The 227,675-nt window shown below is 44.6% G+C and overlaps 21 protein-coding genes and 1 long non-coding RNA gene across 30 annotated transcripts; 15 read left to right on the top strand and 7 right to left on the bottom strand.

The window, feature by feature from the left end:
• Positions 1-9,191: 9,191 nt before the first annotated feature.
• LOC128306656 (50S ribosomal protein L3) lies at positions 9,192-11,141 on the top strand. Its single transcript, XM_053044234.1, has 4 exons — positions 9,192-9,393; positions 9,462-9,552; positions 9,628-9,861; positions 9,924-11,141. The coding sequence occupies exons 1-4, from the start codon at positions 9,338-9,340 to the stop codon at positions 10,662-10,664; spliced, it is 1,122 nt and encodes a 373-aa protein (XP_052900194.1). The 5' UTR covers positions 9,192-9,337; the 3' UTR covers positions 10,665-11,141.
• On the bottom strand, positions 10,898-13,265 carry LOC128306655 (tRNA-dihydrouridine(20) synthase [NAD(P)+]-like). Its single transcript, XM_053044233.1, has 6 exons — positions 12,874-13,265; positions 12,676-12,812; positions 12,323-12,608; positions 11,914-12,250; positions 11,393-11,628; positions 10,898-11,329 (listed from the first exon to the last, which is right to left on the bottom strand). The coding sequence occupies exons 1-6, from the start codon at positions 13,034-13,036 to the stop codon at positions 10,962-10,964; spliced, it is 1,527 nt and encodes a 508-aa protein (XP_052900193.1). The 5' UTR covers positions 13,037-13,265; the 3' UTR covers positions 10,898-10,961.
• Positions 13,266-13,562: 297 nt separating this feature from the next.
• Positions 13,563-14,875, top strand: LOC128307092 (SREBP regulating gene protein). Its single transcript, XM_053044815.1, has 3 exons — positions 13,563-13,883; positions 13,973-14,353; positions 14,427-14,875. The coding sequence occupies exons 1-3, from the start codon at positions 13,782-13,784 to the stop codon at positions 14,664-14,666; spliced, it is 723 nt and encodes a 240-aa protein (XP_052900775.1). The 5' UTR covers positions 13,563-13,781; the 3' UTR covers positions 14,667-14,875.
• A 2,277-nt stretch (positions 14,876-17,152) lies between these two features.
• Positions 17,153-37,301, top strand: LOC128306753 (alpha-1B adrenergic receptor-like). 2 transcript variants are annotated; one of them, XM_053044355.1, is made up of 5 exons: positions 17,153-17,649; positions 18,138-18,526; positions 31,175-31,441; positions 32,255-32,461; positions 35,036-37,301. In XM_053044355.1, exons 2-5 carry the CDS (start codon positions 18,428-18,430, stop codon positions 36,179-36,181), a joined length of 1,719 nt encoding a protein of 572 aa, XP_052900315.1. In that variant the 5' UTR covers positions 17,153-17,649; positions 18,138-18,427; the 3' UTR covers positions 36,182-37,301. The 2 variants fall into 2 exon arrangements, with proteins under 2 accessions (XP_052900315.1, XP_052900314.1); XM_053044354.1 differs by having other exon boundaries at positions 32,252-32,461.
• Positions 37,302-44,880: 7,579 nt separating this feature from the next.
• Positions 44,881-47,800, top strand: LOC128306345 (glutathione hydrolase 1 proenzyme-like). Its single transcript, XM_053043820.1, has 9 exons — positions 44,881-44,950; positions 45,022-45,432; positions 45,507-45,707; positions 46,259-46,505; positions 46,574-46,718; positions 46,790-46,835; positions 46,905-47,145; positions 47,218-47,331; positions 47,396-47,800. The coding sequence occupies exons 1-9, from the start codon at positions 44,895-44,897 to the stop codon at positions 47,540-47,542; spliced, it is 1,608 nt and encodes a 535-aa protein (XP_052899780.1). The 5' UTR covers positions 44,881-44,894; the 3' UTR covers positions 47,543-47,800.
• Positions 47,801-50,346: 2,546 nt separating this feature from the next.
• LOC128306346 (small ubiquitin-related modifier 3-like) lies at positions 50,347-51,822 on the top strand. 2 transcript variants are annotated; one of them, XM_053043821.1, is made up of 3 exons: positions 50,347-50,465; positions 51,059-51,187; positions 51,270-51,822. In XM_053043821.1, exons 1-3 carry the CDS (start codon positions 50,448-50,450, stop codon positions 51,405-51,407), a joined length of 285 nt encoding a protein of 94 aa, XP_052899781.1. In that variant the 5' UTR covers positions 50,347-50,447; the 3' UTR covers positions 51,408-51,822. The 2 variants fall into 2 exon arrangements, with proteins under 2 accessions (XP_052899781.1, XP_052899782.1); XM_053043822.1 differs by having other exon boundaries at positions 50,448-50,469; positions 51,069-51,187.
• Positions 51,823-52,375: 553 nt separating this feature from the next.
• LOC128306799 (cytochrome c oxidase subunit 6A, mitochondrial) lies at positions 52,376-53,084 on the top strand. Its single transcript, XM_053044413.1, has 2 exons — positions 52,376-52,567; positions 52,694-53,084. The coding sequence occupies exons 1-2, from the start codon at positions 52,471-52,473 to the stop codon at positions 52,927-52,929; spliced, it is 333 nt and encodes a 110-aa protein (XP_052900373.1). The 5' UTR covers positions 52,376-52,470; the 3' UTR covers positions 52,930-53,084.
• Positions 53,085-53,278: 194 nt separating this feature from the next.
• LOC128306798 (syntaxin-16) lies at positions 53,279-54,813 on the bottom strand. Its single transcript, XM_053044412.1, has 5 exons — positions 54,656-54,813; positions 54,490-54,587; positions 54,317-54,407; positions 54,163-54,244; positions 53,279-54,089 (listed from the first exon to the last, which is right to left on the bottom strand). The coding sequence occupies exons 1-5, from the start codon at positions 54,734-54,736 to the stop codon at positions 53,422-53,424; spliced, it is 1,020 nt and encodes a 339-aa protein (XP_052900372.1). The 5' UTR covers positions 54,737-54,813; the 3' UTR covers positions 53,279-53,421.
• A 252-nt stretch (positions 54,814-55,065) lies between these two features.
• LOC128307071 (uncharacterized) lies at positions 55,066-55,423 on the top strand. The gene is made up of 2 exons (XM_053044789.1): positions 55,066-55,170; positions 55,274-55,423. The coding sequence occupies exons 1-2, from the start codon at positions 55,123-55,125 to the stop codon at positions 55,421-55,423; spliced, it is 198 nt and encodes a 65-aa protein (XP_052900749.1). The 5' UTR covers positions 55,066-55,122.
• LOC128307073 (NADH dehydrogenase [ubiquinone] 1 beta subcomplex subunit 1) lies at positions 55,344-55,741 on the top strand. The gene has a single exon (XM_053044790.1). It carries the CDS (start codon positions 55,478-55,480, stop codon positions 55,643-55,645), a length of 168 nt encoding a protein of 55 aa, XP_052900750.1. The 5' UTR covers positions 55,344-55,477; the 3' UTR covers positions 55,646-55,741.
• A 1,006-nt stretch (positions 55,742-56,747) lies between these two features.
• LOC128307063 (inactive dipeptidyl peptidase 10) lies at positions 56,748-71,347 on the top strand. Its single transcript, XM_053044779.1, has 14 exons — positions 56,748-57,640; positions 58,947-59,061; positions 62,053-62,151; positions 62,262-62,365; positions 62,448-62,542; positions 62,619-62,929; positions 63,039-63,183; positions 63,256-63,544; positions 66,458-67,410; positions 67,516-67,707; positions 67,779-67,831; positions 69,220-69,327; positions 69,439-69,644; positions 69,718-71,347. The coding sequence occupies exons 1-14, from the start codon at positions 57,578-57,580 to the stop codon at positions 69,850-69,852; spliced, it is 2,868 nt and encodes a 955-aa protein (XP_052900739.1). The 5' UTR covers positions 56,748-57,577; the 3' UTR covers positions 69,853-71,347.
• Positions 71,348-71,355: 8 nt separating this feature from the next.
• LOC128306614 (uncharacterized) lies at positions 71,356-143,302 on the bottom strand. The gene is made up of 11 exons (XM_053044173.1): positions 141,051-143,302; positions 119,961-120,108; positions 77,834-77,906; positions 77,300-77,366; positions 77,114-77,227; positions 76,931-77,021; positions 76,476-76,831; positions 76,295-76,408; positions 76,019-76,209; positions 75,879-75,941; positions 71,356-73,703 (listed from the first exon to the last, which is right to left on the bottom strand). Exons 1-11 carry the CDS (start codon positions 143,300-143,302, stop codon positions 73,579-73,581), a joined length of 3,594 nt encoding a protein of 1,197 aa, XP_052900133.1. The 3' UTR covers positions 71,356-73,578.
• Positions 143,303-146,768: 3,466 nt separating this feature from the next.
• Positions 146,769-150,510, top strand: LOC128307064 (uncharacterized). The gene is made up of 3 exons (XR_008287604.1): positions 146,769-146,964; positions 147,026-147,136; positions 150,479-150,510. It is a non-coding gene; the product is annotated as an uncharacterized LOC128307064 (long non-coding RNA).
• A 22,405-nt stretch (positions 150,511-172,915) lies between these two features.
• Positions 172,916-181,163, top strand: LOC128307101 (progestin and adipoQ receptor family member 4). Its single transcript, XM_053044828.1, has 6 exons — positions 172,916-173,185; positions 174,506-174,721; positions 175,580-175,683; positions 175,878-176,015; positions 178,160-178,300; positions 180,004-181,163. Exons 1-6 carry the CDS (start codon positions 172,930-172,932, stop codon positions 180,109-180,111), a joined length of 963 nt encoding a protein of 320 aa, XP_052900788.1. The 5' UTR covers positions 172,916-172,929; the 3' UTR covers positions 180,112-181,163.
• Positions 181,164-184,940: 3,777 nt separating this feature from the next.
• On the top strand, positions 184,941-186,683 carry LOC128306907 (probable cardiolipin synthase (CMP-forming)). Of its 2 annotated transcripts, XM_053044566.1 has the most exons (3): positions 184,941-186,145; positions 186,227-186,500; positions 186,581-186,683. In XM_053044566.1, the coding sequence occupies exons 1-2, from the start codon at positions 185,339-185,341 to the stop codon at positions 186,473-186,475; spliced, it is 1,056 nt and encodes a 351-aa protein (XP_052900526.1). In that variant the 5' UTR covers positions 184,941-185,338; the 3' UTR covers positions 186,476-186,500; positions 186,581-186,683. The 2 variants fall into 2 exon arrangements, with proteins under 2 accessions (XP_052900526.1, XP_052900525.1); XM_053044565.1 differs by having other exon boundaries at positions 186,227-186,677.
• A 246-nt stretch (positions 186,684-186,929) lies between these two features.
• LOC128307135 (complex I intermediate-associated protein 30, mitochondrial) lies at positions 186,930-188,156 on the bottom strand. Its single transcript, XM_053044866.1, has 2 exons — positions 187,497-188,156; positions 186,930-187,408 (listed from the first exon to the last, which is right to left on the bottom strand). Exons 1-2 carry the CDS (start codon positions 188,058-188,060, stop codon positions 186,992-186,994), a joined length of 981 nt encoding a protein of 326 aa, XP_052900826.1. The 5' UTR covers positions 188,061-188,156; the 3' UTR covers positions 186,930-186,991.
• A 421-nt stretch (positions 188,157-188,577) lies between these two features.
• Positions 188,578-191,724, bottom strand: LOC128307001 (putative protein TPRXL). Its single transcript, XM_053044701.1, has 5 exons — positions 191,472-191,724; positions 190,917-191,138; positions 190,623-190,680; positions 189,858-190,433; positions 188,578-189,790 (listed from the first exon to the last, which is right to left on the bottom strand). The coding sequence occupies exons 1-5, from the start codon at positions 191,508-191,510 to the stop codon at positions 189,627-189,629; spliced, it is 1,059 nt and encodes a 352-aa protein (XP_052900661.1). The 5' UTR covers positions 191,511-191,724; the 3' UTR covers positions 188,578-189,626.
• Positions 191,725-192,274: 550 nt separating this feature from the next.
• On the top strand, positions 192,275-197,304 carry LOC128307368 (vesicle-associated membrane protein-associated protein B). Of its 2 annotated transcripts, none has more exons than XM_053045171.1 (5): positions 192,275-193,046; positions 194,369-194,521; positions 194,605-194,847; positions 194,959-195,116; positions 196,891-197,304. In XM_053045171.1, the coding sequence occupies exons 1-5, from the start codon at positions 192,989-192,991 to the stop codon at positions 197,134-197,136; spliced, it is 858 nt and encodes a 285-aa protein (XP_052901131.1). In that variant the 5' UTR covers positions 192,275-192,988; the 3' UTR covers positions 197,137-197,304. The 2 variants fall into 2 exon arrangements, with proteins under 2 accessions (XP_052901131.1, XP_052901130.1); XM_053045170.1 differs by having other exon boundaries at positions 194,956-195,116.
• A 3,558-nt stretch (positions 197,305-200,862) lies between these two features.
• On the bottom strand, positions 200,863-204,746 carry LOC128307367 (vacuolar protein sorting-associated protein 4). Of its 2 annotated transcripts, none has more exons than XM_053045168.1 (5): positions 204,605-204,746; positions 204,205-204,421; positions 203,756-204,132; positions 202,906-203,616; positions 200,863-202,828 (listed from the first exon to the last, which is right to left on the bottom strand). In XM_053045168.1, exons 2-5 carry the CDS (start codon positions 204,338-204,340, stop codon positions 202,727-202,729), a joined length of 1,326 nt encoding a protein of 441 aa, XP_052901128.1. In that variant the 5' UTR covers positions 204,341-204,421; positions 204,605-204,746; the 3' UTR covers positions 200,863-202,726. The 2 variants fall into 2 exon arrangements, with proteins under 2 accessions (XP_052901128.1, XP_052901129.1); XM_053045169.1 differs by having other exon boundaries at positions 204,205-204,502; positions 204,605-204,719.
• Positions 204,747-205,944: 1,198 nt separating this feature from the next.
• Positions 205,945-207,445, top strand: LOC128307155 (tyrosine--tRNA ligase, mitochondrial). Its single transcript, XM_053044892.1, has 2 exons — positions 205,945-206,136; positions 206,197-207,445. The coding sequence occupies exons 1-2, from the start codon at positions 206,003-206,005 to the stop codon at positions 207,443-207,445; spliced, it is 1,383 nt and encodes a 460-aa protein (XP_052900852.1). The 5' UTR covers positions 205,945-206,002.
• A 632-nt stretch (positions 207,446-208,077) lies between these two features.
• On the top strand, positions 208,078-223,840 carry LOC128306628 (blood vessel epicardial substance). 4 transcript variants are annotated; one of them, XM_053044189.1, is made up of 9 exons: positions 208,078-208,242; positions 209,336-209,452; positions 210,061-211,146; positions 217,917-218,074; positions 218,315-218,417; positions 218,536-218,685; positions 218,764-218,911; positions 221,383-221,415; positions 223,552-223,840. In XM_053044189.1, exons 3-9 carry the CDS (start codon positions 210,844-210,846, stop codon positions 223,617-223,619), a joined length of 963 nt encoding a protein of 320 aa, XP_052900149.1. In that variant the 5' UTR covers positions 208,078-208,242; positions 209,336-209,452; positions 210,061-210,843; the 3' UTR covers positions 223,620-223,840. The 4 variants fall into 4 exon arrangements, with proteins under 4 accessions (XP_052900149.1, XP_052900153.1, XP_052900152.1 ...); XM_053044193.1 differs by lacking the exon at positions 221,383-221,415 and having other exon boundaries at positions 223,555-223,840; XM_053044192.1 differs by lacking the exon at positions 221,383-221,415.
• Positions 211,818-213,882, bottom strand: LOC128306627 (transmembrane protein 205). The gene is made up of 3 exons (XM_053044188.1): positions 213,506-213,882; positions 213,186-213,418; positions 211,818-213,109 (listed from the first exon to the last, which is right to left on the bottom strand). Exons 1-3 carry the CDS (start codon positions 213,754-213,756, stop codon positions 212,622-212,624), a joined length of 972 nt encoding a protein of 323 aa, XP_052900148.1. The 5' UTR covers positions 213,757-213,882; the 3' UTR covers positions 211,818-212,621.
• Positions 223,841-227,675: the final 3,835 nt, after the last annotated feature.

Here is a 227,675-nt window from a genome sequence, read left to right as displayed (position 1 = left end):
TGCGAACGGAAAAGGGAAGTGGAGTCACTGCGACGTTTGCGCATTTCGTCTTGCCTTTTGGTTGACTTCCTACACGGGTCTGTGCGCTACCGGATCACGGCAAAAATTTGCATCTCAAACCATCCTGAAGGCGACTCGCCGAAGGATAGCGCAGGAGAGCAGAAGGGGCGAACTTGAGAACGTTGCATGTGCTACCGATTTGCCATAATCCGCCGGGGTCCGGAAGGGCAATGGCGTTGAAAAATGGCGTGCTCATAATTATGTGTATGTGTGTGTGTTTTTTTCTTCGTTCCCCCTTTTCGATTCTAACCTAAGCCGATTTTGTTTGTTCTAGACCCGCTGCTCAACTAAGGGAGGTTTTACTGATGGAGGTTCAAAACATACAAATTGCAATACTCTATCACGATAACTTCGAAACTTTAATCAACGCATATATTGAGCCGAATCGAGATATCATGAATCGAGAAATTGTGTTAAAAGCTCCATAAGCGGCTTTCTGAAACGATCGTGTTGTAGATAATACCAGTAGAAGATCCCCTTACTATGCACCGAGAACAAACGAGATCGCCAAATCCGAACGCCGGCTAGATACACTACTACATACACATCCACAAACGCGACCCCGAATAGTTATCCCATCAACTTCCACTGATAGGCACTACAGGCGCTATAAAGCAGCGTTAGATTACGGTGCGCAGATTTAGTACGATTCGTCACGCTTCATCGCGCACCTTACACCTGGTGACGGTAGCGTGAATACTAGCCGATTATTAGAAAGTGCAAGGAAAATAGTGCCTGCTCCATCACCCTTTGGAGCTATCAATCAAGAATAGGACAAAAGTGGCCCTGCCGTGGATAAAGAGTGATCGTCGGGACGCATGAAGAATGTGCTACATCTTGCCGCTCGTTTATATTCTTTCGTCCGTGGTTTGGATGGCCCAAACCGAAGGAGAACCGTCGGATGTGTTCGATGCGGTATCGTCACCCGCACCGGGCGATGGGTTTCAGTGTGTGCGTCCGGGTCGCTTTACTAATCCGGACGATCCGAGCTGCCGGACGTACCTGTCCTGCATCCCGGATAGCGATCCGGACCGGGGTCCGTTCGTACTGCGCCTGGACGAATGTGGTGCGAATGCGCTGTTCAGTGGGCGCTATCAGCGCTGCATCACCGGCAGTGACTGTGCCACGCTCGAGGACTTTTATGCCATCGAGTACGAGTGCTACGAGTGTGGTAAGTTCGTCCTGCCCGGTTCTACCGATTGTCGGCAGTTTGTGAACTGCCTCAAGACGAAGGATCCGGGTGTGTTCGTACCGATCCGACAGAGCTGTCCCGCGGGTAAGCTGTTTTCCGACGATGCTCACGCTTGCCTGCCGGAGGAGGAGTTCGAGTGCAGTGCAAACAAACCGACCACAACGCCTAAGTCGGCACTCGATGCGTCCCCGTTACCGTCGGCGCAGGTAGCGGACGCATCGTTCAGCGGAGGGCATCTGTCCGACTTTGTGTGTCTCAGCCCGGGACGATTTCCGGACGAATCCGTACCGCACTGTCGCGGGTATCGTTGGTGTACGGCTGAACACACCGCCGACCTTGGCGGACGTCTCGTGTCGCGTAACTTCCTCTGCGAGACGGGACAGGTGTTTTCGGAGGTGGAGAAACGATGCGTGCCGACCGGAAGCTACCAATGTCCGGATGATGATGTCAGTGCGGATCGGTTCCGGTGTGTGGCGGTCGGACGGTTTCCCGATCGGAGTGCCACTGGGTGTGAGCGTTACTTTCACTGTCAGCAAACCGCCACCGGTACGTTGAAGGCTACGCTAGCCCAATGTCCTGTGGGAACAGTGTTCTCCTGGCTGACGACTCGTTGCGTCCCGAGCGCGGAGTACGTGTGTCCGGTTGCAGCGATCGGGGCGGATCTTGGCATGGCCGGTGAAACGGTTGCCGTGGTGCTACCCGCCCTGAAGCAACCGGATCAGAAGGGTGACGTGGAGTCGGCAAATGGCCGGGGCAGAACGCACCGTAACCGTTGCTTGAGCTCGGGCCGGTTTGCAAACGATGCAGACGCCCACTGCCGGACGTACTTCATCTGCACGCGTGATGCAAGAGGTGCCTGGGCGAGAGTGTTGGTGCGCTGTCCCGCCGGCACGTTGTTTTCCCGCACGGCTTCACGGTGTGTCGGAAGTGAAGCCGCGTCTCAGACACTTTGCCCGGTGAGCGTACCGTCTACGGTGCCACCGGTAATTGATGAAGAAGTTGGAGACCCTGATGAAGGCTACGCTGGTAGCGACGAGGAGTTGGAATGCAGCGAACCTGACCGATTGCTCCCAAATCCGACAGATCGCACCTGTCGCACGTATTTCGGTTGCCGGTGGGATGATACTACGGAGCGCGCGGAACACACCTCTCGACGCTTGCGGTTACACCTGCTACAGTGTCCTCAGGGTTTGGTGTTCTCCACCGGTGCAGTACAATGCGTGAATGCAAGCTCTCGAGTTGATCTAGAGCACACCGTTACGGACGATATGCAGGATGACGGATCGTCTGGAGCTTACTCAACGTTTTGCGGTGAACCCGAGGACGGCTCAGGAGAACCCTTCGACCATTCATGGTCGTCAACATCAATCGTACCGGCGATCATCCGGCCCGAACCATCCACAACGGAGCCATCAACCACCATCACCACCAGCACCGGCAAATTTACATCAACAAACGCACCGCTCATCACCGAACGGATAGCGCCACGGGACAGTGCGAGCGATGGCGGTGGAGGTAGTTTCAGCTATTCTGGACCTGCACCGGAATATCCCTGCACCGCGACGGGCCGCTTTGCCGACATCAACTCGGTCGACTGCCGATCGTACTTCCTGTGCAAGCTGCAGCAACCTTCCGGTACGTTCGTGTCGGTGCATCTCACCTGCCCGGACGGCATGGTGTTTTCGCGCAACGTCAACAAATGCATCGTGTCCAACCGGCACGTCTGCTAGCGTCCCAGCGTACGTGGGCTATGTGCGCTACAGCGCGCTTGCTGTGCTCGTGATGAATTGGAATAAATTGTCTCGCAACCCTAGACCTCGTACGCTATTTAGTGTGTCGGGTGTGGACAGCTGGTCACTTCCTCTAAATTGGTAAAAGGGGAGAATCATATCACGTGGCTTTATTCTAATGCGCAAATCAGTTTAATGAGATGATTCCATGAGGGGAGTACGTTTCGGGGTTGTGAATGCTCGGTAATGAGGTGTTGCCGCACACCTGTTACGTCGCATCTAGTAAGATCAGGAAGACCCTTTCGATAGCTGATAGACAGCGAGTTCTGGTATTCAGTAACATCTTCTGAATATACTTGGTGACGAACTTCAAACTATTTCAGACATGGGCTATAGTAATTAGATGTAGTTGATCATTTGGTGTTGCCTCACACCTGTTGCATCATATCTAGTAAGATCATCAGAACCCTTTTAGATAGCTGATAGACAATGAGTTCTGATACTCAGTACCATCATCTGAATGTACTTGGTGACAAACTTCAAACTATTTAAGAAGTGAGATGTAGTAAATAGATGTAGTTGATCACTTGGTCAAATCTGCGGAGTACTTCTGGAAGACCCAAGCAGTCAAGAATCCTTATTCATACTTCGAAGACAAGAAGAATGGAAGTACTTTAAACGTCAAGCTTCTGGTCTTGTATTTGAATAGTCCGATCTGAAGGTATTGATGAATTTCAAAGAGTGTAGGACATGAAGTCTCTATAGGTACGGTGTAGTAAACAGAGGTAGTTAATCATTTGGTGTTCAAATCAGCGGAGTACACCAGAAACACCTAAACAGCGAGATTCCTTATTCGTACCTCGCGGGGGCGGAAGATAGGCAGAAGTTCCAACAGATCACGATCGGAACATGCAAGGCGCGCCACGAAACAGACGTTTAAACCTAACAAGATAGTACGCGTGCTGCACCGGTGCTTTATCTAAATATTTATAAAGTGGCTTGATTAGAACTGTGGCAAAAAGAAGCCACATACACTAAAACAAGGGAAGGTTAACGGCAGTGAGAATTGAAGAAAAGCTATAGTGCAGGAATTGAGGTGCAGGCAAGCGCAACCAAAAAACGTGGAAGGAACAGCTAAAAAGAAAGACAAACACGAGCGTGTTTATTGGGTAGCGATCGCTGCAACTCCTCTACCCCCCCCAAACAACTACCGGTCAGCAATGGTGTGGAGACGGTTCATTTTGTGGTCGTAAAATTGAATTAAAGCGTGAACCGGCTAGTTTGCTGCCATTGCGCTACCGCCCAGCTGTTTGTGGAGATATTGTAGAGATATTGGAGTTGATGGGTTTTTCTAGAATTCCAACAACCTCGATTGAAACAGGTCGTTATATCGTTTGAGTAGTTTGGAATTAGAATAAGAGTACTAATCCCAGTTGTTAGTTGTGGGTGTAGTACGCATACTGTCATACTTACACTCCACCACAAACAGTCTCCAAATTATCTGAAACTTCAACTATGGCACAGTAACTTATCGTTGGGCAACACCATTTCAGTCCAATTTGAAGGTTTTCGATTTCCACATTTTCCCTTCATTAGCAACTAGAGAAGCGTTGCTTTATCATCTCCGTTAGTGGCAAATGAACCGACGCGTTGCTTTCTTTCCCCCACCGCGGTTTGGTTGGTCGATCGATCGCATCAAAACCGTACCGATAAGCACGTGAAGACGAGCGCCTCTATCAGCTCGCGGGGTAAGTATAAATTAATCATCTAGTTTTCTTGCTGTTACTAGTCGAGGTGCTCCGTAAAAATTTCACTTCCAATCACCGCAAAATACACGGGCATTGCCGGGCCTGGTCAGCGAGGGAAATTGGGCACAGCCGAGAAGCTGATAAATATATATCACCTTCACCGTAAACTAAGCCCCCGAAAAAAAAACACAACAACCGATCGTACCGATGGTACCAAACGCCTGAAGGTTGATGTAGACTTGGCTAAACGGGGCCGGTAGTTTCTTCTCCCGACCGGGCTTAACCGATAATGGGTGCATGTGCAGGTGGATTGAAACGTGAAGCAGGGCCGTCATGGTACGATGGGGGATAAATTAATAGAGATGACCGGCGTTGTTCCGTGTTTGCTGTCCGTCTTCTAGTCTGACCAACCCTCCCAAATGGGGAAGGACTGTACGGGCCAAAGTCTTTAGCTTTTTTTTTCTTTGGATATCAAAATAGACACTTTTCGATCCGGCTATGGTGAGGTCACACACAATACCCCTCACGGGGCACGGTGGAGACCGAGGGTATTGTGTGGAAAACTAAACTCGTTAGAGGTACTCTATCTCTCGCCTTCTTTTCTTCCATCCATTCTTCCAAAATCCAGTAAAAATGCAAGATGTTAAGAGATTAGAAAGACATCAGCAAGATGACAAGAGAGGGAGAGAAAGAGTGAAAAAGAGAGAGAGAGAGAGAGAGAGAGAGAGAGAATGAAAAAGCAAAAAGAAATCCCAAACTTTCTGGATCGTGATCGGTTTGATCGGTCCGGAGTTCGGAGCAATGGCGCCCATAAAGTGAAAACTCATCAACCGAAAAGACCAGCGCGTATCCCAGAGTGCCAGCGAACGGATCAAACCGGACCCAAAAGCCACCGGCCGAATCTGGCGGGGGGACCGCATGTGTTCGTGTTCGAAACCAAGCCGGGGCAACGATGGCCGAACAAGGAAAGCGGAAGGCGATTTATTAGGTCAATGGTAATTGCTGCAACAATTGCGGCCCGGATGCCGTTGCTGTTTTTCATCTGCCAGATCATCTTCATCACTGCCAATCCGAACGAGCCCGAGCACCCTGCAAAGAAAACCCACAAGATGGATTTAAGAAAAACACTCACACACACAGAGAGAGTATTAAATCAAGCTTGTGGAGGGGGTTGTAGGCGTGTGCGGGTGGAGGTGGCGCCGTAATGATGCAAAACCCCTCGGACAGGGTTTTTGCAGTTGGGAAAAACTTTGGCGAACAAGGTTACCTGTGTGCGGTGTGTTAGACGAGGTGTTTTATGTGCCTATCCACCTATAGATCTATTCCCTTCTCGTTCTGTTTCTTGATCATCCCTCTCTCTTCATTCAAACCAATCTATATGGTTCATTCCATTCCGTTCTTCGACTAAATGGTCTCCAGAGCTCGAGTTGACTACCCAAAATGGTAACGCACCTAAAACGCCGTGCTATACAGAAACGTTTGCGCAAAACAAGGCATTGAAGGGTGGTGTCGAGTGAGCAAACGTAAGAAAATATACCCAACCAGAGAGCGTCCGATAGGCGTGAACGATCCCGATGAATCATAAAATGTAACAATCAGCGGCCACGGTCAGCCACATTTGATAGTCCATCCGGTGCATGATCGAGGCAGCGAACGCTGAAAGAGATTGTTCCGATGTCAAACTTATCACTGCTATCGTGCGCGAAAGTGAGAAGATGTTCAAAAGAGAGAAAAGAGATCATAGTGATAAAGCTGTGAGGTGTGCGCGATGAGTAAGAGTGAGTGATTGAGTTGAAACCTTCGAAAGACTGAATGAGTATAAATCAGCACGAAGAGTTTTTATGGCTCCTTTAACCACTCTTTTGCGTTAATACTCACTCTCACTCTCTGTGCCGACTAGAAACTCACTCAAGAGTGAGTCAAACTGTTTTATCACTCTTTGGATTATAATCACTCTGTAAGAGTGAGTAAAAGAGTATTATCACTCTTTTGAGATAGCAAATACTGATGATGAGTGAGCAAACGTGTTTTGCCACTCTCTTCGGATTTTACTGCCCGCCGGAGGATTTCGGGTTAGTAACAGTGAGTGAGTTAGTGAGTGAGTGAGTTTCTCTTGTCTCTTGAATTTCTAGTAAGCACAGAGAGTAGGAGTGAGTATAAACGCAAAAGAGTGGTAAAAACATTAATGTAGTGTAATACTTTTCAAAGAATCTCAAAAGAGTGAGTAAAGGTTTCAAATCTTCCACTCTGTTTCAAATCATTGAAAAGAGTGATTATTCTCATCCCTAGTGTACACCAACCGATTCATGTAATGCGTGTGCATCTGCGGTGAGCGCCGTAGCCGAATAAGCTAGTTGATAATCTCTCATTGCGTGCGACGTGAGATCAAATCTGTTTACGACCGTCGACTCTCTCTCTCTCTCGCTTTTCGAAACACACAGCCACTAGTTTTGTCAATCTTACGCCCCCACCCAATCCTTTAACCCGTTTTCTTTTAACTTTCCTTTACGGTTCCGGTTAAAAGAACATTTCTCCGTTAATCGGGGGGCCGTTCCGGGGAGAATTCGTCTCGTTTTGTCTGCTACGCAAATAAAGTATTTCACACTTGCGCGGGGGAGTGTGTCCGGTCTGTGTTTTTTTATATGTTTTGTCTCGCAGCACCACTCGTCACTGACATTGCGCAGAAACCGATACTACCGCACGTGTGACCGCGTGTTACGGACGGCGGCATATCCCACATCCGGCACGCCATTTCCGACGCGTGCTGGTGCGCCTTACCGCGAATTCATTTATTAATAGCGCATCGTTTGCATTTTCGTGCAACAGTCTTTGGGTGCACGCACGCACGCACACCGTTTGCAACGCATCGTGGCGCCGCGTTACCGTTCAGAATAAATTTCGGTGCACGGGGTGGTTTTGTTTTTTTTGCCGACGCTAAAACACCCAGTGCATGCAATTGATGCACGCCCGGTATGAATTATGCTTGGGGATGATGTGTTTGGAGGTAGTTATCTTTACCCGGTGGAAATGGATTCGTTTTTGGGATGCAGGTATAACCGAGCTCCGGCACGCTCTGTGTGCAGGGTTCGTCCGCGGCTGAAATGTTTGGCGAGGTGAAGCAGTTTGTTTTTTATTGTTGGTTTCGGTTGCTAGTTTTTTCTCCTTTCACCTAGGCTGTGGGCTATGGAGATCATAAATCTGGAGCGTGTTGGATGGTCGTTAACGGTTTCATAAATCGCGGACGTTAAAACAGGCGAGTGTAATGCGGAAAGCAAATTACAAAATTAGTAACGTTATAATACTGCTTGATTGACGCGTTTTATTGAGGAAAACTGCAACATTAAGATGATCAACACATTGAAAAGATCAACACAGAAGATGAATCAATTAGGTGTCCGTTGACAAGCACATGTAGTGCTTGATTATGTATGAAAATTGAATCTTCACCGCTGTACGTTAGCGTCACAGTAATTGCAAATAATAAGCGTTACTGGGACAATTTTCCACGGTGGCATACCACACACGGATCAGCAGTTTCGCGTACGGACGATACCACTGACCTACAGAAAGCACCGCCGTGGGTTCGGCAAGCATGTGTCAGCACTTTTATACCGTGTGGCACAATCAACCTGTTATTAGCTTTGGTGTCCCAACGCGTCAGGTGTACATCTTGCCCGAAACGAAACTTTTGCGAATCAAATAAGCGCCGTCCCGTAACACATATCTGCTTAATATTGGATCTGAATGGATTATTCCTCTTCTTTTGATTTTTTTTTAATATGTAACGGTTGTCGGTCATGACCTGCCATATCCAATAGCATGTTATCTGTGGCTTGAATTAGTCATAGTCGAATAAACGGATGCCCGACCAACTTGAGATTCTAACCCAGATTACACTTGTTGTACTGTTGAGTTTACCGTAGACCTGGAAGTCCTATATCCTAGTTCGTTCCACCTCTTCCATAAAGCTTATGCTCAGGAAAAAGACCAGCAATAGTCCAAATATTGACCAATCAGTGCTTAAAATAACAATATTGGTAAATGGTTGCCTCATTTAGAAGCGGTCTCTGCTAAGAATTCTTTCAAACTTCGCTAGCCTACATGAAATCAATTCATTTCCTTGCGATAAACGACGTAAATTTGTTAAAAGTAACATAATGCATTGAAGTGAAAAGTGTTTGAAACATTGTCTAACGCATAATTTTGAAAATGTGCGTAGAAAATAACAATAATAAGCAGTTTCATTGCGTACCCACCACATCCTGTCATTGTGACTCGACTGTAAATAAACCATCAAAAGCGTGGTGAAATATTTGACAGCACGGCAAACCCTTCACCAAGGTGTATTGAGCACTGAGGTAATAGCCAATATTTACGTTTTGCAATGCGGTCTTTACTCGATAGACCTTGGCCAGTTATTTAATCACGGGCATGTTTGGCTACGATTATAGATGCCGGATTTGTGATTCCAGTATTGCGAAGGGTTTAAAGTAAATATTGCATTACTAGTGTTACCGCTGGTGATTTACGTGCGATAGCAGTACATGAAATTTGTCTCCATCATCTCAGTTGTTTTGATTTAGCTGAGAGAAACACGTCTGAAGAAAATGTTTTCGCCTCACCGTCTAGCAGTCTGTATGGTCCTCTTAGAGCAACGCCAGCGGTAAGCAGCCGGTAAACATAAACCATACATATATTAAGCACAGTTCTGCTTTTCCAACATTCCAACAGGAGCTGCAGCCTCATACAGATGCGTTTGAAAAATTATCTCAATCGTCCCCGGCTTCGTAATCCCGTGTGGTTCACGAAAAAGACACGCACGGTAAATCCCACTTTCGGAACGAACAAATATCCTATTTAGAATTATTGTATGATGCGAACTTCTTCACATTTCCAGCTACACAATGAACAATTTACCGCGGATAATACAGCCTTCCTGAATGAAGTAAAGCGGGAAACCATACTGGCGGCTTCCCAGCGTAGTCAGGCAACATTGCTGAACATAGAACAAAGCGGGCAGCTGGCCCAATGGAGTCCGGGTCTGAAGCGTACCGGTGTGATTGCGAAAAAGATTGGACAGTACCCGATGTGGACGAAAGATGGACGGAAAGTTCGTACCACATTGCTGCAGGTCTGTTGACAAAGTTTAGACGCTATTAGATCTATTAGACTAACGGATCTGTAATTTTCCAGATAATCGAAAACGAGGTGGTGAAGTATATACCGCCGGAAGAGTACCGACCGGCACAGGAACCACGGCAAAGCCGCAACTGGCGCAAACCGTACGGTTGTCTGTTGGTCGGCGCGGAAAACGGTGACCCATCGCTCTTCACCAAAGAGTACGCCGGCCTGTTCCAGAATTCGGGCGTACTGCCGAAGAAACATTTGTGCCGGTTTATCATCTCACCGGAAGCTCAGCTGCCGACCGGTACCGCGCTGACCGTGAATCACTTCCGCGTCGGAGACTACGTGGACGTACGGGGTCTTACCGTGGACCGGGGATTCCAGGGTGTGGTGAAACGCCACGGATTCAAGGGTATGCCGAAGTCGCACGGCGTCACCAAGACGCATCGCAGGCCGGGCAACATCGGTGCTGGTGGTAATAAGGCACGTGTGTGGCCTGGTACACGTCTGCCTGGGCACATGGGGAACCGGTGGCGCGTGTTGCGCGGTCTGCAAATTCTACGCATCAATCCGCAGTACAATGTGATGTGGGTGATGGGCAGCAACATTGCAGGCAACACGAACGGGATCGTGTACATCTACGATACAATACTTCCGTTGCGGCAGCACGGTTCGAAAGGTGGACCAGCCGGTACACCACCGTTCCCGACCGCGCTCGAACCCGTGCCGGCAAACAGTGGTGACGTTTGGCTCGAAGAGTTGCACGATTTCCGCAAGCTGTCAATCACGTACAGTTCAGGCAATGAATAGATTTTGTTCAACCAAAGGGTTGCGCTTCTACCCGCCATAGAATAATGGTAAAAGAAAAATTAAATTACCCAATATGCTCTATATGAGTACATAACATTAAAACAGAAAATTGTTTATCTTATAAATTAGTTCCCACAAGCCTTCAATTCGATTGATGTCATGAAGTTGCTCTAATTTAAGCCGCATCCAGCCGCTTTCTTTCAAAAGCAAAAAGCAATATAATGTTCGTTGTTGTTGCATCCATTATTCATTCATGGTTCACTGTACACTTGGCATTTACCACATACGCGCTTCACATTAACAACTCTCAGCGACTGCTGGAATAACATCATTTACATTTACCCCAACCGAACGTACACCGTTCGTCTCGCAACCACCATTCTGTTCCCCATCGCAACCGTTGGTTGTATTTTTGGTCGGCAGCATGGCACCGTTGCGTATCAGCTCGTCGCGCGATTCTACCCCACGTTTCAGCAGACAGACAAGGGCGGCTGCCTGTTCCGCGTACCGCTTGTTCTTCTCCCAGAACGAGCTAGTGTACCGCTGGCCATCGAACCGGATAACCGCACGGAATAGTTTATCCTTCTGCTGCACTTCGTACTGTGCCCGTGCTAACCCATTGCGAACAGCGTGCAGATAGAGCTTGGATTTAGGTAGCGTATTGTCTGAAATGGTAAAAGACCAATCAGATCCACTAAAACAATTAGGGTGCCAGCGTGATATCTTACCATCAGTAAAGTTAGACCTTATGAAGCAAACGTTCTCTTCATTTAATGGTTCCGAATCCGTTTGGTGTGATTCCTCAAGGCACTGCTTTTTGCTCGTAGCTGGTTCGGTTTCATCCGTACGCGTGTCACCGTTCTCAGAATGCGTACGTGGCCGGCATGCCCGTCTACCCTTGATACCAGCGAAATGGTAACGCAACTGCGTATCCCGACAATAGTCTCCCAGGTCCCAGATATCGCTGGAATGGTAAGATTAAAAAACAACCATCTCACATTAGTCTCGATAGCGGAACATACAACGTCATATCTGATATTCCCTTCTGTATTATTATAATTCTATTGATCCCCCTTGACCGGTATTTTGTTTAATGAATCATCCATAAGTTCCTTCAGTTCGATTTCTTTAGCTTCTTAGCTACTTTTCGGAATCATCTTCGATCATTCGCCACTTTGCATTCTTCGCTTGTTATTAGTTATAAAGTTAGGTCTAGTAATACTATATAGCTTATAGCAGAAAACCATACCATATCTGTTGCATTGTTTGACTGTCGAGCAAACGCCTTCCAATCGGACTCTCCTGCAAGCTGCGCAACATCATCTGCACGCAGTACTTTGTGTTGGAAGGTGAATTATCGTACCGCACTGAGAGTTCCAAATACCGACGAATCACATCGTCCAGCGGCAGTGGACCATCCGTCCGAAAGATGGAACAGTTCCACTCGGCAGCACGTGCCACCATGACGCTCGTTGTGGAACAACGTTGGGCAAACTTCACTATATCGTGACGGCGCGTTATACTCTGTGAACCACCGTTCGCTATTACGGGAATATCCAAGGCCGTTGCCACACGTGCAATAGCATCTAAGTCGTAATAATCAGATGGAAAGTATCATGAATGATAAAACTAACAAAAAAAAGCTGCTCAAACATTACCTTCATTGACGGGATGGCGAGGACGTTCTGTTTTCGTGCGTCCATGCACCCCAATTGCACTGATCCCGGTGGACTGTAATTCCTTCGCAAGCTGTATCGTGTCGTCCGGATCGGGCATGACACGTATCTTGCACGTCACCGGAATGCTGACGCTCTCAACCAACGCCTCGAGGATGGCTTTAGCGCGTGGTCGATCGTACAGCAACGCTACTCCCATGCCACCTTTGATAGAGAAATCTTTTGGACAGCCCATATTCACGTCGATCGCTGCTACATCATTCTGCATCTAAAATAATATATAAAGTAAGTTATTAAAAAATACGCTGAATTACTAATAAAAAGGCCCTGCCTACCATGCGTCCCACGGCAACTGCTCGATCGACGGACGCCGTACCGATCTGCAGGATCACTTTCCCTCGTTCGGCTGGGCAGGTCCGGAACACAACCGTACCATCGGTCTTATCGATGTAGTCAACCGTACCGAGCACCTCTGCAGTGTTAATGAAGCTCCAGTTAATAAAATTGAAGGTCTATGAGCCTTGCAAACTTGCCATTTTCGTGTCGTTCCGCCCGGAGCAGCTTCCAATCGACGATTTCCTCAGTGTAAACTAGATCAGCACCGTACTCCAGAGCCAGGAGCCGCATCGGCAGTGTGCCGACACGAACCATCGGCGCCAATATAAACTTATTTCCATACTCGATAACTGATTTCATGTTGCTTGTCCTCAAAATATCGCAGATCTATTCATCATTCGAGTGGACATTCGGCACAAATTAGCAGCGTGGAACTCCGGCAGGTTATTCGGATTCAATATGCACAAACCCGCCACACTATTGCCAAAACAGACCAATAGAAGAACTGTCAGAATCACGCAGTAGAAAGGAAAAAAATCTTGCTGCTATTTTGAAAGCACGATTTTATGTATTTTTAATTACAATAATGTATGACAAGAACTAAATTCATATTTAACAAATATATAACAATTATTTTGTACAGGACTAAGATCTTGGAATCAGCTCGTTTCCATTACAAAATAGCGTATATCAAGACCATCCCGTACTGATCCCAGCGTGGAATAATCCGCCACGGAGTTTAAACCGAAAATACGATCTCACCCACACTACCAAACAAAATCGTACCGTATAGCGATGCACCGCTTCCATGCGCACCGGGTCTATGAAGCGTTTGACGTTTCGTATTCTCAAATCGGTTGTCAAAAATCCGTTTGTTTACAGTTTTTATTCGTGCAAATATTCTACGCTACAAAGTTTATCGCATTGTGGTTCAATTCCCAAACTTAAAACTCTTCTAGGTCCACAAGATTTAACAAACGTCGCAAACTAATGAGAGTTTGATTGTTTCCGGCCGGAGTACTACAATTGCTGGACGTGATTATGAGCGCACCTTCAGGGCAAGTGTGCACAAAGGAAAACAAACAGCGTAGCATGAACCGCTAGGATGTGTTATGTCGTGATCGCAAAGTTCATTCGTCGGCGTTTGGTGTTAGCGATTATTTTTCTTCTTTCCCTGTCTTACTGTATGGTCCACCTGATTCGAAGGGTAATAACTCATGAGGACACTTTCTGCCCTCCGTTTACTAGTGTCTGGTGTAATGTTTTCCTTTCATTTACTACCTAAACGCTGCACAGAACAACAACCTAAGCTTAAATGGGGATTATCTACAGACGCAGCTGTTGCTGCGTAAAAACATTATCTGGACCAAAGCAAGACACACACCGGGGCGTGCTGGCGCAGATCCGGCCGCGATTGCGACGGCAGTTGCCAACGAAACCGACGAGCTGCCGGAAGCACTTACCTGCCGAAATTCGATCCAGGGTAAATCGCTTATCGTAGACGACCGGGGATATGTTTGCTCCCGTTCAGATCTGCTAAAAAACGGCTGCTGTAGCGAGTCTGACATCGAAGGGAATATTGATGCAAGGAAACTGTTTCCGTGCCGTACCTGCCTACCGAATCGTTGCTGCGCAGTGTACGAGTACTGTGTGTCCTGCTGTTTAAACCCGGACAAGGTAAATCTATTGCATCAAAGCAAATAAAAAATGTGAATGTGTTACGATTTCTCAAACTGCCTTTCTTTTGTAGCGACCAATCCTGGAGGATGTATTAGCCAAAGCGAACGGCAGACAGGTGGCACTGTATGCCGAAGTAACCGATCAGTTCGAGCTGTGCCTCACCAAGTGTCGCACCAATTCGCAATCGGTACAGAATGAGAACAAGTACCGAAATCCGGAACAGAAACACTGTTACGGCGAAATGAGTGATGCGTTGTGGCCCTCCGCCAGCGGGAAGGACTCACAAAAAACGCTTCAGGAAGATGTCTGAAGGATAGACACAACAAAAAAGGACACTTAACAAATTCAAACCAAGAGGAAGTTGCAAGGTCAATTTTATTTTTAACTTGAAACTGTTGGGCCATTGGTGTAGGTCCCGATTGTTGTCCCTTATTTTACCAGCACGAAGAGCAAAAAAGAAAAAAAAACGTAATTGTATTGCTATAATAAAAACAAAACGTATTTGTTAGACATAATAGTAGAAAACCGCAAATCTTCTGATTAAATTTTTCGATTTACCGTTTCATGCTCTACCCCGCTAAGATCCGGTTTTGGGGTTTCATAATTACTCGCCTTAAAAGTTAATATCTCTCCCGCCCAGGGAACTGCATGGTGTGCGAAGGAACTAGGTATTACGTAAACCCGAGTGCTATACTGCTCCTTTGCTTCAAAAAAGAGAGAAAAATGATGCATCCCATTGGCAAAACTGTGCGGGCTAATGGGTGTTACAGTTTACGACCCGACACCCCATCCGGGACGGCATCGTTTGTTTTCCCCGTCGGGGTGGGTCTTTTTCTTTTGCTGATTAAACCCATATCTTACGTACCAACCGTCCGTGCCTGTGCATGTACACGCAGCATCGACAGCACAATTCGATGATGGTAATTATTATTATGTTACCTGTTGCATTTATCGCCCCGCTTCCTGCCGTACTTTGCACTCTTCTCCCCATTCCATGTTCATCCCGGTATCCTGCGGAGGTCAACTGAACGTCAGCAAAAATTCGTTCGTGCTCGTATGTTGCTTTCATGGGCGGGAGAAGGAGAAGGACGAGCTGGGAAGGGTTTCCCCGTCTAGGAACTGAATATGGACGGTAGGATGGTTTGTCGTGCGTAGTTTGGTACGCCATGAGGGGTTCGGATCGCACAAGGAGCAACAAGCAAGCCAGCCGGTGGATGCGCATGCGTGACTCGAAGGCGGCACGCAGGATACCGACCGAAACCGGGCCGAGCTTCGTGCATCCCGCGTCGCTGGACTGGGTTGGTGGGATGGCTTCCCCCGGTACCAGCAGAGTGACGAGTTCCAGCACTGGCTGTGTCGCTCGCGGACGTCAGTCTTGGCGGTGAACTGTTGCGAACAACTTCATCCAGCTCCTGCCGCAACCAATCAATCCACCGCACACACGCAGCACCGAACAGGACACTCGTCATGTGCTGTTACGTGCTGGCCAAACAGGGCGATTTAATCTAACAATACTACGCATAGCCAAACCGGTTGTACATCGCACGGTTTCACCTGCCGAGACCAAGCCTATCGATACGGTTCGAATGTTTGTAAAAAGAGGCGCGTGGGTTCGTACTCCGGCCCGTAACGAAAGCGAAATCAAAACAAGCCGTTGTGGTTCGAGATACGTTTCACGGGCTCTGGTACCGGCTTACCACGTGTGGTGCGTACACCTGTAGGCAGTTTCGTTCCTTGCCGAAGGTGTCGTCAAACAAACGTCCTCCCCGAACATCCAGGAGAAGCCTCCATAGTCAGGACCAACAAACTCCTCCAAACTCGTCCATCAACCCCCGCATGTACCGTGCAAAAGTAAAAACAAAAATTGTCGCATTAAAGTGCTGCAGGTGATCAGTGTCACAGTTACAGCGCACCGGGTGTATAGAGTAGCGAGCACAACTCCAGCATATAAGTCGTCGAAATCCGGCATATCATCCCGAGAGGGTTTTGTGTTACCTTGTCGCGAGGTGGGTGAATGTAAAAGTTGGTCTGTCGTGCTATTTCCCGCCAGCCCTCGGCAGTGCCTGGATGTGGGATCATCGAGTGTGAAAGTGAAAGTAAAGGACCCTACCCTTAACTCTTTCGCCGGTACCATCCCAGGACAGTGGGGTGGTTTGTGTTCTATTTGGTATAGACGCACTGCGTACATGCATGGAACGGAATTGTTCGTTACTTGCAACTTGCAACAGCAGCTCAACAGATGGTGTTGACCGGGTAAAAGTTCTTTAGCATCACGCTACGCAACGTGGTGGCCAAATGTGGCTATTCCATATGCCAGTCCTGGGAGCTTGTTTACACGCCTCGATAATATCATATCTGATCCACCAAGCTGCTCACGTCGGGTGGCAAACAAACTGGAACTAATTACAACAGTCGAGAACGCGTGTGCCTGCAACGAATGGGTAGAATATAGTAAGCATCTAGTAGTATCTTCACGAATTAGTACCAGATCGAGAGTTGTATCTGCTCCGCAAGTGACGCACAGGTGTATCAGGACGTTCCACTATTTGTGGAACCAGAGCAGGTGGTAAGATATTATAATACACCAACAGTGTCCAAAAGCGGTATGGTATAAAATGGTTATAACCTCACACCTCTGGCGAACCGCTTTCGTACGCCGCCTACTGATGTCACCTATCTGCGTGCGTATCTTCCTCAAAAAGGCTTAGGGTTAAGTGTGTGGCTACTACTGCCTGTTGGACGTGCGTATTCTTCGCCCTGAACGAACGAACGAACGTTTGCAAAGAAACAGCCCACTTCTCGGCAACCGAAATATAATACCGAGAGAGCCGCACACAGATATAGGCGCACCCGTGCGTGCATAAACACCTTTCACACCACATATCATAACAACTTTGGAAGATTCTGACCTGCTGTACCCGAAGCGTCGTCGGGCGCCCACACCCGCTAGAAGAACTTTTCCCAGCAGTATTTAACGAAAGCGAACGGCAACCGCACACGCCTGCACCTACACCGCACGGTTTAATGGTAAATTATAACGCAAAGTACCTCCAATCAAACGCATCGTATTCATCGATCACACATACAAAACATACACATACACACACACACAAAGCGCCAAATCCTACGGGGACGAGTTTTGAAGTTCGTGATGCTGCGAGGGAAATGGTGTGGACGTGCAGATTACCAGCAATCATCAAGCAGCCGAAGCAATCTGTCAATCTAATCCCCGGTACGGGAAGCAACCACTAATCTGCAGCACGTGGTGCGAGGGGAGACGACAGCAAAAGCAGGTAGGTAAAATGAAGCGATGGCGGCGTACCGGCTGTCCGCACACAATTCCGGTCTAATTGAAGAAGATGCGACACTTTGCTTGTGTTCGAAATGTTCATGAGCGTCCTGAAAGCCGCTTTACAAGGTGTGTGCGTGCGAGAAGCAACTGTATCGGAGTGCTAGTTCTTGTTGAGTACAAGCGTACCTGATAGGGACACGTTTGACTAAATTGTTCACTTGAACACCTGCATTCGATGTTACAAATAGAGGGCACAATGCCTTTAGTACAAGTAGATAACGATCTAACTATATTGTCTTGCACATCCACGCATCTAAACACACTACGTTCGCAATAAGATATGAGAGTTAGGTATTGAACTCCAATTCTGGCTTTGAACTCCATCTGCCATCTCATATTACTGCGGTTCTTTTCCAGTGAACGGCGCATGTTGCTTAGATTGCTGATTGAAATTTGTGTTATTCCCTTTTGTGTCATTTCCCTTATTAGCATTTAATACACTACCTGCCAATTGAAGTGCCAGGGGCTTCCGCTGTGTCAAACCCCTGTGTGCAGTTTCAATTTCGGTCAGAGTGAGCAGCAGGGAGGGAAAAGGAAAGACCTCCCCCGCTTGGCAGGCCGGTACGTTGCAGCAGGGGCACCGAAACACCAGGACACCAACAGCTATAGGAGATGAACAGTCGCGTCTACCGTCCGGCCCGGCTGCACCAGGACGATACCGACCGCCATCAGCATCATCACCATCGTGACGCCGCCACCGGCACCGAGAACCGTTCGCAATGGTACCGTACCAGCTGGAAATACTTGCCCTCTTTGCCGTGCTAATCGGTATCGTCGTCAACTCCTACATTGTCATTATTGTTATCCTCACGAAACAGGTAAGTTCGCTAAACCCCCGCCTCCAATGCAGCAAACGCCTCGTTGCGAATCGATCAGGCAATCGATCGAAAATATTGTGCTCCACTGTGTGCGGGAGTGCATCGCACCTCGGGACGTTGGTAACGTCCCCGGGCGGCACGCAGTGCAATCTTTGAAAGTGGTGGAGACCGGCAAAAGGGGAAGGGTGTAGGAAGGGAAGAGATCTTTTGAATGCTTGCAGGTGAATAATCTTTCATCGATACCGTGCGTGCGTTGTATTCAGATGAATCTTTCCAGCCCGATTTTAATGCAGATCCCGGGTGCGATAGAAGGAGCGCGACGGTGCTTACAGTTGTGGAGCTTTTTCCCTTCCTTCCCAAAACCGAATCACGTCCTGCGGATATTTCGCACCGTAATAATACCATCGTCGAAAAGGTTTGACTCGCACAGGACGGTTCTTTCGCAAGAAATCAATCCAAATACAAGGAAAGGACGTGGGTTTTTACATCTTTATTCCGTTTTTAATACTACCAATGTAACCGCAACAATCCCATCATATCACGCAAAGGCATAAGTTAGGTATGTTAATACCTTACTCTCCGTCTGTATTTGCATGGGAGTATATAATTCTTCGTACATCCCACATGGCCTTGCCTGCTAGGTCTAACTCCCAACACAAAGTTTTTCAAAAAAAAAAATCAAAAAGAAAGTCCCTACCGAATTATATCGTACATTTGGTGCGAGAGCCTCACAAAAACCCCACTTCGACACCACCGACATGCAAAAACGGGAAAACTAGTGGATTTTTTTGTTAAGCTGTGGAAAACAAAGTTCTGTCGAAACGCTCACCTGTCTCACGGCCGTGTCCCTATCTATACGCGCACGAATTCAAAAGTCATCAAGATGCCAAGACCCTTCACCGTGGTTGCATTTGAAGTGTGCCGAACCGGTCTCGACTGTTCGTCGAGTGGGCCAACAGCGCAAAACCCCGAACCGCGATGAGTGCGACGATGATAAGCGGAACAATGGGATTGTCGTGGGTGCCAATGTAGTGCCGGTGGTGGCCATTGTTTGTTCCATCGGTGATTCCAGGGAACCGCTCGAGTGGGCCTGTTGTATTCTACCACGACTTGGCTTTGGCCTTTGGTGGTGGTGTAACAGTGTTTGGGGCGTGTGTGATTTTTTGGTTTTGCTGTCATCTAAATTTCATTTCCCAGAAGGCGGCGCTGTATGTACACCGCCAGTCACTTTCCCGTGAAGCTTGCTTTATAATCTCGTTAACGGGGGAATGGGACGACCAAACGTCATGTCTAACTTCGTTCAATTTTCCGGACGCGTTCCGTCAATGCAGCTTTTTTTTTCCTCTCTCGGAGGTCTTCCAGTACATCAACATACACTAGAACCCCGAAAAGCATGTAGTTAAACCGGCTCGGTATTCACCGTAGAAAATAGGGGGGGAATGTTTTGTAATGAACCGTGTGATGATAAGGGGTGCGTGCTTCAAACCCAAATGGAGACGCCTGGTGCTGCATGCGGTGCTGTATATCAATTAAATATTTAAAAGTCAAAATTTTCAACACTATCCATTTGAAACGGTTGCTAGCGTTTGCGGGGGTGGCCCCAGTTTACGGGCAGGCCAGCAGGGTGGTTTCGTTATTTTCGTCCCTGCCAGCAGCCATCATTCTGCACGCGCGATCATTTTGGATTTAACGCGTTTTTATCGGGAGGCTCTCCCTGTTGTCCCTGTATCCCTTTCCCACCCCCCCCTCAAGCCATACCGAGAGATACGGAACAGATGGTTCACTTCACGGGAGTTGGTAAAAGTTCTCAAACGTACACCTACACCGTATACCCTTGGTCGCCATTCGCGATGTGCACAAGCACATCGAAGGTACCGATAGACACACCGACACCGGTTTCAATGGGATGAAAGGAAGAGTGCTTCACGAACAAGGCAAGCACTGGCAAACCGTCCCCAGGTTTTCGGGAAAACCCCACGGACGGACGAAAATTTATCAATAACATTCCAAACTCTTCGTTTCATGATACCACCCTCATGCGTCGACTACCCATCACTGACCCCGGGACGCAACTGAAACCGGAACACCTTCCGTCCGGTCTGCCAAACGTGGAATTATTAAAGCAATAACACCGCCCACCGCCAGTAAAGGAGCATAGAAGAGCATAGAAAATGCATGAGGAAACCGCGAGGAAATCTTACCTTCTGGGTTGTCGAAACTTTGCTCGCTTACAGTTACTAAATGCTGGCACCGTTTCTCTAGCGTGCCGGTGTTGTTTGACTCGTTTTTTTTCGGGCGTTTGAGCTAAGAAAAACGGAGGAAAAGAAAATATCTAAAGTGAATTCCGGATGAGATCCAAACCAATCTCACGGATCCTGATGCGTTACTGCAAACCACACCAGCTCTTGATCGCTTGTCGCTTTTTTGCCCTTGTTTTCCTTCAGGAATCGATGTAGGCAAAGCCCTCGCACCCCCCTCTATTTGTTCCCTGCTATATAAATATACATATTACCGACGCTTGATGACGCAGCAACCACTAGAAAAGTGTTGCATTTCAATATCCATCACTTCGGGTGCCAGTTCATTTTTATATTCTTCCATCATAAGCTGCCTTTTTTGTCGGTTTCAATCCCCCACTTTTATGGCGTTGAAGTGTGTGTATGTGTTTTTCATGAAGCACGGTGAAAATGGTTAATTTTATCACCCTGCTGCTTGAAACCGAGTTTCTCTCCCCACTCTCTCTCTCTCTCCACCGGGGTGACCAACGGGTAACAAATGGAAATTGTTATTATATTTTGATCATTGCTCTTATTGACCGGTTATCGTGTTTTCCGCCGATTTTCGTGTATCTATTTTAAGGCACTCACCGAATACTTACGTACTTTTCGTTCGTAATTCCGGCATTTTTTGTTGTTGCTGTTTTCACTTCACGTTCGCCGGCTGTGCTCTCTGCTGTTTAGCCACTTTTTCGCTTCATTATTTTCATTGCGATCCCTTTTTTCGATTCGTCACCACCCGACAACCCAAAGTTTGCCCAAAAGCACCCCATTTGTACAGCGCCCGAAGCACCGCGTCTTTACCGATTACAATACCACCACCCACACCTAATGGGTGCCGCGGGAAAAGAGAGTGGTAGATGAGTGGAGGAAAAACCACCCACCAAAACCATCAAGCGCAACCGATGGTGAAAATTTAATGATGCCTCGTGTCCTTGCGAATCTTCCAGTGAAAGTTTCGGTGTGTGTCTCTGTACGTGTTTCGCTATATTCTTTTCTCTGTGATCACTGTTATCTGCTGCTTTTTTTTTGTTTGTGGGTGCCTTCTTCACGCACCGACCCAGCTTTCTGACGACCGGTACCATCCCAGCTCCGAAAATGCTTCATCCTTTTTTTTTTTTGGTTTGCTTTGTTTGTTCGATGTCACTGTGAGAATGGATCGGTACGCCACACGAACGGCCCGTTGAGCCGTGGCGTGCGTCTTGTTGCCACAAACCCTTGAATGATCCGCTATTGGTTGCCATTTGTTTGTGTGCAATAACGTCTTTGTTTTCTCCATATTTTCTATACCGAAAATTTGGAGCCGGATCGCAATCGAAACGACATGATGCGGCCTATTTTTAGCGCGTTAAAACTCTGCTCTTCATAACGATCGTTGGTACACCGAAATTCCCTGCACTGGCTGCGCCCTCGCACCAGCCTTTTGCATCGTTTTATTTTCTCCCATACGCACCCAATCAAGCGGGTGTTTTCCCACCCGAAACCGGTTCATTTGCTGCCGAAGGGTTAGGTAGCACATGCGGTGGAAAATCGCCGATACGAATTCGATTCCCAGCGGCACGATTTCAATCGACTTTCTCGTAAGAACATGGACGAACCGGTACCAGTTAGGGCGTAGGTACGGTAAAAGAACGGCTAGAATGGAAGAATGGTGCGGTACGGGGTGGTGAAGGGACATGATGTACAAAATGAGATAAAAGCGCCACGATGGGGTGGGATGCGCATTAGCAGAACGAGAAAAACAACTTCTGCTAAACCACACCGAAACCACACGGGAATCCTTGTAAATTCACTCCGTGTGTTTCGTGTCCATTTCCTTCAGTTTCTACCACCTTACCACGCGTCATTTTTCCCTGTGCTGCTTCTATTTTCCAAGGTGTGTGTGTGTGTCACGTCAGAAGCTTCCGAGAGGAAAGTTGCTTCCTGCAGGGTGTATGGTGAACCGTTTTCCATCCAGCCAGAAACAAGCCGTTGGTCAATTTGAAACCAAATATCACCAACATCAGCTCCCTTTGCGGGAGGGATTTGCCTCATCATAGCGATGGGTGAGTATGGCGGTGAGAACATAAGAGCTCTTTATCCTGGTGCAGGTGCCTTTTGCGTACCTGTTGCTATCTCGTTTTGTGGTTCCGGTAAAGGAACAAAACACGCAGGAGCGAGCAAAAAAAAAACCCCCGTAAAATAATGCTCCGGATTTTATTTCCATCCACTCCCGGTCAACATATCCACACCATTTACGACCGGACAACGGTGTACCGGTTTGGTTGCGGTTTTTGTTCTACCAATTTTTCGCCGTTTCACAATTTGCACACTACTCTCCTCTTCCCGGTTTAGGAATGCCTCGGTTTCACGTGCCAGCTGCGAGTTACGCCGTACTCGGATGCTGTAACGAATGCCCGAACCGAAAATTAAATAAATCAATCAATGTCGGAATGTACTGTTCACCCAAAAAGTTCGGCGCGGGTTTTTTTTCCAAACCGATGGTAACCTCAACCAAAACCCCGAAAAAAAACACACACATACACCTTGCCTTGCGGTCGGATGGCAAAGGCTCATCAAATCGCTCATAATGGCCAATTTAGGCTTTTACGTGCAAGTACGAGGCAGGTACTTCTCATCTTCGACTTTCGCTGCGAACGAACGGTTGAGAGAAAGAAGAAAATCACACCGAGAGAAGAATTGTCCCGCGCATACCATGTGAACTTACCACGGTCGTAGAACGCACTGCCTCTACCCCCACACCGGCAAACTTCTTTCAAGTTGATTGAATTTGATATTTTGCAAGCATTCACTCGCGCTTACATTCAAACTCCCGTATTCTTGAGGTAGCTTATTCATACCATGTCCCCCTTCTTTGCTTCCGACACTTTCTTACCACTTTCCTTACCTGTACCGGAAAGATGAAATGCCAAGCGACAGGTGGAAAGAAGCAAAATGAAAAAAAAACAGAACCTCACTCGCGATTGTCGAAATACCGTCAGCTACAATTTCCATCACCGTCAGGACGTTTGGATTTTTGGTTACTAAACCTAGCTACATGACGCGCCCGCCCAAAGCTTGCCCGTAATCAAATTGTCAACGGCGCAAGTAAATAAGCAGCAAAATCTGTACGCGAGCGTGACAATCGCACCGGCAGCACCGGCCCTCGGGTGTCGCTATGTGTTACTGCGTGTTTGATTTTTTGACAAGCAAATCGATCCCGCACCGAACCGTACACCTACCACCAGCGGTCTGCTTGCACATCTTGTGGTCCCTTTTCGCACTCACATACACATACCACAATACGCTGTCGATTCGAATGCAACCAACTGACAAAAAGTGAAACAAAAAAAAAAGACACAGAAGTGAGATCAATTTCAATTGGACGTTATTTGGGGTTCACGTACACCCGCGCGCTGTCCCGTTTTTGCACCCGCATATCGGTCCGCCTACGCTGTTCGGTGTGTGCGTGCTTGTTTGGGGCTTTTGCGGGGGAACTTTGGACAAGTTGCGAAGATATGAATCCGAAAAAGGTTATTGCAGGGCAGGTTCGTCAAACACGAAAACACAAACTCATCACAATGAATAAGTAGCGCTGTGATTGACTTGCCCCGGGTGCAGATAGGAGCTGGAGCGGACACACAGAAATATAACAGTTGCCCGATGTTCACAAATACACTCCACTAACCTATCGCACAAGGGAGGGTCCCTTGGGTATGGGTAATATGCCCTGCGTGCGACCGAAAATGGATCGGTTCGATCATTACCTATGCACGGCAAAACCTGGGAAAGTGAGAACTGGGAATGAAAAGGTAACAACCGAGAAAACAAACTGTGCCCGACCGTGTCACGCAGGGGGAATCGGAATTCTGGGATCGGGTCCACCATTGTAAAGCTATTTTTCACCTTATTTTATCGCATTACTTGTTCACTCTCCACCGTCCACCGTCTCCACCCAGCACCGTGGGTCTCGTAGTGCCAGACATCAGATCCGTAGTACCGAGAGCCAATCATCTAAATGGAAAAATCAATCTAAATTGATTGAAGGTAGCTTTATTATGAGTGTTTTTGCATTTTCCGGAGGACACTTTTGCCGCTGGCGAGTTGATGGTGGGATAGGATAAACCGTTCCCCATACATCTGCTTTCGGTGCGCTTAATCGCAATGAGATTTGTCAAATAAAATTTTACTCTTCCATCGTAAGTTTTGATGGAGCAAACTGAACAGCACTATCACTGGAACAATTTCCAATTTAACCAAAAGAAATAGAAAAAAAAAACGCACACATAAGGATTAAGTAGGATGTGCGTCGTACTGTCGGTGTCCGGGGTGCTCTAGCCCTCGGTAACTCAAAATACATTAGAGTACACTCACTCAGGAAGTGTCGGCCCAGATTCCAGATGTGCTACTTAATGTGCCCGATGTTCCTCGTGGCTGTGGCATGAGGTTCTCCCCGGGTAACTAGCACCCTGACAGTAGCACGCCTTCATCCAGCCATCCATCCATCAAGGCTCAGGGTGTAATTACATTTGTCCTCGCTGGTGTTCGACTTCCTCATCAACGAGTTCCCACTTGAACGGGAATCGGTGCGGCGAAGAACCTGCGGTAGGTTTTTCAGTGCCCTGTCGAAGGATGCACCGGATCCTGTCAGTACGGTTGATTGGCTTTTATCGTCGATCGCTTATGACTTTTCGCTTCCCGTTTTCGCGCGGCTACGGACGCCAGTACATGCCCATTGTGTCTGGTGGTTAGAGCGTCTGGCTAGTAGCGTTTTTATATTATTTTCTCCCATTGTGTGTGTGTCTTTTTTTTGCTTTCTCTATCATATCTCGCCACCATCCACTCCTAATCGGTCGTCTAATGCGGTGAGAAGTCGCTCCAGGCAGCAGTGCACCATCAAACGGGCTTATTAGAGTGACTGTCAGAAAGGAAGCAGGTTAACGGTATAGCAATAGAGCAGAAATTATTGGTTCTGATCTGCGAAACGAGCAGATTTTGACATTAAATGGTAATTCCATTCCTCGAATCCTTTTGTTGGACGAGTGAAATTGTCTATCACAAAACACTTGGCACCGTGCGCGTAAAACAGACAGGTGGTTTGAGCTTTGCTCGTGTGTTTTTTGTGTAAAGCTTAATTCCTAGAAGCAATACAGTCCAAGTGTACGGGAAACAGATGCTTCCAGGACAATGCACTGGAACGTTACGAAGCTGTAAAAGTTCTACGAAATATTGCTATTTCGAAGAATGCTAGAACACGCGATACTCGGTAGATAGCAACTTTGGAATGATTAAAAATTCCCAGAACACTATCAAATCCTTTCATTAAACCTAATGTGATGCGATTCCGGCGATTTCCAGACGAATGGATGTATGGAAGCCAGCGGCGGATCAAACGGTAGGCGGAGTAGGCGGTCGCCTAGGGCCTCGCCGTGTTGGGGGCCCCAATAAATTTGTGCCTATTGTGCGATTTTTGAAAATTTTAAAACAAAGTTAAATTATAGCAAAAAAAAATTTATTTACAAGGTAGAAAATTGATCAAAAATATCTTTCTTGGTTATATAAAACATTTTTTTCTATGTGATAAATTAAATGCAGAGAAGAATATCGACTTTGTGACTTTAAAGTACAAACGAAATTGCACCAGGACCAGGACACTAACTTTCCCGTTGGTCGTGAAAAATTTCTTCGAAAACTACCTGTTTCCGAATGTATAATACCAGGAGAGCATGCACGGAAGAGGTAGCACCTAGTACAGCAATTTTGGTCGAAAACCGCCGAAAGGTATGCAATGTTTAAACACTAACTTTCCCGTTGGTCGTGAAAATTTTCTTCGAAAACTACCAGTTTCCGAATTTAAAGTACCAGGAGAGCATGCACGGAAGAGGTAGCTCCTGGTACTGCGCCGTAAGGTATGCAATGTTTATACACTAACTTTGCAACCAACTTGCAACGCAATGCGCCGTAAGGTATGCAATGTTTATACACTAACCTTGCAACCAACTTGCAATGCAAGTTTGGTGCATGCAAGAAACTTGCAGCAAGATGGCGCGCAAGATGGCGCCCAACTTCGTACTTGCATGCAACAAACTTGCATGCAAGCTTGCATGCAAACTTGCATGCAAGTTCTTGCAAGCAAATTCTTGCATGCAAACTTGCATGCAAGTTTGCATGCAAGTTTGCATGCAAGTTCTTGTATGCAAGTTCTTGCATGCAAGTTCTTGTATGCAAGTTCTTGCATGCAAACTCGCATGCAAACTTGCATGCAAACTTGCATGCAAACTTGCATGCAAGTTTGCATGCAAGAATTTGCTTGCAAGAACTTGCATGCAAGTTTGCATGCAAGCTTGCATGCAAGTTTGTTGCATGCAAGTACGAAGTTGGGCGCCATCTTGCGCGCCATCTTGCTGCAAGTTTCTTGCTTGCACCAAACTTGCATTGCAAGTTGGTTGCAAGGTTAGTGTATAAACATTGCATACCTTACGGCGCATTGCGTTGCAAGTTGGTTGCAAAGTTAGTGTATAAACATTGCATACCTTACGGCGCAGTACCAGGTGCTACCTCTTCCGTGCATGCTCTCCTGGTACTTTAAATTCGGAAACTGGTAGTTTTCGAAGAAATTTTTCACGACCAACGGGAAAGTTAGTGTTTAAACATTGCATACCTTTCGGCGGTTTTCGACCAAAATTGCTGTACTAGGTGCTACCTCTTCCGTGGATGCTCTCCTGGTATTATACATTCGGAAACAGGTAGTTTTCGAAGAAATTTTTCTCGACCAACGGGAAAGTTAGTGTTTAAACATTGCATACCTTTCGGCGGTTTTCGAGCAAAATTGCTGTACTAGGTGCTACCTCTTCCGTGGATGCTCTCCTGGTATCGGAAATCGGAAAACAGCTGGTTTAGAATGGAATTTCGTACCAGCTAATGGCGATCCAAGTAGTGGCGTTATCGTTCTCCTTAGCGCATAAAAACGTTTATATAAAGAGACTAGCTTACTATGCCCGTTTACAGGGCTACGCAACAGAACGCTGAGATGTACGCAAGGGAGCTTTCTTTCCAAGACTTTGCTGGTGTTGTTACATCATGTTTGAAGTACATCTCCCTAACACCGATAATGCCGTAGCAAAATTATGGGCCCCCCTTGAAAAATTCCGCCCTGGGCCTCCAAGGGGATTGATCCTCCACTGATGGAAGCACTTCTTTGAAGCTTGATGATGCTGAAAGAATATTAAATTAACCGAAATACAACAACTGTAGCGATTTTCCATACGAATTCCGTGTGCTACCTAGTAAAGATCCCGGCATTGTTTCGCATTTTTTGTAGTTATTCGTTTAAGGAGAGACAAAAATTGATAATTTACCAATTAATTTGACAGAGTTGTGATCATGCAACTACTTTTCAAGGTTTTTTTTACGGACACCGGAACTTCGGATCCATAATGTTATCTTTTTCTATCTGAATGGAATCAGAGAGAGATCACACAGTCGAATCAGCATTCTTGCACTGGTCCGCCGGCAGTAGACATCATCGTGCAGTAGAATCGAAAGAAGAAGATCTCGGGATAAAGTGGATATCCGAGGCAAAACGGAATTCTGATATCTTGTCAGTCGAGATCTGTCACATCTAAGCAGCTAACTGTCAACTCAGAAGGATCGACTCGAAGGCCTCGATAAAAAAAATCATCCAATAGTTCATAACAATGATCAGGAGATCCTGAAAAGGAATCTAGATCTATTCCAATAGTTGTGAGGTCAACAAGGATAAACAGCATTGAGATTGTGAATTGAGGTTTGGTTAACGTCTATGAAATGTCCAGATCTCGCTATGCGAGTGTTTTCCCCGTGCACATTACCTTTTACGAGCCCTCATTACTTAAATAGATCCTCGAGAGTTTGCGTCTAGAAAATATCCCCCTAGATTCTACATCAAAAGTGATTACGAAGCTAATGATTGCATACTGTTAGGCGTTGGAACTCTCCACATCCAAGCAGAGTGAAATACGTGTTGCATAGCTAAGAAGGATCTACAGTGGGATAATGAAAACTGGTTCAGAGATAATAATTTGTTTTTGTAAAATCCCATCAAAGCCACATTGAGTGATAGTTGCGGCAAATTATAACGATACGATCGTACACTATTTACCATTCGAAGGATTACAAATTATTCTACGAATTCCCGTACTCACGAAACCTTTGCCAACGACTGTTTGCAATCGTTTTTGCGGGAGAAAAACAAATCGAGTCTAATTAATTATCGGTCAAACAGCTTTTCCAACACGGACGTGTAACAGTTTGCACCGCACCCTTTTAACCTCCAGCAGTATGTCCGGTGACCGTAAAGAGCAAATCAAAGCCATGATGAGGCAAATGATTTGAGCTATAATTGCGAACTAGCGCGAACTAACAACGGTGAGCGATAGGCAGCGCACAAAAAAACACACACGGCAAAAAGAAGTCGCCGTTAGCACATCGATCGGTGGCTGGTGGTAGTTCGGTTCCCGGGGCCCGGGGGCAGGGTTTCACCACTCCAGCACGTTCCGTTTTGCCGGTCCGTCGCATCCACCACGCGCCACACGCTAGCATGTCGAAGCGCAAATCATAATACCCGGTGCGCTCTGTCCGCAGTAGTTAGTGCGATTTTGTTTGCATTGCGGATTACGCTCGCCTGGCAAACAACTGCATCCATTGGCGCTGAAAATTGGTTCGCCTCGTGCCTCGGTCGCACCGGGCAGGATTTTCACGATACTCACCGGTGGAAGGAAAGGTACCGGATAGGGGGGGGCGGTAGGAGAGGGGGACATAACACGCCTTCGTCGCAAACCATCGGTCTAGTGTCTTTTGAAGCGGCAGAGGTCGAATAAGAAAACGGGAATTTTTGTCGGGCACCCGATAAGAACGGTGAACACGAGGTCGCATCGCATAAATTCGCATTCGACCCGGGGTGTAGATATTTTACGCCGTGACTGGACTTTATTTTTATTTTCACTTTTTTTTTTGTTATTGTGGTTGTTTTGTTTTTCACTCGCGCCGCGTTCTTTGTTTCGTTGTAACCATTTTGAAACAGTGCTTTGTGCTTTGCTGTCCATTTTCCCGCGTCCATTTTTTTTCCGTTTCTCGTCATACCCTTCCCACGTCGAACGTGTTTTTAGCGCACTTTGCAACTGCTGATGAGAATGAAAATTGTACGCCTGAATTGCTACTATTTCACCGCACCCGCCGCACAGGCCGGACCGGTGCCGTATTGGGTTTTGTTTTGCTTGTTGGGCCTGGCAGGGCGGCAATTTCACCGGCAGTGCCGGTTCGGTGACCACGAGCAAAGGGATGTCCGATTATTTATCGCCATTGCTGCCTATATTGGATTTCTAACCCTGATGTCTTCCATTCCGATGCCTAACTGCTTGTGAATGTGTGTGTGTGTGTGGGGGGGGGGGGAATCGGGGAGAAGAAGTAGGGTGGTGGAGAGGGACGAGGAGGCCAATTATCGGACAACGGTTGTGACCAATGCGACGATTGGCCAGTTAACGGCCAGTGGTACGATTTATTTGCTAACCTACTTTCCTTCCCCCTTTAACGATAGCTTTTATCCAGCAACAATGCCCACCGGCATCGGGATCGGAACGTGTACATAAATATACACGTATATATGTATATATATATATATACATTTTTTATATATATATATATTTTTTTTCTATTTATTCCCCCCTGTGCGGCCATTACCGGTGCGCTGAAGCGATTAATTTGTACAAGTTTATTGCGCTTCGTTTGCCGTACCTGGTGCTACCTGTACCCGGGGCCAAAGCGGCTCCCCCAGGGGAACCGTTGCCAAGTGAGTACTGTTTTTCGTTCTCGTCGCCGACGCGAAGATGAATTCCAGATGCTTATGACTTGCCCGGATGGAACCGACGTATTCGATGCACCCGTATTCCGCCACGGTGAATGGTTTGGGGTTGTCTTGGGCTCTTATAGCCTGCGTGCCGTTTGGGGGGGACGGTGGGCGCCTGCTATCGCATTTCTTATTTTTCAACCGTCAACAACTTTTAATTGGTATGTCGGTTGCCGCAGGAACCCATACCCGGCCACACGATGGCTGGGGGTTTTGTTTGTTTCGTTTGTTTGTGCAGAGGAGGCGCGTTGTTCGCATGCAGCCACCCATCGCCGGCTATCGTTCTTGGTGTTTGCTGAAAGGGGGGAAACAACCGATACGGCTGTGCCACGACGTAAGAAGCTTTTCCCTGACTGCTCGATTGAGGCAGAAATAAAATAGTGCACCTAATTGAAGTTATCCTTTTAATAAGCTTCCCTGTGTTCCCACCTTTTAACGACGACCGGAACGTGTCATTGCGTCTGGTGCATTAAATCGTTGCACCCGTTTCCGTTCCTCTGCCGTTCACAGATTACATTCGCCAGCAAGATACTGCTGCTTCATCTGGGCGTGGTGAACGCCGTACTATGTCTGTTCTATCTGGTCTACTACGCCGCGAGCGTATTCCGGCTGCTACCCGTCGCACTGGACGCAATGGACGTCGCCTGTCTAATGTTTGGGCTCTGCTTCAACACGCTTCACTCGATCGCGCTGTGGACGCTGTGTGCACTCAACTTCGATCGGTACTTTGCTATCGCTACGCCTCTACACTATGGAACGTTCATCAACACCAAAAAGGTACGTTTTGTTTTGTATATTGTGCATCATACGTAGTGAAGGAAGACTCCTTACGGGTAGAACATAAGAAAGCGCACAATATGTTTATTGATTATTAATTTATTAATTTTCTCAATTTTTCACTGTGTAATTACCTAAAAATGTTTAAATGTTTGAAATATTTACAGTCTCAATTTAATGTAAAATTATCCAATTAAAAAACATTCAAATTTAATTATATGAATTAGCGGTCATTTATGTATTGTTGCTTTACATTTTTTTTTGTCGAATTATAACGTTACTAAAAAAAGCAAATGAAAATTAATGACATGGTGGACACTTTCTAATGTATTACTCTCGTTTCAAACTCGTTTCAACATGTTAATAATAGCTTCCACAAGCAATCATAACTAAAACCCCTAATTAGCTATCCCTATGTGATGGGGATTGCATACATTTAGGCGCATTTAATTAAAATTGTGCTATAAAACATATAAACTCAACTATGAAAGATCTAGCATAAAGCTAATGAATGTATGGACAGTTTTACATGTTTCTATATCTGAATAATATGCGGTAATGAAATAAAATACCTCTAATAAATGGCACAATATTCGGCACACTACTGCAATCAAACTGCATTGCCACAGTCTAGCACACTATCGCATGTTACTTGATCTAGCTCTCTCTCTCTCTCTCTCTCTCTCTCTCTCTCTCTCTCTCTCTTTCTCGCATCTTCTTTCTCCCTCTTTTTCTCTCTTTCTCATTCTCTCTGCCTGCTACGCCTTTATACCATTTCTGACACCTGGCGACACACTCTGCCCATAACAGCAGGTCCTGATAACGCTTGGTGCCGGTTGGATCGTGTCCACGCTGTTCAGCTTACCGCAGGCGGTACGAATCTCGGCCTATAAGTTCGACAGCGATTACAAACTCTGCCTGCCAAACCTCCAGACGACGGAATCGCTCATCTACAGCATCAGCTTCGTACTGTTCACCATCCTGCTACCGATTGTGCTGATCCTGGGCTGCAACATGAAGGTAAGCATTCTTTCTACCCTACCCTCCCCGAAAATATGTCCCGCCGTCCACCGTTACGTCATTCACACTCGCATTTTGTCGCACGTGGTGTAACGTGCACCTTGCCGGTCTCGAGCGTAATTACACTGACACTGGCTCCTCCTACACATGGCTGAATGTAAAATTGTGCTTCGGCAGACAAACAGTGACAGCAATCAGTAAGTCAATCATCATCATCATCATGCCCCGTTACTCCCCACTTCCACAACCTTACTACACTCACGACGGCTTTTACGACCCTTCACCGGTCGAAGATACCGGTTGAGATTAGCTTTCGGCATAAAGTGGCGCCTGTTACCACCCATCCAGCAGGGATATACTATATTTAGCGCTTACGAATAATATCGTATTTAATTATGTGACTCCCATTCCATCTGCTGCCTGCTGCCGGAGTATATCAAAGCTGTACCCGGTCTATAACACTCACGATGTTGTTAGTGACTTCCAAACAACAAAAAGTTAATTCCAATGTGTTTTTGTTGTTGTTGGAGTCTTGGTTCCAACTGGTGATGGGTAGTAGGATTCATTTCGAATCGGCCTGTAGAATTGCAAGTAAATTCAGTAGATTCAAGGACTCTGGTAGGTGCTGTACAAAGTATAAGTGACTCCTACCTACTCGCACGCTACACCAACGGTTTGGAGTCAGTTCTGACATCAGAGTGACTCCACATACCTGAACCTACTGAACCTACTTGCAGCCGCTTCTGACTCGGACTCGCTGTACCAACGGGTCGGAGTCGCTTATATTTCCTTCCACCTGTTGCAGTTGATGAACTCACTGGACCTACTGGTACCTACAGCTCCACTTGGATCGCTTTTGGATCTACAGATGGCTACAACCCGGGAATTTCCTGGTCGACCCAGCACATCACTAATTCTCCAAAACCCGACTGTATCCTTCTTTAATCACGAAAAACAAAACCCAAAACACAAACACTCCATCGTGCTAAAAAACAAGTGCAGAAAAAAAACACACACATTGCAACAGCGCATTGGTACAGCAGGAAAAAGCTTTACCTTTGCTCATGAATATGGATGTGCGATAAACTTCAAAAGCTACCCCACGGTGCACGCCGCCAGTAAACCACGGCCGGAATGATTCAGCCACGGTGTAATTGCGCCCGAAAGGTAGGCAAACGGTACAGCACGCTACTAAGTAAATCTTGTGCGGGTGTGTGCGGTGTAGCGACGGATTTCGATACGAGGCGTGAGGCTGGTGAGGCTACAAACCCGGGAGTTGAACGGTAGGATGGGCCTCATCATCATCATCATCATCATCGAATTCGCTTACCATTTGCATTATGACCTGGTCGCGCGCGCCTGGATGCTCGTGCATCATTGCCCTGTGTGCTCTGACGCGGTTTTCCAATTTTGCGCTCGCTGCAAACCATCGCTCGAGGGGATCATGATGAATGTGCGGGAGACTGTGTGTGAAAGAAGCAGGGGATGTTTTGTTCCTTTATTTTGGTCACGACTGTTCGAGGCATGGCATGGTGGGAAATGTGTCCCGGGGTGTGAGGAGAGCAAAAGGGAATCGATAAATCGATTGCGAACGATATATTTTAATCAACTTCCCAATCGTTGAGCAATCATGCCATTGTGCACGGGTTTCCTGGCCTGGGTCTGCTGGCAATCGTGGCAACGAAATGGAGTTGTCGCCGTCGAACCCCAACTTCGCCGTGAAGGAAGGTGGGAACGGATTATATCCGCACCTGGGGTGGTGTCGTGAACCTTCTTCAAGGCCGGTCCCAGGCTGCATGTCGACAACGCTAAATGGCAGTAACCTTCACCCCGTACGCGTCCTTGCTCTCTGTTCGTGTTTGGTTTGGTACTTTCGCCCTCCTTCTTTTGCGTGTAACGTGCAGCGTCCTTCTGTAAAGTAATGAACCTTCTTGAAATAGAAATTGTTTTATTGATCAGATCAGTACATTTGCAGATTGATCAGTCAATCTTCAAAATACGCATCCGAGGTTGCTCCATCAATATATTTTCGTCAACGGACCTTTCAAGACGTGAAGACGTCTTCGTAGGTCTTTGTTGGAATGTTCTTCTGAGTAAAAAAGAGAATTGTGATAAGCCTTACCTCATATCTCAGTAAGGGTTTAAGAGGAGCTGAATTCTGGATAGGAATAATTTCTGTATTTGGTAGCGGCGGTGTTCTTCACACGACGGGACCGACCCAAAATCCCATCCGGACCAGTTCCCCGGACGTAGGACTGATTATCCAACTACGGATAAATTAAGACAGTGACACCTTCTTCAGAGCTCTTTTGGATCGTGGAAATAAAAAGAAACCGTGGAGGGCCATGTCCATGCGGTGGAACCACGTCGAGAAGAATAATTTTTAAGAATGACTGGGCGCCTCCATTGTGTCTTATTTTTAAATTTTAAAGACAGATTCTTGCGGAGTGTCTTCTCCTATCGTTCTGAGAGCTGATAGACGGGCTCATAGAATGACTGAACTCTGTATAATGAGGCCGGGTTAGCATGACTTCTTCTTATCTTATTAGTTTGTCTCATCCCTTTCATCTCCAGGTACTGATGATCGCACGCTACCAGCGCAACCGGATCGCGTCCGCCATCCTGGAGGTGACACTGTCCGCCCAGCTGACCATCACCCATCAGCGCAATCCGTTCTTTGTGCCGAATGCCGGTACGGGTCCGGCCGGTACCGGGCCGGCGGCCGACTGCAAACCGTACACGCAAGCCTCCAACCAGAACAACCCGGCCGCAAACGTGATACAGTTGGTCGGTTCGGCGATACTGTTCCACTGTCCGTACTATTTCGTCATCCTCTGGAACAGCATGCTACCGTTCATGGCGAACGGTTGGCGCACACCGGCCCTGTTGCTCAATGTCGCCTCCTTTCTGCTGCTGCTCTCCCCGACGATCAATGCGATTCTGTACGGCGTGCGGAGCAAAATCGTGCGCCGCTCGTTTCGCAACATTTTACGCAAGCAGAAGCAAAAGATCGAGATCCACTACGAGATACAGGCGCGAACACCGTCGACGTGCGGTTCCCGCCGGCCATCGCTCAGCGGCACCCAGTTCCAGCAGCAGCAGCTACAGCAGCAGCAGCAACCGCTGCTGTTCGCGTTCCCCGCCGACACGAGCCGGCCCGGCTCGGCCAGTGGTGCGACCGCACCGGACACACGCTCCGAGATCGGCCTGGAGCTGGACGGATCATCGCACGATGCGTCACTGCAGTCGCCGCTCAGCCGCGTCAAGTTCGGCAGCTGCTCGGCACTGAGCGGGCCCCTGTTTGTATGCAATCCGGTACCGAATACGCACCAGCAGCAACATTCCCACCATCCGCATCACGGTGCCGGACCACGGCCAAAGATTACCATCACGAAGATACTCACCGATGACGAGACGCCGGAATGCATCCGGTCACCGCCACCGCCACCCTCATCGCCCCTCTCGCCAACCGCTTCGGTGTTCGAGCATCAAGGGTTCGATATAGCGGCGGCCGCCGTCGACGGTGGACGGCTGCCGGCGGCACTCGTCGCCACGATACCACCGATCTGCACCACAGACAATCTCAGCGTCGCTGGACAATCAGGTGCCAAGCTGCACCCAGCCGCACCCCTCTCGGCCGGCCCCATCTGCCTCGAGCCGAAGATATCGTTTAGGAAGTTTTCCTCACTGCAGGAAATTTTAGGCAACGGGACTGACTAAAAAGCGGTTATATACTTATATACTTAGACATATGCATATATATATACATAAATATATATATATAAATATATATATATTTATCAGACTATTAAATGTGAAGCAAAGATTTACACTGCTAAGCAAACTCGTGCTTGCTCTCCTCTCCCTACCCTCCTCCATTCCCAAACCTCTCCATTCCTCATGCTCCCCGCCCACCCGTGTTTAATGTTTTCCCGTGCGATAATGGGACGGGAGGGTTTTGGATGGGTACAGAGGAGCGCAGTAGACAACTGGACGAGCAGCGAATATAGTTTGTGTAAAGAAAATGTTTAATCCCAAAACCGACAAAAAAAAAGGTAAAACTTGGGAAAAAACAATAAGTAGTAGCACGTTCGCCACTTAAAAAAAAGAGCATCGTAGAAAAAAAAGGTAAAATACGATGTAAAACAAATTAGAAAAAAAATCTATTTAAAAAAAATGGAAGAAAATTCCAAATCGCACATCAGCGTAATCGCAGCACTTACACTAACAAAAGAAAAAGACATTAAGTAAGTGATGCAATCGAAGGAATTTAAACAAATTGAAAACACCCACCCACCCATACATACGCGCGCGTGGTAACGAAACAATCTCTTAGGTAAACGTAATTACATCTGCACGTACAAATCATGTTTTGAGACTGTAGTGCAAAATGGTATCAACAAAGAAAAAACAACACCGTAGAAGCGAGAGCACCTTTTTCCCAGCAAGAAGTAAAAAGGAAGAGCAGATCGATTCGAAAAAAAAATCGAAAACTGAAACAAAAATGGACGAAAAGTACAATAGACAACCGAACCAAAGGTAAACAAGATAGGTAAGCAACAACCCAGTAAGGAAACAGCAACAACAAGGGAAGGAGAGAGAAAAAAAACTAGTCAGTTGATTAGCTCATCGCCGTCAATATATCAATGGTAAAGCAGTAGCGACAAAAACGAAGAAACAAAAAATAAAACCCTTTCCTGTATAACTTCGAAAGGGTAGAAAGATGCCCACTGAATGGTAATTGCTCCATATGATGTAGCAAAATCCCTGCCCCTATTCCGGGGGTATATTAAGAGGCATGGAATAAACTAAAACGGAAATGTTTTTTGTGTTAGCTCAGCGTTTGGTGTCGGTGTTATTCGATTCTGCCCAAAACCCGATTGTGATGACAGCGTCGGTACGACATGCAAATGCTTTCACCGTAAAGTTCGTATTGCGAATGTGTTGTTGCCCGCAGGTGTGCCGAGGTGAGTATCCGGAAGGCGTGACACACATACAAGCGTCCACGGGCCGTCCACAACTCACGAAGGTATACATTGTTTTTTTATAGTAATTGGATCCTGCCGCATCGTCCACAAAACACGAAGTGAAGAGAGCCATATAGGCTGCAAACACAAACGAGACGACCATGTCCATCTGCGTCTTGGTCTTCCGTACGTGTCATTCGAATGTAAGGAGTAGCAAAAAGTTCATAGCTTTTATCTTATCGAATTTTGAAGCACATATGAGAAAAGTTCGTGATATATTCAAGTTCATCCCACTGCGATCTTTGCGTTGGCAGCTCACAATACACCACATTTTGTTGGTCCCACCAAATACACCGTATGATCTTCTGGACTGTTGTCTAAGCGGTATGCTTAGAAGGAACAAGGCGTTTGACGATGGGAAATTAGTTGCTTTATTGGGGAAATGGGAAATAGTTTATCTTTATTTATTTATTTATTTAATTAGTTAATTAAATGACTTATTTATTTATTTATTTATTTATTTATTTATTTATTTATTTATTTATTTATTTATTTATTTATTTATTTATTTATTTATTTATTTATTTATTTATTTATTTATTTATTTATTTATTTATTTATTTATTTATTTATTTATTTATTTATTTATTTATTTACTTATTTATTTCATAGATTCATCATTCAATCGACAACCATGGATGATGGATGCTGACTGCCAGATAACCTAGAAAGTAGGCGAATTTTGTGACGGAACAAATTTCTTTGGATAGACTCTCCCTTAATCGCAGAGTTGAAGCCATCCATACCATAGCAGCTAACTCGATGAGTGATCGGACGGTACTACAGTACACAAACTATAATGAGATTGGGTCTTTGAAGTCCTCAGACATGCGTACACCGAACCTCAGTAATTGCATGCCACGACTAACCATTTCTTCAGCTGGCAAGTCAAAGGGCATCCTTGTATCGAGCGACAACGAGTTCTTTGAGCTGGTGTTTGAGCAATATGTCCATCGAATATCTTCTCTTGTTGCCTATCCTCCTACATTCTTAAAACGTCGGATTGTTCTTGCCTCGGTTAGAGCATGATTAGCATAAACTTCATCTAAAATTCTGTACCTTGCCATAGCCAGTTTTCTTGCAAATTGCAATAATGAAACAGAACTCCCCGCGGGGACACATTACTCGGTACAAAAGTTGCCATTTTCAAGCTTCATAGTGGAAAAACAGCCTCATAATGACATTTAAAAATAACAGTGTTGCCTGATTAAAAATGCTACAAATTTATTGATTCTCCTAATTCCTTCCTCTAATGGAATGCATATGCGTATCGCTCGCTTTATTTCCGAACCCACTTACACTTCGTGCTTTGCGAACGAGTCCACGGCAAGACCCAATTTTCTGTTGGAATTTGTATGCCTCCGTTGATTGTGGACGGCTCGTGAACGCCTGTGTGTGTGTGTGTATCTTGCCATAGTGACCCGCACACACAAGGCGAAAGACTGTGGATGTGGATGCGTGGATACCGCCGTTGTACAGCTTCGCCGCTTGAAATTAGCGTTAATTATTCATGCTTCCAACTCGACAAGCCACGGTCAAACCGGCGAAAAGGGCATTCCGGAAGCCCGTATAATTGTTTTAAGTCCAAGTTTGCGATCCTTCCGCACTCCTAGCCGTCTTGGCAGCGTATGTTTGTTATGGGGATTCAAAGCGTACGTGTGCCTCAAATAATATATTGAGAATTCCAAACCAGAAGTCACAGCAGAAGAAGGATAGTTGCGGCGATAGGAGCTAAACGTTGGGGGCAAAGTAAACATTGGGCAAAAGGAAACGGACTGCACAGATATCAATTATTACTCACATGGTCCTTGAAGGTTGAGTTTTTCGTCCAACAATATTTGAAAAAAAAAAATGATAAAAACAAAAAACTAAACGAATCCTTTGGAAACAGATAAAGTTGATGAAGATGACGGTGGGAATGGGAAGAATGCACGTGTTCTGAACGTGGACGCGTGTGGACACTCAATCGATAGACCGAAAAGAGAAGGCAGGAAGGCGAAACATGCAGAGAAGTTAAATATTAGAAAACCATCGGATATAAATAAGTAATCGTTCTACTTTACTCGTCCCGCTTCTTCCGAGACCGCTTGGCATCCTTTTTGCTTGGAGAACAAGAACTTTAAAGCTTTAGTCGATTAGTTTTGTTCCTCCATTCTACCTACCTCGCGAATACCCGCCCAGTAAACATTGTTTGTCAATGCGGAGCACCACACTCGCCACAGGTTGAAGGTCGCCTAACTTACCGACACGTAATAAAGCGCCCTCTGCAGGAAACAAATACACCACTCAACACTTCATTACGCTCGATTGTCGTGCCGGGTGAAACGCTCGCTTATTAAACCTCAACCCTCTTGCCTGATGCGCTGATGCCGTGCCACAAATATTTACGAACCATTTCGCACAATACTCGACCAACGATTGCGTTCATGTGTGTGAAGAGCGGACATTAAAAAAGATCATCAAGAACTCTTCAAACACTCACACTTTGGGAGTGGCAAAAAAACAACATACATACACACACAGAACGATGTCAACAGGTTCATAGGCTGTGCTGGTCTAGTGGTGTGCCTTTTCATGTCTGGCAAGTTGTGAACATACGCTCTAGTTTGAAGGAGAACAAAAAAAACAATACCTTGTGCAGGGTTACTCGGCTAATGGAGGCGCACCGTCGCCCATGATGCATTTGATTCCTGCATTCTGTTTCCGTGTGCCGTAATGTTAAGCTACGCCGTAATGAGCATTGCTGGGCTGGAGAAAGTTGTAAAGCAATTTGCTTTTTTCCGCCTTACCTTCCATCGTTCGGTGGTTGAAGAAGAACCTTTGGAGAATGGGCTAGAAATTTAATCGGAAGCGTTACGAGCCAGACTTTTTCCGCATCTGCATTCCACCCTGGCGCTTGTGTCAATCTAGCCATAGTGCGCGCGGTGAAAGGACCACCACCACCGCAGGAAGTGTCTATTTTTAGCTTAGCCGCACACTCATCACATTCATCGTCGCCGCCGGAAGTGTTCGCCCGATGCACTTCCTCGCATCCCTTTTTGCACCGGTTTTGCTGGGATGAAGGTTGGGTTATATTTTTTTGTTTTTTTTTGTTTTACTTATCACCGGAAGAGTGCAGACGAGCGAAGGAGAGATATGATAGCACCACCATGTACCATGTAGCGGTGGTCTAATCAACTTTTGCACCGTACAACTGGTGCACCCCCGCTAACTGGTGCTGGTTGAATGTAATCAAAATTCGTTCGACGACCCACTAATGTAAAGAACCAACAGTAATATCCATCTCTCGATGCTTTTTTTCTGTTCTCGTCTAACTTTCAATGCCTTTTGATGGTGCACACCGCGTCATACGTTGGCTTTTTTCCGGTAAAGGATGGGCAAAAATATTGATAAACGACAAATGGCTGGCGTTCAGTTCTAGAGCCCATTTATAAATAACTCCACCCGCAAAAAATAGCGGATGTGGAGCAAACGGTAAAGCATACCCAGCCACGTAAGGTCAATTATGCACGCACCGGAAAGAGGGGGTATCGATAGCGTAAATAGACCGGCGAACAAACAAATGCACACGAACCCTGCCCGGCACACATTTACCGGCTGTATGCTAATTGCAAAAGGTGTACCGGAAGGGAACGTAATGGAATTTGTGAACGCTGACTGGTGACGCTTCATTACGTCTGTTAAGTGCTAAAGACAACTTGGAATTGATCATGGACGCGATTTCTCACCTTGACCACACTGTTTGAAGATCTTATTTACCCGTTCGATAATGGTGGCACGCTTGGTCTTGATCTCGTAGCATCATCGTGATCTCGTAGCATCATCATTATCTCTGCATCACAAACACGAGACGAATAAGTTGGCAAAGATGGTGTCTCCAAAGATGCAAAGATAGACGTTTCCAAAGATGGTGTCTGTGAAAGCTGTTGTACGAAAGAGCAACAGGAACAGGTTTTGATGGAAAAAAGTGTTACTATTGAAGAAATACTTGCTGGAATTAGTCACGAAAGTTGCAAGGGTTATAAGGGTTGTAAGGCAGGATCTCAGTATAAGGATACAAGTCAAGATCTCAGAAGTAGGTCCACCAGGTTGGAGATATTTTTTGTGCAAGTCCTGAGTTTTAGGCAATTACTATTTCTTTTCACCACAATGTATGGTGTGTAATATATTGTATATAACATTGTCGCTTGACTATAGACCTGATTGTTCTAGAATTGTACATCAGTAAACTTAAAAACTTGTGTCAGGTTCAGGCTCATCCAGGAGTGGGTAATTTGTCATATTTTTCCCAATTTATTTTTTGTTATATACTTCGACCTGCAAGTGCATCTCCGTGGCTAGACGTATGTTCAGTGACAGTTGCGTCTACATCCTTCGCGAGTACTTCGAAGGTCCCCCAAGAGAGAGTGCCTAGTCCTTTCATGTTTCTTTAGCTCGAAATGATGTTTCCTGCATCCCTCCTGCTTCTGGACACCTAGTCTATGCAGACGATCCAAAGACTTCACCAAATCGCTGGTCTCTTCAATCCTTATTAATGTTTGTTTCCTTCCTTTAATGTTTTTCATGAATTACAAATTAACTTTTATCAATCACTTGGAAACCATTATAGCGAAGATTTTTAAAGATCCTAATTCGTAGGCTTCAGAGAACTTGCATGTCTGACAGTATCTTATCGTTGTTTAGTACGTACTCCTATAGATTGTTTTCCGTTGCTTCCTGGGACTCAATTATGGTTCAATGCTCTTCATATAATGTTGGTCTAGAGCCGTTGAAGAACAGCTCGGAAAGTAGACGGGGCCGTGACCGGATTTTTTATTACACCAGGGCTGCTATTGAGCTTCACTGATGTGCCTTCACACCTTTCCCGGGACGCTATTCACTATCCTTCACCTGTCTTACGTTCTCGTACTTTACTCTCCAGCCCTGCGAGGCCTACTAGAAACTCCTCAAACAACCCATTTCTCGTCTGTCTTTAACGCTTCAACAACCTGTACCACCTATTCCACTATAGCATGTAACAATAGGCATCCTTGAGATGAGTTTGTGCAGTCAGTTACTTCCCGAAACGCCTAGATCACGCTTATCGCTTTAATAAAGTAGTCACAACAGTGCTCATTCTTTTGCAATCTCTCATTCTCCTCTCGTACTCATCCGTTCATGCGTAGACAAAATTCCCGAAATCTCAATGGACGACTTCTTATCATGGCATGTGTTCGATTCAGTTAGTCTAATACTGTAAGTGACCTCGACCGTAACCCAACACCTTCTGATATCTGGCGCCGTTACGATCGTTGTCCAGTTCAATCAACCGCCTTCTAAACAAGCGTCCGAGGTGGGACTAGATATACAGAAAAGACCTCACAATACACACCCAAAAACTCCAACCTTTTAGCCTTCCGGTTCCCCCCAAAGATCGCCCCCAAAAGAAGCGTATAAATTAGGTCATGAAAAGCTGACGGAAAAACGCCCATGTGAGGTCGGGTATTGTACAAAACAGCAACCACGCAACAGCCGAAAACAGCCACGGCAGAAATTGCTCTGGACATTGCGCGCAGAACGGTGATGCGACACCCGACGACAGCATAATATTACACAACCATCCTCCGAACACACGCCGAACGCCACACGACCGAAAATAACCCCAGAGACGTACTAAACCTGAAGAAGAGCGAAAACAAAATCAACACATAAAGGCGGTAAAAATACCATAACCCTCCCCCCGAAAAAAAAAAACAGGTCTCGGCCGAGCAGCGATAGAACAGCACGCAGACGGCAGGCCGGACACCACCGCACCACATCGCTATGTCCGACCGAGCACGTGGATGCGGGAGAAGGCGATAGACGAGTGATCACTGATTAGCGATCGCAAACACGAAACCTTTTTTGCCAAAACGGGCGCATGGAGCCGCAGATCGTCATCGTTTAGAGCCTGTTGCACAGCCACGGCAAACGGAGTTACCGCGCAGTTCAGTTAATAGCAGTTCCGCGGACTCCAATATCCTCTGGTAATACCTTCGAGCGCGCGCATCAATACGTGTGGTGGAGTGATCCAGTTCGGTGTATCTAGATAGTGTAGACCGTTGAAGTTGCAGTGGGAGCGCCCTGTATAGTAGCAACTCAAACGTCTTGAGGCTCCTTATTTTAAGTCGAAACGAAAAGTGAGCTCCAACCCTGCGAACCAACATCATGGTAACGCACTGCTGCTAGTGCGTCTCCTTCACCACTTCCTGTCCCGCACGCTGCAAAACGTGCCAACCGAGCAGGAGATGATCAACCGGTAATGTATTAGCCTCATCTAACTGTCAATGTGCCTGTACGAGCGAAACGAGAAACCGCAATCAAAGCGAAACCCCGTCCCCTTTCAACATCATCACGTGCCCAATCAATGTTCGCACCAATCGAATGGGAAGAAAAGCTCCGGCCACATCCGCCGCGATATATGTTAAAGCTTTACGCCACAGGGCATCGTCACAACCGCCATCAGGATCAATAAGCTTAAGTTCCTGCCAGCCAGTCCCTTCTTTTTTTGATCCGATTCTGAATACTCCAGAACTCTCATCCCCGTATCCGGTGGTACGGTATAGGGGTACCGTGTTAATCGTGTCCCTGTTACTCCATTTCTTCCATTCGAGGCCCTGGCTTCTTTCGTTCTCGCCTACTCTCCAATCATCAACTTTTCGGTGACATCTCGAGTCACTTCTTGCCACACCGCTTATTCCTCTGCACGCATTCCACCTCGTCGCTCACGTGTGTGGCGGTTATGTTTACCATCTCCGTAAACGTGTGTGAGTGTGGTTTCGGTTCCTATAGTATCCAAACGAAAATCGACCGGTTGGTGCATTAGTCGGGTGGGTAAAAATGTATCAATCCTCCTGCGTGCGAAGAGCATGCGCACGAACGAGCGCGTGTCGTGCAGGTGATTGAAGCACGATGAAGCAACGATAGATTGTCCGATTGTCTGCTCTGGAGTGTAGCAAGATGTGCTGTGGGTGATGTGTGTTGTGCGAACGCCGGACGTACAGGGAGTTCGCTGTCCGCTGGGTGAACCGCTCGACAGTGCCTTCCAGTCTAGTGCTGAAGATGTTCCGGTTCAATAAACGGTAGCGCACGATGCCGAATCTCCACTTGGACAATCGATGGTGCATATGTTAATTGACCGCACTGACGTTGTGGCACGTAATACAAACATTCTCGTGCCTCGTACCTTTCTTCACAGCCGTACAATAGTAGCATTCTTCCATGTGCCGCTCGTTGCGGTGCTACTGTACTGGTGCCGACCGTATCTGTACCAAGCTGGCGTCGGTTTGAAACAGACACCACCACATCATGGAACATCCGATGCACTGTTACCGCCGGATCCAGGCCACACGGATCTCTCGGTAAAGCTGTCCTACTCAACGCTTCACATGTACGAAACGGCGGCCATCTGCTCAGATTCGGACATCTGCAGTAACATTGGTCGGTAAGGTCATCACCCACTTCAGTTCCAACACCTACAGCGAACTGTACACTCTCCATTGTATATTCCTCTAGAGACCTGTTGAAACGGAATGGATCCGCAGTCGATGCCACTATCGGCACTATGTTCTGTGCCGGGCTTACCAACCTGCAGTCGATGGGCTTGGGCGGTGGGTTCGTGATGAACATCTACCGACGCCAGGAGCATCGAGCCTACACGCTGGATGCACGGGAAATTGCAGCCGGCCACGCAGTGGAAGATATGCATCTGCACGATCCAAGCACCACGAACGAAGGTCCACTGTCGGTCGCTGTACCCGGTGAGCTGAAGGGTTACTGGGAGGCCCATCAGCGATTTGGCCATCTGCCCTGGAGCGAGGTGTTACGTCCCACGCAGGAACTCTGTCGGCAGGGTATACCAATCTCCAAGCACATGCAGGATTCCCTATCGTTCAATTCCAAAGCACTCGCCGACGAACAGATCAGGTACGGGCTAGACTAAAGCTGCTTGTTATCCACCACCCTATCGTAATATCAACATGTTTATCCACCCAAAACAGGGAGCTATTTACGGATCCAGCAACCGGAAGGCGAAAGCTACAGGGGGATTTCATACGACCAACGAAGCTGTGCGACACACTCGATCAAATCGCGCTAGAGGGCGGTGACACGCTATATCAGGGTAACCTAGCGAACGACTTTGCCGCGGATCTTCACGATATGGGCAGCATCATCACGGTGGATGATTTACGGAGCTATAGGTAGGCCCAATAACGCTTACTCTCCGGTCTCCGGGGAAGAATAGGCTGTTGGTGAGGATTATGTTCGACATTAATGATGGATGTGCTTTGCTCAGGGATGGAATATTCTACAAGCAAAGCTACAACAGAATCAGTTGTAGTGTATTTGGCACTTGATCTCATATCTCTTAGCGGAGTAACGACTCGATCGATGGTTTCCGTTTTTTCAATAGTTTTTTAGCTCTGGATTTGTACAAAGAGCTCTCTTTAAGAGTTCTTAAAGAGATCTGCCACTAACTCATAATGGCTCTTCCTGATAGTCCCAAGGACTTCATTTAAAGATGACGCAGATACCTCGTCAATAGCCTATGCTATCGCTTAACTCTCGCTAGTCCGACAGCCTATTCCGTATTGTAGAATAGTGACGCTTGTGATCTTGAAGAAGTCATGTTTTGTATCTCTACAATTCTATGAAGTTATCTGACAGTTAGCAAGAAAGAAGTTCGGGCTCTATTATAGATGCTTGACAATCATATCCAAAGTGTCTTCAAAGAACGAATTTTGCTCTCCAGTGTGCGGTGGAATGAATCCATACCAATCGATCTGGGCGGGGACACGATGTACGTGGTGCCACCACCGGCAAGCGGTGTCTTGCTAGCATTCATCATGAACATCCTCAAAGGATATCACTTCCAGCCGGACGATGCAAGCAGCATCGAGGACACCATCCGTACGGTGCATCGCATCGTGGAGGCATTCAAATTTGCGTACGGCAAACGAACGGAAATTGGTGACCCTCGGTTCGTAGATGTCGCTGAGGTAGGTTTTCGCTGAGAAGTCGGATATGGAATGGGCTTATGTGCAGATATTACCTCTTCTATCCGCAGCTCACTGCAAATCTTACCTCAGTGGAGTACGCAGAAGTCATCAGAACGCGTATAGAAGACGCCATGACACGAACGGAACCGGCAGATTATGATGGATTCTTCTTTACGCCGAACAATGACGGAACCGCACACATATCAGTGCTAGGTAAATATGACTCCACTAACATCAGGTATCCGAACTAACTCACATACATCACGTTCAACAAACACCAATAGCACCATCCGGAGATGCAGTATCGGCGACCAGTTCGGTGAACTTTTAGTAAGCTTTTTGCCGGAATTAGCATGTGCGTGTACCTAGGCGCCCTCTAAACACGTCTTCATTTTGTAGCTTCGGGGCAGGCTTGATGGGGCAGCGTACCGGCATTATCGTCAACAGTGGCATGGATGATTTTTCGTCGCCCGGTTTGCGCAACTACTTTGGACTGCCCGGGTCAAAGGCAAACTTCATACGACCCCACAAGCGGGCACTTTCGTCCATGTCGCCCACGATCGTGACGGATCCGGCACACAACGTCAAGCTGGTAATTGGAGCAGCCGGTGGGACAAAAATTACCACGGCCGTCGCACTGGTATGTTGCAGATAGTGGCCAACCTTGATCTGCCTGTTGTACATTTAATCCGGGTTCGATTCCTCCTTGCAGACGATAATGCGCGTGCTTTGGTTTGGGTATGACATCAAGGAAGCGATCGATGCACCCCGATTTCATCATCAACTCATCCCGATGGCAATACAGTATGAGTACGGCAATCTGGATGTAAGCGCTACATCAGGACCACATTGTCTTTGAATATATCCTTAACCTATTTCACACCTTGCAGCTCATCGTGAAGGGATTGCAGAGCAAAGGACATCGAACGACACGTTACCGAGAGCGTGGCTCGATTATTTGTGCAATCGCCCAGAACGCATCCGGGGTGTATGCGAATGCTGACTACCGTAAAGGTGGTGACGTGGCAGGATTCTAACGACCGTCTCTCTTTTCCCCAACCTCTTGTTATCGATTGCTGTGAAAAACCCGAAAAAAATGCAATATGAAATCGAGAAGCTCTAGGTTAGCCATAGGAAAGACATCGCACTCGTTGCGAGTTAGCCTTAGCAACGCTGTAATACATAAGACATAACATCACGGGTTATAAGCATTCGTTAGTTTATAAAATAGCCAAAGCATTTAACAAATGAAAAACTTTATTCGTAAACAAATGAAAGACCTGCTCAGTGTCTATCTCTTGGTGCTAGATGAATAATGTTTTTAATATGCAGTTAGGTATAATTAACAATTGCTGGAAAAAATAGACAAAGGCAACAATGACAAAATCGAGATGAAATATTAATTTTCCTTTTCAAACATTAATTTTACTTTTCCCTTGGCAAACTTCTTCTTTTGTCAAACACCGATTGCCCGACGATTGCGATAACGACCGTCCCAAGATAGCAGAATTCCTTTACTACCTCGAGGTTGTCGCCGTCAACTGATACGCTCAGTGGAAGATCAATCCCCTTGGAGGCCCAGGGCGGAATTTTTAAAGGGGGCCTGTAATTTTGCTACGGCAATATCGGTGTTAGGGAGGTGTACTTCAAACATGATTTAACAACACCAGCAAACTCTCGGAAAGAAAGCTCCCTTGCGTACATCTCAGAGTTCTGTTGCGTAGCCCTGTAAACGGGCCTACTTGGATCGCCACTACTAACACCACTACTTGGATCACATTTTTTACGATTTACGTACATTTACGATTCCTGATTAGTCCAACGCCTTCTACGATTTTTCGCACAAGGTACAGTTTTCAATCGGTTTACTTTACGGTAACAATCAGAGAAATTTCTTAGAAACCTGTTTCGCTCATGTTGATGTTTTAGGCGATGAACAACACAATTGCTTTCAGATTTGCGAAACCAGGAAAGCATGTTTTTCAAGAGGTGACACCTGCAGTGTGGAATAAATTTGCCCATCACTTTAGCATTGCATACTACCAAATCCGTGAGAGCGATCGCTAGTGTAAGGAAGATGGATGAAACGGAAAGCATCCTTCATTTCGCTCAAACTTCCTGTCGGCTGGTACAAAATTCTATGCAAAGCGGAAGAGGTAACACCTAGTACAGCAATTTTGCTCGAAAATCGCCGAAAAGAATGCAATGTTTAAACACTAACTTTGCATACAAACCAGCTGTTTTCAGATTTCCGATATCAGGAGAGCATGTTTTTCAAGAGGTAACACCTGGTACCAGCCGAGTACCAGGATGTTGCCCAACACATGTTGCACAGCATCTGGCATGCAACATATGTCGCGCAACATATGTTGCGCAACATCTGGCATGCAACATCTTACATGCAACAATTTGAGATTGCAACTACCGGGAAGCGAGTGATTTGTGCTTTCTCGGCTGGTACCAGGTGTCACCTCTTGAAAAACATGCTCTCCTGGTATCGGAAATCTGAAAACAGCTGGTTGGTATGGAAAGTTAGTGTTTAAACATTGCATAACTTTAGGCGGGCAAAATTACCAGGTGCTACCTCTTCCGTGCATGCTCTCCTGGTACCATACATTTGGAAACTGATAGTTTTCGAAGAAATTTTTCACGATCAACGGGAAAGTTAATGTTTAAACATGCTCTCCTGGTATCGGAAATCTGAAAACAATTGTGTGCGCGGCCACGGTATAGTGGTTTTTCGCAGTTGACAAGCTGATTTTGTCACTTGACAAATTTGTTTGCATTTTGTCAACTCTCGTGGCCCTGCCCTAATGATGTTAATATCATCCGCGAAGCCAAGAAGTTGGATGGGGATGGAATGTCCATTTAACTATTTCTGTTGTTGATATTGTTCAATACGTACCAAAGGGCAGAACATTTGACATCCCATCGGTCAAATGGTTTGACCAAGGTGTATATATCCGAGTAAGGGGTTTTTGCGATACTATATTTTGCAATCATTCGATGCGTGTCAAAAACTCAGACTAAAGTGTGAGCGCCCGGCAGGTTGGTAATGTGACTGTTGTATTTATGAGTGCTCTCCTGGTTCATATTAATGCTAGCAATCCTGCTCAACAATTTAATCATACTGCAGAAGGTTCTATCAACCCGTATGTTCTGCCGCGGTACCGCGGAAAACGCGTATAACTTGTATGCCACTGCGCCGCGGTCGGCTGTCATTCTCCGCGGCAGACTGTCAAACAGGCGCGGAAACGCGACTTTGTTCAAGATGGACAACGCTGCGGAACAGTTCACAACCGCGGAGATTGACAGTCTGCCGCGGAGAAAGACAGCCTGCCGCGGAGATTTGGCAGCCGACCGCGGTGAAGTGGCATACAAGTTATACGCGTTTTCCGCGGTACCGCGGAAAACGCGGCCCATGTGGAGATGGCCTAACAAGTGTGGATGCAAAATCCCTCGCATAGCGTAACATGGTTCTATTTTATTGCAGAAACACAATATTTTTGTACAAAGACCATGGGAAAAAGTTTAATTCAGTGCTTAGATCAACGGCCAATGTTTAAAAAAAATTCCGTTGCAAAACAACTCGAATTTGCTAAATTCGAGCATATGTTACGGTACGGATTCGATATTTCGCTATTCTGTTTTTGTTACGCGTAACAAGTATAACATAACAAAATTTTGTTACGTATAACTGTTATGGTGCATAGTCTGGACGCTCCTTGACACTTAAATTTCTTTACGTCAGATTTTGCAGGTTGGGTACCTTCTGTTATGTATATTCATACCTTGGTTGAGTTGTCAAATATTTCACCGCTCAAACTTCATTCCAAATTGTGCATCTGGTGGCAGTGGACGCTTGTGCGGTCTGAAGTTCCTTGTGGAAGCAAAAAGTCTGTTTCGTTGTTAAGCGTAGCTCCGTTGTGTGTAGGAAAAAAGATGGCTGACGAAAAGAAGGTACGTACGAAAGATGGCAATAGGATTTAGCAAGTAGTTGTTAACATTGACTAACGGGGGGGAGAAATCGTTCAATCTTGGTTGATGTGTGCGGTCTCCTTCCGGCGTCATCGATGGCGCTTGTGACCATGATGGTGTCGGCTTTTTGGGACACACGCTCATTACCCTTCTTCCCTTCCCCTTCCCCTTCCCTCCGACGATGATTTCTGCAAAATGCCGGGCATTTTATTGCCTGCGATCGTACGGTAAGTCCGCCTGCCTCTAAACTGGTTATAATGGCACTTTTCTTGATGTGTGTGTAACTTTTTGATCTGTACATCTGCATCGAACAATGGTGAACAATTTTCCTAGCATCCCCTTCCTCTACATCCTGTTCACACTTCTCTACGCTCGATACTCTTATTCGATGGGTTGTTTCCGGGAATAGCCAAGGACGCTATGTTTGCGCATCGCCTAGAAATAAGCGATATTCACAATTTGTTCATAAATGCGAAGAAAGTAGAGCTGGTTGTTTACGTTTTACAAGTTACCTCTTTGTTTTATTCATTAGTCTCCTTGTTTTTCTTTTATCTCTTTTCTCAAAAACACGATAGGTTGCGAAAGGCTCTGAGACCGAACATATCAACCTGAAGGTACTGGGACAGGACAATGCGGTGGTACAGTTCAAAATTAAAAAGCACACACCACTTCGCAAGCTTATGAACGCCTACTGCGATCGTGCGGTAAGTCTGTTCGGTTAAGGAACATCTTTGCTTTGTGACTCATACATCGCAATTTTCTTTTTCTGTGTCTCGCTCTGGACAGGGTCTTTCGATGCAGGTAGTGCGCTTCCGATTCGACGGGCAACCAATCAACGAAAATGATACACCGACAACGCTGGACATGGAGGAAGGCGACACAATTGAAGTCTACCAGCAACAGACCGGCGGCGGCACGGCTTAAAATGTAACGTCCTAGCAGAAGGGGAGAGCGAGTGCGTTACTAGTTTTAAGCTTTTTTTACATTTAAATTTAACAAGTGGGTATTGGAGTGAGTTACTCATAATTTTTAATTTTGTTCATTTCCACGGCTTGGTCAACCGAGCTGCAAAGGAAACCAAAAGATTTATTTCTATAACATCACCCCCATTCTGGGCGAAACAAAATCTAAGTTTGGTAAATACTGACAACAGAAAGAGTAACGATATCAGAGCAGTTGTAATGTAATTTCGTAACTAACATCAGATTGCACGTATATAAGGCTGTACGCGTAGCCTGAGCCATTGGAAAACCTTGCATTTATTCAACTGATGGATCTGAACTTTACGAGAATGATGTTACATGGAAAATAAAGACAACTGAATTTATAAAGGACGAAACGGATGTGTTTTATTTTAAAAAGTCGTCAAAATAGTAGGAAAGGACGGTCCCAATATTGTTCAAAGAGGATAAAATAATTCAGGTTATCCTTGGGAAATAGGATCTATTTACATGAATTATGAATCTGATGGTTCCGGTGTTGTTACATAGTTTGTAAATTAAAGGGGAAACAATGTGTGACTTGTTTTGAGCATCAAACAATCCCCACGGCGCGTTATGATTTGTTCCCGGAACAAGCTTGGTTGATAGGACCGACTATACCGACTTTACCGACTGAGCTGTTGGACTGGTTCAGCATAGTTAATGTATAAATTTTATTAAAGCATTATTAGATTCGTACCACAGCGCCCTGACTAATACGTTTTATTTAGGAATAGAGAAAAAAGGGGTAAAATATTTTGTTTTGGTTTTTCCATCCGCTCGTACAAACATTTGTGCATTGCAACATACGTCATCGCCTGTAGCGTCACCTGCCGGGAAAAGGGTGCGAACTTCAAGCTGTTCCGTTTTCTTCGCTCTGCCAAAGCGCTGTCAAAGCGAACTGTCAATCGAACTTCTGCCAGAGCAAATTTGCAGTTTTTGGTGCGCCGAAGAAGCAGTGAGATTCCATTCGTGTATCACGCAGCAGTGAAAAAAAATCTGCAATCATGTCGCTGGTTTCGCACATTCTGCGCCGTTCCATCTCGCAATCAATTGCCCGCAATGCCCAGGTCGGTGGACCGTCTGCCGTGGCTGGCCATGAAGGTAAGGGTAGCTCTTTTTTGTTGCTGTAGTTGCCTGTACCGTACCGTGTATGGCTTACATAATATCAGCCAGCGAGCTCTGGGTACTTCGCATCGTTACTCACAACAATCCTCCCCCATTTTCCAGCCGGAGGCTACAAGGTGTGGAAGAAGCTATCGTTCTTCGTGGCCATGCCCGCTGTCGGCCTGTGCATGCTGAACGCTTACCTGAAGCACCAGGAAGAGCACGGACATCCGCAACCGGAGTTTGTCAAGTACGAGCATCTGCGCATCCGGAACAAGCGTTTCCCGTGGGGCGAAGGCAACAAGAGCCTGTTCCACAACCCGCACACCAACGCACTGCCGGACGGTTACGAGCACTAGAGTGATGAGGCACGTTTAGACGGAAGGCGCGTTCTTCTTTCCCTTTATCGACCCAAACATCCGGGGAGTTCAACAAAAAGGAAAGCGAAGAACCGCTTCCCAGCCGGCAAATAGTGTTGTTTAAATAAATTCTGCGATCGAGTATGATACAATAACTCAAACATTGCTGTTTTGATTCACTGAGAGAACCTGCCAAAGAATTAAGTGTGACCTAAAGAAGCGATACGGAACGTGGACATCAGCTTGTTCTCAAAATGATACCTTTTCTAAGGATATAAATTACATAATTACATCCCCTCTTAAAACCAGCAAAAGACCACCGAATAGAAAATTCTCAAACGCCTTGTGTCTTTTCAGAAGGAATATTTTATAATTACACCATACAGTAGTAAACATAAATAAGGCTCTGCAGGCTATCGATAGGATAGAACCAACACTCACCACATCAAATCAATAAATAACACAATTACAATGGAATGTAGCGGCCTACGCTTACAGTTTGGTAAAAATAATCAATATTATCATAAACATAATGGCAAACGCGAGCAGCATTATGCAATGCATTTTCCGATTCTTGCGCTGGTACGATTCGGACTTTTGCAACTGGCGCAACCCATCGCTGACGCGCACCTGGGCCGATTCGATATTATAGTCGATCCGGTCCAGTATCGTGCCCTGCTCCTGTATCAGCTTCGAGATGTCCTTAAAGATGACGTTGAGGTCGGTAAGCGAGTTCGTCATGCGCAGCACCTCATCCTCCCGGCTTTTCAACTGCTTCGTGTTGTCCGCCTGTATCAACATTATTTGCTTCTGGTTGATGGTGAGCCCGGTCGCGGGCAGCTGAAAGAAATCGTCCAATAGCTGCTGATCGTCCCCGTCATCGTCGAATCCGGCTCCGCGCCCATCCGATTCCATCTGCAGAAAGTTATCGAACGTGTCGACCGGATTGGAGGAGGTGTTTCGAAGGATCGTGCTATTGCTATTACTACTGCTATTGCTGCCACCAATACCACTTGGACCAACTACCGACAAACTTGGCTCGTTGGCTTTCAGCGTACGAGCCGTCTTATGTGCTTGCAGTTGTCGATACTGCTCCGTTAAGCCCTGCAACATAATCAAACAGTGTTTTTGTATATTTTTTAACAGCATTTCTTCGAGTCCTGTTCGAGGGAGAAAAAAGCAGACAAATGTTAGCGACGGACAAATTAATGAAGACATCCTCTCCAGCAGTACCATTATCCAAGCGGCGTAAAGAGTTGATGTTATCGTGACATCTGCAAATCAATTGCTTTATTTCCATCATCAAGCCTTCAGTCTACCAAAACAAAACCAAAATTACTTGTTACTATATTGGTTGGCTGTTGAAAAAAATTGTCGTGTGTCTTACCGTGCTGCTACTCGTGGAGTTTTCATCACTCAGTACCGAACGTACTTCGGCCGTTTGGAGCTTTTTTACTTCGTTAATGCGCTCCTGAATCCTGCAACAAAACACAACTCACAATCATCTTTTCCCGCACAGCGTCTTTACTCTTTGCTGATAGATGATAAAAAATATCTTACTTGAACAGCAAATAGTTCGCTTCGTCGTATTTTCCGATCCATCGTGGCTGCTCGCCAGATTTTCCGGCTGGCTCGAGTAGATTTTCGTTGTCTGAGTGCTGGGGGAAATGAAAGCAACGTTAAAAGAAAATCTCACATATGCTTCACTTCCAACACGAATGCTTACATTTTCATAGCCAACGTTCCGGTTGTGCACAGCATTGTTTCGCAGCATGTGAAACAGTTCGGTCAAATTGCGATGGGACATGATGTTGAGGATAACGCTAAATTTTCCAGATTTTAATAATTTTACCTTCAGTTCACTATAGTTTTACATCTGTTTTCTGTTTGTTTTCGTTGCGATCGATATTGGGGCTGACGTTATGCTGACAGATGATCTGCGTTTGACATTTCGCTCCAAGCTTGCTGAAGCATACAGCCGAACGAGAGTCTTGGTTACATTTCTTTCTTCTGCCTTTTTGCAAAAGTAAAAAAATATCGCGCTATTCATAGAAAATCCTGCAAATTTTCTACGTTTCTAACATACAAATGCATCGTACAAATAGCTCATTTCGGCTAGAAAAAGCCTTCATTTATGTGCTGTCATGAACGCAGCTGTCAAGCAAAACCACAACAAACCGTGACGTTTCCGAGATGCGCAATTTTGACACTTACATAATTCGGTGCAACCATCGGAGAACGGTAAGGGAAAATTTCTTCATTCGCACTAAAAACGATTTATTACGAAATGTGTACGCTTATTCATTTTATTCCCCATTCTTACCCGATCTAATAAACCCGCCAGCCAATGATTCGCAGCTTTTGGAAACGCTACAGGGTCGTGATCATCTTTCCAGCGCTAGCGTTCGGCTCGATTGCGGCAGACTACAGCTACACCCGGCAGTGGAAGAAGGCTCGGCTGGAGCATAACAAACAGCAGGTTCAGCACGCGTAAGCGGTCTTCCGTATCAACCCCAATCCCACTATCAATCGGCAAACTAACCGGACAATGTTCGGAATCACGCGTCAATATCTGTGGAGTGTGGTGCCGATGTTCGGGTTCGGCATCGGCTGGTTTCTGGACTGCAAGGAAACGGAACGTATGACGATGTTCCGGGACAAGAGTGCACTGTACGGGCGCACGTTGAAGGAAGGCGAGAAGCCATCGTGGCCGTAGTGCAGAAGGGCAGAAAAGGAGGATGCAGCAGAAGGACATTTAGGCGGCCATAGAAGCCTGCTCTTTAGAGCAAAATCGAAATACAATGATGTGAATCCGTAATGATGGTTTGTGTGTTTATTATGTTTAGAATTAAGAACTCGTGAGTACAACTATGTACATAGAGTAGCTATATTGGAACACAGGTACAAGTAGATGGAAATGTTATACCCTAGATCTCTTCAAGAAGCTAAAACAATCTGCAAGGTATAGTTAACTTCCCCTTTTTGGGTCAGCTTAATGGTTTACCTTTGCATTCTCTTTGGCATCACAATTCATTCATCCATTGAATTGTTCCGAAATCTTAAACAAGTAGGTTTCAGGGTGATATGCATACGAAGTAGCTATTCTTATGTAGACCAGCCAAGAAACCTTCCTGCCAAACGGGTTGAAGTGAAAGCGTACAGTATGTAAGGGAGAAAGACCAGGTACCGAGGTAAAGAACGATGTAAAACAACACCCACGATGGTAGTACGCATGAGCGCCCCATGTCCGAGGAGTTTTTGTTGATTTTTCCTCCCAACAACTCTGGCCGAATGCGTTACCCACGATGGTGATGAAAACTGCACGCTACATGTCGTTATGGCACTGCTCCTTTTTCGAGAGCAGTTTCGACGAGGAACCAAACCGCGAGAGCAAGAAAGAGGGCAAACATTTAAAAAAAACGACGGGTAAGACCGAGCAAAAGGATAAACATATGTCCAAAGGCTTCCGCTCGATGTCCTTGTACAACGAGGCAGGGGGGATGTAAATGTTGTTGGAGAGCAAAGATCTTGGAATCTCGCGCTATTGGGAGAGCAAGAGCATTTCTGGCATGCGGATGGCGCTCACGGATGTGGCACAACACCAGCAGAAGCGGATCCTGTTGGCCACACTTTCGAGTTTGCGGTCCAAACCGATTCATTCATTCATGCACACGCCGTTCGTACACGAGTGTCCGTAATCGCTGTCCCTGTGTCCATCGCTGCACCAGACGAGAGTTGGTGGAAAGAAAAGGGGGGTTTTGGTGGGACTGGCTTAGCGTTGAAGGGCCGGAGGTGGATAAGGGTGATAGTACTGTAACGGATATAGCCGTGTGTGTTACTGCAGTAATGTGCTCCACTCGGTACGGTGGACTTCGGTGTCTGCTGCGCTTCGGGCCTGTTGTGTGTGCCAGTACGTCTGCGTGCGTCGGTGTGCGAGAGTGTGTGTGCCAGTGAGAGTGTGTGTATGCGTGTGCGCGCACCCGCTCCCAGTCGTGTGCGTGTGTGTGTGTGTTTGGGGTTCCCTTTGCATGGGTGGCTCTCGTTACACGCTCGCTCACCATTGTGCGTTTCCTGGCCCTACGCGGCCACCACATCACGCTGACCCCAGACCGTGTGCCGCCCGCAGCAAAAGGGGTTGCGCTCCAAGTGTTGCTTCCAAGGATGCAGCTAACCAGAGACGATTGAAGCGCGAACGAAGGGCAAAGCAAAGCACAGATTTTCGATCCCTCCGATCGGTACCACTCGCCACGTTGTAGCCGCTGTAAGTGGAGTGTGTGCTGCCACGGTGGTAGAGTGTCCTGCAACTGCGGTACGGTGGTAGCAGAGGGAACACTTAGTAGAAGAGGTGCTTTGTGCTAGTGTGTGTGTGCGTGTATGTGTGTGTGTATGCGGGTGTGTGTGCGGGTGTGGATGCGAAGTAGCGCTTCCGCAGCGTGTCCCATCAATCAAATATCCTAGGCCAGAGGATACGAAGAACAGGCGTAGGCGAACAAGCATCCGCCAGTTGTGCAAAACAGCACCACAGCCAATCAACGTCGTCAGATACGCTTTGTATCGCGGTGCTACCAGGCTCACCACGGGTGTCCTTGGGTGCGGGTGCTAGGACCTTCGAGGAAACCGCCGGAGTCACCATCCAAGGACAGCGAAGATGAACACCGTCCAGAGTACGGGCCATGCGACCGTTCGGAACAAGAAGGACTCGCAGTTCGAGGTGAAGTGCAAACGCAAACGAGATCCGTTCACCTCAATTACCCAGAGCTCCCTCTGATATACCCATCCATCCCATGTTTCAATCTCCCCGAGCAGAGGGCATCGTGCAAAAGCAAAACCTTATAACCCAACCTTATTCCAGCATCCGGGTGCGCTGGATGTAGTGCTCCGAGATCCAAGATCTCCGAATAGCCCGAGATCCAATCAATTCCCCAAAGTTCCCCCTTCCGCTTTCTGCACGCTGTTTTCCACCTTCCGGTGCGGGAAGGACGAACGGCAGGCCATTTACTTAACTTGCTCTACTGCTCTATGTCCCCGCTGCCTGTCCTGGCTTCACCTGTGTCTAACTTTTATAGTGCCGCCTATAACGACCTAGCTTAACCTCAAACCACCCAAAAAACTCCGTACGATTCCTAACCCTACTTTTTTCTCTCTCTCTAGAGCGTTTCGTGGCTGCTATAGTGGCTCGTTAGAAGTGCTTCTTCTGTCGCCTTTCTCACATACAATAACAATCCAAACGATATGAGAACCAACCACACAAACAGAGTGCCTTTCAAAAAAATCCCATCCGTCCAGGATCTTATTATCCCGAACACACAATAGAAAGCTCTCATCCTAACCTCAAACGTTCCTTTTAGTGTAACGGCACAATAACACACCAAAATGTCAACCTTTGTGTGTATGCGTGTGTGTGTGTGTGTGATGAATAACCTTTTTAAAAAAGGGATTAGAAGCATTCCACGAGTAGCAAGAAGAAGCAATATGATAACAAAAAAAGCACACACACACGCACACCACAATACGTATGGCACATTAACCTAGAAGCAATAGAAAAGCGCGCGTGGTTGTGCGCGTGCTTGTGCTCTCCTAACCTCATTTAACGCTCCCTCTCTTCTCCCACCCTTTCCCACCCAGAAGCCCCACGTGCTAATTCTTTACATGACATACACACATACTGAAATAGTAACAATAGTAAACCCACAGCTAGCAAAACAAAAACATCACAAACAAACCGAAAAAAACCCCCTACCAAACCCCAAAAAATAATAAAAAGACAAACAAAACATTTTCCCCACAATTAAGAAGAAGAAGAAAAATAACGCAGGAAAACTGATCGCTCTTTTCTCTCTCTCTCTCTCTCTCTCTCTCTCTCTCTCTCTCTTTTTCTTGTCGTTTCTATCTGTATACTAACATCTTTCTTCTTCTCTCAACCAAACTCCTCTCTCTCTCTCTCTCTCTCTCTCTCTCTCTCTTTCTCTATCTTTCTTTCTCTCTTTCTCTCTTTTCGCTTTTATTCTTCTGCATAGGAATTAACTGTCTCTTCCTCGGAAAAAAGAAATTGGAGAGGAATTTTTATTGCGCTTTTAGTGATTGCTGCCGTATTGGGGCTAATTGTGTTTTCCATTCTACTTCTATCACCAGGTGCATTGTTTGTTTAAAAACGTGTTTTCATTGTTTTGGTTTTGTTTTCTTTACAAAAAAATACATTTAAAAAACCGTCAACAACGACGATACTGCTAAACACTATGAAACAGATCAAAAACAAACCCAGTCTCTCTCTCTCTCTCTGTCTCTCTCGATATCTTGTTCACTTTCTCGTTTTGTTTTTGGCTTACTCTTTACCCGCCCTGTCACTATTTGTGCGTCTGTTTCACTGTTTATTACACGTTGTTTTGTGCTATTGTTTTTTTTAAATTGTTCGCCTGGCAAGGGTTTAAGGGGTTTTCACAGATTTTAACTCGTTCCTCCTCTCCCCATGTCACCTACACACAGATACACTCATCCACCATGTCTCCCTTCGGTCTCTAGAACCCTCCGTTTCGGTATTGAAATAATTTTGGTGTGACTTTTCCGATTGCAAGTGCGTAAGAGTTCAATTAGTAGTGTTGGATAATTTTGAATCAGATTACAGAATAGAATGAAAGGCTCCGAAACTCTAGTCTGAAGATTACTGAATCTTTGGCGAATCCATGAAGACTCACAAATTCCTCAAATTTCATGAATAGGTTAAAGATTCATTAAAAAATAATCAAATGAAGCTTCAAATAAATAAAATCAAATAAAAAGGATAAGACTTCAGATTCGTCAACCGTTGAGGTGCTTGATGAATCTTCTGATAAGAACGATTTATGCGAAGCTCCAATAGGAAGTCATTCGATTCAGGAGTCAGAATCTGTGAGGTCTATATATGGGAAGATTCATTTTTCTAACCTTCAGAAAAAGGCATATGTATATTAACAAAACTAAAAAGTATAAATACAATTAAAAATAAATGTTTAAAGTTTATTGCGATTTAAATATGCATAGATCTTTATTCTAAACATTCGGTTTGAAGATTCACTCAGAGTAATTAATCGAACCACATTTATCCAGCACTTGCGTAAATGCATAGACAATCAAGCAGATGGCCCTGGAATTACATACACGCACACGAATGTAGTTGGAATTTCATTTAGAGCAGCGTATCCTCTAGAACGCAATCGTCACTGGTTGCAATTAATGCATGGCTGTGTGTAATTGTATAATTATTTAGTGTTTTTAGTGGCTTCCGTTGCCTCCGTCTACAACTGTTTCGTGATCTTTCACGATTGTCTCGCTATACCCTACTGGGCGAAATAAACCCCTGAACGATTTTACCTCTTGCGCGCGGTGTCCTTTGTGTTTCGCTTATATTCTTTTACGGCGTTACTCCAAACAATCGCAATCACCTTTCGCTTCTAGGTAGTGTGTGCTTTGTGTGCGTTTTTTTATTATTCTTTGTTAAATGTTCCGCTTCCAATGGTCACTTTCGACCGTGTAAATGTTAATTAAGTTGGACGATTGACGGGTGCGCCGGAGAGGAAATTAAATTCCACTTTCATATCACCACGGTCTCGGTCACCGACGTCATTATGATTATCTACGCTACTATGCCATCGTAATGCTTAATGCGGAATGTGTGGCCTTGTGTGGCTAAAGTGAACTGTAAGCGGATTAGCGAAAGCACACCTCGGAATGTGAGCACTTTCAAAGGTCCTTGCGTCCGCATAGGTGTACGCGGGGTCAAATATATTCTCACGAGATGGCACTACAGTTTCAGAACTCCCATCTGTATCAAAAATCCCTACCTAACCCCATTCTGCCTTCCCCCCTTCGTATTTACCCTGTGTATGTATATTTTTAGCAAAAAATACAACGGAAACCTATGCATCATCTGGTAGCACGATCGATTTCGCCCCTATTTTCCACTCATAGGCATCCCAATTATCGTGATTGTTTACATTTTAATATTCACTATCCCTGTACTCAATGGAAACATGCACGCACAGTTAACTAGTAGAATTATAAATGTAAGCCTTAATTTAATTCGTGGTGGTAAATTAAAAGCTAGCCCAAAATTGCATTGTTTTTTTCCCCATTGGTTACGTGTTTCCCATTGTAATATTTTTAGATTAAAAGCAACACGGCCTGGCCGTTCCTGAATAAATAAAAGAAAAAAAAAGTTTTTAGATTTATCTGCACAGAAGCTAGTTTTCACTTAATTTTTTGTAAGAGTAGGAAACAGTCGACATAAAACCTATTTGCAGAATAAAAGATTTTTTTTTTACTTAAGCAAAAATATGGCTCATAATGCGCAATTTTTAGTTGATCCCACCATTTGGAACAAAATATTGGTGCCAAAGGATCTGTTTTTCAGGGTGCGTTTGGTGAAACTTCACCTAGAGAAGAAGCTAAATTTTAACTTCAGCAAAAATTTGGCTCACAATGGATTGTTAACTGATCCCACCGTTTGGAATAAAATTTTGCTTTTAATATTAAATAGTATTAGAGGGATTATTATTATTGTATTTCCTGCATTGCGATGGAAATTCGTATTTTCGAACCAATTTTTCTTCCTAATGTGTGTGCGTGTATGTTTTTCACCGTTGTTTTGTCACTTGTCATGCTCTGTTGTTTGTTGCATCGTATCGAATAGTAGACCACATCCTGGGAATGAAGTAAAGTAAAGTTCAACCAAACGGTAGACGAGGCTCAAATCGGAAAGGGAGCAAATGCAAATCGCCTTTAAAAAATAAAAAATATCGCTAATGGTACATTGAAGTATGTGTGTCGATGTTCTCGCTCTCTCTCTCTCTCTCTCTCTCTCTCTCTCTCTCTCTCTCTCTCTCTCTCTCTCATACGCTATCGCACTATCTATCTTTCTATCACACTATCGCTGTATCCTTTTGAGTTCCATCACACACTGGTTTTGTCTCTGATTTGATTTTTAATTTGGGTGTGTGTGCATTTTGGTTTGTATCTTGGTGTGGTTTTTGTTTTGTCCGTTTTCAAAGAGTGTTGTTTGTTTTTGATGTTTTGTTCTCTCTCTTTTCTACTGCTTCTACCATTACGTTTCTCATCTCTACTTCTAACCCGATCCACCATTTTCCGTAGAGATCGAAAGCTCGAAGCTACACGGGCGTCGCATATCGCTGTACGATATCAAATCGGGCCGATATGAATGGAACACACAGAACGGTTCCTGGATTAATCGTAAGTGGGAGTAATAACCCTCCTCATCCGTCCCGTCTTCCCCGCCTTCCCGCCGCACTGTATATCTTATACGACCCATTTTCTTCGTTTCCCCACATCCTGACCGGCAGGGTACGAGTATGTGTTCATCAACTCGGAAGGTGGCCTAACTGCGTTGCAAATCACCCGTGACGGTGGTTTCCGGTTTGAGGTTCTCATGAACAATGCCACCTTTGTAAGTGTAATCCGCCTTTTGCGGAAATGGTTTATCACTCAACCCTTGGTCCCGCACCACACTTACTTCCATCCATCCACAGCGGCAGCTCAACGTGGACAGTTACGATGTGTCACCGGATCGGAGCTTTGTGCTGCTGTACGCGTCCAACGGTAACACGCAGCGGTACAATCGCAGGTAGGTGACCCGGGGTCGGTTTCCTGTTTCGTCGTTGCTGATTGTTGACACTCGCTTTCCATCTCCGGCGTTTCAGCTACTACGTGTACGATTTAGCCTCGTCGAACGTGTTCTCGCTGTCGGCGAAGGAGTTGGACACGACCGCACCACAGCTCCAGCACGTCCTGTGGGCACCGGTGGCCTCGAACGGTTCCGGCAGTGCCGGTGGCGAGAAGTCGCCCGGACAATCCTTCCATTCGCCATCGTCCGCATCCGCCTCCTCGTCATCCGGTTCGGCCGCATCCGGCTCAGGCACCTCCTCCCAGGGTATTGCGTACGTGCACCAGGGCGATATTTACTACAAGCCGCGCGTACAGTACGATCTTATCTGTCGCATCACCACCAGCGGTAGGTAGAGGCAGGAGATAATGGGATAGCAACGTGAGCTATCCGTCTACGGGGGTGAACTCCACCAACGGAATCAATCTCGCTCACACACTCGCTCTTCTCACTGCAGGACGGGACGGACCGGTACTGAATGGGGTGCCCGATTGGCTCTACTCGAACGTGCTCGAGCTAAAGGGACCGTCATTACTATTCTCGCCCGACGGCCAGTATCTATCCTTTCTCTCCTTCAATCTATCGAGCGTGCAGGAGTATCAGTAAGTAGTCGCTAGAGCACGTAACAATCACGATCTTGCTGAAACCGACGTCTGGCATTCCCCTCGGTCCAGGTATCTTTGGTACGGTGATGGACAGCAGTATCCGAAGATACACAGCCTGCGCTACCCGAAGGTACATTCGGCCAACCCGAACGTGACGGTGTACGTCGTGCATCTGGGCGTGCTGAAGTACATCTTCCCGAAACCGGTCAACGTGCCGGCGTATATCCGTGCCACCGACAGTTACGTCGGTGGTCTCAGCTGGCTGTCGTCGACCGAGCTGTCCGTCACGTATGCCAGCCGGAACCAGAGCGTAGCGCACGTACTGCTCTGCCGAGCACCATCGTTTACATGCGTGGAGGTAAGAGTGATAAGCAGTGTGGTGTTGCGTGAATCTGATTCCAATTGATGAAGCTCAATGAATCGTAAAACTGAATTAATGAATCTGAAGCTCAATTCTATAGAATCATGAATTCCCCAAAAATTCTCAAGATTAATCAATCCTTCAAGAATCCAGAATCCTCAAAGATTCATGAATCCTCAAAAAATTCTCAAGATTAATAAATCCTAAAAGAATCTAGAATTCTCAAAGATTCATGAATCCTTAAAAAATCCCGAATCCTTTATGATAGGTTCATGAAGCTTCAAAGAATTCTCAAAATTAATGAAACTTCAAAGATTCTAGTATTTTCAACGATTCTAGAATCTTCAAAGATTCATGAATCCTCAAAGAATCATGAATCCTCAAAGAATCACGAAACCTCTTAGATTTCAGAATCACTCTGAAAACATGATTTGAAGATCTTTTATTGTTTTTGCTTCTGAAATTATAATGTTTGCTTTAAATGAATGATCATTTACTTCCTAGACGCGTTGTTCTAATCATCGAAACCCATTTAAGATATCCAAAGAGCGAGACTCAGAGGCACTCTGTTCAATTTGAAAGTTCTAAATAAAAAAAATAATAATTTTTAGTACTAAACGTTGATGCAGTGAACATTGATGTGATCAGACAACATTTGTGTACTTTAGCACTTGACACATCACCTCGTTCACTTTGTAGAACACTTTCAAGGAAGAATGAGGCATTTGGATCTAGAAAAAGAAGGGTGTTTTTGGTGTTTCTCCACCAAGACAACTAATTCCTTGTCTTAATTATTGCTAATTGATAGAGTAATAACATGCGCGTCACAATATGTGAGTTTTATAATATTTTTTCACTTTTAAAAAAGTATTTAAATCTATTACTGTTATTATTTTTAGTATTTATAATTTTATTTATGCCCCTATTAAGTTTTATTTTTTTAAGTTTATTATAAACACTTAAAACAATTGAAACATTTCGATTCGCAATAAAATGTTAGAATTATAAATTTTGCACACAGCTTGATGGAGACGCCCAGTACTTGATGGAATATTATGGTCAAATCAACTGATACAATCGTGCCTTTTTATTTCTTTTACCCAGCGGCGGATCAAACGGTAGGCGGAGTAGGCGGTCGCCTAGGGCCTCGCCGTGTTGGGGGCCCCAAAAAATTTGTGTCGATTGTGCGATTTTTGAAAATTTTACAACAAAGTTAATTTATAGCAAAAAAAATTAATTTACAAGGTAGAAAATTGATCAAAAATATCTTCCTTGGTTATATAAAACATTTGTTTCTATGTGATAAATTAAATGCAGAGAAGAATATCGTCTTTGTGACTTTAAAGTATAAACGAAATTGCACCAGTACCAGGACACTAATTTTCCCGTTGGTCGAGAAAAATTTCTTCGAAAACTACCTGTTTCCGAATGTATAATACCAGGAGAGCATCCACGGAAGAGGTAGCACCTAGTACAGCAATTTTGGTCGAAAACCGCCGAAAAGTATGCAATGCTTAAACACTAACTTTCCCGTTGGTCGTGAAAACTTTCTTCGAAAACTACCAGTTTCTGAATTTAAAGTACCAGGGGAGCATGCATGGAAGAGGTAGCTCCTGGTACTGCGCCGTAAGGTATGCAATGTGTATACACTAGGTATGCGCCGTAAGGTATGCAATGTTTATACACTAACCTTGCAACCAACTTGCAATGCAAGTTTGGTGCAAGCAAGAAACTTGCAGCAAGATGGCGCCCAACTTCGTACTTGCATGCAACAAACTTGCATGCAAACTTGCATGCAAGTTCTTGCAAGCAAATTCTTGCATGCAAACTTGCATGCAAGTTTGTATGCAAGTTTGCATGCAAGAACTTGCATGCAAGAACTTGCATACAAGAACTTGCATGCAAGAACTTGCATACAGGAGCTTACATGCAAGAACTTGCATTCAAGAACTTGCATGCAAACTTGCATGCAAACTTGCATACAAACTTGCATGCAAGTTTGTTGCATGCAAGTACGAAGTTGGGCGCCATCTTGCTGCAAGTTTCTTGCTTGCACCAAACTTGCATTGCAAATTGGTTGCAAGGTTAGTGTATAAACATTGCATACCTGACGGCGCATTGCAAGTTGGTTGCAAAGTTAGTGTATAAACATTGCATACCTTACGGCGCAGTACCAGGAGCTACCTCTTCCGTGGATGCTCTCCTGGTACTATACATTCGAAAACTGGTAGTTTTCGAAGAAAGTTTTCACGACCAACGGGAAAGTTAGTATTTAAACATTGCATACCTTTCGGCGGTTTTCGACCAAAATTGCTGTACTAGGTGCTACCTCTTCCGTGGATGCTCTCCTGGTATCGGCAATCTGAAAACAGCTGGTTTTGTATGGAATTTCGTACCAGCTAATGGCGATCCAAGTAGTGGCGTTATCGTTCTCCTTAGCGCATACAAAAGTTTATATATAGAGACTAGCTTACTAGGCCCGTTTACAGGGCTACGCAACAGAACTCTGAGATGTACGCAAGGGAGCTTTCTTTCCGAGACTTTGCTGGTGTTGTTACATCATGTTTGAAGTACATCTCCCTAACACCGATAATGCCGTAGCAAAATTATGGGCCCCCCTTGAAAAATTCCGCCCTGGGCCTCCAACGGGATTGATCCTCCACTGCTTTTACCAGTGAATGAAAGACAAAGAAGTCGAGTAGAAAATCTGACCGTCAACATATTTTGAAACAATTATTTTGTTAACGGTAACAATTTAATTAGAGGTGCAACCTTTGATCCAACCCTCTGCATATACACGAAGGATCTTTCTATATGTACAACTCTCCATATGTTTATAATCCATAAATAAACAATTGGACAGAACGTGCCTTGATCTAGCTGTTTCTTTTCTTTCTCCTCGATATGTAGATATTCCAAGAGAAGGCCGTCGCCAACTCGTGGGTATTGATCGGTGAGCGGCCACTGTTCATACGACGCCCGGCATCGCTGGATAGTTTCGCTGCCGATGCACCGCAGCCCGCACCTGCACCAACACCGGTCACAACCACAACGACAACAGCCCCACCACCAACCACCCCGCCCGCACCAACGATGCCACGCCATCTGTATATGCTGAAGCGGCTGAATGTGCGCGACGGTTCGCACGGTTACTATCGGCACCTGGTGCTGGTGCTGCTCGGTACCAAGCGCACCATCACGCTGACCATGGGCCAGTTCGAGGTGACGGAAATCGTCGGGTACGATGAGCGCCGTGGGCTCGTCTACTACATGGCGGCCCCATACCACAAACCGGGCCAACGCCATCTGTACAAAATACCGCTCGGACTCGAACAGATGGCATCGATGGCGGGCAGTGGTGGTGCAGGTGGTGGCGCAACCGCTTCCGGTGGGCCCGGTACGCCCTACGATGCCAACCCGGACACCGGCCGTCCCGGGCACAATGCGAGCGATGTGCTGCTGTTGCGCCCGTTCGGGTCCGCCGTGCCGTACTGCGTGACGTGCGGCCGGGGCCCGTCGGACGGCAGCGAGGGTGACGACGGTACCGACACACCACCGTCCAAGCGGCCCAACAACTGTCTGTTTAACCGCGTCTCGTTCAACGACGACTACACGTACTTCGTGCAGGAGTGCCTCGGACCGGAATCGCCCTCCACCTACCTGGTGGAGGCCGGTTCGGAGCGTAAGGTGCGCGTGCTGAACGATGGCAACGAGCTGCGCGAACAGCTGGTCCAGCTGGCCAAGCCGCAGATAATGACGTTCAGCGTGCAGATTAAGTACGACTTTAACGCGCAGGTCAAGCTGTTCCTGCCGCCCGGCGTGAAGGAGGACGACGACTTGCAGCTGCCGCTCATACTGCACATGTGAGTTACGGGTTGGATAATTGCCAGCTTGAATGCTGGCAATGCTGGAATTGGAATGGGGACTGTTTAATGTTTCATTTGTTTTCCGCACCGCGTTCTGCCCAGTGAGGCCGGCCCGGAACGGCAGCTCGTGTCGGAGGAGTACAGCGTTGACTGGAACTGGTACCTCAGCAGCCATCAGTCGTACATTATCGCGCAGATCGATGCCAGGGGGTCCGGATTCCAGGGCGAATCGCTCAAGACCCAAATTCGGGGACGCGTCGGCATCGAGGTCGAAGATCAGTTGGCTGTGCTGATGTAAGTTGAACTAAAAAAAAGGTTGACATTGCGCCTACTAATGACGAGAAATCCCCTTTTGCTTTGGACAGGTATCTGCGAGACAACTTGAAGCTGGTAGATCCTAACCGCATCTGTGTTTATGGTACGTATCGCTGTAGAGTTCTTGTCTCTTAATGCTGTCAGTAACGGTGTTGAAAAATAGCTCACATGAATGAGGTGCAGGGCCACGAGAGCTTACAAAATGCTGACAAATTTGTCAAGTGACAAAATCAGCTTGCCAACTGCAAAAAATCACTATACCGTAGCCGCGCATTAAATTTTTTTTCAGATTTCCGATACCAGGAGAGCATGTTTTTGTGAAAAATTTCTTCGAAAACTACCAGTTTCCGAATGTATAGTACCAGGAGAGCATGCACGGAAGAGGTAGCACCTGGTAATTTTGCCCGCCTAAAGGTATGCAACGTTTAAACACTAACTTTCCATACCAACCAGCTGTTTTCTGATTTCCGATACCAGGAGAGCATGTTTTTCAAGAGGTAACACCTGGTACCAGAATGTTGCACAACACATGTTGCGCAACATATGTTGCACAACATCTGGCATGAAACATATGTTGCGCAACATCTGGCATGCAACATCTTACATGCAACAACTTGGGATTGCAACTACCGGGAAGCGAGTGATTTGTGCTTGCTCGGCTGGTACCAGGTGTTACCTCTTCAACATGCTCTCCTGGTATCGGAAATCTGAAAACAGCTGGTTTGTATGGAAAGTTAGTGTAAAAACATTGCATACCTTTCGGCGGTTTTCGAGCAAAATTGCTGTACCAGGTGCTACCACTTCCGTGGATGCTCTCATGGTATTGGACATTTGAAAACAGCTGGTTTTGCATAGAATTTTGTACCAGCCGACATAAAGTTTGAGCGAAATGAAGGATGCTTTCCGTTTCATCCATCTTCCTTACACTAAATGATGTATGTTTTTTGAAAAATATTTTTAAAAAGTGTCCTTTTAAACAACGATCGTTAAATTTAAATAAACTGGAAAAACTGCACGCTGCAGAAGTATTGATGTTACCTCTTGATTTGGCTGCTCTCCTGGTACCAGGATTCGGAAAACGGCTCGTTTGTATGGGATTTTGTATCAGCTGGCGTGGAGTTTGAGAGAGATGAAAAATGCTTCTCTATTTTATCTATCTCACATGCATTAGCGATCGTTCTCACGACCTTGTTGGTATGCGATATTACTAGCCAATGTATTAGAAGATCTGCTATCACGATTGATGATAAATTGCGAGAGCGGATGCACGCTGCAGGGGTATTACTACAAGATCTTTAATCGTGATTTATTGTTCACATACTTCCTCCTGATGACGATGAATTCCATCTCATACACCGATATTATATATTATACCTCCTTGAATGTGAATGTTTTCTTGAAGTTAACTAGAATGTTGTATAAACCACTTGAGTTGTAATGCAAAGACCTACAAACAGACTTTTAACTCCCCCGATTTATAACACTTTGCAGGTAAGGGCTACGGTGGATACATTGCAATGCAGATGCTTGCTACTGATGCGAACCAGGTGCTGAAGTGTGTGGCCGCTATTTCGCCTATCGTATCCTTCCGCTATTACAGTAAGAATCGCCAACCGTTGAAGAACGACATATATATATATCTATCTTTCCCTCTCTCTCTCTTAACCACACAATCACACCCTTCAATTCGTATTTGTACATTTTCCCCAGATTCCTTCTTTACCGAACGGTATGTGCTGCAACAGGATGACACCGAGCGGTCACTGATCGAGTCAGATCTGTCGACCAAGGTCGCTAGCCTGGCGTCGAAGAACTTTCTGCTCATCCACAGCACGGCCGATTGCGTTGTGCACGAGCAGCATGCTGCGCTGCTCACCCGTTCGCTCGTCAATCGGGGTATCATCTTCCGGCATCAGGTAAGCTTACATTGGTTGGGCATCGTTTTCACAACTGCTAGATACATGGTAACATACATACATCCGCCATCAGATGTACGTCGATGAAGATCACGAGTATCGGAGCGTGTCCGAACATCTGTTCCACACGATCGAGACGTATATTGAGGAGAACTTCGGCAACGATAATCAGGACTGGACGTCAGCATTCTTCCTGTCTAAAACGTAGTTCTTCCAGCGGCAGACAACCGAACCGTGAGCATACGGAACAAACAACAACAACAACAAACCAAACAAAAAAGAAATCAACCCAAACACGTTTGATTAATGATAGAGTAATGATAATTTAAAGATAAAAGAAAAGAAAAAAATAATTAAAAGACGAAAAATATAAACGAGAGCAAAGCAAAACATTTTGAAGTTTAGAAAAGGAGCGCGCGAAGAAGCAAACAAATGATACATATAATGTGGATGTACGAACAAAACCAACAAAAAAAAAACAAACAAAGCAAAACTAAATGGGAAAAAACATTAAACAATAAACAAACGAATGACATGCACGCACCCTCACACACGCATGCACATACATGTAAGAGAAGGAAACCGATAGTTGTTTTAGCATCTCGTCCAATTTCCGATCTAGATGATCTCTTCCAATGTCCGATTTTAGATCACTTCCATATTCTGAACACGACTTTGAGGTTATATTCCCGAATATCAGGCTGAATAACTGGATGATCTTGCAACGGAAGCGAATTGATGAATAAAAGGTGAAACATTTTAAATCTCATTTTCCTGGATGCTGGTTGTTTATTTGCTATTTTGAAGAAACCCAAACATACGGCAGTGGAAGTGTAATTCGTGGCATAGATGTGACGTTTATGTTAGGACAAGCTGTGTGTAATGTATGTGATGAATGTTAGATGTCCCGCATACACATTTGCCAATGTAATAAGTTCACCTGCACCTGGAAGGTAGCAAGAACACTTAGTATCATAGAAGCTGGCCATAGGTATAGGAACTGTTGTGCTCCGATAGGTGACAGATCCATTCAAGAAAATTATCGAATAGTGAACGCCTGAACGTATGCAATCAGCACTGCCGTTGAGGCCATTTTGAGTGCACGTATTTGCATACCTTCAGGGGCGCACAAAAACAGGGTTCACAGATTTATTTGGCGACGTTGGAGCTTTGCATTATGCGCCCCTGAAGGTATGCAAATACATCCACCCGAAATTAATAACTTTTCTTGGAAGCTTTAAGGGCTCGCTGGTTGGAGCGATAAAGGCAAAAGCTCCGGTATCGCCAAATGGAATAGTAAACCCTGTATAAAAAAAGAAACACAGAACACCGCGTTATGCTTTAAAGGAGAGAAAAACAACAATGAAATTTTCAAACAAATAGCAATGCGTGTGTGTGTGGGTGTGTGTGGATGGGAGCGTTTGTGAATGTGTGTTGATTGTGCGATAGATTTTAAACAAGAGTCAAGTTAAAAACAAAAAGGCGCAAAGCGAAGTGTAAAGAAGACACACAAGAAACGAAAAAAAAAAATACAACAAAGCGATAGATAAAGGCGAAAGAAAACAATATCCACCATTTTTTGAAATTTCCCTTTTCTCTTTTGTTATACTTAAGGAAACATTTCCCGATTTGAAAAACAAAAAAAAAACACACACACGCAATCGAATAGCGCAGAGAAAGAACAACTAATAAAAATTAAAATGACACAAAAAAACCAAAATACGAATACAAACTCGACCAACTTATTGTGTTTGCATGTTTTTTTTGTTCTTCCATTTTATTAAATAAGTCTTTACTAACTAACAAGTTCAAAAATCACACCGAGCGGTACAAATTTGTTTACCTCTGTTGTAGCCGCCACATTTCTATTGTAATCACCAAGGTGTGGACTTGTTTCGCTTTGTTGGTGGTTGTTTTGTTATTTACATCACCCATTTCGTTTTCACCAACGCTTAACTCCTGTTATAATCCGTGTCCACTCACGGCCTTGTACCGGTGTCTAATGTGAGTTCATTCGAAACATGAGCCTCGCTAGAGTGTGTTTGCATTTTCACATGTAACATTTTGTTCATCCCTTAACTAGCGAGCCAACGCCAGCACTGGTGGGTATTTGGGCAGGGGATGCTTTTTACCCCTGTGCTCCTTATTTTTTTATTTATTTATATCTCTTCCCTTAATCGCATTCTCTTTATCTATTATACATTCCACACCGTGTTATAAACTCGCGCGTTGGCATCGTTTTAATGCTAATAACATAAGAGACTCGTCGACAATTCATGTACAACAACAAAAAAAAACAGTTCAGTTTTTTTTTTGTTTTGCTTCAGTTTCTATTTTCTTTAATATCTTTACCTGCATCAGGTGATGAGAATTTTATGACGAAACAAAAACTAAAAACTTAATAAAAAGAAAAAAAACCTGACGCCACGCTATTTCGCTAGAAACATCTCTATACATTGTTAGGTTGATCACACTCGGCTTTAACATTTTCTTTTTCACGCTCCATCCAACTGCTGCTACAACTCTCCAAAACCAATTTTCCAACAACAATCGCTTGTCGATGGGACATTGATTATGCTCACTGACTAACACACACGATCCGGGCGATTGTATGCAAAGAACGCAAAGGAGTTATTTACAGTTCTGCTCGGTACTATTTCACCCCTTTCCCTTAACAGCAGTGGAGCAAATTGTTTTACTTCTTACTTTGTTTTCATCACCGTCAGCGTTTACCATCTCTCCCTTTGCCTTACCAGGCACTCATTTGCTTGATGCTGGGTTGTTTAAACCGAGAGGTTTGCATAAAAGTAATAATAGTAATAGCAATAATCGAACATAAGAATAGCTATGTTGGTATTGGAATTTGAAAAAAAAAGAGAGAAAAAAAAGAAACATTATATTTTAATTAATCATGCTGTACTCTCGGTTGCGCTACTGATAGAGCAACGGTGGAATTCAAGGAACACCGTTTGTGCCTTAGAAAGACATAACAACCCTGCCATTCATGAAATTCCAAACGGTTAGCGATCTTTTGTATCCCAGAGCGTGCTGTATCATTTCATCTTGGTTTAATATTTCACGCCTCTCATTGCTTCACATTTCAATTTTTGAAGCTCGTTCATCAAGGCCCTAGATGCCTCTTTACGGCATGAACTCTTGAAAGTATGGTTTTGTGTGTGCCACTATCAATATCGTCCCCGTTGTCTCATTACTCTGATCGATCTAAGGTTCTAGTCCGACAGTAATAATAACCATATCTGGTGTTTTGTTTGAATCCTTCTCCTTAAACTGTCCCGGAAGCGTTTGGTCTTGCGATACTCTCATCCACGTTTCGCGCTGCACAAGAGCAGCGTCCAACAAAAACATATTAACAAACGAAATACCCTGTTTTGCAGTTTGCCTACCTAGCCCATATCAATCGCTCTCGCTTTCTACACGCACTGGAAGACACAGGATAAATAAACTAGCGTTATCGTAGTCGGTCACGGTCACCTTTCTGGACCATTTTCTTTGACCTTTAATTGTGTGGGTGTGTCATTTCCATTCCTTTTTTTTATAATGCTACATCAAACGGAACATACCCACACACTTCTATACGGACGAGTTAAATTTAAGATGTTGCAGCGAAATTGACATAGTTTTTGAACACTGTGTGCGCGTGTGTACGCCGATGTTTGTCACGGTAACATATACTATTCAGTGCTATTGTTTGTTTCCCTTCTTGTTTTGTGTAGCAAACCGCTCCAGTCGTAACCGCGCGCTTCATTCGTGTACGATATATTGCCCAAAAACGTTGTGTCTGTGTGCCTTTGCTTCACCACCAAAGCGAATCTACGCATTGTTTTGTTTACTTCTTCCACCATCTTGTCAACCCCACCGTTGTTTGTTGTTGTTGTTGTTGTTGTGTAAAGGGGTGTGTGCTGTTGCTGCATTCTTAAGCTTTCGAGCCAAGCTTCTGCCAGCGTGCCATTATCGGCAACAGTGACAGTGACAGTGGCAACGGGGCACGCGGTTTGCTTCCCGGTTCGGGGCGCCGCGGATCGGTCGCCTTTACAATATCTACTCGAAACCAATGCCGCGTTGAAAGTAATATTTGATAAAAGAAACGAAAATAAAAATTGTAAGAATTTTAAGACAAGAAAATAAGCAAAAAAAGCAAATATCGATCAAATAACGATTAGTTGTTAAACGATAACTTAAAATAGAAAAAAAAACTTTTACGACATCTTTTTAAAAGATTTGTGTTGTGAGCACAAAATGAAATGAAAAAAAAACCCTGGACGCTTGTGAGTTGGGTGCGCAATACAAAACTGTTAAGCAGTTAAATACAAACGAAACATTTAAATGATGTTTTAGCGCAACCGGGTGTCCGGTTTGGGTGAAAGAAGAAAACAAAAATGCGTTTAAACGAGAGTCAAATCATTCTTAATGGGAGGAAACATTTTTCCCTCCGACTGTGCGTTTCCTTTTGGCAAATGTGCAACGTTTGTTGGTCGTTTGACGAATGGTATAAAAGACCATCAGTTTCGCATTTCTATGATTGTCTTCCTATTTCTCTCTATTTTCCTTCCTCTTTTCCTAAGCACGCCCTATTTTTTCGAACCATTGCTCCTAACATTTGTTTAAGGGGAGAAATACGCTCAGAAACTCGAAAACCTAACATTTCATGTTTTTTTTTTAGAAAAAAAACCTAAATATAGACAGAAAGGCAGTGTTACTATTAGGAAGCACACATATTCAAGAGTAAGTAAACAAAAAATCATTTTTTTTTTGTGAACAAGCTGACCGAATATCTTCCCTTAAACATTTTAAACTATTCGCTGGACTCGCTGTGCGCTGTTGCACAAATGTGTGCAAACGAGCAACAACCATTTGCTCAATCGAAAACAGCCAATCAAACGCACGACTTGCGGTGTGTGTCGCGCTCGGTAAGCCTGTAAACACATAACCCAAATGAACAAATGGGCAGACGATGTCGAAAAATAGGCAAAGCAAAGTAAGATACAACTAAAAACTCTAAACTATCCGCTTTGTAGTGGTTCGGTAGAGATCACCGCGCTTTTTGTATTGCGCGAGATGAATTTGCCCTTAATTTGATGAATTATCTAATGTCTCCCACTCCCCATTTGCCCCGATTTATGCTGCCCCTCCATTGTGGCTTAGGAAAACGTTACCGATTTTAATTTAATAATGATTTATCTAACTCCTTTCGTTATTCTACAGCCGGACGTTTTTCGTTGAATTGTTCATTTTAGAAAATGGCAATTGAAGGTATCGGGGGTGACCCGGTGGTGTTTTGTTAACGGAACCGGGTCTTCATAAGATAGAACCGGTCCAAAATCCCCATCAGGGTCTATCCCCCCTCCCCTACACATAGCAAAGACGAGCAAAGACCATATTACCCTGTTTATATGTTCCCGGTATTACAAAACAGAAGGAGGTTGTTGTATACTGCTTTTTCACATGTGGTAAGTATACAAGCAAATATCGCGATTACTCAACTAAATTAATTTAGCCTGTCCGTCATTCAGTTACATTTATTTCGCACAAGATCTTTCGTGTGCGGATCGATATGAATTCGAATATTCTACATCGCAGTGTAACGCAAGCTATTCGTTTCGTTCAATTCATTTAGTTTCATATTTCTAACAGAAAATTTCGAACGCTACGCTTGGTAGCAAAGCCAACTATTATATGTCTTATCGCTTTGCGGCTTTTTTTGTTGTTGTTCTTCGCTTTGTGCATTTCCGAGATGGCTTTCACTTGCCGAATATTCGTTTTTCTTTGTTGTAATTGAAAAGTAGTTTGTGAAATACTAAAATTAAATTAATACGTCTGATTCGCGGGCTGTCTTTTCCGTGAAAGTTGCGGCTAAACCGTACCCTGCTTTGCGCTATTCGTCTGTCATATGTAGCGCTGTCAGCTCTATTGTAATGTTGACATTATTCTATTGCTGGTCAATGAACAGAAAATTATTGAACAACACACACACACACACACAATGGAGGTGCTGTTTTGAGGTTTATGGGTGTGATGTCAGGTGCGAAACCAGCTTCCCATCCCCGTGCGGTGTACGGGACTGGGCATGCCGGTTTGCTCATGGTGGGCTGGTGGTTTTGCTGGTATGTGTGTTTGTGTATCTAGGTAAGAAGTTGCTACTGGAGATGATTTTGTTTTATCTCGACAGACTGTGGGCACGCTCCCATTCGGGGTTGGCATGCGCATGAGAATTACATTGCTCATGCAGCCGTTTTTCTGCAGGGAGCTTCGCGAAGAATGGGTGTCGTAGGGCTTTATCTAAAACAAAAAGAAAAAAGAGAAATAGATGAAATTGAGTCAACTTGAAAACGGGCACAAGCGCATCATCTTCCTACCCAGCGTTATGCGTTTGGTGGGTTCGTATTCTAGCATCTTCCGAATCAGATCAAACAGCTGCAAGTGCTCGGGTTTGTCCGAGTGCACAAACCGATGGAGCGGTTTGCAGCTACTATTCACATATCGCCCATTGGTTGACTTCTCGTCCCAGTCTAGCTTGCCGTAGTGGAAGTACCGTGTTTTGGTTTGTCTGCAAACAAACAATAGATTCCGAAAACACAGTAGCAACACAGTTAACGCAGTGCTGATAAACAAAGCTGTCGCTGCTTTCTTACCTTGCCATGCGGTAAGGGATGGTACCGAGGATGCGCTCCATCATGGCCAGATGCTCCCGGTTGTCGTGCGTAGGGAACAGTGTCACACCATGATACAACTCAAACATGATACAACTAGTACGCAAAGGAAACAAACAAACGTTAAGTTTAACACCACAATGGTAGCCATATTTCAACCTACCCAATCGACCACACATCGCACGGATGCGACCAACCGAGCTCCAGAATGACTTCCGGTGCGCGATAATGGCGCGTGGAAACGATCGTGCTGTGGTGTTCATCGTCAAACGTTGCGCTGCCAAAATCGATCAGTCGTATATCCGTGCAGTTAATACGTCGCCAGTTCGTCGTTGGCCTAACCTCCGAGAACAAGCGGGCAGGGGTCATGCTGTACTCCGAGTCAACAAAGAGTATGTTTTCCGGCTTCAAATCCGTATGCGTGAGGCGACTATCATGCAAGAACCGGACGGCAAAGCACAGCTGGTAAGATATATGCCGTACGTGGTCGATCGGATACGGTGAGTAGTTGTTCTCTTTCTGCAAAAAAAAAAAACAGAAGCATGTTGGAGAGGGGAAAACAATTAACCATCTACAAACGAGAAAGAACACATCGATTGCAGGATTGCTTTCACCTACCAGAAAGTCGAAAACACTTAATCCAAGCATTTCGAAACCGATACACGTATGTCCATGATAGTCAAACCAATCCAACATCCTTACGCACAGGCTGTGGAATGAATAATTAAAATAAACATTAGGAGTTGATGTTTTGTCACGTCCCAGCGCTAAATCGGGGGGGAAAAAAAAGGGTACACTTACTGCTCCAGATCGGGATCGAGTTGCTTAATTTTAGCCAGCGCACCGATTTCCATCTCTGCCGCATCACGATACTTGTCCACGTTCTTGATGATCTTTATCGCCATTACGTGGTTACTGTAATAAGAGCAGTACGGTGATTAGAAGCATGACCCACAAAACACAACGAGTGATATTGGTATAACATACCGATCTCTATCCCGGGCCTTGACGACGCGTCCAAACGTACCTTCGCCGAGGGTAGAGAGAATTTCATCTGCCAAAAAGGAAAAAGGTAAACAATTGAATGAAGAATTTTTCGGAACTCCCGGTATTGCTCGGCACTGTGATCGATAGATAAGTTCGAATACAAATTTGTCCCTATTTTTGCCCTATGTTCATCAGCAATTCTCAAATCTCGGACAACATATGCCATTTGATTGAGCAACCTCGTGAAGCGCGTGAAGTAATACCAATTACGAATGTTATATAATTATTCTTAAACATAGCAAACACCAAAACACAAGAGATATAATCGAGTTGATTTTCAATCATTTGTTAATATAATATTCGAACTTATTGCTCACACGGTCTATATACTGAGGTGTGCCAACGTTTGCTCTAGTAAAAAATTTTCATACTAATGATATAAACAAACTTATTTCAGCAGTACTTCAGAACGCACTTTAAATACAAACATATCCCCCAACCCTCCCAAAACTCATAGTGTTAAATTCCACTTACATCTGTTGAGCAGCACATCCCCGTTTCGGTATATCAGATGACCATCTGCATCGTCGCGAACGCTCGGTTGCTTCTACGTTGATCAATGGCGAACGAAAAGAAAATTCCCAGCCATCCGGTTAGGAGATAACCGAACAGCAACAAACAAAAAGACAAAAAAGAAATATATGAGTAAACAGTGGTATCCCAGCATGTAATAAACAAACCAACAATGTGGAATCAACCACATCAACATCGTACACACATGCATGCATTTTAGTAGAGCGTAAAACCTAAAAAGGAAAACGATCATATTAGCCGTTCTGGATATCTCTGGAATAAAGAACTCCAAACAAAAAAAAAAAACAAAAAAAAAGTAAGAAAACAAAAACAGGACAAAGAAAATTAGGAATTCTTATGCAAAACATCGCACGACGCATGCGGCGGTAATGGACACAGTACTTATTGTTTACTCCGCACAGGAACACACGGTTGGGCGAAGGATAATCATTCGGTTGAGTTTTCTTTTCGAGTATTCATAAGTCATAAAAAATAAGTGTTAAAATAAATGGTAAGTGTACTGCACCGAAGTGTTGTTTGCATGCTCCTCGTAACGTCAGACGGTTTTTGTTTGCTTGTTTGTTTGTTAGTAGTCAGACGGCACCGTCATCCAAGTGAGAGAGCTGTAAAAGAGTAAGCGGGTTAGGTGTATAATGCACAAATGTATGTGTTGAAACACGTCCCAACGTCGTTCATCGGCAAGGAAAACAAAACAAACACACACACACACACGCGCGAGCAAGAGAGCATGCTAATTGGGTAAATGATGGTGGAAGAATGTGTGGTGATGGGGCATGTAAGTGTTGGTGATTGGATGAATAATGGTGAAGTAGAGATGGTGTTCATCCTTACGAAGGTGGACAGCGCTTTGGGGATGCGCGATCGGAGACCGCGAAGCTGGTTCGGCACGAGCCCGCCGCCATTGCTGGACAGTGCAGCAGCCGTGCGGCTGTTGTAGGCGTGCGACGTGGTGTTGATCGGCAGGATCGAACCACCGATCGGTGCACCGTGGTGGTGGTGTTGCGAACCGTACGGCAATTGTTGCCCGTAGTGCTGTTGCAGCGGATGTCCACCACCGTTCAGCAGATGCGACGCAACGTTCTGCACCGTGTACGACTTCTGCAGACCACCGCCACCAAGGGCTGCACCGGTGGTTGCTGTGCCGTACAGTTGCTGCTGCTGTTGCTGCTGCTGCTGCTGATAGTACATGCGTACGTGGGAAGAGGAGGTACGCTGACGTTGGTAGATGGCGCCGCTGGTAGCTGATTGCAGCAGATGGGACGAGGATAGAACGCTATCGTCATCCGGTCGCGGGGACCGTTCGGATGTGCTTGGGTTAACAGTGGCATGCGAGCGACGCTCGCGTCTCGGCTGTGACGGGGGCTGTTGCTGTAGCAACTGCTGCCGGGACGGATCGTCCAGCGGTGCGTACTTCTGCAGCAAGCTCTCTATCTCCCGCCGCCGGTTGTGGCGTTCGCGCTGCCGCGGATCTTTACTGTCACCGTCGGCGGACGAAGAGCCACGGTCGTCATCATCGCTCGACAACGGCACGGTGCAGATACCGTCCGCATCGAAGTATCGACCGCTGCCCGAAGTCGTTTGGCAGCTTTTCCGGCGCTCCTTCTTCACAGCACCGTCGACCGCCGGCACTGTGCCACCGTCATCATCGTACAGCTGGTGGTGCTGATGGTCCTGGTGGTAGCTGTGGTTATGGTGCTGGTGCTGATGCGTATGGAGCAGATGGCCCATGTCGGTGGTGTCGCTCCGCTTGTACGGTTTAATTGTGCGCCGCGCCTTCCCGGTCGCGGACGCACCGGTCACCTCGGACAGCAGCTCGGTCGGATCGTACTTCGACTTGAACAGGTTCTCCTTGCTGGTGCCGTCACCCGGTTGGCTTTGATAGCCGCCACTGCCCTCCTCCTTCGTGCGTACCTTCGTACCGAACGTCCGCAAGCCGGAGCTACGATCGGTAGCACCGTACGTGCGGCCGTTCCGATCGTACAGACTGTCGACCATCGATGCACCACCCGACGAACCACCGGCACTGGACAGCTTCGACGAGCGGCTCCCACTGCTGCTGCCACCACCGAGCAACAGCTGCAACTTGTACGGTGTGCGCTCCTTCGCGCTCGAGTAGGACTTATCACGCACGATGCTGCTGGTCGTCGAGCTTTTCATCAGCGGGTTCAGCAGACGCTGGTGCTGATGCTGGTGGTTATGGTGCTGGTACAGCCCCGCCGCTGGTTCGAGCGTTTTCTCCTTATCCTCCTGCTCTTTGCGCCGATGCACCCGATCCAGTATGTCGGAGTACTTCGATTCCAGCCGTGAGATGGTGCTGCCACCGGTAACTCCACTGCTACTATTGCTATTACTATTGCTACTACTACTGCTGCTGCTGCTGCCGGTGGTGTTGACTCCACCCGGCGCTTTGCTCGGGATCACTAGCGGTGTCTTATCCTTATCCTCGGTGGTGCTTTCACGCTGCAAAATTGGAACGCATCGACGTTAGGATAGTCAACAGCAAAACCGCTCCATGTGCACCGCGAAATGGAGAGAAGTCGATAACGCTCGCGCTATTCCCAAAACCCCCGTTCCTAACCTTCACCTTTACATATCTGTCGCACAATGCTACGCTAACGTTTTATTCCAACTGTGATTGCCTGCGCATGAATATCCACACAATGGTCTACACACGCCATTACAACTCAATCGGCTCCCCTCCATCACGGTTCACCACACAGAGTGTCTCCCCTCCCATCTCCAATTCTCACATCCTCACACTTACTCTGCTGCGTGCGGTTGTCGAAGCGGTCAGCGCGGTGTTGGACGATGTTGCCGCCGTTGGTGAGTCGAAGCGTTTGCCGAAGGTGCGAAACAGTGGCTTATAGTACGAGCTCATCGTACTGTTGAAGCTGCTCAGATATGGCGACCGGTGCACCGAATCGGTGGATGATCCGAGGCTGCCATAGTCGGAGGTGGTCGTCGCGCTACCGCTCCCATGCGAAAGGATCGAACTGGTCGAGGCAGATGTCGCTAGCTCGTTGAACCCGCTAACCCCCGCAGGGAGTGCAGAGAGTAGAGAGGAAGATATTTAACGAACGGACGGGTTATGCGGAAACGGGTCCTTGCGATATGCGACCTGCGTGTGGGCTTTCTATAGTGAACTCCTGCCTATATTAGTGCAGCTCGGTAGGTGATGGGTTGATAGCGGACAGGAAATGTATCCGGACCAATCCCCCCGGAGATCTGCTTGAAGTTGCAGAGATTCTCAAGAAGTCCGGAGGTTGTTTGAAACATGCTACTATGATCAGTAATAGCATGCATTTTCCAACTACAAACAAAGTACGAAAAGAAAGTCAGAAGTAGCAAGATATTCACAAGATCACCGAGGGTTTGTTCGATAGAAACATTCTTCCGAGAGGTTAAAGCCTTCTTGGCCGAGTTCCAATTATTACCCAGCAAGGGTTTCTGTGCACCCAAAATCGACCTGAGGTCGTCTAAATCCAACAGCAAAGGTTAAACAAACACCAGGAAGGCATTGTGAGCGTGACCTAACCAACTACCTAAATTTATAACAAAAAAACGCACACAAACCACAGCTGATGGTGGTAAACACACATACGGCCTTCTCACACAATGCACTGTGTGTGTGTGTGCACGCAATTTGCAACCGTGTGACCCTCACACTCGTAATTCATCTCACACAACACACACACACTCCTCTACCTATTGCCGGTGTGTAGCGCATTTGGCGAGGTATAAATCGAGCCTGGTCGCGAATCCGCAATGAAAATACCAAAATTACACTTCCTTGCTGGCGCAAATACCCCACACATGCGTGTGCGCAGAACGCGACGAACGCGTGTAGAGACGCCGAGAGACCGTCAAACGGAGGTGGTGGTTTTTCTTCTTCCCACCAGGCACCGGGGGGCGGAAGCATTGTCTTGCCCTGACGTGTGCTGGGCGGGATGGATGCGAAAAGATCGGATCAGACACACAAGGAAACCGTGGCGGTGTATAGGCCGGCTACTGTATACACGGTTTCCCTGAAGGGTAGGTGGTGCCAAATTGGTGCTTATCTGACACCAACACCCAAGGCAAGCGCGCGATCAAGAACTGCGGTGATCGTGTTGGTTTGGTGATGGTCGTGCCCACAAAGGCGACGACCGAAAATTGCTCGATTAGATAACCGCCATCACACCGCGAAGGGGAAGAGGGAAAAGTGAAGCAGGAAGAGATGCTTCCGGATTTTGAGGTTGTTGGGTTGTTGGATTATTACCTCCAATGTGATAGATGCCTCTATTGGGGACATCCTCTACCTAAAAGGACCTCGAGATATAATAGCGGGAGACCGAAGATGTCTTCCCGGTTCTTACATCTAAGTCTGATTAGGGGTTAGAGCACCCTCTTATTATCCTTCCGTATTTGTGGATGATGTAATGCAGGAGTTCATTTGCCGCGTCCTGCACCTGGGTAGATCTTCGCCTCTCAATACCCGCACGCACTCAACTTATAGCTGGAAGCACCGCGCGCAAACCTGCACACACTACTATCCTGCCCGCCTAAACCTACCGAGCTTGCACCAGCAGTGCTAAACTAAAAGCACAACCCTAATCTATATTAACCAATATATGTGTACGGCTTCCCATCATTACCGAAACTGTGATCGCTTCTGTTGCGGCTGCGGCGGCTGCTGCTCCAACTTTTCGCTCGGATTGCGGCGGAATCGCTGCAGTATGCTGCTGCAACTGTCCGACAGCAGCTGGGTAACGCTGGCGGTGTTGCTGCGTATGTAGCGGCGCCGCACACTACCACTACCGCCACCACCACCGGCCGTGACGGTGGTCGAACCGAGCGACGTTGTCCCGAGGCCGGACAGACGATCGGCTGACAGCCGGGTCGACGACGTGGTGGACGCCACCGAACTGCTCGCAGACGAGGGAGTCACCGTTGTGGTGCTGGCCGCCATGGCCGTACACTGCGTGCGGTGCGTGCGATGCCGAACTATCTCTCACTCTCTTCCTCTCTCACACAAACACACACCGGCGCTTGGACGAACGATAGTTCACACACTTTCCTTAGCCACTGTAGGCGAACACACTTTCACACACTTGTTTATCTCGTTTACCACGCACACACAAGCGCAGACGAGACCCCGATTGTTGCGGTGCGTCGGATTGCTGGCCGCAACTGTATATCACTTGTAGAGAGAGGGGGAGGGAAAGGGGGATGGGTTGCAGGAGTCCGATCTGCACAATGCGGGTCACAATACACTCACTAAATCACGACAGGGGTGAAGAGACAGCACGACCACGGCATGCGGAATGCGCGTTTAGTGATAATTGAACCGTACCGCGTCGGGTGTGTTTGGTGCGTGTTTGTGGATGCGAGTTGCGCGCAGATACGCACACTGCAGTGTTCTGTCTCGCTCTAGAGGATGGGGAAATATTCTACCATATAATAACTAGCTAACACTAAGCTACTCGCAGCAGCGTCACGCACTGCAATGCTTTGTGGCTTAACTTCCTAGTGCACTGGGGCCTAGCGATAATGATCCATTGCCGATAATAATGCTCTCGACATTGGAGATTGTTTAGATCACAAGGAGAAGATAAAAAAAAACACACACAATCTTCCCTACTCTCTGTTTAGTTTGAAAGACGGCCTTTGCCGCATCTTTATCACTCAACACTTTGGGCAAACTTCCTCAACTATCTACGAGGTATCGGGCGCCATTTCTCTAGCACACACTCGTGTCTCCACGCTACGATTTTACTGCGATCAAGTACTGCTTTGCGCATCCTCGCACATTAGATGCGTTCGATCAATGCACCGAACACAGACACAATAATGCGGCGAGCGCGACGCTTACGCGCTCGTTTCTGTATTGGTGATGATAAGTTCCCTTTCATCTCGGTTCGGTGTCATGATACATTCCAGAGTTCAACAAAACAGGGAAGGATACAGAGTGACGTCAACGGTCGGACTGTCACAATGGACCCCACTGACACTGACCGCGGTGAACAGCACACGACGAATGGTAGTGCTAATATAACTACTACTTCCTGCTTCTGGTAACTCTTTGTACATTAAGTGACACATGGAATTTGCCACTAACTATTACTTCCTATTACACAGTATTTTACAAACTACTTTTTTCTTCTAAAATAACATTATTTATAAAAATATTGTCAAGATTTTCAGTTCATTTTTCTGTTGTGTTCTGCTATTTTCAGAATGTTTTGTTAACCCCTTTATCCTAATATTTAACTTATTTAATTCAATTCCAAGCATCTCTTCTAATGGCATTCACTAACGAGTACCGATCGTCGTCATTGACACGACGAGAACGACAACAATGAGCGCCACCCGCACATTATTTAGCGTTCAAACTACACAATAGGACGAACAAACGCAACGGAATCGCAATGGTCGTATGGTAGTGGTGGTGTTGGTTAAATATAATAATAAATACAAAATCACCTTTCTCTCTCTCTCTCTCTTACTCTCTGTCTCTTTTAATGCTTTATACCTGTTTGTCATATGGATGTAAGCGCTACAGATGTCGTGCAGATTTTAGGTTTTGTTTGGCACAGTCGCTATACAAACGGGGAAATGGATACAGGATTTTTTGCTTTTAGCTTGATGGCCAGTAGTTGTGTGACTGCATTAAACGAACAGAGGAGCTGCATATATGGGGCTGCGTGTTTATGTGTTGTGAATGTTTTATCATATCTGCTTTCGAACAAAAACAAAACTGTAACATCTTTAAAGAATGCAAAAACACGTTGCAAGACACTGGAACAGGCGAAAGGTTGAATGGGAAGGGAGAATAAAAAGGGAAGAAGAAGAGAGAAAGAAAAAGAAATACGGTGAGAAAAAAAAAACAAAACGAACAAATGAGGCACGACGTTGTCACTGTGTTGATGTAAGCACATAAAGCACCAGGCGACTCCACCGACAATTTCATTCGCTCTTCAAAAGCCAACCAAATAGACGGATCGACCGGTTGTTTGTAAGGGCTACAGTGGATAGTATCGAGTTAGGTAAATGCAGACAAAACAATTTAACGGTGGTGAAGAACGAAACGGAAAGCAAACTAAATGCAACACAAATGCGGAAACGATAAAATGGCCGATGAATGCGAACAATATTCGATATGCTAAAACTTAAAATGTAAATAATTTCCTCTTTTGTGGTACACTATAAGTAACACTAGTTTCGTATTTTTCAAACTTTTTTCCTTTTTTTTTTTTGCTCTGTAGTGGCACACTTATAATGGCATACAATGAAATGCTTTAAATCTATCGCATACAAATTCACAATGGCATTAACGGATGGCAAAACTATATGTAATGAGATAGTGTTAAGGAAACTTCAGTGTGTATCTTTTATCTTTGTGGGTTTGTTTTAATTTAACTTTCCTTCTGCTTTAGTAATTTTAATTTTTTTTTTCAATTAGTAATTTTCAAACTGCCAATGATCAGAACGGTTTTACATATTGGAAACATTTAAGTTTAGGTGTATGATTTTTCATTGAATTATTATGAACCTGATAGTAAACATTCAAGTGTAAAGTGATTTGCCTGCCCGTCTTAACAGTGGCACTACGATTAACGATAATTATATGATAATAACATATTTAAAAGCGATGAAGTTTATGAAAAATTGTTGCATTAAAATAAAACTTGGAAAAACTAACACCAAAGCTAACTATGCGACGCATCGAAATATTCATTATACCAATTTTTTTTGTGAAAAAGCGACACTATGCGATATTTCTAAGCAAACTTAAACTTTTTATCTTATCTAATATTTTTTTTTTTTTAGAAAATCCTCTACCAGCTAGATTGATTTCTGCTTTTTATCTTGTCATTTTGTCAACAATTGTAATGATTTCTTATCTTTGTGTTGTTTTTTTTTAGTATTGATATTTATAATATTGAATATATTTGATTTTGTTTTTTTTTTTAGAATTCCAGGTTTCCCTGTGTCAACAGCCGATCAGAATCACTGTAATGTTAAGTTTTTTGGAAATATTTTTCTTTTATCATATTACGCTTTTGGTAGGTACCTGTAACGTTTAATGCACTGCCAGATCGTCTAGTTGCCACAATAAAAACGTATAAAAATTACGATTTTTTTTCTTACTTTTACGATCTAAATAACAGAATATTAAAAACATATAAGACAAAATGCAGTAATTGAAAAGAGGAAAAGGAAAAAAATCTTATTTTATGTCCAAACTAGGACAACAAACTAAACTACATGATAGATGGTATCATATTAGAAAACAGTTATTTGATTTAATCAAGTCAATCAATAGTTTATAATATAATCATAATAATGCGAAACGATTACGTTTCCATATTCTTATCGATTTATCGATTTCTTCATTTCCGTTATGTCGTGTTCATTTAGAATAATTCATCGTGATTCCGTTTTATATTTCATTCGCCATATTTTTTTTTAAATGTCTTCTTAAACGCATGAACTTCCATTTACTCGATTACGCGCTTGGAACTTTTTCCGTGTGGGGAAGCCCTGTGTGTGTGTGTCCTGCTTTCTAATTAGACATCAACCGTAAAATTATGCAACACTTTGTTATAAAATATTTTTGAATGTGTGTTTGAGGGGATGAATGAAAGAAAATGGTTATTTGCTTTCAAAACTACTGATTAAATGCGGAGACAAATGTTTGTCCACGGTTTCACCTCATCGAATATTCAAACAAATTTTTCAACAAAGCGATAAAGAAAGAGAGACATAGTGAGAGAGTGAGAGGGAGAGTGAGAAGAGGGAAAACCAAATAAACCTATCGTTTCCTTCTAGAATAAACTTTTTAACGATGGGTTTTCTTCTGACTCGACACGTTTTTTTTTACAAACACCCCTTCGTTTGGAAACTGTTGCACCAACACGTTGCACACTTTATTTTTCTCCCCCGCGCAATGTGGATGGCAGTTTACTACCACCCGAATACGCAAATGTGCGCATCATTGCTCGCGGAACGAAAAATAAAGAAACATTTTTTTTTACCTTCCTGCTTTATTTTCCTAATCGTCTCCTTTGCTTTCCCAAAGCAATGTGTCAAAAAAAAAACACACCCGTCCCGGTTTACTGACCCCGCTAGCTGTTCAACCGCATCGTCATAAAATTTAACCCTCCTCACAAACAAATTCTGTGCAAAGGCAAACATAAAAAAAAAAATCAACAACAAAAATTAAATGGAGGCGCCTGGTTGCTGGTTCACTTTTTTTCTGTTGGGGGTAACCAAAACGGAACGAACCTCGCAACACGATGCGAGCAGCAAATCGTGTGACCCAAACCATATCTCATCATACAACTCATTCCCCCGCACCGTTGCAACCTTCTGCCCCATATGCGTGAAGATTTAATCACGCGCGTTATAAAAATACTTGCGCAAACAAAAAATTAATTCGTTAAATTGATTCCGGGTGACGAAGAGGGAGATGCTAGGAGGGGCAAGGTGCAACAATTTCGTTCGTTTTGTGTATGCTTCGCTAGGCGCTGGTGCGTGCGAACGAGAGAGGGAGAGAACTAATAAATCCTGCTCTAACTACGTGTTGTCAACTGTGTTGAGTGATAGTTTTTCCTCCCTCTCCTTGCTGTTCGTCTTTGTGCGTTCTACCCACCCCCAACTACCCCACGTGCAAAAGAGCGGGGGTTGTGTGGATTGAAAAGAAGAAGCCAACATAAAAAAATCGGGGTCGGTTTAGGATGGTGGACCCGTAAATAAATGTGTAGACGCATTATGTCACAAACATTTTATGCGCTCAAAAAGAAAACGGACAAAATGATGCGTGTGTGTGTGTGTGTGTGTGAGCGAGAGAGAGAGAAAGAGAGAGTAACGAGCGAATGAGAGAAAGCACTGATCGTCGTCGATACAAACGGTGTCGTGGTGCTTTTATTTTTAATCCAAGCGAAGAAAATTGCGATGGAAAAACGCAAAGGCTCACCACACTGTCGGTGCGATGGGACAGGTGGGCAAAAGGCGTGAGGGAATAAGGGGTGTGGGGATGCGAGGAAGGGATGGGAAGGTGGGAGAAGGTAAAGTTGTCAATTTGGCGTGGGAGAGCGAGATAATACTGCTGGGGGATGCGACAACACCGGGGATGGCAACTATGTGGACGACCCTCAAACCACCCCCCCCAAATCCCATCGAACCAACAACACCTCACATTGAGAAAGGTTCTCGAATGTTTTGGCATCTTGGCCACACAGAGACACGCGCGAGTTGCGCACAATTTTTCGCATCCGATCAAAACCCCACCGTGATGACGTGCGCGGCACACACACACACACGCACGCACACACACACACAAACCATACTATAAGGCTACTCATCCTCCTTGCTTTTGCTTATTGCCCTTTTCTAACTTGGTGTGTGTGTGTGTTTTTTTTTTCGAATGAAAAAAATGAAAAAAGATGGTTTGCAATGTGTCATATACGATCGGGTACACGTCATGCCACCGAAAAAGAACGGATAAAAGTTAAAATACTATTTGAAAATCCAATTTTCATCTATTTTTTTTTTTTAAATAAGACCCTAAAAAAATATTCTTTTCGTTGAAATAATTAACAACTTCGAATGTCACAACAAGAATCCTTCCTTGATACTTTTCTCTTTTCTCTAAATGTGCACCATTTTTCTGATAGCTGATAGTTGAAAGCATCGCGACCGACTGGACTCCAAGAAATGGCGAGTCCTCGAAATTATTCGCATCCACCTGTGATTGCATATTGCAACACCGATGACAGTTTGAAGGTTGAATTGTTGATGGATTGATCGCCGAAAAGGACGCTTGAAATGTACATCCCTCGGAAGGGAAAGCTTAACGAAGAAGCCTAATAGCTGAAGGACCCTCGTCCGTATCACTTCACTAACCGCATCCCTAATCTTAGATTCACACCAGACTTGCGACCCAAGTCATGTCAAGATAACGCACAAACACACACGCACACACACACACACACACAAACACGCACATTACGTGAAGGTGTCACTTCATGGTGGCTATTATATCGCAAGATGACTTTAGTGTCGAAGACTTTAGGAGCTCACTCGAGCTGATCTCGATCGAAGAGCACTGGAAAACTCGCGTGTGTAAAGATGGAAAACTGTAACGTTATCAGCCGCAACCACAAGTTCCGGTATTTATACTCAACACACACACACATACACACTGAGGGGGTGGGGGAGAGGCGCGCACGTACAACACACACACACACACGCACCCCTTGCTGGGTGGGCGAACGAATAGCCGCTGTTCAACAATGCTCGAGGGCTCTCCCCCGAAAAAAACAAGCGAGATACGCACGGCGTGCCCGCTTACGCTGGCACGGTAAGGAAGACTACGTGGCGTTAGTGTGCTCTCTGGGTCTCTACTACGTCTTTCGGTGTGTCTAAGCTGGTTTTGGGGGGGGGGGAGGTTGGTTTTTCTTCTCCTTGCTTCTTTACCTACTTCTTCTTCTTCATAGGTAAGGTTCGCCCCAGGTAGGACACGGAGACGAGCAGAAGCCGCAAGAGACTTGCCTCCTCGCGAAGAGAGGAGCCCCGAAATGTAATACACCTTCGGTGTTGTGCTGCTCCTTCACACGCCCCGGGGGTGCGCGATATTATTAATGCCGATCGGGCGCGGATCGGGAGGAAAATCCGACACGAAAAGAAAGAGAGCAAACCCGAAAGCAAGCAGTATGGGGTGAACGAAACAAAAACAAAAAACCAAATAACGAAACGAACGGCGATGTGTGTATTATACACGGGGCAGTGGTATATATCCCTTCGAGCCCGGAGAGCGCGCGATCCAAAAAGGTCTTCGGACACGGCGCGCCACAGATAGACCAAAGCACCGAAATAACATCGCGAAGAACCGCGCGCAGCAGCCACAAACTGCTTAACTCCCAAAAAACAAAAAGTGCTCCGAGAGCATCTGCCCGCGAAGATCTCTCTCACAATGGTAATATACGTGTGTGTTTTTTTTTTAAACAATAACCAACAATAAAACTATTTGGAAACGGAGTCACTCACTCTCCACCACTGTGTGTCTCTTCGAGTCTGTGAACGATCAAAGAAGGACCACCAGCAAAGGACCAGGGCAAAGGAAGAATTGGCTCCCAAAAACACCGATCAGAGTATACCGAGCCGGGACCAGCTGTGGCATCACACAATATCTCTCTCTCTCTCTCTCTCTCTCTCTCTCTCTACTTTATAACTCCATCTCTCTTCCTCACTCGCGCTCTGTTTTTGTTTCAATTATATCTAATCTCCTTCACTGCAATCATGCTCTGCTCATCAGCTATTTCTCCGAGAAAAACACGATCAAACTGCGCGCTTATATGAGAAGACACCTATTTATAAATTTTCCCTGACCTCCCCCCTCCCCGCCGGTACATCGTCTACAGCCTCCACTGCCTCCTACACTCCCGTCGACAGTGATCAAACACGCATCAGCCACCCCGGCAGTAGAGGATGGGGTCATCACCGTCACCGTCACTTGTTGGGGAAAAAGCGATACACATCGCGAGATCTGTGAGCAAAACCTATCTGAATAAAATCACAAAAAGTCCCTCTCGATCTCATTTGTTTTTTCTCTCTCTCTCCCTCAGACTCACTCTTTCTTTAATTAAGTACATTTTCCTGAATCGTCCTACCTCTAGCATGTTTATATTGACGCAAACAACACAAAAAAAAACCTGTCACATTTCCCACACACACACTCGATTCAGAATTAAGATCACCAAAATAAAAAAAAAACTCGCACACGCACACACTATGGTAGAAACAGTGTCACACCGAAAGGGAAATATCGTATCGAGTAAAAACAGTTCAAGGTTTTCGTGCGTGCATGAGTAGGATGTTCCGGATCTGTCACGCTGACATTTAGCTCTATTATGGCACTGGATCTCCCTCTCTTTCTCTTTCGCGCTCTTTCATTTTTCTTTTACTTTTTTCTCTTTCTTTTTCTCTGCCGGCAAGGTCGCGCACAATTTCCCTGCAATTATTTCTGTTTGGTGTTGTCTGCTCATCTGGGATCAATAATATTCGCCCATCGTTTTTTTTTCTTTTGGGTTGCTTGGGTTGCGCCGGTTTAAAAGGTGTGAATTTTGATTCTTCATTTTGGTTTAGCGCATGGTTTTGGTAGTATAGCGGATCCGATGGCATCCGATGCCCCACTGGCTAGAACATTATTCATTTGGTATGCAAACACATTTGGGTAAAAAGTTTGAACTCAATTTTGAACATAATTGTTGTACAACGCTTTGTTATGTAATACTGCTCAATAATGCCCTCGTCTTCGTTCTTCAACAGTTTTACAACATATTTGCGCAGATTTGTATCAGTAAATGGTGCATGATTTTTTTTATATATTCGATAGATAGAAGTGAACCTCTTATTATTACGTTGTTCTTACTTATATTATATCTTACTTGTTACACAGCTAAGCACACTTGGTTCGGTTCAGGTGTAGCACGATTCCTTGGCCTGCACAATGCATATAACATTGTTGATGTTTCAAACATATGGAAATTTTTACTTTTATAATCAATGTTTGATTGTTTCGTATAGAAGGTAACGTTTTTCATCGAAGTATTTTCTGTTTGATAAAAATAGCCGCTTATATAAGTAGTTAACGTTTCAAGAGACCAAAAAAATGCTTAACCAATAAACGAAATGAGGTTGTACAATTAGAAGCCGTAATCTAATCTTAAAAGGCATGTTTGACAGAATTGTTTCCATTGAAATCAATTACATAGTAACGTATTAATACATTTCATATAACTTGTATGCATATGTACACAGAGAAAAAATATTACAAAATTTACAAATGATTTTATGTTGCTTAAATTTAGCATGCAATACTAATGAAATAAGACATTTCGAATAAATTGTGAATGTTTGAAGAGCGAATCATACATTACTTAACGTACAAATGATGTTTTGTTGTTTAAGCTTTTGTTTACAAATTAAATAATTCTATTTTCAAAGAAGATATCTTAAGCATTAATGCAATAAGACACTCCATATAATATATGCAAAGAGACAAAAAATATAACCTAACAATGATTAAAGATTGTTTAATTATAGGCTTATCTTCTTACATATTGATATTCTTTAAAGAGAATATTTGATAGTTTAATTCAACTGTACAGTATTATATTAAAATATTTCATACAATTTTTTGATGATTCAAGAGAAAGAAAAAAAATGTTTATCCTATAAATTCGTTTTTTAAATATAACCATCAAAAATTACATTTTCAAAGAAGATTCATAAAAGGAACATTTTTGCTGATCGTTTCATTTACATACCAATGCAGAATAATAATACTGAATAATGAAGATATTTACATCAGTTATAAAAAAAAAGCATTACTTAATCTGTAAACCATTCAATAATACAAATGCAAATTCTTCGATCGAACATTGAACAATTCTCTTTTCAAAGAAAATTCTTTGAGGGAACATGTTTGTTCTGTTCGTTTCAATTGCATATCACAGTTAATTGGATCTTTATCATCAGTTTTCAATGTACAGTTGTGAAAAAATATCACTTAGTCTATAAATAATAGAAATGATTTCAATAATACAAATTCAAATTCTTCGATCGAACATTCAAATTAAACAATTCTCTTTTCAAAGAAAATCCTTTGAGGGAACATGTTTGTTCTGTTCGTTTCAATTGCATATTACAGTTAATTGGATCTTTATCATCAGTTTTCAATGTACAGTTGTGAAAAAATATCACTTAGTCTATAAATAATAGAAATGATTTCAATAATACAAATTCAAATTCTTCGATCGAACATTCTAATTAAACAATTCTCTTTTCAAAGAAAGTTCTTTGCGGGAACATGTTTGTTCTGTTCGTTTCAATTGCGAGGATCTCAGTTTTCAGTTTTCAATGTACAGTTGTGAAAAAATGTCACTTATTTTCCTACAAATGATTTTAATATTACAAACGATCTTTTAAGCAGATTCTTCGACAGAATGTTTCCGTTTAGTTCCTTTGCATATTACTTTACCTACAAAATATAATATTTCTCTTCGCAAACATGCCTTTGTAAGAATATGTACATGACCGTATGTCAATCTAGCGAGCTATTTAGTGTACAGACACCGTAGATAATTGAACATTTTCAATTAAAAAATCAAACGTAGAAAATAATACTTCAGATGAAAAACGCAACCGGAGCGAGATTTAAAAATGTATGAATAAATTCAATGATGTTTGACAGTGTGACACAATCGATTGAAGTGAAGTTTTTTGCATGCCGTAAGCTACGATTTGGAACACCACACCACGCAAGGCACATCACACAGACAAACGGCTTTGGGGGCTAAACGTGTTGTTACTGCAATGCATGAATTCTGGATTATGGGTAAAGCTAAGTGTGCTCGCAAAGCCAAGGAACTGGTCCACACACAACGTTAACGCGATAGCGCGCAAATGCATTTAAATTTTAGTTCTGTAGCGTATACTCGCATCAAACGGTAGCCATGTGGGTTCTGATCCTTCTCCCCCCCACATGCATGTTAAGGTAAGCAATATCGACGCAACGTCAAACGCAACAAAACGCATTGGAAGCTTTTCTGATCGCGCATCCGTTTTACTTCTTCCTCTTATTTACTACCTCGATATCGTTCGGCGAACACTGCTCCTCCGGCGACTCGTTACCACGACGCTCACGACCCACCGAACGGGTGTCGTTGGAGGAGCTATTGTGTCTATCACTGCTGCTGCTGCTGCCGCTGCTGTTGCTGCTGCTGCTGTTGCCGCTGCTGTTGCCGCTGCTGCTGTTGCTGCTGCTGCTCTCGCTGTCGCTTGTCGCCGCCGGGCTCGACGGTTTCGCGTGCGAACGAGTTGCGTGCAACTGGGTCGCGACTTTCGGCTTCGGTGCCGGTGGTTGATTCGGGCACAATGTCTGCTCACGCTGCCCCTCCGGTCCATTATTGCCGCCCTCTTCATCAATCGTCAATGGTACGCTGGAGCTACTCGAAACGGGGCTCAAATCATCCGATGCAGTAGCGCGTTGGAGGCTCGGCTTTACGTTGGAACCCTTGCTCTCCGCCTTCCACACGCGGGCACTGCTGGACGTACTTGCGATACACTCTGCTGGTGCCCCCGAAGAGTTGGTAATTTCCAGCGGTCCACACTCCACCTCGCCATCATTCTCTACTTTCACCTTCGCCTTCAACACCTCCTTGTTCGGGTACTCCTGCTCCTCCTCCTCGTCCGAGTACTCCTCATCCTGATCCTCAGCATCATCGCCATCGTATTCTTCATTCTGATATTCCTGATTGCGATATTCCTCGTGTTGGTACTGCGCATGTGAGCACTGTGCATGGTGGTACTGTGTTGTCTGGTAGTACTGCGCCTGGTAGTACTGCGCCTGGTGGTACTGCGCCTGGTAGTACTGCTGATGCTGGTATCTCTCATTTTCGAACTGTTGATCGTGCGTTTGAAGAGTGTTCTCCTCTTCCTCCTCTTCGTACTCCCCTCCGTACTGTTCTTCCTCCTCCTCTCCGCCTTCCTCCTCCTCAACCGCCTCAACATCCAGCTGCTCCGAAAGCATTTCATCGTCGGTAAACTCCTCTACGGCTCGATCAACGTACACCGTCGTTGGCACCGCTTGTTCGACGACAGTCCTCGGTGGTGGCGCAGGTGTTTCGCCCACCAACTGCACCGAGTCGTCGTCCGAATCCTCGACGTATGCGACAACGTGCGACTGCTGCTCCGTCGCGCCACTGCTGGGTGGTAAATCGGGTTGACCGGGAATACGGTAGAAACAGTCCCATGACGTCACGGAACGCCTGCTGTTCGCTTGCTCGTGCGATGGCGTGTACGTGATGTGGGTTGCTGACTGCGTCAGCTTGATGATGCGGTTCGGCGGCACTCGACTGCTGGCACTGCTGTGCGCCCGTTCCGTAGCGGCGGTTGCCCGGTCGAGATGCTGTTCCGCCGGTGCACCGTGCGTACATTCGAACGAGGCAGTCGAATCGGTCCCGGGGGATGATTGTTCTGAGCGCAACGATACGGTTGCGACATCACACCGCTCTTGTCCTGTGTTGGAGTTGAGTAGAGGTTGTAGTAGATCAGTACGCTTCGTCCAGCAGATGCGGGGTTCTGATTACCCACACATCTGATTTTAGGTCTGTTTTTTGTTTTTTTGTTTTTTGTTTTTTTTTTTTTACGGGAGAGGAAGGCCTGACGTAATGGTTAGTGCAGTTGCGGCATTGACCTACCGCACGGTGCTGGTGGCGATGCCTCGGGTGTTTTTGATAAGGGGGACAGTAATGGTGGTGGCACCAGCTCACACCATGTTGTTGGTGTGGAGAGTTCTGTTGTTAGGGTGAATGCTGCAAAGTGTTCTTATGATTCAATGTATTCGATACTTGCTCATCATATATCGTCGTATTATCAAATCGATTACAATACTAATAGCTAATCTTGCGTATTATTAACAAAAAAAAGGCCTACAATGGGCCGTGTTGTTGTTTGAGGGGATTTACGAACGAATTAGAAGAAGGGCGCAAGCGCTACAGCATTCTTTGCGCACTTGTGCCTGACAAAAACGGGGAATGGGAGGGGGTGGGTGCGAAGGGTGGGAGGGCAGTGTGTAGGAGTACGTGTAAAACAATGTAATATATCTTACCTTGTGTAGATGGCCCTGCTACTGGTTGTCCCGCTGAAGAGGCTTCTGCCTGCCGTTGAACCGTTGTCGATGTGGATGACTTCTCCGACATACGGTCTATTTCCCGCTCCAGTGCGGCCACCACTTCCGGTGTCCAGATGCCTTTATCCTGATAGCTCGGCGCTGGTTGGGAAGTTGTGATCGCCTCTACCGGTGTTTCACGCTGCTGCACATTACGCTCACGTACCTCGGGGGGCAGTACGATGGGCTCTGGCAGTGGCATCAATGGAGCCGCCATCTGACAGCGCGAATAATCCGAACTGTCTGCTGCTACTGTAGGCTGTGATGTGGGCTGATTACGTTCCGCTTCCAGCCGTTGCTCTTCCGCAGCAGTACGGCAAGTTTCTGCTGCTGCCGTATGCTCGATCACGGAACGAGTGGGGCGTGCCGCTTCCAGCATCGGTTGGCGCGCTGCAGTACGGTCCGGTTCCGCAACAGGCCACCCCTGCGGCATGGGCAGCATTTGCAATTCGGAAGTGTGTGGCGCGGTGGTGTCGCTAGTTGACTGTTGTGCGTTGGAGTCGGTTGGTGGAAGCAACGCTACCATCACCGGCGCGTTGTTGTGAGTTTCCAGCGGGAATGAGAATAAGTTGCGCGGACGTGTATTGTCACCGGCAGCCTGGAGTGTCCCGGGAGTAGTGTTACTGCCGGAACTGCTGGATCGTTCGATTTGGTCCACACGCGCACTCGATTGTGCATCGATCGCGTACTGTCGGGCCCACTCCTCCTGACTAGCGGACGCGGTGCTCGACGATGGGTTCCGCTGCAGACCGACCGTTGCGGACGTTACGGTGGCGGTTCTACCCTCCATTTCGCCACGATTGTACAGTGGCGGTACCGGTCCCGGTGCCATTATGCGCGTATAGTCCCAGGTACGGTGCGGATGCACCGACGAACGGTTTCCCATCGCATCCGCCCAGAAGTCAGTCAAGCTCGACACCGATCGTGGGGAAGTCTGCTGTTGAAGATGCCCCGCTGGATACGGGCGGGCCGCCGGTGCAGGATGCTGAGCCGATTGGCTTAGGGTGCTGCCGGCAGTCGGACCCAACGATGGGCTCGAGGAAGAAAGTGCCAACCCGGAGTGCCCCCGACCGTTCGGGCCGCGAACCGGATAGTTGGGTTGGGCCGGCCCCGATCGCTGACCCTGCTCGACATCGCGATTGAGCGGCGGCGGTGCTGGCAACGGTCTAGCAACCATCACCGGGGATCTTGCACTCCGCGAAAGGTCCAGCGCCGAGCTCGAATGGTGCGGTCTGATGAATGTTTCATCTAACATTCGCTGCTCGTCAGCGCCCTCGTTCCCGAAGAGCAGAGGGTACAGCATCCGGTATTTTGACTGCAGCTGAGATTGTGGTAGGTAATGCATATCCGGGAACGGGCGGTACATGCCAACGTCGTTGTGAAGTACCCATCTACCCGTGGGTACGTCGAACACTAACGCCTTCAACGGTGGACTACTACGATTCGCCTCTTCCTGTGATGGTTGGTTCGGGCCGCAACACATGTATCGCACTAGCGAGCTCTGATACCCATACACTTGTTGATGCGCGGCGTATACCGGCTGCGGATTTGCGATATGCGCTTCCTCCTGGTGGCTTCTTGGATGGTGATGATCTTGTGCTCCGCCCTGCATGTGTTGCTGCTGCGCTTGATGCTCCGATGACATCTGCTCTCGCCGCTCCCCTGGGGGCGATGACGCTGACGATCGTTGTTGTAGATGCTGATGCTGTTGTTGTTGATGCTGCTGCTGTTGTTGTTGATGCTGCTGCTGCTGTTGTTGATGCTGCTGCTGCTGCTGTTGCAATAGCTGCTGTTGTTGCTGCTGTTGCAGCAGCTGCTGTTGTTGCTGCTGCTGCTGATGCTGATGCTGTTGTTGTTGATGCTGCTGCTGCTGCTGCTGATGCTGATGCTGATGCTGTTGTTGTTGATGCTGCTGCTGCTGCTGCTGCTGCTGCTGATGCTGATACTGATGCTGTTGTTGTTGATACTGCTGCTGTTGTTGTTGATGCTGCTGCTGTTGTTGATGCTGCTGCTGCTGCTGCTGATGCTGCTGATGCTGCTGCTGCTGCAGCTGTTGCTGCTGCTGCTGCTGCTGCTGCTGATGCTGCTGCTGCAGCTGCTGCTGATGCTGCTGCTGCTGATGCTGCTGCTGCTGCTGCTGCAGCTGCTGCTGCTGCAACAGATATTGCTGCTCCTCATGCTGCTGCATCGGATGCTGATATGCCTCACGCATCTGTGCCACGCGTAGCTGCATCTCCCGCTCCTGTGCATCAGTGTGCTCTCGAATCTGTTGATAGTAACGACTGACTTCGCGTTGTTCTTCTAGGTGGTGCGGTAGCTCGTTAGGAAGTATAGCTCGCGTCATTGGATGTTGTTGTTCTGGTTGTTGGAGATTCGAATGCCGGGGTAAAATATGCCCTGGCGTCTGATCCACGCGGGCAGGCATACGTTGCTGCTGGGTTTCCGGCAGGTAACGCAGCTGTTGATGCTCCTGCGTGGTACGTTGGTGATATGGTTGTTGCTGCTGTGGCTGTTGCTGCTGCTGTTGCTGCCGTTGCAGTTGCTGCTGTTGCTGCAGTTGTTGCAATTGCTGCTGTTGCTGCAGGTGCTGCTGCTGCTGCTGTAGTTGCAGCTGATGGTGTTCTTGCACCTGCAATTTATGTGCGTAATGGAGTTGCGATTGTTGGTGCTGACGGGCCAGATTATACTGCGGATCAACAGCCGGTTCCGAACTTTGCTGCGATTGGGCCTGCTGCCACAAACGATACTGACGCATCTCTTCCTCAAACCGCTGTTGCGCCATTATTTGACTCGCATGCAACCCGGTGCCGGAGGTTGTGGTACTATTACGCGGCATGGTGGAACTTTTGTTCGGCTGTACTGCCTTACGGGGTTTGGCTTGCTTTCGCGCTGGTGTGTCTGGTGGTGGCTGTTGCGATGGTCCCGGTTGGTTTGTCACATTTGTGACCGTACCGTATGCAGGGGGTGGAGTCTTATCCCCTGTGATATCGATACAAGTCAAATTTTCTCCACTAGTGCCTGTAGCAGCTCTAGCAGCCCTGTTAGATTGCACTGCATGTCTGCGATTCGCTGGGGTATTATGCACTGATGGTGGTACTTCCGTCGGGTTCTCCTGCTAAGGAATTGTACCCCCGGTTAACAGGAGTCCGCGCCGCAGATCGGTAAAGACACAACGGGTTAAGAGAGAAAAGGAAAAAACAACAACAAAATACATGTGCAGTCACTACCCGAGGTATACGTGGATACGCGGAATCTTTAAAATTGACTATTTGTGAGATTTTTCGTAAAATTTGGAATTCAATTTCCAGTTGACAAATTTAAGATATTGCCAAAAACACGTTGCATTATATTACTATTGTAAAAGTTTAAAAAAATAAAATAAAATAAATATACATATATACGTGTAAACACGCCTTGAGCGATGATCACAATTTTGACAGCTGTCATTTAAAAACAATAAAAAAAAGCAGTGAACAAGTATGACCGTCAAATCGAAGTGTTCTTCTATTTAAGCAATGTTAAACTATTAAAAATGGTTTTGATAACGTTTTACTGTAATTGTGATAGTTATTTCGTCCGCGTATCTCGGGTATTGACTGTAGATCATACAATAATTTTTCAAAACCCACAAACCCACAAGAAGGCAGAGTGTATGAAAATCTCACAAATACACTAAAATGCCATTACTATTTAGTCCAAAAAGCCACGAATAACATCAATGCTCAACATTTCCCAAACTTATATATAATTTAAATATAATTTCCAGCAAGAAATCAATCTTGCTGTAACCGTTCAGCCTGTTAATGCGTAGAAGGCTATTAAACCCGTACGAGATCTCGGACGAACCAAGCGTCAGAGATTCGTTCCTTGGCAACCGATGCCTTCGTCATCGCGAAGTAAAGGCAATACCGATCTATAACAAGCAGTGCATGTGTTTGGGGGACGACGTTCAAGTGAACAAAACCCAATATCATCGGGCCCGAATGGCGAATTGCCAGAGGTCCTTATCGGTGCAGTGCGCTGAGGAGACAACAGTCCCCCAACAACCCACAAAGCACAGATGAAGTAAATAGCCATTATATTTCGCCTTTCCCATTGCCACGCTCTCTCCTTGTGTAGCACACACCGCCAGTGCAGGCAAACCACGATTAGGATGTACCATCACGGGCGGAAGTTGTTCAAGAGCGCACAGCAACAACAACAGCAACGATACGGAAAGAATCAAAAATAAAACTCATTGAATCGAAACGATCAATGGATTTACAGACCGTCAGGGCGAGAAACAAAAGAAAGTGGGGGTGATTGAGAGGGGTTTTTTTTTCTTGTGTGTGCATTAGGGGGTGAAAATTTCCTTTCACACCGCGCACGCGAGCGGCCAAAACCGCTCTCGTCCTCGATCATTTTTTGGCACACATCGGGGATCGGATTTTCCGTAACCGTGTCCCTTCCGTTTGAGTCATTGGAGCTATAGACTAACGCAAAATACGATGTGTGTGACCTTTCCCGCCTGACGCCCCTGACTCTGCGACGCCGGCCTGCATATGAAGGAAAAGGGTCGTGACAAGACGCTACATTTTCATTTTCACGGCAGCAGAAAAGCTCAGTCGTTCATGATCATCGTTGGCGACTGTGAAGGCAAGGACTCGGGCGAGAGTTGTCGAAAGTTGCGAATTCTACCTCAAACAATCAACTTTAATTGGACTTTCCAATGCTAACTGGCAAACAAACTCAACCGATATTGATGATCAACGCAAGTAACTAAATAAACCTGCTGTATGAGGGTGTTGTATAATTAAATAGAACGGAAGGTGAATTTTTAATAAAACAGACAACAGAAAACATACTACAATCAAACGATGAAACATAAGTAAAATCAACAAAAAAAAAAAACACATAAAACATTTAACAAATCATAGAATAAACATATAACAACACAAAAGATGCTCTTTGAGATAAACAAATCATAAACAATAATAGAAAATGCAAACAAAACCGCAAACTAAACGAAGAATTTAGAGACGAAAACCATTAAACGAAAAAACATTCCTGTGCTTTAAGACATTAAGAGAGGTTTGGTCTTGATCTACTCGTTGGTGGAAAGTTGAGCCGCAGCATGTCATTGAAGATTAGAGTTGTACAAAACAACGAAAGGGCGTAGATCGGTAAGAACAACGAAAAAATCCCAACAATTCAATTAAATTCAAAACAAATCTTTCCTGTTTTGTAGTTACAATCAAACAACAAAACAAGCCATCGACACACACTAGTCACAAAAGAACGCGGGCGTGTGTGCGTGCGGCCAAACCTTTGTAACGATCACTTTGGCCGTCGGTTGGCCCTTCCCCGATTTGGGCTTGTAGATGATGACCTGGGTGGTCGGTGGACCTTCGTGATCTGGTTTAAAAATCTCCTGAAACGAGATGCCCGACACCGGCACATCCTTGAGCGTCAGCTCCCCGTTCGGTCCACTACCCCGGATGGTGTTCCCGGTGGTGGTGGCGGTGGGAGCGGTGGCGGCACCACCACCACCAACACCGCTACCGTTTACCGCCGGTGCGATCACACCGTTCGCCATCTCCGGACCCTTCCCGGTGGAGCAAGAGCGTGGCGGTGACTTGGACCGTTGGTTACGCGCGTCAATAATCGGTCCCCCCCCTGTCACAGCGTCTGCTGGGGGTGGTTTTTTACCGGCGTTTCCGACGATGACACCGTTCGTCTGGCCTGTTTGGCCTTGCCCGGTGTGGTTTGATTCGATGACCGCTTCATGGTTGCGCTGCTGCAGTTGCAGTGGAGTCACTTTCGCCGGAACTGTACTATACTACGATGCGGGGTGGGTGGTAAAACAAAACAAAAAATAGGGGTGCCAAAGATGGCGAAAAAGAGGGAAAGGAAAAACATGTAAAGATCGTTTAACAGAAGACACTTTTGCACCCATTTCCGATACGGCGCTACAGAACGGAAGGATAAGGGATGATGGTGGAAGGGATGAGTCTGTATGTGTGTGAGGGATAGACGGAGAACGCAGTGAGAGGAGTGGAATGCAATCAATCCAAAGCGGTGATAGCAACCCAATCAATCAGCAGCAAATAGAAATTAGAGATAATAATATTTGCGGATAATAAGTTGAAGGACTGTTTGGTCCACTAGAGTATTATTTCATTAAGGAAATTGATTAAATCTTCAAATGTTGCTAAGAAACATATGAATTTGTATGCCCCAGGAAAGAGTACTTCGGACAAGAGATACATTGTAGGCAACATGAGCAACGCGAACGATGCCCCTTAATAAGCGCTGTGCGTGAAATGTTTCACTAGTTCAGATAAAACAGACGTTTGCTACGTCAGAACTCACAATTATTATGTTTTTCTTTGACTATAAAATCTTTAAACGAGTTACTCCTTGCTGCACAACAGTGAAGTAGCGAAAACATTGCATTTGTTAAAAAGTTTTCCGATGGCCCGTACCGTTTTGGATCAAATTACGGTCAATTAAGGCAATCTTTTGCACACAATGATGAAATACGGGACTTAGGTATCATATTAGACACTAAATTTAATTTTTTGCAACACCTTGATGACATATTGAGACGTGCTGATAGGACACTGGTTGATTGATTTTTAAGGTAGCGAGAGACTTTGACGATCCTACTTGTATAAAAGCCCTATATTGTGCGCTAATCGAGGACTATCTTGGAATATGGGTCAATCGTATGAGCTATGGAAACAAACGATCGAATCGATCCAAAAAGAATTTTCCCATTATGCTTATTCAACGCTTACCGAGAGCTCGACATTTGCTACTGGGATTGCTCAAGCATTATTTGTTACAGGTAGCTTTATTTGTTGCTATGTGGCACCATTGATGTCCCCGATATATTAGAAAAAATTAGACTAAATGCAACACGAAAGCGACAGATTATCTATAGAGACTTAAAAAAAGCAAAAAGGTTCAAATGACCCAATATTATCGATGGCTAGAGAATTCAACAGATTGTCTGAGCACTTTGATTTTAATATGAGCATAACAGCATTTATAGAGCATCTGTGGTTTGTTTTATAGCAAATTAATATGTTTGTAATATATGACTTTGAAATTATTTATGTTACGTCTGGTATTCTTAGCGCCCTGTCCTATTTAAATTATGTCTAGTTAAGCCGTATCTTAGTGGACTATGTATTTAATAAATATCAAATATCAGATAACAAATAATATTGTGTAGAAAACACAATTAAAAATTGATCACATCCCAGTACACCCCGGTTAAATAGAGCAACACCTTCTAACCGTGCAATTAGACGGTGACAATTGTCTCGGAGACTTTATCTCCCGAGACTTTTTTTTCCTGAGATTTCGATGAAATGCGATGAAAAGTATTCATCGCGTGTATAAAGTAGCTCAATTTGGGCTGTCGTTCTGCCGGGCATTTGTTCATAAACATAAGCTGGCGGCTGGGTAATAATAATATAACAAACTTATTTTTATTCATTTTATCATTCAATGTATTTTTAATAACTAAAAAAAACACCCACAAAACATCTTGTAAACAAATATAAAGCTACAATGAGCGCAGAAATTTAGCGTTTTTTTTGCAGCATTGAGCTACTTTTAAAAGTCTCCGAGACAATTGTTACCGTCTAATTGCACGGGTAAGTTGAGAAACAAAGGAGAATTTTTTAATAAAATGTTTTCGAATTGTTTGAAAAAAATCATGAAACTGTAACGTTAGCATGTTTCTAATTAAGAACAACATTGAATAAAATCTCTTGCGGCATTCAGAGTGTTGAATCATCAACTGCCATAGTTTTCTCCTTGAAAATCATCTCAACAATCGATAAAGATGTACTCCGCAAGCACCTTAGGCGAGAATAGAATAATGATGAATTCACATTTCTAAGAACGGCTAAGAATGCCAACGTGTGGTGTACTGTTGCGTTAGCGACTGATGGAATTTGTTTATGTATCGCAAAGTTAGGCCCCAACAGATGTCAGCCACTTTATAAATAACAATAAGCAATGTGTCCAACAGTCTTCCAATTGCCATTCTGAGGCGCTGAAATACGACAAAATAGTCAAACTTCCGAGTCTTAAACGAACGAGTGTTTCTTCTCGTATGTACTCGTAAGCATTTGTTCCGTAATACATGCTGCGTATGTATTTTTTTTCCTATGTATTTCATCCATTCAAACCTTGAAATGCACGCACGACGTTATGGCCGATGATCGTCCCATAGTGAACGGTTGGTATGTGCGAGCAGTAAAAATTTTTCCTTCTTACCCAGCAAAAGAATCGTTCGAAAATTAATTTGCCAATTGGATACGCAGTGATATGCGGTGATATACCTCTAATAGCAAGGCACTATTGGCTCGGTATGCCCCGACCACATGTGTTCGCTTTGCGTTCAATAAAATCTCACAACAGCAGCAGCGTGGTGCGCACCCCGACGGAACGTGGTGTGGTGCAGCAGGGTTCGGTTGTGTGCCGGGGCCGATCGTAAAGTGCGGATGGTAATATATTATTTTTTTTTTATATTAATACTTAGTCATTCGGCTCAGTGTCGCCGTGTCGCATGGAACTGGCCCCATCCTAATGCAATTAGTCTTAACAGCAATATTTAAAATTACTACCGGCCTGTCTGGACAACACTCGACACATTCGCCGAGAGTTTGCGCTGGCCTCGGATGCAAAGCATTCATTCATGGTTTGCCACCAAATCGGCTACTTTTCCACATGAGCATTCGCATTCGCACCGGATAATGGCACAACAGCACGAATAGGATCTACACAAATGTGTGTATCGTCCTCCAGATTGCCGATGGTGATTGTCAAATAGAAAGCCCGACCCGAGTGAGAGAGAGAAATAAAAGGTGGAAAAACAGGAACAATTGCTTCATTTCATGTTATCTACTTTCTGCTAACACATCGAATTCCTTCGACAGTTTTTTTTTTTCGCTGCACAATTGTTTGTCGCCCGATTTCCCGTCGCTATTATAACCCGTCGACGAAAGAATGGAGAGCATTCATTCATACGCAAGACTGTTTGCTTTGTTTGTAACTAAAAACTAAACAAATCCAAAACTGCCTCGCCTGGAAGGTGATGGCGATGATGATGTTATGCTGTTCTGTTACAAGAAACTTCCATCGAAAAGTAAGCAAATCAAACCGAAATAGCTTTGCTCAACAAATATAAGTATGCGAAGGTGTTGCGCGTAACCCTGCAATTATGGCACTTATCTTGAACGTTTCGTTTTTAACAACGGAATTCATCTTGAACTTCCTCACTTTGGCTGGAAATGATCGCTAATTTGTTGTAATGAAATTTATCTTCAAATAAACCTGGAGAGGTACTTTTTCAGGAACATAAAACGAACCCTTTGAACTGCTTATGCACGCGACACTAAAGCAACCCCTCCGACCTGTTAAAAGCCGTCGGAAGAGTCGGATAACGTGTTACTTTTTTAACCTTTTATAGTGTTCCGGGGTGTTTGTTGCTGTAACTAAACACATATTTTACAATTATTCCTCTCTAAAACTTACGCCTGACATATAACCGCTTACTTATTAGATACTTAAAAATGTCCACAACACGCGACCATTGGAATTTAATTAGGGGCGCGCTACCTTAGCATGTGATGCCACTAACGGCTCTTGCAGTATTATTTAATGCAAAAACGTTCATTACGCGTAGTTTACATTCATGTAGCGATTAGACAGATGTTCGGTTGGCAAATAAAGTAATTTAAGCAAGCTTTACCAATCACAACCTTTTTTTCCGTCTCTCGAAAGGAAAAAGGCAAATATACGCAAAGTCTCAATTCCATCATATTTTAAGCCTAAATGTTGTCTAAGTCCCATCATCGTCATCATCATTTTTTCCCAAGTCCGAAGATTTTGCTGTGCGAAAACCGCAACCCCTGTAACTTTGAAGAAAAACATCGATACACTATCGATACCCCCAAAAGTCCAATATTCAAATAGTATTCTCTTCAAAAATGTGAAAATATTAAATGTGTCTGAAAAATCAGTGAATCTAAAAAATGATGTCTCAAAAAAACAAACAGTGCTTGAAGTTACGTACAACTTGTCGAACAATTGCAACACCGTTTGCCGTCGGCGTTTCGAGTTGTGGCTTCGGTGTTGAAAAACTTTGCCGATATCACACTCCAATAATCTATCAACGTGTTGATCAATCGAAGTAATAAAATTTTTAATGAATACACAAGCGCATTCCAACGCAAGTCGGAACGGCATCGGAATTTAGGGGTCTTTCCCCTCCAGTTTTTCCCCAATCAGTCTCAATTTCCATTGGGAAGTGTTACCAAAATTGTATCATTCCACGGTAATCAATTAATAAACCCGTCAATGATTAAAACATTCGACAATCTTCGGGTATCAAAACCTGTTCACGATTGATCACCTGCATGCGCAGAACTAAGACGACCAAAGAGCTGTCGGCAAATCGGGTTCAAAGAAAAGCGAAAAAAAAAGCCGCCCCAAAAAGTCGAAAAACAAGATGTAATATAAAGTATGGTGGCAATAAAGTGAAGAGGCGAAAAAAACATTTCAAACGTTCAACTTTGCTTAATGATTTGAAAAGCAAAAGTGCCATTTTTGCCTAACATTTTCAGCTAATCCATATGGAAACATATATTGTGTGTTAATTTACAGTAATATGTTTCTATGGCAATGTCTACACTGATTCCCCAATAGTTTTTTTTTGGAAAAACCAAAAATCACTCCAATATCTTATCATAATTCGATTTAAATTAAAAAACCCCGACTAATAGGAAAAAACCTACCATTTAATAAACACCGTGTAACGCTTTTCTTATAACCGAACACGATTAAACCCATTCCACACTTGCGGCAACAGTTTCGCACGGCTATGGTCAACCGGCGGCCGAGGTTCGTCGCTTCGGAACAACATCAACGCTAGAGCGTCCAGCGCGACACCGACGGCGTGCGGTTGTTGCGTTCGGACCGCCACACGCCGCGTTTGAGGTTGAATGGTTTGATCTGTCGAACGGTGGCCGGGCGGCGTTAAGCTTCCGCCCAGGATGCAGAGCGTTTGCTGCCGCCGCCAGCTTGGTTGATTGCGATGCATTTTTGGCTGTTGCTTGTATCATCAAACAGCGACAAACACCAAAAACCATTTGTTGCCGACCAAAGGGGTACTATTGATTGAATGTTTTTGATGGGTATGTGTGTTTGGTTTTGTGGTTGCGAATGCGAAATGATTGTAGAATTCACACGCGGCAGGAGCTTGTTTGCTTGGTTTCTTGGGCGCTGTATGGTGGGTGGTGGTAAGCGATGGGAGGAAGGTGGATTAAAAAAAACAAAAATGGTGGAAATGGGCAAAATTCATTGTGGCGAATTGTAAGATATTTACGGGTTTTGTGTATCCTGGTTTGGTAAGCTCCGATGACTGTGTTTGCATACTACTTCACCGCACGCACTGTAACTCAAACGCTTTTGCTAGACGCGCACCACTATTGGTCAGTTTTGTTCAAAAGCTAAAAGTTTTTTGTTTTACTGTCACTCAAACACGCTTGCTTAAACGCGCACAATTATTACTCAATATTGTTTTTCAAAAGTTTTAAAAGTTTTCTTTTTTTTGTCTTCTATTACAAGTCTGATAATAGGCACACAAAATATTCACGGACAACGCTTTTCGGCTTTTCTGCGTTCAAAAAGAACACCAGAAGTATATGGGGGCAAAATAGAACGGCCCGTAATTCGAAAGCGTTTTCGATAGCTCAAAAATGTTTGCTATGTTTTTTTTCCACTCGTTAAGATTCTTCCACTTCGCACAAAGATACACTGCCGCATCCAACTGCACACACTGCACACACAGCCGAATAAACTTCACAATTGAGAAAACTTCACAACACACAAAGTTAGATTTCCCGCGAGAAGAACAACTAGGAGACGACTTGCTCGAACCAAGCAAAGAAATGAAGTGATCTGCCGCTGAGCGATCCTGACACGATCAAGCCCATCGCCGGCCGAAGCTCGGTCGGGGTGCATCGCGATTCCCAAACCTACACCAATACAAACCGGCTTAAGTACATAGCCCAAGCAGCACACGTGCAGCGCGAGTGTTGTGCCCTCTCGCTCGGGCAGCCCAACCGGCTATGTATGCGGTGGGGGCTCTCATTTGCTGCGTTGGTTCATGCCTACTCACTCTGTACGAAACCATTTTCTAGTTCCTAACACTCACACAAACACATCTCCCCAACTGTCCCCTTTCCCTCCCCCCCTTCTCCTTTGGGTGCCCTTCGCCATTTGCCGGTTGTCCTTACCTCGCATGAGACCACTGCTAAAGTATGCTTCGTCCCCTTCGCAAACCCCACAGCCCCCAAAGCCCCCACACCCCCTTCACCACTTCGCCCATCATCGCCCTTTGTGTTTCCATCTCCAACGCAACCTACAGAGACGGTCGTAAAACTCCAGCTCGGGTTCTCCATCGTTTCCAAGATGAACCGCGTGTGGTTGGATGAACCGAACGCTTAGGCGGTGTTCTACTAAGGGTCGCACGCTGCCGCACGATATGATCAAAAATTTGGTTTTTTGATAAATTAATGAAAAAAATTTTTTTTTTTTCGGAAACTGATAAACAGCTTATCGGTAATGGAAATGCTGATAATTTACACAACGGTGGGATCGGTTTCGGTGTAGCGTATTGTGAACTTTAGCAAGCCGGAATTATGCATTTTTATGTGTGTGGTAGTGTATTTTTTGACATTATTTTAACAAAAAAATTGTTCAGAATTTTTTTTTTTTTGGACCAATCGGTCACATTCGTCAACAACCTACAGTCATGTTTATCTTCGTTAGTAACAATGAGACCCCTAGCGAGTGTTAAATAACAAATATTCGATCTTCTGCAAAATGTTAATTGTTCAAAATCTTGTCCACTAATTTCAATAATTCAATAACTGTTCGCCGGTCGTACTCTGCCCCGAGTGTTCGCTTCTCTTTCACACCCGTTCGGTTCGCGCGGAAAAGAGAGCGGTTCTCTCGGGTGACGGTATTGTTATTTTTTTCTCCAGCATCAGCTCACACACATCAGCTTTGAGCAGCGTCAAAGCTGTCGCTCATTCACACAGCTATGTATGGATGCAAAACTGCATGCCAAGCAAAATACATACAAACACCCTGGCCTGGAGGTATATGCCGCCATAAAACTGGCCCGACACAGTGGGACCAGAAACAAGGGATGCGTATTGGGGGGGTAGCGATGGTGGGTGGTTGGTAAGATGACAGAGGAGCAAAAAAAACGCGTAGAACGCGTAAGAAGACGGCAAATAGTTTCCTGTATACAGCGTGGTGTGCGAGATAATGTCAAGAAGGATGACGGTACAAAGGCGTTCGGTTCGGCTGGCAATGGTGACGAAAATTATCCTCGCTTAGCGTCCGAAGAAACTAAGGGTGGCGCGCCGATTGTTTGGCGTTTTGACGATTACGCACCGCGAAACGAAAAAAAAACCCATTTCTAACAAAACGAAGAACAACCTTTTAATTGTGGGCCGGACATTTTCACTCCGATGGCAGGGATGTTTGGAAAACGTTCTGCATCATATTCGTGGGCCCACCAGCAATGCCAAGCCAAGCCAAGCCATATCGCTACGGTCGTAAACGTGTTTCCAATATGATGTGTGCGTGTGTGGCTGGGGGTACGAATGAGACGATCCGTCGAAGATGACGGAGTACACCCCGCCGCCGCACACCACCCAACCCCTCCCCCCCCCCCCCCCCCCTAGTCACTCCCTTTTCTAACCGTTCTACCCATTCAAAAAATGGAATTTGGCCGGCAAACGGCAACAAAACAGTGGAAAGATCTCTGTCGACCGTACGAGGAGGAGATCGTAAAAGTTCCTGAAGCTGGGCAGGATTAACATTTGTGTACACCACCGGGTCCTGTGTGTGCGAGCGCCCGAGCAGAGGGTGCAGTCGTTCAACGTTTGTCTGAAGTCGTAAAAATCCCGGCCTTGGCGTTGCAAATTTGCCAACCGGAGCGCATCTGAAGGAGCACCGAAGAAGAACGACCGAAAGGGAGACGTAGCAAGAGTGCATGGGGTGTTTGGGGGAAGAAAGGGGGGTGGAAGTGCAACTCTCTACTGCAGGCCGTGTACGATGCCCGGGTGTTTGGTTGTTGCTGGATGTAAAAGTGTTGAGATGACGGGGGGCAGCAGAGGGGTTGTGTGGAGAGAGAGAGGGTCAAAGATGCTCCAGAAAAATTCTGTACAGAGCCACCCGTCTTGAGCTATCGGTACGACCACACACACCACACCCCAAGGGAAGATTCGTAACGCACAATGATGGTCGGCCTGAACTTCCTTAAGGTTAGGTTCACCTAGTGCAGTTCGAACTCCTTGTGCAAGCAAAAAAGTACCAATGTGAAAAGCACAAATTTCTTTCCTTTCGAAGGTGATGAGGAAGCTGAGAGATGATATGTGCCAGCATTAGGTTGGAAAGCTGCTTAATATGCCAAGATTTTCAGTAGAAAGAGTCGGCGTTTGGGAAAATGATTCCTTCCTTGAAAAAAAATTATTGACTTCCCCTTTGTGTGGCTAGCTAAATCAAATCGCTCGTTTCGTTTCGTATATATTTTAATTTAAGCTCACAACATTCCTCGTGATCATCAAAATATGCTGCAGGTGCACTAAGGGGGTCGATCACTGTCTTTCGAAGATATCGCAAATTAAGCGATCGGTCACGGCAACAACGCGGCAACTCCGATGGGTTGAAACGCCACGCCAATAAAGAAGATAAAGTTGTAGAACAACCTGATCCGAACCTGATGGATTTCTTTCCTTTCGGGGTAGAATAACTAGTGTGGCGTTTATTGTGCAGCACTCTAACAGCACCAATAACAACAAAAAAAAGGAATTTTAACTCCTTTTTCCGAGGTGAGAAGGGGGTGGGGGCGGGGGTGAGGGGGAGGTGGGAGTTTGCATTTTATAGGTTCCCACCACAGGCACAGCATTTATGATGATTTGCTTTGCATATTGGGCATGCCAAATAAAAAGCAGACAGCGAAGCAAAAAGGAAAGGGTGGCTGGTCCCGGTGGGATAATAAAATCATTTTGTGTCCATGCTCATGAGCATTAATAGTGACTCCCCCCACCCTTATGGTCACTCGCTTTGTTGCTTTAATTAATTTGCCGCATTAGGCATTTATCAGCCCCGTCCCGGAAGGTGGAGGTTCAATCAATCGCGAAGTACACTCTCCCCACGCACCTTTTGTAAGGGGGAGGTTGAGGGCTTTCCTCAAAGAGAATGAAAACCCCCAAAATCTGCTGCGATGCCGGCAAATGAGATTTTTGTTTTACAAGCATTCCACCAAAGAAATGCGCCCATCCCGATGCCCAACAGCCAACAACGAGCGAGAGATTGAGGAAACCAAAACCGAACGCGTCGAATGAGAAAGAAATATCGGCAAGAGGATCTCGCGACCAGATAGGAGGGTTGATGATTTCGTCGATACGCCGCCAAGCGAGAGGATCACCATACGATACGATGCGCTTTGAAGAGGGAGGTTTGAGCAAACAACAACAGTAAAAACACACATCGAGATGTTGATTTCGTTAATTTTCTGCCACCCTGCCTGCACACGGTTGGGTTGAGACGGTTGATTGTTGAAAAAAAAAACAATAATGCTTCGCTCGTTCAACTGACATTCTGACAAAGAAATTACCCTTCACCGAAACGGTGTGCAATTCAATATGCCTGCAACACATAACCTGGAAATTCTTCGGAAAGAATGACTCCTTGCGGACGAACCGATTTCCACCCTAAAGAGCGGTGATCAGTTTGATGACTTACACGACTTATGCACGTACACATACAACACTCAGCACCTTCACATTAACATTCACCCACTGGGCAACAATACAAATCAACACACACACTCATCAATCGATATCCAAAAAGGCCACAATCCCACAATCACCACTTGTTGTTGAACGTGTTACTGTTGTTTCCCTTCTGGCGGGCGAATTTTCTGCCAGCGATTGCAAACGATAGCGACACAGGGAAAAACTCTGTTTTCGTGGTGGAGGGCGGGGGGTGGGGCGGGGGTGGGGGTGGTCGAAGAAGAAGGCGGATGGACAGTAGGTGGGTTTTGCGCAATCGCCACTAACTCAAGCGCGCAAAAAGATCCTTGAGATGTTTAAAACACATTGCACCGCGAGAAGAAACCACAAGGGTGAGGAGGATGCGCAGACGGGGGGGGGGGGGGGGGGGGTGGAAAAGCAAGATCATCCCAGCAAGAAATAGATAGTACCCCCTCGACACAAAACCATTAATCGCTAGAGAGAGAGAGAGAGAGAGCGAGAGAAAGAGAACTTTCCTACAAAAACAAAAGGGAAAATTGGATGCGCGGGGGAAAATGCACGAGCGGAAGGGTAACCAGCCACTAATTAAGGGATGATCAGTGTGTCTCCGTGAAGAGCGAGCTCCAATAACAGAGAAAAGAGAGAATGGGAGAGTGATTTTGACTTTCGTTAGAATAAAAATACAAATTTTCACCCCTCTTTCTTAACTTCCACTCCCAACCCCCCTTACGATCAACCCTTTTCCTCGGGGAGGGAAAAACTGATCAATTTATCCGTTGGTGCTTCTCTCGCTCAACATTGGGGGGGGGGGGGGTTCCATCCCTGTTTGCGTCATCGATGTGTGAGTTTGTGTGTATGTGTGTGTAGGGGTTGTTTCCTATCTTTGATAATCCATTTTCTTTCCGGGAGGGGGAGGAAAAACAAATTTTCCACGTGTCCTCACACTCGCAAGTGTGCATGCAGCAAGGTAGGAGACCCGCGATAGCATAGCGTGCCAAATGGCGCTACATTCCAAAGCGGGAAAATTTCACCCCCCCCCCCCACCTTTCACCACCCCCACACATCCAAACCCGCCTAAACTACCCCCAACCCCCCGACATCTAATGGGCATCACACGCTGCGAATCGCTGCACCGGGGAATGTGCAAGGGCAAGAGGGTTGATAGGAACATGGTGGGTGGGGGGGGGGGTTAGGGGGTGGTTTGCCGAGCGGGGGATGGAAAGGGTGTAGTGGGGTGTTGTTTGATGCGAAGGAACTAAAAATAATGATTTGCCGATGTGAATGCTTTCCTATAATAGATATCCCCCTCACCACTCCCTCCCTCCCTCCCACCCAACCCCCTCACCCGACCCTCACCCCCATTTTGTCTTCACTCACCCGAACTTTTCCGTGAACCTTTGCGTTTTTTTTTTTGACGGTGATGTGTATGTATGTATGGGGGGGGGTGGTGAGTTATTCGTATCGTCGTGCAATGTTCGATCATCTGATGAGTGACCGAATTCATTGGGTAGGTTTTGTGAAATTCATACACTGTCAACAACAAAAAAAAACATCGGGACAAACAAATTGTGTACCGATGCACACATGAGGGACGGAAATAGCAATACGGAGTGAACGAGAGAGAACGCGCGTAGCGTGTGAGCGCGATTGCGCATAACGCTTTGTGTGTGCCGGTTGGGTTTTGTAGCGCGCGTGTAAAAGAAAGATGGTGACAGGAAAAACTCAAGTAGTTTCATCCTATCGCACATTCGCGCCTTTTCTCTCACCCCCTTCGGGATCTTTCTCGCCCTGTTTCCGCTCGGCTCGCGGCTCGCATCGTCCCAGTGCATGCGCACACGAACGCAACACAATCCGCGGACGTACCGCAGCGACGGCAAAAGAACACCACTACGGACATGGTGTTGGTGGGAACTCGAAAAATATCGTTACAATGCAAAACTTCACCAACATACGCGCACGCAGCACGCATGAGAGTCAAGAAAGCCAACAAATATGAAAATAAAAAAAAAAACAGACTAATACTTCGGTGAAAGTGGATCGATCGAGCAACAAACGGGACGAATCCCTAAACTTCCTGGCCTGGTTTTCCACACTCCACACCAAAACAAAACGAGTGTATTGTGCTCTTGTGACAACAAGCGAGCGAAAGCAAGATAGAAAAGGGGAGAAAGGGAAGGAGAAAAGGTTCTAAATCAGAAGGGTACAAAACGTTCGACACGACAAAACCGGTGAATTGAACCGCGCGCATCTTGAAGCAATAATAATTCGTCACGGTGGAAATCGAAGCGTTCGAAACATTGGAAAAATTAACCACGGAACGCCAGACGGACCCGAGCGGGGGTGAAAAAACACTTGCGCGAAGTGACAAGAAACGAACAGCAGCAGCAGAGAGAGAGAGAGAGCGCGTCAAGCGATCGAATTTTTAATAGTTTTGCTTGCAGCAGCGTGGTGTTGCGCAGCGGGACCGCATGTTTTCCTTCGCGATTGGCACCAAAAGACCAACCATCAAACAAAACAAAACAAAAAGGAAAGAAAATATCCCACACGATATATGAAGGGATGTGTAAGTGAAGGGCAAACCGATTCCTTAAAACCGATATGACTGTTGCCCATCATAACAATCAAACGCCTATTTGGCTAACAAAACGGGAAATCTTCCATGGACCTACTTTTCACCTTTTTTTTATTCCTTTTCGCTTCGATTGACGAATGTTGCAAGCATTGAATTCTTGGAGGACGCGTTCATAATTTTCATTCGCCTGCCCTAAACGCCAACACCTTTCCTCCCGTTTTCCCCTGCAGGACCCTAGTGGAACGGACCGAAACGCAACAAGTTGCGCTAATTTACAAGCGTGCGCTTTATTTTCATCCTCATCCGCGGGGATTCGCGGCACTTTGCGCGCGAATTTTGTGGTACCGGCGAAAAACGAAAATAAAGAAAGAAAAAAGCACACACCAACAGCAGGGGTTGGTGATAAAGATGAGCACCATCATCGTGCTAAACACGGCTCAACGTAGAATTACAAGACACACCACCCAACAACAGCGTTCCCCTCCGTTTTACTCGCGTCGAGGGGAACTTCTTGCCAAACTCGTTCCAGCTTCGCCAGATCTTACGCGTCTTGCCCATGGAGAAACAACAGAAGCAACAACAAAAAAAAAAACCAGTATGTAAGTCGGACGTGTGTGAGTTAAAATTAGACGGGTCGGAGAGACTATCTCTGTGCAATTTTTGGTTTTGTTTTCTTTTTTTGTTTTTGCCCAACATGGAGCGGAGGACAAACGGTAGCAAAAGGAAACTTTTTAAGAACGAATGGATGTGTTGGGTGGCTGTCAGGAAACATAACTTTCAACGCTAGGGCTCGATGGCGAAGTTCACAAGAGGGTGAAAACTTCCTTTTTGCCACACAAGCAGCCCTACCGCGATGAGAAACTTGCGCTTTTCGAGTTTTTTTTGTTTTTGTTTTTGAGGAATGGGAGGGGGATGGGGAGGGGGGTGAGGGGGTATGGACGAAAAAACCTTGAACGCTAAGGTAACATAAGATACAAGACAGTTAACTTTGCGTTCACAGGAAGCATTGTGACAAAACAACATATTATCGGCAAAGCTACACGCAACCAACATATTGGCGCATCGATTGGGCTTGATCTCTAAGCGAGATCAAGGCAAAAATACAAAAAACAAACAATCTTTATACAACTTTACATAAATGTTACGCTAATGGTACGGTCGATTTCTAAACGTTTATTTACATCTAAAGAAGGGCGAATTCGAAGTAGAAGGACGAAAAAGGGATCCAAAATAAGGGATGAAACATAAGTGCGCGGAATGGAACGCTCGCTGACGAAATCACAAAAAAAAACCAAAAGACCGGGGTTGGGTGAACTTCCCTACGAATTTTACGATACATTAAGATTAACAGAAATCATGGTAAAAATAAGCTCCTTAATGAGTCTCGAAAGATGCTGTAATAAGGGTAAAAACATTTGTCAAGCCATTTTATCGATAAAAGATGAAATTATGAAGTTGGTAGGAGAAAAGCTAGTTGGGCAGCTCGTCTCCTTCGACATAGAGAAGGCTTTCGATAGAGTGAACCCTAAATTTCTATATAAAATATTGGATTCCATGGGATGCAATTGGAAAATCCATAGAAACTCATCACCTATGATGAACATAAACGGAACTCTTCTACCGGAAATTCAAATAAAAAGGTCAGTCAGGCAATCAGGAGTCAGGATATCCTCTAGCAATGATACTGTTCACCTTATATGTAAATTCCATCGTTAGAAAAGTTGAATGAAATGTGCAAATCAGATAATTTGTTAAATACATAAGAAGATGATATATTTGTTATAATAACAGATAGTAAGAAATAAAACATTTTAAAACTATATTTAAAGAGTTTGAAATCGAATCGGGCGCTAGATTTGACCCTAAGCAAATCGAAATCAATTGACAATCGGCACATAACGGACAGGAACAAAATTTTAGTGGATTGGTTGGACAATAGAGACATTTGCGAATATTTTTCACTAACTTTCTCAGACTTACAATCAAATTGAACTGGCTGTGGGAACATCCCACAAAATTAGCTCAAATAAATTGGCATCGCAGTGCAAGAGACTTAAACCTGCACACCAAAAAGACATAGTAGCGAAAACCTATTTACAATTTAAATTATGGTTTGTTGAACCAGATCTGTCAATAAACAAAAAAACTTTTAGCGAATATTACATCAAAACTAGCCACATTTATATGATCAAAAAGGAGGACCAAGAGTAGTTCTGCCTAAAGAACAAGGAAATTTCATGATCCCCAAATTCAAGCTTAAAACCTTAATAGACAACTAAAAGAAATAGAAAACAGTCAATACAGTATAAATTATTAAACTCACATTCAAAATCCACGCTACATGGCAGACATTCCACAATCCGATCCTTGCGTCAAACTTAATACAACTGAAACGGCTTATCTATTGGAACGAATTAATTATAAAACTGCTCCAAAAATCCATCATTTATTCAATTACATTATCACAAATAATTTAAAGAAACATCCCACATTCCAATGGCACAAAATAGGGAAAAACATTAATGAAAATAAGCCTAGTTCCATCCAAAGAAGTACTCTTTATATGTTTGGATAACGATAGAATTCACACACAGAGTAGGAATGGAAATTCAATTACAAAATGGTGCATCATCCTAACTGCGAAATATGCAAATGTGTCGAATGCATGTCGAAAACAAACTAAAGTACTATAAAGTTAGGAAAAACAACTTGTTACTATCTTAGCCAAATTATTAAAGATTATGAAATAATAATACCGGATATAATGCCAATATTGAAATAGAAAGTGAAATGTGAAATGTGAAGTGAAATAGATCAGAACCCTCAAAAAGACAAGCTAAAACAGCTGACAGTGTAACAATGGCATGGTTAATAGAAAATTCATCATTTAAGCTCATTTATAAGAATAGAGTAATCAACTATTAATTGTATTGTTTTTATTAAAATTGTTTTTAAAATATAATGTTATGTGGCATGTTACACCCTTCGCTATTTACATCACGCGTTTGAAATAGGTCGTCAACTAGTTCCGTACTTCCGAACAAAGGCGAGTACGGTGTCGCGGTTTCGAAAGGGCCAGGTTAGGGTCACCCCTAAAATTCGCTCACCACACTCTAAAGATGTCCCAAGCGCATCATCATGTGCGTAACCTCCCACACACAGCATACGCGTGCGCAAACCGATTTGCAGCATTGGTTGGGGGTGGTAAAACTTGAACTTGAATCAACACCAACAACAAAAACCCAAACGCCAAAATCGCATGCGTGTTTTCGTCTCGCTCGAGCAAAAGCTCGTACACATCAACACAGCATAAGCTTTTCGGGCGAAGGAATTTCTATGCAAAAACACCCCCAACCGCCAGGGAATGATATTTTTAAAAACATCATTCGACTACAAAGCCGCTACCGACGATGTAACTAAAAAAGAGTGATTAGTTTTTTGGTTCGTGTGTGCTTCCTTTTCCATCTTACGCAAAAGCTAACACGCGGATGGTTGAACAGCGTAGAAATGATGCTGTCATTTACAATGCTTTTTCGCGGTGAAACGACACTAAATCACATTTCACAATGTTCCGTTTCAGTCAACCCGAAACCGATTTCTCGACAGCCGTGTTCGGAACCCACAAACAAATAAGTAAAGAACACGCGTCCGGAGCGGGGCTGAGGTTGCCGAAGCAAACCTCACACGGGGAGAACACACCTCTTCGAGGCTCGATTTTTATGAGCCTGGGGGCCTTTTTATTCCTTTAATTTGCCAAAACTTTAAGCGCGACCCAAACGAAGCGAATCGGCGGGAAGAGCTAATTAATATAAAATCATAAAGGCGCATGCATGCACCACGCTTGAAAGTACCGGGGGGAGGGGGGGGGGGGGAAAGGAGCGCTGGACGGTGTTATTATGCTCCAAAGTTCTTATGGGGCGGGTTGGGAGACAAAGGCATGGCTGGGTTTGGGATAAATGAGGAATTATAAAAAAAGGAACCTGAACCACCATCGTAAAACCCTCGTGTCCTTCGGCCCAGTGCCTACATTCTAAAACCGAAACAGGAACATGGCCAAAAAGGTTAGCAACATTCCCAGATGCAAAAAGGACCGTGCTGACACCGTCTCTTTTTGTTTTTACCAAATCCCAAATATGTCTGAAAAATAAATGATCACGTCGAAAACACCAAAAATTATAAAGAAATTACAAACAAAAGTTAAAAGTGATTAACGAAATAAGTGACCCGAATCGAAGACCCGAATAAATGTTCTTCCATTGTCTAATACGATCCACAATCAACCACATCAGATCATGCGAGGGACGATCATTGATAAATTGAATGTGATGGAGCCTCTGTAAGAAAGGTTCCTATATTCAGAAATAGTTGAACATCGCTGGTCTAAAACAATTTGTACATGAACAGAAGAAGAGAAAGAAGAGAAAGCGCGTTGCGAGAACTTCGAAAATGTTATCTATAGAATGTATGCTATTCTAGGCTAATGTAACACGAAATAAATAAATAAATAAATATCTGCTTGGTGCCGTCATTGAATTCGTTCAAATATGATTGGCCAATAGCGAAATTTAATGCCAACGATTACTCCACACGATCTAGATAAGCCTAGACTCCGCAATCTTGTAGAGGTGTTTGCAGAAAAACAGCTCAAAGTGTGTTGATCGCTGAATGAGTAACCCTGTAACCCTGCTAAACATAACGTACATATTTTACCAAAAGACATTTTTTGAAATATTGACAATGTGGTGATAATTATTTTCCCTTCGCATGATTATTTAATGCTTGAAAAGGTTAAGTGGTACATCCTGCACAACAGAGAGTTTTATGTGTATTATATTGTATTTTTTGGGCCTTTATTTGTCCGCCCAGAGCGATTAACTTAATGAAGCGTAATAGCCTCTTTGAGTGAAATCCTTCACTTAGATTAAATTTTATAATTTAATGAAATTATTTTTGTTCTAATAAATTTTTCGGAACTTTTTGTAGTACTTTTGTTGCTGTAGTAGTAGTTTGTGGTAGTATTTAACATAATATAATCTTAATATATTGATTAATTTTATCACAATTTTCGGATTTTTTCATCTAATAGTAATATTGAACACTCGTCACTTTTAGATAAATTTGATTGGTGACATATGCACTAATAACCTTGAAATAAAGTGCATTTTTTGTTGACTGTTGTTAGAAAAGTACACTTTTATCCAACTTAGACAAGCTTTTTCGAGTTCGCGTTGACGATATAACCCGGGGATATTAATTGATTGACTGTTTGCATACACCACAAACACCGTGAGGGGGAAGCAACACTTTTTTCCAGCGTTCCACTACTTTTCCGTTGCCACAATGCGAAACAGCGAACGGAACAGAGCGAGAGAGAGAGATAGAGAAAAAAATGCATTCCCCGACGACCCGGCAGGATCATGGAACGACCTGTTGCATTTGGTCCCCGGGAGCGGGTGGACTCGGGTGTTATTTTTATCTCCACACTCACAGCCACCCATTGCCGAAGTTATGGAAACCGAATGTGGAAAATTCCGACGAACAGCGGATGGATACGTATCCCGGAAGCAACAGAAAAATGCGTCTAAAAACAGAACGCAGAACAAAACTGGCGCGCGAACAACTAGAAACGGAACGGAAAATAACCCCCACCGGGGGTTTCGACCGGAGGATTTAGTGTCCTGCTTACCGGCGCTGTTTTTTTTTTTTTAATTGACTGTGACAGAATAACGCGACGCTTCGGGTGGTTTTCGGTTAATCGACATTTGCCCATATGTGAATGAGCAAATCATCGACACTCGATCGAAGTTCGGATTGTCGCCATGCCCATGTTGTGTGGTGCACGGTTGTTTTAGAAATTCGCTTTACTTCAACTGCATGCATGTGTGTACCGTTTAAATATGTATGTGAACAAATATATAACAAGATAATAAAATCGAAACTTACCGGACGCGTCGAGGTGCCGAGGATTTCGGACGTACGGCGGGCTACATGGGACGGCTGAACGGGACGGGTTGTGGGCCGTTGTGTTCGTCTCGGCTGGTTTTGATGAGCCTGGTTGAGCGGATTCCGGCCGCTCGGTCCAGCTTGATTGCTGTAGAAGATAGAACATATATAATGATTAAAATAATGATTTAATTGATTGAAAAAATAGTGTAATTGATTAAAAATTATTAAATACTTGTACCTATTGTATGAAATTAATAAAAAATTAAACAATAAAGGTCACTGAACGTAAAAGCTTTCAAGATCACTATAATATATAATATTGTACAGCAGGTGATAATAATGTACAATGCGAGACTAGATATTAATATACTAAAACAGACATGTCAAACATCTGGCCCGCGAGTTCTTCGAATCCTGCCCGCAAAGGAATAATGAGAGCATCGATTTTTGTATCGATATTTATATATTTTAATGAATATTAATAAAAACAAAATGCGTTCAAGATTATCACAAAACCATCGCGATAGTGTATTAAAAGTTACTTGCACCCACACAATGAAACCTAATATTCAAAAGTTAGTCAAAGGTAAGAGAAAGCAGGTGTCAGGAAAATCAGGACATTTATAATGTTAAACATTTACATGCGGAAAATATAATTTTTAAAGTTCTTTACTGTTACTGATACTATAAAACGGCTGAATTAACTTTTTCCTATGATTACTTACAATGAAATAAATGTGTCTAAGAAACATAGGAACCTAGAACATAGAAATGTATCTTACGTGTAAATTTTTGGAATTTGAATATCTTTGCAAGAGTGTTATGTACATAAATATTAAGTATATTCAAATGTAATGGGTTATGAATTATGCCGTGTATAACTATTATTTTAAATCGCGAAAAATGTCCAGGCTGGATGCATGTAGTTAGGCAGGTTTTGCAACACAAAAGTGATATTTTCGGAGTTGGCCCGTAAGATCATTTTTGTTAGCAAACCGGCCCGCAAGCCAAAATGAGTTTGACATCACTGTACTAAAACAATTAAATTGAATATCATTAAATTTCTGTTCTATTTAAAGCAAAACGATCATTGGAATTATTGGAATTGAGTGAATTTTCGTGTCAGAGTATGTAGACAACACATATCACATTGACTTGACGCATTTTGTTAGTTCTCTTTTGGGGGGGGCACTACTGCAATGTTCAACACATGAATGGCTGCAATAGAAGATACTACAATAGATAAGCAGGAGCCTGATTTGGAAGTGAGATCGTCAAATATCAGCACAACTGGTAAAGGTGATTCGTTCGATAAAATCAGCTTGAGTTCACAGATTTTCGCGAAACTTTGAGACATTGAGCTTTGGGAAGTTATGGTTTTGGAGTTTCTACTCTGCAACACGCAACCACCCTCTTCCCCAGTATCCCATATCACCTGCTATAACAGCATGGCAGGAAAAGTTGATACCATCGGGTCTGTGTACTCGCCAGGATGTGATCAATGTGTGATCAATTAGACGACTTATTCTCGCCCGCTTCCTTAGACACTCGGGACACCACCGCACCACCTTCCTCAATGCGTTGGCCGTACACGGTGTAACGCTGCACCCAAAATGCAATCGAACGTCGGCAGAACACTCGGCTGAGATGTTTGTTTTTGCAGCACAATTGATGTCCAACCGTGACCGGGTACGCGCACCGAACGCCGATTATCAACTGGCGTGATCTTCGGCGAGATGGTGGCCAACCATGACCGACCCATTAGCCCTGGGATGGATGGGATGTGGACAGTGTCTCGAACCGAACCTCCGTACCGTTTGACAAATCGTACTGCCGCGGGGGAGTAGTTGATAGTTTTTCCTACTCCCTGCACGCCCGGCCAGCAGTTGCGAGCCGCTTCCGCCCTGTTCAGACACTAGCCACCCACCGAAGGTGAGCCGGAGAGGATTTACGGTTAAAAACGCCAAACCAGGACACAAACGGTGCGGGAGAAACTCTCGCGATGAAGCAACTCCGGTGAGCTGCCACATCCCGCGATTGACGGAGATGTAACAACGAGGGGTGTGGGTCTCGGGTCCCCCAACGGGATTGGGGGAATAGGTGATCGAAACCTCTAAGGTAGCCAAAAACGATTTCCTTTCACCAATAAAAGTACAGGTATATTATTCCTTTCTGCAGCAACCGTCCAGAGCGGGTGTAACATAGGCAATAAGTGATTTGAATTATTCATACCCGCGTGCTGCAGTATGCAGGGGTTTTCCACAACACTACCCGACTGTTACAACAAGCACGGTAAATGATAGGACAGGTGTCATAGCACCAGATGATAGCACAATTGTGGCATATAATAACAGAAAGCTGGACGGCAAACAATATGTTATAACATTTGTTATGCATTATTATTTGAAACGAAATTTATTGTGACAATCATTATTAAAAACAATTATCATCTGGCTGTTATGATACGTCTGGGTGAATTTTGACATCGTTGTTACTTCACCTACTGTTAGGTGACCTTTTCGCTATCATCTGGTGTAATTATTTTAAAAATTGCTCTGAAACCCCTGCAATTTTTTTGGGATAGTAAAGCTTACTTGGCAATGTGTAGATTATATGCGCAATTAGTTATTTAACCAATCACCCTCGGTTAGCCCTTTCTAATAAAGCCTGTTTTCTTTTATAAGGCATCAGATCCCACTATAAAATAGAAATACTGCCTCGACAATGGGACAATAAATGACCATTTCCTTAACTTACTATTAAATCAACCCAAGGAAAACAACGGAATGCTCACAATAACCCACCTTTTTTTTCGTTCAACCTAATACCGTGCGCATTGATGATTGCTTTTGGGTGGAGTGCAGCTATTTTCCTACCCAGTCATGCAAAGGCGGAGTCTCTTGGTCGAGTTTCTTTTGTTCTCATAGTCAAATTTTGAGTTGAGTTTCTTTCGAGTAGACAACCGACAGGAAGACGAACTTCAACCTTCACGCACACACTCTCACCGCATGGTATATAAAGCGGCGCGTAACCACGCCCGCTTCAGTCGCCCGGCGGCTTTTGCAGCGTGTGGACCTACGCCGGATCGTAGCAAAAATATGATTCTATGCAAAAAAAAAGGGGGGTGGGGGACCTAGCACCACTCTCTGGCTCTCTCGTGAGAGCCGTTATCAGAGAATGATACTCTTTTTCCCCATATATTTGCGTGGCGATAGTGCTGTAATGAAAGAGAATATTGGATTAAGTCGGTCGAGCAGCAGCAATAGGTACATCCTTCAGGGTCGCGCGAGTAGCTTGGCTCACGTGCGTTGCTAACGGTTTATAAACAAAGCCTAACGGGAAGGATTTTTGTCATTGAAAATTTTGAAAAACATTCAAATGGCTTGGCGATTGGCTGTTTTTAAATAAAACATAAAATTTAAGGCATTTTGAAATAATTTTTGCATTGAAAAATAATGAAAAAAAATTTTTGGTATAAGTTTTAGAACTTTTCAAACACCATAGAAAGATGTTGTATTTTATTCTTTACATTTTTGTAGAACATCATTTTTATCTATCTCTGCTACTTTTCTAGTTATTCTTAAAAATATGTAAAAATTGTGGAAAAATCACCACTGTTATGTATAGAAAAACTACATTTCTTATTCTTAACCACTTTGTAGAACAATGTATGTATCTAACACTTAAACTTTTCCTGCTATTGTTAAATACTCCCGTGTGTTACCGATCGCCACAAAGCAATGTCTTCGAATGTATCAAATTATACCTAGTTTTGATCATTGAATTTGTGCGCTTGTCCTTCAAATATCTTAGGAAAAAGTGTTCCAATTGTTTAGTTAAAGTGTTGCCAATACTTTACAACCGATGGTTTATAAATAAATAATAATTTAAGTACGATTAAATGCAGAAATCCACACACGCCAGTCAGTTGGACGCTTTAAATGAGAGGTTGAATATGTGGGCTTCGAGCCGCATATGCTGAGCTGCAAGGCGCGTAAGCTGCAAGGACAAAATTTTACTCTAGGTCGGCAGACGCGAGCACAGTACACAGGTACCTGTCGACACACGCGTTATCGGTCGGTCGCTTTGAATGTGTTCGCCTATGCGTACATAGGCGCGTAAGCTGCAAGGACAAAATTTTATTTTAGGTCGGCAGACGCGAGCACAGTACACAGGTACCTGTCGACACACGCGTTATCGGTCGGTCGCTTTGAATGTGTTCGCCTATGCGTACATAGGCGCGTAAGCTGCACGGACAAAATTTAACTCTAAGTCGGCAGACGCGAGCACAGTACACAGGTACCTGTCGACACACGCGTTGTCGGTCGGTTGCTTTGAATGTGTTGGTGCGTTGCGATATCCGTATACGCGCGATGGAGGGCGTGGATCGCGTACCGTGATTTTGCGTGTGTATCACGTGTGTGTTCGATTTTTTATCTCGCGTCGCATGTAGGCCAGAACGAGAGATCCGAATAAAAAAAAGGTAGGCGGAGTCCATTTGCTCGTTGGGTACCATAGTGCTATGCGAATTTGCGTTGCAAATACTTTCGTGTGCGCTGGGAATGAATGTTTCTGTCAACGTTTGTACTGCTGTTGGCTGAAGGGCGCAGTAATTAGGGTCTTTTTTCGGTACAGACGGGTTGTTTAGTAGTGCGCGACCCATTGGGCGAGGGCAATATGGACTAGAAATTATCACCCGTACAACTGTCCCCCGGTTCTGGAGGTTAACTTAACTGCCAAAATCTGTCCCTCCATCCCCTTTCAAGGGAACATGCTCTGCACACCCCTTTCGAAGAAAAGGAGAATGAGAAAAGGTTAACCATTCAACTCCACCGCTCAGGGGGCGTTAAAATATGAATCACATTCGGTGACCGTCGCACAGCGCTCCGTTGGCATTATTGGCGCTTCGTTTTGATTCTCATTCGCGACATCTCAGCTTCGCGACACATAACGACTTCGCGCACCGTCGCGCCTCCTGGACGCCTCCTGGACACACGGAAACAATCGAAACCAAACCGCGCCACAAATCTAATTAACCGACACGTCTAGCACTTCCATGTGCGGTGACTTATTGGTCCGCCGGAAGGAGATCGTCCGGTGTTGAGTGTTTTGTTGTGTGGGCAACATGATGCACAGCAATGAGTAATGCAAACACTATTTCTACTATTTATGAAGCTGTTTCCATCACTGGGATAAATTCTTCCCGCGAATATTATTGTTGTCTTCGAAGGAAATTAGATTTTCATTTGTAGCTCTTCTTTACGTAACATCAAAGATATCAAAAGATGCAAAATAGACCATTTATTTGTAACAACTACTTCGAAACCAGTCTTTAGATGCACTCGATCGACACTGTTCGTAAATCGGATCATATCCATTATTATATCCGAATACAGCCAAAATGACATTCACATTATGTTGTTCTCTTCTGTCGCAAGCAGAAAGCATCGAACAGTAGCAATCGAATTCTATGGCATACGTGACGGATAAACTGCAGCCGGAGATTGATGCTTGCAGCTCGCGAATCGAACAAACGATATGTGAAACAGAAGTTCCCCCCGACCGAGAAGAGAAGGTAAAGATGCTAGCGAGAAAATCTAAAGAAGCACCGACGTGAGTGGCAAAAGACGGACCCCCAACCGTAACAACGCCTACCACACCAAGAGCGCGTAAGCATTGGCAACTTTTGCAATCAATGGTCCCGTCTCCCGGTGTGATTTACGAACACAGCGATACACAGCCATTTTATTGTTCTTAAGAAATTGCGTTGATAAGGTAACAAAGCTTCTTTGCGTAGCGGGCACCCCTTGGAATGATTCATACCCTTCCCGAGTGCAAAAGAGAGACATCAATGGGAGCTGTTAGGTATTTATAAATAAACGTTTTTCTTTAGCAGACCGCCAGCACTCCCAAAAGACCCACAGATGCACACATTAAAACTGGAATGGACAGCCTTCAAAAGGGAGGATATGCTGCCCCTTAGTGATGGGTTCTGTGGAGCGCACCCACGAATGTTCCGATCCGGTTCCGGTAAGTGTGACTTCGATTCTGATTTCGGAAAAAAAGAACTGCCAGTTCCGCTCGGAACCATTTGGAGTCGTTCGGAACTATTTGGAACTGTCTGGAACCGTCGGAACTGTTTGGAACTGTTTGGAACTGTTTGGAACTGTCTGGAATCGTCCGGAATCGTTTGGAACCGTCGGAGTCGTCTAGAATCGTTGAAAACGCCTGAACCGTCCGGAACAATTGGAAACGGCGGAAACATCGTACGGAACTGTCGAAATCATAGTCGACGAGACTAACCCTCACCTCTCCCCATCCCACCATCAATCGATTCCGACAGTTCCGAATGATTCCGACGGTTCTGAACTGTTCCGGACGGTTTCGATCGATCCCGCTAGTTCCGAACGATTCCAGGATGGTTAAAAACGGTTCCGACTGTTCTGATTGCACCTACATTCTGGAACCAGTTCCGACAATTTTTGGAATCGTTCGGATTGTGCCCATCACTACTGCCCCTAAGATGCTATGTGCAAAGCGGTAAGGCGAGCCGATCGCCCATCTGAACCAAAAGCCCAAATTTATGTTTTGATTGACTTTTATTAGGGTTTTGACCAAACGGGAAAAAAGGCAGATTCGATGTACTTTTCTTAACTTCAAACATAGGAGAGTATTTTGTCGTTGTTGTTGTGAAGGCGATAACAGTTTTTTTTTTATAGAACAAGCCTAGTTGCAGCTCACAACAAGGAATGCGATCCCCAATTAAGTTCCTTTTAGTGTGATTATTTATTCGTCAAAAACCTTCTTCTTTTCGTGTGTCTCCGCGAATCAATACCCTTCGGAAGAAATCGCTACACGCTGAAATTCATCGTAGGTAACTCGGGTTCGATGACTTCTCGAGGGGGGTGTTTAACACGGCGCCGAACATCAGTTGACCTAACATATCGACCGCCGATTTCCATTTCTTTTTTAAGGTGCCGCAAGAATGCCACGACCACTCTCGTGCATCAAAAAATCCCGCGGTAGCCGTGTCCATTTAGTCACACCCCGAGCGTGTGGGCAAGCTGACCGATGGTTCAGAACAGAACAAACCACAAAGCACCACACATAATTCGGTGCGGCATTAATAATTGCTGTTATTCTATTCGCGCATTCGCCGAACGGACGAACGGACGCACGGACGGACGGATGGGATGATACAATATGCCACATAAAGTTATGCCCGTTCTGACTCGGTGTGACGGATAAAATACCCCCCCCCTTTTACCAGAGTCACAAATGAATCAGACACAGGTGTCGCAGGTATCTTCTTTAGTGACCCTACAACCTCAGGGCGGAATTAGCATGGCCCACCTTCTGGCCCTTCAACTGGGGGGAGATGATCGGTTCTGGTGGAAACTGATGGAAAAGCCACCAAAACAAAACCCCCCCGGGGAAACTCAATCGAAAGTTGTTAGAATACCGATGGGCATACTGCTGAAAACATCTGGTATCACATGTTAACTGCGGGGGTATCGACTCCACCGGCAGAGCTGGCCGTCCTGGGCGTCAAATATGAAACCGGGTCCGGTTTTTTGGTTTTGTTGTTGTGTTTTCGTTTCTGGGAGAGTTAAATCCGGATTTTTTTTTTGGCATTGGAGTCGGAACGCGGTGTCATAAAAGTCACTCTCCCCCCCCCCCCCTCTTCCTCCTCCTCCCTCCTCCTTCACTTCCTTTGCCGGTACCCTTCGATCATCGTTCGACGTGTGTTGCGCGTCCGTTGGGTGCATCCGTGCTGAAGATGGATCGGGTTCTGGTCGGCCCAGTGGTCGGCAAAGTATGGCTCGCGGGCTAACGTCATACTTTGATACATTCAATGGTGGCTCCTCCGAAGCCGAAAATGATCCACCTTATCCAACCTATCCCAAGCTAATCACAAATTTTAACCACATTTAAGCGCTATTGGCTGATGCATTAGAATATTCTGATAAATTCACAAAATATTGACGACCACTGGCCTGTGCCCATTCTGATATGCCGAGCTTGAGAACCGGCCCTGCATGGAAGGCATCACCGTATAACCCGTATGCCGTGCGCGTATGATTTATAACACCCCGCGTAATGGGTGGAGAGCAGATTCCCATGCAGAAAATTTTATTTCCCTCCGTTGCATTGCTGCACAGCGCCCCATGGGATGCCTGCTGGATGCTGCGGACAGGAACGCACCAAAGGTCTCCTCCTTAAAACATATGCAACTTTAATGAGTTCATTTAAAACTGAAACAGCATGCGCTTATCATGGCAGCCACCACACCCGATGTGTTTCGAGGGTGTCGTGGTGTTGCTGGGATGTACTTTGCAAAACTTTCTCACACCCAATGTCCCTGAGCCAGCCATTGAAAGGAGAATCATTTTCCCATGTCGCGCAACGCAACGCGCAAAAAAATCCAAAGGCACAACCCAAAGCCAAAGACGATATTGACAAAGTCGAATCTGATTTCGCTGCTACCGTATTGCTTATGATTGGCCATGTTTTTGCTACACTTCCTGCCCCCCCCCCCCTTTGAAGCGCGGGAACCGATTCGGTTTTTGAAGATGCGGATGAGTGAAGATGAAGAGATGATGTTCGAAAACATATTGTGCCGCTGCATTAGCTACATCCCGGGCGATTGATATCCTCCCGGTACGGAGGTTTTTTCGATGCAAAAGGAGAAAGCATCAAACGCGTCTCAGCCAATATGCAGGCACGCGGCTACGGCACGGGGGCGTATTGATTCCGGTGTGCAGATGCAGATTGTTATTGTTGTTGCAACGGCCGACCACAGTAAATGCCTCCCTCTGGGGGCGATAAAAGTGACGGGCGTTTGTATGGGGGCTAATACACGGTTTGCAATGTGCTGCGACTTCAGCCTGGAACGGCATCCCGCTTGTCGGGGGGCTTGGAGTTTTACCGGTGTGGGAAGGGAGGGAAGGAAAGGCGGGGGAGATGCTAACGTTTAGTGCAACCGCGGTGCAATTACAATATGCTGGGGCGAGGTAGAAAATAGATACACAACACAACACAACCACACACAACCCATCGCTGCCCCTGTGTCCGGCCGGGGGTTTTTCTTTTTTTTTTCATTATGACACACAAAAATTTTTCCGCTGCCATTCTCAAAACGAAATCGCATCGTCGCCTGCACAGCACACTTGTGCTGATTTCCTGTGTTTTTTCCCCCATCCGTAGGTGAAAGATCTATGTTAATCGCATGCACATGGTGTTTTGGAACGGATACCGTTTGAAAAGGGTTTTGGGGGGGGTATTTTAAAACCCACCGCACAGGGTGGCACACATCCGGGAAAATATTGATGAAGATGATACTTGCAAACTAAACTTCCACCTCTGCCGGGGCATGTGGTTTGCTTGCGTGTGGTTAGTTTTCACCATTCAAAACAACCCTTTGAACTCCTACTGCTAGCTGCATCTAATAATGGAGAGGATGATTTTTGAATTCCATTTAACCCCATTCCACTCATTTCTCGTGATGATATATTTAAAATTCATATTTAATATATGATTAAATATGATTTTTGCTTATGTTTGAGTAGTTACGTATTTCTTTGTTTTCAATAATTATAACATTATTTAAAAATGCAGACATGATAGCAGTTCTGTACCTTTTCTTCATATTATCCAAAGCATTTGTGTATCACGCATTATCTCGCAAAATAAGTTCCAAATGTGACATTCAGCTACACACTCTTTAAACTTATGTTCTACGTTTTCTATTGTCGTACATTCAAGCCAGTTTGCATGTGTGCTCATTCCAGATTTTTATTTTAGTTGATATTTTTCCGTTAACCAACAGGGTGGCATTGGCTTCTTTGTTTAGATTTAAGGGCGTTTTATATAATATTTTAATATTATTCCAAATCCTTTTCCAATTGCAGTGGTAATACTTTATTTGCACGTGTGGTCACGGATATGATTCAAGAACTTTTTTGTGTACTAATTTAGCAGATGGATATTCAACAGTACTTTGTTTGTTTGAGAGAGGTAATTTTAATGTTTAATGTTTTTTAAGCAAGCGTAGAAGGAAGAAATATCGGAAATATTGGGTGGATTATAATGTTTGATATATCATTACTTAAAAGGCATTACTTGTTTTTCTTCAAGGAATCGATTTATAAGTAAAGATTTTAATGTTAACTCAGACACAAGGCGGTTTAATCCTCCCTTTGTTTTCGGTAACGCAAGTTGATGCATTTTTACGCAAAGTCCTCTCTGATTCCACGTAAATGATCCGAATTGAATTGTTATACGTCCTAAAAAAATACTTATTGATTGATAATACTGAACCTACATACCATAATTTTGATGTGAGATATGTGTTGATTGATTATGATTTTTCGCTGTATATTGAGTTCTCTAGTTTTATGTTGCCTTATTATTTGCGCAAATTTTGTGGGTTGTAGCATCCCAGTTTAATTTGATAGTGAGTCTTAGGCAGTTAGTGAATATTATTCCAAGAATTTTAATTCTTTATGAATTTTCTACCCAGTCAACAGCTGTTTTGTTGTTTTTCAGAAATAAACCCTCGACATAGGGATAGGGGTCGATGATGTTTTATTAATATTTAATCTTGCTTCACATCCAAATGCCAAAAATCGTGAAAAGCGGTTTTAATGAGTTCTATTTTGTCCGTTTTTTTTGTGGTTATTAATGAAATATCATTCGCATAAGCGTTAACTAAGTCGTCTTTGCCATTACATATATCATCCAATTTGTTCAATAATTTTGGATAGAAATATATGGCGAATAGGAGCATTCCAGTTGGATCCCCTTGCCTCACAGATCTTTGCACAGTTATAGGTGGATTGTATATAAATCCAAGACGCAACACCCCCGCGTGACAATTTTATCGTCAAACTGCCATCGAAAGCCCCTTCCACAATGGTGCCGAACTGAAACTGATTTGAACTAAATCTGAACTATATGAAGTCACTATGCTCGTTTCATTAATCTGTTGGACGGTCGTTTAGAATGACTACGACTAGCGTCCCACTTTAATCGCCTTGAGCGGGGTCAGGAGGTCTTTCTCTCGGTTTGCTTAAGCTACTGGTGCGTTTTATATCGCCATTGGCTCACTAGTAAAAGGGTGTCGCCTGATAGGTTTGAATCCACCGGCAGTACGCCGCTCCCTAAATCCGATTCTCCACCATTGCTTTCCAACCCTCTCTTATTCTTTCCGCATATGTGCCCCGCATATTGATATTAAACAGTGTTATAGGTTTCAATTATTTTTTTTTATTAGAACATAAACCTCAGATTCAAGGCACATCAACCGTTCTGGCATTGAGGCGACTTTATCAGACGAATTAAGCGTATTTTCGACAGTCGGGTGTAGAAAATTAAGAAGATTCTTTAGAAATTAATTGTCTACCCCTATGCCATGTATTACCTCAAACAATCTAGAAATATTTAAACATCGGCAGATGATCCGACCGTTCTCAGTCCCACATAAAGGTTAGTGATGGACGTGAGCATCATGAAAAAAGTGCATCTGTGGCAAAAACTTTAAATAAATGCAGGGCAGGCTTGATATTAACACTACAATACTACGAACAACTAGATATAGAATTGCTTAGCAGACAGTAAAGGCGCTAAAGATCCCTTGTAGTCCAACAACTCTGTTGACACGTGTAAAAATGACCTCTTCTAGCTTCATATAACCGTCCTCGAGGTTTATTCCTCAGGGTGAACAAATTAAACTTTAACATAGATCTAAATTGCTTTGTTCAAATTAAGCGCCTTAAATTATTGTAAATGAGTAAACAAACTACTGTTTTTTACTGCATGTTAATAACAGCGATAACGTACTTCCTGACTATCTAATGTAACGCTGACAATAAAAAATGCCCGTAATGATGCGCTAACGACTACGTAAACTTGCAAAAGGTGGTGATGCCCATAACGGGTGTGTGATGAGTCCTATTGACATATGATGAAATCTTATGGAAGAAACATTCAATAAGTGGAGTTGTATTAAATTTTCGACTTCCATACAAGGATCAGACAAATAACAACGGATTTTGAAGGTCTACGGTGTCTAAAATACTATCCAAAATTCTAAAGTTTTCTATCCATACACCCAGCATTAAAATTGAATTAGAATGCGAAACAAACATTAGAATTGGGAGTTCCGCAGAGATGCGCTATTCGTTGGTTGAATTAGCGTAGAGAGCTCTTCCTTGTTATTGTTTTCGACGCACCTTTCCCAAATGATTAACTCAATGGCACGAGTTCATTAGCGGATCGATTCCCTGAAGGCAGTCTGATCAACGCAGCTTCTAAACATTTCTTATCAGATGTATCTCAAGATCATGATAATAGCAAAACATATCTGTGGCCACCTCCTTTTCGGGTCATTTTTGCCCCAACCAGTATATAACTCTAAGGTTGCTTTAACGTGAAGCCCAGACCGATTTGATTTTGACGAGTTGTTCGACGCACAAATCAAAGAGAGCCCGAAAGAAACAATTATCGGTAGTGAAATGGTTTTGACGAAGATTTTTAAAATCATATTAACAACAAGCATAACATTATTAACAAATCATATAACAATATGATCTATTTCAATGTGTCTAAAATCTCGCCCAAGCTTCAAGAACTGTTCCAAACCTATCAGGCCCCTTTTGGTGGAAAGGTATGCCGATCCCACTGCCGAAGGTTTCCGACAGCGTCGCTTCCTAACACACGCGCATCGCACACATCGTCTACATATCATTACTATATATGGTCATGCTGAGCGCGCTCTGCTGTGCCCCGTGTGCGATTCTTCCGATTCGCGCACAACCCCAACAAAGGCTTTCATTGGGATCGCGTTGCGTGCGACGCCATCATCGCCCGGAAGACAATACCATGTTGAAAATGACACCGGAATTCTTGGCGACAGGAAGGGCAAGATCTGCAAATGATAAGTAACAACAACCAAGTATGCGTCACACTGCCAAGCGCCAAACAAAAACTTGAAGTGTTTGTGACCAAAATTTTCCCCATGATCATGTCGATAGAGAGCGATTTCTTTATCAAAACGGTTCGAAACCAAAAATCATAAAACGCCTTTCGAATGCATGGATAATGCCGGCTCAAACGGCAAATTAGTTTCAGACCGTCTCAACTCAAAAACACACATGGTGCCGCAATAAAGGGTCATATTACCGGGCCCTTCGCTCGGTGAGAGTTTTGTTTTCGTCCACTTTTCGTTTTACCAGTGGGCATGCATGGGCCACCGATAAATGCACCAATACACACACACACACACACCGGTACATCTTCTCACCAACCCCCGGGGGCGATTGGCTGTGTCGAAGATTTTCCAGATTTACTTCTTAACCATTGTACGCATGTCGCGTAAATGGTGGGACCTTATTTACAAGACATTTTTATTATCCTCGCCAGTAAAATGCAACGCTCGCTCTGCTTGACCCGCGCTCGTACGTTACGGCTGCTGCGAAGAGCCCTGTACGAAACCCCCGAACGAGTACGCGCACACATGCGTCACATTCGAAGTGGCAACCGTAAAAAAAATTTTAATAAGTTTGTGGTTAGCACCAGAGTGTTGCTGGTTTGGTTCCTTTAACAATGAGCATGACTCATGGCGCGGAAAGCCAATGTACGCTGCAGCGAACGTGAAGGATCATGTTGGGCGTCTTTGGAATAGGATTGAACGAAACGAAAACAGTTCCATCCCAAAATAACGATGAGAACTTCCAACACGTTCTAAATTTCGGCTTATCGTCGTTATAATTGTAACAAAATTCACACTGTTCGAAGCGTTGTGAATTATGAATTTTGCCCGTACTTTAAAAAAAGAAAATTCTTCAACTCGCCTGATCGTCACCCCGTCACTCATTATATAATGCAGAGTCGACGGTGGGTGATGTGTTAATTTCGTCGCCAATATTCCCCAATTTAATTTTAACACCCCACACGGAAACTACTAAACAAGACGCTCGCGACACACGCCCCATCTTCGCTTAGTACCCAATTGACCGGACGACACTGGCAAGGTAAGGTTACTGGCAAACCGATCAATAATGAAATTATTGTCTCCGCATGGTTCACCGTCGAGCGGCGGGCAAGGTGTTCATAAACGACCAACGTTTTTCCACCCACGACTTTTTTCCGCTCCGGTCCGATGCAAAGAAGGTCCCTCTCGACCGAGGGCAACACCTTTCGAAAGGTCAGCCAGGTTTGGTCGGATTCTTTTGGGGCCGCGCGTGACAACCAAACGAAACAGGAAGGAAAAAAAACCAGTGTGCGAAATATCATCTCGAGAGCAATACCAATCATCGAAAACAGGCGGGATAATGCAGAAACAAATGGCGATAGTGAATGAAAACTGATGACAAAAACTATATTATAACACTATACGAGATGTTGTTTTGGCGGGAAACCAAACCAAAATACAAAAACAAAACAACGAACGTGATGGTTTGTTGATGTGATTTTTTTCCGCCTTGGTAGCGTCCCCAAAACATCTCAAAACACACATTCGGTTCGCAGTGGGCGTTCTGTCGGCAGATTATTGCGGTACGAACGAGTGGCACAAGGAAACGGGTAAATAAGCATAAATTTCAAAACCTTGTTAAGCTTCTTTTGCTACTTTTCCCATTATTAGTATTGGGCCCCAGCAATAGATGGCGCTATTTTATGAAAATAAACAAAATTTACTAAACATTTAGGGTTGATGCGGAATAAAAAATTATTGTATACACATAAAGTTGAAACGGTTTAGGCGTATATCGGTACCCAATAAACAAAACATAGTCGTACTTATATTATAAATAATATTTTGCCAATTATAAACTTTTTTGCCAACCGTGCGACAACCCCTGCATTTGTTCGGTGGAGATCACCTCACGAAAGCTCTCTCTCTCTCGCGTTCTTACTCGCAGCAATGATCTGCCTCATTAGCGCCGCCTATGAGATGAAACGGATATAACCTTGAACTACAACACCGCATCCGCTTCGGACAGAGAGAGAAGTTGCGCTCTCGATCAACTCTAGATGGTGTGCGTAATGCATACTTTCAAGGCGCTTAACCACATTCACGATCATCTGCTTCCGTGTGGACGCTCTTTCTGAGCGAGGGGAACACACGAACTGTTACGATCATTTGTTTAGCAGTTTTGATTGATTGATTCAATCGACTCGTCCCATGGTCATATTGGTTTATTCTGCTTTCGAGAGTGATCTTTTTGTTTGCTTACCTTATCCGCCAATAGAGGGCGTTGCACGGGAAGCTTTTTGTTATTGGTTCCGAAACCGACCGCAGCGCTGATAAAGGGCGCTGCGTCGTTGAGATGATCGAGCAGATAAATTGAACTGATATTGAATGTACTGACATTACATTAACACACTTCTATCGATTATATACTCCTACAACTTGTTACCTACATCATGGGATGACAGCACAGACAATAAAGAACAACGCCGATCGCGTATGATACCGATAATTATCACGAAAAGGTGTGGGTGTGAATATCCCCCAGCCAGTGTCTTTACGTCACAGGCTACGCGGTTGAAACTCTCTTTCCACCCGCGTGTTCGAGCGCATTATTGCTCAATCAAAACGGCAAACACCCGCGTGCATGGCTCCCTTTTAAGGCTGGAACCACTCACCGGAGCCAGTCTGTCTCAGGTTGGTTTTTTGGCGATCTCACCGTTCCCAAAATTGGCGCGCGCGTACGGAGCTACTACCCTTGCACCAACGAAAACAACCGTCCGGGTGGACGTACCGCTGACAACAATCTCGCCGCACTGCACTGCACAGATCCAAATGCTCACGGACACGGGAGGTTAGCACAAAGTTCGAAGCCCCGAACCGACCCCGAACCTCGGGTCGTCCATAGCCACATCGGTTCTCGGTTGACAACTCTTCACTGCCGATCCTCTCATACCTCCTCCTCTCTTTTCGAGCCACCACCACATATGGTGTCGTCGAGTGTGCACGCTTTAACACCCGCTGTCATAAATGAATGGTGAGCTTTTTTGTCCGAGTACGAGTCGGAGTGCCAGTCGGTGATCCTTAGCGTACCGTAAAAGGATCACCTAACTCCAACATCGCCGTGTGTGTCGCCGTGTACCATTTCCCGCCTTTCAACCTGTCAATCGAATGCGGCCGAGAAGCGTGTGTGACGGGCTTCGAACCACCGTGAACCTTTACCTTGGCTTTGGGACACAACGCGGAAGCTGGCACACTTGTCGTTGTGGCGGGGGCGCTGCTACCGCATCACGCCGGGTGAGTTACGGGTCCTTTCATGAGAGCCTGCCTTAACCCACCTCTCTACTAACTGTGTGGTCCAACATTAGCCCACGTGAGTTATGGATGCGAAACAATGATGGATGGCCACCAATGCACCTGCCGCAAAGGCCAAGCAAAGGGATTAGGAGGGGTAGATCTTTTTTAATATCTGGTCCCATTAACCATCCGGCAGAACCGTATGATAATTTATCAACCATTCCACCCGATGGGCTGCGAGCTCCAGTGGATGGAGAACAATTTTTACACATTGACAATTTTAATCCACGACACATGCGTGCATTCCCGTGCCAGAGATGACGCCAATCATCGGATAGCGGTCATTTCTACCCCTCTGGTGTACGAGTCTCTCACTGTATCTGGGTTCATTTTTCCATGTACGAGGATAAAAGTAAATCCGCTTACAGTTTGACGGACCGTAAGGCGACTCGTTTTACTTGCCGGATCTTTTCCAAACCCAAGAAAGGTAAGCGATGAGTAATTATATTACTCAAATTCATTGCACCAATAACAGGTGGGGGGCGATTTGGTTTGATTTATTTTTTTTTTTCACCCATGGGGAAAAAGTTTTCCCTCTTTTCGACTCATTGAAGTCTTTCCTTTCGGGTAGTCCTGAAATCAGCAGGGATTTTACAATTTGTTTCTGTTGCTTCTTTGCTTCTGTGATTTAACGTCCCAATAGAGTGTACGAACACTATTGTATGTTGTTAGTTAGATTAATAACACATTAATATTTTTTGTAATGAAAATTAGCATAAAAATTTAATTGTGCTTTGTTATCAAACTATGACATGCGACAACTGTGACAGGACAATTAGTTTTATAACGAAATTTCTATTTATTTCTTGAAACCGATAAAAGATTTCTTCACACATGGTTATAATTGGCAATCCTCTCTCTCTCTCCCTCTCTCGCTCTCCCTCTCTCTCTCTCTTTCTCTCTCTCTCTCTCTCTCTCTCTCTCTCTCTCTCTCTCTCTCTCTCTCTCTCTCTTGTTGGCGTAAGGACCTACTAGGTCATATGCCTGCCATTTCTGGCTTTATAAGACTTATTTTACCACGTAGTCGGATAAATAAAATCTTTGCTACGGGGGATTGGTCTGAATGGGATTTTGGTCCGTTCGTGTGAAGACCGGCGCCGCTACCATCATGCCACCGGGCAGCGCCGGTTTGGCAACCTATTTACTTCAACAAATGATTGTTTTGATTTTTAATATCTATGTAATTAAAGAATAATGTAATTATGTTTTAGCAATACGACCTGGCCGTTCTTGAAAAAATAAAAAAAAACCAAAGGTTTTATGTTTGATTTGAAGTTCGATAAAGTCGAATTTCATGACTCTGAATCAAATTTACCCAACACTACACTGTCAACCTTTCCTAAAATACTGCAATGCGCGAGTCAGAACAGAAAGGTTATTTTGGTTCGAAATTATTGTACTTTTCTTTACCATATTAAATAAAATTCGCCCATACCATATTTATAAAAATAAAATTAAATTTAAATAAAATTAAATATTTCGCCTCGTTTTGTGTTGCAGTGGAGTTGAAGAATTTAATGTAAATAACACAATAAAATTTCTCCACTGAAAATGAAATGACTGACTGAAATGTCCGGAAAGTGTTGATAGCTGAATATTAACATATACATAGCAAATACAGGTAAATAATTTATTCATGTTTAATGAGAGAAAAATATTGTTCAATGTCCTTGTAGATGTGCTATAGATTGAATATTATATTATTATATATAAATGCATATAATAACAATATAATATAATACAGATATATTTAATATTATTTTTTTAAGTAAAATCTATATTCATGCTTTTTGGTTAGTAAATTCAAATAATTTGGGTGCCTTGGAAGAAATTAAAAGATTTAGAAAAAAGGAACTCGCATTATCAATTGAATTAGAAATAATTTCATTGGAAAAGGTTACATTTCCAAGAAAAAATATTTTTCAACGGAACAACAATTGCACAACTATCACTCCATCATACACGTGTGGCAACTCCCAAATAGTGCCTTAAAAAACAGCCCCGTACCCTGTTATGGCGTCGAATGACACCCGGCCCGGTGTGTGTATCTTGGCACGGAAGCAACTCCGGATGACTAATTGCGCACGCAAACTCCCTTCTTCTCGGTCTGCGCTACTCGTGACGCAAGCTCAAACACTCTACGCTAAAATCGCCAGAAGCCAGAAGTCCGAGCAATCCGAGAGCAACAAGAAGTAGCTACATAGAAATTTGACGTATTGATTCCACCACACCGAGGCTTGGGGTTGCTTAACTTCCTCCTCCTTGTACATTGTACAGGTACGCGCGGTTATTGAATTCTTTACACCGCACCGTTCGTTGTTTTAAAAATTTAGTTTGCATTTTAATTGGCCACGAACAAACGGGACGGGGGCAAAGCCGAATGGGCAGGCGAACTAAATAAGAACAGAACCACCCCGTCGGCAACGAAAGCAACAGACGTAAGGATTACGTGCCGCGAACGTTGAACGGAAGGCACCATTTATGGAGAATTCATTTCCAACCTGTTGCGAGATATGAGCCGCGGCACGGCAAATGGCAGCAACACCCGATCCGATCTATCCATCCCAGCAGCAGTAGCACCGGCACCGAACATCTACAGCCTGTACCATCCGCGGAAACGGTTTGCTAACGAACTAATCGGTTCCTATCGCCCGAGACAACCGTGACCATCCTCCTACACATCCTTGTCTGGGAGATTTTTGTCTAGTGTAGTCGAATCACGCCACGACCCATTTGCGTCGGAGAGCTGATTTGTATCGCGCGCTACCACACAGATCACAGGCCACAGAGAGACACTCGGAGGGTATGCGACACTCAGGTGCACATCCACCCCCGTTGTCGTGTCGCGCGCGTCGCGAGATCGCGGGTGGCTTGGAATTCTTGCGGGATGATAAATTTCTACTCCTGTCACATCACCAGGAACTCCAAGAGGAGGAGGTTAGGGGGAACGATCTGGCAAAACCGTCGGAACTCGTTTGCCTGGGCTCTGAGCGAAGAGTTATGAAAGGTGAATGATTTATACACGCAAGGGCGGAGGAGACATCTGGTCGTCGGTCCCACCTGGTCACTCTTGTCCCGAGGATCTAGCCAAGTTGGAGAGTTCCCACGCACCGGCGGTAGAATGCAATGGCAGCCAGTCAATAGTGGTGGCGGGGCCTAAAAATGGAATCGATATTTTACACCACCTCCCAATGGGGATATCGGCGTAGCGCTGGAAGGGTGTTGTGAGAGTCATCACCTTAACCTGCGGACCCCTCTGCTGCAAGTAGCTGCAGTCGGTGGATCGCACCAAAAACCCAAAACACCATTCGGAGGGTTAAAATGTCGCTCGCCTATACGTAAAGATGCATCGCAGCGAGTGTGAGCGAGCAGAGGTGGGACGACCGAACGACCACCGTTTGGGCAGTAGCGCGAGGTGTCCGAGGTGATATCGTGTTTCTCGCAGAAGTCAATGCACGGACGGCCTGGCGAAATCGGGCATCGATCCGTTTTGGTGGCTCACCGCACGCACAGAGTCACAACAACACTTCGCAGGAGGCGAAATTGGTTGTAAGCGCGAAAGAGAGAGATGGAGAGAGAGAGAGCGACTATAGAGAAGAATGAGGGGAGCAAAAAGAGTGAGAAAAGCCACTGGCGATGCCCATCGATGGGGTTGTGGTGGACCGGTTTGGAACAAGTCCGACCCGACACACAACCACACAACCCGGGGGCCCACCAACATTACCCCCCCCCCCCCCCTCTCCCCCCCCCCCCTCCAACACCTGGACGAGGGCGCCCTCACGCTTGGGAGTTTCGCAGACTCTCGACGCAAATGTTGGACGCCATGCACACACAAGATGCATTTCACTTTGGGCTAATGGTGACTGACTGACTGGCCCTTCTCGCTTGGCCCCCACCCCCAAAACCCACTATCCCCTCCCCTCTCCTCCCGCTAGTGGGGGTTTTCCAACGTTTTTCCAAAAAAAAACCCCGCCGTACGATAGGCTGATGGAGAAGAGAAATCGATAGTGCGACGGACGGAAACCCGAGGAGACATTGACTTTGACGTTGCCGCTGTGTAGCGCACCTCCCCGCCGGGGGGCTGAGACCCGACCCGACCCTGCCGACATTGCTACAACGAGATCGCCCGCTACCTTGACAGATCGTGTCGTCCCTCGAACTGGGCGGGCGGGCGAGAGACTTTGCCGTGGAGACCTTGTTTGGACAACGAAATAGGAGAACGGCGACAAGGGAGAGTGAGAGAGAGAGAGAGATAGAACAAAGCAACAGTAGCATTAAAATCAAATATCATAAATCATCCCACTTGGAAAAGATTTCCAATGTCTGATAGGCTAGAGTACATGCTCTCGTCTATTACTAGTGCACAGGATGCTGAACCCTGACTTCGAGATAACTGCATGAATAATGTTGAGTGAATCTGATTCATATTCATGAATCGTTCATCCTAAATTGAATGACTCCTCACGTAAGATTCATACAAATGACTCTTTTCAAAACATTTATTAAGCTCACATTACTCACGAGATCTTGAGATTCACTTCGTCCCACATACATCGTAGACTTCACGATGACCCAATATTACAACTCAAATCACCCAAAAGGATCCCACGAAACCAAAAGCATTAAATCATTCATAATCTTTTCCAAAAGGTCTGTGCGTCTGGACGACACCTTCTCCTCCACCTAAAAAATACACGCGCTCTCGCGCATTACCGAGACACGTGGTGCACACACACAACATCTTGGGTATCTCTACTTACAGCTGGCCGTAGCTGGAAGGTGCTGGCACGGGTAGCCCGGTACGGTGGGTGGTGGTTGCAGCGGAAGTAGTGGTGTTGGCTGCAACTGCAATTCTTGTAGGCTGCGGCTTTTGCTGCTGTTGCTGCTGTTGGTCAATATCTTCGTTGTTACCGTTGTTAGTCGCCAGCGTGAGACAAATCGTGTTGTTGTTGTTGTTGTTTTCGGTGCTCTCGTTCGGCAACCGGTTGCACTTCGGAACCCACGTTGCGACGGCCACGTACACTGTCGACCGTTCGCCTTCCTCCTCCTCGTCATCCTCTTCGTCCTCCTCCACCACGAGCTCGGCGTCGTCGTCGTCGTCGTCGTCATGGCATTGGAGCCGCTCCTCATCGTCGTCGTAATATTCGCGCCCGGTATTACCATTCGCATCCGGACTGCACGCACCGGACCGATTCAAACCGAGCCGCGATCGTTGATAGCGGTTGCGTACTACCTCCTGACGCCCTTCACCATTACTGGCCTCACCCGGGCGTCGCTGCAACAACTTCCGCTGGGACGCATCTTTACGGCTGACACTCTCGAATTTGTAATAGTAGCTGCTATGGTTAATGTTCCGATACTCCACCAAGGACGTTTGGGCGGTGCCGTGAGCAGGACCGTCTTCGCCCAGGTGCTCCACCGAGGACTGGGGATCGTGGATCTTCGTAAAGTCTACATACAGCGCGTCCTCGTCGTCGTGCTCCCGCTCAATAGCTGAAACGGATCGACGCTCCTCAGGATTTGCGGTGTTTGTAGCGGGCGGTGTAGCGTCATCCGAAGACGACACACTGCGACTTCGGTGTTGCAGATCTTGCTGGGTCAACGCGACGCGTCGTCCAGCTAGCGTCACACCACCTCCTTGTCCCACCACCTGCCGACGTGGCAGAAGTGCGTGCTTTTTCGACTTCCGTAAACGTTGATACGCATCGCTGCGGTTGGGCGCATCTTCCTCCTCTTCTGCCACTTTCTCGACATCGGGCCCAACAACCTCGTCCGGTGGTTGGGCGGCAGTGTCCGAGTCCTGACCGGAGCGGCGGCAATAGAACTCCTGCTCGAATGGCAATCCGTTCGGGAACTTGCTGGAGAAACATTCGCCCAACAGCAACCGTCTGTTGCGATCGGTTGGCTGGTCGCGGTCAGCCAGTGGCAAACGCTGCGGTATGGCAGACCCCTTCTTCGGCCCCGACTGCTTCTGTCCACCGTTCGGTGTCGCTGCAAGCGTTACCGCCGCCGCCGGCTGATGGTTCTCGTTGTTCTCCTTAATAACGCGCCCGGTCCGGTTTGTCCCTTGCTGCAGATGATTGTTGTTGAGCAGATCGATCACGCGCATGTTGTGATGGTGCAGTACCTTGGCAACTTCACGCTCCGCGTCCTGGGATGGTGTCGGTAGCGTTGCCTTCTTCGCCACCGTACCCACCCGGCCGGTCGTGTTCGTGAGGGTCCGGCTGGACACCATCCGCATCTGGGGCTTGTGCGCATTGTACGTACGCTTCTGGGGAGCCGTCGCTGTTTCGCCACCACCAACAACACCGGTCCCACCATTGGCACCACCGTTCGGTCGCGTATACTTCGGGACGATCGATTCGACGGATGTGCCAGAGCTGCCGGGTGACTTCCGACAAGCGAGCGATGTCTGCAGCAACCGATTACCCGCCTGGTGGGGTTGACTAGCTATGGTGCTTGCCACCGTGCAGAAGCTGGACGTCGTGAGCCGCCGGTTCCACGCGTTCGGCTCCACGATCCGTGCCGAACGGGCAATTATGCGGGGTGACTGTAGCAACGGTGTGTCACCGATCGGTTCGCCCATTTTCTTCCCTATCGGACCTGCCCCTGTACGGTGAACAGCGCATCGGTCAGCGTGGGACTGCTTGCCAACTACTGCCGTCGCTATGGGACGTCCCGAACAGTGCTCCTGCTGCTGTGTTGAGATCTTCTGTTGTCGAATAGCGGCAAATGTACTATTGCCGCTACTGTTGTTAATCCAATTGTTGCTGGACTGACGCGCTAGGTTACCAATTCGGTAGCCGAGTGGCGCCATCTGTAGGCGAGCAGCGGACGCTACCTGTCCGGCTTCTGCGCCGGATGAATGGCGATTAATCCCACCGTGTGCCATCCGTTGATGTCCACCGACCGGCAAACAAGTGCCCGGTGCAGTGTTACTGCTGCCTGTCGTCGACATCCGGAACGAACCGTACTGTCGCGAGAATGGCATCGTCGAAAGGCTGCTCGACATGATGGCGGATCAATTGCGGCGAGCACCAGGTCAGAAAAGGGCGAGGAGTGTCGCGAGAAGATGGAGATCCCGTCTCCCCTTTACACGAGCAAAATGGCGATATTATTGATCGGTTTCCTTCCTTGCCGTTAACAGCCACAATCAGCGTTGATTGAGAGAGTTTTGCTGTTGATTGTCGAGCACCGAATATTGGTGGTTGGAGTGTGCGAGCATGCACTGATCGCATACAATGATTGCACGAAGGTACAGAGATCACAGACACACTGCCACGACACGCACAACAAAACGGTTAGAAGGTCGCCGTATATTACGATACGACAGGCTTGATGAGACCATGAGACAATATGACTAGACTGGAACTCATCTACGCATACGCACACATAAACACAATTAAACGCACAGCCACGTTTCGATCTACACATCTACACACAATGGGACAGCGATAGAAGGATAGCGCACACACACAACAGTATAGACGCACTGTTGCTACGATCGAACATAGAACTTTGGAGGAGAATACCCTTACACGTCTTCACACTCCTTTATCACAGACACCACAAGGCACAAGGAAACGTTCACTACTATTTATCCACTTAGCGGTGTAATTCGCGCCCCGCGGTTCACACACGGAATCGTTACCCGCTCCCGAACACCTATAGATCGCATCTCTTCCCGACGCACGCACGTAAATGGGGTTGGTAGCGGCTGCGTATGGACAGCACCTATTAAAGAACGCAATTGCAACACATCGGACACCATTATCGGACTGATAGCGGTACATCGTGTCATTGGCCTCACCGCACGCGCGTACACGTTCCATTATTCACAGACGCATACGCCTGTCTGTCCGCTGTTTCTTTGCCTCTGCCAATTGTTTCTCCACAAACCACCAACCCCCGAGATGGGGGCCGATAGTTTTGTAGGATGCGTTGAGTACCGCGACGCGACCGAGTGAGTCATTTCGGGCAGAGATTAATTGGGTCTCCTACTCCTCTACCGGGAGGGTTGTCCGGTCCCATTACCATTGGAAGGCCGATTTCTACAAATATGGTTGCAAAAGCCGACAAAGCGATGTACGAATCATGGAGGAGAAAGACAAACGGACAACAAGGACTCAATTAAGACTAATAAAGTGTGGTTCACCACTTCCCGTCGCATTACCAATATGATACCGGTGACATGGTCTTTTCTCGTTCTTTGCCCTTTAACCCTCTTCTCCTAATGAAGTTTGAACAGCATTCTTGAAGTTCTGAACTTGTCCACCATCTCATTTCCGTGAGGACACCACAACTGCTCATACTCAAGCAGATCGTTTTAGTCAAAGTTAAGATTATAAAAAGAACACATTCTGACGGAACGCCCCTTGCCGAAATTGTTTGTTTTTCTTTTCTCGAATCCAAAACGAAACGAAATCCAACAATCTGTTGCTCCCAAAAAAACACACCTTCCTTTATTCTCCCATCAGGTTTTGCTTTCGGCATTCTTGCTGCACTCGCGTCTCTCTGTCAAACTTTCCATTGCCACATGTGTTATTCCTCGCCATCGTTTTGGACTTTGGCGCAAACTGTTTGGAAATAAACAGCTTTACATAAACCACACGCGTGGTTTCGCGTGTTTTACTGAGCCGGGGTAGGCGATAGAGGATAAGCGGAGAGCCGTTTAATTGAAAACCCACCCAGACGATGCAAAAAAAACACACACATATTGTTGAGGTAGTGATGGGCAAAAGAAGCGTCAACAAATTGGGTGGGAAAATATAAACCGATTCTATCAAACCGGATAGATATGCTCAGCGTTCAAGAATTTCGTATGCCAATTGTCATAAACTCATTCTGTACAGGTATGATTCTCAATTTCAACTCAAACTCAACTCACGAATGTCCAAGAAATAGACATTCTGTCAGTTGTTAGAATAACAACCTCAAATTAAAGACGACGTACTATAACCCTCCAATTTCCAGGGACCTTAACAGAGATGAGCAGTCATAGATGAATATGATGCAGATTCATGCATCCAAATGAATATTTTATCTAAATGAATTAATCTGCATCTCTATTTCAAAGATCCATGATCTTTTAAGACCTCAAGACCTCAAAGGACTTCGTCTGAGATTCATGAATCTTGTCGGAATCAAACCCTGAGATGCTTCTCCAGGGCTCACTACATAGGACTCTAATGGTTCACGAAGCCTAGTTTCGTAACGATTTAACTAACTTCCTGGAGAAAAAATCTCAACTCCCCAAGATTTGAATGGATGCGAGATCTTTGTTTGGTCCTATATGATGTTGATCCTCAACGAATACTAGGTCACCACCTTGGAACAGTGTTCATGACGGCAATTCTCAATATCCGGGCCGAAATTCCCAGTTCGTGCATGTCGATTTGCAACACATTGTTTTCAATAACATAAACCCAAAAGGAGAATTGTGCTCATATTCGGAACGTGTAACAAGCATCCCAACTTGTTCTACACAGTAGATGTGGTGTATCTCTTTGTGCAACAACTGTCCGGTACTGTTGACAATTGGCAAAACGAGATTTGTTCCTGTGATAAGTACATCAAGTGCGATAACCATCCGTGCGGCCATCTTGGGCTAATCGTGACGACTAGTGGGCAGCGTGTTGAAGAGACCAGTCGTTATCAAATTGACCGCTTACACAAGCAAATGGTGTACAGTTGCAAGTGACGTGTGACGTTCGCTGAGTCTTATGCAATACTAGCACCTTTCATTGGCTGTGATCTTCCAAGTTATCAGAATCCTTATCATACTGACTCGAGTACTGTCAAATTTTAGTTGGCAGCCGATTTATCGTTTTCGTAACTGCATGCAAGCCAAGTACAATGCCGAATCCTGCTTTGCCATTACGCATACAACCAAAAGATTACTCCTACTGATAAGGCACAGCGTAAATAGTGCAGATGGACAAAGCTGGAGCGATTATTGTAGGCCCTCAAGCAGGCCGGAACGAGATGACATGCTTTGACAAATAATATGGAACACACTACATACAGCCGGAAGGAGCCACTCGACGGTAGCTGGTGAAAAAACAAAAAACACACACACACACATTCAACAATCAAACGCTCTGCTAGGAGCACCATTTGAGCCGATTGCCCGTGACGGGTTGTTTCGGGCTTGTGAGCGTGTGGGTACGTGTGCATGGTGCGTTTGCAGAAATCAGGCAAGTAACAAGCAAATGGACGATGGCAGTAAATGTGAGTGTGCGGCGGGTGCGAGACGCTTATCGTTCGATTAAAAGCATTGATTTTCTTGAGCTCGCTTTCCGCTACGCTTGGTTGCTCCACGCGCACACACATCGCGTACTGTAAAAAGACGCGTGACCCGTCATCCGACAGTGCTAATAATCGTTGCAATTATTAATCGCACTATCTTGGGCGTAAAAGTGGTAGCACTCTCCCCGGAGGGTAGTGGCTCACACGCAACCTAACCCGTAGGCACAGTGTGTAATCCCGAAAGCAGCCGTGATGAAGAAGTGAATCACTTTATTGGTCACCACGGCGCGGTTTGGAGTGGCTTCGAACTTGGCCCTCGTGTGACCGGCAGTTTCATCATCCCTGAAAGAGGAGTGGTCTTTTCCGTCTTCCCTCTCTGTCTCTCTCTCTCTCTCGCTCTCTACACTTCAGCAATAGTCCGGAATAGTGAGTTATGAACTGCTAGTGGAAACATGTGTGGCTAATGATCTGTTTTCATTCTCCCTAGGTGCAGATAGCATCCTGATGATGGTACGGCGTGATGAACAGATAGACAACACAACCAGCAAACGAAGCGAAAACCACAAACTCGTGATGCACAACTCGCGGTATGGGAAATGTGAGTCATGCAGTAAGCAGTTTGCCGTTTCGTTGGGTCCTTGGAATGAAGAACGGTCTCTTCGGCTACGTGGCGACTGCAGCGCCGTAAAGGGGGTAAAAAATTGCCCCACAACGAGGGAACGTAAAAGAGCGAGTGAGAGAGAGAGAGGGAGACGGAAGGCGGTAGATATAAATTACAAAATGGCACTGTTTGTCGATCGTACCCCGATCGCGATGTGTGCGCGGCACTGGTCTCTCTCCTCGCTAAAAACCCGCAAGAGAACCATATGTGTGCAAGATGGTACCGCGGACTTTGCTACCAGGCACAACAAAGTACCATCAACTTCTGTTCTCCCCCCCCCCCCCCCCCCCCCCTTCTTAATGCCTGGTTTTCCCACCACCAGCGGCGGCGGCCGCGAACCCGAAATGTTGCAAGATGAAAGTAACATGTTTTCAATGTCATTGGGAATGGTATGCCAGCCGCGTAAATTGGTGATAGCATCGCTGTATTTAGACGGCAAATTAAACAGATGCTCACAAAACAGCTGAAGGGTAGAGAGTGTTGATGAGGAGGGGGTTCATGATAGTAAACGCTTGGAAGGGGAACGAAAGAGATAGTGCTAGGAATAGTGATGAAACAATGCTGCTGCTGACTAACGTATGTTTGGGGAGCACAAAGAAACTGGAGCACACGTTTTGCGGTAGATTTTAGTTTTGATAGGACACATTCGCGCTAGATGCGACCCTGAGAACCAATATTGTAACACGCCACAGCGGCCCAAGGTCGTGTATGTGTGTTGTGAGGTTTTACAAATGTGAGGTTATTAAAACAGCGCAATAGCGATACGGTCACGTTTGGTAATCAACAAATGGCAGAATCTTTTTACCACAAATCAACTGATTAACCGTGAACTCTGCTGCGTTTGCCCAAGAGCTTTGCAGCATAACTCAATCATTAATGCCGTAGCGCCAATTTGGACTGCTTTTCGACTTTGCCTAACACATTCCGTTCTACTTTCGGACCCCCGTTCCAAGACACCCGCCTTCCGGGTCGGAGGATGTCGCTCTTTAGCTCGTTGACCTAATGACCCTCTGACCGTGCAGAAGGAAGCCAGGTGCATGCATCGGGGACTGGTGGGTACAGGAATAAATAAGGACCCCCTCATTAGGGGGGGGCCATGATTGGCACGCGACCGCCGCACCAGAATTTGGACCTAGAATGAAGTCGCACCTCTTACCGAAAAGTAGCGTCGTGGGTGGGTTAATTGGAAGCAATTTTACCAGCCGGTTCGCTTTCTAGAACGGAGACGTTTACGTAGCGTCTTACAATGGTAAGCTTGAATGGAAAGCATTTCATTAGCATTGGTTGGGGAGTTACACTGTCGGACTGGTTTAGCATCATAACCCACTTGAATTCTAGAACTGGCACATGGCATAAATTGCTCTCCACACGAAAAAAAACAATGACTAAGCCACCTACTTCACGAGCAGCATAATATAATCTTTACGAATATTCTTAATATGCGTAATAGCGCAATAGCTAACCGGAAGGACATTTTCTTTTTTTGCAATTCAAAAACCCTACAGCGAAACAGAGAGCTCAATGTTAGTAGGAACCGGATTTTCGAACACGGCGAATATAACTTCGCAAAGCGCAACGCTACAACATCTTTCAGTGCGGGGCAAGTTTGGGGCAGTATACAGTACAAACCCCGGTGCGCCCTTGTTCTACTCGCTACAGATTTTAAGCCTCCTATCTCCGCCATCGCACAAACACCACCACACAAACCACCCCGGCCAAGTAGCCGCTGCCAATTTGCCTCACACGGCCCAAAAAAGGCAATCGGGCGATCGTGGCGTCTCGTAAGCCCGAACGGAGGCAGTTACATGCGGGAAGGCTCATTAAGCGGAGACCCCACAGCGAAGATGCCGCGAGCCTTACGAACGGATACCCTAAAATGGTAGATCTTCTGAGAGATCGCTGCCGGTGTGCGCGAACGGGGATTTCTTGGACTGCAAGGATGACTAGCTCGCGCACATCCCAAAACGTGGAGCCGTACGGTTTAGAGTCTTGAAGTTGGGTCGTTGGGGTTTTTTTTTAAATTCTGCTCAGTGAATGCAAACGTCTGATTGCTTCATACCGCGTATTAACAGGAGCCACCATTTCCGTCTGTAGTGTAGGTAGCAATGAACCAATTTTGCTGGCTCCAAACCCTTAAAGGAACTATCCTGCACTGTTACATTAAATAGCGTCTACACCTGAATGAGATAGTTAAAATAGGCAAGAATAAAAAAAACTAATAGAGAAATATTGCATATATTCTTTACTACGCTGAAAGAACATATATCTGTCAACTGTCAAAAAGCCTTGGGAGATGTCCGGGCCATCTGTCAAATTGCTACATAATGTTCTCGGTGCCACAGCACATAAACAAAACAGAAAAGTGTATCAGTAATAGCTTGGAGTCCATTTGGTACGTTGTTGAATAGAAGAATTAAACTGAAGCGTATTAATTCTTTTAGCAATAAAAACAAAACCTGCAACTCCACGCCACATATAACCAAGACAGTACTGAAACTGCAAGGGTTGAATGCAGTTGCATAGCGCAGCATATATACTGCAACATGTGCAGACGATGCAGAGCAAGAGACACACCAAACCCAAATCACCTCCGCCGCACACACCAACGGCCAAAACCATTTCTCGCCCACTTGGCTTTGTGTGTAAGGCTTGCGATCATAATCCGGCACCGGAAAAGAGCGAACCCTCAGCGAAAAAAAGGGACCGGGCGGACCTGTTCCGAGAGCGTGGTGATGGCGCGCATATGGGGTGGGTGGTGGGTGTCTTCACGATGTGCGCCAAGGTGGGGGGGGGGCGTGGTGGCAACCAAGACTTGGCGACTTTAAGATTGATTTACGCCAATTGCTTCTTGGGCTTGTTTCCAATATATGTGCATATTGAAGGAAGCATTAAAAATCTTCAAACCGAGGTCTCGCGACTCGGTACCATTACACTACGGGTTTCATTACGCGCCATATCTCTCTCTTTCTCTCTCTTTTTGTCTCTTACCCCTTCATGCTTACTACCCCTGCAGTTACTACACCATCCTCTTGGCTTTCTTGCAAAGAGAAGTGAAAAATCTTTTACAACAACGCCTACCATCTTCCTATCCACCCTTTCCACCATTCTTACCCCTCACATCGCAAATGATTTGGTTTTCTTTTCCGTTTTCTTTTCGCACCCCCTCGCAACTCTTCCCTGCATCTCTCTCATCGTCTTTGCTTCCCTTTTTTATTTTTTTTTATCTCAAGACATTGAGCTTTTATTTTTTTTTGTTGTGTTATTTACTTTTCCTTTAAGCTGCGCCTGACACAGAAAGCGTACCACCCAGCGGATCAACCTATCTACCCACCGGGATTGCACTTTAATCTTTCCTTTCGTCACAATATCCCGCACCATCCCGGTTAACCCTTGTCAACAGATGCAAGTATCGAAAGCGTACTGTGGGTTTCTCCCTTTTTAAAAGGACGTTCCCTGACCATAAAGTAACAAAATTGTTAACAAATAATGTTGGCAACAAAAAAAAAAACACAACAAAAGCTTTCAAAATAATCTGCACCTCAACTTCGCCTTAAAGGTGAGCTTTTTCTTTTCGACATACAGCTCAAAAACGGAACAGAGCAAGCAAAAAGAGGGGGAAAATGATGGAGACACACAAACTATAAAATAGCCTCCCCATAATTGCTACGCGGCCCGCGAACAAGCATAATTTGTGCTGCGGTGTGCGCAAACACACGGACATTAAATTTAAAAGCTTTAACGAAAAAAAAACAACAAACCTTACCAAAGACAACAACAAAAATGGCACAAAGAAAAGCAAGAACAACGACTCCACACACTGGTGAAAAAGATGATCCAAGAAGAGCCAAACAATTAGCCCCAACATCCGATATTCCGGCAGCCGATTCCGACGGGTGGTTTGGGTGGGAGAAGGGGAGGAGGGCCGGCAGAGGTTTTACACAATTTTACCCCCCCCCCCCCCCCCCTTTTGGTTGCGTTTTGCAACAATTTTCGACTCGATCGATGCTTCCGAACGGGTGTTCGAAACAAAAAAAAAAATATATCTTCCGCCAATGGTTTTAGCTGCCCCGCTAATTTTCCTTTAATTCTTCCCCCCCTCTCATGCGACCTTCTTTTCTCTTTCTCTCTCTCGCACACACACACACACACATAAACTTATCGCTTTTTTTTGGTTTTCTTCCTGCTTTTTGCCCTCTACGAGAAAAAAAAAGTATGATGTTCTACATACGTAAATGCACTGTAAAATGCAGGCACCGGAATGTGCTGATCAAACATATGCAAGCAACAACAATAACGCAACACAACACCCAACCACCATTCGATCAACATCGACTCCACCACCCTTAGGGTGGAAGACGCCAACAAGAAGGGGAAATTGATAAGAAATATTATAGGGGGAACAACGGTGGGCGGCTTGATATGGTTTGTTTATGAAACAAGCATGAAATGTATAATGCTGTAATGCGATGCAATTCACGGTCAACTGCACGATTGCCCTGCGGAAGGCGTGTTTGCTTGGTTTTGCCCAAAAGTGGAACAACGCCACGCGCTGCTTAGTAGCGAGCGCAGCAATGACGAATAACAAAAGCAGCAAGGGAAAAATAGAAGAAAGGTGATAAAGACACTAACATAATTAACTATTTTTCTAGAAGAAAGAGTTATAATGAAATTCAAATTCATTATAAATTATTTTTAGAAAGATGTCACTACCAAGGATATGCACTATTAATGAGTCAAAAGGATGAGTCAAATTTCCTCAATTTAGCATGTTGGGCTCTCACTCATATTTCCAATATTCTCCAAAGAGTTTTTCCAACATAATACAACACACGTTGACCGCTGTAATTCCAAACCTCAACGAATTCTTGCTCGGGTTAGCTTTGTTGAATCATCTTTGCAAAAATAACGTCTCAAACCTGTTTATAAAGTTCAAGCCACAAAGGTTACTTAAGACGAAAAACAAAATTTAAAAAGAACAAAGCTGATGAAAACTGCCATGAAGCATTTCGACATACTAAAATAAAGTTCAATGGTTCAAATTAGGCGCGGCCCGCTCAATTGGCGCCGTTCTTCACACGACAGGCCCGGCCCAAAATCCAATCCGGACCAACTCTCTCGTGCTACGGGCAAATAAAATCAAAGAAAGCCAGCAAAACGCCTTATAGAGAACATCTTATATAGATCTTACATAATTTGCTGTGCGGAAAATATCAATCATGCGAAAGATTCTTTTCCCAAGCAACATCAAAACTTCAAGAATTCGTTGCTATTCGAGTGTTACGACACAGAATGGCTATCATTTCTCCACACAACAATCAAAATTGATGTCGTACTTGCTTGTACAAACATCAGAAAAAGGCTTGTTAAGCTGAGGACTACTAATGAGGAAAGTATTCCACTTACTATCAGCAGCTGGGCAATAAACAAAACCACACCTCAAACCGTCGCCGAGAGTGATCGTCAAACAAGAGGCCAGGTCCTAACGTGTCGTGATTTCTTGATAACTCAAGTGTGGCGCTCGAGCTGGCCAAGTATGCAACGGGTATGTGGCGAGACACGGCTCACAGCCAACGAGGCGATAAGATAAAGCGTTGCACATAACCACTTCCCGAACGCATGCATTGGGCGCGTTACACCATGGGGTTGATGGGATGATTTTTGATGATCCAGACGGGGAAGATACATTTCGAGGTGGACAAACTGCTCTGCTTTGATTGATGTTGATGCGCTCGGTCGGTACCAGTCTCTCTAGGTTGAACAGAGCTACCAACAGTTTCCAACGTGCGGAAGAGGCAAAGAAATACAGACAGCGCGTGAGGTGCGTGAGCGACAGAACCAGGATGCGAACTATTTATTCGCAAAAAAAGAAAACAACACAACAAAAACACACGCCATCGTATACACTATTACTCCTCCCGATGATCGTGATCTTTGCGCACTTACACAGCGAAATTTTAGCACTGAATTTTTGCAGGATATACACACCAAACACCCGTTAGCGAGCGTTACGCGGCGCGTCAGGTTACGGATCCGCGCTGGACGGGTTGATTGGCGTGCGATAACAACGCGTACGACGAACAACGAAAAAAACCTCCGCGATACACGGCGGCGGCGCCCGCGATACAGCAAAACCGTGGTGCAATAGACGGACTATATGCCGGCGACGACGGCGACAACGACCGCGACGGCACAACGACGGTTCGACAAAGTAACGACTGCTGTTGCTCTGCTGCTGGTCCGTGTCCGAGTCGAGCGAATGCGTGCGACCGTGAGTGAACATAGCAAGCGACTGAACCTGCACGGAAACGATTCGACTAGCGCGACCATGGAGAGCCTTCTTCTGCCGCGGTTTTTCAGGTGTATGAGTGTGTGCGCTCACTATCGTAGGTGACGACGAGGCTGGTGGGAGCGAGAGGGGAATTGGGGGTCAAGGAGCTGTACGCAACTAGGAAGAATGGGAGGAACGTTGCGATCCAAGTGTTACTCCTCCTCCAGGCAACAATACCTGTACCAAAAACCCACAAGCAAGAACACATTGTGCATATCCCGCCTATGTTCATCCTCCAATCCGATCCAAATTGTTACATAAAACATAAAAAAATAAACATCAACGAAGTGTTTCAAATTGATATTCCCGAACAGTAATACAAAAACAATTACAATGTTAAGCGTAGCATCGAATTATGACGGTTCAACTTCACCACAAGTGCCCATAGTGCCTTGTCTTGATTAATCCCCTCGCACCGCGCTACACCACCTGTAACCCAGACACACACCCCGTCACCTTACGAGCGAACACCACACATCGGCGTGCGTCGGTTTGTTTACAGCAAATGCACGCAAACTGTACCGCTGGTCAAATTCGGAAAGAAAAGCGAAAAGAAAAATCCAAAAAGCACGACCGAGGGTGAGTTTTTTAAGTGAGTGAGAGAGAGAGAACGGGAGGCGTAGTAAAATGGGACCGGTTGGGGAGTCACTGAAACGCGACGCACACTGGACTTATAGGCACGGATATCTATATGCCGATATCTTCTAGATTACTGACTCCGGGGCACCTGAACTGCTGTATGCGGTGTTGCTGGCAGTCACTGTAGGAAAGTAACGAGACTGCAACCGAGTGGCAAAATCACATTTTGATTGAATTCTCAACTACTCTTCATTTAACACTTCCAAAAGTGTCTAAAGTGTCAGAACACGCTTCTGCTACTGCTTCGATGCGACCGTTGTATTACTGAAGAACTTTCCCTACTATGTTCATGCAATAAATCAGCTTTGGGTAGGGTAGTGCTATACACAGAGTTTTATAGCTCTAAGCTACAGTTTGCAGTATGGCATTACGAATTCCAACAGCAAATAAATTATTAAAATAAGATTAATAACATTTGAAGAGTACATGGAATATCACAAATCAGCCAGCTACAAATGTTTCCTTTAAAATGAACGTCTTCAGAAATTTCCACACTTTAAAAGCATATTGTATACTTGCTGAAGCATCTGTGCTCAGGACATATGAGAGACGAAAGAATCTCTAGGGCCCTAAGATCAATTCTTTAGACTCCATTAGGGCTCCACTTCTACATCAATTTTTTACATCCTAAACAAATATAATAAAAATCTGTGTGTTTTTTTTTTTGCATCGCACTGTAGCTTGCCGACTTTCGCTCTCTCCCTTGATGTGCGACTGGTATCGCTTCAACACTCGGTGTTGGAACTCACGTTTGCTACCCCTTAAAATGCTTCATTTATGCCATATTCGGATGGCAAGCCCCAGCCAACAACTTCTCCCGATATGATCGTCCACAGCTGCGAGTCTTTAACTGCAGAAGCTGATGTTCATTCCGATCGAATTGCCGATCATTTGGGAGCGTTATTGTTTCGCGCGATGAGCGCTTCGTTTTGATTCAATCCAGTCCGTCCGTAGGGTTTTGAAGTATGGACACAAAGATGAAATCCCTAACGCCAATCAAATATAAACAGACCATCATAGACGAGTAGACAATTTTAGCGATTCTTCCATAATTAGCGTGTGTCGATCAAAGGACAGCACGTGCACAACTGCTCGGACTGACGAGGTTGACAGGCAGCTTTGTCTGTTGTTAATGTATTATTGCACATCTAGCGCACCAACCTGTCCCGGGGGAGAGTGTTATTCTATGCGTTAAGCCCTTCAAGGGTGCAGGAAAAAAGACCCAGCACGCAACACTGGTCTGCCTCTTTAAAACAAAACACCGAAAAGAAAACATCACCGATATAAATGTTTTGTGCTACGCAAAATTCTCGGATATCAGCAAAACCTTTCACCTCCTATCAGCCACCTGAATATGTGAGGGTGTCCCGTCTAGCGTGTTGCGCAAAATTATCACCCTTCTGCAAAAGAGTGGTGACTCTGACGGGTCGCTTGACGCACACGCGAGGTGAACCTGTGTGCCAAAGAACCGCGAAGAAAATAGGGCAAGGTTGCAAATCGTCGTGCCCCGCGTTCATGGAGCCGCCCTCTCCCCGGCATATGACACATCCTTACGCTCCTTGAACCTGTTCTGCGGGCCGCGCACTGTATGTATCTTTGGTAATTTTTCTCGCCGGAGCCATTTTTAAATGTGGACGAAGCATAAAAACGGCGCAATTACCGGACAACAAAGAAATAAACTCTCCCCGTGCCGATGTCCAGCAAAGATAAAGTAATATTATTTGATAGTGAAACAATAAAAATCCAACACAACAACTAAGCGCAATGAACACAATGAATCCGCAACACAATGCAGGCAGGGTTTATCCGGAGACATTCTAAATATTCGCCGATATTCACGTCCCATTGTCCCAACCACCCCTAGAACAAGGAAGCAAAGCCACGCATGTATGTGTATGTGCTTGGGGGATGATGGCGCAGCGAGAAGAACACAAAGCAGCCACACATCAGTGAAACAAAACCAACAAGAAGTGCAGGGAGACAGACACGCAACAGACGGTACCAACAAACCTTCTCAAGGTGGATCACAACCTCGCGGCAAATGCAGGGGTGGCAGGGGGGATGGAAGCTAAAAACCGAATGCGGGAAGGTTATTGCCGAAAGGTGACACGGGGGCAAACAGGCGAATTCGAACGCTCGTGCACACACACGCATTCAATTTGCAACAACAGCAAAAAGCCGCAACGCAAAAGGTGAAAAGTGCAGAGATGGTGCCCACTACACTACCATCGTGGACCGGAGGTCATTCTTTTGCAAGAAACACGCGGAGAAGAACGCGTATATACATATGCATACGCACAGGCAGGCGTGTGTGCATTGATCAGTTACGGGAATGATTGGTTCGTATTCAGTTACTGGCCTTTCAAGGCCATTTAGTATTGGAGGGATGCAAGCAACACTACCAAATACTCCAGACTGAAATATTCCAAATATAAATACAAAATATTTAAAGATGCAATATACAGTGGGCTTACTTTACCCAAATGATGCAAGATTTCGAGTGATACTTTGCTAACAATCCTATTTGATCGATGATTTTACGTTAAAAAAATTAATTACCGCCTATTACCACCCTTAGGGTCGTTGTCACCCAAAATGTGGGTGACACGTAATGTTCACAGGGAGCCGCGTCCCCCGAATATTGGCTAACGCTCTAGTGCACTTAGAATAAAATATTTATTTGCACTTTTCGAACAAGCACCTTGGTGCAAAATGGGATTGGAACAAACAAAACCATAAAATTTCATAGATAATAGCTCCAAAATGACAGTTTCAAAGGAATTTTGACATATTCCGTGCATAATCATAGCTCGAAAATGACAGTTCCAAAGAAAGTTTGACATATTCCGGGCAACACCGTTGACAGAAAAATTGAAAGACCCAAAATGAGCTCGAATTCTTAAAGAAAACAACTACAATTTCTTTTGCAACTATAAACACACAGGAAGAATTAAATTTTACTCCAAAAAAGGCCTAGCTATGATATGTTATACGATAATTTTAACATAAATGAAATATGTGCCTATTATCCGTGTACGCCGATTATCCGGCAGCTGTCGAGTCCTTATGAGCACATGATGAGATAATGTCAGCGATAATAGTCAGCGCTCCACTGTATTGTATTTCGTAATACAAATTAATATTTAGTATTACAGTGGTTTGCCATTGTCCCCCGAATATTGGCTAACGCTCTAGTGCACTTAGAATAAAATATTTATTTGCACTTTTCGAACAAGCACCTTGGTGCAAAATGGGATTGGAACAAACAAAACCATAAAATTTCATAGATAATAGCTCCAAAATGACAGTTTCAAAGGAATTTTGACATATTCCGTGCATAATCATAGCTCGAAAATGACAGTTCCAAAGAAAGTTTGACATATTCCGGGCAACACCGTTGACAGAAAAATTGAAAGACCCAAAATGAGCTCGAATTCTTAAAGAAAACAACTACAATTTCTTTTGCAACTATAAACACACAGGAAGAATTAAATTTTACTCCAAAAAAGGCCTAGCTATGATATGTTATACGATAATTTTAACATAAATGAAATATGTGCCTATTATCCGTGTACGCCGATTATCCGGCAGCTGTCGAGTCCTTATGAGCACATGATGAGATAATGTCAGCGATAATAGTCAGCGCTCCACTGTATTGTATTTCGTAATACAAATTAATATTTAGTATTACAGTGGTTTGCCATTGTAAGTACCGGCAGTCCCCGAAATACGCTATCATAGCGGACCGCTATAACCCGGCAAATATCCGCGTAACTCGTATTTCCGCGTAAGTCGAATTCTGATGCAATTTCGTTTATACTTTAAAGTCATCGAGTTGACTTCCTTCCCTTAGCGAATCAGGCGATTTTTAGAAAGATTACATTAAAATAAGTTAAAAACATATGTTTTATATGAGAAGAAAGATATGTTCGATCAATTGTTAACCGTTTTGATTAGATTTTGTGCTATAAACTAGCGCTATTTGTGCTATAAATTTCCCAAAACCGCGTATTTCCGAATCCGCGTATCCCGGGAGCTGCCTGTAGTTAAGACAACTTCTACTATGCAATTGCTACAACTGCATTTGTTATATAATTTAATACACGACAACCCTTCTGGAAGTTCCAATAATCGATGATATATTGCATCCTTATTGCAGTTCACGTTAAGCATTGCATTAAATAGAGATGTTAAAGTACGTCAAGCGATGCAATGCAAATCAACGCTTGTCCAAGCTCGTAAATACATTTCTTAAACTGTTTACTCTATCGGTTACGATCGGTTTGACAGATGACGGTGTTCGGTTTTCTGCATAAACAGACCTAGTAATGTATCCACCTCGTCAGCTACACTTCCAACGAGACCCACAGTTGTCAGCAACAGATTAGCAACCCCCGGTAGGTAATTACTGGCACCACAGGCACGGGACATTATAAAGCAGATGATTTATGGTGTTGTATCCCTCTGTGCGCAGTTTGACGCCCGCTGCACTGCGCCCGCGGCTCGAAGAAGATATTAAGAACTTGTCAATCCATCCATCGCGCGGGGATACGTCCGGTGCGTGAATTCCACCAGGAAACCGATAATTTATGGTCAATACAAGGCCAACACTCTGGGTCCCGTGTGCCAAACTCGAACACCAACACCGTCGTCTAGGGGTCGCAGCGTCTCGACTAGCGCCACACCGACCGACGTGTCCCTTTTTGGCGCGCGCTCTATCCCCCCTCTCGTCGAAGGGTGTGTAATAAACAAAATGTACGCCCGCCGGCACGCGGAGTTGGTTAAATTGTGAAAGGGAAATGTCATTTGAATTTCATCGATACCGCGCGGCCGTCATTGATTTCGTATCCTTTACGGTCGGTACTACCAGTATATCGGTAGGGTCTCTCTAGGTCCACCGTATCAAATGGCAGCGCCACAAACGTCGGGCTGTAAAGTGCAATAAATGTCTGAAGGAATCGCTCCTTTGCCAGTCAGGACCACGTGTATCGCATCCTGCCCCATTCCGGCAATCGATTACACAGCCTTGACAGTGACAGGGGAGGACATGATCGTTCATTCTATCGGTTCCTATACCCCTTGTATCATCAGCGAGAATACCTGTGCCAGTCATGCAACGAGAATTGCTCCCAAAAAAAAAAAAAACAAACCACACACACATTAAATAACAGCATAAGTTACCGGCGAGGGAATCGTCGATCAAATTTTCTGCTTTTATTGGACAACAAATTTGCAACACACGCGGTAGGGCGATTGCTGTGGAGGGGGGAGGGTATGGTCGTAAAAAGTAAATCCGCCATCCGCCTTGCAGGTGTGTGCAAAAGGCAGTTTTGTATTGGAGATGGCCTTCAACGATGACGGCGTTCCCACACTTCACTCCCACTCCAAACAAAAAACCCCCAAGACACAATCAATTTCACAATGCACAGTACGGAAAGGCACAGTTTATCTCCTTCCTCTGGCCCTTTCTAGTTGTGCTAATGTAAAGACCTTTTTTTTGCGAGTGTTCTTATCTAATCACAACGCAGCGAAGAAATGCTTCCAACGAATGTCTGATGAAGGCGGGTGCTCTCGTAGTTCGCATCACAGTCTAAATGATATCGGACACGTTGGAATCAGCTATTGTACGACGTTCATTGAGTCTCTAAACAGGGCCCTGAATTTCCAGGTGATACTGCTGCTGTGTCCTGGACAATAATTGATAAACTTGATCAATACCTATGGGGTCGTTAACGATGAATTTCAACACAGAGGAGAAGATGAACTGCAGTAGAGACGAACCTCAACAATCTCAGCTATTCCACACATCCAACACTTTCCCTCTTCGCAACGGGTGGGAAAAGACTTTCTTCGACCGAGTGGTCTAAAGGTAGCTGGTTGCGAGATGAATTCTCTACCCGTGGAAGGTGTGCCCCAAAACGATGCATCCACCAGCGCGTGGAGAAGGTCGCCGTAGGTGTGCGCACGTGCTCTATCGTGCTCAACGAAGAAAAAAAAAGCGATAACGCGAGCAAAACTACCGAAATTCACAAGGTGTAAACTATTTAGACCGAAATTCACTTTCCGATGCGTGTTTAATACCGGTGCCAATTAATAAGGGGGTTGCGGTGTTGGTGTATGAATTCATTCAACAACCCTCGAGAGAGACTCACAGAAAGGTGACCGCAAAAATAAAAAGCGAATGAAATATAAAATGATATATATATACAACAGCTATAGGCTGAGATGTTCCCATTTTCACTCCACCGGCGCATAAGTTTCATCTCATTTCCTGCACATGGCCGTCGTTGTTGGAAGTGAAACCATACGTCACCTACACGAATACCTCCTCAGGCCATCGACTTTCCACTCCGTTGCGTTGCGTTTTTGGGGGGGTGGGAGAAAACTTGGGATAAAAACGTTGTTTCCTTGGGAAAAGGAGCTTCCCCCCCTCTTTCATTGAAAAGGAAGATGTTAATGTAAGAAAAAAAGGCCAAGAGTTGGCTTCAAATGCACCCAGAATCGACATCGAGAACAAACAAATAAAAAAGAGCTGCTTCGCTCTCCAGGTATTCGCACTGCATCCACCCTCAACAGGTGGGCTAAATTTAGCCACAGTCAAACACCTCACTGGACGGCTCCGGAGCTGGTAATCTTATAGGAGAGAGATGTGTTGAAACAAAACACAAAATTATTCAACCAACAAAAAAAAAGGCAAACAAACAAACACTAAATATCAACCCCCTTTACCAGCCCCCATATAAAGGAGGAAGATAATAAGCTATCCAAAACCGAAATCTCCGGTTGATTGGATTAATGTCAAATCGATGGTAAGTTGTATCTCAAAACAAAAAAAAAAAGAAAAACAAAACAAGACAAGTCCTCCGGTCCGGTGGAACGCATTTTTTGGTGTGGAATATGTTCCCCGTCGGCGGAATCAATGCATAAACAAAGCTTCTAAACGACACACCATCCGGACGCGGTGTGATTATCGCTTCTATTAAGATTATGATAAATGACACACCGAATGTAAACGCTGCACCTACGACGATAGATAGGTAGGTGTTAGGAGGTTCCAATTTTATACCGTACCTTCAAGTAATCGTTGCAATCGACCACGATTGGAGTTCCTTCCTGTTATTAAACAGCATTTTTGTCCATCACATAACCGGGTCCGGGTCTTACCCCGTAGACTTTATCTCACAAATAGCGCTCCAATGATCCGAAACCGTTACGATCGTTCAGGTTTAAAAAACAACGGGTTCCATAAAGTATGGGATTTAGTAAATTCTGATACACGGAGCACCCCAAGGGAACCCGGAAAGATACAACAGCATTCAATCAGGGCATATTAATTCTAGCAGCGATTAAATGGACGATTGGTACTAACCTGTCAGCAATAAGCGCTGTAAAACCCCATCGGACAGCTGGGTGCAATGGTGGTAATGGTCCATTTTATGTCCACAACCGAGAGGTAAGTTGTACTATTTGCTAGTTGCATCAGCGCCGAACGGGCATTCTTGGTGAAATGGGCATGCAACTTTTATGTGTGCGGAAGACGTAAAATTGGCTCAGCATTTAATGTGTCCTTGGCCAGGGAATACGAGAATTGCGAATGCGTTTGATCACTCTAGATAAAAGTCTTAAAATCAACCATGCAGGCCTATAAAAGAGTACGTACACCGTCGTGCATTGATGGGAAAACATGTACTTCACAAACAGGAACCTCAACCTGAACGTGCCGGGAACTGCATTCTCAATTGATACGGTGGGTGGAACACGGTGTAGTTGGCGGGTTTATGCGTCCCGGATTTTATCGATTTAACTGGTGTCATGACCGAAACCTCCTCCTCACTACTGTCAATCACATCATGGACATTTTATGGCATTTCCGTGCAGTACGCAACAAGGAATCGAAGGAAAGAAAGCTACGGTGAAATAAAACGCGCAAAAAGGTTCATCGCAACTAGGAAGCCAAACGCAAACCTTCAGAAACGCTCCGGTGCTATTGTTGCCACACGCCCACACCGCCCCTGGTGGCGTCTTCGTACACCGACCACCGGCGAACGTGAAGGTTGTGGTCATTGTCTCACGCTCCCGTGCGAGCCATAACAACAACACAAAAAGGAACCGGCACCAAGCCTAAATAAGACACGGGTCCATTATTATTCTTCGACGGGATTACGCGCGTTGCGCCAAATAGTACTGTACGGCGGCTGTTGTGCTTATTAGTTGTGATGTGAGATGGGCCACCACTAACCCACATACGCACAACACTTTGGCACCGCAAGCAAAGATTTGTCAGCTGTTGACCTTAACCTCGTCAACTGAGGGGAAGATTTTTTGAATGTAGCCAGAGGTTGTTGACTGAAGCGCACACATCGGAAGATGACATAATACAATCGATTCTCTTTTGTACATTATACTTTTACTTTCGTGATCACCTGTCACAATTTGCACATCACATCATTAGCCTTTTAAATGGGATTTTTTTTGTTGTTATAATTGTAAGCAGATATATAATAATAAGGAGGATTATATAATTGTCAGGAGATATATAATAATAAGGAGAAATATTATAATAAGATTATCAGTTGCATTAATTGGCAGGAGATATATAATAATAAGGAGAAATATTATAATAAGATTATCAGTTTCACGATATTCACCAAAATCCATCAATGTAACGATATACTATTACAATGTGGAATAGTTACATCCAACTGGTGATAATAAAAGATAACTAAATAATCATTAAATTAATCCTACAATTAGAAGAAACATACATCATTCCGCTCTTGGCATAAAATGGAATCGATTAATGAACATTAATAATCAATTGTACAACACGATGCATAAATGCAAGTTGATGCAAGTTGAGTATCAGAGAAGGAAAAGCAGATATATTGCATTTTATCAAACAATCAAGAAACAAAAAAAACATCTTTACGTGGTGAGTATATCCAAAATTATTCACAGTAAAAATTCTGCTTACCGCTAGCATGTGATACAATTTAATACAGTATAAATACATGCTAACTTAAACGTCATAATGTAATACATTATCGTTCACGTTTAGTTCTCTTTAGAAAATTAATTCAAAATCATCAACAAGAGCAATGTAATGGTTGGATATTATTGTGCATAATTGAGCACGTAAGACTTTCCTCCGAATACAATCGGTAATATACCAAACCAGTAATATAGGAATAAGCCAGTAATATAGGTAAAGGAGGAAAATAATGAAAATATAATTAATCAGTAGAAATGCAGATACCTTCTAACTGTTTAACGATTATAATCATTTGCAGCCTAATATTAGATAACATATTCGAGATATACCGAGATATACTTATAATAATATAAACGACACAATTTATCCAACCTTTTAAATATCCTATTTAAGAATTTCATACCGTGGTAAAGTTTTTAAATATTTTATATATCTACAAAAATATATTCAACTGTTGCTTTCCTAACTAGACGACTTATTGAAGACAGTACTTTAATGATTACAAGAAAATTTTAACTGATTACCTTTCAACAAACTGTATAACATATCCGTCTCATTATGTTTAGGATCATCTTGTTGTAGAGAATTGCAAAAAATAGGGACTCGAAAGTATTTTTCCTAACACTTTGCGTAGAATGTTATGGTATGTTTGTAATGAAAAGGAATTATTCGTCATACGTTTTATGTACGATTAATATTTTTAAATTGATTGATGAATTCAGCTTCAGCGTAAAATGTTAAATACTAAGAATATAACTACAATATATAAAAGAACTTGTCGTGGTACTGTTTAAGAGAAAGCAGCACACAAACTATATCACCCTTAGGGAACATTGTTGGTTCGAGTTATCTATCATGAAACCCAAGATATCTTTGGATCTTCTAATAAGTATACATTAGGTAATTACAACTATGTCCTCAAGTACTGTGTGTTAAATTTAAAGTCTATCCTATGATATAAAGCTATTATAAACTCTTACCTCGGATCCTCAATCCGTGGCCGTTTCTCCTGATGTTCCGGAATGACAATCGGCGACCGATTACGCTTTCGGGTTACGTTCGGCATTATTGTCTAAAAAGATAAACGGAAAGCATTAGATACGGCTGATGCTCGGCAGAGTTTGTTTTGGAACAAAATGAATCATGTTGCCAAGTGTTCGATCGTCTTAAAGACGGAGATGAGGCTTCCTTTCCTAACTGAACTGAACTGGTATGTAAGGTCACAAACAATCCAGTGAAAGAAGGCTGATGCTACTCCGAAGCGGTTCACAGATTCGAACATCCCGGAACCGAATGATAACTCACCCCGATCGGTGCGGCTGAACGTACTACCCTGGTCGCTTGCAGCACCAAAGCAGAGAACGGATATGTCAGTAAGCCTAGCAAATGTGTTAACATTTGTATATTGTTTAGTTTGCGATCCGCAAACCAACAACCGCGACACGGATTATTTTGTATACACGCCACACATATACACACACTCGCGGAAAGACCGCGCACGAATCACACACTTACCAACAGCTGCTTTTGCAGTTGGTGCACTGTTTTCAGCGTCTTGTCAAGGGCCTTTCTTGGAAGGCAACGCGTGAAGCGCAGGGAGAAACGGACGGTATTGTTTTGATACGGAATCACCAATTTCACCACGCAATGTAGACACACTGCTGCACACTACACGTAGAATTCAAGAAACGTAAATGCTAATTAATGGAAAACACATTCCTTTCAACGCACCTTCCCTTATCAAACTATCAACGGACGCCAGCTTTTTTGGCGGATATGAAAACAAGAATGCCGGTTCTTCATGTAAATGCACACAATTCACAGGTCAACATGCTGCAAACTGTAACACAATTAGAGGAAAAACGCGCACTCGGCTACCTTTTACAGCCACTGGTTTATGCAACTAACTAACTAAATAGAATCTACTGCCGTCCATGCTACGGAAATGCCGGTAGCTAATGTAACTAACAAAAGACGCTTTGTTGAAATGCGAAAACCGTTTCCTTTGCAAAGAACTGACCATTTTGACAGCCGACTGTTCAGCTGTCAAGCAGTTGGGCTGAAGGGAAAGTTTTGCTGGTTCGCTGTTCCCTACTTTTTATGTATCTTCTACCCAGGTGGAATCGTGGAATATTATTATTTCTCTGAAGAATAACATGAAAAACTTCAACCTTTATATACTTCGGAACTATTCTACATGATTTTAAGGAAAACAAGCACGATTCTGTTGCCGCATAAACGTCAAACTTATGCATTCACCCAAATCATCCGCACATACGGTGCTGCTTTCAAAGCGGACAAAGATGACACCAATACCATCACTGAATTTAGACACTCACCGGTCGTGGTCGGAAAATGCCGTTTGAGTAATGAAAATGTCCACAAAACGGATAAAAACCCCTCAAAGGGACTGCGGGGTTAGTTTCAAGAAGGCTAACTAGCAAAGACCACCGTTTTGTAGCGAGTTCAACATCGGGTGCTTCGCACCCACGAAAATCCATGCAGAACTACTGAATTTCATGAAAAATCTATGAACCAGTACGTTACAAACCATCACATTTTGAATCGGAAAACCTGCGCTCGCGTTATTTTACGAAAGGAATAATTACTCACAGAATATATTGAAATCCAAGCTTCGGAAATGCACAACACGTTAAGCCAGTTAGAAAATCAGCGAGGAAAGACGATGTCGCAGAAAAATTGGGCAACTAGATTGAAATTCCACAAAACCGATGGAAATCCAAATTTTGACAGCCGCTGTCAAACCAAGGTATATGCAGTAGAACGGCTATTATCCTGGGGCTGATGAACCGGTAGCCGGATTATCCGGGAGCCCTGAATGGACAGCCTTTAGAATCGTTTCGATTTTTTTCAGTGTTTCTGACGGAACGATGCGGAACGACTGAATATTAATTTAACTTTTATAGTTTCAATTACAATCCATATATAGCCTGCATTCAAAGTCGTTTACGTGTTACGAGGAAAATCCAGATGTTCGTTCAACTGATCGTTTAATAATCTATCAAAATACTGAGCCCATCTCGGGAGGACCCCTGGCCGGTAACTGACCAGATATCCATCCTTATTTCGACAACAGGTCACCTTAGGTCTCAAGTTGTTTCGATGACCTGCTATCTTTTAGTAAAATTTTCTTCCAGGTCAGTAACACGCTCTGATTACTTCATATTTCCACACCCTCTGTTCCTCCCAGAGTTGATTCTGGTGGCTCCATCCAGGGATACCCACCTGGCTTATTGGATATCCCGTTTTCATGTAGATTGTGACCACCAATGTTTAGGCGGTTCCCTTTGTCCTTGTTCTCGAATCCTATCAAGATTTCTAACCAAAGTCAAAGCCGAAGTGGATTGTTCTGTGTCTGATAAAAGAAGGATGATTCATTCTAAGTTTTAGTTTGTTGACTCGTTCGCAATTGAATTCCTTACTTTATACCTTGACCAATAAAATATACCTTGGTTTGACAATCGATCAATCAGCTGTCAAAATTTGGATTTCCATCGGTTTTGTGGAATTTCAATCTAGTTGCCCAATTTTTCTGCGACATCGTCTTTCCTCGCCGACTTTCTAACTGGCTTAACGTGTTGTGCATTTCCGAAGCTTGGATTTCAATATATTCTGTGAGTAATTATTCCTTTCGTAAAATAACGCGAGCGCAGGTTTTCCGATTCAAAATGTGATGGTTTGTAACGTACTGGTTCATAGATTTTTCATGAAATTCAGTAGTTCTGCATGGATTTTCGTGGGTGCGAAGCACCCGATGTTGAACTCGCTACAAAACGGTGGTCTTTGCTAGTTAGCCTTCTTGAAACTAACCCCGCAGTCCCTTTGAGGGGTTTTTATCCGTTTTGTGGACATTTTCATTACTCAAACGGCATTTTCCGACCACGACCGGTGAGTGTCTAAATTCAGTGATGGTATTGGTGTCATCTTTGTCCGCTTTGAAAGCAGCACCGTATGTCCGGATGATTTGGGTGAATGCATAAGTTTGACGTTTATGCGGCAACAGAATCGTGCTTGTTTTCCTTAAAATCATGTAGAATAGTTCCGAAGTATATAAAGGTTGAAGTTTTTCATGTTATTCTTCAGAGAAATAATAATATTCCACGATTCCACCTGGGTAGAAGATACATAAAAAGTAGGGAACAGCGAACCAGCAAAACTTTCGCTTCAGCCCAACTGCTTGACAGCTGAACAGTCGGCTGTCAAAATGGTCAGTTCTTTGCAAAGGAAACGGTTTTCGCATTTCAACAAAGCGTCTTTTGTAAGTTTCATTAGCTACCGGCAATTCCGAAAGTTGGACGCCTACAAATTATAGTAAAAATATAAAATTTTCCCATCACTACTGTAGGATGTTCGTGAGGAATACCCCGCACTGAGAGAGCGCCATCTGTGTGTCAGTTATGGCAGCTGCGATTGGCGATTAATTTAAACGTACGGGTTTTATACCTATTTTCTGATACAAAACCGAAAACCCTTTATGTAAAATTGATTGGATCAAAGTATTTTATTGTTTTTACCAATTGTGGTTTGTTTTCTGGCTGTTCAGAATGATAAAACTCCAAGGATATTTGTTTCTCCTAATATTCACCTTGAAAGAGTTCGCTTTAAATTCCAATATAGGACATCTTTCCGTGATGGAAATATATACCACAGCGTGTTCAATACATGGCTTAACGTCACATGCTCTTTGATACCAGCTTTCGATCTCTCATTGCTCTCGAGCGTATGCGCCGTACGTTTTGAATGCTGTCGTGCTTACACAAACGGCTGTACGTGTATATGTACATGAAAATATAATTTCATGCCTTCGCCGAATCTTCGTTGCGATTCGATGGGGCCCAAGCACTTTATCTTGGGCAGGGGGTTAGCACTGCAGTCCAACCGCACGCAGCAGGGTAAACGAAACCCACCAACACCAGTGCCGGCGGCTGGCCGTACCGGTATGGTGCAAAACCGTGTGCCGGAGCATGATCATGCGCAGCAGGGCGCTGGGCAAACGCTCAGCTTGGAATTTCCCGAAAAACCGGCAGCAGGAAACACGGCAACCACATGGGCACGTTGGCCGACAGGCATTGCCACGGTTGGATATTAGTTTTCTTTTTTTGTGGGTGGATGGTGGGACGAGATGCGACGCGTTTTCTCAAAACGACCCCGCAAGAGAAAGCACCGAGCGAGAGTGAATCGTACGAGAGAACAATGTTCGCAACCAAAATGTGAAGTTTTCCTAACCGAACGGAGCATATTGATTGTTGTGTGGAAATCTAATGCATGGGTAATTGGGGAGGAGGGGGTGGCGATGGGGGTGGGTGGTGGTTGGAAAATCTTACATTCGAAGGACGAAAGGGAAGGGAGGGTAATAAACTGGCACCGTTTACAAATAGAAGAGTAGAATAAACGAGAGAGAGCGAGTGCTCGAAGGTGAGGAAAATAAATGAAAGCGAATTTCCTAGCGAGAGCGCACGATCTCGGCGTGTCGCGCTAGTGGCAAGAAAAACGGTGGAGCAAAATAGATCCTGCCGGGTGGAGAAATACAGTAAAAAAAAAACACACAGGGTGCAAAATTGGATACGTGCGGCGAATCGGGATCCAGTGTTCTCCCGTCCGTCGCTCGATCTAGTCCTGCCCGCGGATGTGTGCGTGTGTGTATGTGTGTGTTCGTGTATGTGTTGTGTGTGTGTACGCTAGGATATAGCCGACCGCCGTTTGCTTTGGCCAAGACTAGTATTTAATGTACCAGGGAAACAGCAAACAAAAAAAACATTCTTCCGATATTAAACAGCAGTACCAGCGTAAGGGCTGTGAACGGCGGGGGCACGTCATCAAATCGATTACCAAACAACCAACACAACAACAACAAAAATGTCACCACCGTACCCGTACGCCCGTTAGAAGGTGTGTGTAGTAAGTTTCTAATTTGGCGCACACACAAGTACACCCTGGCACACACTCAACCCCCTTCCCCCCCCCCCCCCCCCTCGGGCTCCATTGACACCTGAGTACAACGGACTACCTACACAGCGTGGTCGTGTGCTAAGGACAGCCAGGCAAAGATCCCAAAAGTCAGGATCACATCGAGGAACGATAGAGAAAGAGAGCGATACATACAGAGAGAGAGAGAGTGTGAGAGAAAGACAGACAGAGAGCGAAAGCGGGCGCGCGTGTAAAAAAGGTACAAGATAAGGTTATCATGTATGTGTGCAGCTCGGTTGGAAGCACCTGCAGCAAACCGCAGCACGTGTACGGTGTTGAAATCAATTCAAAATCCGCACCTTTGAGCGATACCGTGCAAAGAATCGGTAAAGGGTTTCACATTTGTCGCGTGTGTCCGGTGCTCTGTGTGGTATCGGAAAGACTTTGTAAGCCTCCAAATCAAGCCCTCGGGAGGAACGGGGCTTTCACGCAGCCCCCAGGTTCTTTTGCCGGGGCCATTATCCTTCTTTTTTTTGCCTGATATCGCTATACAGTTGGGAGGACGATGTGTGTGAGTATTGAAAACTGCCAAAAGCAAAACTTCCACTGGATTCTGGAAATTAAAAACAAAATGGAGGATTTAGAACCACAAAGTATATTAGCAATAATTGCAAAATTAAATCCCGTCTGTTTCACACTGTCCAAACAGAACGAAATCCCTCTGCGGGGATTGGCTCATGTGGTGTAATTAAGACACCGAATCTGGTCCCACACTCCCACGATGGAGGCGCTCGGTGCCTTGGGAAATTCGGCTGTGTTCATGGAGTGTGTACTGCGGTTCACGGTGGCAACTGTCAAACGGTACCAGCCGAGATTAGTAGCTCAAACCTACCCGTACGAGACCGAAAAACCGGAAGTAACGTTGCAAACGAACAACCAGAGAGAGAGAGAGAGAGAGAGAGAGAGAGAGAGAGAGAGAGAGAGAGCAACAAACAACAACAAAAGGCAACCACGCACAGTGTTTATTTGTCTCCCAACCTATCCGATTTGCGTACGTGTGTTATGTAAAGGAATTGGGCTGCCATTTGCAAACACGGTTGTCCGGGAAGTTCACGAACCCATCCCGAATAATAAACAAAAGAAAAACCAACACCTTTTGCAGAAAATCGTGTGTGGATGAGGATTTTTCTTTAACTTTCCTGAAGAATTTCCTTTCTGATTAGACACTGTTCGATGTACTTGTTTTTTTTTGTGTGTGTGTGTGTTTGGCAATGTGTATGTGTGTGGGAATAAACTCGATTTTGATTGAGGCAAGCGGTACCCATTACCCAAAGCCTGCGTAATGGCGGCAACCAAAAGCCTTCCAATAATTCGGCAATGCAAAAAAGAGTCCGTTTGAGGTTATGTTTTTTTTAGATACGTAACATAACCTCAAAAAAAATAGAAGCAAACCCACACCAATCAGCACTATCATATGGCTGGCCGTTATGGTTGTTTATTTAAGTGTTGTATATTTGGATGATGCCGAATTATCTGCATCACGATGTAGCGACCAGCAGCAACACAAAGCAGCAGTAATGTGTTGGTTAAAAAAAAGGTTTTAAACGCTTTTCGGGGATGCTCGGTGGTGTATATGGTAGCGGCATCGGGTCCAAAATCCCATCCGGGCCCCCAACCAATCTCAATCGTTCGCAGGACTAAAAGTCCTTTACCCAACTCCGAGTAAATAAAATCAAAGAAAGCCATAAATGGCAGGCATATTGTGTTGCGGTTGTGGTGCCGATGGACCCAAAGAAAACAGTGTGTGTACACGCCACTCGTCGTCCGTCTGCCGTTCTAATCTCTGATCTAGTTTTGCCCGCACACCGGGCAAAATGTCACGCGTAAGGTACGCTGCTGCGGGCCGCTGTGTCATGTCACGCGACAGCTACACGTACACGGTTCGGTTCGGTCCGTCTGCGAAAGCGTTTGCGAGCACGTGAGCGCGAAAACGAAGGGGGTAGGGTGGTTTAAAAAAATTATGCTTTTTACTTGGCAATTTTTTTTTTTTGTTGGTCCGAGCACAAAGAGACGAGAGAGGGAGGGGGGGAGTGGACTTGCTGAACATAGGGGAAGGGGAAGGGGGGGGGGGGGAGGAAGAGAGCAATTTCAGTCCACTAGCATCCTAATCGAAACATTCTTCTCCCCCCGATCCCTATCACCTCCTAACCCCCCCCCCCCCCTTCATTCTTCCTTCTCGCTCGCCCCACGTTCTGGTGACCGGTGCAGTACAGTTTTGATCTATTTTAAACCGTCAAACTGACAGTCGGCAAGAGGAAACCTCTCTCCCCCATCCCTATTTATTTCCCTCTCCTCCCCCTTCTTCACAAGCACCAACTAGTACCATGTGGGAGAAGGGGGGGGGGGGGGGGAGACGTGGGATAGTTTTTTTTTTATTTTTCGCGTGGTGGAGATTTTTTGTTATGCTGTTTTGGAACTGCGGCTTTTGCAGAAAACGTGTGATCATCTGCCACAGCACGTTCTAACTGTTTGTACAATGTCCGGACAAAAGGGTGAGGGGTGTGGGGGATTGTAGGAGGGTTGCGTACAATTTACGAGTACGTGAACGGTGTGCGAAATGATGCTAATTAGGTAGACCGGAGCCGTGAGCCGGATGGGGGATGGTTTTTAGGGGGGTTCTAATGTCAACAATACGCTTCCCGCTCGCCTGTGAGCGAATGGAGAACAAAAAAAAAACAGGAGAGTTTGACTAGGTCGAGCTAAGTAACGCAAGGTCTACTAATGCTTGATGTACTAAACACCACTCGGCAGTGCGCGTTCCGTTTCAGTCAGCGATTTTGCTGTTCGTTTATTATCGTTTCCTCATGTTGCACCATTCACCCGAAAGTTGTTTGTTGCCAAAGTTTCTCAAAATCATTCGACGAAAAATTTTCACTGAATAATTGAGCTGGCGAGTTGGTAAAGGTCGAGTTCGCTAGACCTACCAGGGCCTTGATGATTTACACAGCCATACCGCACGCGGGCTACTGGGGGATGAAAGGTTTGTTTTTGCACCGTACGTAACCATCACATTTTGCTCTTTATTTGCTCCGTACCGTTTCGCAGGCATTATATCTCACGATTACATAAATAAACATGTAGGTGGCGGCGGTGTACATCGGCTACGGGCAGCTCAACTTCAATCCAACGCAACGGGTACACACCATGCGCTCGGGAGCCTGAGCGAGCTCGGATTCTACCAGCGGAAGGAGCGAGAGCGAGCGAGAAAGAGAGAAAGCGAGTGAGAGCGAGCAAGTGAGATAGATAGAGAATATAAAAAAGGTGCGGATAACGAAACCGTTCCTGCTGGATGCAAGAAACCATCTTTACCGCGTGAGCACCCGGCCGTTTTGCGAGAGATTCTCGAACGGCAGCGGAGGGAAGTTAGTATTTCTGTGCTCTCACCAACGCGCGCAATCCGAAACGGTTGTCCCGGTTAACGGCTTGGGCACCGAGCGGTGTCCGAGCGGGTGACTGCACCATCTAGCCAGTGTGTCCGCCACTGCCACCGAAGCGCATTGGAGCGGGGACGCACGCTAGTAACGCTCAGACAGTGACAGGACATCAGCCGGTCAGCGTCACGCCAAACAGTCACGCGTCAAACGGGCAACCCGTTAACGATAAGAGGGTTCGAGTCTCCTCAGCAAACGTACAACCAGTGTTGACACCGGAGCGTACAGCGTACAGTTGGCAGTGTGTGTTTGGCGTTAGATAATCCTCGGCTGCCGACGTACAGGGAAAGTCGCGGACGCGTGCATCTTCTCCGTCACAGTGGAGCCAACGCCAACGGTCGAACCGGTGGCGATGGCCCCGGATACGATTCCGGCGACCGGTTCGTCTGACTCGTCCGGGACCACGTCCAGCGGCTCCACGACACTGCTCAAGCAGGTGCAACGCATGCTAACGCCACCGGCCGATCTGCTCGAATGGAAGGATATGCCGCAGCATCTCCAGTTCAACCCGTACGTGCTCACCGGCTACCGGCCGCTGCAGGGTGTGAAGGGTTGCCTTAGCAGCCTGTTCTACGTACACAATGAAACCATCAATATTCTCACACACGGTAAGTATTATGGTGCTGTTAGTACGTTGTCGATACCTTCCCGCTAGAGATGTTAAAGTGATACGTGCACGTAGTGTTTTCGCAACCCAACCGTTCACCATCGTTCAACAGTCAAATAGTAAACTTACATCGGATCAACTATGCAACAATCAACAATCAAGCAGTGACATATCTACTAAGTTAGTTTTTAGTAAACACGTCCATTATCACAACAAAGTGTAACGCTCTCCTTTAGAATCCGTCAAATTCCGGGCAACTCACGTTCGTGGCACAAACAGATCGATATAGGCGTTTGTTTATCACTTTATTTTAGCTACAATAGTGGAAAGTAGTGTAGTGTTTTGCTTAATTAATCTTTCGAGAAGAATCATTCAAGTGAGTCTTTAGTGAGGATTTATATCAGGAATCGACTCTTAAAATATTCTCCAGGTACTCGACGAACGAGCTGATAGGAGAAGGTCATTCATCTTGTATGATTCATGAATCTTTGAAATAGAGAATCAGATTCATTTAGTTCCGGTTTATTCAAATATATCAATCTGAATCGGATTCACCCAGCACTGGAGTAATGCCTTGTTAATTGAATTTTTGAGTCAAAGACATTTAAATAATTTTTGAAGGAATGAGCCATGAGTCGACTCTAAAAATATCTCTAAATATTCTAGGAGTCAATGAAATTTCTATCATTGCAAGATATATCCTCAGCAAGCAACTATTCTACTTCACAACTAATAGTCTTTGGAGATTCATAAATCTTAAGGATTGATGTATCTTCAGAGATCTGGCAAACTATATATCTCTGAAGATGTTATTCCTTTAATTCAAACAGAACTGCCTGGCCAGTACTACTTTGGAGATTGAAAGATTCACCAATCTTCTTAATAGAGATTCAGAGTCAATCATTCAGCTTCATGACTATGAAACCGATTCTTTCAAAACTTGATAAGGACAACAGCATAATACAGTAGTATAGAAGACAGTAATAATGTAATTAGTGTACCAACAATGCCAACAAAACATTGCAAGCAACTTCGGTTTGGTTTCGCGATGCCTCGCATAGGTCGAAAAAGATGCGTTACAGAGCGTTACACTTGAATACACTTGACGGGCTAGCAGCTTCAAATATGATTCGTCCGTCATTCGCACGTTCGTTCTACAACCTCTACAACCAAACATTACGATCCGTTCGATCGCCTATGAATCTACTCTATTCTCTTTGTTTCTTTCTCTCTCTCTCTCTCGCCCCTTTTTTCATACGCGCACGATTACGATAATCGCCATTATCACCAATGATCTGCCGTGCACGATTGGGCCGTCCAGGCATTCCAATTGTCTACATCCTGGCAACAGTGCCGGCAATGATGCCATGGGAGAAAGATTATCGCTTTCTGTCGTGGTGTCATCTGGTCGGTTCCGTTGCACCGTGGTGCGGCAGCTTCGTCTACCATCTGTTTATGAACCTGGAGAACGGCGAGGGCATCTACTACCGGCTGCTACAGCTCGACATGCTCGGCATATGGATCAGCCAAAGTTTCGGTAAGACCGTTGTCCAGCGCGTCCAAGCGTGCGTGCGAGTGACCGAAACCGAAGACGTAGGGAAGGAGACCGTCTGCCCTGCTCTTCGGTTTGGACGCTGCTCGACGGTTGACTTTACAAGCTTCTGCTCGTGTTTGGGTGTCACGGCCCCGCTAAACTGCGAGATATTAATGGCTTACTAAAGTGAGAGATTCGTGATAAGACAGTCGGTGTCGGTACGACTGCTCATCGAAGATTTCTAATACACTGAAGGTTTAAATGTCATCTGTGCATCTCAAAAGGTACTGTACGTTACCTGCCGTTACGTGCTTTGTCACACTTTCATACGCGTGTTTGGGGTGGCCTTTGAACGCATCTGCTATCTGCACGGACAGCAATGATACTATCCTCAAACAATACCCACTAATGTCGGAGGACGCCGACAGGTATTAACGTACAGCGCCAAAGAGATACCCTACGTGACATATGGCTCGCTTCCGCATTGCGTGATCTACATGCCTTAACGTCAGGGATGTTTAACGCTCCTCTAGCACGGTCTACATCCAGCTTGCCACTAGAGCATATACACACTGGAGCAGTTAGACGAGTTCCCTCATTGCGATGACGAGCCGTTGGTGCCACGGCCCGATCATACCACGTTCCAACCAATTTCCCGGTGGGACGCTCGTTCCCCACCTAATCTGAGCAATGTCGTTAAAACATCCCTGCCGTTAATGCGAAATGGTGATCACGTGGTGAAATTTGCCGTGGTCGCCAAACACAACGATACATGTGCGTGACAGTTGCGAATTTCGCATTGAGGAAATATTTATTACCCTTCCCGTTTTTCACACCCTACATCACCATCACCATCAACAGGAGCGCTACCGATGGTAACGGCAACGGTATACTGTTTAAATTTCCCATTAAAATGGCTGCTCATCATTTCCTACTCGCTGCTGTGCATTTGGGGCCTCTTCAAGGTACGTTACGTCCAGTTCATCTTATCACATCTCTCCAACTATATCTCTTTCTCTTTCTTTCCTTCTCTCTCTCTCTCTTTCTCTTTCATTAATTTGTTTGAATTTGATTGAATTGAACCTTGATTCCGTTTCTTCCTGTTTCGATTTCTCAACCTTGCCATTTCTCGCTAAAAAAAACCTCTAACGTAACGCAGGCAATGACGGCTTCATCGCCTTGGCAGCGACGGTTATGCTTTCTGCTGCCGTTCAGCATGCGTATCATCCTCACGTTGCTGCGAATCTCGAAGCTCGGTGGCGGAAATCCTACCTCACTCACCCACGTCTTTTTGCAGGTAAGTGCCCCCCCCCCTCCCCTCCCCCCTCTTCAACACCCCTAAACACGTTTTGCCAGTCGCTTTCCCAAGGGGGTGAAGGTATTTTCTTTCCTTTTTTTTTTTGCTCTTCATTTCTCACCCTCCTGTCCAGTTCGCCAACGCGCGTGGTGGACTTCCTGGTCGCGTATCACCAACCAGCTGGTGATCGTGTTGGTCCGGGTCCTGCGAACCGTAAACACAATTAACTTCCGTTCCGGCTGATGTGCAGCGCGCGAACATTGGATGCATCTGTGACTGTTCTGTCGCTATTTGTGCGATTTGTTTCGCCTGGCCGGTGTGTGATGTGCCTCCGCACTACCCACTAGCTTCATTATTAATGGACAAATGCGGCCGGGGGCCCCGGAACCGTTGGTTTTGAAATGAAATTTATTTTCCATCAATACCGGCCCGGCTGCGTTGAACGCAGCGAACGGCCATTAAGGGGGTAGTACACTTTGGTAATCTGAGGATAGAAAGTTGATTATTGGGAGTTTTTTAAAGGATAACTTTAAATGTAAGATAAACTCAAGCATAAGTAAGATCAATGTTTCATTTCCATTTTTCAGTAAATTTTCTGTAATTTCTGTCAGAATTTTTAAAATGCATAGAAAAATGAAAAATTGAATCCTGTTTCGAAGAAGAGAAATCTTGGTTTGGACATAATAATTTGGTGCTAAAGACACAATGTTTTTAAATGAATACAAAAACGTCTACGTACAACGACAGTACAATTAGTGCAAAATTCAAAGTATTTAACCACTTTCAAACCGAAAAAATGACGTTTTTAAGTTATAATGCCCACCAGCTATTTAACACATGGCGTTGATCGATAATTCATGGATGAAGTTCGGAGTGACATGTTTCGCTGTTTCTTTTTTGTCTGTAATTATTGCAGGTCTTCATTTCTAGTAAGGACAGTCTATAGATTTTTTTTATAAGACAACAAAAAAAAATGAATTATAAACACGCACAGTGTATCACCCCCTTAATGTTTAACGAGCTGCCTTTTGTTTTGCCTTTTTTGTTTTTTGTTCCACAAACAAACCCCCCCGGGGACCCCGGGGGGTGGATGAGGACCCTGAAACCGAGCGCGAAAGGAGCGAAAACGGGTGCAGTGCTGATGGCAAACACGGATGGTGCTAAATAATGTATACTAATGATAGTTTCACCGGTAATACTCCCTATCGACGATTGCCTCAATGTGCAACCGGATGGAAGAGGAGGGTGGAGGTGGACGCGTTGAAAAGGGGAAAGGGAAGCAAAAAATATTGTAACGAATGGTACTTCCTTTCGTTCCGAACCCACACTCCTCCCTTTCACCCTTACGTACGTCTTCCGGATATAGCAGCTTCTAATCAAAGCGAATGACCATTACCGGAACAATGGAGCAAAAGTTTCCGACGCGCCGTCCAAACGATGGCCGCCCAGTTAGAGATAGATAGTCCATAAATTACTAACGACCTTAATCGCTGTTTGAAATGTTACAGGCTGCCATGTGATCAGCGGTCCGCGGCCGTTGCCTACATGCAGGCGTCCGGAACCCAAGCGGGGCAAAAAGGGTGGTAACGGGGGTTTGTAATCGATATGGCGCGCTCGTGTTCGCTTGTGCAACGCAAAACCCGGTAATCAACCAGCAATCATCCGTTATCATATCCTTGTACGTACCGGACGGCACGCGCGCGCATTCATCAAGAAATCACGCGTCGCGTGGGCGATTGGTTGGTCCCTGTCATTATAAGGGGAGGTTTTGTTATTTCATGAGTGGTAAAAACCACGGTTCGTATGGTACATCCGCGTGAAAGCGGGCTTCCCTCTCGGGGCTGTCAGGACGATGGCCGGGGTTGCATTATTACCGTGTCCATCAGCATTCGTGATTTGATGGTCGCACCGTGGGGCGGACGCTGTTGTGCAACCGTGCAAGCGTTTCCGGTGCATTGTAAATGCATAATTTCATTGTTTCACTTTGTATCATTATCGTTCGTTTTGCCCTACCTCTTCGCTTCTCCCAACGCTGGCAACACTGCGGCGATCCAACACCCAATCGCATGCGTTGGAAGAAAACAAAAGGCAAAAGGCAAGCAAATATATATGTATTAAATGTCATACCGTTGCAATCCCAACAGGATGCCGTCTCGGCCGTGGGTGGAGTAATTGGAGCGATGCATATCCCCGAGAAATGGTTTCCCGGAAGTGTTGACATCTATTTGAACTCGCATAACATCATGCACGTCCTGGTGGTTGTTGCCGTTTACTCCATGCACCAGGTAAGTCGACACGGTCACGTGGTGCACGATGCACCCCTAGAAACTCCCCTTCTTCAAACCCACTGACTCCATCATCACACACGGCTTGCATTTCTATCGCTCGCTGTCTCTTTTTATTCTCCCTTTCTCTATCTCTCTTTCTCTCTCTGAATGTAAGGTTTAAAGTTTTCTTTTTTCTAACTACGGAAATTCGATCAATACGCGAGCAATTTAGCTGTACACACGAGATTTTCAAGGTTTCCATGGTAAACGTAACGGTCGATGAGAAATTCTAGCTTACCATGATGGATATATATCTGAGCACTAGGCAGAAATTATTTGTTGGATTTGCTTCTATTATACCATACCATTTATTTACCCATAGCAGTCTTGTGGTCAGGACATTCGTGGTTAGAATTGATCGGAGAAGGTTGAAGGAATGCCATATTGCTTACATTCGGGCACGTCTAGTGCATGCTACTATGCCAGGCTATACGTCGTTTATCCATTTGCTAACAAGAAATCCACCAAGGCAGTATAAATGGACAACGAAAAGACAAGCACTTTACATTTATGGCATGTCCTTGCTGGACCGTACACAATACAAAATACATTCTCATGACGTAACCAAGCAGACTTAGCGACCATAGTGGAAAAGTAAACAAGAAAAAGAATTTCAACTCCAGGTTAGACTATATTAATTAGTAACGATTAATTACAAGTAGATTTATAGTCCCAGTACCCAGAGATGCCTCTGAGTTAAAGAATCTCATCAATGTTTGACAGGAAGACTTGTTGGTAGGATTTTTGATCCCAAAAGAACTGCAGAATGTTTCCACTTGTTAGGTTTTTATAGATCGTTCATCATCGCCTCTATGTTAGACCAAATTCCTGGGTAACAGCCTAGCCAGTGGAGGAAAGTTATAAACAACATTTATAATCCCAGTACTCAAAGGTGCCTTGGGGTACTGACTCTGTTGAATACTGATACTCAGATACTGGGAAGTACATTGGAAGGATTCCAAAGATTCCAAAAATATAATAGACAGTGAGTCCAGAACTACTCTACCCGAAAGGATTTTATTCTTACTCCCAGTATCCAGAGATATCTTTAGGATACAGACTTCAACATTGAAAAAACCAGATTTTAACCTGATTTCAGAGGGGTAATTCTTGATGTCCTTAAAGAGAAATGGACAACGACTCCCCAATGATTCTGATGTTGAACGATCATCGTCTCTATGTTAGACCAAAATCGTGAGTAACAGCCTCACGCTAGCGAAGGGAAGTTATAGACAATACGTATATAGTTCCAATACCCAGAGATGTCTTTAGGATAGCGAGTCTGTCCATTGGTGAAGAACACTTGTTACCCGCGTCCAAGAAGAAAATGTTTTGGAAGAATTTTTAATCTTTAAAGGACAATAGACGACTACTACAGGGTGACCCGTAAGGTTTTTATAGACCGTCACAATTGTTTTGCAGTCTGATGCTTGCTGGAATTCAGGCGTTTAAAGACTCTTGCCATAGGCAACAACCTTAGCTTAGTCAGGCTCTCTTGTTTCTGTAGTATACGTTTCGCTACTGTCTGCATCTTTCCACTCCTTTAGGACTCTTCCAGTACATAATCCAGATATGTATATATCGCCTGTGTCGCTAATCTATTTGTTGTTTTAAATAGTAATGCATTTGTTTGGCATCATCTTTCTTCCACCATCGCACAGGCTACCATACGGGACATCGAATGGATGCAGCGGGCAGAATGTAACGGGCTCAACTATACCTCAACGTTCAACATAGACTCGATAAACGGGTCACATCTGGAGCTATGACTTGCAACGGCAGGAGTAGCAGCAGCATTATTAGCTCAACCGTGTGCTGCTTGCCATGCCGGTGCCGACCGTCGGGTGGGTGCCAGCAGCCGCTTTCCAGCACATACAGCCCGCGTCCGTCAATTCGGTATTTTCGATCCATCAAAACCGTTCGAAACGGTGCGATTTTGTAGCGTAAACTAATTAGGCGTTGCGTCCAAGAGCAAGAAAGAAGCAAGAAATACTATGGCACGTTGCCAAGCTGCCTACAACGTGGTGTAAAAGGCGCCACTGGCTGGCTGGCTCCGGTAATGAAATTAATTGTGAAGAACCAATGCCACCTACAGGCAAAACATTCAACATACACACACAGACACACACACACACACACACAAACATTCGTACACACTCATTCAGGCTTCCTCGTCGTGCCCACGAATATGTTTAAATGCATTAAAAAAGCAACTTTGAAACATTCTTGCTCCAACCAAATAGAGTATGCTTGCTATTGTTGCCACCGCACTGAAGGCCACTATTACAAAATGGCCGCGCAAACTGCGCTTCCCGTTTGGTCGCATTGCTCCAGTAATGGAATAACATCGAAGATAAGGGAAGGACCCTTACAAAGTTCCACTAGCGGGGCTTGTCCACACGTTTCCCCTTTCTCGCCTTCCGACGTCAAAGACACATATATAAACAGACACATACATGCCCATACAAACACATACACACACGTTTCGATACGCTTGTGATCGAGTGAGGTGCCTGAACGAGACCATATGCGGAAGACCATGAAGGAACAACAACAATTAAAACAGAAAAGATAAACCAATACCAATACTCCATTTTGGGGGGCCGGTAGGACGAGAACCGACCTCCCCCCCCCCCCCCCTCCTCCTCTCCCCTCATGTTTAATGTGTAAGCGTCATGACCTCGTTTCAAAAGAAAAAAAAAACATGATACCGCGCGGATGCTGGTTCAGCCCACACGGGTGCTTTGTTTTAGGCTACAGGCAGAGCTGCGTACCGCGTCGATGCGTTGGTTCTGATAGTAGTAGTGCGGCAGCGGATAAACGTCACAATGACGTCACAGGTTACTAACAATCGGCTCTCGAACACTTAGCTGTCAAACTAACATACATTTTCTTTCTATCTTTCTCTCCCTCTCTATCTTTCTCTTTCTCTCTCTTTTCTCGCTCTGTCTATCCTCTTCTTTCCACAGATGCACCTATTTGAAAGAGTGTAGTCTTATCGCTCCGTAGTATACAAGATGGCGGCCAGTGCGTGGTGCACACGCTGCCTAGTGATGCACGTGGATAGGAATTCCTAATAGCTACTAATTACCAGTAGATAGATCAAAATTGAGACAATTCATGTTGATTATCGTGTGGGTGTGCGTGTGTGTGTGTGTGGGTGGGTGAGTGTATAATGCGATAACACTTATCGATTGCTGTACGTTTAGACACACACACGCGCGCGCGGTGCGTGTCCACGGGGCCGAAACTTCGTTGGGATCTTTACAGTTTTGCTTTTCACCTGTGTCTGTGCGGAATCTATCGAAGAGTCCTTCCTTCCTCCTTTCCTGACGGACGGATCACCAGTCCCAGATTAGGTGTGCTACCCGTCAAGGTGCAATCCTTCGTTCGTCGTACCTTTTACCGTAGGAAAAACTAGCTAAGAAACTGTTACGAAAGGCTGTTTAAGTATTAATTTTCCCATGAATGCTCTAGCGTTAAGAATAGACTTACTATACCTGTGGCAACACAGTGCCGGGGGCGGGGTGAAGTTGCTGCGTTTGGCAACACTGTATTTAAAAAAAAAACAACAACTAAACATAGCTAAAGAAGTAGAAGAGAAAGAAGAGGAAAAGCAAAAACAAAAACCCCCATCAAACAACACATGATCGATCTGGGTTTTATCTCTCCGTTCGCCCAGCACTGGGACTTTCTCGCTCCGAATCGCCGTGCTTCGAGGGTTTTATTTGGGTGTTTCTTTTTGTTTGTTTTGTTTGTTTTTGGGGCGTGATCCTCGTAGTTGTTTTTGTGGAGAACCCAATATCTGTGATCACTACGTTTGGCTATTACTTGGCAGTGGCGCATCTTTCCGATATCTGCATCTCTTTCTATGATGCCACCGTGTCTCTGTGCGTGTGTGTATGTGTGTTTGAAATTATTCTTCCAATTAGCATGATTCCATACACGGTCCCTGTCATTTGGGTTGCATTTCGTTGGTTGTGTTTGGGGCTGGTGTTTTTTTTTGTTTGTTGCTGTTGTTGTGGGCAAAACCATGATACTGCCCGCCAAACTACAACCAAGACACTTTCTGAAACAAAAAAAAAGCTTTATTAGCATATAGTGCAAAGTGTGGCGAACCTGGTGAACCGGGAGGAGTCCTCACCTATACCCAGTGTGTATGAGCTGCTCTGTGGCTTCTTTTACTTCCACCGGATGTGCAGATTGTTCCCCATAACGATTTTATGTTCTTAACCTCCACCATCCACCCAGTCCCTCACTGGCCTCTCGTTACAGCCCTCACTAGCAGTGACACGTGAGACGACCGGTATAAAGTACACACTCTCTTTAGTAAAGGCAAATCCACCAGAAAAAAGAAGAACAAAACACTACTGTGCAATGTGATATTATATTTTTCGCGCTTTAAAGTGTTTAATAGGTTTTTTTTGGGGGCTGCAGCAGCAAAAGTTGGGCGGGTCGGGAGTGGAACATGGGAAGTGGAGGTAAGGGGTGATTTGATAAACAGCTACGCATCTGCTTGCTCGCGGGTGCATCGAGCATTGCAAGGAACACAATAACCGAATAATATATAAAAAAGAACCTTTTGGAGGGAGGAAAAATATAGGCAGAGAATAGCAAGGATGCAAGAAATTTCCCACCCATGCGGAAAATATAAGTAATACTGGAGAATACAAAAAAAAACAAACAAACCAAAAATCAATTAAGCTGTAAAATGAGCTTTCGGCGAAGCCAGAACGCGGAACACCCGTTCTTTCATAGAGAAATTTCCGAAATTAGTAACAAAACAATGTCGTCAACAATGGCAGCGGTTATAGCGTTAGGTACTTACTGCTTCCTACCACAGGCGACAAAAATTCCACAGCGGCTTTCCGTTACTGGCGAGGAACTGGCTCGCCTTGCACAGTGCTAATCTCCGAATAGTTGAAGTTTATCACCATCTTAAGGTTACCATACCGTTTTGCTTCCTTCGGCGTTATTTGTAGCGAAACCATGAGAACAAAAAGCGGCAGAGAGCATACAAAAAAATGAACAAGCAGAATAACATATAAATCGTAACTAAAATAATAGAAATTTATACATATGTAAAACTCACACAATTACTTCAAAAATTAGAACACACATGCGATGATGCGAACACGCAAGTGACGCAGCGTAAAGCTAGAAAAAAAATTGTGCGTTGACCAAACAGGAGAGAAAAAAGGTAAACCCCAAAACAAGCAACACACACATACAAACTCATATAAACAAAGAAACACGCAAAGACATACTTCATTCAAGTTATTTCTGGAACTTGAAAATCGTACGTTATGTAATCTAATGGACTTGTTTTAGTGAGTTTAGGAAAACAAATATGAAAGAAATTATAAAAAAAAAAACAAACTGTAGGAAACCTTCCATTGAAATAAAGCAATAATATATACAAACAACTATTCTGCGACACATTTGTTGGGTCAGCTGACGGCGATCAAGTTCAGTGCGATCTTATTTTCCTATCACTTTCATTTGCTACGAAGCGTAAATAATGAGAAGTCGTCGTCCAGGTGCTTTTAAAAATAATTGCAAAACTGGTTAAAATATTATAGGTCTATGATCTAGTGATTTTGAAATGCTAATTTTCATTATTGTAATCGCCATCACTTGGTCATACATGAAGTACTAGGCGTCTCCTTCCCCTTTTTGGGCACTTGTAATTTTATAATAATTTGGCCTGCTATTTCTTGCTTCTGCTTGACTACATTCTTTGCGTAGCAGATTAGCCTGCTCGTGAAACGGAGAATCTGTCTGAATGGAGTTTCCGTAGCGGTTGTATCCCATAATGATCGCTGCCCCTGTTACTGAACAACCGGGCGTCTCCATTAACATTTATTTTCTATGTTTTAAAATGAATTTCATGATAAATGCCTAATAAATCTGAAATTATTTTAACAAATTAACAAAATTATTCAAATGAAATTGATGATAATAATTTTAAATTATATTATACCGGTAATTTTTGTGCATGGGAAAGATAAATTATTTTCATTCAAATTTTCGTTATTTCGTTTCGTTTTTGCTATGCTTGACATATTATTATCAGAATTTTATTTGTATACATTATTTCCATGTTTGTGTCTATGTATTATGTAGACAATGCTGCAGTGCTAAAAGACCTGTGTTAACGAAGAACTTTAAACGCTTCACCAAAATCCATCCTGTTGGCTATATGTTTTTTTTTATTCGCCTTTCTATAAAATCGACACATCATAATTAATTCTATCGAAATATTGCATAGTTTTACAGTTCTTTTATTTATTTACTTTTAGTTAAAATGTTTCGTCTTCAGAATTGAGTTTCCGCAGTTTGTTGCATTGAAAACCAAGGTTTTATTCCTGCTCTATTCTAACAATTCTGCTTTTGAACAAATTACCACATACATTTGAAAGATAATTGTACGCAAAATGATTTAACAATAAGTAAAAAAGAAATTAACGACACAACAATGCAACACACTTGAAAGAAATCTGCCAAATGCAATTGCACCAATGTGAAGTATTCAACCCAGCTAACTAAACGTCGTGCAGCTTGTCATCTGGCAGATCGGCAGAAGAACGATGTAGGATTTATTTATTTTCTTTTCAGGCACAGGGGAAATAGAAAAAAATCACATCAATCAGACAGGAGTTGCTCAACAAGCCGGGACCCAAATTCCTCGCAGGGAAGTTTGCAAACATCCTTGTGCACGGTGTGTTCCATATTTCGCTACACCATTCATTGTCCACGCTGTGCACTGGACCCAGTTTACACGCAGTAGGACCAGTGATATGATTTGCGTAGCATTTTTCCGCTTGCCGATAGCAAGATAAACCCGTCCGTTTATCGTGGTAAAAAGCCCAACATTCAGCAAAAAAGAAAACGCGAAAAGTATTCTGTTACAACGCATACCACGACACACTGCCAATCGCATGTATACCACCTTCGTGTTCAACCCGCCAGTTGCCGGATCGTAAAACAATAAGCATGTTGCTAACACTCGGTACGCACACACTGCTAACTATTTCCGGCCGTTCAGCGCTGCCGGGGTTGGTGTTGCGCATCGCTTATCACCGCTCGCTGTACCTACCCCGCAGCTGCATCGGCCGCGGTACGCGCGGATCGCTTCCAGGGAATGCGCGACGTCTGGGTACACCTCGCCTTCCGTACGACACACAACCATGGTTCGGTCGAAACCAAGTTACTGCCGACGCACTGTTGCCATCCGCCAGTATCGGTAGCTATCAACGACGCTATTCGTCCAATCTGAAGAAGAAGCAACCGCGCGTAGTCGCCGTTAAGTCGGTCGAGGGTTCCGAACTGCTGCAGAACGTGCTGCAAAAGAACAAACAGCTGCTGCAAGAAAAGCGTGATGTGCTCGTACGCGACATCCGTGAGCGTAAGGAGAAGGTAAAGGAACGCGTGGAGGAAGTCATCGAGCGGGAAAACATTGCCACCGTACCGAACCTGTTGTGTATCGGGCGCATCGTTGCATCGCCCTATCTCGGCTACGTGATCGTACAGGGTGAGTTCCGGCTAGCGATGGGTATGCTGATCGTCGCGGGGCTAACCGATCTTGCCGACGGATTGATTGCACGTCACTGGCCCAGTCAGGCTAGCCGGCTCGGGTCGTTTCTCGATCCGATGGCGGACAAGGTGCTGGTCGGATCGCTCGTTATCGCGATGTCTTACATCGATTTACTCCCAATGTGGCTCACCGCCATGATATTGTTTCGGGATGTGTTTCTTATCGGTGCCGGTTTCGTCATACGCTACATCAGCTTACCGCAGCCGGTAAACTATTCTACGTACTTGTTCTCTTTTGGTTTCGGCTGCCTTTTGCTAACATTCCCGTTCCTGGTGTTCACATTTCAGCGCACCCTTTCCCGGTACTTTGACGTGACGCACGCAACCGCCCAGCTGGCGCCAACTTTCATCAGCAAGCTGAACACTGCCGTACAGCTGGTCACTGTTGCTGCCACGCTCGGTGCACCAATCTTCAATTACGTCGACCATGCGTACCTTCACGGGTTGTGGTATCTGACCGGGTTTACCACCATTGCGGCTGCCGCTAGCTACCTCACCAGCAAGGACACGTACAAAATACTACGCAAAAAATCGTAGTCGACGATACGTACACGCAGCCACGGTGTGTACCCTGCCCGCAGCTCCTGTCTTCATTTGTTGGAGTTATCTTTTCTTTTCTTCTTATTGTTGTTTGACTCCCAGAAACAAAATCCTCCCCCTAATTCAGTGCCGTATAAACTACCCACGGTAGACACAGGTTTTGGTCAAAAAATGTAAATAAATAAAGATAGTTCCTCATTATTAGACAATTTCTATGACTGGTCTCTTTGTGTGATGGTTAAAACAGTTATTACGTATTTTCGATAACTTCTTTGGAAGTAAATATTTGAGGTTTGTAACTATAATATTCAGAAATCGCGAGGATTAAATGGCAATACGGAAATACAGCTGTCTATTTAAGTGATGGGGTTAAGCTCCTATGGCCAACGAAAAAGGTGAAGAACTTAAAAATCAATAGTAAGTACACGGTACGAAGTACGAGATAAGCGTATCTATTTCCTTCAACAATTCTAAAACAACCACAACTCAAATCAATTCGCTAATAAATATCATCTACGTTCCCACAATATACTTCTGCTGGCGGTACATTTCGTATGCGAACTCTTCCTGATGTGAAGGATCGAACTCCAAACCGATAAAGTCGAACTCCAGATGAAAGCTACCTTCGTGACCACCGCGCGATCCGACGGAGAATCCTACATTTGTGATCCGATTGAGCGGTACCGGACCCTGTTGGTCCTGCACTCGGCCCTTTGAGGCGAGAAAGAACTTGGAAAACGGAATTTTCGCCACCTGCCAGTGTGGTCCACCGCGCGTGTACAGCACGTAGTGGTATATATCGTTCCAGAGAATATCGTAGTAACCTTCCGCGGTTAGGTTGATCAGATAGGAGCGTCCATCACCACGTACCTTTAGCACGAGCGTATTATACTGGCTCCAGTCGTAGAATGCTTCTCGTTTGAATGATTTCTAGATGTTGAATAAAAATGAAAGAAAGACAACAAAGAAAATTAAATCTTAATGACTCCTATGCCATTCTGTTCATAAACATTCTTACCCTTACGCGTAGACTTTTGATATTAGCGTAACCAGCCCGTTTGATCCGGCCATCTTTTGGCACACGCGATTCCAGGGTTCCGTGAAACAATCCATATCCAGCCTGGCTTAGTTCGAGCGATGCCTGCGAAAATCCCTGACCATGGTCCTTGTCCGTCGTTACGACCCAGTGGTCCAGATCGGTTTGCTTTTCAAACCCAAACACCACATCGATCTCACCCGGCCGAAATACTACCAGCGGATCGCTTTCCAGCTTCTCTTTCCACTCCTGCTGAAACAAAGCAAACTCGGTGCGCAGTTCCTTCAGCCCGTTAATGATCAATTCTTTCGTGGAAACACGCTGTTCCGTCTGGTAGCCCCCTTTGCGATGACGCTCCCAAAACAGTCCGCTCGATATGACGCCCGGCCGGATGAGGTTCGCCTCTAGCTGACGCACCAGCAACCGGTTCTCGGAGACCTGCTGTTTTGTGGATGTGGTGGCCTTTTTCGGTAATGCATGGAACTCCCGCTCGCAGCATCGACCAAGCGCTACACACCGACTCCTTAATGAATACATTCCCAGCATGTGGGTTGGAGTACTTTAAAAGAAATGTTTGGTTAATCGAACTGACCACTTATCATCGTTCCGGAACAACGCCGGCACAATATTCTACCGAACACCGTATCTGTTTCACTACAGGTGACAGCAAAATATTATGCTGCAATCCGGACACCGACGAACAATAACAAACAGTTGTCAAGGCACCAGTTTCTTCAGGTGCTGCTACACGATTTGCATGGTTGTGAGGTGGTTGGATTATTTTGATTTAGATACAGGAATCAGAATGAATCTTATCACAGGATGAATGACTTTGAATCTATTCAAATATATGTATTCTAAAAGATTATGTCAAAGATTCTTGAATGCTACAAGATTCAGGAATTCTCAAATATCTATGAATTCTCAAACATTCCTAGATAAACATTTTGCGATTCATGATTTGCATGATTCTTCTGTGAAGATTCATACGAATAACTCTTCGTAAAACGAAAAAAAAAAACAATACAAAAACTCAACAGTTCACAGAAATTATTGTTGATTTTATTTCCTTTTCCGATTCATTGTTCACACAATTATACAACGATGACTAGTGCACAAATATGTATGATTAGTACCATTTTGTTTGCTTTGTTCTCTGGCCTGTTTCCACAAAACAAATACATATCCTTATATCACTACAAATATAAAATATTGTTTCCTTTTTCTGTTTTTTTTTGTTGTGTATTATTTTGCTCGTGTATACCGTGTTTTTCGTCCGCGCTTCAGAGGCTAAATGTTCACTATTTATCCTGCACGTTGCCCTTTTCCCCGAATGAAGGATACTGTACGGAAGTATACCTAAGTCTTTAAGAGATCTCGTACGCATTCTGATGTACGTGTGTAGTAATAATGGTGTAACGAAAACGATTGTTACGAATACGGTTGTGTATGTTGACTAGGTGTTTGGAATGGTTTGGTTTGTTTTCTTTCTTCAGCTGTACGTACCTAATGTAGCTAAGGTCGATCTACTTGTTCCCTTCATATCTCGTTGATTTGCATCGCAACAGGAATTCATATATTCGTGTTTACCCTCCGTTTTGCTTCCCTTGCTTGTATAATGATGAGACTGAATACTGGGTATATAAATATGTAAAGGAGAAATGCGAAATATGATACGAAAACCACTCAGCACTGAATATCTGCTGCCGAAAGCGAACTAGTAGCAGGACAAAACAAATACGTCAAAATTAGAGCACAAATTGGCTGGACGGGAAAGATAGGAAGCAAATGTGCAAATCTTCTCATCACCCACCTAATATCTTCCGATAAGAGCGTCGCTTAAATACGTATAAGTTTTCAAATAAATACTGAACTAGTCTAGGTGCTCTTAAGCTATATAGTCAGTGTATCAGAGTGTTTTTTGTACGAATCATATTTAGTTCTTGGGTTGTACTTTTCTAAATAGCATACGAAGGATGCGGGACTGTTTCAACATATCCCGCACGCCAAGCCGTACTGAGATCTATAAACGAAGCGAAACGCAAAACAATCTACCGAAAGTTGCATTACACTGCACCTGTACTAGCTGTAGGCGCGTTGCGCTCAAATGAATCAATCGCCTGCCGCCTTGGATGGTATTACTTTAGACCGTAGCATTGCCACAAGCCGTGAGGCAAATACCGTGGCAGAAGCAAGATTCGTCGTCGGGACCGGTTTTACCACCGGCGCAGTCACGTCCAGCGGTGTGTAGCTGTTCTCCAGCGAACCGCCACAATCTGGAAAATAGACATGTGAACTCAAACAAAAGTTTCGATATTTTTCCTGCCCTCCCATTTTACTTACCGTTCGATGTTTCATCCTCCTCGATGTTGAGATTCGAAATGTCGGACAGGGTAAGGTCCTTTTCCTCGTCCTCCAGCAGCAGACTCGAGTAAGACTGGGACGTGTTGTTGTCACTCAGCGAACGGGAACCTGTCAATGCAACCGTCCCGACCGCTATTGCCGCTTCCTGCACCAACGGAAGAGAGCTGTCACCTTCAGCTGCTTCCGGTGCTTCCTGCTGTGGAATGTAGCCTTTCACACCCTCGTCCTCATTGCCAATCGAATCCGGAAACGAGCAGCACGCCTCGGACGATTCGTCACTGTCGCTGCTGCACACCATGATAACTTCGTCGATGTTATCGCAACCGGATGAGGACGATGAAGATGAGGAGCAGGACGAACGGGACGATGCCGGCGACGAGGAAACGGAACGGGAAGATGGCGACGAAGCTGATGAAGCTAAAGGTGAGCTGCAGTTGAAGTTGTAGTTTTCGTCACTCTCACCCGACAGCTCGTTGCTCTGCATTTCACTGATTTTGGAAAGGATGTGTGGGTAAAAATCGCGTGCAGTCGTATTGTTGGGCTCGTACTGTAGTACTATGAAAGAATTTTTTTTAATGAATATAAGCTATAGCATACCTTTATAACCAGCTTAGTGTAATTCTTTCCCTGCTAAAGTTAAAACTAGTGTGAATAATGATGACGAGTCCCACCTTATACCCCAATATAGTGATTGAAGGATCAGTCCCCTATATACTCCCTATCTTTAAGAAAAATCACACTTACTCTGCTTGCAGTACTTAAGCGCATTTACATAGTCACGGATCATAATGGCCGACAGGAACTGGAAAGCGGAATAGAGAAGGTTTTAGAATGGTTTTGTGAAAAAAAAAATGCTAAAATAATGCTAACAGGACTAGGGTAGAATAGAATTTCTTTTTTTAGGTTGAAAACAAAATAAAATGCGTAAATTCATGATATTTGATCATTTCGACAATCTTTGAGAATTTATGAATAATTGTATGGATCGTTGAAGAGTCACGGATTCGGACACATGAATCTGAACACTGGAAGACTTACTTCCGCCAACAGTTCGGTTGGGGCTGATATGCTTTCATCGGCGTCCGTGTACTCGGACAAACTTTGGCTCAGATCGTCGTTCGACGGTGAGTGTAGCATCGTGACGGAATTGGCTGTTGTTGGTGCCATCGCCGCACCAACGGTACACCCGTCCCCGGCAGCTTCCGCAACAGGCTGGTTGTTTATGTTAACCGTGTTACCGTTGGTATCGTCCAGAAGAGCCTTCGAATGCAGATAGAAGATAATTAATTAGTGACTAAAATAGCTTCCTACTAAACGTTGCAGGATGTGAAGTTGTGTTCTAGAGTGTTGTTTGTGTTGCTGTTCTTGAAACTGGATGAAACTCTTAACCTGAGCTAAAGTTAAAAACACAAAAAAATACTTCACTGTTTCGCTTGTCTAATTGCAACATGTATACAACCAGACCAACAACGCCGTAATTGAATGGAAGGAAAAATATCCGTTTACCTCAGCATAACACACACGCAGTACGCAGCAACTAACCAACATATTGCTGTGGAAATGGTCTATCTAACACTCTCGAGCAGAACTTACCATTTTCGTACAATAATCAGACATCGGCGCACAGCACATCGATACAGACGGTGCAAATTTAAAGTTTATTAAAGCATGGCGCACATAATTTACACTTTTTTCGCCAGCTTTTCACGGGCCACGGGTTGAATCGCAAAGCAGTTCCCTGTAGTTGATTATCCTTTTTTAAGAGGCTGATTTTGTTGTTGTTCTTTGGTGGAAGGGAAAAGGTTTGTTGCCGATTTTGCGAAAACAAAACAGAGCTCCTTTGATCCTGCTCTTGCTGCCACACAAAACGACACAAGTGGCAAATTTTATGGCTAGGACCAAGTTAAATAGATGCGACTGCGGTGATTCTAAACAGCTTGGGATAGGGAAGTTTTTCAGCATAAATTATGAAGTTTTGTATTTTTATTGATCAAAACGTATAATATTTGATAAGATAATTTGTCCAGTTTTTTTTAATTACAGGCAATCCGCGCACAAGAGGAACCGATTATCTCGGGGACTTCCTGTAAAAGCTATTCAAAAAATATCCTTTCTCGGTTGACACGAAATTCTCTTATTTATCAACCTTGAATATGCCGTTGCAGATTGAAAAATAATTTACAGATTGCACAATAACGTCAGCATGTATGTATTTATTTCCACCTTAGTTATTCAATCTAGTTTTCAATTTCAATACATACTAAAAATACACAAAATTATTTTCTCTCTCGATTTTAGATTCTCTCTTCTATGAACCTTGACGATTGTCAACGAGAATTCATGATTGACAGCTACATGACTGGCTGGCGCTAGTGTGCGTAGTCCCGCACCAACCGTCAACGCAAAGCTGCTTTCGAGAAAGGTTCGCCGACATTTCCCATCCATCCTGGGCAAAGCCGTTTTCTGCGAAACACAGAAAATTTTAAAATTTCCAATTCCGTTGGTTCCCAGCCCGCGCGCGCGCGTCTTTCTGTGTGTGTGTTTGTGTACGTGTGTGTATGCATGTGGTGTGTAGTGTATTTTGTACGTAAACGATAGTTTCGTGCACAATAGAGAAGCGTTCGGTTCGCAGAAAGGAAGCCGCACCGTGTGGCAAGTTGTCTGTTGACTTGGAAACTTTTACGGTGCTACCGAAAAGACCAAAGCGGAAGGCGCATCAAGGCGACGGGAGTTCGAAAAGGAAGTCTAAATTGCTGGTGGAAAAAGATTAGGGAATAGTTTTTTTTGCCCCCTTCACGGGTCCGGACACATTCGAAGGGTGTACGAGTGGTGAAGTATAAGAAAATCGGAGCAATTGGAAAAAAAAACCCCGCACACATACGCAATTAAAACCTCGTAAGGACGATCCACGCAATCCGGCGCGTTTGTGTGTGTGCGAGAGAGCGAGAAGGAGAGGGAGCGCCAGAAAAAGAGAGTGCTCGCGCGAGGTAGAGACAGAGCGAGCACGAGAACCGTGCGGCGACCAGAGGGAAGCAGAAAAAATCGAACATTTACTGCGTGCGTGCGAGCGCGTCTGTGTGTAGTGTGGCCTTTTGCAACCTGGTTCAAATATGGCGAAGCCTACTCAGTTATTAAATATTGAACCGGCGAACGAGCTCAAATTCCTGGGTAAGATTCTATTCGCAACTCGTAACACAAAAGGGGTTTGTAATGAATCAAGCAGATGAGGTGTACGCACCGTGCTGCCACATCTTCTGCCCATTGTGGCCCCCACCGTCCTATTCGCAAACCACAAATTCACCGACTGCAAGGGGAGGGGGGCGCGCAGGAGAAGTAACCGGCTGCGTGGCCAGCATCAGCAGGTGGAGGGTTTCGCTATTTAAATCCTTAAACCAAAGAAAACTCCCCCCACCCCCAGCATTTGGTTGAACTTGGGTAAGCGTTGTGAAAAGTGTTGTGCTCTACCCCACTTTCCAACACGGATAGGGTGCGGCGATAAGCGCTTTTCCTCCTGCCTTTTCTCCCTGACCCACTCTGTCCCACCGCTCCGTTTCGCTACCTTACCGTGACGCAGCACGTTTAGGGAAGACGGGCATAATGCATCTTTGCCCCCTCGTAACACCAGAAAAAAAACCCTATCCTTTGAATGTAAAATCGGATGACGACATACAAAAAGCGCACTGTCCATCAAGTTTGTCCACCCAGGGAATAATCGCAAATGAACATTCGAAATCCAGAAGTCATCCACTGTTACATGCGCACCCTGTGTATTTGTGTGTTTAGAACGTCGTGCAGTACAGGACGAGGAGGAGGGTTTAAAGGGGGCAACGAGAGGGACATGTGGATGACAAGCAGTGTTGAGGTTAGAACTATGTTGCGCATATTTATATATATATATATATATACACACATAACGCAGCCCCTCGGTCTAACGATGCGATGCAATTTTTTAAAATCGTCATCCTAATGTCACTGGCAAAAAACAAATGGGTACAGGATATTTTTAAATTAGATTTCTCTCCCTTGAAACAATCGCATATCGCTAAACAAATATCCCTCCAATCAATTGACGTGCTCTTGTGCGTGTGTGTCTATGCGGTTTGAACCATCCTGAATCCTCAACACACCCCGATCAAGCTGCCATCAAAACACAGGATGTAATGGAAATGGATTCGCACACAATATAGACTATGAAACACCGTCCTTCAATCAACCGGAAGTGCGACAATTGGCCCAGCAATCAAACCGAAAGGGAAAACTCCGCACGCACACAAGCACGTATAAAATGAAAGGATACCAAGAAAACTCCCGGGAATGAAAAAGCGAAAGAGGAGTTGGAACGGATATGAAGGAATGGCTTTTGGGGAAAATCCTCACTTGTTCTCGTTACTACACTACCAGCGATTGTTACATTCCATTAGTCTCTTGTTTCGTATTAACTAATATTTTCTTGTTCTATTCCTGTTGTTTCTATGCCACACAATTTCCAGGCCCGTTTCGGACTGCTGTTGCGTCCTATATGCGGCTCACCAATCCAACCGACCATGATATCTTTTTCAAAATCAAAACAACCGCACCGAAGAAGTACTGTGTGCGACCGAACTGTGGCTTACTGGAACCCCACGAATCACAGGAGATAGCCAGTGAGTATTTCTGTGCAACCCATAACATGAAAGGATCCAAAGAAGCACCGGTCCATAACTCTCTTTCTCATTTATTTTTGCAGTCGTTCTACAGCCATTCATATTCGATTCGAATGAGAAGAACAAGCACAAGTTCATGGTGCAATCGATGGTAAAGCCCGACGATGAGGAAATCAATCTGGAAGACCTCTGGAAGAAGTATCCGGAGAAGTTGATGGATTCGAAGTTACGGTGCGTGTTCGAATGCCCGCTGGACAGCAACCAGCCGGCACCGGCAGCCGAATCGGCGACGGTGGCCTCACCGCCCAACAGTAAACAATCGTCTGGTACGGATCGCAACCCATACACATCGCTATATGTTTCTCCCGTTCGCTATTTTAATGTTTGTTCTGTTAATTTTGGATTAATTTTTAACCAAATCGTCACTATCACAGCAGCAGTGGCAAGCAACGATGCCGGCGCACAGTTCTCAAACGCACAGTTTAACGCGATGAGCAACGAGGACGAGCAGAAGTCGGAGGCGGCACTGCTGAAGGAGGTGAAGAAACTCCGGGACAACGAAAGCGTTTTGCGTCAGGAAAATTTGCAACTGCGGGTGAGTGTTTGCATGGATAATCAGAATGTTCCTTAGAAGTAGCTTTCATCTAGTGTTAGTATCACTAGAAGAGACAGTTGAAAAAGGCAGAAACAACAGTAACCCTTTTGGCAACGTAATATTTTTGTAGAGCAATTATGATTCGGTAGAAGGAACTGGGTGTAATTTTTGGAACGGGTGGATTTTCACCGAATTATTACCCGTTACACGTTGAAGCGGGGCCCGGTGGTGTATTGGTACTGGCGCTCGTCTTCACACGGTTCTGGGTCCAAAATTCCATTTGAACCAATCCCTCGTATGCTGGAATGACTATCCCGCTACGGGTAAACAAATTCAAAGTTATTGTGCCGACGAGGAAGAATTACCCTTGGAAACAATAATGTATTTGATTAAACCCCATTATATTAATAGCAGATTTTAAAATAGGTAAATTCCTTTAAATAAAACATTAGACCAAACTAACAGCAACATGTTTCACTGTTTTGCTTTTTTAATAAGAATTATCAAATGATTCCATCCCGAATCGTTTCGTCTCGTTTGTGGGATTGATTGAATGATTGGTGGCGATATAGAAGAATAATAACTGCTGTTTGCACATACCAAATATGTACTATTATGAGTAGTTTCATTAACTTTTATTGTATTGGTGGCAAGACTAGACGCGTATAGCTACACAACTCATATCGAGTTTTGTGCAGTTTGATTCAGTTGTAGAAATATTGAAAAAAAATTGACCTGTTAAGGAATGCTGAAAGGTGCTCCGTTCAATACCATCCGAGAGTCAAAAGTTATTGTACGTGTGACTTTGCGCACTAGTTCAGGACTGAGAATTTAAAACATTAATATCGTAGTACACCGAAACATAGATCACATCGACGAAACCTCTCGAATCCTTCGAAGAACTTGTGGAGTTACTGATGTCGAAAAATCTTATATCATTGAACCAATCCTCAAACACCTGAAGACACTTCAAAGGTGTTGAAATATTGCATTCTGTGTAAGAGACGGGGTGTTTTTCGTATGACGAGCGAAAACTTTAAACGAACTCTACTCGTTATAAGAGGGCCAATTTTACAATACTTTGGAGCTAATTTCAAGTTTAGTTAAGTTCTTCCGTACTATTGTAACAATGCTAGATTTTCATGGAGTGTTATTAGAGAGACAAGTTAGACAAGTATGTTAAATTATATTTCCATGTACAAATTATTTATATTTTTCTGTTACAAGCTACGTTTAAAGATGTTTCTGGCTGTTTATTAGTTATTATTTGCTATAAATTATTGTTTTATTTATTTTTACTTGCACAGCGGGGAGTAAGCTCATGCTATGGAACGAGCATGAACAACAAATCAATAGTGTTACCTTTTCAACAAAGTCTCCCACCCATACACGCACTGGGTTGGATGTGAAGCAACGCTACTAAAAAAAACTAATCAACAATGGATGAACAAAAGCTCCATTCATGTGGTCATGTAACATGTGAGGAATATCTCTTGAGAGTTACGTGTTACGTTACCTATTGGCTTTCACAAAATTACATGACTCGTGTTATTTTTTGTATCTTTTTACCCAAAAACGATTTTGTTCTGGGTTTATAAAAGAAGCCATATTAGGATGAGTAAAATTAAAATTTCAATTATCGACCTTTATGAATGGACTGGTGGCAGGAAAAAAGCAAAAGAAAAACTTCGTTCTCGATACTTTTATTAATAGCATAAAATAGTATACATTATGCCCTTACTTAATATTTTCATTTCGCGTGCTTTCGTTGTAGGAACAAATTATACAGCTACACATGCAAGTGGACGGACGGGCTAAGGAGCAATCGTCGGCGGCCACCGCTGCAAAGTCAGTCCCGGTACAGTCGGTGCCCGTACACTACCAAAATCCGTACTCGCCACCGCCACAGCTGGCTCGCAATCCGCCGCTGGAGCTAATGTACACCGTGATTGCCGCCGTGGTCATGGGCATTGTCGGCGTACTGATCGGCAAGGTCATGTACAGCGACGGTAACAAATAAAGTTTAATTTAACGACGGGTGGGTAACCGACCGGTAAACGTTACGCTACCGGGATCGCGGAAACAGGAAACGAGACCGATGGTTATGGTGGCGGTGTTTATTCGGGAACGTAGGAGCAGTAACACACGAAAACGGGACAGAAGGGCGGGAGAAGGGACGATACTTCTGGATGGGAGGGGGGGGGGGGGGGGGGGGGGTAGAGCGAAATAGGCAAAGATGAAAAGGGTGGGCGGAATGAGGAGGGGAAGATGGGTAAGGTACGACTCAAACGGTGGGTGATTGTGGCCACACACACATGCGCTGGTAATCATTTCAAAACAAAAGCAAATACGCGAATCGCAACGCAGAATGTACAGCAGCCGCAGCAGAACCAGCAGAACCGGAGCACACGAGGCATGTGCAGCAATAAGCGAGAATTGAAACCTGGAAGAAGGCATAAAGACACTTTTGTGGTATATGGTATATGGATAGATGGGACGGATGAATAGGATGGTTTGGGGGGAGGAAATGCGATCGAGAGAAATAATACGGTGTGGTGTAATTGCGCGCGCACCGGCACCCCTGTTTATTCGTTGTTTAATTGTTTTTTTTCATTGGAAGGACGTAACATATTGCTAGGCATAGAAAGTTTTCGCCAATAAAAAAAAAAATCCTTTAAATGGCAACAATGCATCCAACTGCTGCGAGCGTTTGAATGTTGAATCGAATGATTGTTTAGCGGAAGCTGTGTAGCGTAGCACGACAGTATAGGAAGCAACCGAAAAGCGGGAAGGGACAAAACCGCGTAACAACAACAACAACAACACATGGGAAATACGGGAAATACACAGGAGCGGCAGGTGTGTGTGTGTGTGTGTGTGTGTGTAAAGAGAAAAAAAAACACAGAAATGCCAGGGAAACACAGTGTACGCGTGTACCGTCACTCTGACCCCACTCCTCCCGGCAAGCATAGAATATAGCAAACAGAAAAAAAAAGTTATTAGGAAGAATGGTAAACAATGTGAACAATGAAGTAAAATGGCAAAGAAAGTTATGCACCTATAGCAGATGAAACGAAAAAAAAATTATACAAAATCCCACAATACAAACATACAATGAAAGGTTCACACAAACACAATCCCCCTCCACACACACACACACACACACACACACACACACACACACTCATATATTTCGTCTTGAGAAGGAATTTGGAATTTGGTAGAAAACATGGTACACCAGCTTAAATGCAGCTTACATAATATAAAAATGCCTAACATTAACTAAAAAGGGTAAAGGAAGAAGATGGAAAAAAAAAATCTAGAAATTCAACAGCGCAAGGTGAAGAAACAGCTAGAAAACAACTCACAACAAAGAGAAACATTGCCTGGCAAATAAAAGAAAAGCGAGTAAGGAAGAAAAGGTAGAAAGCAAGCAAACAATTCGATACGAAAACGGAGGGGGATGGGACAGTGATGATGAATTAGGGGAGGGGGGAGCGCGAAAAACGTCGCACGTTATTAATCGGATTACGGTGATGATGGGGTGACACGCAAAATCGATGATGATGATGATGATGATGAAATAAACGCAAATAAACGTAGGTGTTGAAGCATCCTAGAAATGCAACAAAAAAAACCAAAATGAGCAAAATTAAAACCAACAACAACAAAAAAAAACAAGCAAAATCTAACGAGATTTATGTTAAAAATGGTTGTTTTGCTTTCGTTGATTGATCATATGTTTCGGGGGGAGGTTATTTTGCTTACCTTTTCCTCTATTTCACCATTTTTCTTCGCTTCGGATGAATGTTACGTTTTCGTTTTTCCATTTATGATTAGTTCGCTTTATCATTTTGTATCGCGCGTTTGTATCGAAACAACAGCATATAAAACAAAGCAGACAGATAGAACAAATGCCCTAGCTGCTGATTTTTTTTTTGTTTCGTTTTCACATTGATGAGAGTAATGTACAAACTTTAACTACCAATTAAATTGAATTATTGATCAATAAACGTTAAATTACTGAAACACCTTCGCTATTTTTTCCCCTCCCCGGGGTGTGTGATATGATCATTTGTTTTGAAGGGCGAAAAAGGAAACAACACACACACAGCAGGACACATGAATGGGGTTTTCGGGTGGTACAGTTGATGGAGTTGTGGAGTGGAATAGTTCAGTATGCTGACCGAATATCCTATTTCATCGGGCAGCGATGTTGATAAGGCAAGATGAGCAAGGACACAGAGACAGCACACATACCGCCATACACTTGTAGTACTGTTTGCGGTCGAATCAGACTGCATCTTTTTGTTCTGTTTCGCTTTGATTTTCGGCTATTTACATACATACCGTACATAAATCTTGATTAGGTAACGAAAACAAGCTGGAGCCTCAGCTACACAGTGTAACAATAGTGAAACATTAACAAACAAAAAGCAAACGGCAACCAGGTTCAGCAAAGTCTTTAATAACACTAGAACAATATCCTTCATAAGTGATACACGAAATAGCACAGCTGCAACAAAAAAAGGTGCGAGTATCACACACTCCCTCAAACACAAGGATGAGTGCGCTCCGGTAGGTAGTTTACTGTCCTGATGGAATGGCAGGTAGTAGTGCGCTTTAGTGGTCGCGAGCTCACACGCATACCAAAAACCTATTAACGAGAGAAGCGTGGTGTCTAACAGTGGACAGAGTTGTTAGTTTAAAGTTCATTCATCATCTAGCAAAGAAGCCTTGAATACGATAATTTCGCTTAATACTATTATAGAAGAGTTAAACCAACACACACAAGCTAGCCGGATAGGATATTGCCTTACGTTCAGCTGTGGGGGTGTGTGTATGTGTGTGTGTTCAGGAGCATATTGAAAGTTGATGATTTTGGGGGTGTTTCTTTTTAGCGGATTGCACTTGGTTAAAATGTTTGCACATGATATCGAGTTTGTGGAAAAAAAAAGGGAATGACAACACACACACATACATAATACACAAAACAATCAGAAAGAGGTCGCCTCTTAACCAATCTAACTCTAATCAGTTGTGGAGTAAATCGGATCTGATAACGTAGATGGCGGCTCGGGTTTGGTTCGCCGGTTCCGTAGTTTAAAAGACCGGTCGCTTCTATCACCTAATACCACCGAGCCATCCCTATGAGTTGCGAATAGTTGCTAGTAAAACCAAACTTTGTTCAATTGGTTGATGAAATCGAATGCGGGGTATTCGCACAATTTCACTATAGAAATTCTTATTTCAGACATTCATTCATTGAAGATTCATGATACGTTGACAATACATGGGTCTTTAAGGATTCTTGAATCTTTAAGGAATGGAGAAGGATTATTCTGAGAGTCGACGCATGAAGATTCACTGAAGATTCATAGGAATGAATCTTCTCGAAAGATTCGTTAGACACACCACTAGCAAGGAGCACTAAGCAAAATGAAAAGTAAAAAAACAATGGGGTTTGCGGGCGACGGAAAATAGATGGGAGGGCGTAGTATAGAACTAGACGCATAACAATACTACATGAAATTAGTTCTACCAAATTGACTCACAAAATTCAAAAGCCCCTGCCCATAAACCAAAACAAAAAAGGAATATTTAATAAAGCATTACGCAAGGAAATGGAATTCTGATCGTGAACAAACAAAAAACGCCGTAATACTACACTGGGGGATGTAACGGATGGGTGGAACAACAACATGGAGGGAGTAAAACAAAACACACACACACAAATTAATGAGTCTAAAAAGGCCTTCTGCGAACTTTATCATTGCTGTTTCTGTAAAACATACCGACATTAAAACTGCAAAAATAAACAAAAAATTAAACAAAAAAAATCCCGTATTTTACCCCAATGTAGCTGCTGCGCCTACCGTTCCTGGGTATTATATGTGAGTTTTAGTTTTAATTTCCTGCTTAGTTGTTTTGATTTGTTTCGTTGCTATTGTTATTAAATAACGGTTCTTGTCCATATACGCAATTGGTTTTTGTTTGCTAACAAAATAATATCCTTCTGTTTATTTCTTGTTTTCGCTCGGGTTTTCTTTTTTGTTGTCGCTTGCAAAACGCTTTAGTGAATGGAGGTTATCGCAAACAGTGAAAAACTTGGCTGGTAATTTCGAAAAGTTGGCACTGCAACAATTGTACCGGTGTTACAAACCAGTACAAACGCTCCGCTGTATTATTAATTCTTATGCCCGCGTGCTAAGGATTGATTCTGACACGCATAATCAATCACTGGTTCGATTTGCATCAGGCGCCAAGCTGCTGGAACAGATGGCAGGACGGCAGAACACTCTGTCGATCGATTGAAACAAGCACAACTGTCTCTTCCTGTTCCTAGGCTGTGTGTGGCTTGGAGTACTTAAGCAAATCTGTTCCCTAACCTCTCGCATTCTCACTCCTGCACATCCTACACACCACTCCAAAACACTCCTACACACCCAGGCCATGCCGGGCTAAACGAATGTAGTGACAGATTTATAAAAAAAAAATACGTTACACGCAATATAGAGACATTACCATAAATGTGGTTACATTTGAAATAAAACAAATATTTAAAAAAAAAACCGCAAACATGCGTACAAACACAAATGCTTAAACTAGCGAACTAAAAACTAATACGCCCAAATTTGCAAAAAGCGTGCTTTTGCCCCTCACTCTATCCCTGCCGGGGAGATAAAATAAAGAAAGCAACATGAATTTACGGGTGAGGAGAGAACGAAGTTAGGGGAAGGGGTGTGGGGTTCCAAAAAGATGTTCCAAAAACCAATTTCAAGATTATTAATGGTTTGTAGTTATGTGTGTATGTGTTATTTGTGTTTGCACTGGGATTGCTTCCCTCTTCATGTATGGTTTTGTAATCGACTTGTAACAGAAAATAACAGATTTATTTCACGCCAGTATTGCTACACGGCAAAGGCATTATTTGAAAGGATGATACATAGGACATATGGTTTTCATCATATATGTATATACATATATATATATGTATAGTATAGGTATTTCATTTTGTTTGCTTTCCTTTTCGTGTTTTGTTCTCTCTTATTTATATTCGCTTTTTTTTAAACAGCGCATAATCACCATCATCAGTATGGGAGTCTCTATATGTGTGAATATGTATGCCTGTGTATAAGTGCGTTAGTGTATCCTTTACTCTTTAAGGGGTAAGTATATTATAGTAGAACAAATCGTCGGACCCAACGAAACGTTACTGAACAATTCATTATCGCCCTCCCGTTCTCCAAGAAACAGGAGTCACAAATGGTCCAATTGGCCAAAACATGTATGGCAGGCACGACCTAACCGGTTTATAACGTTAAATAAGCAGAAGAGTTATTTGTTTATGCATCTTATGAAGCACAATTTGTTTGTTGTTTTAATTCTTTATCATAACACAAATATCAAGAGGCATCCTGCATTCTGGTGTTTGTTTCGTCTTCCTCACATACAGATGAACATACACATTTACAATTATACATACACAAACACATACTCGCTCACTCGCACTGCACTTCTTTTCTCGTGTCGGTTCTGTTGGTTTAAATTTTGCTTTCGTTGCTGTCCCAAACTATCCCTTCCCCTTTCTTACATTCCTTCGGTGCCGTTTAACCTTCCTGTCCAAAGTCCTCGGTAAATTTGTTCAGTTTTTGCATGTCGTCCTCGTTGACGGTTGGTTTCGTACTGGCCAGAGATTTCAGCATATCGTTCTAAAATTAAACAACAGTGTATTAATTAAATTTATTTCACGATAGGAAACCGCACAAGATACTTAAGCTATTCTTACCATTGTTACCGGTGGCTCGAACAGCTTATCGCCGGGTACGTCTACCCACGTCATCTCGATCGCACCGGGATCACCCGGACTGCACGGTACCAGCAGATCGTCACAGATCGTTTGCTTGTCCACCGGCGATGGGCCGCTCACCTGCTTGAAGTGTGTTGCCGTTTGTACCTTCCGGACTGGTTGCATCAGCGCATCGCGCACCACGATTGAAATGTCCGAGCCGGAAAAGCCGTCCGTTTTGCTCGCGAGCGTACGCAAATTGTCCTCCGTCAGCGTGTGGGCCGTGTTGCCGAGATGGATCTTAAACATCACCAACCGGGCGTGCTCCTCCGGCAGTGGGATGTAGATGCGCTTCTCAAATCGACGCCGGATGGCGGAATCCAATATCCACGGTGTGTTCGTAGCGCCGAGCACTAGCACCCCATCATTGTCACTGCCGACACCCTGCATTTGCACAAGGAATTCCGTCTTGATGCGTCTGGCACTTTCACTTTCGTTGTCCGATCTGGCGGAACACAGCGAATCCACCTCGTCGATGAAGATGATTGATGGTTTGTGTGAGCGGGCCAGCTCGAACAGGTTCTTGACGAGCTTTTCTGACTCACCGAGCCACTTGGAGACGAGGTCGGAACTGGACACGGAGAAGAAGGTCGAATTGTTTGCTTCCGTGGCGACGGCCTTCGCTAAGTACGATTTACCGGTACCGGGTGGCTGCATGGAAAGTAAATCAATCGGTTAAAAGTATTTATCACTATTGTCAAGGAAACATTCTAATTTCTATACTTTTTACTTGGTAAGGGCAGTACTAGCTTACAGAACGATTGCCTGCAATACATTAAATCTAACTTACGCCAAACAGCAGAATACCCTTCCAAGGCATTCGCTTGCCGGTGAACAGATGAGGAAACTTGATCGGCAGTATGACGGCCTCCTTCAGTGCCGTCTTTGCACCTTCCAGCCCGGCAACATCCGACCACTTGACGTGCGGCTTTTCGAACACGATTGCACCTTCGAGCTTTGCCTGCAGCTTCTTCTTCTCTGGATCATCCGAATCCGAATCGGAGCTGTCGTTGCCCTTCGATTTGTCATCCTTCGAGGCACTATCACCGTCCTTTACCGGTTTCTTCTTGCCCTTCTTCAGGTATGCCTTAAGCTTTTCCGCCCGATCCAGATACTGGAAGCACTTGGCCCGGATCGAATCCTTCGCTTTATCCCCCTGGGCCTCATCTGTGGAGTGTAGTGTAAGAATGTGTACAATAGAAAATGAGCCACCATAGGAAGCTATGTAATGACACTCACACTTGATCGCATGCAGAAAGTATTCTACGCCATGCTCATAGAGGCGTAGCGCTTCCTCGTAGTTTTTGTTCCGGTCTTCCTCCGTCGCTTTCGTCACAATGTCGATTGCCTTCTGCAAGGTTGAACCGGACGCCATCGCTGAGCCAGTTCACGTTCGCGTCCAACTCTGGTACGGTCGGCAACCTGTATATCCACTTGATCGTGTGTGTAGTTTCAGCTGCGGAATGAAGAACGGCACGGTACGGCAATTCAAGAGGACGCTTTTCCATTCATGACATACAAATCAATGAAGGGATGACTAATGCCATCGATTTAAATCAGATTACTGCAGCACAAGGCGAATGAATTCCGCATTTTCACGGCGGTACCGCGTTTGTGAACGATCCCGCTACTAACTCACCTAATTTACGCCACCAATCCGCTATTATGCACTATTTCCCGACCGTAAATTTTTGCAGAAGGCACTGAAAAGCAATTTTAAGCTAGTAATAAACAATGCTTGTGACGGCGACAGCCGAAATTGACAAAGGCGTTGAAATTCTTGCACGGAACGACACGAGAAGATTTCCACCGAAGGGCAAATGTGTTTATAACATAAGATAACAGACTTGAATTATTTGAATCGTTCTTTTGGCGGTTGTTTATGGCAAACGTTCCAAGGTGAACAATTTCTATCAAATAACAATTGCATTTACAAGCTGAGTAGACTGTAATAATGTCTTGAACTTTTTCGTTCAATTTTAAGCATAAATCAAGCTAAGAATGTATTTTGGTGGGGAATGTAGAAGCAACTTGATGGTTTGTACAAAATCCAATTGGAATTGACAGACCCGATGATTTCCAGAACGCCCACACATTGAATAGGTCAAAATAGAATAAGACTTAATAGGTTATTATAAGCCCAAGTCTAGGTATTGAAACAACCGTAAAAAAGAGCGAGATTGTTAGAATGACAAGAAATACTTTACCATTGGTGTAAAGTTATGCAGCTACTCACAGTTTGAAGTGCTCCACAACGAATGCACAACATTTGCACCTCGATACCGCTAATACGTTGATGGCTGAACATTGAAAGCTGATACGAAATGAGAGAATATGATAAATAGTAAAGGTTTTGCCATTTGAAGTAGTGCAGATTTTCATTTTGCATAGAACCATTAATTGATGAGCAAGGCATTGAAGTTGATTAGCAAGGTAAGGGTTGATCATGGTTCTGCACGTCCACCATTACAGAACCTAAATAACTTTAAATAGCATAGATTTGCATGTTCAGATTTACGCTTGTCCTACGTCTTCCTATTTTTCGAAGTATTTGACCTGGAAAGTGCCAATTCCTCAAACTGATTTGGAAACTGCTGGCGGCTTCTTGTTTTGTTTGCAATTTTGATGCTCTTGAAACGTTCCACTATTGGAGTGTTTGTCGCTTTTTAACATTGAATACACAATAAATATTTTTCCATTTTATCGTTAGATATTATTATCAATTGATGATGATGAGGATGCAGAAATGAATCAATTATTTTTTACGAGCATATGAGCAACTGCAATTGCACGTGCAATTTACTATTTTTTCGATGCATCGTGCCGTGTGAACTCAATCCAAAATCAAACCTATTTTATGGCAATGGTACGCAGATGCTATAAAGCTTCCGGAAAAGCTTCTTCGCGCACGCACACACGCAACTGTCAACCGGAATGTAAACAAACAATAGTCAAACTCGGACAGCCGGTTACATCAAATCGGCGTTTTCCACCCAACATAATCATTGTCGAAAGAATCAACACTAAAATCATCTTCATGTTTGCTAGCATTCGTACATTTCAGCACAAAGTAGCCCTGCTCCAGCTTCCGGTACGGTGGTATGCAGAGAGAAATATTTTAAAGCTGAAAGAGCGCGGCTTCATCCAGGATGTGTTTCCGGCAGAAACGATGTGTGTAAACTATGAACGGTATTGCTTCATTCCTTACTGATTGCCTTTCTTCAATTTTAGTGACAAAGCCCGCTCGATGCTCGGTTCGACGTGTCAGACTGTGTATGCAGGATTTGATCCAACCGCCAATAGTTTGCACGTAGGAAATCTGTTAGTGTTGATTGGGCTTCTACACACGCAACGTGCCGGTCATCAACCCATCGCACTGGTTGGCGGAGCTACCGGTCTGATCGGCGATCCGTCCGGGCGTAAAACCGAAAGACATTTGCTCGAAACGGAAACGGTACAGCATAACGTGTCCTGCATTAAGCGACAGATAGAAGACATATTTTCTAATCATGAGCGCTATTTCTGGCATAAATCTGGCACACTAAAGCCAGTTATCGTGGTAAATAACGCGGATTGGTACCAGCAGTATAGCTTCGTCGATTTCATGGCCAATGTAGGGCGGCACTTTCGCATGGGTGCGATGCTGTCCCGTTCCTCTGTACAGAGCCGGCTTACCAGCGAAACCGGCATGAGCTTTACCGAGTTTTCCTACCAGTTGTTCCAGGCGTACGATTGGTTGCATCTGTTGCGACATCACGACTGCCGGTTTCAGCTCGGTGGTTCCGACCAGATGGGCAACATCATGTCCGGCCAGGAGCTAATCAGCCGAACGGAATCGAAGGAAGTGTTCGGGCTAACTCTACCACTCATCACGAATGAGGAGGGTGATAAGTTTGGCAAATCTGCCGGAAATGCCGTTTGGTTGTCGGACGAACGTACCTCACCTTACGCGATGTATCAGTTCTTCGTCCGTACGCCAGATTCGGAGGTTGAAAAGCTGTTACGATTGCTTACCTTTTTGCCAGTACAGACGATCGAACAGCTGATGGCAAGGCATCGTCGAACGCCGGAACTCTGGGAAGCACAGAAGCTACTTGCAAACGAACTAACAAAGTTGGTCCATGGAGAAGAAGGTTTGCAAAAAGCGATAGGCATCAGCAGTGCGCTGTATAATGGTGATCTGTCCACGCTCGAGCTGCTTGATGTGAAGGATATAGCACAGAGCTTCGGTGGGGCACCGCTTTGTGAGATCCTGCCGGAACCTGGCATGACGGTGCTCGATGTAGCCCTTCGTGCCCGATGCTTTACGACCCGAACAGATGCGGAAAGGATCATCGGTGCCGGTGGCTTCAGCATAAACTTAAAGAAAGCTAAAAATCCTGCAGAAGTACTATCACCATCGGTTCACATCCTTTCAAACAGGATATCGCTGCTGCGTGTAGGTAAACGTAATTATTACATCGTAAAATGGTTGCTGTAAACAATGACTGCAACATCAAATAAAGTAAGAATGAATAGATCATTATGAGCTGTTAGTACCGAATTGAGTCGAACATTTAAATCCTATATAGATAACCGAAGCTGGGACTATAGAGGAACTTATATAGATGACACTGGACGACCCAGCTTTTTAAGGTCATCCACGTGAACAAAGGAGGCTTAAATTGAGATTGAGTGATGGTTTAATGAGTATGCCGGACAGGTCGGGGCCAATATTAGATTAGCAGACGACACTGTGCTACCCAGAGCGGTTTAAAGTACACCTGCAGCAAACCAAGACCTTCACCGGCGGTTGTGGCGCCGAATGTATAAGACAATTTGATGATTTATTTTGTTGTGAATAAAACTAAGGATCAAATGAAATTAACGTGTAATTGCAGCTACATTCACCATAGCTAAATTGTATATTGTCGTTTAGATCCGCGTTGAAAAAATTTTAAAAAAGCAACATCCACCTAAACGTCGAACGATCGTTGCCTGCCCATCAGTCAAGCACTGAGCGCATCCTCATAAACCCACCATGCACTGTCAAAGTCCGATTGTTTACCAAAGTCCTAGAAGGCTGCAAACGTTAGTACGAATAATAATGTGCGAATAGCTAGTCAAGGTTGCGTAGAATGTGCATAAACGACCGAGCGTGTTACTAATTCTGCCCGGAAAACGGCATATAATGGCCTAAAGCTGCCCGGTTCCGGGGTACAGTAAACATTCGTAGCAGTTCGTTAGTTGGTGCTTTGTGCCAGTAGTTGCGAAGGGCGTGAGGGAACGAGACGTATAGTAAGTTGACTGCCGTGTGGCTTAGAACAGCAGAAGGACACAAATCGGGAGTACAAAAAAAAAAACCCAAGGTACAAACGTTGTTCTGTCGCCTGAACGTCGGAAGGTCGAGGGTTGTTTTTCATCTGCCATCGTTGGACACACGCCACTAGGGCAAACGGTTATCACTTGAGTGTAAATTTCCTCGTACGCGCGCCTATGTGCGTGTTAATGTGTGAGTGTGCGTGTGTAAAATTCTAATGGAGGTGCAGTGAGGCACTGCAACATTATCCCTAAAAAAACACACACACAAGGTGCAACAGAGTTCAAAACATCGAAGGGACTCACCTTCTTAGGCTGTGCAGTGAATTTCTTTCAGTTAGATATCGCACTTGTTTTCCATTGTATGGTACGTCACCAGTTTGTATTTACCCCATGCATCATCATCAATCAAACGGCACATCAACCGGCACTCGACAAACGCCATTAGGATGTATTGGGTGAACTTTCCAGTAATACCTCCAGTTCCCTCCCCCGGACATGGTTCACGAAACGTCCCTAACCTAACCTAACACGGAAAGAAATGGGCCATGCCAGTGGAAGGGCAGCAGCAACGGAAGTGAGGTCGAAATTCCCACTTCCTTTTCCATGGAACCAACTCCAAACTAGGCTGCAGCGGTAGAACGTTCTACCGCCTTACTTCCGGAAAAGTGCAAAAAGGGAATGCAAAAAATCGCTTACACTGCCACGGTATCTTTGGTGTATGTCTTATCGTAATTACACGCGACGTCCCAAACATCGATGTTTCGTGCACGATGTTTTATGTCTCCCGGTTGCTGGTTTCTTCAGGCTATGGGGGATGTAAATTGAGGATTGGTGGTGGTTCTTTTCCACGTATCCAGTGGCAGGCAGGCAACGTTATACCGCTTCGCAAATTACATTACCATTGCAAGGTTGTACAGTATGATTGGATACAGGCACGGGCAATAATGTGTACAAGCTATTCAAGCAAATATTTTCTTCGTTTCCCCGATTAACTTCGCATACTCCCCCGACAAACCCAACTTTCGTCCCAATCAACCATCTAATTGTGGATAAATTTTATTCGTTTTAGGATACAACATTATGCCACATTCGGACACGCAACAGAACTGATCAAAGCGCTCGGCTGAGAGACTTGCGCAACTCGCCAGAAGACGTTAATACGCACCTTACGGAAACGATCTCAAAGGTAAACGGATGTACGTAGGCGCAAAATCACGGCCACCGCACCGCCCATTTATAGCGCGCAGTGTTTAAAGGCTTGTTATTTTTGTTATTAACTCTTTTTTTTTAAATTTACAACTCTGGTTCAACCTTCGCAACGGATTGAACGTGGGTGTGTACGGCCAGTATGGTTGTTTAGATTACGATTGTGTCACGATGAAGTTCGGTCCGAAGGTGCGCCATGCTATGCTCGTGGTGGATTTGCATAAAGCGGCAAACGAGATCAGTGAATAGGAAAGGGAACTGTGCATTAAGACGTTTCGTTTTGTGTCTTTACGTGATACAGTTTCGTTGCACAGTCTTTTATAGGTAGTTTGGGATTGTTGTCGATTTTACAACCTTGCCTTGCGACTTGTTATGTGCCGTGTAATTTATTGGGAAAAGAATGTGGTCGTTTCCCGTAATCTTTAGCTTATTTACATTCAGCACAATCGTCTATAACTTACAGTAACAATTTCTTCAGCGAATTCTAAGTAAAGGTGAAAAAATAGCGATTTTAACTAGCTTAGTTTGTATTTCAACAATGAAAAATAGTCAACGTGCTTTTATAACATTTTGTTTTTTTCGTTTTAGGTTCAAACTATTGCACTCGTAGTACGGATGTGAAGCGCAACGAAATCACGGTACTATTAGCTGAAAACTAAAGAAACGGGAGCATTAAAGTTGAATCCCTTGACCTTATATTCGCTTGCAACGTACCAGGGTCTAGAGACACGCCACTGTGTCTAGTGGGCCCCGTTTCGGTGGAACCAATGTGGTTTCGATTCGACCGCATGGTGTGATCCTGCTGCAGCGTAACCGGTTCCGCGCATTACGGTGTTAAATAGCTCCGATTGGACTGTCCAAACCGACCGCACCAACACCAGGCCAGTGCCGGTCTGGTGTGCTTTGACCACCAAGCTGGATCTACTGTGTTGGCTAATTTGCTTGGTGGGCGCGCTGGCGCTCGTGCCGATCGACGCGGTAGCACTGCAACACCAGCACGATGCATCCGACGAAACCGACCACGGTGGGCCACCGGTCGAACAGGAGAGTGGCAAAACGGTAATTACCAACAACGGTCACACCGGTGGTGGGCACCATCATCACCGGCAACAACCAGAAACGGTCGGTGAAGCGCACGGGGAAAAGGAACAAACGGATGTGCCGTACGCATCTCAAAGCATCGGAAGGAATTACGAGCGTCCAAATGGTGGCGGTCCAAATGGGCATGGTGCATCCGGTCGCAACGTTAGCAGCAATGGTAATACACCGGGTAGCGGAATCAGTAACGGCGAATCCACTTCGTATCGTACGCCGAAAAAAGCACCACAGGAAGGAAATGGTGTGCATCACGACAATGAGCACACGATCCGGATGCTGATCGACTGGAATTTTCCGAAGTGCTTTAGCTTCGAGCCGAAGGAGCATCTGTACTACCATATCGGGCATGCTCTGTTTCTGGTGGCCTTTCTTGCGCCGAATATTCCGTGCGGGTTCCTGTGGTTGCGCTGTGCGGCCATCGCCGGCTGCATACTGATGGTGCTGTGGGGCTGGTTCGTCGCCTGCAGCCTGGACGCGGTGGTGTGGTTCAGCCTGTTCCTGCTGGTGAATGCCGTTTACGTGGTGGTGCTACTCTGCAAGCTGCGTCCGGTTAAGTTCGAGAAGGAGATTGAATCGGTGAGTGTAACGGAGTTGTAAAGCGTACTGGCAACTTTACGAAGGTGGGATGTGAAATTCGTTTGCGTTAGATGATTGTGTCCATTTGGAGATTGAATCTCCTGTGGACGGGAGAGCAAAAAATTCACAGAATGATTCCATTATCTGTGGTGCAGTCGATAACGCATAATCATTCTGATTCAGAATCTCGTGTGTTGGATTATCGGGGCACGCTTATTGTATCTCGTTTGGTTAAGAGATATATCTGTACATTGGATTTGATACCGCAATGGATAGAAAAGAACAAAACGATGTTCAAAATGCTTTATTAAAGAAAGGACTTAGAGTATCCAAGATTTTGTGGATGAAGTAATTAAGATTCTATATAGTATTAACGGATTTTAGTGCTTCAACTCCACCGAGGCTGACTATAGCTATAAAATAGGCATCTCAGCTGCATAGAATAGACACGAATATTTAAGCTAGTGAAAGGCGTCGGTGCATGTGTTATAAACATCTCTTCTTGTCTGCTTTTGAAGGGGATCAGTAGGACTTCTAAGTTATTGTGTAAAATGAAACACAAATTAACAAAGTTAGTTAAAAGATAGTATATTTGCCGTGTGAGGCATTGTCTTTTCTCCATTTATTAAAACGATTACAGTTTAATCGCGTCCACGTGTCGCACCTACTTCATGATGCGCGCTAATAATTAAAAACTTACACCCAATATTAACTACATCCTAAACAACTAACAGAACACAGAAGATTAGCAGATGATCTTACAGAGCAGGAACCGACAGATGGTAGTAACTGTCACTGTCTATTTGTACGTATTGTTGAGCGATAGAACCTTACATGTTCGTATTGCTTTTCCGTCACGATGATTTATTAGCGCTAGATTTAGCTTCTTTTCTGATCGTTCACTTTAAACACTTCCCGAAACCAAAACACACGTTGCACATCGCTGTTTCGGTTGCTTCGCTTTCTGTATGGCACTGTTGCTGTGTGATCACAGAATCGGCTGGAAGTAGTATTAGGCTATTAGGGGCCAACTGTTACGTGAAACAATACTGTTGTTTTTCTCTCTTCACTTAATCTTTCTTTTTCCTCTCTCGAGCGCGCTCCTTACGAGCAGCTTAGTTATTGAAGGTGCCCTGCATTCTGTGGAACCGGGAGCTAGAAGTTAATTCGGCTATTCACTTGATTTTAACCTACAATGCTAGTAATGTGATAATCTACACAGAAAACAAAATTGATTGTCCTGTCCGATGTTTTCCTGTTCTGAGATTAAACTTTCGCAGAGTGGAGATCAGCAGGAGGAGCGGGACATATGCCCTGTTTTAGTACGGAAATGCCGTCCAGATGCGGTGCAGACTTACATTCCCAATCTGCTCTAAACTGTTACTTCCATCAACACTAAATCGTCAAATAAATAGCCTTACATACTATAGTAGGGTTGGTTGAATGTTGCTTGAAGGTGAGGACACCGGCTCATATTAAATGGTCACGCGCGTTGCGAGGTACAGCAGATGCACACAGGTGCACGTCAGTGAGACCATGTTGAGGATGGCGGTGACCATGTGTATCTGGCGAAACTTTTTGTGCGTCGCCTTGTAGTGAAGCGAACGCTCCAGGCACCCGTTACCGGTACCATCGAACTGGCCCACCTCCTGACCGATGCTGGCCCGTGCCTCGATGCGATGCTTTTCGTGCATCAGGCGCAACATCGGCGGTGCTAGGTAGAGGCGCACAAATAGCTCGAGTGTGGCCGTTATTGCCAGCGCAGCGATCTGCAGCAGATCGACCGGATCCCAGTGCGCTAGGTTACGGACGGCCAACTCTGGCCGTGTACTGCGACGAAGTTCCACGAAGCTGACCAGGCTGATTGTGCTGAGGCCGGTACCGAGCGTAAAATACTTCGGGAACAGTACCTCCTGGATCAGTCCGAATGTGTGGCGTGGTAGCGAAAAGTACAAGGCGAGTCCTGTGGTAACAAAGCAATCAAAGGGAAATTGTACTACACCGTACGTGCGAGAATGTAATGCGCGGGTGAAACCTACCGGAAACGAACGTCATCCATATTTGAGCACCGAAGTGGATGGTAAAGGAACTAAGGTAGGCAATCTGTGTTAGCGGACTGCCACGACTGTGACCCGCTTCCGGCTGGCCGTGTTCGCACTGCTGTTGCGCGTCACCCTTTCCACTGATTAGGTTCGGCCAAAGAGCGACCAGCACCAGGGACACCACGATTGCCGATATTGCATGACTCGGTTGCGTCGTGCTCGTCAGAATTCTACCGTGCGGGAGAGTAAGGAAATGTTGCGATTAACTTGCGGCTCCACATGCGGTGGAATTGAAAGCGATTGGTGGAGACACTTACTTGTACAGCTGGCACCGTTGAAAGCGATGGGTTTGATCACGCAGACTGTGAAAGATGGAACGGGTTACACGGGTTGCTGCACCGAGCACATCCTGATGGATCTGCTCACTCGCCGGTTTCTCGTGGTGACGCGCCGTAGGAGTCGGATTACGTTTCGGCTTACGGTCATCCAGCAACTCCACGTTCGCCCGACTGGTCGACGACTTCTGGAGCAACGGACTCGTGTCCATCAGACGCTGCAGGTAGCACATTGTTTTTTAAATACTTTGCGATTGACTAGATTGTACGAAAGCTCTGGATTCTTGCCAGAGCCGATTATATCACACACAGCGAAGACACCGAAAGCCGTACTTTCTAACGCACCGTAGATCACTAATAAACACGCTGTCGCTAAGGGTAGTGGCAACTGCCCACTATTGACTTTTGGGGAGCAGCTGCTACTGCTGCTGCTAGCTCGCTGCAAGGCACACCGTACAATGGATTGGCTATGTTCGCACGTCGATCGTATATATAAGACTTTATTTTCGTGTGCACCTCCGCGCACACCCGCCCGCACGCTCGGCTAACTGTACCGGTCTGAACATGTCGCGAGTGTTGGTTTCGCACGCGCACGCCATGAGTTTGCGAATACACACGCACCCAAACACCGCTGCAGTGCGTCGCGAGACCGTGGCCGCGTTGTGTGAGTGTATGACGTCTCGCTAAATGGATCGGATAATACTTGCACTTCCACACTAATACAAGCGTTTGATGCGGAGATGCAACGATGAATTGAAGGTGGATTAAACCTTATCATGTGTATGTTTCGCGCGCGAAACCCCCGCTGGCGTACGGGGGATCGGACCCGGGTTGCGGTTGGGAAAGCGGCGAGCGTAAAGAAGAGTGGCGAAAAGTAGCGCAAAATTTTAAATCCTCACCCAATTGCGAGGCGTGCGGGTAGTCAGCGTTTGGAACCGTCGTAAATAATACCATAACCAAGCTGTCAGAAAACCCCCCCCCCCCCGAGTCACGAGATAATCGCGTCGCGGTTCGTCATGCGTTGCGTTCGACATCTCGTGCTGCGGAGGAGGATGGTGCTTTCGGGGGCAGTAACACGGACGATACGTCCATAAATGGTAACGACTTTTGGCGGGACGTACGGACCGTCGCTGGTCGAGGTTCAGAATTGATAAATCATCGATTGGTCGGGCGGGAGATACGCTGGCGCTTCTCGGTGTTTGGTTGCGGTCAAAGTCGTCTGCACTGTCTGGCAGTCGCGTGCACGCCATGACTCGGCGGAAGGTATGCCAGAACGCTTCGTAACGGCTGTATGGTACGTATTAATCGATTTTTAATCCACGGTTCACTGGCGCCTTAAAAGGGGGGTTAAAAATATATACTCGACACGTGTATGGAGATCTTTAGTGCTGGAGAGGAGACATTCCCAGCTTGAGATATACTTGCGGAGGTACTGCAGAAAGATCACCGAAGTAGTAGAGTTATTCATTAAATCTTCAGCTTCATCTTTCAAAAGATCCTTTGAGAAATCCTTTGAGGTATCCTTTGAGAAATCGCGGATGAAGTTCTTTGGAGGTTCTAATCGAGGGGAGTCCATAGCGGACAAGCTCCCTGGAGGCCATTCTTCTTAGATGATTCAAGAACTCTCGAATTTTCATGAATTTTTAGAATAGAGAATCATTCATTCACCCTACATTTCATCAAAAAGGCTCAAAAGGCTTAACTTTAACTAAAGACTACTTTGCCGGAAATCGGCTAAAAGCGTTGTGCAAACTTATTCCGCTCCAGCAGTAGCGTTGAAGCTATATTTGAAGATGTGGGATTTTCCAAAGGAAATCCTCATCTTTCCAAACTGGTTTTTGAGGGAGAAATTCCCCATTCTGGGGAGTTCGGATCTACCCCCCCCCCCCCCCGAATATTCCAAAAAATCCCATCCATCTTTGCCCGAAAACGGGAAATATTCGCTCCTCTCCGCCCACCCGGTTGGGGGAAACCCGTGGCAAGTGTGTGAAACACGACACCATCATGGGATGGGATGCGACAGTGCGTGCGCGGGGGCAGGTAGAGATCGCTGAGGATCCGTTGGTGCGCGGGCGAAACATAACATTTCGCGTATGCTTGAAGCCGTCCATGCTAAATATACAAACGCGCCCGGCAAGGTGTCTACGTGACTAACCGCAAGTATGCACTTTGCGCATTGCGAATTGAACCACCCCGCGCCATGCTGCTGTTTGTGTGTTTGTGTGGGGATGGCGATTGGCGACACTCCACGTGGTGGAATGGCTGAGAGGCTTAGAGTGCGCGTGGCAAGCAGGAAACATTCGCGTGTTCCGTCGAAGCTATGCTGTAGTGAGATTGGCGTGCAATTATTTTGCATATGGAGAGGGATTACCCATAACATCCCACGCATATTATCGTGGGTTTGGGGTTTACCCTCCTATTGTTACAAAGCGTCTCGTTTTTAGTTCGGGTTACCCAATGAAAAGTAATTCCAGAAATCCTTCGCAAACTGTCTGCTATCATCTTTATCTATTTCTTTCTTTGCAATGCTTCGTAGGCGCTTCCCCTAAAGATAAGATCATACATTTAAAAAAGACACCGTACAGCCCTGATTGGGACTCCCTTTATCACCAGACGTCACAGATTGGTGTGTCACACCTGTCTGTTGTGGATTGATTTACACGCAATGCGATCGTATCATCTTTTTCTATCGCACCAATACCGATGCACCGATGTCGCGTTCTAAAGCATTTCGGGCAAAAAAAAAATAGATTGAGCCACTTAGTAACAGATGTAAAACAACAAATCAGAACCATATTTCTCCATCACGCAACCAACCTTCAACCTGTTAGACGGATCGTCTTCTCAGGTTTAGTTTCCATACAATTCCCCATCAACCAGACACCTCCGACGTAGAATCGAGGTCGTCATACTGGCGATCTCCTTGCCTCCTTGCCTCCCATTTCCCTGTACTTGTACATGTGTGTGTGTTCACCATTTGGTGCCGTAGGTCGGGTGAGCAATTTTTATTATTTGCTAGGTCATTGGTTTACTGAAGTGTCATTACATGGTTGCTTTGACTCCTTGTTATTAGTATCCGCCTGCCGCCCTTATAATACGTCCAACACCTTTTCCACCAACCATTTGCACGTGATAGTCCGTGACGTTATGGTGTCGCGCTTGTTGCCACCGTGCTGCCAACCGTACCCGTAGCGATATGGTGCAAATAATCGCATTGAGATGTGCTGGGATCAGCATATGCCCTGGATTGAGGGGAGCGCTAACTGTTGCTCTTTTGTATGAAAAAACGTTTTCAAGACCTGTTGCCGCTTTGTTCGGTCAATAAGGTTGATTGGCGTTTAGATTGTGTATTCTTCAACGGCACATTTATGGTTGTTAAAACGCACCATCTGCCAGGTGTGTTGCACATATCGCAACAGAAGTAGTCCCATAAAGTACCAACGTTTGTCTCTTAATTCTTCCAATACTTTCTACTGATACTTTACAAAGAACCTCAAAAGCTGCAATAGCTTAGAGAGCTTAGTCAAAGAACATATACCGTCATATACCGTTTGGGGGAAAAAGCTGTTCTGTTATCAAACTTATAGCGACTTATATTAACGGATATAGAAGGAATTTTTTACAAATCAACAAAATTGTTCAAATGCACCTTCAAATTCAGCATTATTAAGAATTAGTCTGAATCTTTGAAGAATGAATCTTTTTTTCATATGAATCTATAATGAGGATTCATTCAAATCAGTAGTCGACTCTCTAAAGATTCATTAATCCTCAAGTTTCACGAATCTGCAACATTTTTGGAATGCTAATTAAGATTAATAAAACCTCAAGATTCATAAATCCTCAACAATTCACGATTCTCCAAAGATTCATAAACCCTCAAATCCGCAAATAACGAAAGGACCAGTTGCATGGCTTCCGTTAACATTCAATATGAACGTCATTTGTCTTCTTTCTAAGCATATCTTCCCTCGGCTAAACAGTTATTTTTGTAGTACCGATAACCAGCTATAATTAAATTACAGGCAGTCCCCGAGATACGCTATTATAGCGGACCGCTATAAACCGTGAAAAATCCGCGTCAGTCGAATCCTGGTGCAATTTCGTTTATACTTCAAAGTCACAGAGTCGACTTCCTTCTCTGCACTTAATTTATTCGTCGAATCGGGCGATTTTTAGAAAGATTACAATGAAATAAGTTAGAAAAAAATGTTTTATAACACCAAAAAAGGTTATTTCAATCAAATTTTAACCTTTTTGCTTATATATTGTGCTATAAACTAGCTCAGCTGTCAAATTTCCAAAAACCGCGTATCTCGGGGGGACTGCCTGTATTCAACGATGTACTTCAACCACTTCTAATGCTACAACTCCATCCACATCTTTTCCGCAGGTGTACGTTGCCTTGTTTAAGCCGTTGCGCGTGTCGCGCCACCAGTTCAAGAAGGTGCTGAACTGCATGAAGATAGTACGGCCGCTCAAGTACCAGGAAATCTACGTGCAGGAGAAAATAACCAAAGTCGACAGTTTATCCCTTGTGCTGTCGGGAAAGTAAGTGCGCGATACTCCGGTGCTGTGGTCTGGTTTTCTGCGTGATAAGCACGCAGCGCATGCGTCGCACACGGCGTTGACGTTTTTTTTTTTGCGATACCCACGACCTATAACCGTAGTGGGTGCTGAAGTCACCAGAAAACGTCACCCGTTGACCGTGCTTTTGCCGGCGAATCGCTTCGGAACGCGTCCCCGTTATGTTCAAATTTTTAATATTCTCAATTCTTCATTCTCGTGCAGATTAGTAGTTTCACAGAATCAAAAAGCGCTTCATATAGTATTTCCTCATCAGTTTCTCGATTCACCCGAATGGTTCGGTGTCTCTACCGATGACTATTTTCAGGTATACACAACAACAAAAAAACCCCGCAATCCCAAATCACCCTTACTTGCCTACCATTGTCCCGAAGCGCACACCGAACGGATCATGTTTACTAATCGTAGGTTTTACTCTTTCACAGGTGTCGATCATGGCGATGGAGGAGTCGCGCGTACTCATCTGGCACCGGGATAAGCTGAAGCTATCCATCATGGCCGAACCGTTCCTGCAGGCAGTGTTTGATCACATTCTCGGACGGGACGTGGTGAAAAAGCTGATGCAGGTGACGCAGGTATGCGTTGTTGGATGCTCGTACGTTTGCTTTCCTTTCCAATAACACTAATCTCCCACTTTCGTTATCTTGCCGTAGGTCAGCGAAACGATGGCGCAAAGCAACGGTTGCATTGCATCAGGTTATGGCGATGATTCGGAAGATAAACCAATGCTGGTGATGAAGAGCAAACCTTCCGATAATGGTGGGCATGGCCTAACGGCCTTGATCAATCGTCAGCTGCAAGGTGAGTCGGTTACGGTCCGCTCTCTCTCTTTGGTTCGTTACCCTATCCCACCCCTTCACCAGATCCCCTTTAACGGTGTTTAACCGGTATAAGCTATCACACACCAGTTTTGCCACGAATCCATCCCGTAACATCCAACATTGCTTAACTGCGTAGATTAAAGGTACATCGCACTATCATTGTTGGTAGTACACAAATCCCACACGCTTTAATACATCGCACCATAAGTTTTTTTTTTCCAAATAATGCACTTTATGATTAATGTGTGTACGTGTATTTATCGTGTGGTTATCGTTCGCTGTTGAGTTAAGATTTTTTTGTTAGCCGCTTGCCTTTGACTAATGACAGGTGCCTTGCACGATTATGTTTTATTATGTGTGTACCTGTTTTTATTATGTGTAACTGATTCGAACACAAAACTATGCACATCAGCTTGATTACGTTTTGGTTATGCTTCGATATTACGTTTACGCAAAAACTACATCCTTTTATGAATTCTACTTCTTCTCTTTTCATCCCATCTGTGCGCGCGCGCGTCGTAGTTGTAAAAAACCTGTAAACAAAACTCGCCTGAACCGACCAGTACGGTTCCGATTTGCCGGTAAAAGAAAAAAAGCGTCGTTAGGATATCGGCCTCCAGTGTAGTAGTGAGCATCGAAACCCTTTCCCAGTCATGATGATGATGATCGTCTTTGCCCTGTTTCGTAGCCACACTAAAAGACTTGTTAGGACGGAAACTTAATTCGTAGCACTGTTTAAAACCTGCCAAAAAACCCTTTATTTGTGCACCTATTTGTGCAGTGCTATTATGCTGTCAATAAGGAAGACACGCGCCGTTAAATTGTCACAAATTAAGCTAATTTGCCTAAAACTAGGGGTTACCACATTTCCACATTCCTTTCATTCCGTTTTTCCCCCTTTCCCCTCCATCAACGGGTTGCTACCCATCCAAACTCTCTCTCTCATGTTGGATTGTCTCATGCTTATTGGTTTTGTCTCCGTTTTGTACTGTTAGTTTCACTTTTTACTTTTTTTTTTATTGTAGATGAAAATGTCCCCCTTCTGCCGGTCGCATCACTATACTCTGGCAGTGCACTACTCCAAAAGGTGTACCACGAGTAGGAGCCGGTCTTGTGCATGCCCACATAATTTTGCCCCACTCCTTCGTCTCTTCAATCACCATTTCTCGCTTCTGCCCGAGCAAGAAAAAAGGGACCCTTTTTTTTGTTAATCCCGTTTCGGACACGCAGACGGAGAAGAGGGGCACTGTCAGCGCCCGGCTAGAGGAAGGAACAAACAAAAAAGGGCAGTACTCCTTCCCGCCCCCCCACCCCACTAATCCATCCCAACCCATAGTTAAGGGGAAAGTCATCGAGGCATCGTCTGAAGCCTTCGCAAAACCATGTTTGATAGTCATATATAATGCGCTCCGCACCATCTCATGCAAGCATGATTCATATGGTAGGGGTGCGCCCATTGTCCAAATATTACGATTAGGTTCACGGAACAGCAGTGAAGCACTGACCAAGATGCGACCCACGGAGTAGTCGCCCCGCAGCAACGCCTTACCATCCCCAAATCCACCCCTTTGATAAACTTGGTCAATCGTGTCCCGTACCTGGCTTCACAGCGACACGATCAGTACTCGTTTGCTGGAAGCGCGGGAAATTGCATGCCATTTTACGTCTAGTACACTGTTATATATTATTATACTACGTAATGTTTAGTGTCTTTTTTCCCCCGTTTTTTTTTTTTTTTACTTTTAACCACCAGTTAACCATTAAACGCGTATATTGTAGGGAGATTGAGACGAGAGTGACCCACTCACAGCATGTACGACTGTAAACGACTAACTTAGCGCAGCTAAAGCGAGCAACGAGTTAACAGCGAGCCAGGGGCATAAGGATTATTTTTAGCCCATATCATTCTCTACTGTACAGGGAAATCAAGTTTTGGTTTCCTCATTTCCAGTGTGTCAATCATCGTTAACCACTTTACATTTTACTCTTTTTTAAGATTCCATCGCCACCTAAAAAAGCGTGTTTTGTGACGTTTTACAATAGAAATAGTGTGCATTTAGTTACTGCTTTTCGTTGCTTATTGATGCAGTCACATATTTACTACATATTCTTCTTTTCTTCTTTTTGTTTTGGTGGTGCCTTTGTTTTTTGTTTGCAATTTATAGCGTAAACACAATTTCCTTATCTGTTTTGCATTTTCTCCCCCAACGTTTATAACGAACGGTTTTAATTACACTGTTTTTAGTACTTACTATAACTATTCTCTACACACTTTTTTGCACACATTTCTCTCCCCAAACACACACACACTCTTCTTTCTTTCTTCCTTCTCTGCCCCGCCGCCCGTACGTCTATTGCTGCAATCGATTTGCTCTTATCATCTACTATTATTTTCTACAATTACTATTACTACCCATTTGTTACTACGAATACCACTTCCGCCACAAAAAGCTCTCCCACGGATCTCGAAGTATTATTACTGTGGTAAGTTTTCACAATGTGTCGGTTGTTTTCGGTTTTGATTTTCCGTATTTTTTTGTTGTTGTGTTGGTCCGTGCAGTTTAGTTTTGCTCCGCCACCTTCTTGTTTAGTGCCGTGCGGGTTTGAAAGATAACGATGGTTCATACATTTGTTCTAAAGATAGGGAAGGATACAGTATTGTGCTATAAATAGTTAGCAAATTGTGCAGTTTAAATACTTTACTGCTTGACAGCATTAATATGCGAAATAACAAAATCCTTAACCGGCTTTCGCACAGGCAGTGCTTCTTTTGCCGGCTGTCATTAGTATGCGGGTGCCCGGTAAACATTTTGGTCGCTGTTGTTGCAAATAATAGTACAACAAACCTTTCGCTGTGTATATTGGTACATGAAATCTGTTTATATCTCGAATATATGCGTTTGTTGTTGAAGATCAATCCTTTATGATGGAATTGCTTAAAATGTATTATAGAGTTCAACAAAAGATAATCATAACAGGATGTTTTTAGATCCCAATTAATTGAAAAGGCACCTCTTGATAGCTTATCGTGATCTCCTTTTTTGTTTTTGTCGCACACGAAAATTCCTTCCGTGTTTTAAATAGCGGGGAAAGATTCGTTCCGAATAAAAATGACAGTGACCAAGCTGAGGGTAATGTGCGGAGTTCCAAAGGCGCTGGGAAGAAGAGAAATTACCATTCTTTTTCGTTTGTTTTTTTAAGTTTTTTTTATTTGTTTTTTTTTTAGTGGATAAGTTTTTGTTTTCCTTACTACTTTAAGTCAAACGGAACACCTACCATTCGTTTCGCGGTGTAAACTTCCAAACGGTGATACTCTATTCTTTTTTTTTTCAACACACAACGAAAACGCAAGACTTTACGAGAAACACCTAGTGAACTGTTACTTTAAATTAAGATAAAAATGAAACAAAAAACAAAACAAATTTGTATAATTAGTAGCGCATTGACAAACGAGAATGATATTAAAAACGTGTACCGCCCCCTTTTGCTACAGGGTGCATTTAACTGCAGCAAGACAAATGCAAAATAAAATAAATTGATCGAAAAAATTAAAAACAAAACAATTTTGGGGTAAATGCCCCAAAATGCAACATCAACGTAAATTGAGCTGCTAACCCACCCCACCCCATCTTGTTATGTGGAATGCTTCATGAAACTAGGTTTAATAATTATGTGTTATTTAATTTCCAATATGTCATTAATATGTAACGTTATTTTGTATATGTATGTACGCGTGTGTCTATCTGTGTGTGTATGTATTTTGTTTCATTTTTTTAAAAAAGCAACTTGTGTCTAAGCGATGTCACAATGAGATAGAAAAACGGAAAAGTAACAAAAGAAGCAACAAAGACAAAAAAGCAAAGGAATGAAATAAAATTAATTGTGTAACAAAGTAGTAAAGTGGTTTTGTTTCGTTTGTTTTTTTTTTCGTTGTGTTTAATTTTTTTGTATTTGTTTTTTTTTTCTTAAGTTTTATTTTCGTTTCATGTGTACTTTCAAGTGTATGTGTATAAGGTATCGTTAAATTAATTTGTCTATTTTATTGAATGTTTCTTGGTAGCATTTTTTGTTTGTTTGTTCATGCTTGAATGTGAGAAAAATAATCCACAGTTTAAACAAATTGGCACCGCTCTGTGTAGCGTTTTGTTATTTTGTGTTATAATTATAAACCTGTTCATAAAACGTTCCTGCTTGTCCTTTTTGCCATAAACTTCCGTTTGAATGTCGTTACGGAATACGAATTGTGTCCGATATGTTTACTTTCCATTGCACAGGTAATGATTCCATTCGGTGTCTTCTATCTATTTGGAAAGTGTGTGCAGTTTTATTTTTTGGTTCAGTTTCTGTGTATCTTTCTCGTGTTGATGGTTCCACTGTCCACTACTCCCGACGTTTTTGGAGTAAATTATTTCGAATGGGTTTTCAAACATTTCTTCGTTTAATTTATATAAGTTTTTTTGTTAAATAACAAAAGAAATCATTTATAAGTTCCAATCCAATCCCCAGTGAGCATAGAGCGCAACAAAGTTCCAAATGGGAGCTCTAGTTGTTGTCTAGCAGTTATTCGGACAGCACAGTTTTAGATGACGTTACTATCTTCTGTCTTGTGCCCTCTTTTAGTAGCAACTGATCATAACGCCTGGCGGCTGGGCCGAATCGACGAAACCGACCATGAGACGGCCGTATAGGAGTCGGACCATCTCATCACAACTATCACCATCCGCCCGGTACCATACGTGGATGAGACCGGCGGTACTGCTGGCAGCAGAACAACAACACTTTCAACACAACCAATTTTGTGATACTATAAATGTTATTATCTGTAAGACGTCGTGGCCATGTTCAAAAGAAAATAGAAAAAACAAGAGATTAAGATAGAGAGAGAGAGAGAGAGAGAGAGAGAGAGAGAGAGAGAGAGAGAGAGAGAGAGATAGAATGGGAGAGAACGGAAATAAGAAAAAAAGGATTGTTAGTATAACGTTTAAAAAAAATCCTAAAAGAATTGTTGGATATGTGAATGTGTTAGGATTTGACACTGTTGATGGATGAGACTTAGTAGCATTTAAGGCTTCGAGTTCAAAACCATGTGCGAGAGGTATAGGAGTTGTGGCAAAGATAGGATAGGCATCGTAAGTAGCATCCAAATTTCATCCCGTACTGTTCGATCCAAACTTCAAAAACGCCTCAATTGTACGGCAGTACCGTACACCTTAGGTCCTTCCGTTAAGTTCCCATACAATCGTCCACTGGCTCATTCCGTATGTCTTATTGTCTGCATACTATATTTTTAAAACAAAAACCTCTAACAAAACAACCATTGTTTTACACATATTACAAACGTTTTCCCCGCAAATCAAAAAAGTTACACACAAACACGACAAAATCAACCCCGATTACTACAATCTCTATTACGTAAACTTAATACAATTTTAAATGACAATACTATTAACGACGAGTTCGTCTTGTGATTGTTTTCCAACTCTATCTTGATTAAACGTATATTTAAACAATGAAAACTAAGCAAATCAGAAACGTCTATACACGTTATGAGGTGCGTTGGTGCGCGGCACGCAGAATGGTGAAGAGTAGATAGCAACGAGGAAGGCCAGGGTCTGCCAGATATCTATCTGCATCAAAATGGGATCGGTCAGCAGTGTGTGTACTGATAGGAAATAATTTTCAATTTTTGCAATCGCTTGCCTTACGAATACTATCGAATAATAAGAGAAAATACTCATTCACTAGTCTTCTGCTACGTTAGGGCCCGTCCTTCTTTAGTTATAGCGGGGTTCAATGTTGAGAGCACCTCCGTTGACAGCTGATGATATCTGAACCATAGTTGCTGCTGTTGGCGAATGTTGTTTTCAAAGAGGATAGTTTTGTTGTGCGAATTCCATACATTGAGGAGCATCTGAGCACTAGAGCAAAGTATGCAAACCGCACGACACCACAGCCACATCTGAAGCTGTCATGGGTTAAGAATGGGGAATGTGTGTTGTGCTGTGTGCTTTAGATCCTGTCGTAGACTCACTTCCTTACCCCTTATTTGCCCCTCTGCTGCCTGCAACACGGTGCAACGATTTGCTGCTGGTCAAATCGGTGAGTTGTAGTGGTGGATATGTCGTGCTGAGCGTATCACCAGATAATATTTACGCACACTAGCGGGACGGTGTAGTAGTCGTAATCAATCGAACGTAATGGCGTAACAAGTGTGTGACATTCAATGTGTATGTTTTATTCGAAACCCCGTTGTATTGTGAAGGTAAAGCAGGTTAACGTACGGTGCGCACTGTTCTGCGGAATAGTTGTTTTAAAACAAAAACCAAAACCCCATATGAATAGATATACAATAATTATAGATATATACATATAATATATTATATTTTTCCCCCTCCTTAAGCCGACGTTCAACAGTTGGACGCGTGAAGCGTTACGTTGCTCTGTTTGTTTTTAAATCGGCAAATGGCAGTGAATTGGTGTTTGTGTTAGTGAATACGAAACTGCAGGTGTACTACTTAAAACAGAAACGCCATCTTGCGCCGTCAGAGGGTATAGATGTACACGATGTGGAAAGCTTGACCAGTTCGAGCGCATTTGTTTGTGGTTCCCGATCACTTTAATCCTTCATTCTCCTATTTCCTGTTCTTTTCTAACCCAACCCTTCCTTGTTATCCTGTTAACGCAGATAATTAGCTGATCGTATAGTTATACAAATTTAGGCAAAATAGAAAGCGAGAAAAGAATAAAAATTTCAAACAAACATGTGATGCCCTTTGGAAGTGTGAAGGGTTCTCGACCTGTACGGGAGACACGAGGCAGAAAATTTCTCCGAGTTCTTTCTTTCCGTTTAGATAGGACAAAGTAATCATCTTGAGATCTATCCTGCTCTCCTCGAATCAAGGAACGACCATGAAGGCAAAACAACAGTAAACGTTCAGATATTTAAAAGAAAAACATTACGAAGAACGGAAATTCTGAAACGATTCTTAAAGAAAAAATAGAAAATAAAATCCCTCACATCGACCCGTATGGTAACGATCTGTTTGGTGTGTTAATGAGTTGCACAGAGTTGAGGATACCTTGTCCAGTTGTTAAGATCGCACCGCCCAACGATTGCTAAAATGGAAATTGGAAATGGACAAGAATTAACAAAACAAGCAAAAAAATGAAACAAAATAACGTTGCATTTACACATACCGAACACATAAACACAATTTAGCTCGAAAGTGTATGATACAGCATAGAAAATTTTTAATGCCACTTACCGGTTCCGGGTGGGCAGATACCGGCGAGTACTGTAGGTATTTGGTAAACCAAAATACAACAACCACACACACATACAGAGACCCATGGAACAGAATGGAGAAATAGACAAAAAAAACAGTATCTATTGGGATATATATCGTAGTTTATTTCTTTTGAGCGCTGGAAAGAACAATGTAGATTTGATTGCAAACGATATTTTGTGTTGCGGATTGCATAGTTTTGTTCCGACTCATAATCGTCGTACAAAGTAAACGTACTCACGAAGGAACCCCAAATACAATAAAAGCGATCTTGTTTAATCAGTCTTACTGTGTTACCGCATGCATCGATGGCCTCTGCTTGTGGACAAACAAAATGAAGAAAAGAAACAAATTCAACCAACAACCCTTTTGGCAGCGAGGCAAACAAACAATGAGCTGCATGCCAGATCCTAACCAAACAGATTGTCGAACCGGACATGTAAAACGAATTTTTAAATTCTTTCGATATAAACTCATCAGCATCAATCTTTGCTGTAATCTATCACAGCGCTAAGTGTCGCTTAAAGTGACGTGAAAAAAGTCTGTTCTATTTCTTCCGGGCCGGTTTGCACGCTCCTCGATCAAATCCCTTCGTCAACAGGCGGTTTCCGATCATGCTCAAAAGGATTCCGATCTTACACACGGCACGGTTCAAAGCGGTACAAAGGTCTGGATGAAATCAATACTCAAACGGATGGCTCCTGGGCCTCGGTAATGCGATATCGATGGGTGAGAAGAAATTCTGGCATGCGTTGAATAGTGTTCATTTGGGTGACATGAAGGTAAAAGAGACAATGTGAAAGCAACATATGCAAAAAAAACATCATTTACACAAGCCACATGTCGCAAATTGTGATCGCACGAAAGTGTTCCGGAGTGGAGCAACTGTTTCCGTTTCGTTACTTACGGTGCTGCCATCTGTTGGTCGGTGGCGGAAACGGTCAAGTAATCGTTGATTTTCCGCGCATCGGACCCAAATGCGCAGTACGGTAAACAATACAATCGTTTGTTGTATGCAGTCAGATTTGTTGTCGCTCTCTCGCTCGCGCTCACTTTCGCCGGGTGGGGAAGTTCAATTGATCGCACGAGAGCAAACGAGCAGATGAAGCATATAGGAAAGGAAGGGAAAAGGAAGGAATGGAATTCACCCGATGTAGCGATGAACAGCTAGAATGCAGGGGTTTTCACTCTTTCTAAACGATCACATTAATGTCAACCCTTCTCCATCCTAGCAACGAAAAGCATTTACTTGCCCACGGGAAACTCGTACGATAAAACGCTAAAATCAGTCCAGTTTAAATTCAGTCCTGTTCGATGGGCTGGCCATGTCACTAGTATGCCACCGGTCTACCAAGCCATCATAGCCCAAACGGACAGAGCATGCATGGTAGGTTCAGAAAGGCCGGAATTATTGATATACTGATGATGGAGTTCGATCGTGAACGGTTTAGACTACTC

Source organism: Anopheles moucheti, chromosome X (genome assembly GCF_943734755.1).
Source record: "Anopheles moucheti chromosome X, idAnoMoucSN_F20_07, whole genome shotgun sequence".
In the NCBI taxonomy this organism is placed as follows: domain Eukaryota; kingdom Metazoa; phylum Arthropoda; class Insecta; order Diptera; family Culicidae; genus Anopheles; species Anopheles moucheti.
This window is presented reverse-complemented; position numbering and strand designations above follow the sequence as displayed.

What these genes read in the sequence shown, in the direction of transcription:
- LOC128307101 (XM_053044828.1), top strand. Translation starts at nt 172,930, where the DNA reads ATGGCCCCGGATACGATTCCGGCGACCGGTTCGTCTGACTCGTCCGGG. An exon ending in CATCAATATTCTCACACACG is followed by an intron (nt 173,186 to 174,505) that starts GTAAGTATTATG and finishes TGGGCCGTCCAG; the next exon opens with GCATTCCAATTGTCTACATC. An exon ending in GCATTTGGGGCCTCTTCAAG is followed by an intron (nt 175,684 to 175,877) that starts GTACGTTACGTC and finishes AACGTAACGCAG; the next exon opens with GCAATGACGGCTTCATCGCC.
- LOC128307063 (XM_053044779.1), top strand. Translation starts at nt 57,578, where the DNA reads ATGAACACCGTCCAGAGTACGGGCCATGCGACCGTTCGGAACAAGAAG. An exon ending in ACGCAGCGGTACAATCGCAG is followed by an intron (nt 62,543 to 62,618) that starts GTAGGTGACCCG and finishes CCGGCGTTTCAG; the next exon opens with CTACTACGTGTACGATTTAG. An exon ending in TCGAGCGTGCAGGAGTATCA is followed by an intron (nt 63,184 to 63,255) that starts GTAAGTAGTCGC and finishes CCCTCGGTCCAG; the next exon opens with GTATCTTTGGTACGGTGATG.
- LOC128307073 (XM_053044790.1), top strand. Translation starts at nt 55,478, where the DNA reads ATGTTCGGAATCACGCGTCAATATCTGTGGAGTGTGGTGCCGATGTTC.
- LOC128307071 (XM_053044789.1), top strand. Translation starts at nt 55,123, where the DNA reads ATGCGCAATTTTGACACTTACATAATTCGGTGCAACCATCGGAGAACG. An exon ending in GGTGCAACCATCGGAGAACG is followed by an intron (nt 55,171 to 55,273) that starts GTAAGGGAAAAT and finishes TAAACCCGCCAG; the next exon opens with CCAATGATTCGCAGCTTTTG.
- LOC128307368 (XM_053045170.1), top strand. Translation starts at nt 192,989, where the DNA reads ATGGCGAAGCCTACTCAGTTATTAAATATTGAACCGGCGAACGAGCTC. An exon ending in CGAATCACAGGAGATAGCCA is followed by an intron (nt 194,522 to 194,604) that starts GTGAGTATTTCT and finishes TTATTTTTGCAG; the next exon opens with TCGTTCTACAGCCATTCATA. An exon ending in AGGAAAATTTGCAACTGCGG is followed by an intron (nt 195,117 to 196,890) that starts GTGAGTGTTTGC and finishes CTTTCGTTGTAG; the next exon opens with GAACAAATTATACAGCTACA.
- LOC128306628 (XM_053044189.1), top strand. Translation starts at nt 210,844, where the DNA reads ATGCTGATCGACTGGAATTTTCCGAAGTGCTTTAGCTTCGAGCCGAAG. An exon ending in TCCCTTGTGCTGTCGGGAAA is followed by an intron (nt 218,075 to 218,314) that starts GTAAGTGCGCGA and finishes ATTCTCGTGCAG; the next exon opens with ATTAGTAGTTTCACAGAATC. An exon ending in GATCAATCGTCAGCTGCAAG is followed by an intron (nt 218,912 to 221,382) that starts GTGAGTCGGTTA and finishes CGCCACAAAAAG; the next exon opens with CTCTCCCACGGATCTCGAAG.
- LOC128307001 (XM_053044701.1), bottom strand. Translation starts at nt 191,510, where the DNA reads ATGTGCTGTGCGCCGATGTCTGATTATTGTACGAAAATG. An exon ending in CAACCGAACTGTTGGCGGAA is followed by an intron (nt 190,681 to 190,916) that starts GTAAGTCTTCCA and finishes TCCGCTTTCCAG; the next exon opens with TTCCTGTCGGCCATTATGAT. An exon ending in GGAGGATGAAACATCGAACG is followed by an intron (nt 189,791 to 189,857) that starts GTAAGTAAAATG and finishes TCTATTTTCCAG; the next exon opens with ATTGTGGCGGTTCGCTGGAG.
- LOC128306346 (XM_053043821.1), top strand. An exon ending in ACGCCTACTGCGATCGTGCG is followed by an intron (nt 51,188 to 51,269) that starts GTAAGTCTGTTC and finishes CGCTCTGGACAG; the next exon opens with GGTCTTTCGATGCAGGTAGT.
- LOC128306798 (XM_053044412.1), bottom strand. Translation starts at nt 54,736, where the DNA reads ATGTCCCATCGCAATTTGACCGAACTGTTTCACATGCTGCGAAACAAT. An exon ending in GGAACGTTGGCTATGAAAAT is followed by an intron (nt 54,588 to 54,655) that starts GTAAGCATTCGT and finishes CATTTCCCCCAG; the next exon opens with CACTCAGACAACGAAAATCT. An exon ending in TTTACGCCGCTTGGATAATG is followed by an intron (nt 54,090 to 54,162) that starts GTACTGCTGGAG and finishes TCCCTCGAACAG; the next exon opens with GACTCGAAGAAATGCTGTTA.
- LOC128306655 (XM_053044233.1), bottom strand. Translation starts at nt 13,036, where the DNA reads ATGAAATCAGTTATCGAGTATGGAAATAAGTTTATATTGGCGCCGATG. An exon ending in GGCGGAACGACACGAAAATG is followed by an intron (nt 12,813 to 12,873) that starts GCAAGTTTGCAA and finishes TTAACACTGCAG; the next exon opens with AGGTGCTCGGTACGGTTGAC. An exon ending in TCGCCATCCCGTCAATGAAG is followed by an intron (nt 12,251 to 12,322) that starts GTAATGTTTGAG and finishes ATTACGACTTAG; the next exon opens with ATGCTATTGCACGTGTGGCA.
- LOC128306627 (XM_053044188.1), bottom strand. Translation starts at nt 213,756, where the DNA reads ATGTGCTACCTGCAGCGTCTGATGGACACGAGTCCGTTGCTCCAGAAG. An exon ending in CAACGGTGCCAGCTGTACAA is followed by an intron (nt 213,419 to 213,505) that starts GTAAGTGTCTCC and finishes CCCGCACGGTAG; the next exon opens with AATTCTGACGAGCACGACGC. An exon ending in ATGGATGACGTTCGTTTCCG is followed by an intron (nt 213,110 to 213,185) that starts GTAGGTTTCACC and finishes TTGTTACCACAG; the next exon opens with GACTCGCCTTGTACTTTTCG.
- LOC128306345 (XM_053043820.1), top strand. Translation starts at nt 44,895, where the DNA reads ATGTACGAAACGGCGGCCATCTGCTCAGATTCGGACATCTGCAGTAAC. An exon ending in ATCTGCAGTAACATTGGTCG is followed by an intron (nt 44,951 to 45,021) that starts GTAAGGTCATCA and finishes ATATTCCTCTAG; the next exon opens with AGACCTGTTGAAACGGAATG. An exon ending in GATGATTTACGGAGCTATAG is followed by an intron (nt 45,708 to 46,258) that starts GTAGGCCCAATA and finishes TTTGCTCTCCAG; the next exon opens with TGTGCGGTGGAATGAATCCA.
- LOC128306656 (XM_053044234.1), top strand. Translation starts at nt 9,338, where the DNA reads ATGTTTTCGCCTCACCGTCTAGCAGTCTGTATGGTCCTCTTAGAGCAA. An exon ending in TCACGAAAAAGACACGCACG is followed by an intron (nt 9,553 to 9,627) that starts GTAAATCCCACT and finishes TCACATTTCCAG; the next exon opens with CTACACAATGAACAATTTAC. An exon ending in TTCGTACCACATTGCTGCAG is followed by an intron (nt 9,862 to 9,923) that starts GTCTGTTGACAA and finishes GTAATTTTCCAG; the next exon opens with ATAATCGAAAACGAGGTGGT.
- LOC128307367 (XM_053045168.1), bottom strand. Translation starts at nt 204,340, where the DNA reads ATGGCGTCCGGTTCAACCTTGCAGAAGGCAATCGACATTGTGACGAAA. An exon ending in CTTTCTGCATGCGATCAAGT is followed by an intron (nt 204,133 to 204,204) that starts GTGAGTGTCATT and finishes TACACTCCACAG; the next exon opens with ATGAGGCCCAGGGGGATAAA. An exon ending in TCGAGCCACCGGTAACAATG is followed by an intron (nt 202,829 to 202,905) that starts GTAAGAATAGCT and finishes GTTTAATTTTAG; the next exon opens with AACGATATGCTGAAATCTCT.
- LOC128307135 (XM_053044866.1), bottom strand. Translation starts at nt 188,060, where the DNA reads ATGCTGGGAATGTATTCATTAAGGAGTCGGTGTGTAGCGCTTGGTCGA. An exon ending in TCAAAAGTCTACGCGTAAGG is followed by an intron (nt 187,409 to 187,496) that starts GTAAGAATGTTT and finishes TTCAACATCTAG; the next exon opens with AAATCATTCAAACGAGAAGC.
- LOC128307092 (XM_053044815.1), top strand. Translation starts at nt 13,782, where the DNA reads ATGTGTTATGTCGTGATCGCAAAGTTCATTCGTCGGCGTTTGGTGTTA. An exon ending in TGGTCCACCTGATTCGAAGG is followed by an intron (nt 13,884 to 13,972) that starts GTAATAACTCAT and finishes AACGCTGCACAG; the next exon opens with AACAACAACCTAAGCTTAAA. An exon ending in GCTGTTTAAACCCGGACAAG is followed by an intron (nt 14,354 to 14,426) that starts GTAAATCTATTG and finishes TTTCTTTTGTAG; the next exon opens with CGACCAATCCTGGAGGATGT.
- LOC128306907 (XM_053044566.1), top strand. Translation starts at nt 185,339, where the DNA reads ATGTTGCTAACACTCGGTACGCACACACTGCTAACTATTTCCGGCCGT. An exon ending in ACATCAGCTTACCGCAGCCG is followed by an intron (nt 186,146 to 186,226) that starts GTAAACTATTCT and finishes TTCACATTTCAG; the next exon opens with CGCACCCTTTCCCGGTACTT.
- LOC128306799 (XM_053044413.1), top strand. Translation starts at nt 52,471, where the DNA reads ATGTCGCTGGTTTCGCACATTCTGCGCCGTTCCATCTCGCAATCAATT. An exon ending in TGCCGTGGCTGGCCATGAAG is followed by an intron (nt 52,568 to 52,693) that starts GTAAGGGTAGCT and finishes CCCATTTTCCAG; the next exon opens with CCGGAGGCTACAAGGTGTGG.
- LOC128306614 (XM_053044173.1), bottom strand. Translation starts at nt 143,302, where the DNA reads ATGTCGAGCAGCCTTTCGACGATGCCATTCTCGCGACAGTACGGTTCG. An exon ending in TCGGCACCTCGACGCGTCCG is followed by an intron (nt 77,907 to 119,960) that starts GTAAGTTTCGAT and finishes TGATCAACGTAG; the next exon opens with AAGCAACCGAGCGTTCGCGA. An exon ending in TGCGATGTGTGGTCGATTGG is followed by an intron (nt 76,409 to 76,475) that starts GTAGGTTGAAAT and finishes TTTGCGTACTAG; the next exon opens with TTGTATCATGTTTGAGTTGT.
- LOC128306753 (XM_053044354.1), top strand. Translation starts at nt 18,428, where the DNA reads ATGGTACCGTACCAGCTGGAAATACTTGCCCTCTTTGCCGTGCTAATC. An exon ending in TTGTTATCCTCACGAAACAG is followed by an intron (nt 18,527 to 31,174) that starts GTAAGTTCGCTA and finishes TGCCGTTCACAG; the next exon opens with ATTACATTCGCCAGCAAGAT. An exon ending in CGTTCATCAACACCAAAAAG is followed by an intron (nt 31,442 to 32,251) that starts GTACGTTTTGTT and finishes TGCCCATAACAG; the next exon opens with CAGGTCCTGATAACGCTTGG.
- LOC128307155 (XM_053044892.1), top strand. Translation starts at nt 206,003, where the DNA reads ATGTTTGCTAGCATTCGTACATTTCAGCACAAAGTAGCCCTGCTCCAG. An exon ending in GTGTTTCCGGCAGAAACGAT is followed by an intron (nt 206,137 to 206,196) that starts GTGTGTAAACTA and finishes CTTCAATTTTAG; the next exon opens with TGACAAAGCCCGCTCGATGC.